The sequence below is a fragment of the Triticum urartu genome, chromosome 1A, assembly GCF_056163025.1.
Source record: "Triticum urartu cultivar PI428250 chromosome 1A, HENAU_Tu73, whole genome shotgun sequence".
In the NCBI taxonomy this organism is placed as follows: Eukaryota; Viridiplantae; Streptophyta; class Magnoliopsida; order Poales; family Poaceae; genus Triticum; species Triticum urartu.
Genome location: NC_141873.1, coordinates 33,464,565 through 33,752,922, shown reverse-complemented (window position 1 = coordinate 33,752,922; position 288,358 = coordinate 33,464,565). Strand labels below are relative to the sequence as shown.

The 288,358-nt window shown below is 45.6% G+C and overlaps 3 protein-coding genes, 1 long non-coding RNA gene and 2 pseudogenes across 11 annotated transcripts; 1 reads left to right on the top strand and 5 right to left on the bottom strand.

Moving 5' to 3' along the window:
• The first annotated feature begins 23,898 nt into the window (after window positions 1-23,898).
• Window positions 23,899-27,343, top strand: LOC147988784 (uncharacterized; annotated as a pseudogene). Its single transcript, XR_015617730.1, has 6 exons — window positions 23,899-24,195; window positions 24,323-24,451; window positions 24,521-24,616; window positions 24,699-24,968; window positions 25,665-25,852; window positions 26,521-27,343. The product of XR_015617730.1 is annotated as an uncharacterized LOC147988784 (transcript).
• Window positions 27,344-58,531: 31,188 nt separating this feature from the next.
• On the bottom strand, window positions 58,532-202,719 carry LOC125531231 (uncharacterized). Of its 4 annotated transcripts, none has more exons than XM_087545487.1 (7): window positions 202,541-202,719; window positions 61,103-61,189; window positions 60,847-60,975; window positions 60,682-60,777; window positions 60,363-60,599; window positions 60,069-60,256; window positions 58,532-59,355 (listed from the first exon to the last, which is right to left on the bottom strand). In XM_087545487.1, the coding sequence occupies exons 1-7, from the start codon at window positions 202,611-202,613 to the stop codon at window positions 58,795-58,797; spliced, it is 1,371 nt and encodes a 456-aa protein (XP_087401613.1). In that variant the 5' UTR covers window positions 202,614-202,719; the 3' UTR covers window positions 58,532-58,794. The 4 variants fall into 4 exon arrangements, with proteins under 4 accessions (XP_087401613.1, XP_087401619.1, XP_087401604.1 ...); XM_087545493.1 differs by having other exon boundaries at window positions 60,847-60,972; XM_087545478.1 differs by lacking the exon at window positions 202,541-202,719 and having other exon boundaries at window positions 61,103-61,401.
• LOC147988783 (uncharacterized) lies at window positions 117,444-118,208 on the bottom strand. Its single transcript, XM_087542704.1, has 2 exons — window positions 118,167-118,208; window positions 117,444-118,067 (listed from the first exon to the last, which is right to left on the bottom strand). Exons 1-2 carry the CDS (start codon window positions 118,206-118,208, stop codon window positions 117,444-117,446), a joined length of 666 nt encoding a protein of 221 aa, XP_087398830.1.
• On the bottom strand, window positions 195,633-197,393 carry LOC147988782 (uncharacterized). The gene is made up of 3 exons (XM_087547149.1): window positions 196,391-197,393; window positions 196,145-196,312; window positions 195,633-196,083 (listed from the first exon to the last, which is right to left on the bottom strand). The coding sequence occupies exons 1-3, from the start codon at window positions 197,291-197,293 to the stop codon at window positions 195,685-195,687; spliced, it is 1,470 nt and encodes a 489-aa protein (XP_087403275.1). The 5' UTR covers window positions 197,294-197,393; the 3' UTR covers window positions 195,633-195,684.
• Window positions 200,466-202,497, bottom strand: LOC147988781 (uncharacterized; annotated as a pseudogene). The gene is made up of 3 exons (XR_015615513.1): window positions 202,438-202,497; window positions 201,717-201,904; window positions 200,466-201,047 (listed from the first exon to the last, which is right to left on the bottom strand). The product of XR_015615513.1 is annotated as an uncharacterized LOC147988781 (transcript).
• A 4,164-nt stretch (window positions 202,720-206,883) lies between the features above and the next one.
• LOC125544420 (uncharacterized) lies at window positions 206,884-212,778 on the bottom strand. 3 transcript variants are annotated; one of them, XR_007299454.2, is made up of 4 exons: window positions 212,330-212,778; window positions 210,734-212,060; window positions 210,508-210,644; window positions 209,536-210,075 (listed from the first exon to the last, which is right to left on the bottom strand). It is a non-coding gene; the product is annotated as an uncharacterized LOC125544420 (long non-coding RNA). The 3 variants fall into 3 exon arrangements; XR_015617724.1 differs by lacking the exon at window positions 209,536-210,075 and adding an exon at window positions 206,884-208,514 and having other exon boundaries at window positions 210,508-212,060; XR_007299451.2 differs by having other exon boundaries at window positions 210,508-212,060.
• Between the last annotated feature and the right edge of the window lie 75,580 nt (window positions 212,779-288,358).

The following is a 288,358-nucleotide window of genomic DNA, read 5'->3' as shown; positions in this document are numbered from 1 at the left end:
TTAGAACGGCAGAGCAAGAGTCAAGCTCCCCATTCCCGTCGCCGGCGCGACACCATCCGGAGTCCACTGTCCTATGTCATCGTTGGTGCTCCATGGGCACCAACGGATATGGGAACGAAGGAAAGGGGATGGGGTCACCATAAATCCGAGCGAGCAGTCGCATAAGGAGAGAGAGACTATTGGCATTTTTTCATATTTATCTCTTCCATCATTTATTGTTTTTATTTTCTCGAGGTCTATTACATGCATTTAGGCAATCAAGAGATTCTCACCTATAAGCAGTTTAATCGTAATCCAAGAGTTACATGAAATTTATGTCTAACTTTAGATACGATAGGGCTAAAGTTCCAATGTTTAAAATGTATAACTAAATTTTCATTTGACAAATTCTTTTATTCTTGGAAAATTAAAATGAAATATCAATTCCAATTAGAACAAGCAATATATCTCCAGACGGCTCGAGTCCATCATCCAACATGGGAGACGATTGATTATTGCCAGCATCAATATCGATCATGATATACACTATCCGGCGGTTGGCTTTCAACGTGCATGCATACCGGGCTGAAAAATATCCGCCATGATCGATTGGTGGTGATCAGTGGCGGCGTCGGGAGAATTCCCCAGGCCATGGCCCGGCAAATAAAAAAACAGTGCCAAACAGTGCATACATGCTATAGTCACGAGCAAATTCGAGGCAATTCCCCAGGCCATGGCCCGGCCTGCCTGTGGTAATAATCAATCGTCTGAGTGATGGCATGATCGTGATGGCATGGCACCCAACGTTCGAGTGTACGTGCCCACTACCCTACTTGAGTGCACCCATACAAGGCAGCGTGCATGTCGGTCTCGGTTGTAGATTTCCCGTAATAGGAGTAACATAGATAGTAACATCACACATACCTAGATAAAGTAGATGATGTGACAAGTAATAAATGAAGAAAGAGAAAAAAAACAGTAACATAGCTACTCCCTTCGTCCGGGTTTATTAGGCCTAAAGACAACTTCTCTTAGACCAAGACACATACTAATTTGCTCACATTAATTCTTCTATTTCACTCCCAATGCACTCTCTCACATGCATGCAGCCAATGAAAAAGCACGCATGAAGTGTATTAAGTTTCCAACCATGGCACCAACAACAATGGCTTTCAATGCAACCAATGAAATGGTTGCGTGCATGCACCTTTCCAAAGCAGGGCCTTATAAAAGGGGACATGGTTGTGTTGCTGAGAGGCCTAATAAACCCGGACGGAGGGAGTAGTTACTAGTAGTATGAGTAACATCACATATATCAAGGCAAGACGTGTCTATAGCCTAATAAATAAAGTGTTGCATGTTACCACACATATGTTACTCCCCACTATAGAGGTAGTAACATGGGCTAGTAACCTGGGCATGTTAGTAGTCTATGTTACTATCCATTGTGGCTAGTCGTAGTAGGCTTCCCACCCAACACACTGGATGTGACTGGTCCTCCAACCCAAGAAACCTCTTGTGGGCATGAGTTTCTGGGGTAAAACACTCATCTTTACTGCAAGTTGTATGCCACACACATAGTGGACAAGCCTATCTTGTTTCTGACCCGTGTCATTCCCATCAACAAAGGATCAAGGCCCACGCTTACTCCTCTCTCTCTCTTTCTCGTGTACTTGAACCGAAGTGATCACTACTACTCGACTCAACAAAAGACGTACGTTTGATGCTTGAGGGTGCTGCGGAGAACAATATATTTCCACGTGCATTGGTATTTGCAGGGGACCACAAAAGGATTTTGCTCTTCCGTAAGTTTGTGACATGCATTAATCATGCATGTATATTTTCTTTTGTGGGGAACTTTGCACGTGCATGACTTGCCCTTCTCATATCCAAACAACAAGGAACAAACACAGTAACATGCTTGTGTGCAGATGATATTTTTCATGAGAACAAACTGATTATTGGTAAAAAAGAAATGCATGGAAAAACCCTCAGTATCTGCATCGAGTGATGTGCACAACCTTTACAAATGGTTTGTTGACTAAAGTTAAGCGTAAAGTACATACTACAAACACAATAAGCACATACATGGCTCTGCATAGTAAGAAACTTAGGATGCACACAACCAACACCACACATGTCAGAAAACATGCCGTCAAAGAGCAAAGTCATACGAGACCAAAACTATACCTAAGCGAGGAATAAGAAAATTCACCAGAGCGATCATTACAATGATCGACAAACTACAACAATGACCATATCCCGCCCCAATCCTCTTTGACACAGCAAGGACAATGTTATTCTTCAAAAGCAAGGCCTTCGGGAAGGAACGACACTTAAACGTCGTCGTCACCTAATCCAACCACCAGAGGCCATTCTTGGTTTTCACCCTAAAAACAAGTCCGAGCATATCCGAGTAATGCCTTCAACAAGGTAACAACACAAAAATATCACCTCTCCCTGGTGAGGGCTCCTGGAATGTTATTTATGGCTGAAATTTTGCAAGAATATCAAAAGTTTGGTCATGTTTGATGCCCTGAAGTTTTAGTTTTTTTTTTATTTACTGTTTATAGAGGGTGTATGGGCACCAGGTGTTTAAAGTCCAGTCTCATACTAAATCTGTCTTGAGCCGAGCATGTCACGATGTATGTGAACTAAAGCAAATAAAAAACTAAGAAAATGGACCTGATTGCAGGCTTAGAAGAACAAGTGATACATGACAGACTGGAGAGGAAGCAAATTGGTTGCAAGATATTAGAGTTTTTGTGGTGCTAATGATGCTTTTTATTGACTCATAGTGTAGCATCAAGCATATACATGCAACGACGGATGCATAGGACGAAATGGAGGTATCAATGGAGGTATCAATGGCAGAAACAGGTGGATGGTAGCGAGATGTAGGACTACATGCTAGGTGGATGGTTGGGCCACTTGATCTGATATGACCCTTCTTGTTAATTGTAGTTCTTTTTTCAAAATATTAATGAAAACGGAAAAACCTTGGTTGCTTATTCTTGAAAAGCAATTGGCAGTATATCCTTGGACTTACTATATAAAGATATATAAGGGCAAATCGAGCGTTAGAACGGCAAAGCAATAGTCAGGCATTTCTTTCTCCGGTGGGTGCAGCGGTTGCTGGTCTTCTTCTCTTTGTCGATCTGCCGGTGTCGGCATTTGTTTCTCTTTTCTTTCTTTTATTTTTCCTTTTGGGCTTGTTTGTGTTGTGGCCCCAGCGAGTTAGATGTATCGGATGGTTGTTTTATAATATAAAGCGAAGGAAAACCCTTTATCGTCAGAACGGCAGAGCAACAGCCAAGCTCCCCATTCCCGGCGCCGGCGCCACACCATCCGGAGTCCGCTGTCCTATGTCGTCGTTGGTGAGACTATTGACGATTTTCATCACTTCTGCTTCGGTACACCCCCCCCCCCATAGACACATCAATGGCTAAGATTAGCCCATACCCCTTCGTAATAAAGGGTAGGATGGTCATTTCTGAAAATACATCACCTGTGATGGACCTCGGCCGAGCCAGCCACTTGTTATTTCAACGTTCAACGTGCAACTCAAAATCTTGAGATAAAAGAGAAGCACGGATGTTTTTTAGATATTCTTGAATAGAAGATTATGGGAAAAAATGGGACCATTCCAAGGATGTTCGCATTATGAAAAAAGTGTTCGAAAATGGGGCCATTCCACTGTTATAAACACCGCCTACCCACCGGCCGTCCACGCACCCGACCCCTGCTTCTTCTCTCCCCCGTCGCCGACCGCTTCTACTCCACCCTGCCGCTGCTCTCTTCTCTCTCCCTTTCGCCGACGATGTCATCCAATGGCGCGGGCAGCAGCTCCGGCAGCGGCAGTCCTCTGGTGGGTAGTGCCTGGCCGTCGAGCTTGGGCACGCCTGAGATGGAGGAGCTCATCCGTTTCGGCCTCACGGTGCCGTCGGTCAGCCGTCTCTGGCAGGAGTTCAAAATCACCGCCGACGGGTACCCGACGAGGGGCCCCGATGCAACGCCAAAGGAGTGTCGCCGCCACATCGGCGGCCAGTGGAACAATGTCGGCTGCCATCGCTTTCGGGACGGCAAGAACTACTGGGCCGTCGTGGGCGAGCTACGGCGGGCGGCTACAGGATCTTCGTCGGCCCCGCGTCGCCCAGCGAGGCGCGCCGAACGCCGCGCTCCGGCACCCCTGCCCCCCCCCCCCCGATTGGAGCAAGTTGTGCTCCGGAAAGACGACGACCCCGACGACACCCCGGGCTACCTCATTGCCTTACGGACGCCGCAGGCAGAGGTGTGCGGCGGCGAGGGAGGCCGCGCAGATAGCGGCGACGTTGGAGGCGGCGGGCACATTAGAGGCAGAGGCAGCGGCGACGGAGGAGGAGGAGGGGATGGCATCGACTAGGCCGCCGCCGCCCAGAGCAGCGACGACGGCGACGGCGGTGCGAGCGAGATCATCAAAATTTCGTAAAATATGTTTGAATGAAATTTCATAATGTTTCATTAATTTTTGTTATGTTTCAATGTAATTTAGATGCAAAAATAATTACAAAAATATTTAGATTACGTTTTAAAATTTAGAATTTTATTTATTAGAAAATTTAAAAAATATATATTTAAAAATATATTTCACAGACAAGGATTTTTTCTTTTGAAAAAACTCCAACGGCACCGACGGGCTGGCTTAGTGGATGCGAATTATAAAATTTAAAAAATAAGGTTCACAACTTTTTTTTGCCAGCTAATGGGCCTGCCCATTGGAGCACTCCATGCAAAATTTGAACAAATTTGAAGACGGAACGCACGTTGCATCACGCCCGACCACTATTTTAGGGTTTTTTTCGCCGAGAAAACCCTAAAATATGCATACAATGTCAAAAATCATTGCAACTTGGCACCGATGCTTGCCATGGTGATTGTAGCGTGTGGAAAAAAAAATTGAGCCCATTCGGTGGATGTGAGAAAAGAAGATGTAACAGACGAACCCTTCCGCCCTAACCGAAACCCTCCGTTCTATAACAAGTACCGGTATACATTCATAAAATTTACCCAACTTTTGCCAGCTAGTAGGCATGCCCATTTGATCACTCCATGCAAAAATTAAACGAATTTGGAGACCGAACGCACGTCGCATCACGTCCGACAACTATTTTAGTGGGTTTTTGCCGAGAAAAAACCCTAGAAAATGCATACAGTGTAAAAAAAATCATTGAAACTTAGCACCGATGCTTGCCATGGTGATTGTAGCGTGTGGAAAAAATTTAAGCCCGTTCGGTGGATGTGAGAAAAGAAGTTGTACCAGACGAACCCTTCCGCCCTAACCGAAACCTTCCGTTCTACAGCAAGTACCGGTGGACATTCATAAAATTTACCCAACTTTTGCCAGCTAGTGGGCATGCCCATTGGATCACCCCATGCAAAAATTGAAAAAATTTGAAGATCGAACGCACGTTGTGTCACGTCCGGCCACTATTTTAGGGGGGTTTTGCCGAGAAAACCCTAGAAAATGCATAAAGTGTAAGAAAATCATTGAAACTTGGCACCAATGCCTGCCATGGTGAGCATGTGGAAATTTTTTGAACCCGTTCGGTGGATGTGAGAAAAGAAGTTGTACCAGACAAACCCTTCCGTCCTAACCAAAATCCCTTTGTTCTACAGCAAGTACCGGTGTACATTCATAAAATTTACTCAACTTCTGCCAGCTAGTGGGCATGCCCATTGGAGCACTCCACGCAAAATTTGAACGAATTTGGATACCGAACGCACGTTGTGTCACGTCCGACCACTATTTCAGGGTTTTTTTCGCCGGGAAAAACCCTAGAAAATGCATACAGTGTCAAAAATCATTGACATTTGGACCAAACGGGTTATGAAAAAAATTATCGGATTTGAAAAAAAAACTTCACGGATTTTGTAAAAAGGTTCTCGGGTTTGAAATATGTTCATTGATTTTAACCAATAAGTTTATGGATTTGAAAAAAGTTCATCAATCTTGAAAAAATATTCACGGATTTGAAAAAGATCAATTTGGAAAAAAAATCGGATTTGGAAATAGTTCATCAATTTCAAAGAAAAAAATCACGGGCTTGAGAAAAGTTCACAGATTCCTAAAAAATTTACGAATTAAAAAAAGTTCACTCAAAAATTTGCGAAATACTAAAAAAATTTCACGTATTTGAAAAAGAATTGACTAGATAGTTAGCAAAAAAACTGAATAAAAGTTCATGGATTTGAAAAACAATCGTGCAAATTGAAAAAAGTTCATGCTTTTAACAAAGAAAATAGAAAATGGTAAAATAAGAAATTAAAAAATAAAACAGAAAAGTAAAAACTAAAGAAGAAACAAAATATATAATCAGAGCCTTGGCTTTAGTGTTACATAATTGACGCACAAGAAAAAGGAGGAAAAAACAGTTTACAGGAACGTAAGGTGTGGTGGCCTAGTCGGTTGTTGGCTGAGACGTGAACCGTGATGTTGACGTATCTATTCCCTACACACGTCCATTTTTTGAAGTTTGGAGAAACAAATGAAATATGCGAATGGGCCAATCCCAGGCCGAGGACGAGAGGTGTGCGCCGGTTTCCACATGGGCCACGCCCAGGCCGTAGCGGTGGAGTTGTGCGCCGGTTTAACTAGCCATGTACTTTGTCTAAAAAAAAAACTAGCCATGTACAGTGTATACGTATACAGCGATTTGGCAAAGGTCCATATTACCCTTTATACGTTCTGTGAGGGGGGTGTACCGAAGCGGGACTTTTTTCATATTTATTTCTTTCATTATTTATAGTTTCATTTTCTTGAGCTCTATTATAGGCAATTAGGCAATCAAGAGATTCTCACCTATAAGCAGTTTAATCATAATCCAAGAGTTACATAAAATTCGTGTCAAACTATAGACTCGATAGGGCTAAGGCTGAAGTTCCAATGTTTAAAATGTATAACTAAATTTTCAATTGATAAATTCTTGTATTCTTGGAAAACTAAAATGAAATATCAATTCCAATTAGAAAAAGCAATATATCTCCAAACGGATCGAGTCCATCATCCAACATGGGAGACGATCGATTATTGCCAGCATCAATATCGATCATGATATACACTATCCGGCCGGTTGGCTTTCAACGTGCATGAAAACCGGTCTGAAAAATCTCCGCCATGATTGATTGGTGGTGATCAGTGGCGGCGTCGGGATGGGGCAACACCGCGGGCAAGCCCCAGGCCAACAACAAACTACATTGCCAAACAGTGCATACATGCTATAGTCAGCCTGCAGCTAGAGTCAGGCCTGTCATATTCGCGGGGAACATATACAAGCTTCTAGCCGCGGGCTCCATGTTTTTGCTGATCCACGGATTAATTGCTTTGAAAAACATGCCTAATCCGCCGGATCGGAAACAATGCATGTACTAAGATACTCCCTCGGTATCGTTTACATTTCGATACGGAGGGATTAATAACTAACCTATTAGATGCACAAAACAATATGCATTCTCATGGTCAGTGCGTGTTGCTCCTTTTCTATGAGTATGGTTTCAAATTCCGTCCAGAGCACTTTGGACTTCTATTGTTTTTAGGCCACCCATAGTAGATAGTATCATGCTCTAAGTTAGTACAAAGTTGAGTCATCTATTTTGAAACGGAGGGAGTAGATTAGTACCTTAGAAGACGGGTGCGGATTTTTGGCTCCTAGCTACTCCATCCCTTATAGGAACATTAAATTCAAAAAAATACTAGGAAAATTCAAAAAAATCTAGGATTTTTGGGATATCAAACCTGAGTGCCTAATATACTCCCGTGCAAATTTCTGCGAAAAATGGCATTCTTGGTACTCTTGGTAAGAAGACAAAACATCCTATGTACGAAAAAAACTGTTTGGGTGTAGGTCGGACTGTATTTTATTCATCATGGATACATTTCTTCGTATTTTTTTCCGAAACTTATACAGGAGTAGATCAGGCATTCGGGTTTGATATCTCAAGATTCTTTTTTTTATTTTCCTGGTATTTTTTGAATTTGGTATTCATATAGGGGTGGAGCACCCAGGAGCTCCTATGCATTTTCCACGTTATTTATTGTCATGCAAGGCATATAATAAATACAATATTATTATGATACAATATGTTGATATGATACTCAAACCTCTTTTTCTTCATTTAGTTCTAAGCCATCTTGTCAAATTTGTCTACTACTAGTTGACATGCATAATAATAGCTATGGTGGTGTTTGGTTCTTTAGCCACGAGCATATGAAAAAACAGTGCCAAACAGTGCATACATGCTATAGTCACGAGCAAATTCGAGGCAACTCCCCATGCCATGGCCCGGCCTGCCTGGTAATAATCAATCGTCTGAGTGATGGCATGATCGTGATGGCATGGCACCCAGCGTTCGAGTGTACGTGCCCAGTACCCTACTTGAGTGCACCCATGCAAGGCAGCGTGCAGCAGTCAGGCCGGCCTGTCACATTCGCTGGGAACATATTAGATGCACACAAAAATATGCATTCTCGTGGTCAGTGCATGTTGCTCCTTTTCTATTGGTATGGTTTCAAATTCCGTCCAAAGCACTTTGGAGGTTTATTGTTTTTAGGCCACCCGTAGTGGATAGTATCGGAACTGTTGTGCGGACGACAAAAGTATGCACGACAGATGAACGATGCGGAATCAAACCGTCTGCTGGACTCTGCTACATTCATGAACGGACATATATATGTTGTCGTGCATGAATCGTGCGCACAGTATCGTGTGTGTAGCACTGTTCGGATAGTATCGTCGATTAGTATCTTAGAAGATGGATGCGGATTTTTGGCTCCTAGGTACTCCATCCCCTATAGGAACATTAAATTCAAAAAAAATCTGGGATTTTGGGATATCAAACCTGAGTGCCTAATCTACTCCCGTGCGAATTTCCGCAAAAAAATGACATTCGTGGTACTCTTGGTAAGAAGACAAAAAATCCTATGTACGAAAAAACTGTTTGGGTGTAGGTTGGACTGTATTTTTGTTCTTCATGGATACATTTCTTGGTATTTTTTTTCCCGAAACTTATACGGGAGTAGATTGGGAATCCGGGTTTGATATCTCAAGATTCTTTTTTTTAATTTGGTATTTTTGAATTTGATATCCATACACGGGGGTGGAGCACCCAGGAGCTCCTATGCATTTTTCACGTTATTTATTGTCATGCAAGACATATAGTAATACAATATTTATTATGATACAATATGTTGATATGATACTCAAACCTCTTTTTCTTCATTTAATTCTAAGCCACCTTGTCAAAATTGTCTACTAATAGTAGTTGACATGCATAATAATAGCTATGATTCTTCCATTACGGGCAACCTTAAATGCCTCATTGTGACGACAACCAGTTTGCAAGAAGACACCTTGTATACAGTAATCCAAGCGCCTGCAATTTAAGGTACGCTGACATGGCAACAATTTTTTCCTTCGGATCGGTTTTGGTCTTAATTGATGACATAAACACGCGGATCACTTCCCAAGTTATTGGCGCAAAGTGTGCAGCCAATTTGGTCAGATGGTTACAGCGTGCAATGGTGTGGTTTAACCAAATCAGCCACTTCTACAGATAGTGGCACTAGATATCAAAAACGAAGGCCGAGTTTGCCCATGCCAAGTAGAACAGAAAGACTACATTTGTGGACCGAAGTTTCCTCACACGCACCGCGGCACCACCGCCCAAGAACAGCTATCGCCCTCGGCCGTCGTACAGCTCTCTCCGGATCCTCTAGATGTGACTGGTACTCCAGCCCAAGCCCTTTGTTTGTGGCACGCAGTTCTGGGATAAATGGGCTATTTGGTTAGCTTCCTGAAAAGGCTGCCTTACCCAGGCAAGAATCTCAGTCGTTGGATTTGTTAAGCCTGAGGTTGGGATTGCTGAGCTGCATGTATGGCCTCCATCCAAACAGGCCCAATAATCGGCTTGACTACAAATTTTATCACGCACACAGACGTGATGAGCCCATCTTGTTTCTGATTCCTCTCATTCCCATCAGCAAATTATCAAGACCCACACTTATTCCTCTCTCTCTTTCTCATGTACTTCAGTCGGAGTTACCGTGCTACTAGTCTCAACAAAAGATCTATGTTGACTGTTTCGGATGCTCCGGAGAGCAATATATTTCGGTGTGCCAGCTAGGAGACATTAATAGGAGTTAATTCATTGAAAGCATTTTGCTCCTCCATATCACACCTAAAAAATATGCCGCAGCTAAGTTTACGGATACGCGTTAATCCTACACGTACGTACATTAAAGATGTGTCAGGAATAATAGCCCCAACACCGCCAACAAAAGAAAACTAGGGTTGTGGAGTGCCGATCTAAAGAAACTCCCCAGCCACCGATTCCCCTTTGTGTGCATGCTGCCATAACCATATGTAGGCCTTCCAAACACGTAAGCCAAGACCAAGCATGCATTCAGCTGAAGACTATCTTATAGCCCTCACGACCAACGAAGTTCACCCGTCCTAACAAGGATCTGAGACCATAATTAGTGTTGCACCAATACCACACACCCAGTAATCCAACATATTTCGATGTTGTGAGGTGGATATGATTAGACACCACCTCAATGATGGACCATACGGATAGCAAACCAGCAATCATAGGATAAATGGTTCTCGTGATAGAATCACAATTTTTCACCAAAATCGTTCTTTATGTTGAGGGATTTTAATTTGCAAAGTTGCATGTTGATTATCATGTTGAATGGGATGGAAACAGGATGACGACCCTGGATGATGTGTATATACATTAGACCCCTCCCAATGCTCCACCTTGTACAAGTGCTAACGCTATCATCTAGGCGAAAATAATGATGTGGTATGGTAACTAAGAGGAGAGAGATGAATTTGGTGATCCCAAGAAGAAACAATGCCAAGCGAAGGAACCTAGAAACAACACTTAAATGAAATAAGCCCACCAATGCATGGAGGAGTTTAGTTGCTAAATCATTATATAAAAGAATCTTAACTACAACAAGTTAAGAACCTATGCATTGGGCCATTAGTTTCTAAACTTTTTAATGTGTTTAGCACCTTATCTAAGCACGTGTGCATTGGAACAGGTTTTATAAGCATGGCATCATAGGAAAAACTAATGAAGCAACTGTAAGCTGACCCAACCCTTTCATCAGAGGCAAATTACAAGAATATCAGGTCTTGACAACTGAACTAGAAAGGCTAATGTCAAAGATACATGCAAAAAGATCCAATGCATCCAGAAGCTATTTCTTCAAGTACAGTTGGCACCAACGAAGTTCAAATGCTTCAGTTACTAGTGGTTCAAAGAAACCCTTGCCCCCAAACCTGTGAAGCTACAATTTTTTGGCCTGATTTGTCTGGTACTCGACACTATCATTCTTGGCATGAAGTTATGTGGCAGAATACTCTGCAAGAACAACTCTTTCCGTTCACCCAATTGACATAAAGAGTCTACCTTGTTTCCGATCCCTCTCATTGCCACCAACGAAGGAGAATCGACACTTGACTTTTCTCTCTTTTCTTCATGTGCCTCTATGAGAAACACTGATAGCATTTGGCTGCTTTGGATCTTGAGGGTAGGGCGGAGAGCAATATATTTCAATTCCCTAACTATAAGACCTTAATCCATTAATAGGAGTTGATTCCCCGAGCGCATTTTGTTCTTTCGTATGAGCCCTACAAAAACTTGTTGCACCTAAATGTATGAATGTGAATTAATTTTGCATTTATATGTTTGTGCAGTAAGATTTTGCACGCACCTAACTTTACTTTTTATATGAAAACAATAAATGAACATAGTGATTTTGTTCCAAATAACAGTGGTGTTGAGCATCCTAAGATGTAGGTTAATGATTTCATGGTACCATCCTTAGGATTAATTTCTAGTACCACCATCATGAACAAGTTCGTCATTATCTGACATCCGCCACTCGCTCATGCTACCTACAACAAACCCGCGGTCTCCCAAAGCTTGAAACCTATGGGTGTGACTAGAAAAAAAATCTTAGAAAGGAAAAAAAATAATGATTGCACGCACACCTAAACCCTAGCTATCCTGGTGTGGGGCACGTAGTAGTTTATGCTACTGCCTAGAGAGCGGAAAATCACCATCTATGGTTCTAATTTATGATATTCATCATCTACATTTCTAACTTAGCTCGGTCAGCATTAGGTACTTGTTCAAGTGTATGGCAAGGCAGCTGCTGAAGATGGATCGAAATCAGGTAGTGATGGGGGCATTCTCGGAGGCATTATCCCCACGACACATCACCATCAGGCTCTCTGAATCGGAATCAGGGATTATACATTGTGCAATGCCCGTTGTAGGACAAGTTTTGGTCTACTCCGAGTCAGCATCCTAGCGCACTCTTCAGAGGTGGCCTTCGAGAAGATGACGTCTGCTGCATTCCTCAGTTTTCTCTTGGCATCTCTTTTGCACATCCGAACTTCCGATTTGTAGACAAGATTCTCTCCTGTGATAGCTTCCGCCTCCTTCAGCTCCTACATGCACTCACTCTAGCATAACACAACTTCGTCAATTGTTCTTGCTTGCAGTTATCCATCACTGCCTCTCCAATTCGTCTGGTGAGGGCAGCAACGGCGCGGGGGGTGACGGTGTTGGAGTGGAGGATGAAGGTGTGGTATGGGAGGCCTAATGACGACTAGGAGACATGTAATCCATGTAAAAATATACCTTATAGTAGAAAAAAGTGTCAAAACTATTGAGCGATATTTGGCCTCCTTGCTAGCTACTCCGTCCGGTCCTTTTTAGTCTACATATAAGTTTTGTCTGAAGTTAGAGTATCTCTACTTTGACCAAACTTATAGAAAAAAGTATCAACATTTACAATACCAAACAATGTTTTAAATAGCGGGCTATGGAAAATAGCGGCAGGCCTCCAAATCAGTTATAGCTGGCTATTTATGAAGGCGACCATTTAGCGGCACCCTGCTGAAAAGGCTATAGCGGGGCTATAGCCGGCTATTTAAAACTATGATACCAAATCAATATTGTTAGATTCATTATGAAATATAGTTTCATATTATATATATATATATATATATATATATTTGTATTGTAGATGTTAATATTTTATAATGTAAATTTGGTCAAACTTTGTTGTGTTTGACTAGGCACAAATCTAATACGCGGAGTAAAAATGACCACAGGGAGTACTACATTAATTAGTACCTAAAAACCAAACAATGGTTCTTGTAGACAACATTTGACAACATGATATTTGACGGGGTGAAACGACATGACCTTTCCTTACAAATGTAAAATATTGAGTGTCAGAAATCAGGAGAAACATAAATTTATCAACAATTTGATAAAATGTTGGCACTAATTCTTGAATCCCTGCAAATTTTGAAAATGGAAGAATTTTGAATACCTACGCTATTTATTCGGAAGGGTCAAATATCAGGAATTCTAACCATTTTGACGGCCAAGCTAGCATATGTGTAGAACAGATAATGTGGGGACGGGCTCCGAGCAGAGCACCATCTTCCCGCTGCCTCCACAATGCGATGTCGGGGTCCCCCTCCCCCCCCCCCCCCCCCCCCCACACACACACACACACACGATGTCATAATTTTATCATACAAAAGGTGCAGATTGGGTAGTCAAACCCGTGGCCAATTGTGATGGATGGCCCGTACTTACCACGGGGTTCGGGCATCCTCTGCAAAAGCGCACCGTGCAGTACACCCGTTGTTGTGTGGATCTCTGCACCCACATTTCATCGACACTATAGCACCAACCACCATGCAGTACTGTAGAGATCTCCACCTGTTACCACAACGGCCACGACTAGTTTCTTATTCTGTGGGAGTTGCCATGGCCATTTAACAATATACGACCGTTTATATTTGAAACTTTTGATAAATGTGTTTATAGTGGGTGGTGAGATAAGAGACTAACCAACTTTAAGCAAATTTTCCATCCAGTAACCAAATCCTTGGGCGCCACACAAGGCCAGCTACCTTTGAGGTGTTGATATGCATTTTTTAACTACAACAATCAAATACTATATATAACTAGATGATACCCCGCGCGTTGCTGCGGGACTTTTTGCTTTAGCTTCAATGAACAATGTGATCGAACGAAAATAAAGATGGCTATTAAAGATTCAATGAAATATTAATATTTATCTTTAATGAATACAATTTTGTGCAAACTTACAAAGGCTTAGCATTATCATGGAATTCTCCTCAATATTCATAGCATTGTAAAACCACTGAAATGGTTCTAGTACACTTAGTTCGCTTGTAGTGACCCCAAAAGAGGCATTTATTCACCTGTTAAAATTCTCGTAGCCATGTCGTAACCACTGAAAAGAAATTATGGAGATATGGCAATATGAAATGAGATTAAAGTGAGCAGCGAGCTGTTGTCCTATTTATTTTCAGTATGAAGATTTCCTACAGTTTCCAATATCCATGTAGCATAAAAATGTAAGCGTTGTTGTTCTGATATAGGAAATCAGATAGCACCTTTTGCCAACAATTTAAAAGACCAGTAATAAGCATGTTGTGTGACATGGAAAGTATTACAAACATTCACTCATCAGAACATAATTACAAAATGCATCGCAGTAGATAGTCAGCTATCCTATATGATGACCTCACGGTGAAACAAGATGTTAGAGCAGGATGGAGACATGGAGGAAATGAGAAACTTAATACATTGAGAGGGTTGAAATGGGGCAGGCTGAATCCAAAATGCCAACATAATGCCATGCGGTAGGTACCAGCAGGCAAAGGGGATTACAAATTCGTCCTGCCCATCACCACTTGTAGGAACAGAGTCAGAGATGCAAGAACTCAAACGAAACGACATGCCGAGGCTAATTAGGAGATGTAATCATGGATTAAGTGGTTAGCTACCTGCTCACACGCAAATTCCTCGGCGCCCTTGACGCAACATCGGCAGCACGGCAACAGAGTGTATCTTGCATGGAGGCACTGGGTGACCCCGTCCTTCATCCATGAGGTCCCTCTTGAACCTACACCATGATCTCCAACAGCTTCACCTGATCCATGGGAGGCTGTAGGCTTCACACGGGCACGACGGAGGTTGGGAAGCCATATAAGGAGTTGAGTTGTTCCAGTGTGCCAGTCTTGTCGCAAGCATGCATGAGCACCACTACGGTCACCACATTCGGTAATCAGATCCGTTGGGTGGCTGATCCTGCAAAACCCAAACATGAGGGTGTAACGAAATCCATACCTCGAAACACAGTATTAGAGAAGGAAACACTTCGACTGGTACTTCTTCTGATTTCTACAAAGCAGAACCATCTAATGAGCACAACATTTCAGAGTGGCAAATGAATGAAATGAACCTTCTGAGTCTCCCCATCCGGGTTCTCAGCAAGCTAAACTATGCTGACTAATTTACCGTTTCACAAATATCTTTGTTAACTGACAAATAAAAGCAACAGTGTAGGTAAATAAACTCATTTTCACATGATATGACAAACTGAACTTCTTCCAGCCGTCAAAAAAAGTAGAATATCACTTATTTATGTGGAATTAATCATATGGCGTAGTTTTGTTAAGCAAGAAGATAAATATTGGACCAAGGAGAAGACCAAGAGGTTTTCTAAGTGTAACTAAAAATCTTATTTTACAAATTAATTTGGAAATGAACTAACACACCGAGGTATACACCAGTTGAATGTGAGTAAAGGAAATATTCGTCTCTTATGGCCTAACTTTGGAGAGTATGAGTTGGCTAAGCAAGCAGATATATATTGGACCCAGGAGCAACACCAAGAGATTGTACAACTGATAAGGTTCCTAAAAAATTTAATTTAGGAAGGAGTGAACATAACAGATTACAACATGAAGCCATCCACCACCTTGAGTGCTTATACCTGCAGTACAAATTGTTCAAACAGTCCCAGACTCGCAGGAGATGTCTTACAAACTCATGTAAGTCATTCATTTTGGCATCGTTCTTTAGATTCAATACATTCGATTTGTTGTTGGTAAATTCAAATCTAATCTTATGGAAGAACACAAAATTAAGGGTATAGCAATACGATTTCTAGACTGAACTGAATTTTGTTTTTACCTACAGCCATCCGCCCATGCCGACAATACACCAAACACTTGGTGGGCGTTGGAGCAGTTGACGTGCGGGGCGGTGGGCAGCCATGCCCAGAGCGATACTCAGGCCACGACGAGTCCCTCCATGTTGAGCTCCACATGTAGGGGTAGCAGAAAGCCACCGAAAGAGGTCGGACATGCCTGGAGTCGCGGGACTGACCATGGTCGTCGGTGCCCTCGTCCTCCAATATGTGGAGGTCCACCGGCTGTAGCAGGGACATGGGCGGCCAGAGGAAGGGAGCTATACACCTACAGGAGACAACGGTGGAAGGTGCAGAACGCCGGCGACCATACCGAGGAGTCCCGTGGCAGCCGTTGCACCATGCAACCAGACATTAACGACCTCATCTCTACCGTCAGCGCACCACAAAGCATGGAACTCAGGGAGCCACACATCGGGGAGGGTTAGGGGAGGTTGGGGGATCGACCATCATGGCGGCTCCTCACCTTGGCACACACCAGCTGAGACGATGCAGGCCCTTCCTCTGAAAGCCACTCTTCCTCCAATGTGAGTGTTTCCTGCCATCAAGCAATTGATCGATTCAACTTTGGTGTAGGTGACGGAAACGAACCCATGGCTTAGGGGGTGTTTGTTTCCAGGGACTTTTTTGTGTAGGTATTAGAAAAAGTCCTTCTTTTTAGGGACTAAACTAGGCATTTGGGACTAAATGGAGAAAACTCTCTACAAGACGAACCCCCCTTTAGCAACGCATCAATGTGTTGTCGAAGGCCCATATAAGCGTTGCTAACGTATATACCAACGGATTGTTATGCGTTGCCGTTGGTGGCGTTGCAAAGGTCTACAACAATGTATATACATGCGTTGGTAAACGACCTGAATAAGTGTTGCAAAATTGCAACGTATAAAGTTACAGCGTAACAACACTTCATATGCGTTGGTCGCAACCCTGCACAAAATGATTTCAAATGGACATACACGGCGATTACAATGCCTAGAAGCTGTCCTTCGCATGAAAAATTAATGGTATTTCGTATAGTCATATAGAGAACCGTAGTATAACAAATAGAAAGGCTCATTTATTAAATTGATTGTTGCATTACAAAGAACACGAGCCAAAGATTACAAGATGTGGAGCTATCTAGTTGCAGCAGCCTGTTCTCGACCTTGCAATCAACATCTTACTTATTCTATTTAATATATACTGTTTGAAGCATTGATCTGGCAAAAAACATCTAAAACATTATGTGGAACTATCTAGTAGCAGCTTCATTCTCGACCTTGCAATCAGCATCTGAGCCATGCATATCAGTTTATCTACAACATCAAAGAAATGAGATAAGTAACTTAAATTACAAATAATCAAATTGCTACAGCAGTAAAATTTGGAGGAGCAACATACAAAGGTGAAAGCCATGCATAAATAACCCCGCTACATCTATTGAACCGCATGTTCTAAACCATCATCATTTTTCCACCTTGTATATTGAATGGATGACGGAATACTATGTGCATTGTGTTATTACTGCAAAAAGAAAAGAGGTAAATACACCGCAAGTCATAGAACTTGCACGCGACGGTCAGTTTGATGCATAAACTTGTAAAATACGTGTTTTTGGTCATCTAACTTGTCTTTCCGTTCATATACGGTGCTTTCTACCGTATCATGTGCACGCAAAAAAAACATGGCAGGGCCCCACTATCAGGGGATGAGGCAGTGGGTAATCCGCGTGCACTGTTATTTTTCAAAAAGCACCCTTGCATTTTATTTATTTATGCACAAAATCCTCAAATAAAATGAAAAGTGCTAGAGCAGCAGCAGGATTCAAACACACGCCCCGCTAACTTAGATAGCCACTTGACCTCCTTACTATTGACGTTTATAGAGCACAATTAGCTTTATATAAGATAAACCGTACGAGTTAAAGTAGAAACCAAACGAGAAAAGGGCAAAGCACCGGTTCTAACCTATGACCACATAAGCTCGCCACGTGTGCGAGCACCAACCATCTGGCCACATTGACATTTAAATAGATAAACACAATTTCTCTTATGTATTATTTCTTTCTATTTAAGAAAATTACTTATATTCTCGATAAACTTTTTGGACAAATCAACTAGATTTTGTTTGAATTCAAGTAATTTTAAATTAAAAATCTAGATAGGAAATATAGTGCAGACTGAGTGTACATATTTTTTGGACAAACCAACAAACATTTTGTATGAATTCGAGTAATGTTAATTTAAAAATGTAGATAAAACAAAGTATAGTGCAGAATGAGTGTATGTATTTTTTGCACAAACCAACAAACATTTTGTATGAATTCGAGTAATTTTAAATTAAAAATGTAGATAAAACAAAATATAGTGCAGAATGAGTGTACGCATTTTTTGCACAAACCAACAAACATTTTGTATGAATTCATGTAATTTTAAATTAAAAATGTAGATAAAACAAAATATAGTGCAAAATGAATGTAATTTTTTAATTCAAATAATTTTAAATTTCAAAATCTATATTAAAGAAATCATAGGTGAAAATGAATGTATGTAAATTTTCGGACAAAACAACTAATTTTTTGATTGAATTTGAATAATCTAGATAAAATAAAATAAAGTTCATAATGAATATATGTAAATTTCTTTCAGACAAATAAACGTAATTTATTATGAATTCAAAAATCTAGCTGAAAGAAATTATATGTGAAGAAGAATGTACATCTTTTTTTTGGACAAATCATCTAATTTTTTGTTTGAATTCAAATAATTTAAAATTTGAAAATAAGATAAAAGTAAATCTAGTGCCCAATGAATGTACATATTTTTTTGGGGCAAATCAGCAAAATTTTGTTTGAATTCAAATAATTTTAAATTTGAAAACCTAGATAAAAGAAAATATGGGTCAGAATGAATGTACATATTTTTTGGGGGACAAATCAACTAATTTTTATTTGAATTTGAATAATCTATATAAAAGAAACATAGTTAACAATGAATGTACAGAAATTTCTTTCAAAGAAATCAACGAAAAGAAATATAGCTAGACAAAAGAATATATAGTGCAGAATGAATGTACCTAATTATTTTTCGAACAAATTATCAGAAAAATTGTTTCAATCCGAATAATTTTAAATTTGAAAATCTAGAGAAATGAAAATATATTCAGAATGTGCACCTTTTATTTTAGAGGTGATATACCTTAGTAGTCCAAATGAAATACCAAGTACGATCAATTGCGGTGGATAGGTCGCTAGCTCCATTCCAATTGGTCCTTGGTTAGAACTCGCTCGTCCCATTTTTTCCAGCCCAATATATTTACAACTTACACTGACCGTAGGACCCAGGCACCCAGCGGACAATTATTGTTGGAGTGCTTTTGCAAAAAGTAAAAAAGAATGAGCGTGTTTCCGGAAAAATCATCACGTGCACTAGCCACTGACAATGGGCCCAATATATTTACAACGTACACTGACGGTCGGACCCAGTGGGCAACTATTGTTGGATTGCTTTTATAAAAAGTAAAAAGAATGAGGGTGTTTATGAAAAAAAACGCCGGCCATTGGTGTGCCATGTAGGCAGCGAATACACCTGCGTACGGAAAATGTGACCGTATTTACACACCCGCACAAGTTAGATGACCAAAAACATGTATTTTATAAGTTTATGCACCAAACTGACCGTCGCACGCAAGTTCTAAGACTTCTAGTGTATTTACCTCAAAAGAAAAACTAACATAAACCAAAAAGATAGATTGATCATTACACACATTTATAGCCTATTAAAATATACAGCTATATTATTCGCTGAGTTACAAACACAAGAACCATTAAGGAGAAAAATAATTGGCATTAAAAATTTTAAGAATTAATGATGCACTGACTCTTACCCATTTTTAGATACACTATATATTTGGAAACAATGGACAAGAAAGGATGATGGATGTATAAATTGTACATTTAGCAGTAGTAATAGGAAGATATACAAAAAAGAAATAGTAGGGCAAAATATTTTGTGAAATTGTATGGGAAATGTGTGCGCACATTATGTTAGTCTGTCACTAAATATCATAAGTTTAAGTTGCAGTATATTATCATACGAGAAAGTCAAAAAAAGGAAGTATTTCAAAAGCTAGAGCAAAATATATTACATGTTCATACGCTAAAAATCTTACCATCTTATACTTTTACAAGAGTGCAGCTTAGCTATCATTATGTTGTCCACAGATAAAAAAGTTAGGGTACCCCCAGAAGTGTTCTCTTGTACAAATAAGGACAAAAAAAGAATTTGCAATATTGAGCTATTAATAATCCGATTTCCTTTGAACCATGGAAGAATCGTTGATGCAATATAGAGCTAACAATTACGAATTACCTCATAGCAAAACTAGCTTGCTACGTACTAGTAGTTAGCTAGGTTCAGTGCCAATAACATTGACCTGGAAGTCTGGAACAAATCAATTTTTTTGTAACCTGCATATTCAAAATATGGATTGGTAACTTAGCAGACCAGTAACCAACATTTCAAATATACATATACTAAGATAAAAAATACTCTAGACAAATTGTCCCATCTATAAGCCAATACTCTTGGTGGATCGGAGAACTAAATATTAAATTCTGCAGTTACAATCATGTAGTAGATCAGCTGCCGGTCATCAGAACATCATTACTAAAACAAAGGTCTCCAGCCTAAATGGTTTCCTGAGTATGAACTTTCTTAATCTGGAATACAGAGAATTTGATGCACGTTGGTATTACCAATATATATGATAAACAAAAAGCTTTCCTAAGGGGAGATGGCTCAATATTTAACTTTATGATTACGGTTGTATTCCCTCCGTTCCTAAATATAAGTCTTTGTAGAGATTTCGGCATGGAGCACATACGGATGTATGTAGATGCATTTTAAAGTGTAGATTCACTCATTTTGCTCCGTGTGTAGTCCATAGTGAAATCTCTACAAAGACTTATATTTAGGAATGGAGGGAGTAATTGGCAAGCTACTATTTCAATAGTAATTGGTGTCGTTTCCATGCTTACTCCAAAGTTGAAGATTCTGTAGTCAGTTTCTAGTATATTTCTAAATGAGATGGGATGTAAGAAAGGGAACATCCGGGTGGTTTGTCATCTTGCACCTAGTAGTATTTCTAACTTGTGCATCGTCAGCATAGTGTAGGGAATATGGCTAAGTTCTGCTAAAAAATATACATAAATCAATAGAAATATAAGAAACACAATCACGTAGAGAGACACATACACGACGAGGAGCAGCGCCCCTTGGCTGTCCCTGAACTGGGTAGTGCGGTCGCGGAGCATCCTGGGGCCGACGAGCAATGGCAGCACAGAGCAGGCATTGTTCCACTCCAACGCTCTACTGCTCCCGTGGACTAGCTTCTGCTCCCGTGGACTCCAACCAAACATGGTACATGCAGTTTTCAGGCATGGTACAGGCCAGGCGCGAACGGACAAGGACACCATCCAAACTGGCCCTAAATCTCTTACCTTCATCGTTGTACCCGGCTACCTTCACGTACTCATCGGCAGCAGAACCTGAGGAACTTACCCATAGGCCTCATGGCCTTAGAAGATCCTTGGAAACACATGTGGGATGGGAAAGACTTCCAACGAAATCAATAGTAATTAAGGAACCGAAGTTATTAGCAGGTAGCACATGTTTGTACTTCTGAATCCTCCGATGTGTATGTACCTTCCATGCCTGAAGATGATCTCCCTGTGGAAGGGGCAGGTGCAGAGGACGTTCATGTGGATCTCGTCGGCTGTCCATCGAGGATCCACTAATCCCTCCCCTGCACTATTGACACAACATCCAAATTCCAATCCGACGAGGGGCAACCAGATGGATTGGTATGGTGAGAACTGAGAAGGATGATTGACACCAAATAGATCTGAAAAGGGGCGGCGCAAGAAAATATGGAAGCAGAGATGCAGAGCTAGGTGGAGATTCGGAGCCTCGGAGGGGAAGGCGCCGCCACCGCTTATGGAATATGGAGTGAGGGATTGCTTTAGGGTTTCTCACGGTAGAAATTTTGGGAAGATTTTGTTACGGACGGGAGAAGACTAGAGATCAAGTGGTTGTTTGGATAGCGATGATTAGCCATGAGTTTATAGAAAATAGGTTTTTAGCCGATTTTATGTAAAATCAGTTTTACTAGTTTGTTTTTGACTAATCAGTTTATGAGCAATCACGTTTGGAGTAAGAGAAGTTAACGCTGGCTTCTCTTGTTTCTTGTTTGGATATGTATCTCTCCGGTGAGATCCCGTGAGATGAGGAAGGAGCAGGCTGCAAGAAAAGAACGGGATGGCTTGAGTCCGTTAGGATCCAGTATTTACAAAACGGGTTTATAGGAAAACTACTAATTCTCGTTTTTCCATAAACTTGAAATTCTGGGTTTCTGAGAACCACGTTTTTTATATCCATGGATTAGTTGGAACAGCCAAACAAGATTTTATTCGGTTAGACGGTTTTTCTAATTTGTAGAGATTGCGTTTTGTATATTCTATCCATCCAAACAACCCCCAAGGGAGACTCTTCTCTGAAGACGTGGGAGAGGTCAAATAAAAAAAACGTGGGAGAGGTGGGATACGTGGGGCTATTTGCAACACATCTTATTTTTCGTTGCAAGCTATTTGTTGTTATAGGGGGGTTGTTGTTGTAGTGAAAGAGAGTCTTTTTGGGACTTTTTGGAACTTTTCCAACAATGCCCCTCCATGCACCTATTGGCCCGCCACCACATGATGTTGTTTAATTGTTATTTTTCTATATACTAGGGGCAACATGGTCATTTAATAACCTCTAGAAAGAGACTAGGGACTTTTTAGTCTCTGAAAATAAACAGGGAGGGATTTTTTAGTTGGGACTAGAAAAAATCCTAGGACTAGAGAACCAAACACCACCTTAAAGGAAGGGTCATCAGGGAGAAGATGAATAGGCAAAACATAGATGATAGATCCATCCGTCCGAAAATAGTGGAGGAGATGAAAAAGAAACGATTTGGTGAAGAAGACGTAGAGGCCGGCAGAACTAATCGACGAGGAGTAATTGTGTGAACGATGGCAGATGGGTCTACATGGAAAGTTGGAAGCGGGGACGGTTCATGTTTTGTTGCTTACCAAACACACTGTGTCATTATGCATGTTGTACAGTTGCTCATGTGGCACAGATGGCCCACTTAATGATGTGGATAGACTTCATGTAGAGATAAATATAGTAGTGAGGTGAACTTCTTAAGTATATAGGATATGCATTTTTTTTGTCTTAGTTCATTTCCAATATTCATGTTTCATAAAATGAAATCTCTAGAAATATATTGCAACAGATTTCCGCAACAACGCGAGAGGTGTCATCTAGTTTAAAACCGTTTTGAGATATCCAAATTTTAGGCTTGCTGTTGGAGATGCCAACCAACAAGCGGTATTACCTCCGAAACAACCAATATTAGCTAGATTATGAGCTATTCTATTTTGGTCGCAGACTAATTTCACATGAGTAAACTCTGGTAATGTCAAGTGATGCTTGATTTCACTCATCAAGTGTCCATAAGCAAATTGATTGAGCGAGTCCTTAAAAATATGTTCATCAAAATTTTAAAAAAAATGCATTCCTTTTGAAATCACGAACATTTTTCGAATTCAAGAACTGTTTTTGAATTCGATGAACATTGTTTGGATCCGTGACTTTGAGAATCAGAACTTTTCTCGAGATCTCGAAACAGCTGAGACTTTCTCACCAAAAAAACAAACAATGGAAACAGTTGAGACGCGCAGCACACGCAACCGGGCCGGGCCTTGGGCCCTATCCAGGCAGCTTCCATGTTCCATGTACCTCGAAAGGAAAAAAAAAACGTCCCAATTCCCCACACGCGCGGCCGCGAGCAGAAATCCCTAACCTGTCCCGACCCAACTCGCCGCCGCCGCCGCCGCGCCGTCGCCAAGGAACCCGCCGCCGTGTTGATGGCATCGGCGGAGGAGCAAGTCTTCCTTGGATCGAGGAACCTGTCGTATCACAGCGCCCACTACCCCGACGCTAGCGCCGATTGGGATTACCCGGAAGACCCAGGCGACCGGCGGAACGGGGTGGAGGTTGCCGAACTCCATGACCAGCCGGCGCGCATGAGCACCCGTGCGTATATCATGCATCTCCACTCTTCCTCTGTTCATGCCTCACTGGAATTCCTCTTACTGATATTGTTTCCGCCAACTCAATTATTCGTTGATCAAATATTTATTTGTCTATTGTCACCGAGCAGCAGATTCAGATCCATGTGAAGTCGCCAGGCGTGCCTTGGACCTCATGTTCCCGCGGGAGGAGGACAGCGATGACGTCTGGAGCACCTGGAGCGCGCGAGAGGAGGGCAGTGATGACGATGATGAGCAAGGTAGCCAATTCCCCCTACAGATGTGTTAAGTATCCATAGATCCTTGATTTACATTGATTGATTCTGTAGGAGGGGAAGAAGGCGATGGTAGCACACAGGAGAGCAGCGATTATGAAGACGACGGCGGCAATTGCCATGTGATCCTAGCCGAGACAAACTGTCCAGGTAGCTGCTGATTCTCTCACCAGATGAAACAAAAATACTCCTATATATTTATCTGCTGAGCTGTTCTACATCAATTCTTCAGGAAAGCTCTACCCCGAGAGCGAAGCAGAGGCCATAGAACTCAGATGGGCAGACAGGTTCTTCCAGCGGATTATAGAACACTCAAAGCTGTGCAAGGAGATTATGGACCTGGGAGATGATGAAGATGATGATGAGGAGGAGGAGGAGGAGAAGGATGATGATGCTCCTTGCCCCGTCTATCCCATGAGAGTGTTCCCTGACGCAACAGGTGCCTGTGTCCTTGGGCTCAACTGCCACCATCGTATCTACAGGACCCATGACACTTCCACCAGTAAGTGCTGTTTGCCATTCGTTCATTCCTAGTAATTAATTCATCTGCTGTTGTGATATACTGACTAGCACAATGCTCGTGCGTTGCTACGAAACCATTAAAAATGAGGAATTACTGGTGTTTTGTGGCTGTTGCATGGTTCACAATTAAAAAGAGTGTGAATATAATAAAAAATCATGTTGCAGTCGCTAGAGAGTCTCGAGCGACCGTAGTAGGTCCTTTGCAAGATTTATAGTCAGATACATTTTGAATTTGGAACACAGGATAATGCGCGTTAGTAAGTTGAATGCACACGATCGTAGATTAGGTAGGAGGACAACATCTCTCGCCTAATTTGTTTGCCCTCTTCTGCTATGACATAGAACCGAAGAATTGGTTGGGCAGAGAAACTAAAATCAAGGCCATTATTTTGAATTGGAGGCATAGTTGCATTTATAACTTTTGTTTTTACAAGAGTGTTATTCTCACACTAGGGTAGCAGTGTATTTGTTTATTCGGGATAGGTCTCACACCTAGTAAAAGTTACATTTGTTTATTTATGTCTCTTGGAATGTTGCTAGTCCCACATGTGGGTAGTGCACAACTCCAACCTTTATAAGTAGGAAAGATATCTAATTATCTATGTATTTTTTTACCAACTTGCTTTTGTTTTCACTAAAATAATAACTTGCTTTTGTTCTCACTAAATAATTGCAGCCCCATCAACTCTTGGAAAGCGCACACCAAGTTATATGCTACAATTATTCTGCATGCGTCTATCAAGCTTTGAACCCTTGTATCCCATTAGTGTGTATGGAATATTTGCCATTCGGGATTACTTGGACCCGTGACGGAACTACGTCTTTAACCGTCCCAGGGATGACGCTGTCACGATTGAAAAGAAGGTAATTAAGACTTCCTTTCCTCCTGAAGATAGTATGCTTGTTTTTCTTTCGGAAATGGTTGATTGATGTATTATTAAAACACTGATATTTATGTCAGTTTGGTTCTTTGATTTGTCTCCTTCATTACTCGCATCTATTAAAAGATGTGTGAGAGGTCAGGTTAATTTGTTTCTCCATGTTCAAAAGGTCTGCTTTTATGTTGTTAAGCATTAGATAGATGATCACATCAAGCCATCAGACCAGTTCTCAAAATTGGATATGATTATACTTTTACCACCAACATACAAAACTGGTCATTGTTAATATACTTCAATATAGACACTTACTCTATTTCTTTGTCGTTTTTTATTACACATGTGCAATTAAGACGGTTATAACTCCCAATCAGCTAGATAGTAGAGGGGCATTAGGTAATTATTGTGAGGTCCCTAGTGGTAATCTAATCTGATATGTCATAAATGTTGAGCAATTGATAAAACGGACACAATTGCATTAACTTGCATGTCTTGGATATGTAAAAAAAAAAAGCAACCTCAAGATGGGAGTATCACTCAATAGTTAATTTGAACATGTGCAAGTATATCTTACTGAGTCTGTTGTGTTGATACATGCTAATGTATGTGGAAGTGGATATCGCTTATTAGTTCTAACAAGCTGTTAAATCCTAGGGTTCCTTTGTCATACCACTTTGTAGCCCTTGTCGAGGAATGTATTTGTTGGATAAGGCTTTAGTAGAAGTTGATCTTTGGGTAAAGAAAGAAGGGGATGAATCAGATGACAAGCAACTACTTTCTGCATATGCTGAGATTGATGTACGGACTGAAGCTGATCTCATGCTTTATGAACGGATTTCTGGTGATAATTGCAATTTGGACTTGAAATATATAGTCCTTTCAGAAAGTGTTGAGGCTGTAATACAAGTATATGCAAAGTCAGCCATCCTCACCATGTGTTGTTCACTGCTTTTAGCACCGAATATGATAACTATCCTCTTTGTGGGGTTGTGCTGTTTGATGACAAATTATTTGGTGAGGAAAAACTATTCAAGCATGTTGTCGCGGTGAAAGCAAATGAAGAACTGCATGTTTTTTTAGAAGTGAACGGTTCAGTGTTCAAGTGGACTTTTCAAGATGAACATGTTGGAGCTGTTGTTTCTCCTGATGACTCAATCTTGGACTATGGACAGTTCTTCGTGAGAGTATTGTTTGCTCCAAAGGATTATAGGGGAAGCTCAGCTTCAACATTCTGACAGTGTCGCTATTGGCTGAAAGCCTGAAGCTCATGTAAAAGTGTTTGCTTTCTTGGTATTGTATATGAGTAGCAGTTGAATTTCTCTTAAGACCTCTTAGAGCATCTCCAATAGATGATGCAAATTTGGAGATGTACAAGTGGGTGTGTATAATTTACATAATCAAAAAGTGCTTTTTACATCTCCAAAAAAGAGCAAACTTCAACAGATGTATATTTGGTGATATGAAAGTCTTACTCAAACAGATGATGTATTTGAAGATGTAAAACTAGTTCAACTACTACATCATTTCAAACATAATTCAAACATAGCAAGTTCAACTACTACATCATTCAAGCATAATTAAATAATACTTCTAACTAAAACATAATTAAACATAGTTTTAATTAAAACCTAAATTAAACATAGTTCAAACTATTACATCCATCAAACTACTGGTACTACAGCCAAGATTAAAATCTTCATTTGGAGGACGATCCATAGTGTTTGAAGATAAACCTAAGCTGCCCTGCTCGGAAACCATACCATAGGACACCTATTGTTTGAATGCAAGGCGGTCCCGGATACCGTACACACCTATTTGTTTGAATGAAAGGCGGTCGACAGGGCAGGTGAAGTGATTTTGGAGTATATGTTGTGCCTTCCAGAGCAAGATGTCCAAGTGCTTGGGCTACCAAAGTTGAAAGAAACAGTGGCAATGGCAGCCTGGTACTTATGGTATGAGCGCCCTAAGTTGACGCATGGAGAAAAAAAATACAAAACGATGCTCAAATTAATATGGCAGTGAGATGTTTAGCAGCTAACTATATTATCTCATACAGTCCTAAGGCAAAGGTGAGATCAGACGCTTGGTTGAAACCAAGATATGGCTATGTTAAGGTAAATGTTGGTGTGGTTTTGATGTGGACACTCCTGTGGCCGGTTGGAGCAGCCATCCGAGATCATCATGCAAAGTTCATTGTAGCTACAAATGAAAAGACTGATCTTTGCTTTGACTCATTCACAACAGAGGCAGTTGCAGTGAGGTTTGGAATGAACCTGGCACGTATAGTTTGATGTAGTAAGATTCAGGTCAACTCTGATAGTGTGGAGGTTGTTGCTGCCCTAATCGATGGTTACTCTTCCTCGGTAGCTTATGCTATCTTTGATGGTTGTTATTTTAGGTAGCTCGACTTTACTCATGTCATCTATGATCATTGTAATAGAGAAAGAAATCATGTTGCTCAAGAATTGGCTAAGATAGCTACATTTTCCCTCCAAATATCTAGATGTACACCGCCGTGGATGTGCTAATTCCTCTTATTGTAAGCGATGTTATGATCCTTATGAATGAATAAAGGGGGAGATAATTATAAAAAAAAACTACTTGAACTACATCGAAGATGAAACTACTCATCGAAGTTCTCGAACTGCTCCCAGAACTCATCCTCGCTAGGGTCGTCACACCCATCCTTCTCCACTGAGTCACCCCAGTCTGACAAGTCTGACTTGATGGGGATAACCATCGAGGGCCCGGGCTCGTCCTCCTTCACCCCCTTCTTCTTCTGCTCAGCCTCGCGCTTCCAGTAGAACTCGCGCTCAACCTGGAGATACTCCGGATGCTCACCGGGAGCAACGTGAATGGTCCTCCGTCTGGAAATTCTCCGGCATTAAACACCGCATCTGCTTGGGTCTCAAATCTCCGAGAGAGTTGAGTGCCAGCGTCGCATTCATGCCGTCCCGGAGCAGACGTGGCCTCTCACTGGAGCCACCACCGAAGTTGTGCACCAGCCAAGAGCTCCGCCCGAGCTGCGTCCCGGTGTCTGAGCCTTTTTTATGCTGGAGAAACCTGATCGGACGGCTCTGTCCACCTGCAAACGCCGCCCGCTCATCCGCCTGCCGGCATTAAACAAGCATGGTTGCCGAGAAACCTACTTCGGCATTCACATTCACACAAACCGCTGCTTGGGCCTTACCAGCGCCCGCTATTTATACGTGGCCATGCCCGGCGAATCCGATCCCGGTCTCCTTTGTGCAGCACGCCCGTCATGACCTGGAGCTCCAAAGCACTATGGGAGGGCCTCTCCACCGAATAGATGCATGAAATGTCTGGCATTGCGGCCAGCTGGCAGGCCATAATACAGGTTGGCTTATCGGTGAGCTCTCTAGAGGGCAGTCATGTTGAGGAGATGATGGACGAGGCCGCCAATTATGAGCCGCCACCATCGCCTCACCTATTCGTGCCGACATCACCTTGGAGCAGGTACAGGCACATTTCACCAACATGATGGCGGATGGCAGGAGGCGGCGTCCCGACAGGGCAGGATGACTAAAGATACAATGTCTGTCTCCTTGACGAGCACCGGCTCGCGGAGGAACAAATCGCCCGTGACCAGGCCAATGACAGTGTCGTCATGGCCATGATGGCGGACGGTCTGGGCTCCCCGGATGAGCAACAGGCGCTGCTCCCGTCCTACCGCGGCACCCCTGACATCCGTCGTGAGCGATGGTGGCTGCGCGTCATGCGGACGGAGGTAGACTCCCTGTTCGCCAAGATCGACGCAAAGGTGGCTGAATAGGAGGGGAAGGCTACCACGGACATCACGAGCTCCGGATCGGCCACACCGCCACCGTCGTGCGTGCCGTGCCGCCAACGACGAGGCAGGCACAGCTGGCCAATGAAGCTTGACGGACATGGGGAAGACATCTTGTGGGAAATAGGAGTCGCCGCTTCCGGCAATCATTTTTTTGACTAAAAAAAGGCCTAGTCCACTATTGTTTAGTCCGGCGATCATTTTACATATTAAATTGGATAAAAATGAAATATGTAAAATGTAATGAATTTGGTCTAGTTTCAATGAAAATTATCCGATTTGCTTGAAACTCGTCCATGGAACCAGAAGAGTGATGTCCATGCAGATGCTAACAGTAGGGACCCAGCAGGTCCATGGTCATTCGCAAGCAAATGCATGTACTTATTATCACGATGGAAAAAAAATGCTTCCTCCTAATTGTATGCTGAAGTCTGGGACCTATGAAATTGTCAACATAGTCAATAAACGAGAGTCCTATAAAAAGAGACTGACAGCTGAGATCCAGCAAGTATATATATCTTTAGGTCAAGCAAGTATCAATTAGGTTGTATACTGTCCAGTTAGGTTTTGTTTCTTGATAGGTGCAGCCCATGACGACATGCGGTCACAAGGGATCCAACAGGTATCAACTGCCTCTTGACCCGCCAGTGCAGGTTTTTTTTTCTTGGAACATCCACAATCCAGCATTTTTACTGAAAAAACACACAACTCAGTTCTATTTTTCCTATAAACACGCCATGCCCGACTTTCATTTTCTCATCTCTACTTTAAAATGTTATTTTACTACTATTATTATTATATCAAAAGAATGTAAAGTTTACTTTTCACCTTTTCTTATATTTTTGTTGTTTTTCCTTTCATCCCAGATTTTTATCCCACTGGTGTTTCCTAAACCAACTCAATTGTCTCACATCTTATTGAGTTACGAAAATTAAATACTATTTTAGATAAATCAATAAGTTCTTACCAAATAATTTTTATCATTATAAGTTTTTTTTTCTCGAATACGCACAAGCATGCGTATCATATATTGATAGAAGAAGTAGCCAAGATGACCAATACAACGCCTTTCCGCAAAGTGTTACACCAAAAGGTTAACACCCACATCCACTAATAGAAAACGGAGCTTTAAAACCGGTTCGTAAGGGCCTTTAGTGCCGGTTCCATAACTGGCACTAATTGGTGGGCACTAAAGGCCCCCCCCCCTTTAGTACTGGTTCGGCACGAACCGGCGCTAAAGTGCCACCACGTGGCGTGAGCTCGCGCCCTGGTATGGGGGACCTTTAGTACCGGTTGGTGTTACCAACCGGTACTAAAGGTTTTTTTTTGATTTTTTTTGAAAATCTTGGATTTTTTTTTTATTTTTTTTAATTTTAATTTTTCTGAATTATTTGGTGATTTAGTCTCTAATCACCTCTCTTAACTGCTTAAGTGTGGATCACTCATTCCAAATCATCTAACTTCCCGACCGGTCACCCATCCTTCTCACGTGGCGTGAGCTCGCGCCCTGGTATGGGGGACCTTTAGTACCGGTTGGTAACGGTTGGTGTTACCAACCGGTACTAAAGGTTTTTTTTTATTTTTTTTGAAAATTTTGGAATTTTTTTTGATTTTTTTTATTTTTAATTTTTCTGAATTATTTGGTGATTTAGTCTCTAATCACCTCTCTTAACTGCTTAAGTGTGGATCACTCATTCCAAATCATCTAACTTCCCGACCGGTCACCCATCCCTCTCACTACTCCAGCCCGAGCACGCTTAACTTTCGGGTTCTATTCTCCTTCGTTTCCAAGTCTGCACTTGTTGTTTTCCTGACAATAGTAAGATGCCAATCCTATTAACCCTCAGGAGTTTAGCTTGAGCATGAAGTCACACATTTCACTGTTTGAGTTTGAAACTATTATTCTAAAAAACAGTAATTATTTAGTAACACTAATATTTCTTGAATAAGTTTGACCATAGTTTGACCACAGTTTGACCATAGTTTGACCAGATTTGACCAAAATTCAAAAAATTGAAATAATTATTTAGTAACACTAATATTCTTGAATAATTATGTAGTAACATTAATACTTCTTGAATAAGTAGTTTGACCAGATTTAACATTTTTTTAAAAAACTAAAATTTGACCATATCTTTTTTTCCTTTTGAAATTTGAGGATTCTAAAAAATTGCAAACAGGCCATAGGTGGTCTTCATCGGATGCGGATTTTCGTGCTGAATTTTTTAATATATTATACGGTTTTTTTCGACATCGTATGCAAAAGTTATAGCCGTTTTACATTTTCCCTACACTTTTTGCAAAACATGTCCAAATTTAAGTTTTCAAATTTTCCTAACTAGTAGATGTAGTAACATAACTACCTCTCGAAGGATTTTAGTTTGTGAAGTTTTTATCATTTTCTTTTGATTTTTTCAGAACTGAAATGGCGACACACGCGGGGGGGGGGGGGGGGGGGGGGGAGGGGTTAGAGTTTGAAAATTGCCCTATAGTACCGGCTTGTGTCACAAACCGGTACTATAGGTCAGACCCCTTTAGTACCGGTTCGTGGCACAAACCGGTACTAGTTAGTACCGGTTTGTGCCACGAACCGGTACTAAAGGTGATCGTGGGGCCCCAGCCTGACGCCAGCCTGCCATCACCCCTTTAGTACCGGTTCGTGGCACGAACCGGTACTAAAGGTTCAACACGAACCGGCATTAACGCATAGTCGTTCGAACCGGCACTAATGGTACCATTAGTGCCGGCTCAAATTCAAACCGGCGCTAATGTGCTTCACGTTTGACCCTTTTTCTACTAGTGATCCACCAAGGCAACACCGACACACGACTTTCCTTGCCCAAACTCAAGCCGAACAAATGGCAAAGAGGAGGACACAGAGCACACAGGCCGCGTCCCAACCGAACCGAACACCTCAGAGCTGGACAAAAACATCAAAGCAAACTAGATCAACGCACTCTCCACCCATGGCGCCTAGGAGATCGGCAAGTGGACAGCAGGAGCTAGCATAGCTCGATGAAGACCTCGCAGATGAGCCGTCGATGATGGAGTACATAGCGCCCCGGATGCTCATGCCCATAGCAAGAACCAACACATGACAACCCTGCACCCCAAGTCTCGATGCCGATGCGAACTGAGACACCCACACTAGTTACTTCGCCGAAAGACACCCCGATCACCTAGGCAACGCCTTCAAGAAGGGGACGACGTCGTGACGTCGCCGCTGCCTGGCCCGGCGAACCGAGCCTAGGGTTTCCCCCGATGAGAGCAGGGGATGGACAAGGCCATGGCAACGCCTCCAAGGAGGAGACGGCGCCCACAGGCGTCGCCGTTGCCCACAGCCACAGCAGCGCACGAATTTCTCCTCGGCCTTGTCATAACGTCTTTCGAGCGCAGCAAACTGGGAAGAGGGGGGGGGCAAAGTCGTCACCTTTGGCCATCACCATGGAAAGGGGAAGTCGTATGCCGCTGCGCTGCCGTACACGCCGTCGGAACAAGCGCGTCCACCACCACCATGCCGGCCGGCAACCACCACACGCCGGCCAGAACTCGCACCACCGTGCCGCCTCGTCGCACGATTTTCCGGGGCCGCCGCCCCGGTTTCCATCGAGAGGATCCGCCGCCCGGAGCCACAACCCCACCATGGAGCCAGCCGACCGCGAGCTAGGCAGAGCCCCCTCCAGACGACGCAACCACCAATGGGAGCGCCCGCTCCAGCCCACCACGCCACCACAGCACGACGCCCCACCACCACCCTCCAGGGCCGGCGGACGAACCCCCGACGCCAGCAACCCCCACCACCGACCGGATCTGGGCAAGAGACCCCAGACCCGCCGCCACCACGCCTCAGCCCGTGCCCAGGCGAGATGCAGGGCAACGGGAGCAAGGCCGCGCCGGCCGGACCACCACGACGCCGGAGGGGAAGCGCTGAAGCCGGGATTGGACCACCGCCCCACGCCGTACAAAAACATGTTAAGATTTTATAGACCAATGTAATAATAGACGTGCAATCGCGTCTCAATCTATTAGAATATTTATGCTCCCGTTGCAACTCATATGCAAATATCTATCTTTATAATAAAATGCCTGAACAAGGTTTATTTTTTATTACATTGTTCTGTCCAGCCTAACATTATTTTTTCACCCCGCCCAACAAATGCGTCTATCTCGAAAAAAGAAAATGGGGTTCTAAATTCTAAGAAAAATAATTAATGGGTTGTGTGTCTACAAAATTATTTTTTCACTCAGTCAAACAAATGGTTGTAATCCGGGAGAAAAAAACCCGCATGCCCGTCACAGATTTTAAAGCTGATATTTTTGGCCCACGAGGTTGAAGCCTTCAGTCAACAAACTCCCCACAAACCCCTAAAAAAATCCCAAAAAAACTCAGTTAAGAAACAATTCTAACAGTTGTACTCATTGGATTTACATCAATGACCGAAGTGTTTCTTCAATCTCTCATCATTTTCCTCTAGCACTGGCGAGATGCCTGCTCCTATCACCATCGCTGCCTCACACGCCTCACTGTCAAGCGCTACAACATTGCTGGCAAGACCATCCCTCCACCCTCCACCCCGCAACCTCAACCCACAACCAACCAACCCTCATACTTCCCTCCGCATGGGACTCCACTGTTGCGTCTTTTCTGGCTCCGGGTCATTCTCTTCCTAAGTCTTGTCAATGTCCATCGCCTTGGTGCTCCCAGCACGGCATGATTAACAAACGGCAGCCATCGAAAGAAGGTTGTATGTGCAGAGACTAACAAAAAGGACCCACCAGCTATATGGCCGCACACACAAGAAAGAGAGAGATGCTCGCTCGTCCTCCACGCCTCGCTCGTGCGTCCTGGTGGCCGCCACGCGGCGCAGCCAAGCTGACGTGCCTCGGTCGATCCCAGCCACGCCAGATCGCCCAACAGTCACGCATCGCCCGATCCCCGACGCACGCCGCAGGGCCTTGTCGCCCGTCGACCAATCGCCTCCTCGTCCTCGGCCCTCGCCATCGTCGCCGGCCCTTCTCCGCCTCCAGCCCTCCTCCTTTCTCATCGCCAATCGCCATGGATGCTGCTCGCCTTCTGCATCCTGTAGAATCACTTGTAGTTGGCTGGTTCCCCAAGAGGCCAAGACCCCGATCTCCACGAGGCCCCGATGTCCACCCAGGTCTGCTCGAGTACTTTTCGTGTTCTGAATTTTGGCATCCATATGCTCTTTGATTTCTGAATTCTGGTACAGAACATAGTCACACTGATATTATAATTAATAAACTGCGTTCTACTATATGTGGATGCGTATAGATCGATGAATTGTGTTTAGATAGATTGATTGATAAATAATAAACGTCATTCAGATAGATTGATAGATTGCTACTGTGCATTGCACTCAGATAGATTGGTGCTGTATGCTGTGTTCATTTAAAAATAGGCTGACATTTTGCATTCCTCCACCGGGATTCTAATTAAATTCCTGGAAACAGCCCTGTCAGTACCAAATGGAGTCTCAAACTCCGTCTAACCTGAACTTCCATGAAAAACAAATAAATGATACATCCTCCGTTCACTCTTATAAGTCGTTTCAGACAACTGAAAATGGGCTTCTTTGTATGTTGTCTGAAATGCCTTCAAGGCCTTATAAAAGTGAACAAAGGGAGTACTGAAAACTACTCCATCCTACTCAAACCTGCATGCCTAAATCAAGGGTAAATAACAGCTATGGTAGTCAACAGGATAACGAAGTTTCTATTTGGTCGGAACAAGTGCTGTACCGGATCGGCCAAAACAAGAAGCCGAGAAGCACCTCCAGGCTTCCAGCGATCCAGATGATTAAGTAATAAAGCTACAAGCATACTAATAAAAGCATTCAGTTGAGTGGCAAGCATTATCCTGTTCTGGTGTCCGCACCTGGATAAACCAGACAAACAGGTCATAAAGTCTTCTCAATGTTCCTGCATCACATGTTTGCAAAGGACAGAAACATCTAAGGCTATGTTCGGTTAAACCTCTCTTGGAGAGGTTTGGAGGGGATTGAGGTGGATTTTGACTTATAGGGGATTTAATCCTCCCCAATCCTCTTCAAAACTCTTGCAACCGAACAAAGCCTAAGCGTGTTTCAGAGCACTAGCAAGCAGAAACACCTCCAGCCTCATACACTCTCTACAATCTGGTTTTCTGCCTGGAAGATTCATAGCTGAAAACTTTGCACTCGCAGCCGAACTGGTACAACAGGCAAAAAAGAGGAAAAAGCCAATGCTAGTGCTCAAACTAGATTTCCAGAAAGCGTTTGACAGTGTCAGCTGGGATGCTCTGAAGCTCATCCTTGCAGCCAGAGGCTTTGGAAGCAGATGGGTCAGATGGATACATGATATCCTATCAACTAGCTTATCCAGGATAATAATCAATGGATCTCTTCGGGAGAGGATCTTATCAAGAAGTGGTTTAAGGCAGGGGGATGCCCTATCTCCTTACCTCTTCATTCTGGCCGCCGATGTTTTGCAACAGCTTTGCAAAAGGGAACACCAAGCGGGGAACCTTAAGCACCCACTTGGAGGCGATGGCCCTTTCCTGATCCTGCAGTATGCGGACGACATGTTGATCTTAATGCAAGGGGACATCCAACAAGCACGGGTTATCAAACGGATTCTACAGGCTTTCAGTGATTTCACGGGACTAAAGATCAATTACCACAAGAGCACCCTTATGCCAGTATGCCTTGACCAACAAACCTGCCAGAGTATTGCAGATGTTCTACAAGTGGCAGCTTTCCCGTGCACATACCTTGGATTACCCTCTCTCTCAGCAAGATCATGCATGGCCTATTGATGCCTGTGATTCACAAAGTGGACAAGCATCTGGCTGGCTGGCTGCTACTTTTTTGTCTTGGGGAGGGGGGGGGGGGGGGGAGGGCCGCCTCACTTTGATTAACGCAGTCTTGGCAGCGATCCCCAGCTACTTCATGAGCTGTTTTTTATGGCCACAACAATCAGTAGACAAGGTTGAACAAATCCTGAGGGGCTTCTTATGGCAAGGAAAGAACCAGGCCAAGGGAGGACAATGCCTTGTCGCTTGGGAAGTGGTCACGTTGCCAAAAGAGAATGGAGGGTTGGGGGTAAAAGACATTGCAGCACACAACAGGGCCCTCGTTTGCAAGGTCATGGCAAAGATCTTGCAGCAGAGGGAAGCTCCATGTTACAATTGGTTTGCACACACATACTGTCAGAACGAAATCTCCTGGTCTCCACAAAGTCGGGACACCGCTATCTGGAGAGGCTTCAGGTCCACCTTACGAGTGGTTATGGAGGCTACCAAATGCAAGATTGGGGATGGACGGGGTACTGCCTTCTGGCACGGCCACTGGCTCGACAGTGGTCGGCTCATGACATGCTTCCCGACTCTTTTCTCCTTCTCCACGTCCAAATTCTGCACATTTGCCTCACAGTTCAGAGATGGGCAATGGAGCATTCAACTACATCCAAACCTCTCTTCCATAGCAACACATGAGCTAGAGGGCATGTCTGCAATCTTGAGTAATGTTCAGCTACAGGAAGGTACGCCAGACACCAGAGTGCCTCTTTTGGAAAACAAATGTGCTACTACTGCATACTTGTACAAGCTGCTCACTTTTAGAGGAAAGCTTTGTACGCCAGCTAAATATATCTAGAACAGGGTCATACCGCATAAGCACTGTGTTTTCTTGTGGATTGCCCTCTAGGACAGACACAACACTCAAGACAATATGCTAAAAAAGCATTGGGACAGACTTGTGTCACATAACGGATGTGATCTATGCCCAGCCGTGGAGACAACGAATCACATCTTGCTAAGATGCAAGCTAGCACAAGCCCTATGGTCCAAGCTAGAGATACAAGAACTTGCCTCATCCTCTATGGTAGCAGGAGATCTCTTATGTTCACAACAGCCGCGGGCTCGACACGGCACTAAGTGGCATGTTCTCTTCACAACATGCGCAGTCACCATTTGGAATGGCAGGAATGCTCAGGTGTTTGATGGGTCCTTTTGGAACAAGAGACAACTATACAACAAGGTTGCTGATCTCATCAGGCTACGGAGCCTGCGCGCTAAACCACATGATAGACATAACCTTTTACTGTGGGCAAATGCTTTCGCTCCTAATTAGCCTGTTGAGAATTGCCTCTTCTTTTCCCACTTTGTGCTTTGTATCCTAATTCGGGTCTGGTGATGGCCTGCTGCATACAGTGTGCGGCATTAACATCACCTTCATGTAAATGACTTTGGTCATCGGGGTACTTTTGCCCTTTTTGAATGCATAAGGTAGAAAATGATCTACCTTTTTATTAAAAAATACTTTAAGGAGGTAAAGCAAACTAGCCAAACAACAGAGATGCGACGCTATCCACTGAACGTTCATATGGACGGCATATAGGAAGTATCAGCTTTGTCGCCAGGAATTTTTATCACGAATTGTGCATTTAATATACTATACCAACTGTAGTTGGGCAATAGGAAACTATATTAGTATGAGAACAATAAGAAATTGATTGTAATTCAATACTAGAATACATCAAACATAATGTATACAGAACGAAGTGCATTAGATATCATGCAAACTAGAGTTCAGCATTAAAACTCTAAAACCAGAAGTACCTTTTTGGACAAACATGGAAGCAAAAGCATAGCAAAATACAAGCCTAATATGAAGGTTTCTAACACATGCTTGCACAATTTATTGTCATCAACAGAGTACTCTTCTAGACCCAAAAAAAAATCCTGTTTAAAAAGGACAGAGGAACAGAAAAGAACAATAATTAATTTCTGTCAGATTAATCGAGAATACAAATTGCGAGCTAATTCTCACTGATTTCCATCGGAGGCAATAATGCTATAAGAATGAGCACTTGTATAATGGGGGGCGGGAGCTTTGCCTATACTTAATTTACAGGAGCAGTGTTAATTAGGTTTTTACAATTGGTGGTACTGTATGAAGATGTCACTGCTAAACGTTTAATATCCAACCCTCACTGATAAATGTTTGCGATTACTCGTAATCCTATGCTACTCCTATTACCCTGCCACACAACCTAATATCATCAAATATTGTGTAAGCCGTATCCACAGTAGTATGGCAAGTGGATTCTAATGCACTCATTTTCCTCCTTTGAAAGACCAGAGTATGAACAGTAATTCAGAAAATTTCCACACCAAATTCTAGAGAGACAGACGTTTAGGTAAAAATAAGACAAGCCAGCTCACACCATATGGGCTTTGTATAGGCATATGTAAGGCATCTGCAAATTCCCTGTTAGGGAAACAAACTGCTTTTAATTATCGAGATTTCAAATCACTAATCTTGTCTTTAGGAAAACAGTAGCTCACCTCTGCCCCTTAATTTCAGAACTTCATCATTATCCAGTGTGGTCTTGATGCATCATCAAACTGGATCCACTCGTTATCATCTTCCTTAACCAAGGTAACATAGAGTCCAGCATTGGCACTTAGTCCATCGTGAGTGACCAAAGCGATCAAATCATACACGCCAGTCAAATGTTCCTTTCAAAATGTTCAGAATTACAAAATTTGCTTTAAGTTTAAAAAAATGTTCAGAATTTCGAAATTTGCTTTAAATTTCTGAAAAATGTTCAGAAAATTTCCAAATTTGTTTAAATTTTCAAACAAAAACCGGAATTCAAAATTTTGTTTAAACTTTAAAAAACGGAATTTCAAAATGTGTTTAATTTTTTCAAGTTTTAAAAATTTTGTTCACCATTCAAAAAATTATTCGGAGCTCAAAATTGTTCAGCATATCTAAACACATGCAGGCTGCCAAACAAAGTCTCAACTTAGCATGTCTCAGCACATAAACTGCTATCAAACAACATTAAATGCATGTACTTAGCATGTTTCAAAAGGGGACAACAATGCTACGGTGGGATCTGCTAGCAAACACACCCTCAACTGTGTGAGTCACACATGAGAGGAGTCTCAGCCGCCACACACCTATCGACAGAGCTACGAGAACGTCTCCCCCTCAACTCAACATGGTATCAAGTCAGGTAGTCGGCGGGCCACTGGAGGCGGCAGCGCCGGCGGGATAGTCGCCGGGCAGCGGCAAGAGGAGGCGGCTGGTGGAGCTGTGCGGAAGAGGGGGAAGAGAGGGTGAGATGGAGGGAGGGATGCGCCTGCGCGACAGAGAAGGAAGAATAGGTGCAGTGAGTCCTCTTGTCCCCGACCTAGAGCCATTCCTGCTCTGTATTCTGGGTGTTTTTCAGCAAGATCTGCTATGTTCTTCTTGTGTCAGCTGCTCCTAGGGGACCTACGGCAGCGGCTGTTTGCTGGTTGGAAAGGAAGAGGAGTTAACCTTCTACTACCGATTGGAGAGAAGAAGCTCATGCCAAATGATCTCAAGCTGAATGACATGAGCAGCTACCTGAGCTGGTCGAGGCGGGCCTTGTTGATCTTGAAGACAAAGGGTCTGACGGAGTATGTTCTTGGAATGGTTGAAGAATTGGATGACAAGGTGAGTCCAGAATGGAAGAAGTGGAGTTTACCGACTCACTGATTTTGGCATGGATGTTGAACTCCTTATTCCATCCATTGTAGTGTCTGTGGCTTTGCCAAATGCTTTTGTTGTGTGGAGCATGTTGTCCACTAGCAATTCCGGTAAGGGACACCTAGTGCTCATGTCTCAAATTGAAGATAAGATTCATAATCTTCGTCAAGGTGACAGAAGCGTGCTGTTGTATGTGATTGAGCTGCAACACCTTTGGGCGCTGACACACTTGGTCCATTGAGCGTGATTCTCCTACCCTGGTCCGCATCGATTGGGTGATCAGAGTTGCACCTGCACTGTCTTATTCGGTGCCCCATGACGGTCTCCGACAAATGTCCTCTGGTGCTGGACTGCTCCCCACGTTCGGCTGGCTCCCGTAGATTCCACTTCCACAGTTTCTAGACGAAGCTGGATGGTTTTTACGCCACGGTGGTGGAGGCTTGGAACTCCCCCGAGCCTGACCTTGATCCTTTTTGAAGGATAGCTCACCGCCCCAAGATCACGGTGCGCAGGCTGAGAAGCTGGAGTGCTTAACGCATTGGCAGCGCCTCCCTGCAGCTACTCCTCTCTCGGGAACTCATAGCCCGCCTTGATGCCGTGCAAGATGGCAGGCGCAGCTATCCAGCTCCAAGACTTGGCTGCGCCGGAGATTGAAGGGAGTGTACTTAGGACTTGCTTCCCTTGAGTGCTCCATGGCTCAAACAAGTGCCCGTTTTGTGTGGCTTAAAGATAGCTCAGCTCCCTCCTTGTTCTTCTGCTTGAGCGCGTCCTTCCGCAAGCAAAAGAACCACATCTTTCGCCTCTCTGTGGATGGAACCATAGTCTCTGGCGAGGCGGGCATGGCTCAAGATGCTTACCACCACTTCAATAGCCTTCTCGAAACCGGGAGCTCGAGGGCTTTCACCATTGCCCTTCAAACCCTGGACAACAGGTTCATTGATCTTGCCAAGCTAGAGAGGCCTTTTCGACGAGCCAGAGATTTGGGACGCCATCAAGTGGCTGCCTACTGGGAAGGCGCTAGGGCCCGACGGTTTCACAGCGGAATTCCTCATCGCTAGCCGGAATATAATCAAAGCAGATTTCTAAGAAGCCTTCCAAGGTCTCAACCAAGTGTTGATCACCTTGCTCTCCAAGAAACCCGAGGCGGCCTGCCTCTTCGACTTCCGTCCTATCAGCCTCATCCACCCTTTTGCGAAGCTCATCACGAAAGTGCTCTCCCTCCGGCTTGCTCCTAGGCTTGCCGAGCTGGTCTCCATCAACCAAAGCACATTCATCAGCGTTCATCCACGACAATTTCTTCCTCATTCAACAAACCGCGAGACAGCTTCACTCACTTCAGACCCCTCGTGTGCTCCTCAGGCTCGACATCGCCAAGGCCTTCGATTCCGTCTCTTGGGCTTTCTTCCTCGAGGTTCTTCGTCACCTCGGCTTTGGGAATCGTTGGTGTTAGTGGATATCTATCTTACTATCCACCACTAGCACGCGTGTGCTTCTCAATGGCACCCATGGGCCCCCGATCCCACACCGCAAGGGGCTGCGGCAAGGAGAGCCATTGTCACGGATGCTCTTTGTCATCGTGATTGCTGTCTTGAACTCCATATGATCCAGCAGGCGGTTTCCTCGGGCATCCTTCAACGCCTTACTGGTCGTCATATGGCCTCCAACATATTCTTATATGCCGACGACATCGTGCTCTTCTGCCACCCTGACACACATGACCTACGGGCCATCAAGAAAATTCTTCGGATTTTGGCGAGGCTCTGGGATTGGTCGCCAACCTCTCTGAGTGCTCGGCTTCACCCATCCGATGTGAGGATGACCACATTCTGGCGATTCGGGCAGATTTGGCATGCCTAGTCAAGGAGTTCCCCATCACTTACCTCGGGCTGCCGCTATCCATCCGCAAGCTCCCCAACTCCGCCCTCCAACCCCTCCTAGATCGTTTGGAGGGGCAGCTACCCACTTGGAAGGCTAGTCTTATCCCTATGGATACGCGGTTACTACTCGTGTGCCACACTCTTAGTGCGCCCCAGGTGCACACATTGCTATCTATCCCCACGGATGCTAAAACTCTCAAGAAAGCTGACTGCATCCGGCATGGTTTTCTTTGGTGCGGGAGCAAGGATGCCAAGTGCGGGTAATGCCGCGTGAACTGGCAGCGAGTTTGTCGCCCTTTGGTGCTTGGTGGAATGGGAATTCACGACCTTCAGCGGATGGGCGTTGTGCGACTTTGGCTCCAGAAATCTGACCCCTTGCGCCCCTTGCGCGCCCCCCCCCCCCCCCCCCCCCCCAAAAAAAATACGACAACGACGTCCGTACCATCTTTTGAGCATGCACGACCTGGCAGGTGGGAGATGGCCGCTCATGCCTGTTCCGCAAAGACCACTGTCTCCTTGGGCATTCGATCGTGGAGATCGCGTCGGCGGTGTTTGGCATGGTTCCAAATCCACAACAAAAGCGACGCACGGTGCCCGAGGGCATCCACGGGCGCTCTTGGGTGCAAGACATGCACGACTCCCTCTCTGTGGAGGTCACCGTCCAATACATCGAGCTATGGACAAGTCTACAATTCCACCAAACTTTCAGATGAACCCAATCAACTCTCCTGGAAGATGACCGCCAATGGATTGTACACTGCAGCCTTCTGCTACTCGGCTCCGCCACAGCTTATCAATGGCAGCTTAATTGGAAATCTTGGGTGCCATTGAGAACCAAGATCTTCATCTTGCTGGCTCTCCAAGACTGATGTTGGACCGCTGATAGACTTCTCCGTCGCGGGTTACCACATTTGCCCAACTGCGTGCTATGCGACCAAGTTCCCAAAACCATGCAACATCTGCTCGTGGATTACCCATTCTCACGACAAATCTGGCATGAAGTCCTATCTTGGTGCCGGACGCCGATTCCTCCACCTGTTGCTGATGACAACTTCATTGACTGGTGGGCAGCTTCTGATGGTGCGTCACCGAATAACCAGCGGCAGGGCATCTCATCCATAACAATGCTCACGACTTGGCTCCTCTAGAAGGCACGGAATGCTTGTATTTTCCATGCTGAGCGGCCATCGATCACGCGGCTTACCAACAACATTCGTGAGGAGGCCAAGAACTGGGCTGCCGCTGGTGCAACCGGGCTTGAAACCGTCTTGCCCGAGACGTAGTCTTGACTGATAGGGCGACATTGTTTGTCGCCAGTCGGTGACGCCATGTGATTCCGTTCGTGGTCTTTATGCGAACCAACTTTGTGAATTTTTCTTCTCCTACCAACGCAATTATACGCAAGCCTTTTGCGTATTAGAGGAAAAACAAATGCTCCAGGCTGCTACCAGGAATGTTTCAAAGAATAAATCATTGCTCCAAGATATTTTTAACTTGTGATAGCAGTTGAAGGAAGCAGGGTGCCGACGGCCACTGATGTTGAACTCTGCCCGGCATTGGCCGCTGAAAGAGCAAGTGAAAATCATGTGGTCCACCGTTTCTTCGATGAGGAGCCCGCATAGGAGGCAGTCATGATCATCCCCTATGTTGTAGTGTCTTCTTTTTAACATGTTCCGAGTGTTGAGTCTATCATTTAGGACGAGCCAGCCGAAGACCTTCATTTTCATTACACATTTGGATTTCCAGAGCCAGCCAAAAGGTGCGTGAGCTTGTACATCCTTGAAGAAGAACCGATAAAAATCAGTGGATTTGAAGTCAGCCTTCCCCAGATATAGTGCCACACGCCCACACGTCAGAAACTGCAGTCATTGGTTGTGTATGGTTGTCAGTGTCTGCAGTTTTTTTAATTCTTCATGAGCTTGCGGGAGCGAGAGGTGGAACGCCTCATCCAGTGCCGTGGTCCCCAAGGAATCCCTCACCGAGATGTCTTCGTCCAGAGAGAAAGAGTAGGCTCGGGGGTGGGAGTTTTGAACTATCTCGTCAAGCCATAAGTCTTTCCAGAAAAGTGTTGTGCCACAGACCACATTGACTCGAGATGCCTCTGTAGATAGGTGCCAGCTTCAGAATATCTTTCCACCAAAATGATCCGATCGGATCAGAAGCATGGGGTATACAATTCGAATAGTAGGTGTCCCATGTCAGCTGCACCCAAGGGATATCTTTCTTGTTATAAAATTTGTGGATAAATTTTAGGAGCAGCGCTTCATTCTGTACTTTGAGGTTGATCATCCCGAGCCCACCATGCTTCTCAGGCTTGCACACCATATCCCATGCGGCTAAAGAATTGCAATTCTCACCTTGATCATTTTTTTTATCCAGAGACATCTTCTTCTAATCTTGTCCAAGAGTTCAATGAGCTTCGGCAAGAATTTTACCGTGCACATGGCATAAACCAGCAGGAAAGTTATGGTGGGGTTGTGAAGCGCGAGTTTCCCTCCATATGTGATCATGGACATTGTGGACGTGAGGCGGCGTTCAGCGGGCCAGACAAGTGGCATGAGATCTAGTATGGTTGGGCGTATAGTACCCATCGGGAGCCCCAAGTATGTGAATGGCATGGAGCCAACAGCACACCCAAAGATACCAGCAATTGTTGTCGTGAGGTGTTCATCCATGTTGATAGGGATAAGGGTGGACTTGTCGAAGTTAATTTTGAGCCCAATGGAACATGCATAGTCCAATAGGATTTGTTTGATCAGTGCAACTTGTCTTGTTCATGCAGGCATAGCCAATATAGTGTCGTCTACGTACTGGATAACCGGGTAGTCGTATTGCCCATTTGCAGGGAAGAGTAGATGAATCTGTCTGGCTCGAAACGCATCATTAATCGTGGCTTGAAGGAGGTCTGCGGCAAGAATGAAGATTAGAGGTGACAATGGGTCGCCTTGTCTGACACCACACCGACAGTGGAATTGGCGATCCCAGATGAAAATATGCATTTGATCCATTTCATCCATGTGTTTCATAATTTCCATCATTGGTCCATGCTCAATGGTATCGAGTGCCTTGGCAAAATTAGAGTTTTAGGAGTACTATTGGTTGCTTCGACGCCTGGCATCGATGAATGTATTGGAATACCCATGCAAGGCAATCTTGTATCGATCTCCCCTTCAGGAAGCCATATCGGTTTTTGTGTACAATTTGCAGGATGAGTCTTTGAAGGCGATTTGCAAGAAGCTTCGTAATCACCTTTAGGCAGCAGTTGAGAAGTGTGATCGGCTGGTAATCATTGACAGTCTCCGGCGAGGCAGTTTTGGGGATTAGCATGATCAAGCCATCATTGATGCTTTGTATGTCAAGGGTGCCTGCGTGAAATCGTGAGCAAAGCATGTAGAATTCTTGTTTAATTATAGGCCAACATGCCTCAAGAAAAGTGCCACTAAAACCACCAGGGCCAGGTGCTCGGTCGGCTGGCATTTCCAGGTCGGCGAGGAGGGTGTTGATGACGTCCCGGTCCTGGGAGCGGCTAAGCGGCCGCCAGAGCTATAAGTAACCACACATTTTAAAGATCGCGCCAGTCGCACGTCGAAGAGGAACTTTTTGAATAACAAGCTTGTTGCAAAGGGTTCAAAGCATCCAGGCAAGGACCTCAACGCACAGCCATCTAATATGGCAGTAGCGAGGGGGGGGGGGGGGGGGGGAGGCGTGGATTTCAGCAAGCAAGTCAGGGAAGTTGGTGTTGCACCACTGTCCACCGACCGTCTCGCAAAAACAGGACCACAAGAACTGGGCTGTGAAGCAAGAGAAGAAGATGTGGTTAGCATCCTTCCATCGTGCCGCACAGGGGGCAAATCCCATCTCCTGGTCCATCACGTCGAAGCCACTTTTTTTATGAGAGAGTGTAAGTCAAATTTCATTTCAGGGGGGGATGATGTACCCAGCCGTTCCTTGTAAGTATGGAAAGCAACGCTTCTTTGCCGTTGTGATGATCAATTGAAATGCCACCAGGTATGGACAGAGTTGCAATATTATTTTTTCTATACCTTTCGGTGGCCACTGCTTGGAAGAACTTTGCATTCTCTTCGCCAAAGTTGACCAATCGGATCGTGCAACGCTTTCGCCAGTATTGTTTTCGGTATGCCAAGAGCCTTAATAAATGTTTTTTGATGATGTTACGGAAATTAGTCTTTGGTCTTGACAGTGCCCTTTTGTTTTCAAGCTCATCCAAATCAGCAAGCACCTTGTTGGTGTTCTCAATGGCAACAGAAAATTTAGAGATGTGTTTGCTCCATATTCATGTCTAAGGGTCTTGAATTTACGGCTCAGGGCTGTAGCGGCATTAGTTCTGTGGGCCAGTTTTGACCAAGCAGTTTGCACCACATCCATAAACCCTGGGTGAAGAACCCAAAATGATTCAAATCTGAAAATCTTACTGCATGGGATGGTGGTTTCTATATTCACCATGCAAGGAATGTGGTTGAAAACTGGTTTTCCCAAGGGTTTGACCATGGTTTTGGGGTAAACATTTGTCCAATGGAGCAACATGAGAAACCAGTCCAATTGCTCGAGTAACAGGTTTTGCTGCATATTGCTCCATGTGTAGGCCCACCCTTTGATTGGGATTTCAATTAGATTTTGTTTGCGGGTGATGTCATCGAAGGTGAACATTTCATTTGCATTGCCACCAGATTTGTTACAATTGTCGGGGGCTCGGATATAATTGAAGTCACCAAGTAAGAGCCAATCTTCATCATTGGGTATGCTAAGGTCATATGGCCAATTGGTGTAGGCTATACGGTCATCACAGGTGCAGGGGGCATATATGTTCAGCAGTGTCCAAGTCTGGGCAGATTGTGTGCTTGTAAGGCGGATGGCCTGTGCAAAATCAGCAGAGTATGGTACTTCTCCCAAGAAAACCAAGCTATTCCATATAGTAAGAATTCCGCCCGAAGCACCACGAGAAGGAACAAGCGCGAACTTATCAAAACGTTTAGGGCAGCAAGATTTAATAAACGCAAGATCAACATAAGTTTTTTTCGTCTCTTGCAGGCAAACGATCGCGCACCCACTAATAGTGATAGCATTGGATAAAGCAAGTTGTTTATCATCCAAATGTAAGCCACGAATGTTCCGGCAAAGGACATTCCAACTATGCAAAAGAGGCATGATAAAGCAGAATTAAAAGTGGGAGGAGGATGAGCCCTCATCGTTGCTTGCTGCAGGGATGTCCACGCTGGGCTCAGCTAGGAAATCTTCTTCAGATAATTCTTCCGGTGGAACAGCACAGCGTGAGACACCATTGTTCTGCATCACAGGGGTCGGAGTAGGAGGTGGTATTGCAACCTGAGTAGAGCCAAGTTCCATCGAGGCGGCCGAGCTGTCCTGTACTGCAGAGGGTACCAGCTGTGGCTTCACTTTAGACTGTGTAGCACGGGTGTCAGAGATATGTGGAGCTTTAAAGCCATTGTATTTATTGGAGCGATTGGTGGTTATGGGGGCCTGGGCTTTCTGGCGCCGCCCACACGGCCCGGCCGTTCCAGCTGTATGAAGCAAGGCAATTTGACCCGGCCCAATTCCAGAGCTAGTGATGGCTGTGTCCGAGCTGCTACCTGAATCCTGGCCCAGAACATTTGAGATAGGGTTGGGCGCCAAAGCAAGAGCTTCAGACTGCTCTTGATCAGGGGTAGGAATAGCAGAGTTCAGTTCGGTTGAAACTAGGTTCAGAGTAACACTAGAGTCTGTCAGAGCATTATCATCATCAACCTCTGTTATAATGACCTGGGAACAAGTTGGCTGAGCATTGTGTTTAATGTTGGTCCTGAAATTCACCTGAGTAACAGAATTCTCCATAGCAATCTCAAAGCTAATAGGTGGTGGGGAACCCTTGTCTGCTTCAGCCTTTTCATGCTTTGGTAACAGGACATCACCTGAGACATTGCAGGCATATGTGAATCGTTGGGGATCCAGGCTATCACTCAGATTCTTGACCTCTTTGGTCAAATCTGACTTGGCATCGTGATTATCAAAGAAATATTCTGTAGTTTCTTCAGCCATGCTTTCATTGCCTTTGTCGTTCTCTGATGTTGTATTTTCATTGACCGCTCTCTGGAACTTCAAAAAAGGTTTGATCAGGACATGTGTAAAATCTTGGGAATCAGGTTTTAGAAGGCTGTTAAGTTTATTGCTGACGGGGCCTTGAGGACCAAGATCAACCGGTAAATCCTTCAAACAAAATCTGTTGGACTTTGGATTCTTCCTGTAGTACAACCTCAGATCCTCAATAATCAGTAATTGATCTTCAACTTCTGGCCCAAAGTTTTTTTCAACACCTTTTGGTTCATCCTCCTTTGACTTCCCACGTTTTTCCAGAGCTTCCAAAGTCCATTTGCTGGGACTTATATCCACCATTATGTCAAATGCTTCCACTGTACGACCGGCCCAGTTTTGGGCATCACCAAGAAGTGGTGTACCCATCCTGTTGACACCACCAATGAAAGTAGTGTCTATCTTGTGAAAGAGCACATCTGATCTTCCGGCTTCGGGAATATGGACAATGAAATGCTCTCCGGCTATTCGAATTTCAGCTTCTGTAAACTTTTGTTTGCCTTCAAGATGTTTATACATAGTGTTGAAAGAGTTTTGTAAACCCATGATGCCAAGAAGACATTGGGCAGCATAGAGATAAGATCCTTTCCAAGGTAGCATTTCAGCATCTTCAATGTACATCGGCAATTGACTTCTAATCTCCTTCTTGCGTTCCTTGGACATGCCTTCAGAAATTTCTGTTTTGTTCTCTTGGATTCTCTTGTCCTTGGGCAAGCTCCTTGTTATATATCCTGTGAGATATCCTGTTGGGCAGTCAATAACCAGGCACATCCAGTTCCCATGGAAATGGACATACACCAGAAAATTCCCTGACTTCGGCAGCTTGCAGCTCTGCCTCTCTTCATGGCCGAAGTAGAACCGCTCGTCCGTGGTATTGAAACACCAGAGACGATACCTGAAGACTGTCATACGCCAGGTAGAACGTGCGGTGGTAGCGTCGTCTAGATTCAGCACTGAATAATTCTGTTGACAACAAATTGAACCCAATCAGGGAAATGAATAAGTAATAATTAAAATGTGCAGACATAGATAATCATATGCAAATATTACTGTCGGAGAACCGTCTCATCACTAATAAGATGGTCACTCTCATAAACAAGCCAAGTAGCTAACCATAACAAATAACTAGCCCATGGCCACATTCTATTAGCATTAGTTGCAGGCTTGAGGGTCTGCATGGACCGCCGGCAGGAGAAGGTATTATGGACACCACTGGTGCCACTAGTTTAGTTCGCCGCCGCCGATGGCTCCTCGACCGGTCACAGAGTGCTCAAAGGTAATGCATTCTTTTCACAAAAGCAGATCTGCTAGTTTGTTTCAAAACATGTCTTGGTTCTGTATTCAATTTCACCCCGTGCTTGTTCTCTCCCGTCCATGCTTAGATGGAATTTTCCTCTGCTTCTTGCCAATTGATAGAATGAACCATACATAATTGATAGACTGAACCATAAGTAATGTATACTCTAATCTGAATAGTATGTGATCTGAATCATAGGTAACTGACAAGTCTGAACTATAGACAATGGAGACTGGTATAAATATTATGTGATCTGAACCACATGGCCTAGTCCCAGATTCTTGCAATTTTCTGTCATAGAAACTACATATAGTCAATGATTTCTTTTGCACATCAACCGTCTAACTAAATGTTACAGGACGTACTAATAGTTGATTTTATTCTAGGCAATTGAAGCAAATTCAAAAGACTAGGTTGTATCAGGATACTACAATACTACAGTCCTAAGTGTTGATCGGGGCGATCTGCAGTGTCTTTTCTCTATTCCGCGTCGTCCTGCAACGTTTGTACGATCGGGGCGATATCAAGAAGAGAAGGGTGAAAAGAAGAGAAGGCTAATATTCTTGATTTGAACGGAGGCGGTCACATCCATTGTCCTACCATCAGTGTTCAATTCACTCATGGTGATATACCGGTATTCGCCCAAGTGCTACAAAGGATGCAAGAATCCGGGATCGCGCGACTCATAGGGCACTAAAATTGATTTGTTAGAGCATATATGAGAAATGTTCGGGCCAAAATGGAATACCATCAGTACTTACTCTATGCACCTCTGACTATAATTTTACATATTTTGATGGTATCTTATTGACACTTCATATATGGACTCGGTTCAAATATATTTTGTTTTGATTTATTTAAGGAATTTTAGTTGCTAATAAATACATGCCACAAATAGGCTACAAGGTTTTACATACTAGTAAGATCCTACTAGTAATTAAATGAAGAGAGCTAATTTAATATGCTTATTAGCACCTCATATCCAAGCACCCATGCATGCATTGGAACCGGGCTCATACGGAGAAAATACAAAAATAAGCAGCAACTGATGAGCATGTATACCAATGTGTGCACGATTGTTGCTAGTTTCTGACACGTGTTGTTTCTGTAGTTCATCACAGGCAACAGGATATGCACTCAAATAATCCACAATGTTTGCAATGAGGTGTTGGTTTCTGTAGTTCATCACAGGCAACAGGATATGCACTCAAATAATCCACAATGTATGCATTGCAATGAGATGAGATGAGATGACGGGGGTGTATGTATACATTACATACAATTGCTGCTGCTCCGGTAAGTGGCGGCGTCCTCTCGAAAGTGACCTTATTCTCGAGGTTGTTGGAGGCCACGGCTGCGCCGGCTTGGGAACGGGAGCCCCTGTTCTTCTCCCCCCTCCCGCCTGCCGTCCCTCTGCCGCCTCTCCTCCCCTTGTCGTCGTCCCCACAACCTAGCCCGTGTGATCTCTTGGGGCCTCTTGCACCGGCCATATCGCCGCCACGAACGTCCGCGGCGAGTACCTGATGATCCGCGCGCCACAGACCTTGGCGACGCGCGATGAGAGCAGGCGGCGAGGGTTGCCGAAATGCCGTACGGACGCGCGCAAGGGAGGTGTCGTTGGCGGCGGAGGCGCGCAACGCGGGGGGGCCGAGGCCTTGGTGGCGAGCGACGGGGGCCGGCGCAGGCGAGCGCGAGGAGGTCGGGAGGCGGAGGCGGAGGCGGAGGCGACGCTCGTGGAGCGCGACGGGGCAGACGTCGGTGCCGCGCGATTGGGTCGGGGCGTGGCGGGAGGAGGCGAGGTGGTCGTGAGGAGTCGCCGGCGCAGTGACCAAGCGGAGGGAGCGTCGCCTGCTCGAGCTCGACTCGACCGATGCCGTCGGGCTCGCACCCCTGTCTGTGTGTGGGTCCACAGACGGCGGCACCGGGTTAGCGTCGGAATCTCTCTCTCTGCCGTTCGGTCCCACAGAGTCACGTACTCTCTCTCTCTCTCTCTCGCATAAAACAGTAAAACAATTCTTAAACTTTTTTTGATAAATTTTGACAAATGTTCTAAGTGCTTGCAAATTTTCATCATGAGATCACACTCTGTGGAAGGCGTGACATGCTCCAGAATGGTTACTTTCGAAAACATTTTGAAGCACTAATTTTTTTTGCCACACCTTCCACAAATGGATATGATGAGAAAAGTTTGTAAACACTTAGAATATTTGTCAAAGTTTAACATAGTTTTTTTTAATGATTTTTTACTGTTCATCCGAGCTTAGAAGGGTGCTTTCATTTTCAGTAGCCATTTCTCAATATCGGGTTATGAACACTATCGAACAATCTTTTCTGGTTATATTAATTCCCCTCAGATGCTCACTCTTTTCTACATATAAATATCATCTAACATCCATTTTTACGCAAACATAATTCAAACTAGTATATTTCAACTGCACACAATCCAACAACATTTCAAATCCCTATAAAACAGAAATTCAATTCAAACCAAAATTTAGGGAAGAAGTGGACTAGAACACGCCCTCTTATCATCCCAAATGGTTCATCAACATTTTGTACCTATCATCCTACAATCAAACATAGGGATTCCACGGGCTCACACACTCCGAGTCTCCCACCGCCCCTCCCTAGTGGCCCCAAAGCCCGATGTTCCCGCCCTCAAGTGGTGCTACAATACTCATAAGAGGAACTCTAGCATTCCGAGAGCAACTCTAGCCCTTACTGTAAAAACCGTTACACCCCTACAAATTTTCTTAGGAGAGTAGAATTTTTTTGCGAATGGTAGGAGATTAGCCCTTAGCTAGCCTTCCTCTAGAAACTCGATCCCTAAAAAAATATAGCCCTTCCCTCCCAAACAAACCAAACCCCATTATCCTAAATTTTCTCTGAAAACTCTCACTCGCAGTATTTTCTATTTCCTCCTCCCTGACTCTTTGTCATTCTCGCGCTCTCTCTTCTCCTCTTGTCACAGAATGGAATTCCCGATGCCTACCCCACCTCCGACAACCCCATCCCTGGAAGAAATCCTGCGAGCTGCGGCAAGAAGCGGTGACATGGGAAGTTTGGGGTCAAGCCTGATACATCGTCGTGGAGAAGAGACCACCACGCCCGCCACCATCACCGATGCCTCCTTCGCGCCCGCCCTCCCTCTGATGGTTGCATGCCCGACGACAAAGGTGTTGGAGGTCACCGCGAAGAAGGGCCACTGTCGATCCTCCGACTTGTTCCACTCCTCCTCTGTCGTCCGCTACAGACGCCAAAGGTGGCCACATGATAAGTGGCGACGAGTTGCCCGAGACAATGCTACGAGTGTATTTGTCCTTTTTTCCTATTTGTTTCGCAATGCTTCAATTTGGTGATCAATCATGTGATGCTCATTGCCAGCAATGTCTGTTGCTATTGTAGCACGCAAATGGAGCCAGATGAGATGGCGGATTTCAACACACCATTGGCCTCGAGGACATTGCCATGTCTATGGCGGATTAAAGCCGTGAAGAGAGAGGGAGTCTCGAAGTCAAGGAGCTCAACACACACAAAATGAAGAAGGGGCAATCAAGGTTGGTCAACTACAAGACCGAGGAGGATGTTGGATTGTGCGATGCTTCGATGAACATTTCTGTGATACCTCGGAGGAGCAGATCAAACCAAGGAGGAGGATGTTACACTACTATGCAGTCCATGTGTCCATCCCCTCCGACCACACACAAGGTTCCCTCAATCACCATTGGGGTGTTATCCAAGATAGTTGCAATCGACGGTCCTGTTGTGTTGATGACATGAACCTAGACCGCTAAGTGGAGTGCCAATAAACCAATACGAGCCTATCATCCAAGAGCTTTACAACTAAAGGAACAGAACAAGTGGCAACAATGTCTTCTCTTTGCATCATCGTTGCAAGGTGCTTGCAAAAATGAAAAGTGGGCTAGGAGAAACTATGATACAATATTGAGGAGGACAAGATTGAGCATATCTATTGATGTCGTCGCCGACGTGCTAGAAAACCTTCCACTCCCATCTCTCGGTCGGAGGGACAAAAGCATGCGAAGGAAATGAAAAGAAGAACGGAGTGGGCGCCTATAGAGAAGTGTATATTACAATGATTGAGATGAAGACATAGTAAAAACAATGATTGAGATGAAGATGGTATTGGCACCGACCGCAAGGAGGAAAATATATGTCGAGGTGGCTGGAGCTCAAGATGATGGAGGAGGAGTGGAAAGGAGAGGCGGTGACCGAAGATAGAAAGGTGTAATCAAAGGAGCGTATGCTTGCAATTGAGGAAAATGACTTCGAGTGGAGACCAAGGAGAAGTTAAACAAGAGGAAGATGGAAGAGCACCGACTTGCGATAGAGACTGAGGACCAAGTCGCCAGGAGTAAGGCCGAGGAGCGTGTTATCATTTTTATGGATGCAAGCACAATGGATGAAACAACGAGACCATATTGGTAAATCATTCGTGGAGAGATCTTGCAAGATCAAGGTTCGACCCGAGTGCTAGTAGTAGTGGGAGTGCATGATTTGGTGGAGTTTGATGATCTAGGTGCCATGTGGTGTTTTTTCAATGATATTATTGGATTCAATGGCTTTTGACAGAACTATGTTTATGTTTGCTGTTGAAATTGTTTAAGTTGGTGTTGAAATGTGATGCATTTGTTTATAATGATTGTGCCATAGTTTTGAAGAAGTAGCAAAATATTCTTTTTGAAGGGATCAAGTCTTAGGGGACAATTCTTGAAGGTTGGGGTTAGCACACATGGTTGCTTGGAGCTCGGATGGGAGGAGTAGGGGGGTTGCAATGTTCTGGAGGAGGGGGGTGGATGTGGCATTGAGATCTTATGGGAGAAGACATATAGATGTGGATGTTACAGAGAATAATGGGGTGGTTTGGAGGTTGACGGGTGTGTATGGGGAATCAGCTGCGGAGCGCAAAAATGAAACCTGGAGGACCATCAGAATCCTAGGCCAACAACATCAAAATGGCCGGCCTTGGCTTTACCTAGGAGACTTCAACGAAATTCTGTCGTGTGATGAGAAGGTGGGAGGGGTGACTCGACCCCAAGCCTGCATGGATAGGTTCAGGGAGGCCTTGGTTTGTTGTGAACTATGTGACATTGGTTATCGGGGCGATAAGTTCACTTGGCGGAACCACAACAAGGAGCTGAACAACTATATCTGTGAGCGCCTGGACCGGGCCACTGCGAATGCTAAATGGTGTGAGTTGTTCCCGGATTTCTCGATGGTGAATGAAATACCTCGTCACTCGGATCACAGGCCAGTGGTTGTTTATACCAAAGGTGATACCAGGTGGGCGGAAGGAGGTGATCGTGGGTTCAAATTCGAGGCTTGGTGGCTGCAAGAGGATGGATGTACTGAAATTATCCAAGAAGCGTGGGAGGAAGGCTGGGCGGAAGGTGGGGCTAGTGTGGCAACTGTGATGCGCAAAGTAGCTGGCAGAATGCGGAAGTGGCATAAGGAGGTGGTTGGAGAGCTAGAGGGAAGGTTGAAGAAGGCAAAGACTGATCTGGAGCGGTGTATGAAGGCCCCTGTGTCTGAAGAGAAAATTCGTGAGGAGGCCCGGCTGCGGTGTGTTGTAGAAGAGTTGGAAGAGAAGAAGAATACTAAAGCAAAGCAGCGGTCTCATGTCTCGTGGTTGAAGGATGGCAACAGGAACACCAAATATTTCATGGCGGTTGCCTCGTCGAGGAGAAAAAAGAACGGGGTGAAGGGGTTGAGACGAGAGGATGGTTCGGAAGTGAAGGAGGGAGAGGAGATGACTAACTATGTTTGCTCCTTTTTTCAGGAACTCTTTACATCACAGGCAGGGAACCGTGTTAATGAGCTTATTAATAAAGTTCATCCGCGGATCACTGCTGGTATGCATGCAATACTTGATGCGGAGTTCTCTCGGGAGGAGGTAAAGGCTGCGCTGGATCATATCGGAGATCTAAAGGCGCCGGGGCCGGATGGCATGCCCTCCATTGTGTATAAAAGGCATTGGCATATTATGGGGGACCGCATTGTGGAAGAGGTACTTATGGTTCTCAATGGAGGGACAATTCCTGAAGGTTGGAACGATACAGTTGTTGTGTTGATACCCAAGGTGAAGGAACCGAGCAGAATCAAAGACTTGAGGCTAATCAGCCTTTGCAATGTCATTTACAAGTTGGTGTCTAAGGTGATCACTAACCAGTTGAAACTTATCCTTCCAGAAATAATTTCGGACAACCAGAGTGCCTTTGTCCCGGGGAGGCTAATTACGGATAATGTGTTGATTGCATATGAGCTGTCAAACTTCTTATTGAACAAGAAGAAGGGCAAGGAAGGGTACGCGGCAGTGAAGGCAGATATAAGCAAAGCGTATGATCGCGTTGAGTGGAACTTCCTGGCTGCTATGTTGAGAAAGATGGGGTTTAGGAGACAATGGGTGGATCTAATTATGAAGTGTGTCACTTCTGTTACATATCAAATTAAGATAAATGGTGCACTAACAGAAAGATTCAGCCCATCTTGTGGGCTACGCCAAGGCGACCCGCTGTCACCATACCTCTTTGTTATCTGCGCGGAGGGGCTCTCGGCGTTGCTGCATGATGCTGAGTTATCAGGGAGGATTAGTGGGCAAACCAACAAGAAGCGGCTGCACTAAGGGACGTCCTTGATCTATATGAGAATTGCTCTGGCCAATGCGTTAATGTTGAAAAATCTGCCATTATGTTCAGTCCTAATACACGGGTAGAGGTGAGAAGCGAGGTTAGGAATACTTTGCTGATCCATAGTGAAGCCTGGAATGAGAAGTATCTTGGATTACCAGTGCATGTGGGTAAATCCAGAAGGAAGGCCTTTGCATACGTTAAGGGAGCGATTGCTGGACGTGTGTACGGCTGGGAGGAGAAGCTAATTGCAAAAGTCGGAAAGGAAACGTTAGTCAAGGCAGTAGCACAAGCCATCCCAACCTTCGCTATGTCGTGCTTTTACTTGACTAAAACTTTTTGTGAGGAGATTAGTTCCCTGATTGGTAAATACCGGTGGAGCCAACAAGATAAAGAGAACACGATCCACTGGATAGGGTGGGAGAAGCTCACCAAGTCCAAATCGCACGGAGGGCTAGGATTCCGGGATATGCACAGCTTTAACATCGCAATGCTGTCTAGGCAGATTTGGAGACTGATCCAGAATCCGGACTCCCTGTGCGCCAGGGTTCTTAAGGCTCGGTATTTCCCTCATTGTCACGTTCTGGAGGCGACACCAAAGGTTGGCATCTCCTATTCTTGGCGCAGCCTACTCCATGGTCTGAAGCTCGTACAGGAGGGGTACATTTGGCGCATCGGAGATGGCTTGTCCGTTAGAATTTGGACCGATCCCTGGATCCCACGTCCGTGGTCGCGGCGAGTCATTACACCCAGGCGAGGAAACTTGCTGGAGTATGTCAGCGATCTTATTGATCCGTGCTCAGGGGGATGGGACGAACGTCTAGTGCGAGAAACTTTTTGGCCGGACGACGTACGACATATTTTGCAGATACCGTTGAGGGAAGGAGTGCAAGACTTCATAGCTTGGCAATATGACAGCAAGGGTCTGCATTCGGTCAAGAGCGCATATAAGCTGCATGTTCAGCTGGGGAAACAGGAGAATCAGGGGGGCGTGGGGCCTAGCACGTCTATGGCAGGAAATCTGAATAGCTGCAGTGATAATTCTTGGAGGCGTCTATGGAAACTGCCGTGCCCGAGGAACATCCCGATGTTTGCATGGAGATTAAAACACGAGTCCTTGGCGCTGCGTACTAACCTGTTAAAGAGAGGCATTCCAGTTGATGACACAAAGTGCTTGTTCTGTGGACGTGGTGACGAGTACGGGGCTCACCTGTTCATTAAGTGCAAATCAGTGAAAGTAGTCTGGAGAGATCTTGCTCTCGAACAAGAAAGAATGGAGTTGGAGAAAATTACGTCAGTGCACGCTATGCTAGATTATTTATGGGGGCTGAATGAGAAGAAGCGTTTGCTTATCCTAACCTTTTGGTGGCATTGGTGGAGCTGCAGAAACAAACTAAGGGAAGGGGAGCTTCCTATGGCGGCTACAGAGGTGGCTACAAGAACTAGATGCAATGTCCTGGAGTACATGCAGATTTTTGCTCCCAGCACCTAGACCATATGCAGAGACCAATGGCGGGCACCAGTTGAGGACATGATAAAAATTAACCTCGATGGTTCACTTGTTCCGGGTGAGAATCATGCTGGTTGGGGAGTGGTCGCCAGGTCTACGGACGGCGCCATAGTCTGTGCTCGTGCTGGACGGCACGAAAATGTTCAGGATGCGTTTGCTGCTGAATCAATTGCAATGCATCAGGCTGTGTCGCTTGCTGCTGATTTTGGTATGCTAAGGGTGGTCTTTGAGACCGATTCTAAGTTGTTGCAGGAGGCGTTGGACCTCACTAAGGTGGACTCGTCGGCATCTGCGGCCACCATCGAAGACACGAAGTATCAACTGAAGTTGTGCTTCTCAAAATATGATATTTCTCTTTGTCGTCGTACTGCTAATTCTGTAGCTCATGAACTGGCAAATTTGGGTCGTTTGTATTCCTCGAACCTCTATGTTGAGTGGGAGTCTGACGTTCCAGCCCATGTGGCTGATTGTGCTTTGGGCGATTTGCCCCAGCACCGTTAAGTTATAAAAGCTATGCTTTGCTTTCAAAAGAAAGTCTTAGGGGAAGGGCTAGGTGCAAAAAAGTTTAATCCCTCAAATTTTGAGGGATTACATTTTAGGGGAAGACTAGAGTTGCTCTAACATGGTACAAAACATTTCCAGCTCTGTTCCAACTTCTGTTTTATCATGAAAACAAGAGAACTTGTGCAAGCTCGGAAAAAAAATAGATAATAAATTTTACTTCGATTCAATCAGCAAATACACCAGCTAAATCAGCCCAGTATAATAAACACTTGATTTGAACTAAACAGGCTACTATTTTTCCACTTGTCAAGGTATCTTGATCTACACAGTAACATAACATGCAAACAAATTATAAGGATGTATCCAAATTATAAGGAAAATAGTGGAACTAAGAAGATAACAGAGGAAATGCACTTGGAACACGTTTGGGTTTCCACCAGTCATATTACAAGGATAGGCCACATAAAAGTCAAGAAATTTTCTCTAGTTTTCATGAGCTTCAGGCTATAAAAATTAGTACTTCTGATGTCTGCCTAAGAGGGCTTAAGAAGACAAATTCAGCTGCTACTTATATACAATACCAAGAAAAGCAACAACACTTTTCCATGAGCTTCAGGCTTTCAGCCAATGGCTACACTGTGAGAATGCTGGAGCTGAGCTTCACTGACAATCCTTTGGAGCAAATATCACCCTCACGAAGAACTGGCCATACTCAAAGACTGAGTCATCAGGAGAAATAACAGCTCCGACATGTTCGTCTTGAAAAGTCCACTGGAACACTGAACCGTTCACTTCTAAAAAAACATGAAGTTCTTCATTTGCTTTCACTGCAACAATATGCTGGAATATTTTTTCGTGACCAAATAATTTGTCATCAAACAGCACAACTCCACGATGAGGATAGTCATCATATCCGGTGCTAAAAGCAGTGAACCTCACATGGTGAGGATGGTCCACCTTTGCATATACTTGTATTACAGCCTCGACACTTTCTGAAAGGACTTTGTATTTTAAGTCCAAATTGCAATTATCACCAGAAATTCGTGAATAAAACATGACATTAGCTTCAGCATGGACATCAATCTCAGCGTAGGCAGAAAGTAGTTGCTTGTCATCTGATTCATCCCCTTCCTTCTTTACCCAAAGATCAACTTCTACTAAAGCCTTATCCGATACATACATTCCTCGACAAGGGCTACAAAGTGGTACGACAAAAGAATCCTACAATTTAACAGCTTGTTAGAACTAATAAGCAATATCCACTTCCACATGCATTAGCAAGTATCAACACAACAAATTCAAAGATATACATGCTCATGTTCAAATTAACTAGTGAGTGATACTCACTCCATCTTGAGGGTGCCTTTTCTTTTTTACATTTGTTTGCATATGCAAGACATGCATGCGACTTTAATGCAATTGTGTTCTTTTTACCCTGATTTATCTTGTCAGTTGCTCAACATTATCACATATTAGACTACATCATCACTAGGGATCTCATAATCATTACCCTATGCCCCTCTACTATCTAGCTGATTGGGAGTTATAACCGTCTTAATAGCACATGCGTAATCAAAAGGCGACAAAGAAATAGAGTAGATGTCTATGTAAAGTATATATTAACAAGATGACCAGTTCTGTATGTTTGTGTTAAAAAAAGTACAATCAATATCAAATTTGGAGAATTGATCTCATGGGTTGAAGTGATCATCCATCTAAGGCCGCTTAACAACACAAAGAGCAGATCCTTTGAAGATGGAGAAGTAAATTAACCTGGCCTCACACAACTTTTAATAGATGCAAGCAATGAAGGAGACAAATCAAAGAACCAAACTAACATAAACATCAGTGTTGAACATCATTATTCAGCAGCCAACCATTTCGGAAACAAAAACAAGCATAATATCTTCGGGAGGAAATGAAGTCTTAATTACCTGCTTCTCAATTGTTACAGCATCATCCCTGGGACGGTTAAAGACATAGTTCCGTCGCCGGTCCAAGTAATCCCGAATGGCGAATATTCCGTACACACTAATGGGATACAAGGCTTCAAAGCTTGATAGACGCATGGAGAAAAATTGTAGCATATGACTTGGTTCACGATATCCAAGAGTTGATGGGGCTGCAATTATTAGTGAGAACAAAGCAAGTTGGTCACAGAGTACATAGATAGCACAACAGGAGATGAATTAATTACTAGTAATGAATGGCAGGCAAATGGCGCTTACTGGTAGAAGTGTCATGGGTCCTGTAAACACGGTGGTGGCAGGATTTGGCCCCAAGGATGCATAAAGCTGTTGCCTCAGGGAACACTTTCATGGGAGATGGGGGGAAAGGAGTCTCATCATCATCTCCCAGGTCCATAATCTCCTTGCACAGCTTTGAGTGTTCTATAATCCGCTGGAAGAACCTGTCTGCCCATCTGAGTTCTATGGCCTCTGCTTCGCTCTCGGGGTAGAGCTTTCCTGAAGAATTGATGTAGAACAGCTCAGCAGATAAATATATAGGAGTATTTTTGTTTCATCTGGTGAGAGAATCAGCAGCTACCTGGACAGTTTGTCTCGGCTAGGATCACATGGCAATTGCCGCCGTCGTCTTCATAATCGCTGCTCTCCTGTGTGCTACCATCGCCTTCTTCCCCTCCTACAGAATCAATCAATGTAAATCAAGGATCTATGGATACTTAACACATCTGTAGGGGGAATTGGCTACCTTGCTCATCATCGTCATCACTGCCCTCCTCTCGCGCGCTCCAGGTGCTCCAGACGTCATCGCTGTCCTCCTCCCGCGGGAACATGAGGTCCAAGGCACGCCTGGCGACTTCACATGGATCTGAATCTGCTGCTCGGTGACAATAGACAAATAAATATTTGATCAACGAATAATTGAGTTGGCGGAAACAATATCAGTAAGAGGAATTCCAGTGAGGCATGAACAGAGGAAGAGTGGAGATGCATGATATACGCACGGGTGCTCATGCGCGCCGGCTGGTCATGGAGTTCGGCAACCTCCACCCCGTTCCGCCGGTCGCCTGGGTCTTCCGGGTAATCCCAATCGGCGCTAGCGTCGGGGTAGTGGGCGCTGTGATACGACAGGTTCCTCGATCCAAGGAAGACTTGCTCCTCCGCCGATGCCATCAACACGGCGGCGGGTTCCTTGGCGACGGCGCGGCGGCGGCGGCGGCGAGTTGGGTCGGGACAGGTTAGGGATTTCTGCTCGCGGCCGCGCGTGTGGGGAATTGGGACGTTTTTTTTTTCCTTTCGAGGTACATGGAACATGGAAGCTGCCTGGATAGGGCCCAAGGCCCGGCCCGGTTGCGTGTGCTGCGCGTCTCAACTGTTTCCATTGTTTGTTTTTTTGGTGAGAAAGTCTCAGCTGTTTCGAGATCTCGAGAAAAGTTCTGATTCTCAAAGTCACGGATCCAAACAATGTTCATCGAATTCAAAAACAGTTCTTGAATTCGAAAAATGTTCGTGATTTCAAAAGGAATGCATTTTTTTTAAAATTTTGATGAACATATTTTTAAGGACTCGCTCAATCAATTTGCTTATGGACACTTGATGAGTGAAATCAAGCATCACTTGACATTACCAGAGTTTACTCATGTGAAATTAGTCTGCGACCAAAATAGAATAGCTCATAATCTAGCTAATATTGGTTGTTTCGGAGGTAATACCGCTTGTTGGTTGGCATCTCCAACAGCAAGCCTAAAATTTGGATATCTCAAAACGGTTTTAAACTAGATGACACCTCTCGCGTTGTTGCGGAAATCTGTTGCAATATATTTCTAGAGATTTCATTTTATGAAACATGAATATTGGAAATGAACTAAGACAAAAAAAATGCATATCCTATATACTTAAGAAGTTCACCTCACTACTATATTTATCTCTACATGAAGTCTATCCACATCATTAAGTGGGCCATCTGTGCCACATGAGCAACTGTACAACATGCATAATGACACAGTGTGTTTGGTAAGCAACAAAACATGAACCGTCCCCGCTTCCAACTTTCCATGTAGACCCATCTGCCATCGTTCACACAATTACTCCTCGTCGATTAGTTCTGCCGGCCTCTACGTCTTCTTCACCAAATCGTTTCTTTTTCATCTCCTCCACTATTTTCGGACGGATGGATCTATCATCTACTCCCTCCGTTTTGAATTACTTGTCTTAGATTTGTCTAAATACGGAGGTATCTAGCACTAAAATGAGTCTAGATACATCCGTATCTAGACAAATCCAAGACAAGTAATTCGGAACGAAGGGAGTATGTTTTTCCTATGGCGCGTGCTACAAATCGGTCGGTTGATTTGTTGAGAAACTAAACCGCCTCGACAGCCGTTGGATCAACCAGTGCTCAGCCGTCAGATCCCGCGACCAGATAACCACGTGCGACGCGCTTTGAGGCGACCGACCGTTGAAACCCAGTGTGTGTTTCAACGCAGCATACCCCCGCAGACAGACACCCACCTGATCCCCGCGAATCGCGCGGCGGCGGCGGCGACCGTGGCAAGGTCTGCCCATTATCCGCCGTCGTTCTGCCGCCGCAGCACCGCCGGTAGCGAACCGGCCACCACCTCCCCCCTCCCTCCATCTACCCCCAACTCAAAGGGCGATTCTCTGCTTCAATCCAATGGCGCACATCGCTAGGGACATGTTCGCCTCCGCCTACAATCGAAACTCCGGTGACTCTGTCTCATCCCGGTGGATGGATCCAACTTCGGCGACTCGTGTGCAACACAGGGAGCACCCACCCCCGGCGAGCATCTACCATAACCCGCCTTCCCAGATGCCACGACATCCACTTCTGCAGCAAATTGGGTAAGAACTGTTTGAAACCCTAACAATTTAGTTGCAGCAAATTTAGTTGTAACAATTTAGTTGTAAAAAATTGGGTAATTCTGAGCATTCAACATTGAGCTTGGATAAAACACCATAAATCCAGGGGGTGTGTCTATGTACACTTGCTGAATTTGTACTGAAAAAAACAGAGTACTGTAGTTGACTTGAACCACATTTTCAGGGAATGTAGCATAAAAAACATTCTGTTGAAAAAATGGAGTTAAATATGTAACACCCTTGTGTTCAAAAAAGTTGAAAAACATATGTTGCTTATGAATCACTAGTGCAGAACCGGGCAATAGCACCGGTTCGTAAGGCCCTTTAGTGCCGGTTCCATAACCGGCACTAAAGTGTGGGCACTAAAGCCCCCCCCCCCTTCAGTACTGGTTCAGCACGAACCGGTGCTAAAGGGAAACCACGTGGCACGAGCCAGCTCCGGGGGCCGGGAGCCCTTTAGTACCGGTTGGTAACACCAACCGGTACTAAATGTTTGTGGGTTTTTGTTTTATTTTGTATTTTTCAATTAAATTTGTGTTATCAATTTAATTTAGGATTGTTTTACGTTATAATGAGTTGTAGTCATCATCATCATCATCATCGCATATTAATAAATAAATAAACTCTAGCTAGCTAAAAATCATCGTAGTCGTCTAATTACAACTATTTAATCATCATAGTCATTACCGCTAGCTATCTAATCATCACCAACACTGGCTAGCTTAAAGAGGAAACATTCACTTTGTAACAGAAGCAAAGATATCATCGAGTTCAACATAATCATCACCAACATCGAAGTTCAGGACACGAACATGAGACACTAATTAAGAGCATGAACTAGTGTTGCTCCCTCTTAGGTAGAATAGCATAGAACATGTATAGCTCTCCTGATTCATCATACTGGAGCATGCAGATGAATCTGTCTCCTAATCTTGGGTTGCGCTTCTCCTTACTGCCCCCTAGTACTTCTCTGCGATTGTTAACAATTTTGCTCCAATCTTTCACTATTAAGCATTCTTCGCTTTCAGAAATCCTGAATGCACTCATGTGCAATGTAGGATATCTTGGCCGTAAGCTAACCATTGACATGTCACCTTTAGTCTCGATCCACTGAGGCACAACTGTCATCGAAAGTCCTTGTTGAAGAACATCGTATAGTAATTAATATACTAAGCAATGAAAGTTTAGCTTCAAAAATAATGTATGCAAAAGATGCACTAATTAAGGACAAATAGTTAAAATCTTACCATCTTTCGATTATAGATGTGACCGTAGTTCAATACGATCACCATTGATCGCACGTTTTGAGTACTAACATTTCTAAGTTCAGGAAAAAAATTGTCTTGACAGTATTAAGATCCTCAAGCCATGAAACATAATGACTTATCTCCTCGCAGTTTAGTTGAGCCCCGGGGCAGTATTAGGTCCTGTCTACCAAGCGCCGAACATGTTTGCTTGAACCGAAATAAGCTGACAATACAAATTAGTTGTCAACTATTTTTGAATAAACTGTATCAAAGACATAAACATATGCATGCATGGTTGAGAAAAACTCACATAATGGTAGAACTGGAGGCGTTTGCACATCGACCCAGATGTCTATATTACCTTCAATATCATTTTCCGGACGAATATCAAAGGTGACAACCATACCAGGCTCAAATGCATAAGCCTTGCATAGTGCTTGCCAAGTTTTGCATTCAAAATGGGTGTATGTGTCTCCATTATATAATTTGACGTTGAAAGTAACCCATGCTCCGTCTTCAAGTAAACTCTCTTTACCTCCATATCATCTATAGCACTAAAACCTATCTTATCCAAGACAAAAATTCTTGCATGGCAGGGGATGCGTTAGTAGAATAGTGAAAATTTAAAATTATAAGTTGAAGCAAATGAAGCATAAGTTTTGCATTCAAATAAAATTGACAAAGTGACTTACTGTATCAACTTCGAATGTCTCATCTAGCTTGATGCTGAAGCGCCTACCATCAACAAGGAAATTTCTGTCGCACAGGCCGCGCTGGTCTTCACAGTGTTCGCACATAATGAAATATTTTTCGTCGTCAGATGACATTTCCTATGTTCATATAGGTGAAACATTAAACACCTATTACCATCTAACATTAATTAATATCTAGCCAAATATATATTCATCTAACATTTGACATTAATATATCTAACTATATTCATCTCTAACAATTGACATTACTATATATTTAACTTTTCTATCTAATTCATCTAACATTCGACATTAATCTAACATTTATATAAACTCAAAATATATAAAAAATTAAATAAACAGAAAAACTCATTAACAAATAATATTTTAATTAGATCATCAAATCTCAGATACCTAAATTTTCTTACTAAAAATAAACTAGTTATATTAATTATTGAACTAGTTCAAATCTCATATACCTAAATAAAGTAGTTATATTAATTATTGAACTAGTTCAAATCTCATATACCTAAATAAACTAGTTCAACAATTTTCTTACTAAAAATAAACTAGTTATATTAATTATTCAACTAGTTCAAATCTCATATACCTAACACTAGTAGAAAACAGGGCTATGGTCGAGGCCGGCTCAGCCCATTAGTCCCGGTTCAGTCTAGAACCGGGACCAATATGGGCATTGGTCCCGGTTCGTGAGCCAGGGGGCTGGCCGGGCCACGTGGGCCATTGGTCCCGGTTCGTCTGGACCTTTTGGTCCCGGTTGGGGGGACGAACCGGGACCAATGGGCCTCGCTCCTGGCCCACCACCATTGGTCCCGGTTGGTGGCTTGAACCGGGACCAAAGGTTCCCCTTTAGTCCCGGCTCATGTCACCAACCGGGACCAATGAGGTGCCTATATATACCCCCTCGCGCAAGAGCAGAGCACAGTGCTCTGTTTTTTCTGGCCGAGGGGGAGAGGGCTTTGTGGTGCTCTAGCTCACCTCCTATGCACATGAGGTGTTCGATGGAATGCCCGAGCCACACTACTTAAGCTTTCTCCTCTCGAAGCTCGACCTCCAAGCTCCATTTTCCTCGAGATTTGTCTAGATTTAGCGGTCCGTCACGCCCCGTCCCCGTCTTCACTGCCGCCGATCACCCGCGCCGATCTCATCACCGACACCACCATGGTGAGCCTCTTGTTCTTATCTTCTTTCTGAAAGGAAAAATATTCTTACTTGTATGTTTAGATAGATACTTGTATCATTTTCTTACATTTATTATTGCATCTTATATAGTGCGATGGTTTTGGTATCCGCCCCCGTCGGCCCTCTTCCTGTCTATGATTCGGATTTGGTATGTATATTATCTTTATAACTATTGGTTCATTTATTGTTTATGAAAATTATGCCGACCAACGTGACATAGATTTTATTTATCTAGGATGTATGTGAATCGGAAATGCCAACCGACCCTATTGTCGAGAGGTTAAATTTAGTTGAAGAAGAAAACAATTTGTTGAAGAAAAAATAAAAAAAAATTGAGGAGGAGAAGATGATATTGGAGTTGCATGTTGCAGATGTCGTCGATGATCACAAGATCAAGATGGATGCAATGCGCTTGAAGATTAGAAAGATTAGAAAATATGCCATTCATACCGAGGCTTGGTATCATTATGCCGTTGGATCAATTGTTACCTTGGTTGCGATTATGATCGCATTTGTTTTCGCATTGAAATGTTTTACATAGTTTCAATATATGGTTTAATTAATTAGATGCTCTGGAGAGCTATATGTTATTAGATGAGAACTATGTATGCACTTTGGTTTTAATGTGATGATGAACTTCTATTAATTTGGACACTTAATTATATATAATCCACGCAGATGAACCGGCAATGGATGTACGGTGACAGACACACCCGCGAGTACATTAAGGGCGTGCATGAGTTTCTCGATGCGGCTGAGGCAAACAAGCAGAATGGTTTTATGTGTTGTCCATGCACTGAATGTGGGAATACGAGGTCTTACTCTAACCGGAAAATCCTTCACTCCCACCTGCTTTACAAGGGTTTCATGCCACACTATAATGTTTGGACGAGGCACGGAGAAATAGGGGTTATGATGGAAGACGGCGAAGAAGAAGAGTACGATGACAACTATGTGCCCCCTGAATACGGTGATGCTGCAACGGGGGGAGCTGGTGAAGATCAAGAGGAACCAGACGATGTGCCCAATGATGCTGCCACGGGTGAAGCTGCTGAAGATCAAGAGGAACCAGATGATGTGCCCGATGATGATGATCTCCGCCGGGTCATTGTCGATGCAAGGACGCAATGCATTAGTCAAAAGGAGAAGCTGAAGTTCGATCGCATGTTAGAGGATCACAAAAAAGGGTTATACCCCAATTGCGAAGATGGCAACACAAAGCTCGGTACCGTACTGGAATTATTGCAGTGGAAGGCAGAGAATGCTGTGGCTGACAAAGGATTTGAGAAGCTACTGAAAATATTGAAGAAGAAGCTTCCAAAGGATAATGAATTGCCCGACAGTACATACACAGCGAAGAAGGTCGTATGCCCTCTAGGATTGGAGGTGGAGAAGATACATGCATGACCTAATGACTGTATTCCTCTACCGCGGTGCATACAAGGATCTAAATGCATGCCCGGTATGCGGTGCGTTGCGTCATAAGATCAGACGAGATGACCCTGGTGATGTTGACGGCGAGCCCCTCAGGAAGAGGGTTACTGCGAAGGTGATGTGGTATGCTCCTATAATACCACGGTTGAAACGTCTGTTCAGAAACGAAGAGCATGCCAAGTTGATGCGATGGCACAGTGAGAACCGAAAGAAATATGGGAAGTTGAGAGCACCCGCTGACGGGTCGCAGTGGAGAAAAATCGAGAGAAAGTACTGGGATGAGTTTGCAAAGGACCCAATGAATGTATGGTTTGCTTTAAGCGCGGATGGCATTAATCCTTTCGGGGAGCAGAGCAGCAATCACAGCACCTGGCCCGTGACTCTATGTATGTATAACCTTCCTCCTTGGATGTGCATGAAGCGGAAGTTCATTATGATGCCAGTTCTCATCCAAGGCCCTAAGCAACCCGGCAACGAAATTGATGTGTACCTAAGGCCATTAGTTGAAGAACTTTTACAGCTGTGGAATGGAAATGGTGTACGTACGTGGGATGAGCACAGACAGGAGGAATTTAACCTTAAGGCGTTGCTGTTCGTGACCATCAACGATTGGCCCGCTCTCAGTAACCTTTCAGGACAGACAAACAAAGGACACCACGCATGCACGCACTGTTTAGATGACACTGAAAGTATATACCTGGACAAATGCAGGAAGAATGTGTACCTGGGCCATCGTCGATTTCTTCCGACCAACCATCAATGTCGAAAGAAAGGCAAGCATTTCAAAGGCGAGGCAGATCACCGGAAGAAGCCCGCCATGCGCACCGGTGATCACGTGCTTGTTATGGTCAATGATTTACACTACGTAATCTTTGGAAAGGGTCCCGATGGACTAGCTGTTCCGAATGACGCTGAGGGACACGCACGCATGTGGAAGAAGAAATCTATATTTTGGGACCTACCCTACTGGAAAGACCTAGAGGTCCGCTCCTCAATCGACGTGATGCACGTGACGAAGAACCTTTGCGTGAACCTGCTAGGCTTCTTGGGCGTGTATGGGAAGACAAAAGATACACCTGAGGCACGGGAGGACCTGCAACGTTTGCACGAGAAAGACGGCATGCCTCCGAAGCAGTATAAAGGTCCTGCCAGCTACGCTCTTACGAAAGAAGAAAAAGAAATCTTCTTTGAATGTCTGCTCAGTATGAAGGTCACGACTGGCTTCTCGTCGAATATAAAGGGAATAATAAATATGCCAGAGAAAAAGTTTCAGAACCTAAAGTCTCATGACTGCCACGTGATTATGACGCAACTGCTTCCGGTTGCATTGAGGGGGCTTCTACCGGAAAACGTCCGATTAGCCATTGTGAAGCTATGTGCATTCCTCAATGCAATCTCTCAGAAGGTGATCGATCCAGAAATCGTACCAAGGCTAAGGAGTGATGTGGCGCAATGTCTTGTCAGTTTCGAGTTGGTGTTCCCACCATCCTTCTTCAATATCGTGACGCACGTCCTAGTTCATCTAGTGGATGAGATTGTCATCCTGGGGCCCGTATTTCTACACAATATGTTCCCCTTTGAGAGGTTCATGGGAGTCCTAAAGAAATATGTCCGTAACCGCGCTAGGCCAGAAGGAAGCATCTCCATGGGCCATCAAACAGAGGATGTTATCGGGTTTTGTGTTGACTTCATTCCTGGCCTTAACAAGATAGGTCTCCCTAAATCGCGGTATGAGGGGAGACTGACTGGAAAAGGCACTCTTGGAAGAGACTCAATAATATGCAGGGACGGATATTCTTGGTCTCAAGCACACTACACAGTTCTACAGAACTCTACCTTGGTGACCCCGTATGTCGATGAACACAAGAACAGTCTGCGCTCCAAACACCCGGAGCAGTGCGACGACTGGATTACATGTGAACACATCAGGACTTTCAGCAGTTGGTTGGAAACACGTCTCAGAGGTGACAACACTGTTTGTGATGAGTTGTACTTGTTGTCCAGGGGACCATCTTTGACTGTATTGACTTACAAAGGATATGAGATAAATGGGAATACATTTTACACGATCGCCCAAGATCAAAAGAGCACAAACCAAAACAGCGGTGTCTGCTTTGATGCAGCAACCGAGAGCGGAAAGGATACATATTATGGTTACATAGTGGACATATGGGAACTTGACTACGGACCTGATTTTAAGGTCCCTTTGTTTAAGTGCAAATGGGTCAATCTGTTAGGCGGCGGGGTACAGGTAGACCTACAGTACGGAATGACAACAGTGGATCTGAAAAATCTTGGGTACACTGACGAACCGTTCGTCCTAGCCAATGATGTGCCACAGGTTATCTATGTGAAGGACATGTCTACCAAACCGAGAAAAAGAAAAGATAAGGAAGCGAATACATCATACGATGAGCCAGAGCGCCACATAGTTCTTTCAGGAAAAAGGGACATCCTGGGAGTGGATGGCAAGACAGACATGTCTGAAGATTATGAAAAGTTTCATGAAATTCCTCCCTTCAATGTCAAGGCTGACCCAATCATCCTGATAAACAATGAAGATTATCCATGGTTACGGCGCAATAAGCAAATGATACAAGTGAAGAAAAAGTGAAGACTTCCTCCCGCAACTATTATGATGATACCATGCCAAATTTGTAACAGACGAACATGGTACCATTGTCCATTTTGTACATGCACATGCTATGTGGGTGAAATTATGATACCATCCCAACTTTCAACTTTTTCAGAGTTCATTTGAAATGCTTTCATGTCTTATGGTTCGAAACTTTGATACTTCAAAATTGATTGTCCATTTTGTACACGAAGTGTATAAAGTTTTTGTCGTAACCCTCTCTACTTTTTGAAACATGCTATGTGGGTGAAATGATGATACCATGCCAACTTTCAACCTTTTCAGAGTTCATTTTGAAATGCTTTCCAATTTCAGAGTCATTTAGCTCAAAGAATGAATTAATAGCAAACAGAATAAACTACAAAACTTTTATGAAAATAAAAACAATCAATTAAAATATTATGTTATGATCAACTAAAATAAAACTATAATATTCTTCAATAGCAAAAAGAATATAATTTTTGTGACCTAAAATCAAACTATAAGTATTTAATTGTAAGTATAAATAAAAAATAAATAGCAAACAAGAAAAAAAATCTATTTTTATAGTAAAGTTATTCATAAACTAGTGATTCACACAAATTTTTAAAAATTCAAATTTAAACTATTCAAAATTTAAAACTAATGGCACTAACAGAAAGTTTATAATTTTTGTGACCTAAAAGCAAAAAGAAATCACTAAAAAACTGTAAGTATTTAGTTGTAAGTAGAAATAAAAAATAAATAGAAAAAAAAATTCTATTTTTATAGTAAAGTTATTCATAAACTAGTGATTCACGCAAATTTTTAAAAATTCAAATTTAAACTATTCAAAATTTAAAACTAATGGCACTAACAGAAAGTTTATAATTTTTGTGACCTAAAAGCAAAAGGAAATCACTAAAAAACTGTAAGTATTTAGTTTCAAGTAGAAATAAAAAATAAATAGAAAAAAATTCTATTTTTATAGTAAAGTTATTCATAAACTAGTGATTCACACAAATTTTTAAAAATTCAAATTTAAACTATTTAAAATTTAAAACTAATGGCAGTAACAGAAAGTTTATAATTTTTGTGACCTGAAAGCAAAAAGAAATCACTAAAAAACAGTAAGTATTTGGTTTTAAGTAGAAATAAAAAAATAAAAAACCAAAAAAATGTAGAAATAAAAAAGAAAAAAACAAAAAAAATGCCTCCTACTGGGCCTCCACGGCCTGAATACGACTAGAAACCCTACATGGGCTAGGATTCAGGCCCGCAGAAGGCCCAATAGGCCCACAGGCAGTAGCAAGTTTAGGCCCGAAAGCCTGCATTAGAGAGGAGCTCGAATGGGGAGGCACACCAGCGCTTATAAACCAGTGTCGGCGCCCTTCAGCTAGCGATGTGGGACTAAACTTCAGCTAGCGATGCAGCACAAGGCCATTGGTCCCGGTTGGTGGCACCAACCGGGACTAAAGGTGGCATTGGTCACGGTGGCACCAACCGTGACCATTGCCCCCCTTTAGTCCCGGTTGGTGCCACCAACCGGGACCAATGGCCTTCGCTTCCCGCCCTTTCGGCTGCCGAAAATTGGCCTTTGGTCCCGGTTCGTCGCACCAACTGGGACTAAAGGGAGTATTAGTCCCGGGTCGTAGCACGAACCGGGACCATTGCTCTGGCTATATAAGCCAACACTTGTAAAATTTTGGCCAACCGCTCCCATTCGCCCCGACGCCCCCAGGCCATTCGTCGTCGTCGTCGCCGCCCCGAGCCCGTCGTCGCCCCGCGCCCGCCACCGTCGGCCCGCCCCGCCGTCGCCCCAGCCCGCCCCGTCGCCGCCCCGAGCCCGTACGTCGTCGCCCCGCGCCGTCGCCCCGAGCTCGTCGTCGCCCCGCGCCCGCCGCCGTCGCACCGTCCCGAGCCCGCCGCCGTCGCCCCGCCCCGTCGCCGCCCCGAGCCCGTCGCCGCCCTGAGCCCGTCGTCGCCTCGCGCCGGCGCCCTTTAGGTTGATGATATGATGGTGTTGATGATATGATGATGTTTTTTTTCTATTGATGATATGATGATGTTTTTTTTTCTGTTGATGATATGAGGATGTTTTTTTTTTCATATATGCATTTTTTCATATATGTATTAATTTTTTTAAGTTGTTAGTAGATATCGATTTTAGGTTAGTGCATTTTATCACTGATTTTAGGTTAGTTGAGCCTCTTTAGTGCATTTTATGTTTGTTGCATTTTAGGTTAGTGCATTTTATGTTAGTGGAGAGGAAAAAGTAAAATAAGGAAAAGGAAAATAAGTAGAGAAAGAAGGAGAAGAAGAAGGAGAAGACGAGGAGAGGAAGAAAAGGAAGAGGAGAAGAAGAAAGGAATAGATGAGAAGAAGAAAAAATAGAATTTTTTTCTATTTTTTCTTCTTCTCCTCTATTCCTTTCTTCTTTTCTATTTTTTCTTCTTCTCCTCTATTTCTTTCTTCTTCTCCTCTTTTTTTTCTTCTTTTTTTTCTTCGATCTTCTCCCCCTCCCAATAGGGAAGTTTTATATAGAAAGTTACAATTTTAGAAAAAAATTATATATGCAAAAATTACAATTTTAGAAAAAGAAGGATAGGAAAGAAGAAAATAAGAAGAGGAAAGAAAGAAGAAGAGGAGAGGAAAAGAAGAGGAGAAATAAATAAGAAGAAGAAAAAAGAAGAAAAAGAAGAGGAGAAGGAAGAAAGGAATAGTGGAGAAGAAGAACTAGGGTCGTCTTTTTCTTCTTTTTTCTTCTTCTTATTTATTTCTCCTCTTCGAGGGGTCGAGGGTCGGGAACTAGGGTAGAGGGTCGAGGGTCGTTAAGGGTCAAGGGTCGAGGGTTTCAGGGTCGAGGGTTCGAGGGTTCTATAGGGTCGAGGGTCGAGGGTTCCAGCAGGGTCGTCTAGGGGTCGAGGGTTCCAGGGTCGTCGAGGGTTCGAGGGGTCGAGGATCGCCGAGGGGTCGAGAGAGGTTTCCTAGTGTCAAAGTATTGAAGAAATCCATGCCTTCATCATTAGCCGGAAGTAACCAGGGCATGTTGGTACGAAGTTCTGCAAAGTTGTTCTGGAATGGAGTCCCGGATAGAATAATCCGCCTTTTGGTACAAATTCAGCAAAGGCCTTCCAAATAGCGATATTCGGAAGGCTCTTTCTGAACTTTGTACCAAAAAGCGAATTATCCTATCTGGGACTCCATTCCAGAACAACTTTGAAGAGCTTCGTACCATCATGCACATGTTACTTTCGCCTAATGATGAAGACATGGTTTTGTTGAATCGTTTGACACTAGGCAACCTCCCGACCCCTCGGCGATCCTCTCGAACATGAGAGGAAGAAGAGGGTCGTCTAGGGGTCGAGGGTTCCAGGGTCGTCGATGGTTCGAGGGTTCGAGGGTTCTTCTCCTCTATTCTTTCTTCTCCTCTTTTTTTTCTTCTTCTTCCTCTTTTTTTTATCGGGAACGTGGGTCGTCGAGGGACATAGATGTAGTGTCGCCGTTGTCGATATATACCCCCTCCCGATAGCTTACTATGATTAGGTAGCTAGTTCTACGTTTGGCACTAATATATCCATCTATCATGTGTGAATAATAATTGCCATGTTGTAAATATTTGTAGAAACTATGGACACCACCCTAGACGAAGCAACAAAAGAAGCGTTGTTGAGGGACATAATCGCAGAAGGAAGTGATGCCATCTCGTTGTTTCTCAACGAAACCGATGGTCTGGAAGGAGAGGGTGAACAAGCTGGCTCCGGTGACCTAATGCCGGTGCAAGAAGAAGAACATGAGGACGGCTCCGGTGACCCAATGCCGGTGCAAGAAGGAGACCGTGATGACGGCTCCGGTGACCGAACCGAGTCTGGCCAGGTATATATATTAGTTAAGCCTATGCTGACTAGCTGATTGATGCATTCATTGTTTTGGTATGTACACATATTAATTAAGTCTTTGTTCTTTTTTCTAGCCCTCCGGATCGAGCACAACTTCGGTAAAGAGACGATGCCCGAAGAAAAAGTTGAGCTCGGATGAAAAGTTTGAGATCATAGCAATCGCGCCCGACGACCAACCTATTGAACCCCTCCGGACAAAGAGCGCATTTGTTGCTCAGTGCGGGGTTCTGGTTAGGGACAAGATCCCGATAAGCATCCAACAATGGTTTAAGCCGGCTACAGAAGACCCTGAGGTGTCTTATGTCAATGATATGCAGAAAAATGATCTTTGAACTGAGCTGAAGTCAAATTTCACCCTACCGCCTGAGGATAATCCAGAGAACCCAGTTAAAGAGAAATTAATCAAGTCTTTCGCTCTGAAGAGGATGGCAGAACTATTCAGGAGGTGGAAGAAAGAGCTGAATAAGTTTGTCGAAAATAATGAGACACCAGAATTCAAGGGCAGATATGAGAAGATCAGAGATCACTGGCCCGCATTTGTGGCCCACAAGACATCGGAAAAGAGTCAGAAGATGTCGGCGACAAACAAGCAAAATGCTGCGAAGAAGAAGCTTCACCATCGCACGGGGTCAGGTGGCTACCTCATAGCCCGGCCTAAGTGGTCCAAGGTTGAGAATGATCTGGTTCATAAAGGGATCGAACCAGAGACAATTATCTGGCCAGACCGTTGCCGGACTTGGTTCTTCGGGGCTGGCGGAACCTTGGACCCTGAAACAGGGAAGTGCATTTGGACGAACGATCAAATGGACATACCGGTCAGTAAGCTTAAGCAGTATATCGAAGCAGCGCAGGAAGGGACGTTCTTTCCAGACAGAGAGAACGACAAGCTCACAATGGCCCTCGGGAATCCTGAGCACCCTGGACGGACACGAGGCACGCCAGGCTCCATTCCGTGGAAGGTTGGGTTTCCGGACGCAGGCGGTTACAAATCCCATGAGAGGAGGAAAAAAGTGCAGCAGACCCAAATGCAGGCGCTGCAAGCAAGGGTAGACGCGATAGAGGAACGAGAAGCAAATCGCAGCAAACGTACTGCCGAAGCCTCCCCCGAAGCTACGCCGCCATCTCAACGCAGAAGCAGCGTGGCTTCCACCGAGCTGCTTCAGCCGGAGCATGCCTTGACGGCTCCTGCCAGCTATCCCATGGATGCTATCACGAAGTCTCAAAATTGCCACCTTATGACGCAATGGATGAATTTGAAGGTCAAGGCAGCTGTTGGCTCTGTTTATCCTACTGAACCCGGCGCAACTTTTCACTGCCGGCCGATTCCAGAAGGATATGCTAGGGTTGTTGGAAATATGCCCTAGAGGCAATAATAAAAGTATTATTATTATATTTCCTTGTTCATGATAATTGTCTTTATTCATGCTATAATTGTATTATCCGGAAATCGTAGTACATGTGTGAATAACAAACACCAACATGTCCCTAGTAAGCCTCTAGTTGACTAGCTCGTTAATCAACAGATAGTCATGGTTTCCTGACTATGGACATTGGATGTCATTGATAACGGGATCACATCATTAGGAGAATGATGTGATGGACAAGACCCAATCCTAAACATAGCATAAAGATCGTGTAGTTCGTTTGCTAGAGTTTTGCAATGTCAAGTATCTTTTCCTTAGACCATGAGATCGTGTAACTCCCGGATACCGTAGGAGTGCTTTCGGTATACCAAACATCACAACGTAACTGGGTGACTATAAAGGTAGACTACGGGTATCTCCGAAAGTGTCTGTTGGGTTGACACGGATCAAGACTGGGATTTGTCACTCCGTATGACGGAGAGGTATCACTGGGCCCCACTCGGTAATGCATCATCATAATGAGCTCAAAGTGACCAAGTGTCTGGTCACGGGATCATGCATTACGGTACGATTAAAGTGACTTGCCGGTAACGAGATTGAACGAGGTATTGGGATACCGACGATCGAATCTCGGGCAAGTAACATATCGATTGACAAAGGGAATTGCATACGGGGTTGATTGAATCCTCGACATCGTGGTTCATCCGATGAAATCATCGTGGAGCATGTGGGAGCCAACATGGGTATCCAGATCCCGCTTTTGGTTATTGACCGGAGAGTCATCTCGGTCATGTCTGCTTGTCTCCCGAACCCGTAGGGTCTACACACTTAAGGTTCGGTGACGCTAGGGTTGTGAAGATATGTATATGCAGTAACCCGAATGTTGTTCGGAGTCCCGGATGAGATCCCGGACGTCACGAGGAGTTCTGGAATAGTCCGGAGGTAAAGAATTATATATAGGAAGTGCAGTTTCGGCCATCGGGACAAGTTTCGGGGTACCCGGTATTGTACCGGGACCACCGGAAGGGTCCCGGGGGTCCACCGGGTGGGGCCACCTATCCCGGAGGGCCCCATGGGCTGAAATAGGAGGGAACCCAGCCCATAGTGGGCTGGGGCGCCAGCCCCTAGGGGCCCATGCGGCTAGGGCTAAGGGGAAACCCTAGAGGGGGCGCCCCCTTCACTTGGGGGGCAAGCCCCCCACCCTAGGCCGCCGCCCCCCCTAGGAGATCCATCTCCTAGGGCCGGCTGCCCCCCTAGCACCCCTATATATAGTGGGGGAGAGGAGGGACTTAATACACCAGCCCCTGGCGCCTCCCTCTCTCCCCGTTTCGTCTCCCTCTTGTTGTATAGGCGAAGCCCTGCAACTGTGACGCCCTGCATCCACCACCACCACGCCGTCGTGCTGCTGGATCTTCATCAACCTCTCCTTCCCCTTGCTGGATCAAGAAGGAGGAGACGTCTCCCGTCCCGTACGTGTGTTGAACGCGGAGGTAATACCGCTTGTTGGTTGGCATCTCCAACAGCAAGCCTAAAATTTGGATATCTCAAAACGGTTTTAAACTAGATGACACCTCTCGCGTTGATGCGGAAATCTGTTGCAATATATTTCTAGAGATTTCATTTTATGAAACATGAATATTGGAAATGAACTAAGACAAAAAAATGCATATCCTATATACTTAAGAAGTTCACCCCACTACTATATTTATCTCTACATGAAGCCTATCCACATCATCAAGTGGGCCATCTGTGCCACATGAGCAACTGTACAACATGCATAATGACACAGTGTGTTTGGTAAGCAACAAAACATGAACCGTGCCCGCTTCCAACTTTCCATGTAGACCCATCTGCCATCGTCCACACAATTACTCCTCGTCGATTAGTTTTGCCGGCCTCTACGTCTTCTTCACCAAATCGTTTCTTTTTCATCTCCTCCACTATTTTCGGACGGATGGATCTATCATCTACTCCCTCCGTTTTGAATTACTTGTCTTAGATTTGTCTAAATACGGAGGTATCTAGCACTAAAATGAGTCTAGATACATCCGTATCTAGACAAATCCAAGACAAGTAATTCAGAACGAAGGGAGTATGTTTTTCCTATGGCGCGTGCTACAAATCGGTCGGTTGATTTGTTGAGAAACTAAACCGCCTCGACAGCCGTTGGATCAACCAGTGCTCAGCCGTCAGATCCCGCGACCAGATAACCACGTGCGACGCGCTTTGAGGCGACCGACCGTTGAAACCCAGTGTGTGTTTCAACGCAGCATACCCCCGCAGACAGACACCCACCTGATCCCCGCGAATCGCGCGGCGGCGGCGGTGACCGTGGCAAGGTCTGCCCATTATCCGCCGTCGTTCTGCCGCCGCAGCACCGCCGGTAGCGAACCGGCCACCACCTCCCCCCTCCCTCCATCTACCCCCAACTCAAAGGGCGATTCTCTGCTTCAATCCAATGGCGCACATCGCTAGGGACATGTTCGCCTCCGCCTACAATCGAAACTCCGGTGACTCTGTCTCATCCCGGTGGATGGATCCAACTTCGGCGACTCGTGTGCAACACAGGGAGCACCCACCCCCGGCGAGCATCTACCATAACCCGCCTTCCCAGATGCCACGACATCCACTTCTGCAGCAAATTGGGTAAGAACTGTTTGAAACCCTAACAATTTAGTTGCAGCAAATTTAGTTGTAACAATTTAGTTGTAAAAAATTGGGTAATTCTGAGCATTCAACATTGAGCTTGGATAAAACACCATAAATCCAGGGGGTGTGTCTATGTACACTTGCTGAATTTGTACTGAAAAAAACAGAGTACTGTAGTTGACTTGAACCACATTTTCAGGGAATGTAGCATAAAAAACATTCTGTTGAAAAAATGGAGTTAAATATGTAGCACCCTTGTGTTTAAAAAAGTTGAAAAACATATGTTGCTTATGAATCACTAGTGCAGAACCGGGCAATAGCACCGGTTCGTAAGGCCCTTTAGTGCCGGTTCCATAACCGGCACTAAAGTGTGGGCACTAAAGCCCCCCCCCTTCAGTACTGGTTCAGCACGAACCGGTGCTAAAGGGAAACCACGTGGCACGAGCCAGCTCCGGGGGCCGGGAGCCCTTTAGTACCGGTTGGTAACACCAACCGGTACTAAATGTTTGTGGGTTTTTGTTTTATTTTGTATTTTTCAATTAAATTTGTGTTATCAATTTAATTTAGGATTGTTTTACGTTATAATGAGTTGTAGTCATCATCATCATCATCGCATATTAATAAATAAATAAACTCTAGCTAGCTAAAAATCATCGTAGTCGTCTAATTACAACTATTTAATCATCATAGTCATTACCGCTAGCTATCTAATCATCACCAACACTGGCTAGCTTAAAGAGGAAACATTCACTTTGTAACAGAAGCAAAGATATCATCGAGTTCAACATAATCATCACCAACATCGAAGTTCAGGACACGAACATGAGACACTAATTAAGAGCATGAACTAGTGTTGCTCCCTCTTAGGTAGAATAGCATAGAACATGTATAGCTCTCCTGATTCATCATACTGGAGCATGCAGATGAATCTGTCTCCTAATCTTGGGTTGCGCTTCTCCTTACTGCCCCCTAGTACTTCTCTGCGATTGTTAACAATTTTGCTCCAATCTTTCACTATTAAGCATTCTTCGCTTTCAGAAATCCTGAATGCACTCATGTGCAATGTAGGATATCTTGGCCGTAAGCTAACCATTGACATGTCACCTTTAGTCTCGATCCACTGAGGCACAACTGTCATCGAAAGTCCTTGTTGAAGAACATCGTATAGTAATTAATATACTAAGCAATGAAAGTTTAGCTTCAAAAATAATGTATGCAAAAGATGCACTAATTAAGGACAAATAGTTAAAATCTTACCATCTTTCGATTATAGATGTGACCGTAGTTCAATACGATCACCATTGATCGCACGTTTTGAGTACTAACATTTCTAAGTTCAGGAAAAAAATTGTCTTGACAGTATTAAGATCCTCAAGCCATGAAACATAATGACTTATCTCCTCGCAGTTTAGTTGAGCCCCGGGGCAGTATTAGGTCCTGTCTACCAAGCGCCGAACATGTTTGCTTGAACCGAAATAAGCTGACAATACAAATTAGTTGTCAACTATTTTTGAATAAACTGTATCAAAGACATAAACATATGCATGCATGGTTGAGAAAAACTCACATAATGGTAGAACTGGAGGCGTTTGCACATCGACCCAGATGTCTATATTACCTTCAATATCATTTTCCGGACGAATATCAAAGGTGACAACCATACCAGGCTCAAATGCATAAGCCTTGCATAGTGCTTGCCAAGTTTTGCATTCAAAATGGGTGTATGTGTCTCCATTATATAATTTGACGTTGAAAGTAACCCATGCTCCGTCTTCAAGTAAACTCTCTTTACCTCCATATCATCTATAGCACTAAAACCTATCTTATCCAAGACAAAAATTCTTGCATGGCAGGGGATGCGTTAGTAGAATAGTGAAAATTTAAAATTATAAGTTGAAGCAAATGAAGCATAAGTTTTGCATTCAAATAAAATTGACAAAGTGACTTACTGTATCAACTTCGAATGTCTCATCTAGCTTGATGCTGAAGCGCCTACCATCAACAAGGAAATTTCTGTCGCACAGGCCGCGCTGGTCTTCACAGTGTTCGCACATAATGAAATATTTTTCGTCGTCAGATGACATTTCCTATGTTCATATAGGTGAAACATTAAACACCTATTACCATCTAACATTAATTAATATCTAGCCAAATATATATTCATCTAACATTTGACATTAATATATCTAACTATATTCATCTCTAACAATTGACATTACTATATATTTAACTTTTCTATCTAATTCATCTAACATTCGACATTAATCTAACATTTATATAAACTCAAAATATATAAAAAATTAAATAAACAGAAAAACTCATTAACAAATAATATTTTAATTAGATCATCAAATCTCAGATACCTAAATTTTCTTACTAAAAATAAACTAGTTATATTAATTATTGAACTAGTTCAAATCTCATATACCTAAATAAAGTAGTTATATTAATTATTGAACTAGTTCAAATCTCATATACCTAAATAAACTAGTTCAACAATTTTCTTACTAAAAATAAACTAGTTATATTAATTATTCAACTAGTTCAAATCTCATATACCTAACACTAGTAGAAAACAGGGCTATGGTCGAGGCCGGCTCAGCCCATTAGTCCCGGTTCAGTCTAGAACCGGGACCAATATGGGCATTGGTCCCGGTTCGTGAGCCCAGGGGGCTGGCCGGGCCACGTGGGCCATTGGTCCCGGTTCGTCTGGACCTTTTGGTCCCGGTTGGGGGGACGAACCGGGACCAATGGGCCTCGCTCCTGGCCCACCACCATTGGTCCCGGTTGGTGGCTTGAACCGGGACCAAAGGTTCCCCTTTAGTCCCGGCTCATGTCACCAACCGGGACCAATGAGGTGCCTATATATACCCCCTCGCGCAAGAGCAGAGCACAGTGCTCTGTTTTTTCTGGCCGAGGGGGAGAGGGCTTTGTGGTGCTCTAGCTCACCTCCTATGCACATGAGGTGTTCGATGGAATGCCCGAGCCACACTACTTAAGCTTTCTCCTCTCGAAGCTCGACCTCCAAGCTCCATTTTCCTCGAGATTTGTCTAGATTTAGCGGTCCGTCACGCCCCGTCCCCGTCTTCACTGCCGCCGATCACCCGCGCCGATCTCATCACCGACACCACCATGGTGAGCCTCTTGTTCTTATCTTCTTTCTGAAAGGAAAAATATTCTTACTTGTATGTTTAGATAGATACTTGTATCATTTTCTTACATTTATTATTGCATCTTATATAGTGCGATGGTTTTGGTATCCGCCCCCGTCGGCCCTCTTCCTGTCTATGATTCGGATTTGGTATGTATATTATCTTTATAACTATTGGTTCATTTATTGTTTATGAAAATTATGCCGACCAACGTGACATAGATTTTATTTATCTAGGATGTATGTGAATCGGAAATGCCAACCGACCCTATTGTCGAGAGGTTAAATTTAGTTGAAGAAGAAAACAATTTGTTGAAGAAAAAATAAAAAAAAATTGAGGAGGAGAAGATGATATTGGAGTTGCATGTTGCAGATGTCGTCGATGATCACAAGATCAAGATGGATGCAATGCGCTTGAAGATTAGAAAGATTAGAAAATATGCCATTCATACCGAGGCTTGGTATCATTATGCCGTTGGATCAATTGTTACCTTGGTTGCGATTATGATCGCATTTGTTTTCGCATTGAAATGTTTTACATAGTTTCAATATATGGTTTAATTAATTAGATGCTCTGGAGAGCTATATGTTATTAGATGAGAACTATGTATGCACTTTGGTTTTAATGTGATGATGAACTTCTATTAATTTGGACACTTAATTATATATAATCCACGCAGATGAACCGGCAATGGATGTACGGTGACAGACACACCCGCGAGTACATTAAGGGCGTGCATGAGTTTCTCGATGCGGCTGAGGCAAACAAGCAGAATGGTTTTATGTGTTGTCCATGCACTGAATGTGGGAATACGAGGTCTTACTCTAACCGGAAAATCCTTCACTCCCACCTGCTTTACAAGGGTTTCATGCCACACTATAATGTTTGGACGAGGCACGGAGAAATAGGGGTTATGATGGAAGACGGCGAAGAAGAAGAGTACGATGACAACTATGTGCCCCCTGAATACGGTGATGCTGCAACGGGGGGAGCTGGTGAAGATCAAGAGGAACCAGACGATGTGCCCAATGATGCTGCCACGGGTGAAGCTGCTGAAGATCAAGAGGAACCAGATGATGTGCCCGATGATGATGATCTCCGCCGGGTCATTGTCGATGCAAGGACGCAATGCATTAGTCAAAAGGAGAAGCTGAAGTTCGATCGCATGTTAGAGGATCACAAAAAAGGGTTATACCCCAATTGCGAAGATGGCAACACAAAGCTCGGTACCGTACTGGAATTATTGCAGTGGAAGGCAGAGAATGCTGTGGCTGACAAAGGATTTGAGAAGCTACTGAAAATATTGAAGAAGAAGCTTCCAAAGGATAATGAATTGCCCGACAGTACATACGCAGCGAAGAAGGTCGTATGCCCTCTAGGATTGGAGGTGGAGAAGATACATGCATGACCTAATGACTGTATTCCTCTACCGCGGTGCATACAAGGATCTAAATGCATGCCCGGTATGCGGTGCGTTGCGTCATAAGATCAGACGAGATGACCCTGGTGATGTTGACGGCGAGCCCCTCAGGAAGAGGGTTACTGCGAAGGTGATGTGGTATGCTCCTATAATACCACGGTTGAAACGTCTGTTCAGAAACGAAGAGCATGCCAAGTTGATGCGATGGCACAGTGAGAACCGAAAGAAATATGGGAAGTTGAGAGCACCCGCTGACGGGTCGCAGTGGAGAAAAATCGAGAGAAAGTACTGGGATGAGTTTGCAAAGGACCCAATGAATGTATGGTTTGCTTTAAGCGCGGATGGCATTAATCCTTTCGGGGAGCAGAGCAGCAATCACAGCACCTGGCCCGTGACTCTATGTATGTATAACCTTCCTCCTTGGATGTGCATGAAGCGGAAGTTCATTATGATGCCAGTTCTCATCCAAGGCCCTAAGCAACCCGGCAACGAAATTGATGTGTACCTAAGGCCATTAGTTGAAGAACTTTTACAGCTGTGGAATGGAAATGGTGTACGTACGTGGGATGAGCACAGACAGGAGGAATTTAACCTTAAGGCGTTGCTGTTCGTGACCATCAACGATTGGCCCGCTCTCAGTAACCTTTCAGGACAGACAAACAAAGGACACCACGCATGCACGCACTGTTTAGATGACACTGAAAGTATATACCTGGACAAATGCAGGAAGAATGTGTACCTGGGCCATCGTCGATTTCTTCCGACCAACCATCAATGTCGAAAGAAAGGCAAGCATTTCAAAGGCGAGGCAGATCACCGGAAGAAGCCCGCCATGCGCACCGGTGATCACGTGCTTGTTATGGTCAATGATTTACACTACGTAATCTTTGGAAAGGGTCCCGATGGACTAGCTGTTCCGAATGACGCTGAGGGACACGCACGCATGTGGAAGAAGAAATCTATATTTTGGGACCTACCCTACTGGAAAGACCTAGAGGTCCGCTCCTCAATCGACGTGATGCACGTGACGAAGAACCTTTGCGTGAACCTGCTAGGCTTCTTGGGCGTGTATGGGAAGACAAAAGATACACCTGAGGCACGGGAGGACCTGCAACGTTTGCACGAGAAAGACGGCATGCCTCCGAAGCAGTATAAAGGTCCTGCCAGCTACGCTCTTACGAAAGAAGAAAAAGAAATCTTCTTTGAATGTCTGCTCAGTATGAAGGTCACGACTGGCTTCTCGTCGAATATAAAGGGAATAATAAATATGCCAGAGAAAAAGTTTCAGAACCTAAAGTCTCATGACTGCCACGTGATTATGACGCAACTGCTTCCGGTTGCATTGAGGGGGCTTCTACCGGAAAACGTCCGATTAGCCATTGTGAAGCTATGTGCATTCCTCAATGCAATCTCTCAGAAGGTGATCGATCCAGAAATCGTACCAAGGCTAAGGAGTGATGTGGCGCAATGTCTTGTCAGTTTCGAGTTGGTGTTCCCACCATCCTTCTTCAATATCGTGACGCACGTCCTAGTTCATCTAGTGGATGAGATTGTCATCCTGGGGCCCGTATTTCTACACAATATGTTCCCCTTTGAGAGGTTCATGGGAGTCCTAAAGAAATATGTCCGTAACCGCGCTAGGCCAGAAGGAAGCATCTCCATGGGCCATCAAACAGAGGATGTTATCGGGTTTTGTGTTGACTTCATTCCTGGCCTTAACAAGATAGGTCTCCCTAAATCGCGGTATGAGGGGAGACTGACTGGAAAAGGCACTCTTGGAAGAGACTCAATAATATGCAGGGACGGATATTCTTGGTCTCAAGCACACTACACAGTTCTACAGAACTCTACCTTGGTGACCCCGTATGTCGATGAACACAAGAACAGTCTGCGCTCCAAACACCCGGAGCAGTGCGACGACTGGATTACATGTGAACACATCAGGACTTTCAGCAGTTGGTTGGAAACACGTCTCAGAGGTGACAACACTGTTTGTGATGAGTTGTACTTGTTGTCCAGGGGACAATCTTTGACTGTATTGACTTACAAAGGATACGAGATAAATGGGAATACATTTTACACGATCGCCCAAGATCAAAAGAGCACAAACCAAAACAGCGGTGTCCGCTTTGATGCAGCAACCGAGAGCGGAAAGGATACATATTATGGTTACATAGTGGACATATGGGAACTTGACTACGGACCTGATTTTAAGGTCCCTTTGTTTAAGTGCAAATGGGTCAATCTGTTAGGCGGCGGGGTACAGGTAGACCTACAGTACGGAATGACAACAGTGGATCTGAAAAATCTTGGGTACACTGACGAACCGTTCGTCCTAGCCAATGATGTGCCACAGGTTATCTATGTGAAGGACATGTCTACCAAACCGAGAAAAAGAAAAGATAAGGAAGCGAATACATCATACAATGAGCCAAAGCGCCATATAGTTCTTTCAGGAAAAAGGGACATCCTGGGAGTGGATGGCAAGACAGACATGTCTGAAGATTATGAAAAGTTTCATGAAATTCCTCCCTTCAATGTCAAGGCTGACCCAATCATCCTGATAAACAATGAAGATTATCCATGGTTACGGCGCAATAAGCAAATGATACAAGCGAAGAAAAAGTGAAGACTTCCTCCCGCAACTATTATGATGATACCATGCCAAATTTGTAACAGACGAACATGGTACCATTGTCCATTTTGTACATGCACATGCTATGTGGGTGAAATTATGATACCATCCCAACTTTCAACTTTTTCAGAGTTCATTTGAAATGCTTTCATGTCTTATGGTTCGAAACTTTGATACTTCGAAAGTGATTGTCCATTTTGTACACGAAGTGTATAAAGTTTTTGTCGTAACCCTCTCTACTTTTTGAAACATGCTATGTGGGTGAAATGATGATACCATGCCAACTTTCAACCTTTTCAGAGTTCATTTTGAAATGCTTTCCAATTTCAGAGTCATTTAGCTCAAAGAATGAATTAATAGCAAACAGAATAAACTACAAAACTTTTATGAAAATAAAAACAATCAATTAAAATATTATGTTATGATCAACTAAAATAAAACTATAATATTCTTCAATAGCAAAAAGAATATAATTTTTGTGACCTAAAATCAAACTATAAGTATTTAATTGTAAGTATAAATAAAAAATAAATAGCAAACAAGAAAAAAAATCTATTTTTATAGTAAAGTTATTCATAAACTAGTGATTCACACAAATTTTTAAAAATTCAAATTTAAACTATTCAAAATTTAAAACTAATGGCACTAACAGAAAGTTTATAATTTTTGTGACCTAAAAGCAAAAAGAAATCACTAAAAAACTGTAAGTATTTAGTTGTAAGTAGAAATAAAAAATAAATAGAAAAAAAATTCTATTTTTATAGTAAAGTTATTCATAAACTAGTGATTCACACAAATTTTTAAAAATTCAAATTTAAACTATTCAAAATTTAAAACTAATGGCACTAACAGAAAGTTTATAATTTTTGTGACCTAAAAGCAAAAGGAAATCACTAAAAAACTGTAAGTATTTAGTTTCAAGTAGAAATAAAAAATAAATAGAAAAAAAATTCTATTTTTATAGTAAAGTTATTCATAAACTAGTGATTCACACAAATTTTTAAAAATTCAAATTTAAACTATTTAAAATTTAAAACTAATGGCAGTAAGAGAAAGTTTATAATTTTTGTGACCTAAAAGCAAAAAGAAATCACTAAAAAACTGTAAGTATTTGGTTTTAAGTAGAAATAAAAAAATAAAAAACCAAAAAAAATGTAGAAATAAAAAAGAAAAAAACAAAAAAAATGCCTCCTACTGGGCCTCCACGGCCTGAATACGACTAGAAACCCTACATGGGCTAGGATTCAGGCCCGCAGAAGGCCCAATAGGCCCACAGGCAGTAGCAAGTTTAGGCCCGAAAGCCTGCATTAGAGAGGAGCTCGAATGGGGAGGCACACCAGCGCTTATAAACCAGTGTCGGCGCCCTTCAGCTAGCGATGTGGGACTAAACTTCAGCTAGCGATGCAGCACAAGGCCATTGGTCCCGGTTGGTGGCACCAACCGGGACTAAAGGTGGCATTGGTCACGGTGGCACCAACCGTGACCATTGCCCCCCTTTAGTCCCGGTTGGTGCCACCAACCGGGACCAATGGCCTTCGCTTCCCGCCCTTTCGGCTGCCGAAAATTGGCCTTTGGTCCCGGTTCATCGCACCAACTGGGACTAAAGGGAGTATTAGTCCCGGGTCGTAGCACGAACCGGGACCATTGCTCTGGCTATATAAGCCAACACTTGTAAAAGTTTGGCCAACCGCTCCCATTCGCCCCGACGCCCCCAGGCCATTCGTCGTCGTCGTCGCCGCCCCGAGCCCGTCGTCGCCCCGCGCCCGCCACCGTCGGCCCGCCCCGCCATCGCCCCGTCCCGCCCCGTCGCCGCCCCGAGCCCGTACGTCGTCGCCCCGCGCCGTCGCCCCGAGCTCGTCGTCGCCCCGCGCCCGCCGCCGTCGCACCGTCCCGAGCCCGCCGCCGTCGCCCCGCCCCGTCGCCGCCCCGAGCCCGTCGCCGCCCTGAGCCCGTCGTCGCCTCGCGCCGGCGCCCTTTAGGTTGATGATATGATGGTGTTGATGATATGATGATGTTTTTTTTCTATTGATGATATGATGATGTTTTTTTTTCTGTTGATGATATGAGGATGTTTTTTTTCATATATGGATTAATTTTTTTAAGTTGTTAGTAGATATCGATTTTAGGTTAGTGCATTTTATCACTGATTTTAGGTTAGTTGAGCCTCTTTAGTGCATTTTATGTTTGTTGCATTTTAGGTTAGTGCATTTTATGTTAGTGGAGAGGAAAAAGTAAAATAAGGAAAAGGAAAATAAGTAGAGAAAGAAGGAGAAGAAGAAGGAGAAGACGAGGAGAGGAAGAAAAGGAAGAGGAGAAGAAGAAAGGAATAGATGAGAAGAAGAAAAAATAGAATTTTTTTCTATTTTTTCTTCTTCTCCTCTATTCCTTTCTTCTTTTCTATTTTTTCTTCTTCTCCTCTATTTCTTTCTTCTTCTCCTCTTTTTTTTCTTCTTTTTTTTCTTCGATCTTCTCCCCCTCCCGATAGGGAAGTTTTATATAGAAAGTTACAATTTTAGAAAAAAATTATATATGCAAAAATTACAATTTTAGAAAAAGAAGGATAGGAAAGAAGAAAATAAGAAGAGGAAAGAAAGAAGAAGAGGAGAGGAAAAGAAGAGGAGAAATAAATAAGAAGAAGAAAAAAGAAGAAAAATAAGAGGAGAAGAAAATAGAATATATTCTATTTTCTCTTCTTCTCCACTATTCCTTTCTTCCTTCTCCTCTTCTTTTTCTTCTTTTTTCTTCTTCTTATTTATTTCTCCTCTTCGAGGGGTCGAGGGTCGGGAACTAGGGTAGAGGGTCGAGGGTCTTTAAGGGTCAAGGGTCGAGGGTTTCAGGGTCGAGGGTTCGAGGGTTCTATAGGGTCGAGGGTCGAGGGTTCCAGCAGGGTCGTCTAGGGGTCGAGGGTTCCAGGGTCGTCGAGGGTTCGAGGGGTCAAGGATCGCCGAGGGGTCGAGAGAGGTTTCCTAGTGTCAAAGTATTGAAGAAATCCATGCCTTCATCATTAGCCGGAAGTAACCAGGGCATGTTGGTACGAAGTTCTGCAAAGTTGTTCTGGAATGGAGTCCCGGATAGAATAATCCGCCTTTTGGTACGAATTCAGCAAAGGCCTTCCAAATAGCGATATTCGGAAGGCTCTTTCTGAACTTTGTACCAAAAAGCGAATTATCCTATCTGGGACTCCATTCCAGAACAACTTTGAAGAGCTTCGTACCATCATGCACATGTTACTTTCGCCTAATGATGAAGACATGGTTTTGTTGAATCGTTTGACACTAGGCAACCTCCCGACCCCTCGGCGATCCTCTCGAACATGAGAGGAAGAAGAGGGTCGTCTAGGGGTCGAGGGTTCCAGGGTCGTCGATGGTTCGAGGGTTCGAGGGTTCTTCTCCTCTATTCTTTCTTCTCCTCTTTTTTTTCTTCTTCTTCCTCTTTTTTTTATCGGGAACGTGGGTCGTCGAGGGACATAGATGTAGTGTCGTCGTTGTCGATATATACCCCCTCCCGATAGCTTACTATGATTAGGTAGCTAGTTCTACGTTTGGCACTAATATATCCATCTATCATGTGTGAATAATAATTGCCATGTTGTAAATATTTGTAGAAACTATGGACACCACCCTAGACGAAGCAACAAAAGAAGCGTTGTTGAGGGACATAATCGCAGAAGGAAGTGATGCCATCTCGTTGTTTCTCAACGAAACCGATGGTCTGGAAGGAGAGGGTGAACAAGCTGGCTCCGGTGACCTAATGCCGGTGCAAGAAGAAGAACATGAGGACGGCTCCGGTGACCCAATGCCGATGCAAGAAGGAGACCTGATGACGGCTCCGGTGACCGAACCGAGTCTGGCCAGGTATATATATTAGTTAAGCCTATGCTGACTAGCTGATTGATGCATTCATTGTTTTGGTATGTACACATATTAATTAAGTCTTTGTTCTTTTTTCTAGCCCTCCGGATCGAGCACAACTTCGGTAAAGAGACGATGCCCGAAGAAAAAGTTGAGCTCGGATGAAAAGTTTGAGATCATAGCAATCGCGCCCGACGACCAACCTATTGAACCCCTCCGGACAAAGAGCGCATTTGTTGCTCAGTGCGGGGTTCTGGTTAGGGACAAGATCCCGATAAGCATCCAACAATGGTTTAAGCCGGCTACAGAAGACCCTGAGGTGTCTTATGTCAATGATATGCAGAAAAATGATCTTTGAACTGAGCTGAAGTCAAATTTCACCCTACCGCCTGAGGATAATCCAGAGAACCCAGTTAAAGAGAAATTAATCAAGTCTTTCGCTCTGAAGAGGATGGCAGAACTATTCAGGAGGTGGAAGAAAGAGCTGAATAAGTTTGTCGAAAATAATGAGACACCAGAATTCAAGGGCAGATATGAGAAGATCAGAGATCACTGGCCCGCATTTGTGGCCCACAAGACATCGGAAAAGAGTCAGAAGATGTCGGCGACAAACAAGCAAAATGCTGCGAAGAAGAAGCTTCACCATCGCACGGGGTCAGGTGGCTACCTCATAGCCCGGCCTAAGTGGTCCAAGGTTGAGAATGATCTGGTTCATAAAGGGATCGAACCAGAGACAATTATCTGGCCAGACCGTTGCCGGACTTGGTTCTTCGGGGCTGGCGGAACCTTGGACCCTGAAACAGGGAAGTGCATTTGGACGAACGATCAAATGGACATACCGGTCAGTAAGCTTAAGCAGTATATCGAAGCAGCGCAGGAAGGGACGTTCTTTCCAGACAGAGAGAACGACGAGCTCACAATGGCCCTCGGGAATCCTGAGCACCCTGGACGGACACGAGGCACGCCAGGCTCCATTCCGTGGAAGGTTGGGTTTCCGGACGCAGGCGGTTACAAATCCCATGAGAGGAGGAAAAAAGTGCAGCAGACCCAAATGCAGGCGCTGCAAGCAAGGGTAGACGCGATAGAGGAACGAGAAGCAAATCGCAGCAAACGTACTGCCGAAGCCTCCCCCGAAGCTACGCCGCCATCTCAACGCAGAAGCAGCGTGGCTTCCACCGAGCTGCTTCAGCCGGAGCATGCCTTGACGGCTCCTGCCAGCTATCCCATGGATGCTATCACGAAGTCTCAAAATTGCCACCTTATGACGCAATGGATGAATTTGAAGGTCAAGGCGGCTGTTGGCTCTGTTTATCCTACTGAACCCGGCGCAACTTTTCACTGCCGGCCGATTCCAGAAGGATATGCTAGGGTTGTTGGAAATATGCCCTAGAGGCAATAATAAAAGTATTATTATTATATTTCCTTGTTCATGATAATTGTCTTTATTCATGCTATAATTGTATTATCCGGAAATCGTAGTACATGTGTGAATAACAAACACCAACATGTCCCTAGTAAGCCTCTAGTTGACTAGCTCGTTAATCAACAGATAGTCATGGTTTCCTGACTATGGACATTGGATGTCATTGATAACGGGATCACATCATTAGGAGAATGATGTGATGGACAAGACCCAATCCTAAACATAGCATAAAGATCGTGTAGTTCGTTTGCTAGAGTTTTGCAATGTCAAGTATCTTTTCCTTAGACCATGAGATCGTGTAACTCCCGGATACCGTAGGAGTGCTTTGGGTATACCAAACGTCACAACGTAACTGGGTGACTATAAAGGTAGACTACGGGTATCTCCGAAAGTGTCTGTTGGGTTGACACGGATCAAGACTGTGATTTGTCACTCCGTATGACGGAGAGGTATCACTGGGCCCCACTCGGTAATGCATCATCATAATGAGCTCAAAGTGACCAAGTGTCTGGTCACGGGATCATGCATTACGGTACGAGTAAAGTGACTTGCCGGTAACGAGATTGAACGAGGTATTGGGATACCGACGATCGAATCTCGGGCAAGTAACATATCGATTGACAAAGGGAATTGCATACGGGGTTGATTGAATCCTCGACATCGTGGTTCATCCGATGAAATCATCGTGGAGCATGTGGGAGCCAACATGGGTATCCAGATCCCGCTGTTGGTTATTGACCGGAGAGTCATCTCGGTCATGTCTGCTTGTCTCCCGAACCCGTAGGGTCTACACACTTAAGGTTCGGTGACGCTAGGGTTGTGAAGATATGTATATGCAGTAACCCGAATGTTGTTCGGAGTCCCGGATGAGATCCCGGACGTCACGAGGAGTTCTGGAATAGTCCGGAGGTAAAGAATTATATATAGGAAGTGCAGTTTCGGCCATCGGGACAAGTTTCGGGGTACCCGGTATTGTACCGGGACCACCGGAAGGGTCCCGGGGGTCCACCGGGTGGGGCCACCTATCCCGGAGGGCCCCATGGGCTGAAATAGGAGGGAACCCAGCCCATAGTGGGCTGGGGCGCCAGCCCCTAGGGGCCCATGCGGCTAGGGCTAAGGGGAAACCCTAGAGGGGGCGCCCCCTTCACTTGGGGGGCAAGCCCCCCACCCTAGGCCGCCGCCCCCCTAGGAGATCCATCTCCTAGGGCCGGCTGCCCCCCTAGCACCCCTATATATAGTGGGGGAGAGGAGGGACTTAATACACCAGCCCCTGGCGCCTCCCTCTCTCCCCGTTTCGTCTCCCTCTTGTTGTATAGGCGAAGCCCTGCAACTGTGACGCCCTGCATCCACCACCACCACGCCGTCGTGCTGCTGGATCTTCATCAACCTCTCCTTCCCCTTGCTGGATCAAGAAGGAGGAGACGTCTCCCGTCCCGTACGTGTGTTGAACGCGGAGGTGCTGTCCGTTCGGCGCTGGTCATCGGTGATTTGGATCACGTTGTGTACGACTACTTCATCCTCGTTCTAACGAACGCTTCCGCTCGCGATGTACAAAGATATGTAGATGCAATCTGAATACTCGTTGCTTGATGAACTCCTAGATGGATCTTGGTGAAACGAGTAGGAAAATTTTTGTTTTCTGCAACGTTCCCCAACAGTGGCATCATGAGCTAGGTCTATGTGTAGTTCTTCTTGCGCGAGTAGAACACAATTTGTTGTGGGCGTAGATTTGTCAACTTTCTTGCTGCTACTAGTCTTTTCTTGCTTCAGCGGTATTGTGGGATGAAGAGGCCCGGACCAACCTTACACGTACGCTTACGTGAGACCGGTTCCACCGACTAACATGCACTAGATGCATAAGGTGGCTGGCGGGTGTCTGTCTCTCCTACTTTAGTTGGAGCGGATTCGATGAAAAGGGTCCTTATGAAGGGTAAATAGAAGTTGACAAATCACGTTGTGGCTTTAACGTAGGTAAGAAAACGTTCTTGCTAGAACCCTAATTCAGCCACGTAAAACTTGCAACAACAATTAGAGGACGTCTAACTTGTTTTTGCAGCAAGTGGTTTGTGATATGATATGGCCAAAGTTGTGATGAATGATGAATGATCTATATGTGATGTATGAGATGTTCATGCTATTCGTAATAAGAATCACGACTTGCATGTCGATGAGTATGACAACCGGCAGGAGCCATAGGAGTTGTCTTTATTTTTTGTATGACCTGCGTGTCATTGAGAAACGCCATGTAAGTTACTTTACTTTATTGCTAAACGCGTTAGCCATAGTAGTAGAAGTAATAGTTGGCGAGCAACTTCATGGAGACACGATGATGGAGATCATGATGATGGAGATCATGGTGTCAAGCCGGTGACAGGATGATCATGGAGCCCCAAGATCAAGATCAAAGGAGCTATGTGATATTGGCCATATCATGTCACGTTTATTATTTGATTGCATGTGATGTTTATCATGTTTATGCATCTTGTTTACTTAGAACGACGGTAGTAAATAAGATGATCCCTCATAACAATTTCAAGAAGTGTTCTCCCCTAACTGTGCACCGTTGCTAAAGTTCGTCGTTTCGAAGCACCACGTGATGATCGGGTGTGATAGATCCTTACGTTCACATACAACGGGTGTAAGACAGTTTTACACATGCAAAACACTTAGGGTTAACTTGACGAGCCTAGCATGTGTATAGACATGGCCTCGGAACACAGAAGACCGAAAGGTCGAGCATGAGTCGTATAGAAGATACGATCAACATGAAGATGTTCACCGACGTTGACTAGTCCGTCTCACGTGATGATCGGACACGGCCTAGTTGACTCGGATCATGTTATACTTAGATGACTGGAGGGATGTCTATCTAAGTGGGAGTTCATTATTAATTTGATTAGATGAACTTAATTATCATGAACTTAGTCTAAATTTTTACAATATGTCTTGTAGATCAAATGGCCCACGTAGTCCTCAACTTCAACGCGTTCCTAGAGAAAACCAAGCTGAAAGACGATGGCAGCAACTATACGGACTGGGTCCGGAACCTGAGGATTATCCTCATAGCTGCCAAGAAAGATTATGTCCTACAAGCACCGCTAGGTGAAGCTCCCGTCCCACAGAACCAAGACGTTATGAACGCTTGGCAGACACGTGTTGACGACTACTCCCTTGTTCAGTGCGGCATGCTTTACAGCTTAGATCCGGGGCTCCAAAAACGTTTTGAGAGACATGGAGCATATGAGATGTTCGAAGAGCTGAAAATGGTTTTTCAAGCTCATGCCCGGGTCGAGAGATATGAAGTCTCCGACAAGTTCTTCAGCTGTAAGATGGAGGAAAATAGTTCTGTCAGTGAGCACATACTCACTATGTCTGGGTTGCATAACCGCTTGACTCAGCTGGGAGTTAATCTCCCGGATGATGTGGTCATTGACAGAATCCTCCAGTCGCTTCCACCAAGCTACAAGAGCTTTGTGATGAACTTCAACATGCAGGGGATGCAAAAGACCATTCCTGAGTTGTTTTCAATGCTGAAATCAGCGGAGGTAGAAGTCAAGAAGGAACATCAAGTGTTGATGGTCAATAAAACCACTAAGTTCAAGAAAGGCAAGGGTAAAAAGAACTTCAAGAAGGACGGCAAGGAAGTTGCCGCGCCCGGCAAGCAAGCTGCCGGGAAGAAGCCAAAGAATGGACCCAAGCCCGAGACTGAGTGCTTTTATTGCAAGGGAAGCGGTCACTGGAAGCGGAACTGCCCTAAATACTTAGCAGACAAGAAGGCCGGCAAAACAAAAGGTATATGTGATATACATGTAATTGATGTGTACCTTACCAGTAATCGTAGTAGCTCTTGGGTATTTGATACCGGTGCAGTTGCTCACATTTGTAACTCACAGCAGGAACTACGGAATAAACGGAGACTGGCGAAGGACGAGGTGACGATGCGCGTCGGGAATGGTTCCAAAGTCGATGTGATCGCCGTCGGCACGCTGCCTCTTCATTTACCTTCGGGATTAGTTTTAAACCTTAATAATTGTTATTTAGTACCAGCTTTGAGCATGAACATTGTATCGGGATCTCGTTTAATTCGAGATGGCTACTCATTTAAATCCGAGAATAATGGTTGTTCTATTTATATGAGAGATATGTTTTATGGTCATGCTCCTATGGTGAATGGTTTATTCTTTATGAATCTCGAACGTAATGCTACACATGTTCATAGTGTGAGTACCAAAAGATGCAAGGTTGATAATGATAGTCCCACATACTTGTGGCACTGCCGCCTTGGTCACATAGGTGTCAAACGCATGAAGAAGCTCCATGCTGATGGACTTTTAGAGTCTCTTGATTATGAATCATTTGACACATGCGAACCATGCCTTATGGGTAAAATGACCAAGACTCCGTTCTCCGGAACAATGGAGCGAGCAACCAACTTATTGGAAATCATACATACTGATGTGTGCGGTCCAATGAGTGTTGAGGCTCGCGGTGGCTATCGTTATGTTCTCACCCTCACTGATGACTTAAGTAGATATGGGTATATCTACTTAATGAAACACAAGTCTGAAACCATTGAAAAGTTTAAGGAATTTCAGAGTGAGGTTGAGAATCAACGTGACAGGAAAATCAAGTTTCTACGATCAGATCGTGGAGGAGAATACTTGAGTCACGAATTTGGCACACACTTAAGAAAATGTGGAATAGTTTCACAACTCACGCCGCCTGGAACACCTCAGCGTAATGGTGTGTCCGAACGTCGTAATCGCACTCTATTAGATATGGTGCGGTCTATGATGTCTCTTACCGATTTACCGCTATCCTTTTGGGGCTATGCTTTAGAGACTGCTGCATTCACTTTAAATAGGGCTCCGTCGAAATCCGTTGAGACGACACCGTTTGAATTATGGTTTGGGAAGAAACATAAGTTGTCGTTTCTAAAAGTTTGGGGATGCGATGCTTATGTCAAGAAACTTCAACCTGAAAAGCTCGAACCCAAGTTGGAAAAATGCGTCTTCATAGGATACCCAAAAGAAACTATTGGGTATACCTTCTACCTCAGATCCGAAGGCAAGATCTTTGTTGCCAAGAATGGGTCCTTTCTAGAGAAAGAGTTTCTCTCGAAAGAAGTAAGTGGGAGGAAAGTAGAACTTGATGAAGTATTACCTCTTGAACCGGAAAATGGCGCAACTCAAGAAAACGTTCCTGAGGTGCCTGCACCGGCTAGAGAGGAAATTAATGATAATGATCAAGATCAAGTTCCTACTGAAATTCGAAGGTCCACAAGGACACGTTCCGCACCAGAGTGGTACGGCAACCCTGTCTTGGAAATCATGTTGTTAGACAACGGTGAACCTTCGAACTATGAAGAAGCGATGGCGGGCCCAGATTCCGACAAATGGCTAGAAGCCATGAAATCCGAGATAGGATCCATGTATGAAAACGAAGTATGGACTTTGACTGACTTGCCCGTAGAACGGCGAGCCATAGAAAATAAATGGATCTTTAAGAAGAAGACAGACGCGGATGGTAATGTAACCATCTATAAAGCTCGGCTTGTCGCTAAGGGTTATCGACAAGTTCAAGGGGTTGACTACGATGAGACTTTCTCACCGGTAGCGAAGCTGAAGTCCGTCCGAATCATGTTAGCAATTGCCGCATATTACGATTATGAAATATGGCAAATGGACGTCAAAACGGCATTCCTTAATGGTTTCCTTAAGGAAGAATTGTATATGATGCAGCCGGAAGGTTTTGTCGATCCTAAGAATGCTGACAAGGTGTGCAAGCTCCAACGCTCAGCTCAATGTCCGACCACGGCAGAAGAAATAGAAGAGATGAGTGTCATCCCCTATGCCTCAGCCATAGGTTCTATTATGTATGCCATGCTGTGTACCAGACCTGATGTAAACCTTGCCGTAAGTTTGGTAGGCAGATACCAAAGTAATCCCGGCAAGGAACACTGGACAGCGGTCAAGAATATCCTGAAGTACCTGAAAAGGACTAAGGAGATGTTTCTCGTTTATGGAGGTGACGAAGAGCTCGTCGTAAAGGATTACGTTGACGCTAGCTTCGACACAGATCTGGATGACTCTAAGTCACAAACCGGATACGTGTATATGTTAAATGGTGGAGCAGTGAGCTGGTGCAGCTGCAAGCAGAGCGTCGTGGCGGGGTCTACATGTGAAGCGGAGTACATGGCAGCCTCGGAGGCAGCACATGAAGCAATATGGGTGAAGGAGTTCATCACCGACCTAGGAGTCATACCCAATGCGTCGGGGCCAATCAAACTCTTTTGTGACAACACTGGAGCTATTGCACTTGCCAAGGAGCCCAGGTTTCACAAGAAGACTAGGCACATCAAGCGTCGCTTCAACTCCATTCGTGAAAATGTTCAAGATGGAGACATAGAGATTTATAAAGTACATACGGACCTGAATGTAGCAGATCCGTTGACTAAACCTCTCCCTAGGGCAAAACATGATCAACACCAGAATTCCATGGGTGTTCGATTCATCACAATGTAACTAGATTATTGACTCTAGTGCAAGTGGGAGACTGTTGGAAATATGCCCTAGAGGCAATAATAAAAGTATTATTATTATATTTCCTTGTTCATGATAATTGTCTTTATTCATGCTATAATTGTATTATCCGGAAATCGTAGTACATGTGTGAATAACAGACACCAACATGTCCCTAGTAAGCCTCTAGTTGACTAGCTCGTTAATCAACAGATAGTCATGGTTTCCTGACTATGGACATTGGATGTCATTGATAACGGGATCACATCATTAGGAGAATGATGTGATGGACAAGACCCAATCCTAAACATAGCATAAAGATCGTGTAGTTCGTTTGCTAGAGTTTTGCAATGTCAAGTATCTTTTCCTTAGACCATGAGATCGTGTAACTCCCGGATACCGTAGGAGTGCTTTGGGTATACCAAACGTCACAACGTAATTGGGTGACTATAAAGGTAGACTACGGGTATCTCCGAAAGTGTCTGTTGGGTTGACACGGATCAAGACTGGGATTTGTCACTCCGTATGACGGAGAGGTATCACTGGGCCCACTCGGTAATGCATCATCATAATGAGCTCAAAGTGACCAAGTGTCTGGTCACGGGATCATGCATTACGGTATGAGTAAAGGGACTTGCCGGTAACGAGATTGAACGAGGTATTGGGATACCGACGATCGAATCTCGGGCAAGTAACATATCGATTGACAAAGGGAATTGCATACGGGGTTGAATGAATCCTCGACATCGTGGTTCATCCGATGAAATCATCGTGGAGCATGTGGGAGCCAACATGGGTATCCAGATCCCACTGTTGGTTATTGACCGGAGAGTCATCTCGGTCATGTCTGCTTGTCTCCCGAACCCGTAGGGTCTACACACTTAAGGTTCGGTGATGCTAGGGTTGTGAAGATATGTATATGCAGTAACCCAAATGTTGTTCGGAGTCCCGGATGAGATCCCGGACGTCACGAGGAGTTCCGAAATAGTCCGGAGGTAAAGAATTATATATAGGAAGTGCAGTTTCGGCCATCGGGACAAGTTTCGGGGTACCCGGTATTGTACCGGGACCACCGGAAGGGTCCCGGGGGTCCACCGGGTGGGGCCACCTATCCCGGAGGGCCCCATGGGCTGAAATAGGAGGGAACCCAGCCCATAGTGGGCTGGGGCGCCAGCCCCTAGGGGCCCATGCGGCTAGGGCTAAGGGGAAACCCTAGAGGGGGCGCCCCCTTGCCTTGGGGGGCAAGCCCCCCACCCTAGGCCGCCGCCCCCCCTAGGAGATCCATCTCCTAGGGCCGGCTGCCCCCCCTAGCACCCCTATATATAGTGGGGGAGAGGAGGGACTTAATACACCAGCCCCTGGCGCCTCCCTCTCTCCCCGTTTCGTCTCCCTCTTGTTGTATAGGCGAAGCCCTGCAACTGTGACGCCCTGCATCCACCACCACCACGCCGTCGTGCTGCTGGATCTTCATCAACCTCTCCTTCCCCTTGCTGGATCAAGAAGGAGGAGACGTCTCCCATCCCGTACGTGTGTTGAACGCGGAGGTGCCGTCCGTTCGACGCTGGTTATCGGTGATTTGGATCACGTTGTGTACGACTACTTCATCCTCGTTCTAACGAACGCTTCCGCTCGCGATCTACAAAGGTATGTAGATGCAATCTGAATACTCGTTGCTTGATGAACTCCTAGATGGATCTTGCTGAAACGAGTAGGAAAATTTTTGTTTTCTGCAACGTTCCCCAACAAGGGTGATGGTGGATGAGATAACGGAGGGATTTGAGGACCTCCAGCTTGACCACCCTACCGATGAAGGGGAGACTCGGCTGGGGTCTGCTTTGAAGGCTCCATGCCTATGGTGGAAGGAGCTCATCAACCTTCCGAACTGGACGCCTCCGCCTCCTCTTCCTCCTCCGGCGAGTCAGGGCACTCCGCCTCCTCCACCGCCTCCTCCTCCAGCGAGTGACGATCAAGGCCCTCGGCCGGCTCCTTCTCCGGCGCGTGGCGGCACTCCGCCTCCTTCTCCGCCTGCGCCGACGCGCCCGAGCAGCCAGCCTCCTCCTTCTCCGCCTCGTCAGCAAGGGCGGAAGAGACCAGCCGCCGCTCCAGCTGCTCCGGCGCGTCGTAGTCCTTCTCCTCCGCCTCTTAAGCAAGTAAAGAAGACAACTGCTCCGTCTGCTCGGTTGGCGTCTAGCAGTACAACCAGAGGCGGTAGGACATACAGATTCGGTCCTTCTCTGAAGACTCCAAAGAAGTTACCATACGAGAGGACCCAGGAGGAGAACACCGAGATCGCGCAAGAAGAAGTGAGGAAATTCTTTGAAGGGGTGAAAGAAAAGAAACATCCACCTCTGGAGGAGAAGGTAGATCGGGTGAAAGTGAAGCGCACTCTGGCTGCCCTGACAAAACCACCGAAGTCTGATCCGCCGAAAGGAAACTATGATCGCATTATTGGAAAGGAATTTGCCAAAGCGGAGCGGTCGGGAAGTACTGTCAGTGATCAAAGGCTGAAAGAACGACGAGCTGGGAAACAAATTGCCCAGCTCGGCGAACAAGCGAAGCAATCGTGCCCCCCGCTCAAGGTGCCTAGCCACAACGTCGCTAATGATCCGAGGATGGTGCCCGGTTATAGCAATCTTGCAGATTACCTGCCCGACGAAGTACATTATGAACCCATGGAGATGCAGATACAAAGATACGAGTACGGGAAGCCTCTCGTCAAAGATGAAAGATCTCTATCAACGATGATGCGAAGATTGCATGATTGGTACTTGAAAATCTGCAGAGACTCTGGGGGGAGGAGTACTTTGTATTTGAAAGTTAAAAAGGAGCATGACCTCGTTGGAATTGATCTGTTGCCTGTTCCATTTGAGGAGTTCTACCAGTTTTTCAATCAATTGGCCCTCGATAAAACAACGGTCGCCTGCTACTGTCTGTAAGTAGTACTACTTCTGTCATTAAGTTTCTCTATATAGCTTAGCTCTTTCATTGCATGTATTTATAATCATCCTCACTATATTATGCAGATTGAAGATCGTCGAATTGAAGAAAAGACAAGTCGGTGATATTGGGTTCATTAACACATATCTCATAGATGCAACTCAGGTTAAATTTCATGCCGTGGAAACCGAGGCCAGCATGCTACAATCGTTGATAATAAATCAAAACAAAGATATAATACTATTTCCCTACAACTTCAGGTGAGTGTTATTGTCTTGTGCGTATTCGGTTTCCCTTATATATTAGTCAAGGTTATAGTAATGTAATTGATGAGTTATGCATGCGTGTGCAGTTTCCACTATATTCTCCTACATATTAAGCTTGAGCAGGGACTAGTAACCGTCTTAGACTCAAGATGAAAAGATCCCAAGGACTATGCGGACATGACTCAAATACTCGAGAAGTAAGTTAAATCGATCATTATCCACCATATCAGCAACTTTGTTCATTTCCTGATATATCAAGTAATTGTTTTGTTTGTCCGGTAGGGTTTGGAGAAAATTCACCAGAAAAGCTCCCGGACTGCCGAAGGTGCTGCAATTTAGACACCCGAAAGTAAGTACTAGCTATAGTAGCATTTTAAGCGCATCTACTAGTCATTCAAGCGCTAGTTTCATCAATACCATTTGGCATTCTTGCTTATCAGTTTGATTAACCTCTATTTCTTGTAAAGTGGTTGTGGTAGGAACAAGGGAATGATTTCTGTGGATACTATGTTTGCGAGTCCATCCGCCACACGACCTGTGAGCGGGGCTACACTGACAACAATATGAAGTATGTAAATAACAACATTCACAATTTTATTTTATTACCATCATTTGTGTTGAGTTTCATTCATTCATATATATATATATATATATATGTATTGACCCCCTTCTTTAAATTAGATGTTTCGGAAGCGGGATGAACTCCTAGCACCAGCTCGCATGCGAGGAATTCAAGAGGAATTGGCTGCATTCTTTCTTGACCACGTGATCCCTGAAGACGGAGAATTCTATGTTGACCCTCAGTCCGTATGATTATATTTGTAAGAGATAATTATTGTATATATGTAGCCGGTAGTGTCAGATAGATATACGAGAACTTGTTCTTCGACCAATCTCTCGGAGAAAGAGAGGTGGTCGATATCACTTTTCTCTGTATGCATATATGTTCATCATGATCTTATGTTTCCTTCGTTTGCTTACTAGCTAGCCAGCGTGTCTAGTCCTCTCTATACGTATGTATAGTACGTAGCGTCGACCAAGCACGGACATAAGAGAGGACACTTCTCTCTATTAATTATAGCTAGCTAACACAATATATGAAATACCTAAATTAACCCCCCAAAACCCCCAACCCCCCCCCTTCAAAAAAAAAACAAAAACCCCAGCCACAGAAATGCTGACGCGTGGATGCCTATTGGTCCCGGTTGGTGCCACCAACCGGGACCAAAGGGTCTCCTGACAGGGCTCTGCGCACTGCCCACGTGGAGGCCCATCAGTCCCGGTTCTGGATTGAACCGGGACTAAAGGGTCGGGGCATTAGTACCGACACTTTAGTCCCGATTCAGGAACCGGGACTAAAGGCCCTAAGGAACCGGAACTATAGGCCCTTTTTCTACCAGTGCTAAATAAACTAGTTCGATAATTTTCTTACTAAAAATAAACTACTTATATTAATTATTCAACTAGTTCAAATCTCTAGTTCGACAATTTTCTATCTAGCTAATTCATCTAACATTCGACATTAATCAAACATTCGATCATCTAATTAACTTTTCTAAAAAACAGAAAATAAGTAAAAAAATGTGTGTGTATGTGTGTGTGTATGTGTGTGTGTAGTGTGTACGTATATATGTATGTGTATGTGTGTATGTGTGCGGCCCCGTACGCCGCCGCCCCGTACGTACGAGCGGGGGCGCCGGCGTACGGGGCGGGGGCGACGGCGTACGTACGGGCTGGGGCGCCGCCGTACGGGCCGGGTGCGACGACGACGGACGGCGGCGCGGCGGGTATACGCGAGAGCGAGAGACGTACGGGACCGTGGAGGGACGATGACGGACGGCGGCGCGCGGCGTTCGGGGCGGCGGCGCGAGACGGCGACGACGACGGGCGGCGGCGGGGACAGCGACGACGACGACGGACGACGGGCGACAGGCGGCGAGGACGGGCTCGAGCAGCGCGCGAGAAGTTGGAGACGAAAGAAGTGGGGAGATCTAACTGAATTTTCGTAAGTGTTGTATATAGAGGAGAGACCTTTAGTACCGGTTGGAGCCACCAACCGGTACTAAAGGCCAACTTTGGCCAGGCCAAGAGGCGGGAAGAGCAGGCTAAAGCAACAGAGCTTAGGTTGTGATGTAGAAAAAGAATTCCCTGCATTGTGAACCTACAAAAATGTTGTTTGCGATTGGAGGGAAAAGTAATACTTTGAGATCTGTAGCCAAAATTGCTGTATAGCCATTGTAATGCAAACAAAAAATGTTAGCTACTACAACATCTGAAGCTTTCTTGTGTGTCTTGAATATATTGGTGTTGACACTGCCCATCACAACTTTACTGGAGAGTAACTTTAGTATTTTAAAAACAAAGTAATTTTTTGAAAAAGTTGCTTCAATTCATAATTAGTTGCGCTTACTTTGCATTCGATTTCGTTTTGCTTCTAGTGCGCTCCCATAGTAAAAACTACCATAGTAAAAAAAATCAGACATTTGTGTCTTCACCAATTCTAGCATGTTGATGATGATGATACTTTTCATCAATTCTAGCATGTTGAAAAAATGGAGTGTAACAACATGAAGGATGAAACTTCTCCAGTCATGATACTACCTAATGCATCCATTTATAAAAAAAGAAAAAGCAAGGTGGAGAAATGAAACATGACAATTGATACAATTGTGTATCCACCAATGCTATTTGCACGAAAACACACAACATACAAAAAACTCAGAAAAACATTTCACACGGCGCTGGGGGTTGCAAAATGAAATCTATTTGCATGCATGAAAACATCAGCTCCTTGTAGTATATGAAAAAGACATCAAAAGTTACAGTACCAACCTTACTTCCAAAACATCATCTCCTTATAGTGTATGAAACACATCGAGTTACAGTGCCAGTCTTGCTACAAGAACATTTCATCTAGGGTGTTTCGCTAAAGAAAAGCGCACTAAGGACTTGAAAAAAAACATAAACTACTGGCCACTACGAGCACACAATTCCAGCTCTGCCAAAACATAAACTACCCTTGTAGACCGACAGCGGAAGCGTTAGCACAACGCGGTTGATGTAGTCGTACGTCTTCACGGCCCGACCGATCAAGCACCGAAACTACGGCACCTCCGAGTTCTAGCACACGTTCAGCTCGATGACGATCCCCGGACTCCGATCCAGCAAAGTGTCAGGGAAGAGTTCCGTCAGCACGACGGCGTGATGATGATCTTGATGTACTACCCACAGGGCTTCGCCTAAGCACCGCTACAATATTATCGAGGATTATGGTGGAAGGGGGCACCGCACACGGCTAAGAATATGATCACTTGGATCAACTTCTTTCTAGGGGTGCCCCCTGCCCCCGTATATAAAGGAGCAGGGGAAGGTGCGGCCGGCCAGGAGGAGGGCGTGCCAGGAGGAGTCCTAATCCCACCGGGAGTAGGATTCCCCCCCTTTCCTAGTTGGAATAGGATTCGGGAGGGGAAAGAGGAGAGAGAGAAGGAAGGGGGGGGCGCCGCCCCCTCTCCTTGTCCTATTCGGACTAGGGGGGAGGGGCGCGCGGCCCAGCCCTGGCCACCTCTCCTCTCTTTCACTAAAGCCCACTAAGGCCCATATACCTCCCGGGGGGTTCCGGTAACCTCCCGGTACTCCGGTAAAATCCCGATTTTACCCGGAACACCTCCGATATCCAAATATAGGCTTCCAATATATCAATCTTTATGTCTCGACCATTTCGAGACTCCTCGTCATGTCCGTGATCACATCCGGGACTCCGAACAAACTTCGGTACATCAAAATGCATAAACTCATAATATAACTGTCATCAAAACCTTAAGTGTGCGGACCCTACGGGTTCGAGAACAATGTAGACATGACCGAGACACGTCTCCGGTCAATAACCAATAGCGGAACCTGGATGCTCATATTGGCTCCCACATATTCTACGAAGATCTTTATCGGTCAGACCGCATAACAACATACGTTGTTCCCTTTGTCATCGGTATGTTAATTGCCCGAGATTCGATCGTCGGTATCTCAATACCTAGTTCAATCTCGTTACCAGCAAGTCTCTTTACTCGTTTAGTAGTACATCATCTTGCAACTAACTCATTAGTTGTAATGCTTGCAAGGCTTATGTGATGTGCATTACCGAGAGGGCCCAGAGATACCTCTCCGACAATCGGAGTGACAAATCCTAATCTCGAAATATGCCAACCCAACATTTACCTTTGGAGACACCTGTAGAGCTCCTTTATAATCACCCAGTTACGTTGTCACGTTTGGTAGCACACAAAGTGTTCCTCCGGCAAACGGGAGTTGCATAATCTCATAGTCATAGGAACATGTATAAGTCATGAAGAAAGCAATAGCAACATACTAAACGATCGGGTGCTAAGCTAATGGAATGGGTCATGTCAATCACATCATTCTTCTAATGATGTGATCCCGTTAATCAAATAACAACTCTTTTGTTCATGGTTAGGAAACATAACCATCTTCGATTAACGAGCTAGTCAAGTAGAGGCATACTAGTGACACTCTGTTTGTCTATGTATTCACACATGTATTATGTTTCCGGTTAATACAATTCTAGCATGAATAATAAACATTTATCATGATATAAGGAAATAAATAATAACTTTATTATTGCCTCTAGGGCATATTTCCTTCAGTCTCCCACTTGCACTAGAGTCAATAATCTAGTTCACATCGCCATGTGATTCAACACTAATAGTTCACATCACCATGTGATTAACTCCCATAGTTCACATTGTCATGTGACCTATACCAAAAGGGTTTACTAGAGTCAGTAATCTAGTTCACATCGTTTATGTGATTAACACCCAAAGAGTACTAAGGTGTGATCATGTTTTGCTTTTGACATAATTTTAGTCAATGGGTCTGTCACATACAGATCCATAAGTATTTTGCGAATTCTATGTCTACAATGCTCTGCACGGAGCTACTCTAGCTAATTGCTCACACTTTCAATATGTATCTAGATCGAGACTTAGAGTCATCTAGATCTGTGTCAAAACTTGCATCGACGTAACTTTTTATGACGAACCTTTTTGTCACCTCCATAATTGAGAAATATTCCACTAAGGATATTTTTGACCGTTGTCCAGTGATCTACTCTTAGATCACTATTGTACTCCCTTGCTTAACACAGTGTAGGGTATACAATAGATCTGGTACACATCATGGCATACTTTATAGAACCTATGGTTGAGGCATAGGGAATGACTTTCATTCTCATTCTATTTTCTGCCATGGTCGCGTTTTGAGCTTTACTCAATTTCACACCTTGTAACACAAGCAAGAATTCTTTCTTTGACTGTTCCATTTTGAACTACTTCAAAATCTTGTCAAGGTATGTACTTATTGAAAAAAACTTATCAAGCGTCTTGATCTATCTCTATAGATCTTGATGCTCAATATGTAACAGCTTCACCGAGATTTTCTTTGAAAAAATCCTTTTAAACATTCCTTTATGCTTTGCAGAATAATTCTACATTATTTCCGATCAACAATATGTCATACACATATACTTATCAGAAATGCTGTAGTGCTCCCACTCACTTTCTTGTAAATACAGGCTTCACCGCAAGTCTGTATAAAACTATATGCTTTGATCAACTTATCAAAGCGTATATTCCAACTTTGAGATGCTTGCACCAGTCCATAGATGGATCGCTGGAGCTTGCATATTTTTTTAGCACCTTTAGGATTAACAAAACCTTCTGGTTGCATCATATACAACTCTTCTTTAAATCCATTAAGGAATGTAGTTTTGTTTATCCATTTGCCAGATTTCATAAAAATGCGGCAATTGCTAACATGATTTGGACAGACTTAAGCATCGCTACAAGTGAGAAAATTTCATCGTAGTCAACACCTTGAACTTTGTCAAAAACCTTTTTCAACAAGTCTAGCTTTGTAGATAGTAACACTACTATCTGCGTCCGTCTTCCTCTTGAAGATCCATTTATTTTCTATGGCTTGCCGATCATCGGGCAAATCCATCAAAGTCCATACTTTGTTCTCATACATGGATCATATCTCAGATTTCATGGCCTCAAACCATTTCGCAGAATCTGGGCTCATCATCGCTTCCTCATAGTTCACAAGTTCGTCATGGTCTAGTAACATGACTTCCAGAACAGGATTACCGTACCACTCTGGTGCGGATCTCACTCTGGTTTACCTACGAGATTCGGTAGTAACTTGATCTGAGGTTACATGATCATCATCATTAGCTTCCTCACTAATTGGTGTAGTAGTCACAAGAATAGATTTCTGTGATGAACTACTTTCCAATAAGGGAGAAGGTACAATTACCTTATCAAGTTTTCTACTTTCCTCCTACTTACTTCTTTCGAGAGAAACTCCTTCTCTAGAAAGTTTCCGAATTTAGCAACAAAAGTCTTGCCTTCGGATCTGTGATAGAAGGTGTATCCAACATTTTCTTTTGGGTATCCTATGAAGATGCACTTCTCCGATTTGGGTTTGAGATTATCAGGTTGAAACTTTTTCACATAAGCATTGCAACCTCAAACTTTAAAAAACGACAGCTTAGGTTTCTTGCCAAACCATAGTTCATACGGTGTCATTTCAACGGATTTAGATGGTGCCCTATTTAACGTGAATGTAGTTGTCTCTAATGCATAACCCCAAAATGATAGTGGTAGATCGGTAAGAGACATCATAGATCGCACCATATCTAATAAAGTACGATTACGACGTTCGAAAACACCATTACACTGTGGTGTTCCAGGTGGCTTGAGTAGTGAAACTATTTCACATTGTTTTAACTGAATACCAAACTCGTAATTCAAATACTCTTCTCCACGATCAGATCGTAGAAACTTTATTTTCTTGTTATGATGATTTTCCACTTCACTCTGAAATTCTTTGAACTTTTCAAATGTTTCAGACTTATGTTTCATCAAGTAGATATACTCACATCTGCTCAAATTATCTGTGAAGAACAGAAAATAATGATACCTGTCGCGAGCCTCAATATTCATCGGACCACATACATCAGTATGTATGATTTCCAACAAATCTATTGCTCGCTCCATTGTTCCGAAGAACGGAGTCTTAGTCATCTTGCCCATGAGGCATGGTTCGCAAGCATCAACTGATTCATAATAAAGTGATTCCAAAAGCCCATCAGCATGGAGTTTCTTCATGCGCTTTACACCAATATGACCTAAACGGCAGTGCCACAAATAAGTTTGCACTATCATTATTAACTTTGCATCTTTTGGTTTCAATATTATGTTTATGTGTATCACTACGATCAAGATCCAACGAACTATTTTCATTGGGTGTGTAACCATATAAGGTTTTATTCATGTAAACAGAACAACAATTTATTCTCTTACTTAAATGGATAACTGTATTACAATAAACATGATCAAATCATATTCATGCTCAATGCAAACACCAAATAACACTTATTTAGGTTCAATCACTAATCCCGAAAGTATAGGGAGTGTGCGATGATGATCATATCAATTTTGGAACCACTTCCAACACACATCGTTACTTCACCCTTAACTAGTCTCTGTTTATTCTGCAACTCCCGTTTTGAGTTACTAATCTTAGCAACTGAACTAGTATCAAATACTGAGGGGTTGCTATAAACACTAGTAAAGTACACATCAATAACATGTATATCAAATATACTTATGTTCACTTTGCCATCCTTTTTATCCGCCAATCACTTGGGGTAGTTCTGCTTCCAGTGACCAGTCCCTTTTCAGTAGAAGCACTTAGTCTCAGGCTTAGGATCAGACTTGGGCTTCTTCACTTGAGCAGCAACTTGCTTGCCGTTCTTCTTGAAGTTCCCCTTCTTCCTTTTGCCCTTTTCTTGAAACTAGTGGTCTTGTCAACCATCAACACTTGATGTTTTTCTTGATTTCTACCTTCATTGATTTCAGCATCACAAAGAGCTTGGGAGTTGTTTCTGTTATCCCTTGCATATTATAGTTCATCACGAAGTTCTACTAACTTGGTGATGGTGACTAGAGAATTCTGTCAATCACTATCTTATCTGGAAGATTAACTCCCACTTGATTCAAGCGATTGTAGTACCCAGACAATCTGAGCACATGCTCACTAGTTGAGTGATTCTCCTCCATCTTTTAGCTATAGAACTTGTTGGAGACTTCATTTCTCTCAACCCGATTCTAAGCCATTAAGCATGGTGCACTAAACTATCAAGTAGTCATCATATTGAGCTAGCCAAACATTCACAACGTCTGCATCTGATCCTGCAATAGGTCTGTCACCTAGCGGTGCATCAAGGACATAATTCTTCTGTGCAGCAATGAGGATAAACCTCAGATCATGGATCCAATCCGCATCATTGCTACTAACATCTTTCAACACAATTTTCTCTAGGAACATATCAAAATAAACACAGGGAAGCAACAACGCGAGCTATTGATCTACAACATAATTTGCAAAATACTACCAGGACTAAGTTCATGATAAATTTAAGTTCAATTTAATCATATTACTTAAGAACTCCCACTTAGATTGACATCCCTCTAATCCTCTAAGTGATCACGTGATCCAAATCAACTAAACCATGTCCGATCATCATGTGAGATGGAGTAGTTTCATTGGTGAACATCACTATGTTGATCATATCTACTATATGATTCACGCTCGACCTTTCGGTCTCTGTGTTCTGAGGCCATATCTGTATATGCTTGGCTCGTCATGTATAACCTGAGTATTCCGCGTGTGCAACTATTTTGCACCCGTTGTATTTGAACGTAGAGCCTATCACACCCGATCATCACGTGGTGTCTCAGCACGAAGAACTTTCGCAATGGCGCATACTCAGGGAGAACACTTCTTGATAATTAGTGAGAGATCATCTTATAATGCTACCGTCAATCAAAGCAAGATAAGATGCATAAAAGATAAACATCACATGCAATCAATATAAGTGATATGATATGGCCATCATCATCTTATGCTTGTGATCTCCATCTTCGAAGCACCGTCGTGATCACCATCGTCATCGGCGCGACACCTTAATCTCCATCGTAGCATCGTTGTCGTCTCGCCAATCTTATGCTTCCACGACTATCGCTACCGCTTAGTGATAAAGCAAAGCATTACAGCGCGATTGCATTGCATACAATAAAGCGACAACCATATGGCTCCTGCCAGTTGCCGATAACTCGGTTACAAAACATGATCATCTCATACAATAAAATTTAGCATCATGTCTTGACCATATCACATCACAACATGCCCTGCAAAAACAAGTTAGACGTCCTCTACTTTGTTGTTGCAAGTTTTACGTGGCTGCTATGAGCTTAAGCAAGAACCAATCTTACCTACGCATCAAAACCACAACGATAGTTTGTCAAGTTGGTGCTGTTTTAACCTTCGCAAGGACCGGGCGTAGCCACACTCGGTTCAACTAAAGTTGGAGAAACTGTCACCCGCTAGCCACCTTTGTGCAAAGCACGTCGGGAGAACCGGTCTCGCGTAAGCGTACGCGTAATGTCGGTCCGGGCCGCTTCGTCCAACAATACCGCCGAACCAAAGTATGACATGCTGGTAAGCAGTATGACTTATATCGCCCACAACTCACTTGTGTTCTACTCGTGCATATAACATCAACACATAAAACCTAGGCTCGGATGCCACTGTTGGGGAACGAAGTAATTTCAAAAAAATTCCTACGCACACGCAAGATCATGGTGATGCATAGCAACGAGAGGGGAGAGTGTGATCTACGTACCCTTGTAGACCGACAACGGAAGCGTTAGCACAACGTGGTTGATGTAGTCGTACGTCTTCACGGCCCGACCGATCAAGCACCGAAACTATGGCACCTCCGAGTTTTAGCACACGTTCAACTCGATGACGATCCCCGGACTCCGATCCAGCAAAGTGTCAGGGAAGAGTTCCGTCAGCACGACGGCGTGGTGACGATCTTGATGTACTACCGTCGCAGGGCTTCGCCTAAGCACCGCTACAATATTATCGAGGATTATGGTGGAAGGGGGCACCTCACACGGCTAAGAATATGATCACGTGGATTAACTTGTGTCTCTAGGGTGCCCCCTGCCTCCGTATATAAAGGATCAAGGGGGGGGGGTGCGGCCGGCCAGGAGAAGGGCGCGCCAGGAGGAGTCCTACTCCCACCTCCCCCCTTTCCTAGTTGGAATAGGATTCGTGAAGTGGGAAAGAGGAGAGAGGGAAGGAAGGGGGGGGCGCCGCTACAAGAACATTTCATCTAGGGTGTTTCGCTAAAGAAAAGCGCACTAAGGACTTGAAAAAAAACATAAACTACTGGCCACTACGAGCACACAATTCCAGCTCTGCCAAAACATAAACTACCCTTGTAGACCGACAGCGGAAGCGTTAGCACAACGCGGTTGATGTAGTCGTACGTCTTCATGGCCCGACCGATCAAGCACCGAAACTACGGCACCTCCGAGTTCTAGCACACGTTCAGCTCGATGACGATCCCCGGACTCCGATCCAGCAAAGTGTCGGGGAAGAGTTCCGTCAGCACGACGGCGTGGTGACGATCTTGATGTACTACCGTCGCAGGGCTTCGCCTAAGCACCGCTACAATATTATCGAGGATTATGGTGGAAGGGGGCACCGCACACGGCTAAGAATATGATCACTTGGATCAACTTCTGTCTAGGGGTGCCCCCTGCCCCCGTATATGAAGGAGCAGGGGAAGGTGCGGCCGACCAGGAGGAGGGCGCGCCAGGAGGAGTCCTACTCCCACCGGGAGTAGGATTCCCCCCTTTCCTAGTTGGAATAGTATTCGGGAGGGGAAAGAGGAGAGAGAGAAGGAAGGGGGGGCGCCGCCCCCCTCTCCTTGTCCTATTCGGACTAGGGGGGGAGAGGAGCGCGGCCCAGCCCTGGCCACCTCTCCTCTCTTCCACTAAAGCCCACTAAGGCCCATATACCTCCCGGGGGGTTCCGGTAACCTCCCGGTACTCTGGTAAAATCCCGATTTTATCCGGAACACTTCCGATATCCAAATATAGGCTTCCAATATATCAATCTTTATGTCTCGACCATTTCGAGACTCCTCGTTATGTCCGTGATCACATCCAGGACTCCGAACAAACTTTGGTACATCAAAATGCATAAACTCATAATATAACTTTCATCAAAACCTTAAGTGTGCGGACCCTACAGGTTCGAGAACAATGTAGACATGACCGAGACACGTCTCCGGTCAATAACCAATAGCGGAACCTGGATGCTCATATTGGCTCCCACATATTCTATGAAGATCTTTATCGGTCAGACCGCATAACAACATACGTTGTTCCCTTTGTCATCGGTATGTTACTTGCCCGAGATTCGATCGTCGGTATCTCAATACCTAGTTCAATCTCGTTACCGGCAAGTCTCTTTACTCGTTTCGTAATACATCATCTTGCAACTAACTCATTAGTTGTAATGCTTGAAAGGCTTATGTGATGTGCACTACCGAGAGGGCCCAGAGATACCTCTCCGACAATCGGAGTGACAAATCCTAATCTCGAAATACGCCAACCCAACACTTACCTTTGGAGACACCTGTAGAGCTCCTTTATAATCACCCAATTACGTTGTGACGTTTGGTAGCACACAAAGTGTTCCTCCGGCAAACGGGAGTTGCATAATCTCATAGTCATAGGAACATGTATAAGTCATGAAGAAAGCAATAGGAACATACTAAACGATCGGGTGCTAAGCTAATGGAATGGGTCATGTCAATCACATCATTCTTCTAATGACGTGATCCCGTTAATAAAATAACAACTCTTTTGTTCATGGTTAGGAAACATAACCATCTTCGATTAACAAGCTAGTCAAGTAGAGGCATACTAGTGACACTCTGTTTGTCTATGTATTCACACATGTATTATGTTTCTGGTTAATACAATTCTAGCATGAATAATAAACATTTATCATGATATAAGGAAATAAATAATAACTTTATTGTTGCCTCTAGGGCATATTTGTTGGGTAACGTAGCAGAAATTCAAAATTTTCCTACGTGTCACCAAGACCTATCTATGGAGAAACCAGCAACGAGGGGAAGGAGAGTGCATCTACATACCCTTGTAGATCGCTACGCGGAAGCGTTCAAGAGAACGGGGTTGAAGGAGTCGTACTCGTCGTGATCCAAATCACCGGAGATCCTGGTGCCGAACGGACGGCACCTCCGCGTTCAACACACGTACAGCCCGGTGTCGTCTCCCATGCCTTGATCCAGCAAGGAGAGAGGGAGAGGTTGAGGAAGACTCCATCCAGCAGCAGCACAACGGCGTGGTGGTGGTGGAGTAGCGTGGTACTCCAGCAGGGCTTCGCCAAGCACCGCAAGAGACGAGGAGGGAGAGGGGTAGGGCTGCGCCAAGAAGGAGAGGAACTCGTGTGTCTTGGGCAGCCCAAACCTCAAGTATATATAGGGGGAGGGGAGGGGCTGCGCCCCCACCTAGGGTTCCCTCCCTAGGGGTGGCGGAAGCCCCCAGATCCCATGTAGGTGGCGGCCAGGTGGAGGGGAGAGGGAGGCGCACCAGGCATGGGCCCTAAGGCCCAGCTGCCCTTAGGGTTTGCCCCCCTCCTCCCCTTAGGCGCCTTGGGACCTTGTAGGGGGGTGCACCAGCCCACCTGGGGCTGGTCCCCTCCCACACTTGGCCCATGCAGCCCTCCCGGGCTTGTGGCCCCACTTGGTGGACCCCCGGGACCCTCCCGGTGGTCCCGGTACGTTACTGATAAACCCCGAAACTTTTCCGGTGACCAAAACAGGACTTCCCATATATAAATCTTTACCTCCGGACCATTCCGGAACTCCTCGTGACGTCCAGGATCTCATCCGGGACTCCAAACAACATTCGGTAACCACGTATATCTATTCCCTATAACCCTAGCGTCATCGAACCTTAAGTGTGTAGACCCTACGGGTTCGGGAACCATGCAGACATGACCGAGATAACTCTCTGGTCAATAACCAACAGCGGGATCTGGATACCCATGTTGGCTCCCACATGTTCCACGATGATCTCATCGGATGAACCACGATGTCAAGGACTTAATCAATCCCGTATACTATTCCCTTTGTCTAGCGGTACGATACTTTCCCGAGATTCGATCGTCGGTATCCCGATACCTTGTTCAATCTCGTTACCGGAAAGTCTCTTTACTCGTTCCGTAACACATCATCCCGTGATCAAATCCTTGGTCACATTATGCACATTATGATGATGTCCTACCGAGTGGGCCCAGAGATACCTCTCCGTTTACACGGAGTGACAAATCCCAGTCTCGATTCGTGCCAACCCAACAGACACTTTCGGAGATACCTGTAGTGTACCTTTATAGCCACCCAGTTATGTTGTGACGTTTGGCACACCCAAAGTATTCCTACGGTATCCGGGAGTTGCATAATCTCATGGTCTAAGGAAATGATACTTGACATTTGAAAAGCTTTAGCATACGAACTACACGATCTTTGTGCTAGGCTTAGGATTGGGTCTTGTCCATCACATCATTCTCCTAATGATGTGATCCCGTTATCAACGACATCCAATGTCCATGGTCAGGAAACCGTAACCATCTATTGATCAACGAGCCAGTCGAGTAGAGGCTTACTAGGGACATGGTGTTGTCTATGTATCCACACATGTATCTGAGTTTCCTATCAATACAATTCTAGCATGGATAATAAACGATTATCATGAACAAGGAAATATAATAATAACCAATTTATTATTGCCTCTAGGGCATATTTCCAATAGTCTCCCACTTGCACTAGAGTCAATAATCCAATTCACATCGATATGTGATTAACACTCAAGGTCACATCCCCATGTGACTAACACCCAAAGAGTTCTGGGTTTGATCATGTTATGCTTGTGAGAGAGGTTTCAGTCAACGGGTCTGCAGCATTCAGATCCGTATGTACTTCGCAAATTTCTATGTCATCTTGTAGATGCAACTACTACGCTACATTTGGAGCCATTTCAAATAACTGTTCTACTTGGAGCTATTCTAAATTGTTGCTCCATTATACGTATCCGGTATCTCTACTCAGAGCTATCCGGATAGGTGTTAAGCTTGCATCGACGTAACTCTTTACGTCGAACTCTTTATCACCTCCATAATCGAGAAACATATCCTTATTCCTCCAAGGATAATTTAGATCGCTATCTGGTGATCTATTCCTAGATCACCTTTGTACCCTCTTGCCAAATATGTGGCAAGGCACACATCAGGTGTGGTACTCAGCATGGCATACCGTATGGAGCCTATGACAAAAGCATAGGGGACGACCTTCGTCCTTCCTCTTTCTTCTGCCGTGGTCGAGCTTTAAGTCTTAACTTCATACCTTACAACTCAGGCAAGAACTCCTTCTTTGACTGATCCATCTTGAACACCTTCAAGATCATGTCAAGGTATGTGCTCATTTGAAAGTACCATTAAGCGTTTTGATCTATCCATATAGATCTTGATGCTCGATGTTCAAGTAGCTTAATCCAGGCTTTCCATTGCAAAACACTTTCCAAACAACCCTATATGCTTTCCAGAAATTCTACGTCATTTCTGATCAACAATATGTCAACAACATATACTCATCAGAAATTCTATAGTGCTCCCACTCACTTCTTTGGAAATACATGTTTCTCATAAACTTTATATACACCCAAAAACTTTGATCATCTCATCAAAGCATACATTCTAACTCCGAGATGCTTACTCCAGTCCTTAGAAGGATTGCTGGAGCTTTGCATACTTGTTAGCATCTTTCAGGATTGACAAAACCTTCCGGTTGTATCACATACAACTTTTCCTCAAGAAAATCGTCGAGGAAACAATGTATTTGCATCCTGTCTGCAAGATTTCATAAATAATGCAGTAATCGCTAATATAATTCCAACAGACTCTTAGCATCGCTACGAGTGAGAAAGTCTCATCGTAGTCAACTCCTTGAACTTGTCGGAAAACATCTTAACGACAAGTCGAGCTTTCTTAATGGTGATACTTACCATCATTGTCCGTCTTCCTTTTAAAATCCATATGTACCTAAAAGCCTTACGACCATCAAGTAGTTCTTCCAAAGTCTACACTTTGTTTTCATATATGGATCCTCTCTCGGATTATATGGCCTCGAGCCATTTTGGAATCCAGGCCCACCATCGCTTCTCCATAGCTCGTAGTTTCATTGTTGTCTAGCAACATGACTTCCAAGACAGGATTATGTACCACTCTGAATTAGTACGCATCCTTGTCATCCCACGAGGTTTGGTAGTGACTTGATCTGAAGTTTCATGATCACTATCATAAGCTTCCACTTCAATTGGTGTAGGTGCCATAGGAACAACTCCCTGTGCCCTGCCACACACTAGTTGAAGAGACAGTTCAACAACCTCATCAAGTCTCCACCATCCTCCCACTGAATTCTTTCAAGAGAAACTTTTCCTCGAGAAAGGACCCGATTCTAGAAACAATCCCTCATTGCTTTCAGATCTGAGATAGGAGGTATACCCAACTATTTTGGGTGTCCTATGAAGATGCATTTATCCGCTTTGGGTTCCTGCTTATCAGCCTGAAACTTTTTCACATAAGCGTTGCAGCCCCAAACTTTTAAGAAATGACAGCTTAGGTTTGTCTAAACCATAGTTCATACGGTGTCATCTCATCGGAATTACGTGGTGCCCTATTTAAAGTGAATGTGGTTGTCTCTAATGCCTAACCCATAAACTATCGTGGTAATTCGATAAGAGACATCATGGTATGTATCATATCCAATAGGGTGCAGTTATGATGTTCGGACACACCATCACACTATGGTGTTCCAGGTTGTATTGGTTGTGAAACAATTTCCACAATGTCTTAATTCTGTGCCAAACTCGTAATTCAGATATTCATCTCTACGATCATATCATAGACATTTTATCCTCTTGTCACGATGATGTTCAACTTCACTCTGAAATTACTTGAACCTTTCAATAATTCAGACTTATGTTTCTTCAAGTAAATATACTCAGTATCTACTCAAATCATCTGTGAAGTAAGAACATAATGATATCCACTACATGCCTCAGCACTCATTGGACTGCGCACATCAAGATGTATTACTTCCAACAAGTTGCTTTCTTGTTCCATTTTACTGAAAATGTGTATCACTACGATCGGGATGGTATGATTTGTGCCAACCCAACAGACACTTTCATAGATACCTGTAGTGTTCCTTTATAGCCACCCAGTTACGTTGTGACGTTTGGCACACCCAAAGTATTCCTACGGTATCCGGGAGTTGCACAATCTCATGGTCTAAGGAAATGATACTTGACATTTGAAAAGCTTTAGCATACGAACTACACGATCTTTGTGCTAGGCTTAGGATTGGGTCTTGTCCATCACATCATTCTCCTAATGATGTGATCCCGTTATCAACGACATCTAATGTCCATGGTCAGGAAACCGTAACCATCTATTGATCAACGAGCCAGTCAAGTAGAGGCTTACTAGGGACATGGTGTTGTCTATGTATCCACACATGTATCTGAGTTTCCTATCAATACAATTCTAGCATGGATAATAAACGATTATCATGAACAAGGAAATATAATAATAACCAATTTATTATTGCCTCTAGGGCATATTTCCAACAATATTTCCTTCAGGGCCATGTGTTGTGGTTGGTGTTTTGGTTTCTAAACAGATTCATGCCATCGGTACTCGCACCAAGCACGATGTTCCTTGGATCTTCTGCGGCAAATCCATATACGGCGTTGAATGCTCTCCACTGGCTACCATCTACGAGGTGTCTCATCTTCGGATCATCTCCATCGTCGGGCTTCTTCCTCTCCGTGTGCCAGCGCATGAGCTTTGTTTTCTTAGGATCTATGAAATACCGCTGCAGACGGGGAGTGATCGGAAAGTACCATACAACTTTCTAAGGAGCTTTCTTTCCTACCTTCTTGTATCGAGAAGCATTGCACACTGGATAACTGGTTTTTTCTGTGTGCTCCCCCCGATAAATGATGCAATCATTGATGCATGCGTGGTACCTAATGTGCGGCAAATCAAAAGGGAAAACGATTTTCTTGGCCTCCTCGACACTAGTAGGACACGGGTTTCCCACGGGAAGAACTTTATTATGTAGATACTTCAAATGCTCATCGAGGCTTTTGTTTGTTCATTTGTTTTTGGCCTTCGTCTTTAGAAGTTCGAGCGTGAAACTCAAGCGGGTCACCTCGGGATCGCAACCGTCATACAATGGAGTCTTCGAGTCTGCTTCACGTTGCGCCAGCTTGGCCTCCTCTCTAGAAGAAGCTCTGTCGCTAGTCGTACTCTTGCGAAGGAGGTCTCGAACATGAGGGTCTTGCACGACTGCACTTAGTAGCATCGAAGACTGCGGCATGACCGCCGCCTCTTCTCCGCCATGTCCGGACTCTTCTTCGCCGTGTCCGGAATCTTCTCTGCCGCCGTCATTTCCAGACTCTTTCCCACCGCCATGTCCGCCGCCATCGTCTTCGTGTCGATCGGCCATCTCTTCGTCTAGCCCCATGTCGTTATTCCCTGCCATTTGGACGTCCCCACCATCATCATCTTCTTCACTTATCCATCGAGTATAGCCATCCATGAAACCATTCATCAGCAGGTGCACCTTCAAAGTACCACGATCAAAAGGGTCCAAAAGGACTCCTTCTTTGCATCTTGCATACGGACATCTAATCCTGGTCCGATTATTTATATACAGGTCCATCACCGCGGATTGCATGTATTGCTCCACGTTCCATCCACTCACCTTCATGACCGACTGCACGGTATAACAAGCAAAAGGGTTATAAACAAAATGCATGCATGCTTCAAAGTCATATAAAATTTTGGCATGACCTTGCCTAAAAATAGGACATACTGAGTTTGCTCGAAATTCATCAAAACGGAAATAAATCGACATTTCGGCAAATATAAGCAACTCGGGGGCATGTCACTTGCACAAATCTCTCCATATCCCAAACGCACATATTCTCATTCACACACATATTCCCATTATTGAAATGAACAACTTTTTACTCACCTATATATCTCCCAAGAGAGACCGATCGAGAGAGCACGGTCAGATGATGAGGCCTTTCGCTACCTATACGGATCGAAAGTGTGGATGGCTAAATAGCTAGCTTTTAGATCTAGTTGTTGGGGAGGAGAGGTGACTCTAGCTAGCTAACTAATGTAGAGGGAGTTATCACTACTAGGGAAAAGCCTAGCAGTAGCGCGGGTAAGCGCGCTACTGATAAGGCGCTACAGCTAATGCTTAGCAGTAGCGCCTACTGGCACTCGCTACTGCTATATCTACTTAGTAGTAGAGCTTTCCAAGTCAATCGCTACTGCTAATTATTAGTAGCGCTTTCGAAAACAACCGCTACTACTATTATTCCCTATTCCATTTCTTTTGAATTTTAGGTCGTGTTCATATACCTGTATACAATTTTTCATACAGTAGCAATTTAGAGATTGTTTTTACATCGTAATGAGTTATTAAATCACTAGGTGAAAGAACCTTGGATTAGTTTCAAGTGCATGGATCCAAAGTAACCAATGGTCACTTTGGATCCACCCATTTGAAACTAATCGGCGGTTCTTTCACCCAATGACATAATAAATTCTCATCATCATAATATCATTAACAACTTATCATCATAATATATCATTGTCATATAACTCCTCATAATCATCATTTTCGTCCATGATGGGACATCATATAACAACTTCGTCACTAGTTATAATAACAACTCGTCCTCATCATCATCATAGTACTCATAGTCACTACTCCTACTCAGCATCACCATCAAGTCTAAGACATTGTAGTCATATATAATCAACACTAACTAATTGTTCTTAATACTTAGGACCTACTCCTCTCTCCTAGCTAAAATACCATAAAACAGATAAACCGGTTGTCGTGGAATTGTCACGGCAGATGTCCTAGGGTGAGGACTTAGTCGTGAGGCCAACGCATCTATGTGGTAGCTTGAGAGGGGTTGAGCGGAATCGAGAGACGCAACACAAGGCAGGGATTTAGACAGCTTCGGGCCCCGAGAAACATCATCCGGTAACAACCCTACATGCTGTTTGAGGCTAGGTCTCATTATCATCACGAGGGAGTCGCCGTAAACCGGCTCTCCTCTTTGTGTCTAGCCCTAAGATTGTTTCTTCTTGCTTGTCCCTCTTTGGGGAGCCCTACCCCTCCTTATATATGTTGAAGAGGCGGGTTACATCTAGAGTCCAACTCGGACTTAAGACTTAACTATTCTAACTTATCTTAATGGGCTTCTTAACATCTTGGGCTTCATAACATCTCGGGCTTCATAACCCCTGACAACCCAGTTATCATTGTTTGCCGGTTTAACATTGTCTGTCGGTTTAACATTGTCTGCCGGTTTAACATTGTCCGCCGGTTTAACATTGTCCGCCGGTTTAACATTGTCTGCCGGTTTACCACCAGCCGGTTTACCGTCTGTCTTAGCCATCTGTCTTGACTCTCTGTCTTAACTCTCCGCCGGTTTACCATCCGCCGGTTTACCAAGTCCCAGCCGGGTTACAACTCCGGCCGGGTCATACCGCGGGGTATATCCCCGACATTAGCCCCCAGTTTAATTTGGATTTATCCATGTTAAACTGATCCTGATCCTCTTTAAATCCTTGTCATTTCCTTCTAGAAAATCCGGGTCAATAGGCCAACTTTATAATCAATTTGCTGACATTGGTTTGTCACAGAGAAATATTGTGAAGAATAACTCCTTTGACTCAGCTCCCAATGCTTAACAAAAATATTAGTCTTTGAAATACTCATCTGATCTTCAGCCGGTTTAAGAATGTAGAACTTCGCCGGTTTAAAAATATTGATGGCACTGGATCATAACTATTTGTTAACATTAGCTTTTGAAAATATACCTCTTATATGCCTATCACTTGTAGCCCTCAAATCTTAAGAAGGTAACGTAGTAACAGCTTAAGACTTGCTTCAATATAAATATCACCAGCGTGAAGAAATCCAAGTTGTTCATCTCAATCACCAGTCAGAACTGAGTATTCCACATATGTAGCCCCCAAGTGCCGGGTTGTCATGCTTGCAGCAACCTGGGACTTGTAATTTCCTGATGCTCATAAAAAACTTCAACCAGTGTAGCCCCCAAGGGCCGGGTCATTATGTAAATAATGAGCAGGGACTTTCAAAATATGATCATGTAAACTTTAACAGCAATGCGTAGCCCCCAAGGGCCGGCTCAGTAAGATAATATTGAGCTGGGACTTTATATATACTTCATTGAGAATAACATTATACGATGTAACTCCCATCATGGGGCTTGAACCCACGTCCACAAGGTTGAGAGCTTTGTGCTTTACCAACTTAGCAGTGGATCCCTCAATAATAGATGAAAATTTGTGTAGCTTGAATTTGTTGACAGGAGCAATTGGTAGCCCCCCAAGGGCCGGCTCATTATGATGTGATGAGTCGGGTCTTCAATAAGACTAATAAAAATGACTTTGCATTAGCCCCCAAGTGTCATGGTGCATGCTTGCAATGACATGGGACTTGCATATTTGATATAATCTTAACTTGAATAATGTAGCCCCCAAGTGCCGGGTTGTAAGCCTGCAGCGACTTGGGACTATTCCTTCAATTGTAAAATAAATCATATCCATTGATAATATAATAGTCATTGCGCTAAAGCGACTTTGAAAACCTTAACCATAATACTAGTTATTGATAACGATAATAAAATCCAGCCATGTTGGCTATTTGAAGATTTGAATAATAATATAATCCAATGATTTATGAGCGCATGATTCCAATGGCGCAATCCAAACATATACTGGCGACTTATAGTCGAAACCAGACCGGGTTGATAGTCTCCGGATTATGATTTAATCATGTTCCGTCAATTTGTAATTGACAGTCGAACCGGATTAACAATGCCGGTTTGAAAAAGCAACAAAAAATGTTCATCAAAAAAGAGAACAAAACGCAAGCAAAGGCAAACATAAAACCATTGCAATCGAGGCTTTAAGATGATCAAGAGGTATTACCATGGTCGGACACGACCAAGCCCCCCAAAAGGCGTAGCTATGGTTCGAGTCAGCCAGGTCCCCAAATGATGCATTGGCATTACGCCGATCAAGAGGTGCAGCTATGGTTCGGGTTCGACCAAGCCCCCAAGTGATGCTGTGGCACTAGGCCGATCAAGAGGCGTGACTATGGTTCAGACGTGACCACAAGTCCCCAAGTGATGTTGTGGCTTTACGCCTATCAAAAGGTGTTGCTATGGTTCGGACACGACCAAAGCCCCCAAGTGATGTTGTGGCATTGCGCCGATCAAGAGGTGTAGCTATGGTTCGGATACGACCAAGCCCCCAAGTGATCAATAATATGATAAGCCAATAAGGCATGATACCCATGTTTGAACCGCGCATCATGGCAGCAGGTCCTCTTTCGCACCCTTTAACTTTTTGCAAGAGATAAATCCTTCTTGAACCGGGATTTTGAACCGGATATTGAGAGCTTCAAAGCTATGTGGGAGAATAAATTTCCCTTAAACCGGATTGCAAACCGGAACCTTCATGTTCAGCCGGAAATTTTCTGACGGCCTTTCAACTCGAACTTGCGAGAAATTAATTCCTTTTTAAACCGGACATTTTAAAACCGGATTTGAGCGCTTCAGAGCTTTGTGGGAGAATAGATTTCCCTTGAACCGGATTATAAACCGGAAGTATCATTGTGAGCCGGAATATTTCTGACGGCCTTTAAATTTTCATCAATATAACAGTAGCTTCCGGGACCGGGTTTCCCATCAACATCCTGGGGCACTTGAATTTGCTGAAATTGGCAAGACTTGCTACGTCATATCATCGTAGCCCCCGAGTCTTAAGATGGCTCAAGGAGTTGTCTTGAGATTCTCCGTACTTGACCATAGCAGAAGGTATATATCATCGGTGTTAATAACGCGATGTAAATCCACAGAAGATTGAGGTGACTGCGGCGGGTTATAAATGATCCCGTATGAGCCATGTCAGCAACTCGGCCAAAGGTTCCTTCCAACTGGCTGTTTGAAGTTGACCAAACTGTAGTGGCAGCAATTTGTGCGCATGTTCATTTGATCCATCCAGTGCAGACGGCGGCTGAATGATAATTTGCCTCCAATGTATTGGAAGAAAAACCGGGCTACCCAAGCAGTGATTTGCTCATACTCAATAAATAGCTCATGCAGACAGGTGCGGCCCAGTGTGTTGATGTAGACCAGGCCGCGAGAGACGGACGACAAAGACGACCGCACCATCAGAGACAGCTCGGACAGATGAGTCGGTCGCAGCATTGTAAGCCGGTGCGGACGAGGAAAATCGACACCGGCGTCGCAAACCGGCACGGACTGGCAAGTCAATCGCGTCGTGTTGATGTAGCAGGGGCGATGACCTGCGTACGTGCTCGTCGAACAGCACATGCTAGTGCAAAAATAACGTTGATGCACGCCCCTTGTGCGACACCTTTATAATAATCAATAGTCCTGGAAAAAAAATCACAGACCAGAGTAATTGTTTTTTGATAAAAACAATATGCACTAAAAATAAATAGACAAGATAGCACCTGGTATTTTTTGTCGGATAATCACGAATGCTGAACGTGCTTGGATAAAAAATAACCGGACAGATGCACGTCTAATGTATCACTGAGCACCCACGTCGCTGGATACTATCAAGTTGCAGGTTGAAACCTGTGTGAAGATACTGTAGGTGCATGGAAAGTGAATATTATATGCATGTGATTAGCACTCTCGCCGCATAATCCATGCACGTAGCAGGTTCTCCACTTCTTCTCTCTTATCTGTTTCTGCCTTTTCCTTTTCTTTGCACGGGGCTGTCATGAGAGTGTTTGACCCGCCGTTGAAGATGCGGTTCGACGGCGATTTGTGCACTGCGGGTCCAAGTGATGCAGTAGCTTGAAGCGGCTCAGAGGTGGTTCGACGAGGTGAGCCATGGCGCAGAGGCGGGGGCCGGTTTAACCCGGTTCGGCAGGCAACCGGCGGGCGCTCGAAGTGTAAGCCAACCAGAGCAGGCGCGGGTATGGCCCGGCGAAGCAGCAGCAATAAACCGGTGACCTGTCGACGACAGCTTGATGGCGCTGTACAAGAGCATCTTCAACAGCCGCACTAAGCGCCACGCGCAAAAAACCTGTTTACCGCGCGTGCTGCGGCTGGTTTTGCGCGCCCGCCTGCGCTGGCTTCAGCAGCCGCGTTATAATGCAGCGTGCGCGCCGCTTCAGCAGAGCGCAAAAATACAGCGCGCGTGACTCGCCGGGCATTTTGCATATATGATATTTTGGACAAAAATGAACATGTGAAATTTGACATAAACAAGTTGATGAATAAAAATTCATGCCCACAAGTTCAAAATCATGCCTACAAGTTCATCCAACCAAGTTCAAATGCAAACTAAAGTTTAAGACATGGAAAGACATATCAATCTTCATCTTCCTCGTCTTCGTCTTCGTTCTCATCTTCCGAAGACGACTCTTCCGCCTCCGAAGATGAATCTTCCTCTCTCTCCTCATCACGCACCGCATCATGCACCGCATCATGTGAAGCTCCGATGGTGTTGGCAAGATCTTCAACGGCATCTTCATGGGAATGTGTGTGAGAAGGCACATCGAAAGACATTGCACCCATGGCGGCCGGAGGTGCACCCATGCCTCCCATGAGAGAAGCAAAACTCATGCCTCCCATGGCGGCCATAGCGTCGGAGGGTGCTCCAAAGCCACCCATGCCTCCCATGGCGGCCGAAGGTGCACCCATGACTCCCATGGCGGCCGGATGTGCACCCATGCCTCCCATGGCTCCGAAGCCACCCATGCCTCCCATGGCGCCGAGGCCATCGCCACCCATGGCGCCGAGGCCACCGCCACCCATTGCACGAACCAAGGCTCTTTTTTGGATCAAGACTTCTTGTTGGGCAAGATTGACATACTTTTTTGCGCCGCATTGAGGTTAGATGTGTCCAAGAAGAACAAGTGCTTCTCCCATTCCAACAACATAGCTCGCTCCTCGTTGCTCACTTTCCTCTCCTCCAAAGCCACCTTTCTCTCCTCGGCCGCCACCCTTCTCTCCTCGGCCGCCAACCTCCTCTCCTCGGCCACGGTATCTTGGTTCCTTGCCATTTTTCTCACCTCATTGGCTTTGACCCTTGCCTTCACAATAGCTTCCATAGCATTTTTGAGCTCATCATCTCCTTTCCTCTTCTTCTTTTCGGTTTTGTCTTTCTTGCACCCATCCGGTCGTTTTGGCTTCGAGTATGAAACCGAGTTGGGTGTGGGGCTTCTCTTGCCGTCATCACTTGATGCATCATCCTCCTCCTCATCATCATTCATCTCAATTGCTCGCTTCCGTTTGTTGCTCAAATGCAAATCCTCCAAACCATCACGCTTCTTCCATTTCTCATCATCCTTTAACACTTCATAGCAATGAGGCAAGGTAAAGACCCTGCCTTTCTTGATCTTCCCCTTCTTGGTTGTCCTTGTTCTTCTTTGAACAAGTTTTGTGCAATGTTGTACTACAAGAAAAACAAAACAAGTTAGCACTTCGGTCACCAAAAACAAGTATGATGAACATATATGAGATGCCACTTACTCGATCATCCTCATTTGCGCCACTTGGGTTAATCTAGTCAACTGCCTTTTGTACGGCCGCCCACTTTTGACAATCCGAGTTGATTGTCGACCATCGGGACCGAAGTGATCTCTCGGAGCGGTCAATTCCACTCAAGTTGTGAGCATCAAAGTGTTCTTTCATTCGCCCCCAATACGCGTCTCTACTTTGATCACCTCCAATGGATGGATCCCTCGACACTTGCAAATAAGTATGGCATAGTAACTTGTCATCGTTGGTTGAGTAATTGCCCGCTCTTCCTTTCGGCGCCTCGACAATTCCCTCACCCTCCTCGTCCACCTCAAACTCATGGTCTTCGAAATGGATATCATTGGTTTAAGACCAATGCGAATTGTTGGACCCAACACCCATAGTGGACATGTATGCATCATCATTCAGACTACAAAGTTTTTTGAACAATGCAAATAAGCTATCTATATGTGATGATGATGCATTGAAAAAATAAGAAGAAAAGAAAAGTTAGAAATTTTTTCACCTTGGGGGCATTTCGTCGAACACGTGGTGCGCGTCGGCAGCTGGCTCAACGAGGGAGCTCGCCGGCGCTTCGGTAGCCGCTACGGCCGTCGAACACCCTGCAAGCTTCTTTCCCCTCGCCTTCGTGGTGCCGGAGCCGTCCGCCGCCTTGTTTTTCTTCACGGATGTTTTGCCCTTCTTCGTCCGCGCCGCATTGGGGACCTTCTTCGACGGGGCGGCGGTGGCACGGGACAGCGCCGGCGCGACGCCACCCTGCGCCGTGGTCATCCGCGGCGGCAAGAAGAGGCTGCGCGCGATGCCGGCGCTCGGCGGAGCTCCGGCGGTGGCGACGCCAGCGCTTCCCGCGCTAGGGTTTCCGCCGGCGGCGGTGGCGGCGGCGGGGGGGGGGGGGGAGGGTCGCGGCTGTACAGCGGGGTGAGCGGGGCACCGTTGTGCGCGTCCATGGGTGGGTGGCAGGGCGCCGGCGCGCGCGGGGCGTAGGACGAGGAGAGGAGAGAGTGCGGCGCGAGCGCTCGAGTGTGCCGCGCGCTGTAGCTGGCGCCCGAAATACGCAGCGCGGGTAAGTGTTTTCAACCGCGCGCCCAACCCGTTATAGCGCGCGCGTCATTTTTGCGCGCGCGTCGTTTTTGCGCGCCAGCTGGAGCGACCCGCCGCATTGCGCGCGCGCTAAAACGGCCTAATTTGCGGCGCGGCGCTAGTTTAGCGCGGCTGTTGGAGATGCTCTAAGGAAACAGTGGGCGCAGCAAGACATGCCACAGTAGTGTACTGGCGTGGGCCGTTTTGATCCGGTGAATTTAACTAATCCTTAAAGTCCAAGAAATAGCTGTACTTGTCCACCGTCAAAGTGAAAACTGGAGATATTTGTAGCTTTGCTTTCTATCACTTGTAGCATGGAACACTGGGACACCTTCAGATAGCTGGGGCACCGCAGCATGGCAGGCATCTTTACCAAAATTATCTCAGTGCAACTGCTGACTTCAAATCACTCCGAAGGCAAAGAACCAAGCAGCCGAAGGGCACCGGCGAGGCAGCTTGTAACCGGTTTAAGATACAAGGCAGCAACGGAGACACGCCAGTAGGTCAATGGCAACGGTAATTCTGGTTGAAGGCCGTAGCATAGAATAAACAATCAGGGCTTATGGCAAAAACGGCTTGGGCAGCACAATCTGGTGTACCGGCGAGTTCGTCCGGCAAAAGCGGGTCAGGCCCTGGCCACGGCGGGTCATAACAATAAAGGCGGAGCTTGCAACCGCGGTTTAGAGCAGCAGGGCGGCTCGGAAGCGTGTTTCAGGCGGGTTGACGAAGTGCGTCCGCTGCCGCAGCGGGTTGGAGTGGCAGCCGGCATCGACGGTGACTCGGAGCCAGCTTGCGGTCGGAGCGGCGCGCACATCAGACGGCGGAACACTGCCGCGGCCGAGGCAGCGGCGGAGCCGGCTTAGTACAGCAGCGGAGCCAGCCCGTGTCCGAGGAAGCTTTGGCCGTAGAGGCCGGTTTGACCTGGCGGGACTCGACAGAAGCGGTGATTTGAAGACGACAGTTTGAAATCGTACCTTGCTGTGTTTGCTCACCTTCATACTCAAACCGGGCGGAGCTAGCCGGGCAGCTGACCGGCGTGTGGCTGCGTTCAGGGTACGAGCCGACAAGGCGGCGCAGTGCGGAGGTGCGCAGCGAGGCAAATAGCAGAGGGACAGCTCGAGGTGCAGCTTCGGGTCAAAGCCACAGCAGCAGGGCGGTTCAAGGCGTGGCTCGAGCTACGGCGGCTCTGAGCAGAGGAAGGCAAGTCCGCGGGCGTGGGCGGCGGCGGATTTGACCAAAAAACTCGCAGCGAGGGTAGGCCGGACCAGGGCGGCGTCTTGACGCAGCAACTCAGGCGGCGTGGTGCGCCGGTAGAAACTGTGACTGTGGAACGGCGCGCCGGCCGTGGTTAAGTCGCAGTAGCGGAAGCCTGGCGGGTTTGACTCCTCATCCGGTCGTTGTGGTCGAGAATCATCTCCATCCAAGTACTCCATGTAAGTGCATCTATGCCACCCCTAGTTGGTTTTGGAGTATTGACGACAAACCTAGTTGAGGGACTAATGTGTTTATAAGAATTGCAGGATAACACAGGTAGAAGTCCCTCATTGATTCGGTTTTCCTACCAGAGATGACCCCTAAAAATGTATGAAGACATTGAAGTCAAAGGTGGTATATGAAGATATTCACATTGAAGACTATGACAAGAGAAGACACCCCATGAAACTTATGGAGCTCGAAGACTTAGATCTTTCGTAGTTCTCTTTCTTCTGTGTTGAGTCATAGGAACCACCGTACTGTTAAGTGGGGTCCAAGAGAACCAGTCAGAATGACTGAAGTGATGCTTAAACAAAACCTATCTCTTCGAGTGAAGACTTTGAGAGCGAATCTTGTCCAGAGTCGGGCAAGTCAGCTTTGCTTGAAGCCCAAGTAAAGTTGCCGTGTGAGTTTGAAATCTGACCGTTGGAACACGTGTCAGTTCCTTAGTGACCCAGGGTCATTTCGGACAAATCAGGTCGGGTTGTCAAGTGGCTATAAATAGCCCACCCCCTACAACCATAAACGGTTGGCTGCTCAGATTCAGAGTACGGCTTTTGTCTTTTGAAAGCAACCCATCTCGAAGCCTTTGAGAGAGAATTCCTTGTGAGGATAAAGCCCTAACCACTCAGAGTCAAAGAGAATTAGGCATCACTTAAGTCTTCTTGTCTGTGTGATCTGAAGACTTATTACACTTGAGGACTGTGCATCCTCTAGCCGGTTAGGCGTCGCGTTCTGAGCATTCAAGAGACATTGTGGATTGCCGGTGAACAAAGTCTGTGAAGGTTTGGGAGTCTACCTTGAAGACTTACCAGAGTGACTGGGCGAGGTCTGTGTGACCTTAGCTCAAGGGGAATACGGTGAGGACTGGGTGTCCTGAGCTGCGTGTTCAGGACTGGGTGTCCGAGACTGTGTGTCCTAAGGTTTAAATACCTAGCCACCCTAACCAGACGTACAGTTGTCACAGCAACTGGAACTGGTCCAACAAATCATTGTCTTCAGCGATTCACTGGTTTCATCTTCCCTTCCCTTTACTTACTGTTACTCCTTGTGAAGTCATTGTATGTTCGCACTATCTTTTGTCTTCACTGAGTGACTGCGTGTTCTGTGTGGCTTCACAATATCTTCCTACCTGATCCTTACTACATTGCTGCTATTAGTAATTGTGCTTTCACTCTATTGAATACTTGACTATGGCTTGCCTAGTGTAGTCTACCTTCCGCTGCAGGGTAATAGGTTTATTTCTATAGTTTGTCTTCATAACTTCCATGTTTTGAAGACTTTCATAAAAATCGCCTATTCACCCCCCTCTAGTCGATATAACGCACTTTTAATTGGTATCAGAGCAAGATGCTCCCTTGTTCTGTGTGATTCAGTTTAACCACCTGGAGTTTTAGTTATGTCGACTGCAGGGATAATTAAAGTCTCCGTTGCGTGCCCCGTCTTCGATGGAACTGAATATCCCTACTGGAAGAATAAGATGCGCATGCATCTTGAAGCCATTAACGTCGACCTATGGTATGTCGTCAAGAACGGCGTTCCCAAGGCTGGAGAAGGTGTCACTGCTGCTGATGTCAAGAAGTTCGTTCAACTGGACTCTACTACCAAGAATATCATCTTTGGTCGTCTGACCAAAGGACAGTATGGCCGTGTGAGTGCTTTGGAAACATCTAAGCTGGTCTGGGACTGGCTCTCCAAGGTCAATGAAGGCGTCTCAACTCAGAGAGATCAGAGAATCAGTGTCCTTCGCAACCTCTTCAACCGCTTCAAGCGAAATGACAATGAGAATATCCAGCTCACATTTGACCGACTTACTGACATCACAAATGAGCTTCAAGCCCTCGGCGCTACTGAGATCACCAAACATGAAGTCGTCAAGACACTACTGAGATCACTTGATAGTTCATTTGACACCCTAGCCCTGATGATTCAAGAACATTCTGATTTCAAGACACTCGATCCGTCTGACATACTTGAGAGGCTCAACACACATGAGTTTCAGCTTTCTGAGAAAAGAGATATCTACGGTCCAAACTATGGGCGAATTCGTGCCTTGAAGGCAAAAGCTGTCTCCTCATCTGAAGAAGAATCTGACAGCAGTTCGGATGATCCTGAAGATATTGGAAGGGAACTTGCTATGCTTGTGAAGAAGTTCCAAAAATTCACCAAGAAGAAAGGTTTCAGAAAGTCTTCCCGATCAAGCTCAAGGAATGATGAAGTTTTTGCTCACGACTACAAGAAGAAAACATGTCACAAGTGCAAGAAACCTGGCCACTTCATCTCTGAGTGTCCACAGTGGGACAATGAGAACAAAAAGAAGAAGAAGAGCAAGGAATATGACTCTGACGACAAGAAGAAGAAGAAATACTCAAAGTCTTTTTCCAAGTCTTCCTCAAAGTGTTCATCACACAAGAAGAGCTCATCTGGCAAGGCACGTGCATTTGTTGGCAAGGAAATGGATTCAGAGGAGGAGTCCGCTTCTGAGGAGGCGGAGGTGGAGTCTGAGGAGGAGTCCGATTCAGGCGTCGCAAGTCTGGCTACAGTATACGTTGCCAAGTCCATCTTCAACATTGAAGACAATGACTTCATCACTGACACCGATGCAAATGACAAGTACTACTCCGCTTCTACCTACGGCTTCATGGCACGCGGTGCCAAGGTAAATACACGCACTACTCACTATCAAACATCTAGTGACGATGACTCTGATTGTGGTTCAAAACCCAGCTACAAAACACTTGCTAAAATTGCAACTGAACAATAGAAAGCTATGGAACATATTCAAAAACTGTTAGACAGAAGCGATGATCTGTTAGGTGCTGAAATGACTCGATCTGAATCCTTAATTGAAGACATAAAAAATCTTCACATTAAGTATGAGGAACTTGAAAGTCTTCATGAAACTCTCTCAACAACTCATGAAAAGCTTCCCTATGATTATCTTCAAAGGAAGCAAGATCTTGAGAAATTGAGAGCGGCTCATGAAGATCTTCAAAAGGAAAACGAGTCACTTCGCGCCAAACAGATCAGTTCTGCTCAGGAAGGATTTGAACCACCATGTCTTAAATGCATTGAGCGTGATAATGCTACTTCTGTTGCTGAATGTTCTATTGCTACTACTGTTGCAATATCTTCAACTGTTGATATGGTAACTAACCCCTCTGCTGAGGATACCACTGCTATTGCTGATGAGAATGCTAGGTTGAAGACATTGCTTGAAACAGGGATGTAAAAAAGTTTTAAAGGGCATCAGACACTATGTGATGTCCTCAAAAAGCAGATTCTGAACCGAAACCCGAGGAAAGAGGGTGTTGGGTTCGTAAGGAAAATGAATGCTGATGGCTCTTACTGGAAACCTGAGCAGTACCCCAAAACCACGTGGGTTGCTGCAAAGGAACCTTCAGCAGATCCATCCAATCTATCTGGCTTCACTTGTGCTAACCCCATTATCATTGATGAATCCCTTGATGCAAACTATAAACTGTTTAAGAATCAAAATGGTGAAGTGTTTTCCAGGTATATTGGTACTAACTGCAGGAATGGACCGCCTATGAAGAAGATCTGGGTTCCGAAAAGGTGTATGGAGAATCTTCCTGTGAATGTCATCATGACACCTCACGTGAAGAAGACAAACCTCAGACCAAAGGCTTCATACGGTCCAAAGGCTTCATACAGACAGAGGACTCACCTGAGTCGCACTAACGCAAATGTTTTGCAGGGAAACCATACTCAGGCATATGAATATGAGAGCGGTTCATCAAACCGCCATGTTCATAAGACCAAGAACTATTCTGCTTATTCTTATGAGTACTATTGTCCGCCTGCAAGACTGTTTGCTAGGGATGCAAAGCCAAAGTTCTCAGATGCTGCACTTAGACTTATTGCTTCTAAGCCACCCTTGAAGATGTGGGTGGCTAAGAAAGCTTAACTCTCTTTTGCAGGGAAAGGTCTCCAGAAGAAAACCAAAATCGTCTGACGCTATTGCTGGGGACCTTAAACATCTTGTAGGGCGCAAGATCAAATGCCCGAATGGTCTTACTATGTACTTCGTTCCTGAATCACTTGCTACTCTCCCTATTAGTCCTAATCTGGATCTAAGCTGTCATAACCCACTGGTTCGTCAAATGTTTTTGCTTCACAATGCTCTTCGTGAAGCCTATCCCCCTAACTGCACTGTAGGGTACGACACCAGCGTCTTCAGAATGGATTATTGATAGTGGGTGTACAAATCACATGACTGGCAAAAGAAGCCTTCTTATGGACTCAACCTTACGTCCATCCGACAAGAGCCACATCACATTTGCTGACACTGGTAAAAGTAAGGTATTGGGTCTAGGTAGATTTGCAATCTCAAGGGATCAACACATGAATAAAGTCATGCTTGTTGAATCCCTTGGCTTCAACTTAATGTCTGTCTCAATGCTTTGCGATTTAAACATGATCGTAATATTTGGAAAATATCGTTGCCTTGTTCTAATGGAATCTGACAAGTCTCTAGTATTTGAAGGGTATCGAAAAGATGATTTGTACGTGGTAGATTTCTCAGCAGGACCACAGCTTGCCGTATGTCTTCTAGCAAAAGCTTCAGAATGCTGGCTCTGGCATCGGAGGCTTGGGCATGCTGGCATGAGGAACCTCCACACCCTGGCAAAGAAGAAGCATGTCATAGATATCGAGGGCGTCAAGTTCAAGAAAGATCACTTATGCGGTGCCTGTGAGGCAGGAAAGATGACGAGGGCCAAACATCCCTCGAAGACAATCATGACCACTACTCGACCCTTCGAACTGCTTCACATGGATCTTTTCGGTCCCACTCATTACTCAACTCTTACTACTACTGCTTGTCTCTATGACTTTGTCATTGTTGATGATTATTCTAGATATACTTGGGTGCACATAATCCTTTACAAGACTGAAGTGCAGGATGTCTTCAGACGCTTCGCCAATCGAGCAATGAACAACTATGGCGTCAAGATAAAGCATATCAGAAGTGACAATGGCACTGAATTCAAGAACACTGGCCTTGATACATATCTTGATACCTTGGGAATCACACATGAATTCTCAGCCCCGTACACGCCACAGCAGAATGGGGTCGTCGAACGCAAGAACAGAACACTCATTGAGATGGCCAGAACGATGCTAGATGAATACAAGACTCCAAGAAAATTCTGGCCTGAAGCCATTGATACTGCATGCCATACAATCAATCGTGGTTATCTTCACAAGCTTCTGAACAAGACATCTTATGAGCTCCTTACTGGCAAGAAGCCAAATGTCAGTTACTTCAGAGTATTTGGCGTCAGCTGCTGGATCAAGGACCCACATCACACCTCAAAATTTGCACCAAAAGCACATGAGGGTTTTATGCTTGGATATGGAAAGGATTCGCACTCCTATAGAGTCTTCAATCTCTTTCATTACAAAGTGGTTGAAACAGTGGATGTGCGGTTCGATGAGACCAACGGTTCACAAAGAGAGCAACTGCCAAATGTGCTAGATGAAGTTCCATCCAGTGAATCAATCAAGCTAATGGGAACTGGAGAAATTATACCTTCTGAAGCTCATCCTGAAGAAGAACTTATCATCTCAGCACCTGATCAACATGAAGACAATGCTCAGCCTGAAGACATTCCTTCTAACAACGACAATGATCAGCAAGAGCAAAATCTTCGCCCTGTACATCCTCGCGTTGCCAATGAAGTGCAGATTGAAAGAATAATTGATAGCATCAATGCACCCGGTCCACTCACTCGTTCAAGGGCAACTCAGCTAGCAAATTTCTGTGGGCACTTCGCATTCGTCTCAATAACAGAACCCAAGAAAGTTGAAGAAGCCTTCATGGAACCTGAATGGATTCAAGCTATGCAAGACGAGCTTCAACAGTTTGAGCTGAATAATGTATGGGAACTGGTCAAGCGTCCCGATCCTCGAAAGCACAGCATAATAGGCACCAAATGGATATACCGCAACAAGCAAGATGAGCATGGTCAAGTTGTCAGAAACAAAGCTCGTCTCGTTGCTCAAGGATATACTCAAGTGGAAGGCATTGACTTCGATGAAACATTTACTTCTGTGGCTAGACTTGAAGCCATACGCATACTGCTGGCCTTGCAAATCATCACAACATACTTCTTTATCAAATGGATGTGAAGAGCGCCTTCCTCAATGGCAAGATTGAAGAAGAAGTGTATGTTGCACAACCTCCTGGCTTTGAAGATCCAAAACATCCTGACATGGTATACAAGCTCAACAAGGCACTGTATGGCCTCAAACAAGCCCCTCGGGCCTGGTATGACACACTCAAATACTTCCTGAAGAGCAAAGGCTTCATACCTGGTTCTCTCGACCCCACTCTCTTCATGAAGACATATGATGGTAAACTGTTTGTGTGCCAAATATATGTGGATGACATTATCTTCGGCTGCACCAATCAGAAGTACAGTGAAGAGTTTGGATATATGATGCAAGAGCAATATCAAATGTCTATGATGGGAGAGCTGAAGTTCTTTCTCAGTCTTCAAATACGACAGCAATGCAATGGCATCTTCATATCTCAAGAGAAGTATCTCAAAGATTGCCTGAAGAAGTTCGATATGCAAGACTGCAAAGGCTTCACGACGCCAATGCCAGCCAAGCATCATCTAGGTCCTGACGACAATGGTAAAGAGTTGATCAAAAGGTATACCGCTCCATGATTGGTTCTTTACTTTATCTATGTGCATCTAGGCCAGATATTATGCTTAGTGTTTGCATGTGTGCTCGATTTCAAGCAGCACCAAAGGAGTCGCATCACTTAGGTGTGAAGCGAATTCTTCGATATTTGGCTCACACCCCAACTCTAGGATTATGGTATCCAAAGGGCTCAGAGTTTGATCTAGTTGGATTCTCGGATGCTGATTATGCTGGTGACAAAGTTGATCGCAAGTCTACATCAGGCACATGTCACTTTCTGGGACGATCACTTGTATGTTGGTCTTCAAAGAAGCAGAACTGTGTATCTCTCTCCACTGCTGAATCTGAATACATTGCTGCTGGATCTTGCCGCGCTCAGCTTCTGTGGATGAAGCAAACGCTCAAAGACTATGGCATTCATCTGAAGCAAGTGCCACTCTACTGCGACAACGAAAGCGCCATCAAGATTGCTAACAACCCAGTTCAGCACTCGAAGAGAAAGCACATTGAAATTCGTCATCACTTTCTCAGAGATCATGTTGTGAAGGAAGATATTGATATCATACACGTCAACACTGAAGAGCAATTGGCAGATATCTTCACCAAGCCCTTGGATGAGAAGAGATTTTGCAAGTTACGATGTGAGCTAAATATCCTGAAATCCTCAAATGTCCTGTGATCAGGCACACATCCTAACCCTTATGCATATTGATGACTTAGATGTGCAACACACGAAGTAATGTATATCTTCAATCAATGAAGACATACATTCTAAGTGTGAATACATTAATGTGGAATTTGACTTCAGAGCGCCACGATAATTGTGTGCCGTGTCTGGGTCTAATACTTCCTATACGGTGGGTAACGCCACCACCAAATGATCTATTTTGAAGTGTTTCACTCATGGCGTTACCTTGCTATGTCTTCACATTTGGTTTGGCTTCAATCTCAACATGTCTTCATGATTATCTTCACTATGTTGATTATATATATATATATATATATACTAGTGTTCTGTCCTCTACAGCATTCACTTATAGCTATGTCTTTTTGTTGAATCTTTTGAACTAAGTGAATGTTATCGGACCCTAACCTCTCTATGCTATCTATCTCAAACTCTATCTCTCCAAATCATATGCATTCTATTGAAACTGTCGAATGTCTTCTCTGCGTCCTTGTCAGCAGAAGATACAAAGACAAACCTTAAGTCCACTTTCAATGCTCATTCCTCCACATGAAACCCGGAGAAGTAGGAATGACCACCCGACAATCCAGGCGTGCGTGGGACGTGGAACAAACCCCAAAATTCTGCATGATGTCCACGTGTTCCTCAGATGCGAATCGCCAGGGGCACCTGTGTAATAACGCAGTGCCGCCCCTGTACCTATAAATACACACTTCACGGCGGTCATTATCTCTTCTTCCACTCTCGCACGAACCCTAGCGCCACCGCTAGCCCTCGACGACGCCGGCGACGAAGCGCTTCGCTGCCGCAACCTCTCCAACGCCGTCTTCACGCCGACCGCGGACATCATCCTCTCCGCCGTCGCCATAGGTGTCCTCCGTCGCCAAGTTAGGGCACGGAAGATCGAACTGCTCGGCCTCATCTTCCACTCCGTCTAGGAGTTCTTAGTGTGGTAAATAAAACTTCCTTTTTACGGCACCGTTGATCCTATGGCTTTGTCACTTTCTACCACAAGCAGTTTCTATTCACACAAGTTAGATCTCTCTCATACTGCATCTCATAACATGCCTAGTATATTCACTTATGCTTCACAAAGTAGTTAGATTCCTCATTTGTACTGATCTCTGGATTCGTACAAATCTGGAACCAACTCCTTATCTATGAGTGAATGTCTTCGCACGATGAGGTCAATGTCTTCTAAACTGATTTATATTCAAAATCTTCTGAGAATGCATATGACCTCTTCCCCTTCCCTCGCACCTTAATGCTGTCACAGGTACATGTCCATGGGAGAATCTCTTGGTTCTCATAGTCTGCATTCATTTGCAGAATTCTTACAGCATCATATAAATTCTCCCGAAGCAAGTTCCTGTTTGTCCAGCAAGCGAAAATCTTTGAAGCCTTTGAACGTGTTGAAGCCTTTCAGTTTAAAGTTCATGGCTTCAGAGAAATCAGCAAGGATGGGTGGCAGAAAGCATCGTGGAGAAACATCTAGAGATCTGCCAGATGACCTCTCAGAACTGTACAAGACAGATCCTGAAGAGGATTACAATCAGCGCAAGACCCGAATCCAATGGATTCGAAGATATTGGGCAAAACAATGGTTCAAATACCGATTTGTAACCCAGGAATATGCTGAGAAAAATGCCATCAAGAGACCGTGGGGAGACATCCTATATAAGAATCTTCAACCCAGGTCTAGAGATGAAGCCATTGAACAAGGCTTCTATCCCTGCATGGTCCGTGGGCCATAGCCTGTTGATGCACACACATCGTCACTACTATGGTGTCGTGACGACATTCTGTTCAAGCGCAACTTCCAGTTTGCCCAGAACTCAGCGAAGCAAAACAAGAAGACATTGGGACTAGACTTCAACCCTGGTCCCTCAGCTCCAAGGGCTGATGGCACACGAGATGCAGAACCCAATGTCGTCGGTCCTTTCTACAACCTTGAAGGCCTCATCACCCATATCTTGGTTCAAGGGAATGCAGTGAATGAGCCTGTAGCTGACGCTGAATTAGATGAAGCGCCTGCAGCGCCGAAGCCAAAGAAGTTGAAGAAGCCTAAAGTTTCAAAGCCTGCCCCTTCACCAAAAATCTCACGAGCGAAGCCACTGGCAATTGCACCTCCTGAAGACAGTGTGCAGTCTGAATATTTATCACGCATCTCCAAGCCCCAGAAGGTCAGCTGCTGCCATTCTGCGCAATGATGCCATTGATCTGTCAAGTGATGAAGATCTTGCAGATGACGCTCTTGAGCAACTCATCAAGAGCAAAGAAGAAGCAGAAATCTTCAATGATCTGCCTCTCTTTGATGTAACCATCATCCACAACTTCATTGACGAGTGGTTTGACACGCCAAACATCAGCTTCGAAGATCTGCAACTACCCATTGGCCTCAGTGTCGCCTTCCATGACGCCATTGCTTCAGAGCTAGCTATCGCCCAGCGCATTGTTGAACTGAAGCAGAAGATTGACTTTGAGAAATCTCAGTTCAAGAAGCATATGGCCAAGCTCAGCGTGCAAGAGGTGAAGAACTTCAAGATTATGCTGCACGAGCTCAAGGAAGCCTTTCTCAAGAAACGTGCATAAGCTTAGGGTTCACGTGAGCACATGAAGGTTCTGGCTGACAGATGTGTGCAAGCCTACAATGATGCTGAGAAGCGCAAGGCCCTTGGGCGTCTTGGCATCGACCCCAGGATGGCTGCAAAGAAGAAGAAGAAGCCCACTACGGCTGAACCCGACGCACCAAGGCAGGAAGCAGATCCCATTGTCTTCCCAACTAGAATGACTGGCTCGAAGCCAAAAAGCCGATCAACCGCTTCAGAGCTGAAGAAGACGAGGAATGTTGAGGCTGAAGCCAGGAAGAGGAAACATCCTGAAGCATCTACTACTTCCCCCTCCAAGAAGAAGAGGAAGACAAAGAAAGAACGGGCTGCTCCCACAGAGCCCTTGATTGTTGAACCCATTTCCATGGTTCACCCCGACGCCGATCCACAAGAACGTCAACTGACTGTCCATGAGCCTGCTTTCACAGAGGCTCATGAAGCTGAAGACTTTCCAACAGCTGATCCCATCGCTGCTGAAGACATTGGTCATCATGACCATGTTGAAGATGATGCAGCCCTTCCTCAGCTAGAACACCAACAGGTATCATCGCCTGTGCTAACGCACAGCGAACTCATCAGCATTGGTCGTCCACTGATGCCAATTGCACAGGATGCTTCATGGGCTGATCGCCCACAAGAGGAAGAAGACTTTGAGGCCCAGCCAACTCCAACTACACAGGCGTCGCCTGCGTTGCGCAGGCTTCGCAAAGGACCTAGGCCTCCAGTCTCTGCGTCTGAAGCTGAAACTGCTGAAGACATTACGGCTGCATCAGCCGCGGAAGAAGAAGTCTCACAAGTTGCCACTCCACTGTCCCACCAAGAAGCATTTCTCGAGGAGAACGTGATCGTGACCGATCCTCCTGCTCGTCAAGTGGAGGTTGAACATCTTGAGGCTGCCACCACCAACACCACTGAAGCCACTGACGCTGTCATGGCTGAAGCTAATGTGGAGCCCTCACCAACAAAAGCACCAGAAGTCAGCGAAGCCACTGATCCCACCACTTCTGTTCCTGAGTCTGTTGCCGGTCCCCAGTTCGACTATCATGTTGAGCACAGGCCTCAGGTACAGAAGCCAATCCCAAGATTGCCAAGGTTCCCAGGTCCTGCATCAGCACCTGGCTCCTTCAATATCAATGGCTTCAGAGCAGACAACACATTCTTCAACAGCTCCAGGAACCCCTACTCCAGGGAAAGAATATCATCTGATCGGTTTTGGAGTTATCTGCAGCGAAGCTATTACTCATGCGTTCTTTACAACGAAGGTCGCATCTTCTCACACAAGCGCCTTGACATTGAAGCAATAGCTGGTCTGCCCTGTCTGGAAGAAACTCTAGATTGCTTCAAAGAGGTTGGACTGCTGTCGTTCGTCACTGACCAAGAGCATTGGAATGAAGAGTTGCTACTCCAATTCTATGCCACACTTCACATCCGCGGGTATAGCAGAGATCTGAAGACTTGGGTCCTGGAGTGGATGATAGGAAACGTTCATCACGAAGCCAAAGCCTTTGACATCATTGAGCTCACTGGTTTGCCCACTCCTGGCGATCTCTACGAGCATGGCTGTCGGCTTCATAGTGAAGCTATTAAGAGCATCTTTCAGAAGACTGAACCTAATATGAGTCAGATGCTCAGTATGATGAAGCCATTGCCCCAAGATGCTGCTTATCCCACGGAGTTCTTCGTTGAAGACCTTGAGTATCTGCCAAGAACCATTTATCACATCATAAGGCGAACTCTCTGGCCAATCAAAGGACATTCTCCCCATGCCAAGCTGGAAGGTGCAATGAAGACTTTGGTCTTCTACATTCTTCATGGAAAATGCTTCAATACATAGGATTTCTTCATTCGCCAACTTGCTGCATCTGGCTCTGATCTGTTTGGTTTGAAGTTCTACGCCCCTTGGGTGATGCGGCTGATCAAACTTCACTCCGCTATCTCATATCAGCCCTCGGCCCGCAACCATCGGATCTTTTTGCCTGATGTGGATATGTCTATCGAAGCCATCTATCCTGAGCCTGCCAAGGAACCTCTCAATCTTCATAATGCAGAGCATCAAAGTTTCACTCAGAACGTTGAAGGCGTGGAAGCCGTAACTCATGTGTATCATTTGGCTGGCACTACACGTGCACCGCATCCTGCTCTCACTGAAGCCACTGACAGTACAACTGCTCCATGACCCAAGAAGCGCACTCGTGTTCTCAACGACCGAGAGCTTCTTGTGGCTCTTCATCAGAAACAGGATAGGCATCATGACTGGCTGAAGCGTCAGATGCAAAGCCTCTTGGTGGATGTTAATCGCATTCGCAATCTTGCCACCAAGAATGCTTTTGTTGCCCATGAAACCTCTCGCCGCACATGGAAAGGGCTAACGCTGATGTGTTCTGAAGATGATCTTCAAGAGGATGGCTTCACTGAGCGATTCAAGTTTGACTCCACACCTCCTCGAAGGGCAGTGCTGCGACGAACTCCATCCCTTGAAGACTCTGAGTTCTCTTCCTCTGCTGCAACTGTGAATGCCAGAGTGATCGAGGATGAAGACGATGCTACTTCACCGCCACCTCCTTCAGCACGCTTCGACTCTGCTCCAAGCTCTTCAGCACCGCCAAACACCACCAACGACCCTGCTGCTTCACCTACTCCTCATGGGAACGAGTAGATGCTCTATGTCTTCAACCCTTTTTGGTCCTTACTGACAGAAGGGGGAGAAGCATATGAGGTTGATAGTCTTCAAGCGGGTCCATATGGGCGGGTGCTTTATATTTTGCTTCGTGCTTACAACTCTCGTTTTGCTACATTTGGTTCTTTGAGTTGTAACACTTAAACTCGATGGTCGTCTGCTACTTATCTGCCACCTTGTGTTGCGATGATAAATTCCGCATGTGCGACGATAAATTCCGCACTTAGATCATTCTGCAGACGCCATTTTCCATTATGCATGTCATTATCTTCATATACTTTCACATGCATAGTGGATTGTCATCATAAGTTGAAGTGGATCTCCACAAGTACAACCTGCCATATGCATTTGCATTCCAAAAGCAAATTACTTATATGCACATCTTCAGGGGGAGCCCTTGCAACTTATGAAGAAAATTCCTTATCCTTTACAATTTCACAGATTATATTCCCCGTTGAAAACTTCAACTAGTTTGTCATCAATCACCAAAAAGGGAGAGATTATAAGTGCATCTAGTGCCACCCCTAGTTGGTTTTGGAGTATTGACGACAAACCTAGTTGAGGGACTAATGTGTTTGTGAGAATTGCAGGATAACACAGGTAGAAGTCCCTCATTGATTCGGTTTTCCTACCAGAGATGACCCCTAAAAATGTATGAAGACATTGAAGTCAAAGGTGGTATATGAAGATATTCACATTGAAGACTATGACAAGAGAAGACACCACATGAAGCCTATGGGGCTCGAAGACTTAGATCTTTCGTAGTTCTCTTTCTTCTGTGTTGAGTCATGGGAACCACCGTACTGTTAAGTGGGGTCCAAGAGAACCAGTCAGAATGACTAAAGTGATGCTTAAACAAAACCTATGTCTTCGAGTGAAGACTTTGAGAGCGAATCTTGTCCAGAGTCGGGCAAGTCAGCTTTCCTTGAAGCCCAAGTAAAGTTGCCGTGTGAGTTTGAAATCTGACCGTTGGAACACGTGTCAGTTCCTTAGTGACCCAGGGTCATTTCGGACAAATCAGGTTGGGTTGCCAAGTGGCTATAAATAGCCCACCCCCTACAACCATAAACGGTTGGCTGCTCAGATTTAGAGTACGGCTTTTGTCGTTTGAGAGCAACCCACCTCGAAGCCTTTGAGAGAGAATTCCTTGCGAGGATAAAGCCCTAACCACTCAGAGCCAAAGAGAATTAGGCATCACTTAAGTCTTCTTGTCTGTGTGATCTGAAGACTTATTACACTTGAGGACTGTGCATCCTCCAGCCGGTTAGGCGTCGCGTTCTGAGCATCCAAGAGACATTGTGGATTGCCGGTGAACGAAGTCTGTGAAGGTTTGGGAGTCTACCTTGAAGACTTACCAGAGTGACTGGGCGAGGTCTGTGTGACCTTAGCTCAAGGGGAATACGGTGAGGACTGGGTGTCCTGAGCTGCGTGTTCAGGACTGGGTGTCCGGGACTGTGTGTCCTAAGGTTTAAATACCTAGCCGCCCTAACCAGACGTACAGTTGTCACAACAACTGCAACTGTTCCAACAAATCATTGTCTTCAGCGAGTCACTGGTTTCATCTTCCCTTCCCTTTACTTACTGTTACTCCTTGTGAAGTCATTGTATGTTCGCACTATCTTTTGTCTTCACTGAGTGACTGCGTGTTCTGTGTGGCTTCACAATATCTTCCTACCTGATCCTTACTACATTGCTGCTATTAGTCATTGTGCTTTCACTCTATTGAATACTTGACTATGGCTTGCCTAGTGTAGTCTACCTTCCGCTGCAGGGTAATAGGTTTATTTCTATAGTTTGTCTTCATAACTTCCACGTTTTGAAGACTTTCATAAAAATCACCTATTCACCCCCCCTCTAGTCGATATAATGCACTTTCACTCCCTCCGTCCGGAAATACCTGTCTTAGAAATGGTTGAAAATTGATGTATCTATAACTAAAATAAGTCTAGATACAATCATTTCTAGGACAAGTATTTCCGGATGGAGGGAGTATATTCTTATTGACGTACGGTGCTATAACGCCCTTGATGCGGCTATATCTCCCACGTGTCGAAGCACGACTTAGAGGCATAACCGCATTGAAAGCAATGTCGCAAGTGAGGTAATCTTCACACAACCCATGTAATACATAAGGGAAAGAGATACATAGTTGGCTTACAATCGCCACTTCACACAATTACAAGAATAAAGCATTACATCATCCAGATACAATCAATGTCCGACTACGGAACCAAAATAAAAGAAGAACCCCAAACGCGACACGGTCCCCGATCGACCCCAACCGGGCTCCACTACTGATCAACTAGAACGAAACAGCACAAAAGACAAGACCTTCATCGAGCTCCTCCTTGAGCTTGGTTGCGTCATCTGCACGGACTCATCGGCACCTGCAAGCTGGTTTTGGAAGTATCTGTGAGCCACGGGGACTCAGCATTCTCGCACCCTCGCGATCAAGACTATTTAAGCTTATGGGTAAGGAAAAAGGTATGAGGTGGAGCTGCATCAAGCGACTAGCATATATGGTGGCTAACATACGCAAATGAGAGCGAGAAGAGAAGGCAAAGCACGTTCGATAAAAGTATGATCAAGAAGTGATCCTAAAACAACCTACGTCAAGCGTAACTCCAACACCGTGTTCACTTCCCGGACTCCGCCGGAAAGAGACCATCACGGTTACACACACGGTTGATATATTTTAATTAAGGTCAACTTCAGGTTTTCTACAACCGGACGTTAACAAATTCCCATCCGCCCATAACCGCGGGCACGGCTTTCGAAAGTTCAAATCCCTGCAGGGGTGTCCCAACTTAGCCCATGACAAGCTCTCACGGTCAACGAAGGATATTTCTTCTAGCGGGAAGACCCGATCAGACTCGGAATCCCGGTTACAAGACATTTCGACAGGGTAAAACTAAACCAGCAACACCGCCCGAATGTGCCGACAAATCCTGATAGGAGCTGCACATATCTCTTTCTCAGGGCACACTCAGATTATCCTAGGTATGGGTAGGCCAGCCCAGAGTTGCCCCTGGTGGTCACCGGCAGCTGACAGGTTGGACCAACACTCAGAGGAGCACTGGCCCGGGGGGTAAAATAATGATGACCCTCGGGAGCGCGACTCCCAAGGGAAAAGAAAGGCTAGGTGGCAAATGGTAAAACCAATGTTGGGCATTGCTGGAGAAGTTTTACTCAAGGCGAACTGCCAAGGGGTTCCCATTATTACCCAACCGCGTAAGGAACGCAAAATCTGGGAACATAACACCGATATGACGGAAACTAGGGCGGCAAGAGTGGAACAAAACACCAGGCATAAGGCCGAGCCTTCCACCCTTTACCAAGTATATAGATGCATTAATTATATAAGATATATTGTGTTATCCCAACAAGTAAACATGTTCCAACAAGGAACGATCTCCATGTTCCAACAAGGAACAAAACTTCAATCTTCACCTGCAATTAACAACGCTATAAGAGGGGCTGAGCAAAGCGGTAACATAGCCAAACAACGGTTTGCTAGGACAAGGTGGGTTAGAGGCTTGGTTCAACAATATGGGTGGCATGATAAGCAAGTGGTAGGTATCGCAGCATAGGCATAGCAAAAGAGCGAGCATCTAGCAAAGCAAAGATAGTAGTGATTTCGAGGGTATGATCATCTTGCCTGAAATCCTGCAAGGAAGAAGAACGAGTCCATGAAGAAGACAAACGGACGTAGACGAACGGGTCCTCACAAACACGACGTTACCAGAACCAACCCGAAGAAGCAAACACCGGAAAGAAACACACAACATAGTAAACAACCAACACATGAACATGATATGATATGCGGGATGCGGTATGCGATGCATATGCATGATTTGACAAGGAATGCATGAACCTGGCCTCAACTTGGAAATCCAAGTGTGCCACTGGAAAGATGAGATGAAATCTCTTAAAAATGATATAAAGATCACCGGAATCGGAGTTACGGTTTGGAAATGGCAAGCGATTCAAATATGACCACGTTATGCGATTTACAGCAAGTATCCAACTAAAAGCAACAAGTTAAGCATGCTACAACACTCAACCATGACAACAAAATAGATGACAGGAATGCATTCATGATGCTTAACAAAAGTCTAGCACTGAGCTACGGCCAATTCATACATTAACAGGTTCAAACAAGCATGGCAAAAATGCATTTGGCAAACAAATCTCAGACTTAGTGAAATTAACACTTGTCTGGAATTTCAGATCAGATAGCACACTTCAGAGCATGAAAACTATATGCTACAGGACCTGAACATGGCAAAGTAAAGCACGGCATGGAGCTACTCAAAGAGCTTAGAAAAAGTGCCTTAGTGACCTTGAGCCAAAAGGGATCAGAAAATACAATTGCAAGCATGTGAACATGGCAAAAACATAATCAGTTCTCAGACTTAGTGAAAACTGGAGTATGCTGAAACAGATATCAAGTAGGCATGTTAACGAGCTCGATGCACTCACTACAGAGCAAATCATGACAATCTAAGCAGACACCCATCAAGAATACACACTATACAAGCTAGACATGGCAAGCACAATAACATAGCATGCACGGATCAACTATAACATCCTCGGCAAAATCGCTAACAAGTAGATAATCTGCCTAGATTCATGAAATGACAAGAGTAGAGCTCGATTGACTCAAGCTAGGGTGCTCCATAAATTCAAACAAAGACATGGATGGATAGAGCACTACAAGATTAACAAAACATCCTTACTGATCATCCTCAAAAGAGGAACGGATCACTAGGAAACAACATGAACATATGGCATCATGAGATAAACAGGTCAAGGACTTAGTGGAGATGCTAAGTCCCTGAAATCAGCATTACCAAGTGCCTCACTTTGCAAGCTTGTGCTAGTCACCACACACATCACAAAAATACATGGGTTGCACCTCTGGAAAGATGGCAAAACCCTTAACAAAACATATGTAGAGCTCATGGGCATATCATTCACAAAATAATCATGGCAAAAATGACAATTATCTAAATGGAGCAGCAGATCTGACAATTATCTGAAGTAGCACTCTTCTAACAGCATTTTGGGCATCAAGATGAGCTCAAATGAAAATGATGCAATGAGATGAAATGATGTGCTCACTGAGGCGAACACTTTGATATGCTATATGCTCAAATCGGAGTTACGGATGCGGATACGACATGATGAATATGGGCATATGAAACATGGAAATCTCTGGGGACTGGGGTGGATATCATGCGAAAAAGTCAACGCGGGATGAGGATATCCGGGATGGGGTGGATCCGGTTCGGGATGGCGCTGTTTGGTTCATCTCCCGGTGGATCTCATCCACCGGGGCGGATCTAGATCTGCACGCTTCTCGAGGTGGCGCCGGACTCGCCGGAGAATCGCCGGAACAGGGCGCCGGAGTTTGGGGAGGAAGACGGTGCGGTGGAGATCGCCGGAGGTGGCGGGCGAGACCGGAGGGTGCGGCGACCGGCGCGGGTGGCGGTGTGGCCGGCGGCGAGCGCAGCGGCGAGGGGCGAGGGGCGGCGAGGTGCCTCGGGTGGCGCGCGGCGCGAAGGAAGGCGGCGGCGAAGCAAGCTGGCGGCGGCGTCGTGCGTATTCCGCCAGCGGCCGGTGGAAGGAGCCGTGGCTCGGGCGGGAGGAGAGCCGGGCATGGGCGGCGACACAGAGATGGGCTGGGCGTGCCGGCCTCGGGCCCGCAGGGCCGCGGTTGCGCGGGGAAGAGAGAGGAGGGCGTGGGCGACACATGGCGGCAGCGGATTCGCTGGAGTCGGCAGCGGAGCTGAGGTGGCGTCCTTTGATTGGTGGAGGTGAGGTGGCCGGCGGAGCGGACATGTCCGGGCGGCGCGTGGACGCGTCCGGCGGCGCGAGGGGAAGGATTAGGGTTTCGTCTGCGCGAGAATATCGGAGGGAGACACATATTTATAGGTAGAGGGAGTTAGGAGAGTCCAAATGAGGTGCAGTTTGCGGCCACGCGATCGTGATCGAACGACCGAGATGATGGAGCAGGTTTTGGTGGGTTTTGGGCCAACATGGAGGGGTGTTGGGCTGCAACACACACGAGGCCTTTTCGGTCCCTCGGTTAACCGTTGGAGTACCAAACGAAGTCCAAATGGTATGAAACTTGACATGCGGTCTACCAGTAGTAAACCAAGGCCGCTTGGCAAGTCTCGGTCCAATCCGGAAGTGTTTAATCCCCACACACGAAAGAATGGTAGAAATGACCACCGGAGGAGAACGGAGCACCGGAATGCAAAACGGACAACGGGGAAAAGGCTCGGATGCATGAGACCAACACGTATGAAAATGAAATGCACATGATGACATGATATGCAATGCATGACACGCAAGAAATGACAAGGCAACAACAGCGAATAACTGGACGACACCTGGCACATCGGTCTCGGGGCGTTACAGGTGCTTCGTACTATTGCTGGTTCAATGGGACATAATAGTAATAGGACGATTTCCATCATACGCTACTGATGTTTGATTGCGGCGGAACCACTTCTACTGATCTCAGCAATTTAAAGCGAAACTGGTGGGAAAGCCACGGCTTTGACGGAGGTGAACAGCTATGGCCGTCCTGGTGACGGATTTGGGTCCGGATTAATAGTATGTAGAAACGGAGTACGACCATGGTAACAACAAAGTCGCTCGGTGACTTGTAGACAGCCGCAGCAGACACAGCAAGCCGGTTTGGATGTGAAAGCAAACCACTGCATGGCCGTGACTCGAGGGCGGATACGAGGCTGCAAGCCGGATCAAGCACGGCTATATCCTTGCGGCGGCAGCTCAGGCGGATCTTGTTCCGGGTCATAGTGTGACTTTGGTCATTTGAACAACTAGAACTCGGCAGTTTACCGCAGCCTGGGTGATTTACGTGTGTCTGTAAAAATATCCCTTATACGTAGTAATACCACAGATGAGCCAGCCCGTGCAGCTCTCCCTATCTCGGACTTGTCGTTGCATAGACGATGGAAATCCCACCAGTGGCAACTTCTTTGCGGCGGCGGCAGAGCAGACCATAACTCTAATTGCTCTTCTTTGACTTAAATCTCATAGATCGTAAAATCTGAAGCGATGAACCCCAAGCTAATGCAGATCCTTTCAGTCCGGCTCCTTTTCATCTAGACCATTGTCAACTCCTTGATCCTTGAGAGAGATCCCTCCAAGACCTCAACACCACCGTGCGCCTGGCCCCACGGTGGGCGCCAACTGTCGTGGAATTGTCACGGCAGATGTCCTAGGGTGAGGACTTAGTCGTGAGGCCAACGCATCTATGTGGTAGCTTGAGAGGGGTTGAGCGGAATCGAGAGACGCAACACAAGACAGGGATTTAGATAGCTTCGGGCCCCGGGAAACATCATTCGGTAACAACCCTACATGTTGTTTGAGGCTAGGTCTCATTATCATCACGAGGGAGTCGCCGTAAACCGGCTTTCCTCTTTGTGTCTAGCCCTAAGATTGTTTCTTCTTACTTGTCCCTCTTTGGGGAGCCCTACCCCTCCTTATATATGTTGAAGAGGCGGGTTACATGTAGAGTCCAACTCGGACTTAAGACTTAACTATTCTAACTTATCTTCATGGGCTTCTTAACATCTTGGGCTTCATAACATCTCGGGCTTCATAACCCCTGACAACCCAGTTATCACTGTTTGACGGTTTAACATTGTCTGCCGGTTTAACATTGTCCGCCGGTTTAACATTGTCCGCCGGTTTACCACCAGCCTGTTTACCGTCTGTCTTAGCCATCTGTCTTGACTCCCTGTCTTAACTCTCCGCCGGTTTACCAAGTCCCAGCCGGGTTACGACTCCGACCGGGTCGTACCGTGGGGTATATCCCCGACACCGGTCCTTCTCCATAATAAAGAATGGACATAAACCTATCTCCAACTTGTGGCTTGCGCACATTCATTTTGTCTCCAATTATTTGCGTGTGTGCATTCATCACTTTGTTCCATTCTTTGATTTTGAGCCTTCCATCGTTTGAAGAAATCGAGTATGCAGTATGGTAAGCCTCTGAAGGAGTTGGTCGTAAGCTAACCATATGCATATCACCTTCGGTAAATAGCATGTCAGGCACAACCTGCCTCGGGAGCTTCTGTTCAAAAACGAAATAGTAACATATATAGTTAGCAATGGTTTACTTAAGAATAATGTATGCAATGAAGTTACCATCATTAACAAAATCTTACCAAGTTTTTAGCAATGAAGTTATCATCAAGCAATGTATGGACTAGTGGCATGTATCTAGTATAATTTTGGCTGATAGAGTGACTGGTTTTGAAGGCCTCAACATCTTCTATGAATGAGACATGATAACCTTTCTCCTCACAATTAAACTTGGAGTCATAGCTGTAGTATGTGTTGTCTACTACCTTCCGAGTATTTCTTGAAGATAAGAAATAAGCTGAAAATTATAAGTAAATAAGTTTAGTATGGACGAACACCAAATATTTTTAAATTAACAATATAAATTACTGAACTTAACAAATTAGTTTGACAAACTCATATCTAGGCAAAACTGGAGGCATATCCACATCCACCCAGATGTCGATATTATCATCATCATCATAATCTTCGGGACGAATATCAAATCCTATTCGCATTCCCTCCTCAAATCCATATGCCTTGCAGAGAGCTTCCCAATTAGAGCAACCGAAATGGGAGCGATCGACCGCATTGTAGAACTTAACCACAAACTCGTAACCATGTTTAGTTCTTAAGTGATCCCTCCTTGTCTCCACATTCTCAAAGTCATCTAAACCAAAACCAAGCTTCTCCAATACATATGGTCTAGCATGGCACGGGATGTACTAATCGAATTGAAAAAAATCCATAAATTACAGGTTGAACAAAAGAAGCACAAGTGATGATATTAATTATGATGAAATGCTTGTCGTTGCATACCGTACAAACATCGAAGGTCTCTTCCAGCTTCACGGTGAAAAACCTATCATTTTGCAGGTGAGGAAAGCTGTCGCACACACCCCGGTCATCATAGCAATACCCGCACTCCGGGATCCCATCGTCATCAGACATCTCCTGTGTTCGAAATTCAGAGATTATAACTCACAGCAAAACCCAAAAAATCCGGCATGACCTTTGCTAAAAAAGGACACATCGAGCGCCTGAAATTTGCCGGAACGGAAATTAATCAACACTCCGGCAAAACATAGGCCACTTATCGATGGTCATTGCATTTCAATGGTTCAAAATATGAAAAAAAATATTCGAAAATATCTTATATATAATCCTAACACTAATTAAACTAGTTTTATTAACTACTTACTAAATAAACTAGTTTTCTTAACTACTTACTAAATAAACTAGTTCTATTAAGCACTTACTAAATAAACTAGGTTCATTAATCACTTAATATAAATAAGCTAGTTATATTAATCACTTGCTAAATAAACTAGTTACCTACGATTTGCAAATACAGAGACAAGGGAGGGAGGGAGGAGAGAGGAGGGGGAGGGGCGGTCGGAGGAGGAGGGGGAGGGGCCGACCGGAGGAGGAGGGAGGGGCGGTGGGAGGAGGGCTGCCGGCGGAGGAAGGAGGAGGGGGCGGCCGCAGGCAGAGGGAGGAGGGCGCGGTGGGAGGAGGAGGGTGGAGGGCGCGGTGGGAGGAGGAGGGATGGAAGGAGGGAGTACCTCGGTGGCGGACGGACGCGGCGGCGGCGGCGACGACGAACGACAATGGTTATCAGCACGGGCGAGAGTGACTGAGAGGGAGAGTGAGTGAGAGAGAGGGTCGGCCGCGTTGTGATAAGGTAGGGTTAGTAGTAGCGCGGGTATGAAAAAGCGCTACAGGTAAGGAGAATAGCGGTAGCGCGGTACGGTGTAAGGCGCTACTGCTATAACTAGCTGGATGGCGAGGTCATGGCAATTAGAGCAGTAGCACGGTTTAGAGATGACGCGCTACTGCTATTTTTCTTTCAGTAGTGCGTTTTTCCGGCACGCGTTGTTGCTAAATAGCATTAGCGTCGTATTTTGAAGAGCGCTGCTGTTAATATTCTGTGTATAAGGTTTTCCCTAGTAGTGTATGGTGGAGGGGGCATTAATGAGGAGAGAAAAGAGGTAGGAGAAAGAGAGAGATGAGAGAGGCCATTTATGAATGAGAGTTAGCAAAATCAAAATTCATATAGAATCCTATATACTTAAGAAGTTCACCCCCACTACTTGATTTATCTTAACATGCAGCATAGACACATCAGTATCCAATCACATACTGCCACGTCACCCCTCATGCAGTCCCAAGGCCTCCTCCAGTCTGACCAAATATGTTCGCTGAAAGAAAAAAATCCTAATCATTCCCTACTGCCTGGTCAGACCCGAAGCCCCCTCGTGATTGTTCCACTGCGGCTCCTCCTCCTGCCGCCGGCCTCCCTCGTCGATGGTCGGAGCCACTTCCTCATCCCGCTCCTCGGCTCCGGATCCTCCTCGCGGCGGCGATGGCGGCACCAAACGCGGCCATCCCAATTGCACGCCCCGGTTCCCGCGGGATCTAGCAGGATGACTCTGTGGATGCGACCGCCGATCACCCCAATACGTGCGGACGACATCGGGAAGGAGCAGGCCGCCGATCTACCACCGCCCCTCCCCCCGCCTCCTCGCTCCTCCATGTCCTGAAGCAGGCATCCCCGAGCAGCGCCTCCCCTCTGGTCCCTCTTCACGCCGCCGGCCTCGGATCGGACGAGGCCGTCCCCGCCGCGGCAGGCCTCGGTTCCAGTGGGATTAGCTCGAACCTATCAATGCTTGCAAGCTGGTGAGCATGTCTCCTTACTGTGATTCGGTTGGTCTGTTCTTCCCATCTGATGCGTATTATTTTTGGTGCTTGCGTTTGCTTCCTAGGTGGTTTTTCATGTGATGTTTTCTTCATGTTTGCTGGTGGCTCCGAGTTGCTTCGCACCTTACCTTCAATCATTGGGTCAACGCATCAGCAGTTCAAGGTAATATCATCCTGTTTTTCTTAGTTTTTCCTTTGCTCACACCAACCTAGACAGCCCACTACTTCAAATCATGTGCAGCCCAATGCTTAAAATGGACCATACTAAAAGTAAGAAAAAACCGTTCTCCTCCAGGTAATTGATGATTGACGCTCCACTTCCTCTCTCCAAGATCTCCACAAGAAACTGAAGAATTCCCCTTTAAAGTCTGCCCCACCTCAGCTCCTTTTCCCATCATCTTCCGGCATGGGTGGACGTCTGCCATAGGGTGTTCATACTGCTTCCGCTGGTGACATACTCTATCCCCTCTCCTTGCTATTCCCTCTTGACATATTGTTGATTCAGTCACAAATCCGGACTTTACAGGTGCTGATCAGTTCAATTCCCAGTCAGTTATCTTCGTTGCCCACGCGCCTCGGCTCCTACTGGTATACAATGTTCCCATCCAGTGCTACTTCTAAATTTTTGTTTCTTTGGTTAATATATGTAGACTGCTTGATTGAATGCATAACTATTTGACTTGATTCAATACATAGCCTTGCATTTTAATTCCTTGCCTATTATAGATTCTGGTTTGCTTCATCCAAATCTGAATTGTATCCCTCTGATCAAGCTTACATTACATCTATTATGTCAATTAAAATCAGGGTCGAAGCAAAAAGAAGAATTGATTTTAGCGAGGTTGATGCCGACAAATCTAACAGGTATGACAACACTCACAAACTCTTAGTGCACCATGGTTCTCCAATTACTAGATAAGGTACACATATACAAACTTCTTGGTAGCAGTTAGGAGCAACAACAACCAAAGTACACAGTAATATAAATCACCTAAATCTTTTGGCAGTACCTCAAGCATCATATTTCCTCAACCGGTGTTAAGCTTCAGTTAACTAGCTAGCATTTTCATGTCACACTAATGTTTTTTTTCAGTGTGGAAGATTACCAAGCTTTTAACAAGTAAATCTTAATTTCACAAAATCAGTACCGAGTCGCGATTATTTGCAGTATCTTTACAAAATCATTACTGGTCATGCAAGTGAATGCTAACTTATACATTCTATGTGCTGTTCGATATTGGGAATATAATATATTCAGGATAACATCTCATCCATGCTATGTTCGGCCAAATGCCAACTTATTTGATGTACAGGGAGGTTCTTGGGTTACATTTATATTCTCTTGCCCTGTTTATTTTCTAATGTGATTCTTGCTTTTATTACTTCCAATATCTGATATAACAAATGGAACCAATTTTCTGAATGTTAGCTTAGAGGAACTGGAAAAAAGTACTATGGAAAAGCACAGGCAAGAGTATGTACTGTTTCTCACACCCTATATACAAATTTAGCCAACAATATGAGTTTCTTCCTACATATATTTACTGTTCCAACAAATCTCCATCAATAGCAATGCAGACAATTAAACTGTCGCAAGCAACTATGCACAGCCAGAGTAACACAACATTTTGGACGATATAAGTACTGTTCGTTAACTATATAAACTTCCATTCTCTGATTTAAAGCTCCAGTAATTTATTGCATTATTTACTTTTTTTTCAGTGATGTATTTTCCAATACATCCAGGAGAACTTGCAATCTTCTACAAATGAGGAATAAAGCCCATCGCCTACAACCAGAAATAACACAGTGCTTCTGTTCATACCACTTTGCTCAGCTTCTGTTGTAACCAAGGAACATTTAAACTTTTGTGTTCAATGGAAAGCTGTATCTATTAAATCAAGTACCAACTCATGAATGGATCCAGTTTATGTTCTTTGGTGCACTTACGATCTCAATAGAAACCTATAGTGTGTATTAAAATAAATTCATGAATGGATCAGTTCATATTCTTTGTTGCAATTAGGATCTCGATGGAAACCTACACTCTTATTAGGATACATTAGTTGCTAACTTGATTTTGCATTAACCATTTATTAAACACCGTTCGGTTAGACATTCTTTCCCCTGTAAGACACCTATATAAGACCACCCGATAACATTGTAGTCGCTACAACTTCATCTCTGGGATCAGATTTTTTTTACTACAGGCACAACCATGGACAACCAACAAGAAGGCTACAAATAGGGCTACTTCATATACAATGTTGTTTTCTACATCCCTTTGTCTGCTGCAAATAACAATACACATGAATCTTTCTGCAGGATACAATATGATGGACCAAATAATGTTCTGCCCCAGTCAACAACTCATCCATCAAGGGAGGCTCACAAGAAGTACATGGAAGCAATTGCAAAGATGAAAACTACTACGAAACCACCAATATGCATCACTTTCAGAGAAACCATTGCATGTGAAGACAAGACAAAACTATCTGAGGATCCTCCATTCAAGTCAGCAAATACATCTTCGAGTACATTAAGAAAGGAATGCCACATGTCCAAATAGTTCTCGACGAAGAAAACCCCAACTACAAAGAAAATTAAGCATGTATTATGTTCTTTTTATGATCAATAATAATTATGAATATACATATGTATTTTGCAATTTTCAATAAGTATTTATGATTATGCATATGTATTTCCCAATTTTCAATTATCATATTATTGATCCAAACATTCAAACATATTATTTTTGAATTTTCAATTATCATATTGTCCATCCAAACATTCGTCTTCTATAGAACCAAATACCATCCAAATGTATTGCATCCAATTCCCGCCCCAACGCGCGGGGTATTATCTGGTTCATATAGTACACGAGGAAACCGGAAAAAAAATAGAGAGAGAAAAGATGATGCGCGCTCGTCCTCCACGCCACGCCTCACCCGTGCGTCCGGGGCCCCGCCACGCGTGGCGCAGCGCAGCCAGGCTGACGTGCCTCGGCCGATAGCCCAACAGACACGCAGGGCCGGCCCATAGGCCGGGCAAAAGGGGCGACCGCCCCGGGCCCCAAGAGGGGAGGGGCCCAACTAAAACTTACACTAGTAAGATTTTTGGTAAGCACAAAACTGCAGCGAGAGGAGTGGCTAGAGGGCAGATCGGGATCATCTGCAGCCAGGAGGAAGGAAAAGCCTGGTCGGCACTTTGGAATATACCTATACTCTCGAAGATCAAACTATTCATCTGGCGTTTGGCACGGCATTTGCTGCATACCACGGATGTGTTACACCACAGGAATATGGCAACCCAGGGCACATGTCCTTTGTGTGGATGCCAAGACTCGTGGCGGCACGCTTTGATCTCCTGTACGATGTCGAGGTGTGTGTGGGCACTATCGGATGCAGATGTACTGCTAGCGATGGCAGAACTAGAAGAACCAAGTGCAAAGAGATGGCTGTTTGAATTATACAGCAGGATGGATCACTCCAAGTTTACAACAATGGTTGTCACACTTTGAGCGATTTGGTATGCTCGGCGAAAAGCTGTGTACGAGGCAATTTTTCAAGCGCCGCACCAAACTATTTCTTTTGTGAACAACTTCCTTGCGGACTTGCAACATATTCCTAAGGTGAACATGACGGTGAGCATGTCAGCACGGGCGGCCAGGACTCAACGCTGGCTCGCTTCGGGAACCGACACTGTCAAAGTGAACGTTGATGGAGCAGTAGCTCGGAGCAGAAGGGCGAAGCTGTGGCTGCACTATGTCGAGATGAGAATGGCAACTACCTGGGGTCTTCGGCAGTGTTCTACGAAGGTGTCATTGATCCAATGGTCTTAGAAACCTTTTCTTGCAGAGAGGGACTAGCTTTGGCAGAAGATCTGGATGTTCATGATGTGGTTCTGGCTTCCGATTGCGAAGGAGTAGTTAATGACATCAACTGGGGAACAAGTGGACCGAACGCAGCAATCACACATGAAATAATAGTTTGTAGTTCTGGTTTTTCTTCTTGCAAGTTTATTTTTTAGTGTAGAAACTTCAATTTGGAGGCTCACAATCTCGCAAAGTATGCATATAATCTAGGCATAGGTAGAGATGTGTGGTTGGGCAATCCTCATAACCTAACTATTATACCTATGAACATGTCTCTAAATCAATAAAGCTTGTGAGATCTCTCCAAAAAAAGAGTATACATTACATCTGGAATATTATTCAATGGATAAAATAGAGCCTCAGTTAGCATAAGCATAAGTTCACACCACATACTGATAAGTTATACCACGCTTAGGCAAACCAATCCGACTGCGGAGTTGAGTTCAAATACATTAGTCCCTCTTTTACAATGCATGTCTTAGTATCATAATGAAAATTATGATATATCGATTTCAATGTTTAAACCAATGCACAATTTTTAATTTGATAAACGTCTAGGCATCTCATTTGCACCAAACTAAACCAAGTGAATCTGGACGAGCACATTAGGTAATCGAATCATGCGTAAAAGTATAATCAACAACATTTTTGGTTCTTCGAATTACTGAACCTATCATGCAGGCCACATTTTCTATGCCCTAGAAGTTTCCATGAATATGACCACCTAATATACACTAGAAATTGCTATAAAAATATTTGTTGGTATGTCTATAATTTATAAATCTCTATCATAATATTCAATATAACATGAAAAGATATATGAACACACACATGTATATGCAAATGTGTATACACTACACCGTTTATGCAATATTAGAAAAGTAAATATGAAAGATTGTCTTAACAATAAAGAAAAGTTTGGTACATCATAAATTTTTCATTTTGTAAAATTAAAATTTTCAATTATATACATTACAGATGCATACCAAATAATAATATAAATGTTATTTGAAAACATTTTATGTGGCTAAGTAATAAAAAACATTAATTACAATTGTAATATGATACACTTAGTTTAAAATAAGTATAAAAGTTTAATATGAAAAACAATTATTTTACATCGCCCCGGGCCCAAAAATATATTGGACCAGCCCTACAGACACGTCCAAAACAAGTTTCTATTTGGTCGGAACAAGTGCTGCACCAAATCAACCAAAACAAGAAGCCAAGAACCACCTCCAGGCTTCCAGCGATCCAGATGATTATAAGTAATAAAGCTACAAGCATCCTAATAAAAGGATTCAGTTGAGTGGCAAGCATTATCCTGTTCTGGTGTCTGCACCCGGATAAACCACAGACAAACAGGTCATAAAGTCTCCTCAATGGTCCTGCATCACATGTTTGCAAAGGACAGAAACATCTAAGCGTGTTTTAGAGCACTAGCAAGCAGAAACATCTGCATGTATCATCATTTATGCAATAGGGGGCAGCCCTGCACCTCATCGATCAGAAGCTCTGCACAACCATCACTTTAAGGAGGTAAAGCAAACTACCCAAACAGCAGAGATGCCACACAATCCATTGAACATTCAGATGGGCATATAGGAAGTATCAGCTTTGTCGCCAGGAATTGGGGAAGGGGGCACAAATCACAAGGAGACTGCAGACAAATATATGCAGGAAAAAGTTATCTTGAGTTGTGCATTTAATATACTATACCAACTGTAATTGGGCAATGGGAAACTATATTAATACCAGAACAATAAGAATTGGTTGTAATTCAATACTAGAAGAAACATAATGTATACAGAACCAAACAAAAATATTAGAACCAAGTGAATTAGATATCATGTAAACTAGAGTCCAGCATTAAAACTCTGAAACCACAAGTACCTTTTTGGAGAATCATGGAAGCAAAAGCATATCAAAATACAAGCCTAATATGAATGTTTCTAACACATGCTTGCACAATTTATTGTCATCAACAGAGTACTCTTAGAACCCCCCCAAAAAAAAACTCCTGTTTAAAAGGACAGAGGAACGAAAAAGAACAATCATTAATTTCTGTCAGATCAGTCTAGAATACAAATCTTGAGCTAATTCTCACTGATTTCCATCGGATGCAATAATGCTATAAGAATGCACACTTATATAATGGAGGGCGGGAGCTCTGCCTATACTTAATGTACGGGAGCAGTGTTAACAAGGTTTTTACAATTTGTGGTACTGTATGAAGACGTCACTGATAAACGTTTAATATCCAGACCTCATTGATAAACATTTGCGATTACTCTAATTCTACGCTACTCCTACTGCCCTATCACACAACCTAATATCATCGAGTATTGTGTAAGCCGTACCCGCAGTAGTATGACAAGTGGATTCGAATTCACTCATTTTTCACATTTGAAAGACCAGAATATGAACACTAATTCAGGAATTTTCCACACAAAAATCTAAAGCGCCAGACGTTCGGTAAATATAAAACAAACCTGCCCATGCTCACGCCATACGGGCTTTGTATAGGCATATGTAAGCCATCTGAAAATTCCCTGTTAGAGGAACAAATTGCTTTAACTATCGAGATTTCAAATCACCAATCTTGTGTTTAAGAAAACAATTACTCACCTCCGCCGGTAAATTTCAAAACTTCATCATTATCCAGTATGGTTTTGATTTCATCATTAAACTGGATCCACTCGTTATCATCTTCCTTAACCAAGGCAACATAATGTCCAGCATTGGCACTTATTCCCGTGTGAGTCACCAAAGCCATCAAATCATACATGCTAGTCAAATGTTCCTTTGGTACAGGAACATCAACTGCATATATAAAATCAGAAATGCATCATCAAAGTTGAACACAATTCGAACTAAAGGACAAACAAGTTGGTTATAATATTTCTTTTTTCAAGAAGCATAAAAACTTTGCATCTCAAATATTGATAGAGATAAAATAATTAAAAGCGGTCGATACCCAATGTTCATGAAGAAATTGTTGTGAATCATAATATCGAGAAATGCTTGGAGATGGCTCCCTCCGCGCACCACTGTCGAGCCCTCCCCAACACAGCCTTGTGGCCATTGAATCCCCGACGACAGCCCTCCTCCCAACCCTCCCTGCGCCATGGCTCCCTCCTGCTCCAGCGTCATGAGCTCCTCCTCCGATGAGCATCGTTGGCGGCAGGTCTCCGACGGCAGCCGCTCCCCCATGCACTCCTATGGCGAGGTGGCTGCCTTCCCACGCCCCTCGGTGGAGGAGCCGCGCCAGCCAATCGCGGCGCCGCCCCGTGCTGCCCTAGCCCCCTCCCCTGCGGCTGGTGCAGCCGGGCTTGCCTCGGCCCTTGCTCCGAGGTGCGTCGCGTAGAGCGCACGAACGTCGTGGTTGACTAGGACGACTTCTAGTCCCGGCAGCGCAAGAACTGTCACTATCGTGCCCATCATGCTGCAGTGCCCAACCCAACCCCTCGCAGCTGGAGTCCTTCCCTGAGGAGGCGGCTAGCCTCTGCTTCCACTGCCTCAACCCTGGCCACCAGGTTCGCGACCGCACCAACCAGGTTCGCTGCCGGCGCCGCCTCCTCCCTGGCCACGATTCCTGGGAATGCCTAGATCGCCGCCACTCCAGCGCGCACGACCATTCTCGCGTGCCCCCTCAGGCCGCGCCCATCCCCGCCCTTGCCCCGACACTTGCTGCTGACCTGCACAAGCCAGTGCGGGTCATCATCCCGTGCTCCGTCATCATCCTGAACTCTGCGTTAACTTTGCCAAGAGCTCATTCACCCTCCTAAATTGTGATCTCGACGTGGCCGCACCTGCGGTAAACCTCCTAGGCTGCCCGATCGTCGACCTACCCCTCACCTACCTGGGAATCCCCTTCATGGTGAGACGTCCTACTGTCGCGCAACTGCAGCCGCTTGTTGACAAGGTCTGTCAACAGCTACCACTATGCAAGGCAGGGCTCATGAACAAGGTTGGACGCCTCGCGACGGCCAAATACGTCCTATGTGCAATCCTAATTCACCAACTCTTGGTTTTGCTCCACCCAAGAGGGCCATTAAGCAACTTGAGAAGATCGAGAGAGGATTCCTCTGGGTTGGGCACGAGGCTGCCAACGGTGGCAACTACCATGTTAAATGGTGCCGGACTTGTCGCCCGATCAAGTTGGGAGGTCTCGGCATCCCTGACTTCGACAGGACTGGACATTCCCCGCGCCTACGTTGGATTTGGTTCAACCGCACTGACACAAACCGGGCTTGGAGCAACCTAGACCTACAGAGGAGCGCGGCCTATTCTTCGTTTCATCCTCCACCATGTCCCTGGGCGATGGGCGCACCGCCCTTTTCTGGGAGAACAAATGGATCAACGGCTTCTCCGTCCGTGAGAGTGCCGCAGCTATACGCCTGCATCCCGAGGTGACGCAGGAAACTACGGACTGTCCCAGGTGGGCTGCAGGGGAACACTTGGGCACATGACACCCAGGGCACGATGGGCATCCATGAGAGTGGGCACTACATTCAGTTATGGCACGCCGTCGAGCGCTTCACCCTGACCATAGAGCCCGGCCGACTGCTCTGGAAGTGGCCACGGACGGCTCATACTCTGCCAAATCCTACCACCAGGCCACCTTCCAAGGTTTGATAGACAACTCCTCCACCCTGACCATAGAGCCCGGCCGACTGCTCTGGAAGTGGCCACGGACGGCTCATACTCTGCCAAATCCTACCACCAGGCCACCTTCCAAGGTTTGATAGACAACTCCTCCACCCTGACCATAGAGCCCGGCCGACTGCTCTGGAAGTGGCCACGGACGGCTCATACTCTGCCAAATCCTACCACCAGGCCACCTTCCAAGGTTTGATAGACAACTCTTCCACCCTGACCATAGAGCCCGGCCGACTGCTCTGGAAGTGGCCACGGACGGCTCATACTCTGCCAAATCCTACCACCAGGCCACCTTCCAAGGTTTGATAGACAACTCCTCTTGGAAATTCATCTCGAAGAACTGGGCTCCTTGTGTTCGCTGCTTCCACTGGCTTGCCAACGTGGACAGGTGCTGGACTGCCTGGCACACCGAGGGTTCTAACACCACGCCTCTTGCGTCCTTTGCTGCCAGTGCCCGAAGACGCTGAACCACCTGCTATTGCGCTGCCCCTTCTCTAGGCAGATTTGGCATGAGGTCCTGGCCTGGCTGCGCATGCCTTGTACACCCCCCCCCCCCCCCCCGACCACGGCTCTTCCTTCCTGGACTCGTGGCATTTTGCGCTGCCCCTTCTCTAGGCAGGTTTGGCATGAGGTCCTGGCCTAGCTGCGCATGCCTTGTACACCCCCCGACCACGGCTCTTCCCTCCTGGACTCGTGGCATGCTGCTAATCAGAGCACCCCACTGCCCATGTGCAAAGGCCTTGCCTCCATGGCCCTTCTCACCCCATGGATGGTCTGCAAGCACCGCAATGCTTGTGTCTTCAAGGGCGCCCAGCCATCTCTCAGCACCCTCGTGGCGATGATCAAGGAGGAGGTGGCGCTCTGGCCAAAGCGGGCGCCTCAGGGCTTAGTGACACCATACCACAAAATTGGGATGCACATTAGTTCACTGTTGTTTTGTTCACCTGTTTGTTCCTCTTAGGAGGGTTATAACTCAAACTCTGCCTTTTCAATGAAAAGAAATGCAAATGTCTCTTTGCATTTTCTCGAAAAATAAAGAAATTGTTTAAATTTATACAGAGCATATATTGCTTGCCTTTGTCAATATCCGAACTGAGAGAATCCTCGAGATTTGAACCTGAGACCTACAATTAAAGGCAAAATGCTATAATTTCATTGACATATATTTCGCGGGCTGAAAACTAAAAGCAACTCTTAGATGACACGTATAAGAAATTAAGAACTAACAAAAAGATGTTACTGAATTGAGTATCAATATTGAAATCTAAAATTTGAAATAGTCATAATCAAAATATCAAAAGGCATGCATGCACGAGAGTTACCTTTATATTTTCTTGGAGTTTGTGCTTTAATTCATCAGAGCAAAGCTGGTAGACATTAAGCTGATGGGGGTAATGTAGTTTCTGGTGGATATTTTTAGTACACAAAATTATTAGAAAATGTAGAATGAAGAATATCATATTCCAAAAATACACATATAATGTAAATAGAAATAAACACAACATACACCAAAGTTCTTGGCTGATTGACAGGTCATCTCATCTAGCTTCACACGCTCCAAATTTATGATCAGATACCTAAAGGTAGAATATATAATACAATATTGTGAAGAGCCATTAAACTATCATATGTGCAAAATTTCAAATTTTACATCGCCTAGTCTAGAGCCACTTTTCTCATAGTCTAGAGCCTTGACACCACGTAGAGAGCTCGACACTTCCCCTCAAGACCTAGTTCATCTCATCGAGTTGTCCTAACTCTTTGAGTGCCCCACGATATTGTATCCTTTGTACTCCATATATATAAGAGAAAAAGTGCAAGACAGGAAGTAGGAATTTTATTCACTTCAGGGGCCTAAACTTGGGTAAATCGTATGTCCCCCTTAATATATGTTTAGATCCACTAGTAACCTGATGTGAGGTTCCTGTGACTAGAAATCCACGTACTCATTGTATTAACCCCTGTTATGATCCGATAAAAAAGCCCTCAACAAAAAATATTAAATAAAATCTTACCGAGGCAACTTATTTATGCTTGAATCCCGGTCCTGCAAATCCTGTGTAAAGAAAAATTACAACCTTTTGTAAAAAATTCTAGTGGAGCATAAAACGATGCAAAGATATGCATATAAGAAACCCTTCATGAGATACTTACAAGCGCAAGCCCTTCTAGGAGACCATTCACTTCAGGAGTTATTTTGCAGTTCAGATGATTCACCGACAATGTCTCCGACCTACAAAACATATAATGAAGCAATCATAAACTGAGATATGAAAGAACAAGGTAACACTTCCGGTATGATTCTTTTTGTGTGTCATTGTTTCCCTGCTGCAGATTTAATTTTTAATTACATCGCTAACTGGTTTGGTTGTTTGTCTAGCAGGGCTATCTGCTGCTTCTTTTGGTGCTAATGCTTCAATACTTCCCATTCCCTCCCAGTTCAAAAGGGTAAGGAGCCATTTCATTTCCAAGGAATTAGCAGTACTGCATTTCATTTGTACCGAAATATACTTACTTGCATGGATAGTTCAAGCTATAACTAATTCTGCCTCCTCTAGCGTTGAAAACCCAAAACAAGTCTTATACATTGATAGTTTCGAAAGGCTAGATGGGGCAGTGGTAGAAATACAAATTAAGTGCATGCACCTTCAGTTATGATAAAAGCATCCCGTAACCTTGGCCCTTGAGGCCCAGGCGCACTACACCCAAGTGACCTAGAAGGGGGGCACGAATGAGTCTGCCCAAACTAGAGCCGCCAGAGCTATCAAGGAGATGTTAGTCTCTCCATGTCTATATGATATCAGAGGGTAGGGCGTGAGGAGACGATGGCAGCCATGACCGGCAAGGCGGCGTTGGCCGGTGAGGCAGCAGATCCAGTGAGGATGCCATGGGGTGGCGGTGCTGATTGCAAGATCACGGCGCGGCAAAGCAGCATGGACGGCGGTGGGACATGAACGGCGACGGCGGGGCTGGTCCATCGGGAGATTCTTCCTCTTACCTCCTTGCTGCTCCTCTGCTCCCAGTTGCTGTTCTTGACATCCCACATCGATTGGGTGAGCTCGGGCACTGTGAGAGCAAGGTATGGCTGGCTGCTGAGGTTGGAAAGTAAGGAGGTGGTGCTGGAGATGGCAATGAGCTGCTGGTGCTGCGCCAAGGGGAGGTGTGGCTCGGGTGTATGCTTTTCACATTTTTAGAGAAGTTGACACTATTACTAATTTTGAGAAAGTTATGCTAACAGTTTGAATTTTTCTAGATAAAAATGTGGGATATAACAAGATGTTAACATTATTAAACGGACTAAACTTGTTTGTGTTTTTACTGTAGCTTTTTTAATCTTTATTTTCTGAGAGTGAAAGAGAGCGGATACCTGCTGAACAGATGAACTCCGAAAATACTGTTGATAAGATTATCCCTATAAAGAAAAAGGAAAACTAGTATCAGAAGGAAGTATTTTTATATTGAAAGCAAACGACGACCATTAATTGCGCAGAATGAAATATTTACCCATTTTTAGTTATAAGAGTTTCAGTAAGGGTTCCCATCAATAGCAGTAGGAATTCTCCAGCATCCTGCTGCCTACGATGACCCCATTCTTTTTCTTCATACATTGTATGTTTCTCTTCAAGTTTCTGCAAATTAGATAATATTAAAGATAAGAAAATGAACTCGCTTTTTGGTAAACACATTGATTACTGACCTTTAAGAAATTGTCAGGAGAGATTGGTTCTGCACTATGATCAAGAAGTCCAAAGACATCACGAACAGCCTTAGTTAGGTTCTTAGAAGCTTGGTCAACTAATTCATCATCCATGCCTTCTTCTAAATGCCTAGAGGAAAATTAAATGTGTGATGAACAGAAAGAACATTGACATACAAATTACAGTGTTTCTTAAATCAAACCTTAGTAAGGCTGCCTTCAGCTCTGGTATGCAATGAAGGTATTGCAAAACAGAATTTGCAAAACATGTATTCCCGGGATTAAAGAGACCAGCACAACCATGGTTTACTTCAGCTTTTTTATTCTTTGGTAACATGACATCAGCTGAAACATTGCAACCGTATGTGAACTGTTGGGGATCCAGGATATCACTGAGCTTGTCAACCTCTTTGGTCATATTTGTCTTGGCATTGTGATTCTCAAAGGAAGATTCTGTATTTTCTTCATCCATGTTTGCATTGCCCTTGTTGTTATCTGATTTTGTATTGTCATGGACTGCTCTCTGAAACTTCAAAAAAGGCTCAATGAGGACATGTGTAAAATCTTGCGAACCAAGTTTTAGAAGGCCATCGAGTTTGTTGTTGACCGGGCCCTGAGGACCAAGATCTACAGGCAGATCTTTTAAATTAAATCTGCATATCTTGGGTTCTTCCCTGTAGTACAATCTCAAATCCTCGATAATTCGTAGTTGATCCTCCACCTCAGGGCCAAACGATTTTTCTTCGACCTTTTTTATTTTATGTCCTGCTGACTTCTCTTGTTTTTTCAGAGCCCATCTGTCGGGACTAGCGTCCAACATTATCCCAGAGGCCTGCGCTGTACGACCAGACCAATTTTGGGCATCTGTTAGAAGTGCTTTGCCCATCCTGTTAAAACCATCTAGGAAACTGGTGTCAATATTTTGAAACAGCACATCGGATCTACCGTCTTCAGCAATATGGATTATGAAATGTTCCCCGGCTTTTGTAACAACCTCCTTATCAAATATTTGAATGCCTTCCAGATGTTGATACATAGTTGTAAAGGAATTTTGCAAGCCCATGTGCCCAAGGAGGCATGTGTCAGCATGGACATAAGCTCCTTTCCATGGGAGCATATCGGCACATTCAATGTACTTCGGCAACTGTCTTCTGATTTCTTTCTTTTTTTCCTTGGACAGCCCTACAGGAATCTCTGTTTTGTTTTCCTGGATCCTCTTGTCCTTCCCCAAACTTTTTGTAATGAACCCGGTCAGATAACCTGTTGGACAGTCAATAACCGTGCACATCCAGTTCCCGTGAAAATGGAAGTAAGTCAAGAAGTTCCCTGCTTCTGGCAGTATGCAGCTATGCCGGTCTTCATGCCCAAAACGAAATCGCTCATCGGTGGTATTAAAACACCAGAGACGATACTTGAAAATCGTCATGCGCCAAGTACGGTGTGCGGTGGCAGGGTCATCTAAGTTGATCACCGAGTAATTCTGTTGACAATAAATCGGATCTAATCAGGCAAATGAGTAAGACATAAATAAAAGATGCAAACATAGATAATCATATGCAAGTGCTAATGTCCGAGAGCCATCTCATCTACTACTACTTATGAAAGTACGAGTTGGATGAATCCTAATGACCTAAGCCGTTCAACCACATGTATCCGAGCGTCCCGCACCGTTTCAATGATGTATCCATCACATCTACCATCTACTTCTACTACTATTATAAAAGTACGAGTTGGATGAATCCAAATGATCTAAGCCTTGGAAAGAATGCTCTATTTGCATCATGGGTTTGTCAGGGCTGAAGTTGAGTTGCAGTCCAATTAGTTTGTTGGGTTGATCTTGGGCCCCAACCATAATTCTTGCATCTGGTGCAAGCTTTGCATTACGGCCCAGTTTAATAGATCATACACTTGAGTGCAATGCATTCTATATTTTGAACTAACCCATGCGCCGATGCTCTGCTTAGCAAGGAATAAAACGGCAACTAACCCAAATACCCAATGCCGTAAAATGTGTATGCTCGACTGCTGAGTGATCTAAGCCGTTCAACCACGCCGCTCTTATGATGTATCCATCACAAACGATAATTATATTAATTGCAAACGCATAATTAATTAATCTTGGAAACATCACTACTACTAATTGTATTAATTGTAGTTAGTATGGGAAACAACATTAATTCTACAAGTGATTTTTGTAGTAAAAACATTCCAAGAGTCACGAGAACCGGAGACGGCGAGGTAAAACTTGTCAAGATGATTAATACTGTAGTCATTAATAAGGCGATCACCACCATAAACAAGCCAGGTAACCAATCATAACAAGTAAACTAGCCCGTGGCCACAATATGCCAGATGCACAATCAAAAAAGGGATTGCTTGGCCCTGATCAGAATCCACAGTGTATGCAACGATGATGACAGATCGGGAAGCACTATAAGACGAACAAAGTGTAGTTACCATTGCCGGTGGTCCAGTGAACGGCGGCGGCCTCTCGAAGGTGACCGCATTCTCGGTGGAGGCCTCGGCGCCCAGGGCCGGCCCATAGGCCGGGCAAAAGGGGCGACCGCCCCGGGCCCCAAGAGGGGAGGGGCCCAACTAAAACTTACACTAGTAAGATTTTTGGTAAGCACAAAACTGCAGCGAGAGGAGTGGCTAGAGGGCAGATCGGGATCATCTGCAGCCAGGAGGAAGGAAAAGCCTGGTCGGCACTTTGGAATATACCTATACTCTCGAAGATCAAACTATTCATCTGGCGTTTGGCACGGCATTTGCTGCATACCACGGATGTGTTACACCACAGGAATATGGCAACCCAGGGCACATGTCCTTTGTGTGGATGCCAAGACTCGTGGCGGCACGCTTTGATCTCCTGTACGATGTCGAGGTGTGTGTGGGCACTATCGGATGTAGATGTACTGCTAGCGATGGCAGAACTAGAAGAACCAAGTGCAAAGAGATGGCTGTTTGAATTATACAGCAGGATGGATCACTCCAAGTTTACAACAATGGTTGTCACACTTTGAGCGATTTGGTATGCTCGGCGAAAAGCTGTGTACGAGGCAATCTTTCAAGCGCCGCACCAAACTATTTCTTTTGTGAACAACTTCCTTGCGGACTTGCAACATATTCCTAAGGTGAACATGACGGTGAGCATGTCAGCACGGGCGGCCAGGACTCAACGCTGGCTCGCTTCGGGAACCGACACTGTCAAAGTGAACGTTGATGGAGCAGTAGCTCGGAGCAGAAGGGCGAAGCTGTGGCTGCACTATGTCGAGATGAGAATGGCAACTACCTGGGGTCTTCGGCAGTGTTCTACGAAGGTGTCATTGATCCAATGGTCTTAGAAACCTTTTCTTACAGAGAGGGACTAGCTTTGGCAGAAGATCTGGATGTTCATGATGTGGTTCTGGCTTCCGATTGCGAAGGAGTAGTTAATGACATCAACTGGGGAACAAGTGGACCGAACGCAGCAATCACACATGAAATAATAGCTTGTAGTTCTGGTTTTTCTTCTTGCAAGTTTATTTTTTAGTGTAGAAACTTCAATTTGGAGGCTCACAATCTCGCAAAGTATGCATATAATCTAGGCATAGGTAGAGATGTGTGGTTGGGCAATCCTCATAACCTAACTATTATACCTATGAACATGTCTCTAAATCAATAAAGCTTGCGAGATCTCTCCAAAAAAAGAGTATACATTACATCTGGAATATTATTCAATGGATAAAATAGAGTCTCAAGTAGCATAAGCATAAGTTCACACCACATACTGATAAGTTATACCACGCTTAGGCAAACCAATCCGACTGCGGAGTTGAGTTCAAATACATTAGTCTCTCTTTTACAATGCATGTCTTAGTATCATAATGAAAATTATGATATATCGATTTTCAATGTTTAAACCAATGCACAATTTTTAATTTGATAAACGTCTAGGCATCTCATTTGCACCAAACTAAACCAAGTGAATCTGGACGAGCACATTAGGTAATCGAATCATGCGTAAAAGTATAATCAACAACATTTTTGGTTCTTCGAATTACTGAACCTATCATGCAGGCCACATTTTCTATGCCCTAGAAGTTTCCATGAATATGACCACCTAATATACACTAGAAATTGCTATAAAAATATTTTTTGGTATGTCTATAATTTATAAATCTCTATCATAATATTCAATATAACATGAAAAGATATATGAACACACACATGTATATGCAAATGTGTATACACTACACCGTTTATGCAATATTAGAAAAATAAATATGAAAGATTGTCTTAACAATAAAGAAAAGTTTGGTACATCATAAATTTTTCATTTTGTAAAATTAAAATTTTCAATTATATACATTACAGATGCATACCAAATAATAATATAAATGTTATTTGAAAACATTTTATGTGGCTAAGTAATAAAAAACATTAATTACAATTGTAATATGATACACTTAGTTTAAAATAAGTATAAAAGTTTAATATGAAAAACAATTATTTTACATCGCCCCGGGCCCAAAAATATATTGGACCAGCCCTGTCGGCGCCGGCTTGGGAACCCCTGTTCTCCCCCCTCCCATCTGTCGTCCCTCTGCCACCTCTCCTCCCTTTCTCGTCGCCCCCCTCCCCGGCCCCTGTGCTCTCTTGCTTCCTCTTGGACCGGCCATGTCCGAGCCCGAGATGAGTAGTTGATAGCTGGAACGTAGGATGGCCGCGCGCGACAGAGGTGTCGTTGGCGGCGCGCGGTGGTGGCGGCGGAGGCCCGCTACGGGGGCAACGTTGGTGGAGCTTGATTGGGGCAGCATGGTGGGAGCAGACGAGGAGGTCGGGAGGAGTCGCCGGCGGAGGGAGCGACTCGGTCGATGCGGTCGGGCTCGTCGCACCCCGACCCCGGTCTCTGTGTGTGTGTGTGTGGCCTCCATCCATGGAAGCACGAGCACCGGACGGCGGCACCGGGTTGGCGGCAGACTATCTCTCTCTGTCGTTCGGTCCCACAGACGGCAATATCGGGTCGGTGTCACGTACTCTCTCCATTTTCACATGATAACAAAGCGACCTATGCTGGAGAACGGCATTTTGGAGCTCGGCCCCCATCCATGGAAGCTGGATTTTTTGAAAAATTCAAAATTCATACTTTTTTATTAAAAAAATCTGAAAAATAATTATACAAGTACACATGTATATATGTATAAAGTTTCAGAATAAAATAACTTGAGATGCCATCTGTGCAAAAAGAAGAAATTCACGTCTGTTGAAAAGCCACATATTTGTCTTTTTTGCACAACTCTCATTTCAACGTATTTCATCCTGAAAATTTACACACATGTGTGTTATGTCTCCATGTATGTCTGTATTTTTTCCAATATTTTTGAAATACAAAAATATGAATTTTGTTGAATTTTGATTTTTTTTCTTCCAAAATGGAGGCCGAGCTCCAAAAGCAATTTTCGCCTATGCTGCAAATATCTACATCGTAGAAGTGGGTCAATACAAAAAAAAGAAGTGGGTCAATACAAAACAGTTTTTTCAGTAACCATTTCTTAAAACCCGGCTATTAGCTCTATCTAACAAAAAAGTATCTGATTATATTAGTTCCCCTCTAATTCAACGTATAAACGGCATCCCAAATCCATTTTTACGCAATCAAAATTCGAGCTAGTGTGTTTTAGTTGCACACAATTCAACAACATTATGAATCCCTAAAATTTGAAATTCAATTTAAACCAAATACGCAGAAGAAATGGACTAGAACACCCCCCCCCCCTTCCCTTATCATCCCAAATGGTTCACTACCATCTCACATCCACCGCTTTCCGAGGGCTCTCCCGAGGCTTCTCCCACCGCTATCCTCTGGTGACTCTTTCGATGATTGCCTCCCCAGTGGGTACTGAGTATCTTGCTCCTGATTATTTCCAATAATTTCCAGTTCTTGATCAGTTCATTCTCTCCCCATCTCCATCTTCTGGATCTGTTGTGAGCCTCCCCCTTCCCAAATCCACTTCTTATCCTCCTCCTTCGGCTGAGCCATGGGGGTCTAATTTGTTGCATCAGCGAGATCCCGTCCTTCTTCCTCGTCGTCCCGCTGCCTTCTCTTACCGATTCCGTCTCCTCCTTCTTTCCCTTTTGTTCCCTAGCCAATCCCACTGAGTCGCTTGCATTCTTCCCTTCCTTTCTAGTCAAGTCGGCGTCCTTCCCTACCAGGAGCAGTGGCCTCCCCATATCCGTCCTATCTGTTGGACCCGGCACCAGAGACTTTTTTAACCCACATGTGCTCTCCCTCTATGCCACCTTGCCGTTGCCACCCGTGCAACCCCCGGCGGTTTCCCTCTCCATTTTCAGCCTCCCCTTTGTTCGATTCTTCTCGTCCAGCCCAGCCCTGTCAAAATTCATCTAATCTTCTTTGGTCCATAACTAGCCACCACACTTCTCCTTCACATACAATGACATCTCATCGGTTAAGGCTTTTCTTCCATACTCCACCGGCATTCTCCCATGTTGCAGTCCAAATCTAAGTTGTGGTCGATGAATCCAAGAGGTCGTTGCAATAGGAGTAGGGATCGGCTATCTTGGGCGCCATGGGACCCAGGCATGTGTCCTCCGTTGAAAGACCCAAATTTGGTTCCTCCTACAACCATGAGCCGCAGACAGACAAGGGAGCTTGGATATTACTTTGCCGCTAGCGTTGACGCTAGTCAAGGAGCAGCCGGGGCCATGAACTTAATTTGTTGGAATTAAGAGGGGTGTGAAGATCTCTCTATAGCAATAAAATGCAATACCTTGCCAACTGGATGTCATTGACCAACGCTAATGTAACCTTTATCTCAGAAAAACTTTCATCAAAGATTAATTCTCGGGACTTTGGCAATCGATTTCCAAGTTTTGATTTTTTTTGTGGTTCCCGCGGAAGGCTGAGCTGGAGGCCTTTGGGTCATGTTGGTGGGGAACATCAAGTTAGCTAGACATCAAATACTCTAGTCAGAATATAGTGTTAGCTTTGATTGTTAATCTTTAGCTTCGCATTAGTTTATGTCTACATTGATCCTTATCATCCTAAGACTAAGGAAATATGGAAGCTTATCGATGATTTAGTGTCCTCTTCTCCAGGAAACTAGTGTACTATATGGGTGATTTTAATGATATTCTTGATCCCCTGGAGAAGAATACTAATGTTGTTTCGAACAATCATTGTATGGCTAGCTTTTCTAATCATGTTAAACGATGTGGCTTAATAGATATGGGTTATAATGGTGCTACTTTTACTTGGTGCAATAAACACTTAACTTCCATGCCCATCTATAAATGTTTTGATCATTGTTTTGTAATGTTGAATGGTGTAGCGCTTTTCCTAATACTTCTGTTTATAATTTGCCTATCATGTATAGTGAACATGCTCCTATCTTGACTATTTCTAAGCCTATTGTTGTTAAAACTAAGAAAACTTTTAAGTTTGAAAACTGGTGGCTTTTTGAAAATGATTATCAAGAGATGGCAAAAAATAATTGGACTGACACTAATGACAAACCATCATGCAGGGTCATATGTTGGAAACAAGATGAACATCACAACAAATAAAACTACACATGAATAAAAGAGTATATGAGATGGCCTAATGACATACATATGTGGATACGTAAATATTCACCTAACAGAGGTCAACATGTCCCAACACTACATCATTCATACAAGAATAAGGCACGGATTCGAGTACGGACAAGAAGCAAATATGCCTAAGAGGCAAGAGAAATAAGCAATGTCCACCCTGCTAATCCCAGGCTGCCAACCGGGATCCCATCCTAATGATCGTCCATGAAGAAGATCTCCAAATAGAATGTACATCGCTTTCATATTAGAGCATCATGATACGTCTCCAACGTATCTGTAATTTTTTATTGTTCCATGCTATTATATTATTTGTTTTGGATGTTTCATAGGCATTTTTGTGCTATTTTATATTATTTTTTGGACTAACATATTAACCGAGAGCCCAGTGTCAGTTTCTGTTTTTTTTCTATTTTAGAGTTTCGCATAAAAGGAATACCAAACGGAGTCCGTGCAATAGGATCTTCTTGGGTGATAATTGTTTGATCTTGCTGAAAAAGACAGAAACTTTGCGCTAACGAATATAATTGTTTAAACTCACCAGAACATGATAAAATACAAATTCTTTTTGCAGTAGATCAGTACGCAAATTTTCCAGGTTTTCCTAGTTTTTCAGGATTTTTGGAGTTCTAGAAGTTGTCGAACAAATCTGATTACTACAGACTATTCTGTTTTTGACAGATTCTGTTTTTCGTGTGTTGTTTGCTTATTTTAATGAATCTATGGCTAGTAATTGAGTTTATGAACCATAGAGAAGTTGGAATAAAGTAGGTTTAATACCAATATAAATAAAGAATGAGTTCATTCAAGTACCTTGAAGTGGTATTTTGTTTTCTTTCGCTAACGGAGCTCATGAGATTTTCTGTTAAGTTTTGTGTTGTGAAGTTTTCAAGTTTTGGGTAAAGATTTGATGGACTATGGAATAAGGAGTGGCAAGAGCCTAAGCTTGGGGATGCCCCGGAAGGCATCCCCTCTTTCGTCTTCGTCTATCAGTAACTTTACTTGAGGCTATATTTTTATTCACAACATGATATGTGTTTTGCTTGGAGCGTCTTGTATGATTTGAGTCTTTGCTTTTTTAGTTTACCACAATCATCCTTGATGTACACACATTTTTGGAGAGACACGCATGAATCGTGATTTATTAGAATACTCTATGCGCTTCACTTATATATCTTTTGAGCTAGGCAATATTGCTCTAGTACTTCACTCATATCTTTCTAGAGCATGACAGTGGCTTTATTTTAAAGAAATTGTTGAACTCTCGTGCTTCACTTATATTATTTTGAGAGTCTTTTAGAAAAGCATGATAATTTTCTTTGGTTATAAAACTAGTCTTAATATGATGGGCATCCAAGAGGGATATAATAAAAACTTTCATATAAAGTGCATTGAATACTATAAGAAATTTGATTCTTTATGATTGTTTTGAGATATGAAGATGGTGATATTAGAGTCATGCTAGTAGAGTAGTTGTGAATTTGAGAGGTACTTGTGTTAAAGTTTGTGATTCCCGTAGCATGCACGTATGGTGAACCGTTATGTGATGAAGTTGGAGCATGATTTATTTATTGGTTGTCTTCCTTATGAGTGGCGGTCTGGGACGAGCGATGGTCTTTGACAACCAATCTATCCCCCTAAGAGCATGCGCGTAGTACTTCGTTTCAATAACTAATAGATTTTTGCAATAAGTATGTGAGTTTTTTATGACTAATGTTGAGTCCACGGATTATACGCACTCTCACTCTTCCACCATTGCTAGCCTCTCTAGTACCACGCAACTTTCGCCGGTACCATACACCCACCATATACCTTCCTCTAAACAGCCACCATACCTACCTATTGTGGCATTTTCATAGCCATTCTGAGATATATTGCCATGCAACTTTTCACCATTCCGTTTATTATGATACGCTCCATCATTGTCATATTGCTTTGCATGATCATGTAGTTGACATCATATTTGTGGCGAAGCCACCGTTCATAATTTTTTCATACATGTCACTCTTGAGTCATTGCACATTCCGGTACACCGCCGGAGGCATTCACATAGAGTCATATTTTGTTCTAAGTATTGAGTTATAAGTAAATAAAAGTGTGATGATCTTCATTATTAAAGCATTGTCCCATGTGAGGAAAGAATGATGGAGACTATGATTCCCCCACAAGTCGATGAGACTCCAGACGAAAAATATAAAAAAAGAGAAAAGAAAAAAAAGAGGCCATAAAATAGAGAAGGTCCAAATAAAAAAATAAGAGAAAAAGAGAGAAGGGGCAATGTTGCTATCCTTTTTCCACACTTGTGCTTCAAAGTAGCACCATGATCTTCATGATAGAGAGTCTCCTATTTTGTCACTTTTATATACTAGTGAGAATTTTTCATTATAGAACTTGGCTTGTAGATTCCAATGATGGGCTTCCTCAAAATGCCCTAGGTCTTCGTGAGCAAGCAAGTTGGATGCACACCCACTTGGTTTCTTTTGAGCTTTCATACACTTATAGCTCTAGTGCATCCGCTGCATGACAATCCCTACTCACTCACATTGATATCTATTGATGGGAATCTCCATAGCCCATTGATACGCCTAGTTGATGTGAGACTATCTTCTCCCTTTTTGTCTTCTCCACAACCACCATATTCTATTCCACCTTAGTGCTATATCCATGGCTCACGCTCATGTATTGCGTGAAGATTGAAAAAGTTTGAGAACATCAAAAGTATAAAACAATTGCTTGGCTTGTCATCGGGGTTGTGCATGATTTAAATATTTTGTGTGATGAAGATAGAGCATAGCTAGACTATATGATTTTGTAGGGATAGCTTTCTTTGGCCATGTTATTTTGAGAAGACATTATTATTTTTATGTCAATATTAAACTTTTGTTTTGAATCTTTCGGATCTGAACATTCATGCCACAATAAAGAAAAATTACATTGATAAATATGTTAGGTAGCATTCACATCAAAAATTCTATTTTTATCATTTACCTACTCGAAGACGAGCAGGAATTAAGCTTGGGGATGCTTGATATGTCTCCAAAGTATCTATATTTTTTTATTGTTCCATTCTACTCCCTCCGTTCCAAATTACTCGTCGCTGAAATGGATGTATCTAGAACTAAACTACATCTAGATACATCCATATGTGCGACAAGTAATTCGGAACGAGGGAGTATTATATTATATGTTTTTGATGTTTAATAGGAATTTTTACGCTATTTTATATTATTTTTGGGACTAACCTATTAACCAAGAGCCTAGTGCCTGTTTCTTTTTTTTTTGCCTATTTTAGAGATTCGTAGAAAAGGAATACCAAACAGAGTCCAAACGGAATGAAACTTTTGCAATGGTCTTTCTTGGACCGAAAGGAAACCAGAAGACTTGGAGATGAAATCGGAGACACAATAAGGCGGCCATGAGGCAGGAGGGCGCGCCTAGGGGGTAGGGCGCGCGCCCCTACCTCGTGGGCCCCTCGTAGCTCCCCTGACCTAGTTCCTTCGCCTATATATACTCTTATACACTGAAAACATCTAGGAGAGCCACGAAACCACTTTTCCACCGCCGCAACCTTCTGTACCCGTGAGATCCCATCTAGGGGCCTTTTCCGGCGTCCTGGCGGAGGGGGATTCGATCACGGAGGGCTTCTTCATCAACACCATTGCCTCTCCGATGATGCGTGAGTAGTTTACCACAGACCTTCAGGTCCATAGCTAGTAGCTAGATGGCTTCTTCTCTCTCTTTGATTCTCAATACCATGTTCTCCTTGATGTTCTTAGAGATCTATTCGATGTAATATTCTTTTGCGGTGTGTTTGCCGAGATCCGATGAATTGTGGATTTATGATCAAATTATCTATGAATATTATTTGGTTCTTCTTTTAATTCTTATATGCATGATTTGATATCTTTGCAAGTCTCTTCAAATTATCGGTTTAGTTTGCCTACTAGATTGATCTTTCTTGCAATGGGAGAAGTGCTTAGCTTTGGGTTCAATCTTGTGGTGTCCTTTCCCATTGACGATAGGGGCAGCAACGCACGTATTGTATTGTTACCATCGAGGATAAAAAGATGGGGTTTTCATCATATTGCTTGAGTTAATTCCTCTACATCATGTCATCTTACTTAATGCGTTACTCTGTTCTTTATGAACTTAATACTCTAGATGCATGCTGGATAGCGGTCGATGTGTGGAGTAATAGTAGTAGATGCAGAATCGTTTCGGTCTACTTCACACAGACGTGATGCCTATGTTCATGATCATTGCCTTAGATATCATCATAACTTTGCGCTTTTCTATCAATTGCTCGGTAGTAATTTGTTCCCCCACCGTAATATTTGCTATCTTGAGAAAAGCCACTAGTGAAACCTATGGCCCCCGGGTTTTTTATATTATTAAATCTCGTTTACATCTTGCTAGTTTCCGATCTACTATTTTGCAACCTTTTACTTTCCGATCTATAAACCAAAAATACCAAAAATATTTACTTTACCGTTTATCTATCTCTATCAGGTCTCACTTTTGCAAGTGACCATGAAGGGATTGACAACTCCTTTATCGCGTTGGGTGCAAGTTGTTAATTGTTTGTGCAGGTATTCGGTGACTTGTGTGTTGTCTCCTATTGGATTGATACCTTGGTTCTCAAAACTGAGGGAAATACTTACTCTACATTGTTGCATCACCCTTTCCTCTTCAAGGGAAAACCAAAAGCTTAAGAGGTAGCACATCACTTAACCTTTAGGACTCTGGATGTATCATTACCAAGGGTGTCAAAACTAACAATACTTAATGAGTTGGATATGGTTAAGTGACGAGGTTGCAGCAAGCACTAAGCATTTGTAAATTAACCATCTATTTCTATGAATACGAAAACAAGAAGAGTAAATCCTATGCATAAGGGGGGTCACAACTAGAAGATCAATAAGTGATCTTGAACACCTACTTACAAGTAATTTATAACCCCACCATGTCCACTTCTTGCTTGCATTCCTACAAGTGACCATCATGGTACGCACACGGTTGGCAAGTTTTAGTCATTAGTTGAAGTTCACTACAACCGGATGTCATAAATTTCCAAGTCATCTGTAACCGCGGACTCGGCTTTCCAAAGATTAAACCCTCAAGGGTGCTTCCAACTCTCCATAAGGATTCCGCATGCATACCCGTTCCTTCCAGTTCAGAGGCCCAAAAGAACCCCCATGGGTAGCCACGTGTGTCCCAAGAGTTCGGAGTGACAAACCCCCGATCTCTGACTCTGAGATGCGCGCACTCTATCCCCGGACCCTTCCGGATGAGTGAAGCATACAACTAGCCAAAACCTGAGTTTCCTCAGGTGGCGTTGCAAGGTACTCTATCTTCGACCGACACTTTTCTGGGCAATGACCCCAATTATTTGTTAAGAGACCTCGGGTTGATCACTCCCTATGCATGTTTTACGTGGAAAAATTTTAGTACCGATGTTGGGCCTTGCTGGAAAAGTCCAATGCGAGGGAAGGTGACACAAGGGGGCCCACAAACCCTACACATGCAAGGAGCTGAAAGCACACTTGCTCCCTTGGTGGTTTTTGTAATTCATGTCAACATACATATTGTTGGACTAACACCTTTATCAAGCATGTTTCAGATAAGTTCAACAGTGGCATGGCAAAGACATGAGGATGTGGATCCCCTCAAAAAACTAAGGACATGGAATTGGCGAAGCTTCAAGACTCTACACGTTTGGTTAAGTGATCCAAGATCACATTGAGTCCATAGGAAAGCCAATACTATTAAAAGTGGGTGAGGTTTTGATCATGACTCAAGTGCTTAGTGATATTGCTCTAAAAATCCCCAAACACTTCCTCCATTTCATATATGTCCAAACCCTGAAGTTCCATCTCAGTCCCACCGAGAACATCTATGCCGGATCCACCGAGATGATCATATACACTGCCAAGCCAAACCCTAGAATTATGGTCTCACCGAGATTGCGATCGGTCTCACCGAGTTGCTGTGACCAAGTTTCTGTAAGCCAATTCGTTCATTTTGGAATCACCAAGATGAACTGATTCAGAACTACCGAAACGATGTCTTGCCTAGATATTGCATATCGGTCTGTCCAAGATTTCCACTTCGGTCCCACCGAACAGCACAGTGTTCATATCTTTTACACATATCTGCCTCACCGAGATTTCTGATCGGTGTCATCGAGTTGAGTCAAAAGTGTGTAACGGTTGGATTTTGGGTGAAGGCTACAAATACCCCTCCATCGCCACCTACCCTCTAAGAGAGCCATCAGAATGACTCTACACTTCCATCATTCATTTTCTAAGAGAGAACCACACCTAATCATGTGTTGAGATCAAGAGATTCCAATCTAAAAGTTTGAACCATGATTTCTAGCCTCCTCAAGTTGCTTTACACTCCAATCCTTCTCCTACCCAAGCCAAAGGTGTGAGAAAATGATTGAGTGTTCAGGAGACTATCATTTGAAGAACAAGAGCAAGGAGTTCATCATCAACACATCGTCTATTACCTTTTGGAGAGTGGTGTATCCTAGATTGGTTAGGCATCACTTGGGAGCCTCCGAGATATTGTGGAGTTGAACCAAGGAGTTTGTAAGGGCAAGGAGATCACCTACTTCGTGAAGATCTACCCTAAGTGAGGCTAGTCCTTCATTGACGTAAGCCGTGATGGAATAGACAAGGTTGCTTATTCGTGGACTCTTCGTGGGTGGAACCCTCCATGGACTCGCGCAACCGTTACCCTTTGTGGTTGAAGTCTCCATCGACGTGGACGTACAGTAGCACCACCTATCGAAACCACACTAAAAATCTCTGTATCTTCATTGTGTTTGATCTTCCAAACTCTACCCCTTTTACTTTCCACACAATTGAATCTTCAATTATTTTCGCTGCCCTATCTCTAGATATGCATGTGTAGAAAGTCTTGGTCACATCTTAACTAATGCCAAAATCTACCTAAATTCCAGGAAAACTAAAAACTGCACCTTTGGTTGGTTAAGAGTCTATTCACCCCCCCCCCCCTCTAGACCTATCTTCTCATATCCTATAATTGGTACCAGAGCTTTGGTCTACATTGCTTTGGTTTAATCACCATTGGAGAGAGGGAGATAAAGAGATGGGAGATTAGAGAAGAGAGAGAGAGAGAGAGAGAGAGGTGGCACAGTGCAGGGTGTAGGCCTGGATGGCGTGCTTGCAGGGGGAGCTCACTGGAGCTCGGGTAAGAATAGAGTTGCTACATATAGCTTTACCATCGATAAATTTAAATCTAGATTAAATAGCTACAAGTCTAATAGGCTCTCACATGGTCACAAACTCACTCTAATTAAATCTGTTTTTGCATCTTTGCGTGTTTATTACATGTCTACTATTCTTTTGAATAAAGGCACTATATCAAGGCTTGCCTCTATTGTTACAAAATTTTGGTGGACATGGATCCAGAAAGATATAATTCGAAGCCTGTTTTCTTTAGAGCTTGGGAAGACATCTGCAAAATTATGCATGAAGGTGGGTTAGGCATTAGACATATATCCATTGTGAGTAAACCTTTAGTGGCTACGACTGTTTGGAGAATTAATTATAACACTTCCTCTTTAATTACCCAAATTTTAAAAGCTAAATACTTCCATAATTCCTCTATTTGAAGACCTAATGCTTCTTGTCCCAAGTTTTTCTTTTGGACTTCTGTTATCAAAGTTCTTCCCATGATGCCCAGCTCTTGTTAATTACAAATTGCCGAGGGAAAATCTTGCATCTGGACTACTCCTTGGTGTAAAGATTGGGATAATATCCATGACCACCTTAAATCAAATTTGGAGAGGCCTTATCCTAGCATCATAGTGACCTTTGGAAACCCAATTCTAAATGTTGGGATGAAGATAAGATTAGTGCTTATTTTGACGATAATTTCAAGAACAAAATTTTAGATATTCATGCCATCAATGCTGATTGCAGAGATATGATTTGTTGGACTCATACTCCTAATGTTGCGTGCACTACAAAAAGTTCATATAAAACATTTTTGTAGGAATCCCAAGTTACCTCTACATGTCAAAGATCTCCTATTACAGATCAAGAAGTAACATTCTGTCACGCCCAATATGCGACCCTATCCTCGAGGAACTCGAAGGTCCCACCAAGGATAGAAGCGCATATTGAATATGCTTTGCAAGTTGGTATCAGAGCCTCGACCGACCATATGAGCCCCCTTGATTGATCGTAGTTTGGTCGTTGTTGAGTCTAGAAGAAAAACTATTTCAAAGTCTAGTTATATCGGAGAGTAAAAATTCTTTTTACTCCTTATCCCCTTCGTTGCTCTGGTGAGGAATCGTGACGTAGGTGTTTTGATTCTTCTAGTCTTCCCATTCAAACTTTCTTTAGGGTCACGCAGGTGTTTTCGTTCGTTAGCTATCCTTTGTTCAATCGGTGCACTTCTCTTCGAGTTATTCGATCCTCTTCATCTTTTGTAAGATTGATTCTCAGTTTTCTTCTGGAGTTTGTTTCGACATTAAGTTGTTTTTATTTTCCCACCCTCCCACCGTTTTCTTCACAGAGTCTTAAATCGCGAGTCAAGTATTCATTCTATTCGTATGAAGTCTCTTTGTTCTTTTGCTTCAAGTTTTATCCAGAGAATTCTCCGTGAAGATACTCAAAGGTTCTAGTTCATCATTCTCCGTCTCTTCTTCTACGGTGGATCCAATTCTAGTTTTTTGGGTTGATCATATTCCTTTCCTTGGCTCAGGTGTTTCCCCTTTCTCGTTCGCCTCTCGCCATTTAATCATTCCGAAGTGCTGAAGACATCTTAGAAGATTCGTGTTTGCATTCAGTTAATTCAAGGTTGTCACCTCATTCAAGTCTTTTCAATCGTTCCGGTGCATTATCTCTCTTTCAAGCAATCCTTTTCAACGGTGTTTTCTTTTCAGTGGGCCCTAACCCACAGGTTTATACCCAAGATCTTACCTGGCTCTTCTAATTATTCCAGAGTTATTCTCAAATTCTTTTCAAAGTGTGACGTAAGAATGAATTTCATCAGCCAGATGCCTCCAAGATCGCTTTCAAATTATTTTATTTGCTAGCTCAACATTTCTTTTTCTTCATTGTTCCGGAGTGTCTCAATAATTTTGGTGGTGTTTCTCGTCGTCATTCTCAACACTTGAAGACCGAAGAAGAGTTTTACTCTAATTCTTGCTCCGTTCTCTTGAAGATTCATGGTTCTAGTTTCATGTCATCCTCACAATTGTCCCGATCATGAGAAAGTCTTTTCATACCCATCCGAAGCATTTGAGGAGTGTTTTCATTTGGATTCTCTGGAGGCCATCGTCTTAGAATATTACTTGTTCTCAGTGTTCAACTCTCATTCACCAATTCTCCTAAATTGTTGTTTCTTCTTTCATCTCCAAATTATTATGGTGGATCGTTCAAGTATTCTCTAGTCAGCTCATGATCTCTTTGTTCTCCTGTATCTAAATTCCCTCAAGTATATTCATTCATTTTCTAATTCTTCACGTTGATTCGTTCCCTTTTCTTCATTTGTTTTCAATTCTTATGGTGGTTTGTTCAAGATTCCTCTTCCTTTGTTATCGTTTTAATTCATTTGTTCTTTCCAATCCTACCGGTGGTTCAGGAAGACCTTCCCAAGTTTTTCACTATATCTCCCCTTAATCTTTTCCAACGCGAATAAGTAGTATGCAAATCCATTCCTTCTCATCAATTTAACTGGTGGAGGATAAGAATAACATAATTATTATTATTCTTTTATCAAGTTGATTAATCTCTTCTTTTCGGAGTTTCTTCATCATATCACATTCTCGGTTCGAAGAGTTTTCATCTTTTCTTTTCCGGAGTTCAAAGTTTCCTCGGCCATCTCCTCGGAACCTCCATCTAAATCATCGCAAGGCTTCATCTTGCTCTTTTCAACCTTCGTTTCTTTAATCCTTTTGTTTACTGGAGTTCTTCATGGTGGTTCATAAAGGATTTAACTCATTATCGTCAAGGATTAAATTCATTCTTCAAGTCCGTCAAGATTCTTGTTGGAGCTCAAGTATACCTCTTCTTGCATACCGAAGTGCAAATAATTCTTCCTTGTCTTTCAGACATGTTGTGTCTCATCTTTTCTTTCGTCTCAAGCAAACAATAATTTTCGTTTGTGGCCGGTTATCACCTCATAATTTTGAGATGTTTTCCATAAGCCCACAACAAGCTTATTCTTTTCGTTGTTTAATTTCCAACAACTCGATTCAATCCTTCCTTGTAAGTACGCTCCTCAATTCAATTAAGGTGGAAGTTTTCTTTTGTTTTTCCCTTTCTTTTCCTTCCAATGATTTACTTTCTATTATTTCGTTCTTATTCCTTTTCTGTCTTTGTTCTAACTGGAGTGGTTTCAGTGTCTATCTTATTCCTTAAGCTTTTGATTCTTGTCATATTCGCCATTCCTCTTTCTACCCGAGTGCTCTCGACTTTGTTCATCTTCTCTCTTGCGCTCTTATTTCACCCCATCCTCTTCCTATTTCGTATCGTTCCTAAGATCTCGGAACAAGATCTTCTGTTAGTGGAGGAGAGTTGAACGCCCCGAGACCGATGCGCCAGATGTCTTCCAGTTATTCACCGCCGTTGCCATGTCATCATGTGCATTTCATCTGCATGTTTTTCAAAACTTGCATCCGCCCGGGTCTCCCAGTTCTCTCCGTTGTCCATTCTGAGTTTAACCTCACTCGTACGCCCCCGTGCCACCTCCGAAATATTATTTTATAAGTGGGATAAAAAATTTCTTGGAATGGGATGAAAGTTGGCATTGCGGTCTTGTTATATTGTAGGTAGACCGCTTGCCAAATTTTGGCGCATTTGGAGTCCGTTTGATAGCCCAACCATTAAACATATAACGGCAATATAGCCGGCCAAACGTCGAACGTTTTCAGTCTCCGGAAACCCTTGCCGGGCTGCACTTCTCCTCTCTCCACTCAGCCCAGGCCCTCCTACACAGCCCACCTACAGCCCACCTAGGCCTTCCTAACCTCTCCCCCTCGATCGGATCCGTCGGATCGCGATCGTAGGGCTTCAAACGCTCCAAAAAACCCCCAACCCTAGCCCCTCTTGCTATATATGGACACCCCTCTCCATTTTGGGTAGCCTAGCCCCTCCACCTACCTCTAGCCGCCTCCCTCCTCCATTTCCGTGCCGGCCAAACCCACCGACGCCACTTGTCGCGCCCCATCGGCCGCGCCGCCACCTGTGCCGCTGTAGCCGCCACCCGCTGCCAATCAGGAGGCACCATGCGTCCCCGCACCGTCCCCATCCACCTCCCACTGCCGCGTCCTGTGTGGCCCAGATTGGGGCCTGCCCGAGCCCATCTGGGCCCAGACGAGCCCGCAATACCACCCGCACTCCGCAGGACCGCCTCGCGCCTGCAGCTCCTCCGCCGCCTCCGCGCCCGACCTCACCGCCCCGGTCGCCGCTCGTCCCCACCGCCTGCATCGCCGCCGACCGCCGCCTGTCCAGGTCGTCATCGCCCCTGCCTTCCCTTCCTCATCTGCTCTCCCTCTCCCTCACGAGCTCTCTCTCTCTCTCTCTCTCTCGCAGCAAGCCGCCGCCGAGCTCGCAGTCGCCGTCGTTGCCGCGCCGTCGACCCCCGCCGTCGCCGGATCTGGGGACCCCACACCCGGATCCACCCATCCCCGACCTCCTCCGCCCGTTCCGGCCTCCCCGACGCTCGCCGGAGCCCGTGCGCCACCGTGACGACGACCTCGTCCACCTCCCCCTGGACGCCCCGAGCCCTCCAACCAAACGCCCGGGCCGCGCTGTACAGCTCCATTCCGGATCCCTTCGTCCCGTTTCGCTAAGGTATATTTTCGCCTGTCCCCAGTTTTCCTCGTCATATAGGCATTTTGATCATGATGTAACTTCGTGCATGTTTCCTGATGATGATGATCTTTATATGGAAATGTTGTACTCTCTGTGCTCTATATGATGGTGGTTGCTGCATTCATGATAGGGTTCATATTCATGTCATAATATTCGTTGCTGAAGTGCATGTTGCTGTTAACTGCTAAAAACTGGTAAAACTTGCCATTTTGTCCTTTTCATATCTTTTTGTGTGATTTTATTTTGAGCAACATGTCTACATGTTTTAGGAGCACAATCATGTCATCTTTGTATTGGTATAACTTTCATGCCATGATATACCCTGTGATGACTAGCACAAGCTTGTAAAGTACTCCCTCTGTTCGGAATTACTTGTCGGAGAAATGGATGTATCTAGACGTATTTTAGTTCTAGATACATCCATTTTCGAGACAAGTAATTCCGAACGGAGGGAGTAGCATACTTGTTGTTACTATTCTGCCAAGTCTGAAACGGTTATATTATAATGCGATGTTTACTTGATGCTACCATCAAATATATGCATATTTTGGAGATGTTTAGCAATCATGTTTTGAAGATCATGTTATTCTCTACCCATCCACACCCTTTTTGCAATTATAGCCTATTATAGCTTGTTCTTTTCATGCTCTCAAATTGCTTAAAAATATAATTGTCAGTCTGTTAACAGCAAGTTCCATTTTGCATAGCTCATTGTAATTAATCTATGCATCTTATAAATTGTGCCAATGATTTAATTGGAAGTATGTCATACCTACTACATGCTCATAACCTTTTCATATTTATTAAAATTTCTATGATTGTTGTTATGTGCCTCCAAAGTAAGCATCTGTCACTGTTTTGCATTCTCAGATTTTCACAAAGTCTAAGAATCTGCTATTTCATGTTGCTCCTATGTATATGCCATGTTCTATTATTTCCATGATATGTACTAGCATGCTATACCTTTTATGCCATATTCATGCACTGTAGCATACTTGTTTCATGCCTCCAACTTGCCATCATATTAACTCTGCTCATGTATATGCCCAGTTTCCCACGAAGTCATGAATCTGTAACAGAACTTTGCATTTTGCATTGGTCATAGTAAATAAACCATGATGCTTATGAACCTGATTAGTAAAGATGTTTTGAAGCATGTTATCTCTAATTTAAGTGCATATCAAGTTTGTGCTCATATAGTTCCTGTAGCATGTTGTTTTGATGATTGCAAAGTGCCTAGTTGTTGTTTAGGCAGATTGTGGTTATATCTTGTCTCGTGTGTATGTGTTGAACGGTTGCTCCGTTTTGATCAAGTCCTATACTTGCTTGGTTTTGCATGTAGTTCCATAATATCTTGTTGCATCCATGTTTTGAGTGCTTGTGGTTGATGTTTACATGCATTTTGCATCAATGTCATGTTTAACTTGTTTTGCTCGTATCTTCTAAGTCGTAGCTCCGAATTAAATGAACTTTATGTGTAACTTGACTAGAAAGACGTGTAGATCATCATGGTTCACTTTAACTTTCTGTTTAACAACTTCAACATAATGTATTATTCAGATCTGGACCAATTTCGAAATTTTCATATGGGGAGTTTCCGGAATTGTTATATGTTGTATTCGGCCTCATTTAAACTTGTTTTGATGTGAGGTTCTTGTATGCATCATCTCTTGCCAGGAGTAGCATCATGTAGACTTATCATGCATCATACTTGATTGTGCATCATGCCATGTTTATGTGTTGTGTGTTTACCGTGTTGTCCGCTTCTTTCCGGTTGTGCTTCTTCTCGATAGTTCCCGGTTTCGTTGCGATTGTGAGGATTCGTTCGACTTTGTTGGTTCGTCTACTTCATGGAATCGATCTTCTTTCAAGCGGGATTTCAGACAAGATGACCATCACCTTGGATCTCACTACTATCTTTGCTTTGCTAGTTGTCGCGATGCTATCGCTATGTCGCGCTACCTACCACTTGTTTATCAAGCCTCCCAAATTTCCATGATAAGCCTCTAACCTTTTCCACCATCCCAGCAAACCACTGTTTGGCTAGGTTACCGGCTTACCGCTTTCCTCAGCCCCTCTTATAGTGTTGCTAGTTGCAGGTGCAGTGCAGGTTTTTCCATGTTGGGACATGGATATCATGGGATATCACAATATCTCTTATTTAATTAATCCATCTATATACTAGGTAAAGGGTGGAAGGCTCGGCCTTTTGCCTGGTGTTCTGTTCCACTCTTGTCGCCCTAGTTTCCTTCATACCGGTGTTATGTTCCTTGCATTTTGCGTTCCTAACGTGGTTGGGGTTTATGGGCCCCCCTTGTTTCTTCGTCTAAAGTAAAGCTTTCCAGAGGAGATCCAACATTGGTTTTACCATTTGCCTAATAACAACTAAAACTTGCATAGGGACTTCCCGGGCCTCGAGGATAATTAATCAACAACCCCGGGCCAGTGCTCCTCATGAGTGTTGGTCCACCTACCCAGCAGTCGGCGGTGCCACCTCGGGGCAACTCGAGGTAATTGTCTATCGTCTACTTAGCATAGACGGATGAGTCCATAGATAGAGACTGTGCGGCTCTGGACACGGATCTGACTCACCGGGAGATCTCCTTGGGATAGTTTTCCTTTCTTCTAAGAGATTGTGCATCGGGATTCCGAGGTTACTCGGGGTGTTCCGAGATGGAGGATTGTCTCCGCGGATCGTGAGAGCTTATCATGGGCTAAGTTGGGACACCCCTGCAGGGTTTAATCTTTCGAGAGCCGTGCCCACGGTTATGTAGCAGATGGGAGTTTTTTTAATATCCGGTTGTAGAGAACTTGACACCAGATCTAAATTAAAATACACCAACCGCGTGTGTAACTGTGATCGTCTCTTTTCGATGAAGTTCGGGAAGAGAACATGGTGAGGTTACGTTTGAACATAAGTAGTTCAGAATCACTTCTTGATCATTACTAGTTTGCGATCATTTGCGTAGTTTCTCATCTTATTCTTGTACTCGTAAGTTAGCCACCATACAGATGCTTAGTCGCTTGCTGCAACCTCACCACTTATCCATTCTGTCGGGGATATAACTATTATGTAAGCCGCCCGGGAGGGGCCGGGTTACGCAAAGAGAAGCCCGTCTGAAGCCCAAGACCAAGACATGAAGATGGCGGTTCAGTAAATGGTTTAAAGGCCCACAGGCGACTTAAAGCCCATAGAGATAAACCGCCATGATGGCATGACTTGTATTGTAAGGTAGAAGTAACTAGTCACCGAGCCGGACACTGTTTATGAGCCGGACGGGACTCTGCAAGCCGCAGGGCGTCAACCCGTGTATATAAGGGGGCGACCCGCTGGCGGCTTAGGGCAAGAAACAACTCATCGAGAGCCAGGCATAGCATATCTCGCTCCCTGGTCATCGAAAGCTCAAGCAATACCAACCCAACTAGACGTAGGCCTTCCTTCACCGTAAGGGGCTGAACTAGTATAAACCTCGCGTGTCCTTTGTCCCGATTAACCCCTTTAAGCTTCCTAGTTGCGATGGCTCCACGACTAAGTCCTTGCAAGAGGACATCTGCTGTGACAATTCCACGACAGTTGATGCCCACCGTGGGGCCAGCGCACGATGGATTTGAGTTCTTGAAGGGCAGCTTCGAAGGGCTCAAGGGATACGCGGTTGGACGGATGACCAAGAGTCGTCACGGCAAGATCTACATTGACGACGAAGGCTGGGGCCCCGACGCCGGCTCAATTGAGTACGGGTATTGTGTCCCCTTCGGCGGAATCCACGTCTTCATCGAGCGGATTGGTGAGCCGGGCCCTGAGCCGGACAGCTACGCCGACCTCGTCGAGACGGCTCAACGTGCGAGACCCACCCGAGCTCAACCCGTCATGAAGCGTGCCTTCGTGGGCTGCATCCACGAAGGGGAACTTTCTGAAGGATCTGAAGATGGTGGTGAGACGGCCGTCCTCTCCGATGGTGAATCGTCCGCCGGCTCAACAGATTCGTTGTATCAAGTTCAAGAGGGCGCGCTGGGGGCTGTTGCGATGGTAGCACTATTCCAGACCCCTCTGAGTCGCCAAACTGGGCAGGAGTCTTCATGGCTGGTACTCAACCCGGCCAAAACCCTACGGCATCAGCAGCGATAACGTCCGGGTTAGGAGCAGCCGGGGCAGGAGGCCCTGTGCGCTCACCGGCTCAGGTGCTGATGGATCTCATGGATAAACTCACGGCCCTGTTAACCGCTACGGTCATCCCTGCGAACCAATCTGAGCATGAGGCAGAGGTGGCACGGGTTCGTGAGGAGATCGCCCAGGCCAAGGAAACCTTAGCAGCTGAAGATACTAGATTGGCCACAGAGCAGGCGGCTTTGGACGCACAGGCGCAGCAACTTCAAGCAGAGGCTTTTCAGCTCACGCTGAGCCTGGATACATCTAATGAAGTAATGAGGAGGAGACATCAGAAAACTCAGTCCCGTTTACCTCAGATTTACGATCCTAGGAATCTCTTTGCTACACCCGGAGCCGGCCCGAGTAACCCGCCAGGTGCAAATCAATTTATGACATCCGGAGCGGGAGGCCCGGTCCAGCCTCAGGTGCCGGCGCCTCTTCACGGCAATATGGCACCGCCCCGTTACGTACCAATACCACCGGGTCACTTCTCCAACCCCATGGAGAACTTAATCGCAGCATCAGCATGTTTGGCGGCTCTCCTAGTGGATGGTGATGATCCGACAGCGGTGGAAACCTGGAGGATCAGGGAACTTGTCCAAACAGCTCTGGCTCAGCAAGAGACCTACTCCTACAGCCGGGACAGGATTCACTCAACTCCTCCGCCCTGGTTAGCTCCGCCTCGTCAAAACCGGAGCCCGAGTTACAGCAGACGCATGGAGTCAGAGGCCTTGTCAAGCAGCGCTCAGCGCCGGAACCAGCCTGGCGGGTATAACCCGATGCAGGATCGAATACGTCAGGAGGACGAGCGGGCGGCTCAGCTAGCAGATCAACAGGACTTACCAGCTTATCCAACGACTTCTGTTGAGGCGGGAGTTGGTACTAGAACCGGAGGTGTTCCTTGTCTGGTACCGGCTCTACGTAATGTACGTCTGCCCAAGGATTTTAAGGGGCCTCGAAAGGTGCCAAATTATACGGCCGACTTACAGCCTGGGGCGTGGATTGAAAGTTATGAGATGGCCATGGAGCTGTTGGAGGTTAGTGACGCAGCGATGGCTAAATACTTCACCATGATGTTGGACGGAATGGCCCGTTCTTGGTTAAAGGGCTTACCACCCAATTCTATTAGTTCATGGGCAGAGCTAAAGGCTCGTTTCATCCAGAACTTTAAGGACACTTGCAAGCAGTCTATGTCGATTGTGGACTTGACAAATTGTAAGCAGGAGGAAGGCGAATCCACGACTCATTGGGTGCGCCGGGTCAAAGAGATAATACATTCGTCTGACAAGATGGATGCCGGCTCAGCAGTTCTCATGCTGGAGAAAAATTGCCGTTTTGAGCCTCTAAGGCAGAAGCTGGGGCGACTTAAGAGTGATTGCAATGATATGGGGACGCTGATGGTGGCTTTAGTCAAATATGCCGATTCTGATAGTACCAAGGATCCCGCATCAGATGAGGAAAAGACAGGGAAGGGAAAGAAGAATGGTAATGGAAAGGGTCAGCAGCATAACCCGGCAAATCAAGGAGGCAATAAGCGTAAGGCGGATGGTAACCCGGAATTTGTGGCTAATGCACAGGGTAACAGTCAGAAGCGCAAGGGGAAACCACCCCCTCGGTCCGGCGGATCAGGTCCATCTCTTGAACAGCTACTCAATGAGCCTTGTCCGAAACATGGCACCCGGGAACGGCCAGCGACTCATTTATGGAAGGATTGTGCAATCATGAAAGCTTTCAAGAATTCCAATATGTTTGATGGAAATCAAGGCCCGGGCGGCGGCTCAGGAGGTGGCGGCTTTCATGGCCCAGGCGCAGGTTCAGGGTCCGGTTTCCTGGGAAACCGGGGTGGTTATAACCAACAGCAGTCTGGTCAAGGAGGTCAGCAGCAACAGCAGTCGGGTTATCAGAGCCATCCAAAACAGCTAAATAGTGGACAGTATCACGTGTTCACCACAAGTTTGTGTAAACATGATCAGAAAGTTCATAAGAGGGCTGTGAACTCTGTTGAGCCGGCAGTCCCTCGTTACTTACGGTGGTCGGAACAGCCCATTGTCTGGAGCAGGGAGGATCACCCTCCCCGGGTTGATAATCCGGGTCAACTGGCCCTGGTAGTGGCCCCGCAGGTTGGTGGTTACAAATTTACTAAGGTGCTCATGGATGGAGGTAGCAGCATCAACATCCTCTATTACGAGACCTTTCGGCGCATGGGCTTAACTGACAAGAACTTAAAGACTTCCAACACCGTCTTCCATGGAGTGGTGCCTGGTAAGTCGGCGTATCCTATGGGTAAGATTGAGCTAGAGGTGGTTTTTGGAGACGAGCATGATTCTTGGGCTGAAAATTTAACCTTTGAGGTGGTCAAAATCAAGAGTCCATATCACGCTTTGTTCGGGCGGCCGGCTTATGCCAAGTTCATGGCACGGCCGTGTTATGTTTACTTGCAGCTCAAGATGCCGGGTTACAAGGGAACCATCACTGTGCATGGAAGTCGAAAGGTGGCCCTGGAGTGCGAAGAAGGCGACGTGGCTTATGCCGAGTCTGTCTGTGCAGCAGAGGAGCTCAAGTTTTATCAAGATAATGTTGACCCGGCGGATATGACCTCCCTCAAAAAGCCAACCATGGAACATGACCCGGCCATGAAGTTTAAGTCGGCTGCAGAGACCAAGCTTATTGATTTTACTCCAGGCGATTCGTCTAAGCAGTTCAGCATCAGTGCCAACTTGGATCCTAAATAGGAAAGCGCGCTCATCGAGTTCATCCGTGAGAATCGGGACATCTTTGCATGGAAGCCTTCTGACATGCCGGGTGTACTGAGAGGACTTGCTGAGCACACTCTTAATATTGATCCGAAGTATAAGCCGGTCAGGCAGTTTCTGCGGCGATTCAATGAGGAACGACGAAAAGCTATTGGAGAGGAGGCTGCCCGGCTCTTGGCGGCTGGGTTCATTATTGAAGTTTTTCACACGGAGTGGTTGGCTAACCCGGTGCTCGTGCTCAAGAAAAACGGTACCTGGTGGATGTGTGTGGATTACACGGACTTAAATAAGGCTTGTCCGGCTGATCCTTTTGCTCTCCCCCGTATTGATCAAATCATTGATGCTACGGCGGGTTGTGCGCGTTTGAGCTTTTTGGATGCTTACTCTGGTTATCATCAGATCAAAATGGCAGTTAAGGACCAGGAGAAGACGGCTTTCATCACTCCATTTGGATCCTTCTGCTATGTGTCTATGCCTTTTGGGCTCAAGAGTGCCCAGGCGACTTATCAGCGGTGTGTACAGAATTGTCTCCACAATCAGATTGGGCGCAATGTTCATGCTTATGTGGATGACATAGTGGTGAAGTCCAGAGAGACGGAAACCCTGATATCTGATCTCAGAGAAACCTTTGATAACCTCCGGATTTACAAGATGATGCTTAACCCGGAGAAGTGTGTATTCGGTGTACCTGCTGGCAAGCTTTTGGGATTCTTGGTCTCAAACAGGGGCATTGAAGCTAATCCGGAGAAGATCAAAGCAATCACCTCTTTGGCTAAGCCGGCGTGCATCAATGATGTTCAGCGTCTGGCGGGTCGTGTTGCCGCTTTAAGCAGATTCATAAGCCGGTTAGGTGAGAAGGCCCTGCCGCTGTATCAGATGATGAAGAAGGCAGATACCTTTGTCTGGAGTGATGCTGCTAATGCTTCTTTTGAGGATTTGAAGAGGTAGTTATCTGAGACGCCGGTTCTTGTAGCTCCCATTGACAAAGAGCCTTTGCTGTTATATGTGGCTGCTAATTCATGAGCTGTCAGCGTTGCAATTGTGGTGGAACGCAAGGAGGCTGGTAAGGAGCATCTGGTTCAACGGCCGGTTTATTATGTCAGTGAGGTGCTCATTGAGTCAAAGCAAAGGTATCCTCATTGGCAGAAGTTGGTTTACGGGGAAACTGAAACAGTACTTCCAAGGTCACCCTATCATTGTGGTAAGTTATGCCCCCTTGGGAGACATCATCCAGAACAGAGAGGCCACAGGACGAGTCGCCAAGTGGGCCATTGAGCTCGGGCCTCATGGTTTGAAGTATGTGCCACGTACTGCCATTAAGTCTCAAGGCTTGGTGGATTTTATCAATGACTGGACAGAGCTACAGGCACCTGAGGAGAAGCCCGATAACACATATTGGACTATTCACTTTGATGGGTCCAGGCAGCTGGAAGGCTCGGGGGCTGGAGTCGTATTAACTTCCCCTCGAGGTGACAAATTCTGTTATGTGCTCCAGCTTATGTTTCCTTGTACTAACAATGCAGTTGAGTATGAGGCTTACTCCATGGTCTCCGGATGGACAAAGAGATGAACTTGAGCCGGGTAAGGTGCTTAGGAGACTCAGACCTTGTGGCTCAATAGGTGTCAGGCAAGTGGGACTCCAAAGATCCCCTTATGGCGGCTTACCGTCGTGAAGTTGATGCTGTGGCTGGACACTTCAAAGGTTATGTGGTGGAACACATTGATCGAAGGAAGAATGAGGCGGCTGATGCCTTAAGCCGGCTGGGATCTCAGCGTAAGCCGGTGCCGCCTAACACCTTTCTTGATGTTTTGCATAATCCTTCTGTTAAGTTGCCTACAGAGGAAGATTTGGCAATACCAGACCCGGAGGCACAGCTGGTGGCGGCTCTCCACGTTATCCCGGATTGGACAGTGCCTTATTTGGCTTACATGACCCGGGGAGAGTTGCCTGAAGATGAGACCTTGGCAAGACAAATCGTCCAGCGATCTAAGTCCATGACAATTGTTAATGGCGAACTACATCACTGCAGCATTACTGGAGCGTTTCAACGTTGCGTGTCACCTGCGGAGGGTCAAGAGATACTCCGTGAGATTCATGAAGGCGATTGTGGTCATCACGCAGGCTCAAAATCTCTTGTGGCCAAGGCTTTCCGTCATGGGTTTTATTGGCTGACGGCTCAAGCTGATGCAGAAGATCTGGTCAGTAAATGTGACGGATGTCAGAAGTTCTCACGACGAGCCCATGTGCCGGCTCAAGAATTAAGGATGATTCCAATTACTTGGCCGTTTGCAGTCTGGGGGCTTGACATGGTCGGGCCTTTCAAAAGGTCTAAGGACAAAAAGACGCACCTCTTGGTGGCGGTTGACAAGTTTACAAAATGGGTTGAGGCGGAGCCAGTCAGTAAGTGTGATGCAGCCACGGCGGTCCAGTTTATGAAAAAGGTGATTTTTCGTTTTGGTTTTCCACACAGCATCATAACTCATAATGGCACTAACCTTTCCAAAGGAGCTACGGAAGAGTTCTGTCAACGAGAGCATATCCGGCTTGACGTTTCGGCGGTGGCTCATCCTCAATCCAATGGTCAAGCAGAACGAGCTAACCAAGAAATCTTGAAGGGTATCAAGCCCCGGCTCTTGGTCCCTTTGCAGCGGACGCCGGGTTGTTGGGTGGAGGAGTTACCTTCTGTACTTTGGAGCATCAATACCACACCTAACAGATCTACGGGTTACACGCCTTTCTTTATGGTGTATGGAGCAGAGGCGGTCCTGCCAAGTGACATCCATCATGATTCACCCCGTGTGGCGGCTTATGTTGAGGCGGACAACGAAAAAGCTCGGCAAGACGCACTTGACCTGTTGGATGAAGAGCGAGACTTGGCAATAGCCCGCTCGGCGATTTACCAGCAAGACCTGCGCCGCTACCACAGCCGCCGGGTTAAGTCCAGAACCTTTCAGGAAGGCGACTTAGTGCTCCGGCTCATCCAGGATCAATCTGACATGCACAAGCTATCCCCTCCTTGGGAAGGACCCTTTGTGGTTAGCAAGAATCTTAACAATGGGTCATACTACCTTATCGATGTTCGGGAGCACAGAGACTCACGTAAGTCGGAGGAGGAGACCCGCCGGCCATGGAATATCGCTCATCTTTGGCCTTACTATACTTGAGCCACCGGCTCTAATGTGTATATATTACATAAAGCAATAAAGCAGGACCTCTGTCCTTTTTCCACCCCAAAAAGGTTTATGTGTCTTTTTTGACTTGTGGTGGAGATAACCAATAGGGAGCGGGTCACATCTGAATCCGGCTTTCCTTTGGTCTGGCTTATGATCATATCTGAATCTAGCCATGATCACTTGGGGGCTTCCTGTTCAAACATAGGTCGTATTCGAACCAAAGAGAACATAGCTGTCGATACCCACTTGATCGGCATACTGCCAAACCCACTTGGGGGCTTCTTGATCATATTTGAATCATAGCTTGACCCCATTGGGTCTGACATGGATCGTATTCGAATCAGCGTCATTAAACAACTCTTATGGTCACTTGGGGGCTTCCTGTTCAAACATAGGTCGTATTCGAACCAAAGAGAACATAGTTGTCGATACCCACTTGATCGGCATCGCCACAGCCACTCGGGGCTATATGATCGTATCCGAATCTTAGCTTAACCCCTTTGGAACGGTTCACTGATTGTATTCGAATCAGAGGCCTTTTTAATTTTTGTTCATTATATTTTTTAAAGTGTTAATATTTGACTATCTTGAGAATCTCTTGAAAATACAATGGAGTATACTGCAATCCTTCGGCTTAACATTGGTTATATCAGGTTGATAAATACCAGGTGAACTTTTATGTGCCAATTTTCAGGAGTTAAACTTACCCTCAGGGGTTGGCTTATAGAAGCCATAAAGGTAACCATAAGCATCACAGGTACATCATTATGATTATGTCTATTCAGTTTAATCATAAGTTGGATTTCCTGAAATTATTCGGTGTATATTCCGGGTTATCAGAAGCTTATGTGACCCTCAAAAGTGATAAGTCGCCAAGGGGTTTTCTGTTTGTCTTATGTGTAGGGCAATGCAAGACATTTATGCAAGGACATAACAGATTCATATAAACTACGAAGTGCATAGTGATGGCGGCTTATGCAAGTATTAAGGGCCATAAGCATGCGCGAAGGCATAGCAAAGCTCAAAGTATTTTCTACTCTATTACAAGACTCCCCGAGTCTGAATGATGCGGCATTGTTTTTCTACAACGACATAAGCAGGTGGCGCCTGGCAATTTACTCTTGGGGTTGACCTAAAGCTTTCGGGTTATCCTTCTCCGCCTCTCCGCCGGCTGCTTTGTCCTGGAAGGATGATGAGGCCCAGTCAATGCCACTCAAGGCCTCAAACTCAGCTTCATCATCTATTAAACCGGTTGGGTCGACTTCAGGGGCAAAGGTGTGCTTACGGATTGGAGGGATCAAGCTGACATCATCATAATGCGGCATGGGGATTCTCCGATTCTCTTTATCATAACCCGGCTGATACTTGGTGAGGTCAGTATCGTTTCCAATTTGAGTGGCCACAGGGAGTATATCCCTCATGCAGGTGGTGAAGTCATTTTCATCAAATGGAGCACCATCCTCCTTTAAACTTGGATACCCAAGAGCGATGTCGGTCGGGTCTAGCTCTGGTAACCAGGCTTTGGCCCGGCTCAAAGCGGCTATTGCTCCGGCTCTTGCTTGGGCCCGTCTCAAATCTTGAATCCGCTGAGGAAGTACAGCAAGCCGTTGTAACACATCTTGCAAAAGGTGGGGCACATCATTTGATAAGGCCACAACGGGCAAAGCATGTTGTGACCCGGTGTACAGTTGCTCCACTAGAGTATACACCGCCTTCAATTTGATCAGAGTGTTCTGCTTGAGGTTTGTGCTCCTGGGGCCTGTACAGGCAAGCATAAGGTAAGACACAGGTAACGATTGAAGGAATATTTACCATAATTAATGATTGCTTGAAATAACTTACCAAAGATTGCTGAGACCATCCGAGATATCTAGCGTTGTAAGCCGGTCAGTTCGGCGGTTGTGCTTGCAAGTGGCGCCTCTACTGTCTCGGCCCGGGTCACCAGTCTGGCCTTTTCGTCAGCCCAGATTTTCTTCTCCGACTCAAAATTCTTCTTCAACTTCTCTTGTTCAAAGACGCTGAATTCAAATTTGGAGTTGGCCTTTTGAATTTCAATTTCCTGGGCTGCCAGGCGGTTCTTCAGGTCAGCAATCTCCGACTCAAATTGACTTATGGTGGCCTGCATTGCACCGGATAATAGTCAAGATTATGGTAAATAATGTTAAGTCCCAAGCACTTTGCAAGCAAAGATACTTGGCACTTGGGGGCTAATGTATACCGAAGCTTTCTAAATTATTAAGCCGGTCTTGGATATTAAGTCCCAAATACTTTGCAAACAAAGATACTTGACACTTGGGGGCTAATGTGTGTTTGCAGGTTAAAGGTACTGTGTTACATCCGGTTTAAATATTTTCTCTTTAATCCGGACAAGCAGCTCTAACAATGTTTCTAAGTCTACAGCATATTTACTCATAAGCAATAGACTTGGGGGCTGGTATAGTAAGTATGATTGAAAGTAATGAAGCATAAGTCATACCTCAGATTTTTGCTGTATTTGCTTCACCATGTCAATTTCCAGGTCACGGCTGCTTTGCACCTGGTTGATATAGCCCGAGACGATTTCTCCAATACTCAAATGAGTATAGTCGGTGATATCCATCTTGGCCTTATGGCGTTCTAACAACTCCTCTTTAGCAGAACATTTGGCGAGTACAGTGGGTTGTGCCGGCTCAACAAATTGAGTCTTCAGAAACTCAACTTCCGGGTCGTCTGCCTTGGCGGGGCTAGGAGCCTCCGGGTTAACAGAATCATTGATGACTTGTTCAGCAGGCGGGTCAGAAGAGGTTACAGGAGCATCATGAGATAATGGAGGTGGCGGCTCGTGAACAGAAGTATCAGGTGTGGCCGTTCCAAGCACCGGCTCAATTACAACAAGGTCCTAGGCCGGCTTATCTTTCTTTGCTTTCTTCTTGGCCTTCACTTGCACGCTATGGACAAAACGGAAAAATGAGTGCAGAGACATAAGGAAGAGCATAAGGTAAACAAATTTATATTACCCAGGGGCAGTCTTAAAGGCCGGCATGTTTGACTGCATAGACTCGCCGGATGAAGGAGATGTATCCTGATAATTGGAGTCAGATGAATTGAGAGGTTGACGGATTAGACCCGCCAAAGGTAAAAAAGGGGATAAGTTAGAGATAACCTCAGTCCGACGCTTCCGGGTTGCGTCAGGCAAGCCGGAGGAGAGCTCTGCATCCTTGCTGGTCAGGGTCTGCCTCCGGCTTTCAAATTGCTGTTGCTTCAAAAGAAATTCAGGGTCTTGGTAAGCCAAAGGATGTGAAAATCTTACTTTCTGGGTTACTCTTCGAATTTTCTGACGTGGCAGAGGCTCGGAGTCGGAGGAGATTATAGTTACCTCTTCTTCGACGGGTTGGCTATTTCCCGTGTCTTCCTGAAAGAGAAATCATGTCAGTGAAATGATGATAAAATAGTCAGGGAAGTTTAAAAGTTACCTCTTCCTCATTATCGTCAGAATCATCAAGTTGGAACATCTCAGAAGTGTTTGGCTTCCTTTTCCTCGAAGTGGTAGGCTTGGCGGTTTTTCTTTCGGCTCTCTTGATCGCCCTGGCTTGCTTGGCCGCCTCATGATCATACTGGACTTTCCAGAAGTTGTCATTAGCCTGTAAAGGGTTATAGAGGGTTATGAGTAAGAATAAAATATGACATAGTAAAAGTAATCATTGAGGCTGATGACTTACTGCAGGGGCCGGGTTTTGTTTGCAGAAAGGCAGTAACCCGAAGGCGTTACTGGTCACTGTACCCTCCTTTAATAAAGACTGAGTGGTGGCCTCCACTACGTCATCTGGTAAGTCATCAGGGCTATGACGTTGAGGGTCATCTTTCTCGCCTGAGTAGTTACACATTAAACCGAGGCGACGGCTTAATGGAATTATTCTCCAAGCAACCCAGACTCGGACCAGGTCAATGCCATCCAAGCTGTTCCCCAAGAGAGCTTTAATCTTCTTGATCTTGGGGGTGAGTGGCAGACGTTCAACGGCAGTCAACTTATCCGGCAGCGGGTGAGTAGATTCAAGGCGTAATGCACGGAAGCCGGGCAGCGGGTTTTCACCAGCCGGAGAGGAATCCTGGCAGTAGAACCATGTTTGGTTCCAGTCCTTTGGATGGCTCGGCAATTCAGCATAAGGGAACAGGCAGTCTCTCCGCCTTTGAATTGATATGCCACCAAGTTCCAGACTGGGCCCGTTGGCGCGCTCATTCTTCCGGTTCAGATAGAACAATTCCCTGAACAAAAGTAGGCTGGGCTCTTCTCCAAGGTAAACCTCACAGAAAACTTGGAAGTTGCAGATGTTTGACACGGAATTGGGCCCGATGTCTTGAGGTCTTAAGTCAAAGAAGTGCAAAACGTCTCTAAAGAATTTTGAACCGGGTGGAGCGAAGCCCCGGCTCATATGATCCGTAAAAACTATTACCTCCCCTTCCTTGGGTTGAGGTTTCTCCTCAAACGGGTCAGGAGCACGATAAGACATGACATCCTTCTTGGGCAGATGGCCAGACTTTACAAACTCGGACAGTTTGCTCTCTATAACGGTGGATTTGACCCAGTTGCAGGTCACCGGGGGTTTGACAGCTTTGGGTGCCATTGTGTAATTGAAAGCCTACAACAAGATACAGGAAATTTTCTGATTTATTATAACCCGGAGAATAAGCATTATTGGGTTATTTAAGATGGCGGCTTAAGAAGGGGCCTAATGACATACAGGTAACTATATGATAATGTTTAAACAGCTGCATGTATTAAGATGATTAAGGTTTTCTTAAGTCACCAGAAGCAAGCGGTGCTGACAGCTGGTGTTATCTTAAACCGGTTACACAAACTACTATGGCTGAAACAGAGTCAACAGACGCAGTTTTTGGCTAAGTGTGGAGCAAACAGGTTTCACAAATTGTAAATATTATTTTGGATCAAACGATGCTCTGGAAAGGAAAAATTTCTAGACCTAAAACAGTACAGGGAAGTTCGTACACTCGAAGGAAGCCTCTGAACAAATAAAAGAGATATGTTTGTGTCCGAGATAAGCATGAAACAGTCACCGCAGCAGCTCTATGCTATCCAACGATCTGAACAGGTCATCGGAGGTGAAATACATCAAGGGTTCGCCGTGGGCGGTGATGAACACCGGCGAACTCGATGAACACTATAATGCAGATCTAAGACAGAAAGGAAAAGGGACTTACAGATGCGGAGCTGCGGCAGAGGTTCATCGCGTTTCTCTGGTCAGATCCAGGTCGATGCAGCGGCCTGAGTTGGTGAAGACAAGGAGCTCGACGGCGGCGACGGCGGCGGAGCTCGAGTCGCAGAAAAGGGAGTGCGAGGAAGAAGACGACCGGAGGAAATGAAAAAGACCTAGGTCGCGCCTATTTATAAGGAGGGCCGACTGAGACGGCGCGAGAAAAGAGGAGATCAAGACATCATTATCCAGCGGCCCCGACGCCTCGATTTTCGGGAGGGTCAGTAAAGGCAGAGATCCGTTGAAGATATGATGAATTAAAATATAAGTTTTATTGAAGATGACGTCACGATGATTTAACCCGGATCCAGATGATGACGTCATGGCGGGTTACAATTTTCACACAAGACAGAAGACTAAAGGCCAGTTTATAAGGTTTTCAAAGATTGACATGAACCGGTTCAAATCAATCTGGGGCCTAATGTCGGGGATATAACTATTATGTAAGCCGCCCAGGAGGGGCCGGGTTACGCAAAGAGAAGCCCGTCTGAAGCCCAAGACCAAGACATGAAGATGGCGGTTCAGTAAAGGGTTTAAATGCCCACAGGCGACTTAAAGCCCATAGAGATAAACCGCCATGATGGCATGACTTGTATTGTAAGGTAGAAGTAACTAGTCACCGAGCCGGACACTGTTTATGAGCCGGCCGGGACTCTGCAAGCCGCAGGGCGTCAACCCGTGTATATAAGGGGGCGACCGCCGGCGGCTTAGGGCAAGAAACAACTCATCGAGAGCCAGGCATAGCGTATCTCGCTCCCTGGTCATCGAAACCTCAAGCAATACCAACCCAACTAGACGTAGGCCTTCCTTCACCGTAAGGGGCTGAACTAGTATAAACCTCGCGTGTCCTTTGTCCCGATTAACCCCTTTAAGCTTTCTAGTTGCGATGGCTCCACGACTAAGTCCTTGCAAGAGGACATCTGCCGTGACAATTCCACGACACATTCCATGTCAATTAAGCTTTGCTAGTCTTGATACCCATGGTAATGGGATTGCTGAGTCCTCGTGACTCGCAGATTACTACAACAATAGTTGCAGGTACAGGTTATACGATGATTTGACGAGAGAGCGATGCTTGCTTGTTTGGAGTTCTTCTGCTTCATCTTCTTCGACCAAGGGGTAGGTTCCGGGTCGGGAGCCTGGGGTTAGTAGGTGGATGTCGTTCTTCTTTTTTCGTTTGATTTCATCCGTAGTCGGATCCTGCTCTTCTGTATGATGATTGCTATGTATTGATGTACTGTTGTATTTATGTTGTAGCTTGTGGCGAGTGTAAGCCTTTATCTTGTATTCTCATCTATTCAGTACATGGTATGTTGTAATGATATCCACCTTGCTATGCGCTCAAACTGCGGTTGTGCCCCATTCATCTACATTTCTGATATCTTACTTCATTCAAGTCGCTGAAATTTATGTGCTTCATCTACTCATATAACTTGTGTTCGACTACCAATACATTTGCTTCCTTCATGTTGCAAAAATATTACACTGCTTCATATGCTCATGTTTGTGCTTTCTATATCCTATGACATATCCTATGACATTGCTTCTGTCTGCTATGCGGTATGTTCCCCCACACATGCTTTACATAGAACAATGGCTCGTAAGCACTTAATTCCCATCTTTCGGCGTCATGGAGAGGAAGACACGTTAAGGTCACCGCATTGTATAATTTTGTTTCCATTGACCAGAGAATTTGCTTCTGCAACATCCGAAAGATAGCACAATAACAATTTTGAAGCAATAAGAAATAAGAATGGAAGCATACAGTTACATACACTAGCAAGTGGTATGTTAATCATTCCTAATTTTATTAAGCATGAAAGCATAGGTTACAAGCAGAGATTGAGAGAGCTCCCAAGGAGAGATAGGGGATGAAAATTGAACATGCAAGCGTGACACACGGTGGCATCAATACGTGACCATCAGATTCTAATTGAATCAACGGCATTGGGTTGGTCTGACGTCGGCCTTTCATCAGACTATAGATAGAAAGTATTTCCCTTACTTTTGGGGGGTTTCAAGATTGTGTATGAATCTGTTAAATTGCTCCAGGTTCTTGTACCATGGGTGTAATTAAACTCATGGGTTTCAGTTCTATTTCAACTTCTGCTTTATTACCACATGAAAACAAGAGAAACTTGTGCAAGCTCAAGAAAAAACATATGATGGGTTTTACTTAAATTTGATCAGCAAATACACCTGCTCAATAAGCCGAGTATAATAAACACTTGATTTGAACAAGGATTCATCCAAATTATAAGGAAAATAGTGGCACTGAGAAAATAATAGAGGAAATGGACTTGAACATGTTCAGGTTTCCAGCAGTCATATTACAAAGATGGACCACATAAGTCAACAGTTTCACTTGTTTTCACGGGTTTAAGGCTATAAAAATATAATACTTCTGATGTCTGCCTAAGAGGGCTTAAAAAGATAAATTCAACTGTTACGCAATTACAAGACCAGGAAAAGCAACATCACTTTTTTTGCACGAGCTTCAGGCTTTCAGCCAATGGCGACACTGTCAGAATGTTGGAGCTGAGCTTAACCGACAATCCTTTGGAGCAAACAACACCCTCACGAAGAAATGGCCATAGTCCAAGATTGAGTCATCAGGAGAAACAACAGCTCCAACATGTTCATCTTGAAAAGTCCACTTGAACACTGAATCGTTCACTTCTAAAAAAACATGCAGTTCTTCATTTGCTTTCACCGCGACAACATGCTTGAATAGTTTTTCCTCACCAAATAATTTGTCATCAAACAGCACAACCCCACGAAGAGGATAGTTATCATATTCGGTGCTAAAAGCAGTGAACAACACATGGTGAGGATGGCTGACCTTTGCATATACTTGTATTACAGCCTCAACACTTTCTGAAAGGACTATATATTTCAAGTCCAAATTGCAATTATCACCAGAAATCCGTTCATAAAGCATGAGATCAGCTTCAGTCCGTACATCAATCTCAGCATATGCAGAAAGTAGTTGCTTGTCATCTGATTCATCCCCTTCTTTCTTTACCCAAAGATCAACTTCTACTAAAGCCTTATCCAACAAATACATTCCTCGACAAGGGCTACAAAGTGGTATGACAAAGGAACCCTAGGATTTAACAGCTTGTTAGAACTAATAAGCGATATCCACTTCCACATACATTAGCATGTATCAACACAACAAACTCAGTAAGATATACTTGCACATGTTCAAATTAACTATTGAGTGATACTCCCATCTTGAGGTTGCTTTTTTTTTTACATATCCAAGACATGCAAGTTAATGCAATTGTGTCCGTTTTATCAATTGCTCAACATTTATGACATATCAGATTAGATTACCACTAGGGACCTCACAATAATTACCTAATGCCCCTCTACTATCTAGCTGATTGGGAGTTATAACCATCTTAATTGCACATGTGTAATAAAAAACGACAAAGAAATAGAGTAAGTGTCTATATTGAAGTATATTAACAAGATGACCAGTTTTGTATGTTGGTGGTAAAAGTATAATCATATCCAATTTTGAGAACTGGTCTGATGGCTTGATGTGATCATCTATCTAATGCTTAACAACATAAAAGCAGACCTTTTGAACATGGAGAAACAAATTAACCTGACCTCTCACACATCTTTTAATAGATGCGAGTAATGAAGGAGACAAATCAAAGAACCAAACTGACATAAATATCAGTGTTTTAATAATACATCAATCAACCATTTCCGAAAGAAAAACAAGCATACTATCTTCAGGAGGAAAGGAAGTCTTAATTACCTTCTTTTCAATCGTGACAGCGTCATCCCTGGGACGGTTAAAGACGTAGTTCCGTCACGGGTCCAAGTAATCCCGAATGGCAAATATTCCATACACACTAATGGGATACAAGGGTTCAAAGCTTGATAGATGCATGCAGAATAATTGTAGCATATAACTTGGTGTGCGCTTTCCAAGAGTTGACGGGGCTGCAATTATTTAGTGAGAACAAAAGCAAGTTATTATTTTAGTGAAAACAAAAGCAAGTTGGTAAAAATATACATAGATAATTAGATATATTTCCTACTTATAAAGGTTGGAGTTGTGCACTACCCACATGTGGGACTAGCAACATTCCAAGAGACATAAATAAACAAATGTAACTTTTACTAGGTGTGAGACCTATCCCGAATAAACAAATACACTGCTACCCTAGTGTGAGAATAACACTCTTGTAAAAACAAAAGTTATAAATGCAACTATGCCTCCAATTCAAAATAATGGCCTTGATTTTAGTTTCTCTGCCCAACCAATTCTTCGGTTCTATGTCATAGCAGAAGAGGGCAAACAAATTAGGCGAGAGATGTTGTCCTCCTACCTAATCTACGATCGTGTGCATTCAACTTACTAACGCCCATTATCCTGTGTTCCAAATTCAAAATGTATCTGACTATAAATCTTGCAAAGGACCTACTACGGTCGCTCGAGACTCTCTAGCGACTGCAACATGATTTTTTATTACATTCACACTCTTTTTAATTGTGAACCATGCAACAGCCACAAAACACCAGTAATTCCTCATTTTTAATGGTTTCGTAGCCACAAGTCTTCCGGGTAATCCCAATTGTCCAAGTGGTGGGCGCCGTCATATGACAGGTTCCTCGATTCAAGGAAGACTTGCTCCTCCGTCGATGCCATCAACACGCTAGGGTTCCTTGGCGACGGCGCGGCGGCGGCGGCGGCGGTGGCGAGTTGGGTCGGGACAGGTTAGGGATTTCTTCTCGCGGTTGCGGCTGTGGGGAATTGGGACTTGTTTTTTTTTCTTTTTTCTTTCTTTCGAGGTAGTACATGAAAGGGCCCAAGGCCCGGCCCGGTTGCGTGTGCTTCGCGTCTCCCATTTTTTGTTTTCTCGGAGAGAGAGAGTCTCAACTGTTTCGAGATTTCGAGAAAAGTTCTGATTCCTAGAATCACGGATTCAAAAAACGTTCGCCGAATTCAAAAACATTTCTTGAATTCGGAAAATGTTTGCGATTTCAAAATAATGAATATTTTTTTAATTTTAACGACTTTTTTTGTTTTTGAAAAGGAGGTTAAACCCCCGGCCTCTGCATCAATCGATGCATACGACCATCTTTATTTATTATTCAACAAAGGTCTAACAAGAACATACATCAAGCCACCCGAAGCCATCACTCACATCTACGAAACTTGATAATATGAAGTGCTCTCACTCCCCATATCTAAACCGGTGTCGTCGTCAATCCATCCACATAATGTATCGGAACTAAAGCCGGTGTAGCAGACCTAAAGCGTACACCACATGCACACGTTTTAGAAGCCGCGCCATCATCATCGAACTGCTGACCCATCTTCGGGAGAGAGATCCGAATCATCCTTGCCAGTCCGTCCATCCTTCGACGCCACCATGGCGCCACCGCCCTACGCTCGTCCATCTAGACGCGAAGATTCTGGAGGATCTGTCGTGCGTAGCACCTGCCGAATAGGCATGACACAGCGCAGCACCTGCCGGCCAGGTATGACTTTGACATCTCCACCAAAGCTCCGTGCAAGACGAAGCCGCTCCACCTCTTGCCTCTATCTTCCAGCGCTGCTCCACAAACGATGCTCCCAGGAGAGAAACGACACCGCAGTGCCGTCATCGTCCGATCTGGAAGACCAGATCTTAGAGTTTCCCCCGGAGCAGCACAAGTGGGTCAACAGAAATTACACGACGATGCCTTCATCAAGGTAATGATGCAGAACACCGCCATCGCCTGCCATCGGCTCAGTTTTTACCGGCAACTGAAACGATGCCAAATCTGTTCGATGGTGCATCAACTCTGATGACAACAAAGGGCGATGATTCTGTTAAGTCTGATGACAGCAAAGGGGTCGAGGGCTCCTCAAACGGTTCAATGGCTTCAAACACTCAAGGAGGTTCCCAGGGAGTAGTACTAGTAGTACTGCTGTTGGCCACACCTAAGCGGATCCCTCCAAAGAAGCCGAATCCTAACCGCTCAACTTCAAGATGAGCTCGCATTAATTAATTAATTAATTAATTAATTAATTGTGGAGTGCCGGTGATTGATGTGGCATTCGGCGACGGCGAGCAAAGTGAAGTCGCATTTAAGATGCAAAGCGAGGCAGGAAGAAGCCAAAGGGAGGTAGGACCCACCAAATCTCCCCATAATCGTTCGCATGGTACTATTTACAAATGTGAATGGATTTGTAAATAATTAGATCCGTTTTCAGATTAAGTTTCATATCTTTTCAATCAACAGTTCAAATTCAAATTCGAGTTGCCTGTGATGAGGGCTTCCAAATAAGATCCATTTTAAATATGTTAGGCCGAATTTTTAAAACTTCCACAAGTTTCAACGGATAAAACAATATTTTTGAAATAATTCAACTGACAAAACTTAATAGGGATGAATGACAAATTGGTTAAGTTCCAAAACCGAATCTGTAAGTTTGAGAACTACATTTTAGTAAACGCACAAGGAATCAACGACTTCACGGATCACAAGGCAATCGTGCAGCTATACCGCATTACTCCACCCTAGATCAAATTGCAAAGGAGAGCTGATGCTCGCCGCTGCATGAACATGCCCTGCAAACGATAACATTGCAAACTAGAAGAAAATACGTCATTGAGGCATCTCCGCCGCTGCAGATGACACGATCGAGATTTGGAGACTTCAGGATACATTATTCATTGGTCAGGCACCACACACTAACAATTTCGCATCGCCGGAGAAGTCTTCAATAAGCACCGCCGCCACCGCCGCAGGAATGGCCAAAGCTAGAGACACCCAAAACCTGCCTAAGAAGTAACTACAAATCACGGAAAGCTGCAACTCCATCCATGTGCATGGGACAAATGGATATCGTGTTCCGTATCAGTGTCTTCTCTTTCAAGCTGCAAGTTTCATCAATTGATAAAGTTATCAACCTGATTGACACTATAACTAGATTTGGCATGGAGACAATCTCTAATCTAACATTCCCTTGTGTGACGGTGGTAGTGAAGATTTCTTAGCTTGCACTCATGAAAAAGCCTGGTGTGTACTCTATTAAAATGGTGTGACATGCTTCAGTGACTCAGAAAGAGCGACTAGCTCGAGCGAGAGAGACGGATACGGGACCTCATGGAGAGGAACATATGCGGGCATCCTTTGGGAAATGCAACCTATGCAGGAAGTTTTGTTATTCTGGTGGCGAGTGATTCGTGGGATTTGTCAGATGTATGCACCTTGAAGTGACCGCATATCAAAAAATATTGCAGATGCAATGTTTGTTTGGCTATGGAGGAGTATCTTGAGCATGCCTTGATACATTGTTCACATGCTAGACATTTCTGGCATGGAGGTTTCTTATTTTTATTTTTACTTGTAACAGCTTCTAGCTCTAGTGTTTCTCATGGCAGCGGCTGGATCTCATTATCTAGGAGGAGTGGAGGTGACATCGCCAGGTCTTGGCAAGGGCGGGGGAGAGGAGGGGATGCTTACCAAGATCGGAGAGAAGGCGTCATACACCCAATAGTCTTGAGGAGCAGAGGATGCGTCATACACCCAACAATCATGAGAGCAGAGGCGACATCACGCTGTGCACGTGAGGGGGAGAAGCGAGGATGCTTATCAGGATCGAAGAGAAATGGATGGGTCCCAACGTCCGGGAAGAATGGACACGGCGTTGCCAGAACCATGATGAGCTCGGGGAGAGACGGGGATGCTTCGAAGATCAGAGAGAAGAGGACAAAGTCGGCGGCCAAGAGGAAAGGATGTGTAGTGGATTTGACCCTTGGTCCGAGCTGGTATTGGGCTATATATACCCGGAACGAATTCCCCGTTGAAACCTAGGGGCTCCCGTAAGAATTAAAGCATGATCATTTTATTTAAAATATACGCGAAACACCTTGTGTTTAGTTATACTAACATTAGTTTAGAAAGTGTGTGCACAATTTTTCATAATGTGTGAATATTTTTTAGACCACTTTTATGGTCGTGAGGACATTGGCACGTTTCCAACTAAAAAAAAGGGACATTGGCACGTTAAGTTTTTTTTTTGTTTTTGAGGGATTGGCACGTTAAGTAGGTACACGGGGTAGTGTAATTTGGACGGACGTTGACGTGCGTGATCCGTCTGTGTTGCATGTTGCAGCTACAACTCGTCCGTCCACGGGATTTCTTCCTACAGTATCTCGCTTTTAACCGACTGAAGTAAATAAGTGTAGTACTCCTTTATTTAACCAAGGGAAGGGGGAAGGAGAGTGATTAAGCCGGAGTAATTATCGAGGAGCCCACTTGCCGCAACGGAAATGGGTTCCCTTCTTTCTGGCCACGATGACGCACGCAACCAACTGTTAATTAGTACTTCCTTTGTCATAGTTTAGAAGACACAGTTAAATTTACGTGCGTTTTCACAATAGACAAGGTTTATAACGCATTGCATTTATTTCTAGTAGCTAATCAGTACTTTGATATATTATTTTTACTAGTAGAACGCCCGTGCGTTGCTACGGGCTACAATGCATGCATATAAATGAATCAAACAAATAATAAGGGCAAAGATGAATTTAGTATGTTAGGTGCATGTGCAATGCCATAAGGCATCGCCCGAAGACTCTTGTCTTTGGAAGGTGCCCGTGCGCTGCCATAAAAATCCAAGGGTCTTCAAACTATTCTTTTTGGACGTCGACATAATTCATCTCCATCTCTCTCATACTCTGTGAAAACAAACATATATATATATATATATAACGACACCTTTTGTATTATCATGGGCCAAGGAAGATGATCCCTCCAAACCTCCCATGCCCTCTCAATAAAACAGGTTAAAATGTCTCTTTGTGGTCCATTTCACTTCATGATCAAGCACAAATGTGCAAATCATTAATGTTTTTCAGCAGTCGAAGATTCTTTTTCTTTAAGTTTGACAACTTTGCTTAAACGATTATCATGTCCTTTACAAGACTGGAATCGGGAAATAAGGGGGGTGGTTCCCGTAGACCTCTCAGGACCTCTCAATAAAACAAAATCGACCAAATTCATGAGAATATACATTTGCTTCTCGCCCCCAGTGCATCATCCTCGCCCTTCTAAAGTTTGCCATCAAATTCCAGCAATCATAAGTGACAATTGCCCCTATAGTGCGGTACTCTGACGGGTTCTTCACGGCTTGAATAATTTTCATTGAATATCTCCACCGCAAGGGAGTGGATGTCCAATTTTCTGCTAACTTCAGGCCCATCATTAATGCTTCAACTTCCATCGATGGAATGTCCAACCTTGACCGCTTGTACCTGCATGAAGCAACGTGGTTGCAGCACGCGAGCTCCAGTGCTCTCTATATTTAAACATTTTGAAATTCGTGCTTTGAAGTTCCAAAAAAAGTTGAATTTTTTTTCTGGAGATACATACACACATTTTGAATACCCATGGCAAGTTTTGGTAGAAATCTAGTTTTGTTTTTGGCTATAAAAAAACAAATTTCTGTATACAAGACAAAAGGGGAGTCACTCCTCTTAGAATTCTCTTTTTTGTATTTCCCAAAATATAACATTTTTTTCAGATTTCTACCTGGCCTTACAAATGTGTGTATGTATTCATGTATTTGATTTGAGATTCTTTTTAGCAACCGAAGTGTGTTTTCAAAAAATTCAAATATCAAGAGCAGTGAAGGCCGGTAGCTGCAGGCACTTTTCACAACGAAGCCCCCAAATGAGTCACGAAGAATAGCCATAGGCCCCGTTGCCTCCATCAATGTGAAATGAAGTGTCCCTGTTGAGCTACACACTGCCGAACGTAGATCAAGTCCATTTATGAACTTGGCGTCGGTGCGCGATCCTCCCGAGCAATGGAGTTTGCAACTATCATCCTCATGCTCATCGATGAGTGAGCAAGGGGATCGTATTTTTTCCTCATGAAAATATTTCAACACTCCCACCAGATAAACGAGAAGGAAACCATTAGAAAAAATTAGAAAATTGATTAGAGGCCCTGCTTTTAGCAGCTTCCTCGTGTCAATTATCAAGTCCACCCACACTTATCCAAAGTACCAATAGAAAAAAATGCAATGATATTTGCTTTGTTGGAAATGACATGGGGTTAGGATATAACCATTTTTAAATAAATAAATATGGTAATTTGGATTATTTTTATTAAGATGAACAACTTCTGCTTTTCTCGATGCATAGCTAATTAGTCAGCAGTTTGTTACTTGAGATGATCAAGTGGATTATTAGTAGTTTCCAAACATATAAATGATGGCCATTATTAACACCTAGTCTTTAGCATAGCTTCGACCTAGATTTTGTTTTTGAGAAATTATCAAGAACAAATTTCAAAAGAATCGTATATATATGCGGATAGACAGTTAAGCAAGCACAAACTAAACTATTAAAAAATTGTGAAGCATTAAGTAGAATTCGCAAATAATAGTAACCAACAGTTGTTTCTAAAATTTAATCAAGTACAGATAAAATGTCAGATAATACTATGCCATCATCTCGCAAGCTATATGGATTTGAATCAGACAGCTAAAAACTTAGCAAGAAGCCTTTCATCACATCCTTGGCCTTGAGCGACCAGATGTAGCACACTGCCAAGAGAAAGGGATTAATAAGATGTGATATTTTGGTCATGCTGCACAATATCATATTTAGGATTTAACCATATTCTCATTCCTCTACTAAGATAGAGGAGCAAACATGAAATGTATGATTATCACTTAGAATATATCTCAGCAACAAAGCATCAGCAAAATACACAGTATATTACTTGTAAAAGGGCAACCTTTGAGGCACAACACAAAATTCCGACATGTACAATCTATCAATTTAAAAAGGTAAACTTTGAGATGCCGCAAACACCAGATGCCCATATGTAAAAATGAAAAAAAGGATAAATAGGAACAAACTCTACAAGCAGGATACACAACATTTGGATATATCAGTACGTTTTATTTGTTCATTTATGATTTGTAGATAGGCAGCTGCATGCTATCAAAGATCAAGCGATTGCCATTTTCAACAACATAAGTGGGGGAGAGTACATAGTTCTTTCCTTCACTAATCGCCACAAAATTTTAGCATGTTGTCTCACCTGATTTATAAAGTATTTTCACACCTGACTCCTTGATCATGTCATTCATGAATAAAAAAATACATAAGTAACTCTCCACCTCAGAACTGTACTTGGCAATTTGCCATTTTCAAAAATCATATGCTATTATGATGAACTACAAAAGGTGAAACAAATGTCTGTCCTTATTTTAAGAACCCTACACTTGATAAAGTATAGGAAATATCCACATAATCATAAATTTAACTGAAGTTCAGGGATGCATAAGCAGCAGTAAGAATCAAGTGTGTTAACTTGAGGATCCTCGTGTCTCTAAAGTAGTAAATTTTAAGGAAGCACCCTAGTGGGGAAAAAGATGACAGATCCAAAATGGCTGGCAATTTAGTGGCATTATTCTTTGACAAACTCAAGGTAGCAGTACTATTTTTAGCAAGTTCATATGCAAAATCATTACAGTAGGTACCCTCGACATAGGTTGTAGGGGAAGTGGCATATGTGAAATCATTACTGTACCTCCTTTTTTTGTTCATACATTCATATATGGCAATGTCCTTGCTGTTAGTTAACTATGCTTAAAGCAAAGTGACATGAATCAGATTACCTGAATTAGTACCTGGAAGAACTCTGCCATGTACTATACAGCCTAATGTACCAGGTTGACACCTAAGAAATGGATATTTAGTGTCCATATTTCCCTATCTACAGTAGAACATAAAACTAAATGAAATCAAAGGTCCCCGTGCGTTACAACGTGATGAAAAAATAGACACATGGATCCTTTGCTAAAAGAGAACATCATGCTCTCATCTTCAGACCTGCTACCATGCTTCGCTTTCCTCCGGTGCAGTCTCCCTCTTTTCTCTCAACATCGCATGCTTCGCAATGGAGCAAACGCCAGATTCCGAGTGCCCTCGCCGTGCATCGATGACAGGTGCAATTTGGTTGAGGCTAGTTTCTGCTCGATGACACGGGCTTTGACGGACACACTAAAGCATTTCGCGCCTATGATTCCGCAGTTGCGAGCGTGGTGACGAGCTAATCAGGAAGAGCCGAGCTCGGAATCATGAGCGCCTCTTCAACTATTAGAAAGCCTTCTCAGTTAAGTGCATAAAATGATATATAGAATGATAGAAGTGTCCATTACTAATAGACGTAAAGAGCATCAATTTCACAAAGATGGTACCCTCAAACTTTCTATAGATTAAAATCTGCAAATATTCCTTCAAGTCAAAGAAACTGTTATATTAAATTTTCTCATGGAGAGCTCACCACATTTTCTTCCATACTTGCTTTGAAAAGGCGTTTAATATGTAATCTGCATTAGACTAAATAATTTTCTATGTTGAGCTTCCAAGTCATCTCCTAAATTTATAGCCTAGACAATCTGTGAGATACTAAACGACTGAACTTCCCTGAACCTTGTACTCATACTACAGTCAAAAAAATTGCCCACATGATAAATGCTGACATTTGCTGGTGTGGAAAGGATAACAAAAGCTGCTGCTACATACCTTGACATACAGCATCATCAACATCCAAACACAAACAGCGGGCACCTTCAGTGAGCAGAGCATGCAGCGTCTGGTTAGGGAAAGTGAAGAAGCTTCACCACCATACAACGTGGAAGCAGAAGAACCCTAAAGCAAAACTAAAGCAAAACAACACAGAAGAAACCTACCCATGAGAATAGAAAAATAACTAAAATAATAATAATAGGAAGAGAACGAATGGAGTTACCGTCAGCCATCTAAGGTCTTGATCATTACTTTCCTTTTATTTTTGAGGGATTGATTGTTACTTTCCTACCCAGGCAAACATATAACTGATAATGTATGTGCTGTGAAAGAAAAATAAGATATAGAGTAGCCTTTGTAACAGATTAAATCTAATTGTATGAGTGATGGTGTACGAGCATGAATTAAATCTAATTTTGAGGGGTTGAATACCAGATTGTATTCAATAATTCATATGATAGCAAAAAAAATGCTTCCATCCTGATCTTTCACGCCCAATAATTACTTGTCTTATCCTTTATAACATACTGTATGTCTATTTCCCACATTAATATGCTCGAGTTTCTTTAATCCCCAATCCATAGCACTACATGACCATCAGGTAATATAGGTGCTGAACATTACGACTGATAAGCTTCTTGTCAGCAAAAATGCTTTAAAAGTCAACACTGAAAAGATAGTACATCTACTGGAAGCAGCAAGAATGCAGCACACAATTATATACATATGTCATTTATAAATGTAATCTTCGTTCCTACTTAACAATGAAACTGTCAGCAGGGATGCATAATATAAACCGAGATGCAATAATGGATATCTATACTTTACTGGGTGATGGGAACATGTAGGCTGCATCATACGAATCCAAAAGCAATTGGAATTCTGGAAGGAGGCAAACAAATCGCTATGTGAGAATGACTCTTTCCTCGATAATGGCTGTTTTTATGTTTCGAACAAAACAAGGCAAAGCTTATGAGACCTTGTTTGGTCTGATCCTATGAGAGAATGTAAGCCCTGCCCAAATTGAACAACACTACACATGACTAAAAAACAGAGTGGGAATTCACGAGGACTTAACCATTACATACCCAGTGGTCATTCACATCGACTACCTTAGCCCTGAGCCGTTCTCCAACAGCACATCATCCATGGCCATGGCCTCGCACAAAGTCGTCCAGCACAGCAGCGATGCCTGCTGCACACGTTCTCCCAGTTTACGCTCCCCACATGCAGCAAAAGACCAACAAAACAAATGCGTGCACGAATCATTCAACAAGGGGGACGAAAAATCAGTGGCAATTCAAATGTGTTATATATATGCATGATCTTTCCTTTTGAAATTATCATTATATGCATATATATAGAAGAAACACTAATAGACATGATTTTGAAGAATCCAAGAATCTGGTAAAAGTTAAATGTCAAATGTATAGGGAATATTAGTATTATCTTTCTCATACCTTCTCTTCATTCTGGAAAAGGCAATGATTAGAGATATATATACCATGCAGATAATTGAGATTTTGTTAACACGTGCTATGCACATCAACCTGCATTGTGTTGGTAAATTATTCAGAAAAAAATAAATTGACATAGACCAGAAAGAAATCACATGAAGTCTTGAAATAGAAAAACAGTATACATATTATCCCATCTCAGCAAATATTTGCCACTCAAGACAGTAGTACAATAATCCGTACCACCAAAATAGGGCAGGTCATAACCAAAAACTCAAGACGAGTTTGAGCTCTTTATAGAGAATCAGACCAAGAACCATAGAAAATTTACAAAAGAAGACGGAAGATGAGGCATAGCTTACTGGGTGGTCGGACCCCGATCCAGCCGAAGATGAAGCAATCAGGCATCATGGACCAAAAGAGAAGACCCACAAGGTACCCGCCGCCCTCGTTGCCGCGCATAGAGGATGCCTCCTCACCGTATCGGGTCGGAGCAGCGTCCCGAAAGAGAAGACCCACACGGTACCCGCCCCCTCGATCTACCTCTCCCGGCGCCATCCATCTGGGCGAGATGTGGCCGTGGGCGGATCTGGCCGCCGCCCCGCTGACTTGCACGACTCGATCTGGAGCATCTCCACTCGAGGGCGGGGAAGAGGGCGGCGCCGGCAGGGAAGAGAGCGGCTATGGGTGGGGGAGACCGAAGAGGGCTGATGTGCGCGGGTGTTCAAGGGGATCGAGGTGGACGACGGCGGCGTCTCCTGGAGGGGATCGAGGGGATCGACAGGAGAGGTCTTTCTGCGGGGTGGTTTTTTTTGGGGGGCCTGCGTGGCAGCGTGGGTGGATTGGGGGAACGAAGAAAAACCGGTTGAAAATAAACCGGTTGAAAGCGGGGGGACTATTCAACCAATTCATCCATTAGGAGTAGAGATATGCATGCGTAGTGTGAATGCTATTTTTTAGTCCATCCCACAACCAATAGATAACCACCTAGGTCGCAGAGAATTTCCAAGCGCGCCTTCTAAACCGTTACTTGTTTTCTCTTATTTAAGACAAGACAAGAGATGATCTCTTAGCATAATATGTGTCACCATGTTTTTAGGAATAGCTAATTATTGAAGATAAGGCTAAGACATGTTTTTTTTGTCATCTCTAAATTAAATGCAAGACTTTAGATAAGACTATCTTATCAACCATTGTACATGCCCTACCTGCCTCCTCGCCTCGCCTCGCCTGGGAGGGGCCCACATCCATGCAACGGAAACGCACGCATCCTACGGCGCCACGCCTCCTCTCAGTTCAGCGATCAAGTCTTTTTTTATTTCCTTCCCAAGTTCAAATCCTCTTCCATAGACCTCAACTTGTCAAGAAACAACAACAAGGATGTAAAAACCGATTTTCCGAGCTTTGTCGGTCTGATCCACGCTTTGGGTTCTCGAGATCCACCGGTAAGAGTAGAGTAGAGCATGCTTCATCGGAATTTTAAACTGAGCAAAAGGCTTCTCTAGTCAGTCACAATGAGTTCGCAGGTTCAAAAGATTCATTATCATGCATGTGTCCGTTCCGTCACCTACAAGAGTGCCAGATATCATGTTAACCATTTCCGCATGATCACGGTCTGACAGGCGCTAGTCACAAAATAAGTTTTACGCCCAAGAGTCTCGATGAAGACTTGCGACAGATCACCCGAATCACTCGCCAGAAGAAAACCCCAACTTCCGGCACATCTTCCGACTTCCAAAGGGATGTCCACATCCATTCTTCACTTATCGAGGTATTGGTATCGGTCTCCGTACCTCCCTCTCGGGTTGACTGCTCTTTTTGAGTCACTTGAGAGGAAGGCTTTCTCTAGCTAGATAGTCACATTGAGTTTGTCGAAACAGAACTTTCGTGATCATGTGTCCATCGGCTACGGGAGTGCCAGGTAGCCCACATAACGGTAAACATTTTAGCTTGATCCTGATTCGAGAATCACCGGTAACAAAAGTGTGTCTTTGGCCCAAGTGTCGAGATGAAGCCTTTTGTTAGACGAAAATCAAACCAAGGCGACACCTTACCTCCAAACATTTGCATGCAAAAGTGTTTCAATACATGTTGAAGATCCTCCTCCATAGCTATACAAACATTTCGTCGGCAAAATTACATGATATACAATCGCTTCAAGGTGCATTCACCTGGTAAGATCCCACGAGTGACACGCCGCCGGAAGACCCGAAGTTTGGCACAGCTTGTAGTTTCCAATGGGATGTCCACGTTCATTCCTCACTCCTTGAGGTCCTGCCGCAAAACCCTCAACACCCATGCAAAAAAAAAAACCTTCGACACCGTCAGTGGGTGCCTTGGACAGCGCCATTTGGAGAAGTGCCTCCGGCACCAACCATCACCTGCAGGCACAAAATTTAGCATCTCGTCCCTTCCTAACGTGGATACGTACCTGGTGACATTTCCGGATCACGCTGGACTGCACTTAGATTTATTATTATTTTTTACTGCAAGCTTATGGGACGCAATGAAGGACCGTTGGCCATTGCCAAACAGGTATGATATTGCATGTACGGGTGATGAATGGTTTCTTCACTTGCTTGCTGGTCAGCAGAGCAATGTCCGGGACATGATCATTATGGTGCTCTGGAGGGTTTGGCATTTACGTAATGAAGTCATGCATGCCAAACCTATTCCACCGACGGAGGTGTCTTGTGATTATCTATGCAGCTATCTTAACTCTTTGCTACAATTAGGCTGTATGGGTGTGGAAGAGGTGATCAAAGGTAAAGCTCCAATCTTGATGGAACCAGTGATTGAAAAAACTCGGTCATCATTGCCATGCCTTCCTTGGCCGGCTCCTGCGATTATGGAAGGAGTAAGTCTCGCAATTCAACGGTTGAATCGACCAGTTCAGCTATAATTTGATTGTTTGGCAGATTTGTCAGCACTATCCAATGATTCACTGGACAGATCAGCATATGGTCATCTCTTGGCAGAAATCAAAGGTTTACTGGAGAATAGGGTGTTTGTTCGTGTTAAAGTTTCTCGTGATGAAAACAAAGTTACACATTGCTTAGCAAATTATGGTAGATCTGGGGATAGCACTGCGTGTTGGCTTAACCAACCCCCTCCTTTTATTTCTGAACTTGTTGCTAAGGATTGTAATTCTGTGAGTTTGAAATAAAACACCCTATTTCCATCGCAAAAAAAACGTCCGTGTATGTATACGTTGTACAATACATACTGGGCTGATGGGGCGTACGTGTACGAGGAGTAGTAGAGGAACAATCGATCGGGTCCGGCGATTTAACCCAGCGCCGAGGAGAGGTAAACAAGGAAAGGTGGGACCCACAACGGGATTTGTTAGTTATATATGACGTCGGTCCCATCCAAGCATGGATTGTATCTGGTCATCGGGTGGCCCCGACCAGCTGCCAATGGATCCGCGCGCGCTCATCACGCACGCCGCCTTCGCCCTCCCTCTCTCTCCTCTCTATTGTACTACTTCCTTCCAACGTGACAACGTGTCCGTGTTACGCGGCGGCCGTGTATACAAATTAAATTAAACTGAACGTGCCCATGTACTCTATATTGTATATCGACTCATCCATGCAGCTGAAATAATTGCAGTTCGAAATGGAATGATTCTCGCAGAAAGGATTGGGTGTAATTCACTGATTATTGAATCTGATAGTACGGTTACAGTGGAAGCCTTTAATCAACAAGAAACATACTTTGGTCCTGAGGCGGCTATCATCAGGGAGTGTAAGCAAATGGAGTTGGAATTTGCAAAGACTTCCTTTGTGCATTGTTTTCGTGAAGCGAATGAGGTAGCAGATAGCCTAGCTAGAAATTCTCTTACCAGTAGATCTTCGGGATTTTGGGATAGTTCTATCCCCGACTTTATTTCTCCTCTTTTTGTAAATGACTTGTCTATTTTGTGAGGAATAAAGTCTATTCGCTGTAAAAAAAACTTAGGAGAGAAATACTCTTCTTCTAGTCGAAAACAACAGGTGATTAAACGTACGCAACCACTGCCCAAAGGCAATATAGAGTACCTCCACCATGCATCGCACCCTCCTCCGCACATAGGTCGCCGGCCTCCTTCTCCTCCGAAAGCTCCGCCACTGGAGGTGTGCAAAGAGGTCCCGATCTATCGGTGGAAGTTGTTGTTTTCTCTGTCTTGGGGCATTAGGTACGTCTCCTTTCGTTCGTCATTTCGGCCATTCTAGTGGTGGTGACCATGGTGTTGCATAATGGTTCCTTCGGCTTCTTTTTCGGTCCCGGTGATATGTGCACCATCGGATCAATCGATCAGATCAGGTGGACAAGCAGGTGTTCAGTAAGGTCTCCTTCAGCCTTTTTTCCGACTTTGGTGATGCGTGTGCCGTCTGATCTAGACACGAAATCGGGTGGATGTTCTATGTGTGGAAACAGAGTTAGTCGTGTCTTTGTCGGGCAGGGGCTGCTTCCGCAACAACGGCGTCCATCTTATCATTCCTTTGACTCGGGTTGCACGACCTCTAGGTATGATCGATCCAGCAACATCTTCTCCGGACAGTGGACCATTCGGGATCAACAGAACATAGATACTACTCTTTTGTTCCCATGGTGGCACGAAACTCCAGCGACAACAAGATCAACGCTTCATCGGCAGGTGCCAGATGGATGATTCTCCCATGATTAAATTGTATTTTCCTTTTCTTTTATGTTTTTCTTGTAATGTTAGAGCTTGCTTTTTTTTTGGGGTGTAGGAATGCTAGAACTTGACTAGTACAGATCTTCTGCTCTTTTGAAAAAAGAAAGTACTCCCTATATTCCATAATGTAGTGCCTATAGATTTTTGAAAAAGTCAAACCTTACAAATTTTGACCAAGTTTATGAAGAAAAACATTTACATTTAGAATGGTAAACATATATTATTAGATTCATCGTAAGATGTATTTTCATATTTTATATATTTGACATTGTATATATAAATAGTTTTCTCTATAAACTTGGTCAAAATTTGTAAAGTTTAATTTTATAAAAAACCTACAGGCACTACATTATGGAACAAAGGGAGTAGCTAAATTTGACGTTTCCAGATCACGTTGGACTGCACTAGTACTACTCCAGTTAGTTCGGGGGAGGTGGGCCCGACCAGCTGCCAACGGATCCGCGCGCTGATCACGCACGCCTCCTCCTCCTCCTCTCTCTCCTCTCTCTGTTGGAGTAGTCGTAGGTGTACACTTGTAGTATTTCAGGAAAAGGCCCGTGTGGCCGTGTGGCCGTGTATTCAAATTAAAGTGGATGTGCACATGTACGTATATGGATCCAAACATGCTTTAAATTTAAATTTGGAGAGAAATACTCATGGGGCATACGTGGTGTACGATGAGTGCATACACACATATTTTGGGTGTTTTATACTTCCGACGAAATTCTATACTAGATCTTCATCTTTCCGCGGAAAGAAAATATACCCTTCATTGTTATTAGTCTTAAGTAATTTAGAAAGTCACACAGTGACATGATGTTGAAGTCAAACACACAATGTTTGAAGCCAACCTTCAAATACCGTGTAAAAGAAAGTGGGCCTTACATTCGAATCGTCAAGCTAGAAATAGTAGAGCACGCTTCATCGGGATTTCAAGGAGAGCAAGGGCTTCTCTAGTCAGTCACATTGAGTTCGCTGGATCACAATCTTCATGGCCATGTGTACATTGGCTACATGAGTACCATATTGCCCACATAATGGTAATCATATTACTTAAGTCCATTTCCACCCTCCTTCTTTGATACATGGCCAGCCTTCTTCTCCTCTTTGTCGGCTCCTATGGTGGAGTTGTAGTATTACCCATCTTGGGCCAATATGTACGTCTCCGTTTGTCCTTCATTCAACCCCTCCAATAATGGTGGTGGCCGTGTTCATTAGTGATTCCTTCGGCTTATATTCCGGGCCTGGTGGTACGTGTACCATCATATCCATCGACGAGATCAGGTGGACAAGTAGGTCTTCATTGTCTGCAACTTCGGCCCTTCTGACGGTGGTGCTCAATAAGGTTTCCTTCGGCCTTTTCTCCGGCTTCGGTGGTGCTTGCACCGTCGGATCTAGGGACAAGATCGGGTGGACATGTTTGTCTTTATCTCTATGGAAACATGGGGCGTTGGTTGCGAATTTGTTGGAGGGGCTATTTCGACAACAACAAGTTTAGTCAGATTATTTCGTTGACTTGGATTGACGTCTAGGTAGAATCGACCCAACGTCATCATCTTCTCCGGGCCATGGATCCTTCAAGTCAACGTTGTTGGCACTTCCCAGCTGCATATGTGGGTACTAGTCTTTTGTTTTGGTGACGGCTTAGAGCTCCAACCGCACTAAGAACGATACATCATCGGCATGTGTGGGGTGGAGAGGATGGATGATTCTCCCAGGGTTGAAACATATTTTCCATGTTCTTGTAATGTTAGGGTTTGATGAATACTCCTGTCGTTTCAGCATATAAGGTGCATCAATTTCTGTGAAATTCTAATATACACCCTCCGTTCAGAAATATAAGGTGTTTCGGATATTGTAATATGGTGTACATACGAATTGAAGTTGGTGACAAACACACTAAAATGCTGCCATGTGCATCTGAATCAGAAAAAAGTAAGAACATATTATATTCGTGAACGGAGAGAGTATGTATGTTTGACTAAAATTATAGAATAAAATATCAACGTCCGCAATATAGAATAAATAAAATATATAAATACTTGGAGTAGATAAGAATTAACAATGGCAATTCTAACTTATACACTGTTTTTTCGGGAGAGCTTCTATACCATTTGATTAATCAAATGAAAATATGAAAAGAAAAATACCCGCACAAATCTTCTTGTAAAATCCAATGGTGTAGAGTTAGATGTGAATTAGTTAACTGTCATCCATTTGAGATCAAATCACACTAAGAATATTTTTCATAATGGGTCTAAGGAGACAAGCTTAGTAATACGTTTTTCAAAACCTTGGTCATATGGCACAAGTTTGACTTTTGGAAATAGTACTACACATTATATTTTCTGGAACGGAGGTAAAGTTGAATGAAATTTTGGTATTTGGTAAACTTGCTGAAAATACTTGTGCTATTAAGAAGAAAGATGCATTTATATGGATGCATTAAAGTAGTAGAAACAGGAGGGAAGATTCGGTCGGGCCTACATGGACGGCGTGATTAAATAAGGACGGACGAGTTGCAGCTGGGGCCCGCATCCATGCATGCAACCCAAGCTGATTATCCTCAGGTTTTTCCCCTCAATTTTTCTTTATCCGCAGGTTCTAATCCTCTCCCATAGACCTTGGCTGGCCACGGCTCTTTTCAGCGATGAAATGAGATTTACGTCTCATGCATCTCTTGTCTTTCTTATTTTGTTCCCCAAGTTCAAATCCCCTCCCATAGACCTCAACCTGTCAACAAGATTGTAGCAATTGATATTCAGAGCTTCGTCGGTTCGGTACACACTTCAGGTTCTCGAGATCCACCGGTAACATCGATTGCCCGACTTTCGATTGCTTCACGCAGTTGACTGCACATCCGTGGCCAGCGTTCAGTCAGGTTCCGTGGAAGCTGCGACGGTGTTGTTCAAGCCGGGTGCGCTGACCAAGAGCCCGCTTGAAGCCATGGGATCGCTTGACAAGCCCTCAACCCTTTGTTATCATTAAAGATGATAGCACCATCGCCGCTTTGTTGTCATCAGAGTTGATGGTATCGTCAGTGTTTCTTTTAACCCACTCAGAATTAGGCAGGAGCAAGTCGTGGCCTAGTAGAGTAGAGCATGCTTCATCGTGATTTCAGAGTGAGCAAAAGGCTTCTCCAGTCAGTCACACTGAGTTCGACGGATGAAAAGCTTCATATCATGTGTCTATTCCATTGGTTACAATAGTGACCCATAGCATGGTAATCATTTTTGCATGATCCTGATATGAGAACATCTAGTCACAAAGTTCTTCTTACGCCCAAGTGTCTGGATCATGAAGCCTAGGCAACATCCCCTGAATCACTCACCAACAGAAAACTCAAAATTCCGGCACATCTTTATTCTGACTTCCAAACAGATGTCCACATCAGTTCTTCACTTATTGAGGTCTCGGTATCCGTACCTCCTTCTAGAGTTGATTGCTCTTTCTTGAGTCACCTGAAAGTAAGGCTTTCTGTAGTTAGTCACATTGAGTTCGTCGAATCATAACCTTCATGATCATGTGTCCATCGGCTATAGGAGTGCTAGGTAGCCCACATAACAGTAAGCATTTTAGCTTGATCCTGATCCGAGAATCACCGGTCACAAAATGTAGCGACCCGACCTGAATGGATCAAGTCTACTGTGCTCCGGTGTCATCACTGGATCAGTAATGCTGACACCACACAGTACATCGAAGGATTTATAGTAGAGTGGCAATCACACACTTATTACATCGATGTCTCCGAAGAGAACTTATTACATAAATATGGCTTAAGGCCATCTAAAATCGATAACAGCGGAAGACTTGGAAGATAAATGGGTCCATCAACTCCAACGGCATCACTGAGTATAGAACCACGACCTAAAAGCATCTTAATCGTCGTCTGAAAAGTCTGCAACATTAACGTTGCAGCCCGAAACGGGTCAGCACATGGAATATGCTGGCAAAGTAACACATAGAGAGTAATGGAATGAAACAACTATACTATATGCATATTTGGCTGGTGAAAAGCTCTATGGTTACTGTTTTGCATAAAGCCAATTTTTCCCTACTGCAAAGGAATAAGTTTATTTAACTATCATGGTGGTTGTTAAACATTGAGAATGGTTGACAGCATTCTCAATCCCAATTAAAAGTAGTCATCAATAACCCAACAATATTAATTTAGAAGTAACATGATGAGATTCACATGATATTCAAGTACTAGATACTCAAGATTGTCCATAACCGGGGACACGGCTAATCATGATTAGTTTGTTACACTCTGCAGAGGTTTGCGCACTTTTCCCCACAAGACTCGATCGCCTCCGTTGGATTTCTCGCACTACATGGTGTTTGAGAAACGGATGACCGAGACGTAGTCTTTCAGAAGCGCTAGCACCTTACGATGGAGTAGACCGTACCACCTACATCCCCTACATCTGCTAGTCTACCCCTATAAGAGTTCGCACGACTTAGTCAACTATGCTAGAGCCCATATTGGCTTGTGGCTGCACACGTAAGTATTTAGCATGAAAGATCTTATGATCCCTTTGAGCCTGGGTGGCGGTCCAAAATAAAAACAGACAAGTCCTGATAGACATCAGGTGCCTCAATCCACCCAGATGTGTGTTTAAGTTGCCACCTTAGATAAACCATTAAAATTATCAATCTCACATCTGTCATGGATATCACTCACCCAATCCACGTCTACTAGCATAGCATGGCATAATAAGCAAACGTAGAAGTAACTCCCAAAGGTTTCATAATAAACAGGTAATAGGTACTACCTCATCTACTTCCCAACCCACAATTTAATTAGATCCTAATCATGCAATGTGTGAGGATGGATCTAATGCAATAAAACTAGGTTGTAGAAAAGGTATAATCAAAGTGTTACTTGCCTTGCTGATGATCCGCGAGTCCTAGAGATTCGAAGTAACAAGCGGCTCAATCCGGGTAATCTATCGCAGACAAACAACAAGCATACAATAAGAACTCATCTAATGCACGGGTAAAACTCGAACAAGAGATTGAACCAGATAGTTCAACTTAAGAACTCCGGTTGCAAAGAAAGAACGAACCGAATAAAGCAACGGAAAACAAACGGCGGAAAACAACTCGGTTCTAGCAAGTTGAAACTAGGTCAAATTTTACCGTAGCAAAAACTTGTTTAAGTTGATTAGTCGGAACGGCGGTTTCGAAACGAAACTCCAGGCGCTTGAATCACCTGATTCCGATAAACGAGCGAGAAGATAAACTAGAATGAAGATTGGATCTGAGATCGCGATCGCGGAATAAATCCGACGAAAAGAAAAAGAAGAACGGTTAAACGAACGGACGTTCGTTAACCTAGAAGAATCCGGTGATCACGTTCGTTAGGACGAACGGTCCGGCGAACGGTCTCTAGGCAACTAAATCGGAAAAGAAAACGAATCCGATCTAGGGTTTTGGAAAAGAAAACCGAACGAAAAACCGATCTAGAAAACCGGAACGGTTTATAAAAGAAACGAATCGGAAAGATTTAGAAGAAAACATATCCGAGGAAAAGAAAAGATGCGGCGCAGTACCTCCGGCGAACGGGGCTCCGGCGGCGGCGAGCAAGGGCGGCGGCGGCTAAGGGCGGCGGCGCTAGGGCAAGGCGGCGGCGCGTGACGCAGGGCGCGGGCGGCGGCGGTCTAGGGCGCGGCGGCGCGGGGCAAGGGGCGCGGCGCGGGATGCGGCTTGGGGCTTGGTTTGGTGTGGATTTTAGAAGGGGGGGGGGGTGTTGGGTATTTATATAGGTGAGGGGAGAGGAGACTTGGGGTAGGGGGCAAGAAAAAGAGAAGGAAAAAGAGTAGGAGAGGGAGATTGGAAAAAAAGGCAATCGGAGTCCAGCTAGGACTCCTAGGCGGCGGCCTTGGGGCTGCGCAGGCGCGCTGCGCGCGAGGGGGGGGAGCCGGCCGGCTGGGCCTCTGGCCCAGGGGCACTGCGGGGAATTTTTTTTAACGGTTACGCGTGCAGAAAAAAAACAGAAGAAAAGAGAACTAAACGAACTCCAAAACTTCTAAAGTAAATTTTCCCCGACTCCTAAAAATGAGTCAAAAAAAATGAACTTTTCTTCGGGCCTAAAATGCAAATTTTGAAAACGCGCATTTTTCCCTATCCAAATAAAAAAGGCAAATGAAACTCCGACAAAACCAATGATCCTTTCTTCAAAATTTGAGAAGAACTCAAATATGAAAAAGACGAAATCTTCAACTCTCTCCGAGGGTTCTTGAGTTGCGTAAAGGCAAATGAAACTCCGACAAAACCAATGATCCTTTCTTCAAAATTTGAGAAGAACTCAAATATGAAAAAGACGAAATCTCCAACTCTCTCCGAGGGTCCTTGAGTTGCGTGAAATTTCTAGGATCGACAAAATGCAAGAAAATATGATATGCATGATGATCTAATGTAATTTGGGATGTTACAAACCTACCCCCCTTAAGATGAATCTCGCCCTCGAGATTCGGGTTGGCTAAAAAATAGGTGAGGGTGGTCCTTGAGCAAATCTTCTTCTCTCTCCCAGGTGGCTTCATCCTCTGAGTGGTGGTTCCACTGAATTTTGCAAAACTTGATAACCTTGCTGCGGGTAACTCTGCTGGCATAATCGAGAATTTTGACTGGTTTCTCTTCATACGTTAAGTCGTCCTTCAACTGAATTGCTTCAAGCGGCACTGTATCTTTTAACAGTACCTCCGCCATCTCGGCGTGACACTTCTTCAGCTGAGAAACATGGAATACGTCATGAACTCCTGATAGTCCCTCTGGTAATTCCAACTTATACGCGACTTCTCCCATACGTTGCAAGATCTTATATGGTCCAACGAAACGCGGTGCTAATTTTCCCTTAACTCCAAAGCGCTTAACTCCTCGAAGTGGGGATACTCGGAGATACACTCTGTCTCCGGTTTCGTAAACTGTCTCCTTGCGTTTAGAATCTGCGTAGCTCTTCTGCCTGGACTGGGCTACCTTGAGCCTATCGCGAATCAATTTCACCTTCTGTTCAGACTTCTTAATCAAATCTGGTCCAAACAACTGATGGTCTCCAACTTCGTCCCATGACAACAGTGTCCTGCACCTCCTTCCGTATAAAGCTTCGAAAGGTGCCATCTTCAAACTGGTTTGGTAACTGTTGTTATAAGAAAACTCCGCATACGGCAAGTTATCGTCCCAACTAGATCCATAATCTAGTGCACAAGCTCTCAGCATATCTTTCAAAATCTGATTGACTCTCTCGGTCTGTCCATCTGTCTGCGGATGAAAAGCGGTGCTGAACTCTAGCCTGGTTCCCAAAGTTTCATGCAACTGATTCCAAAACTTTGAGGTAAATTGGGTTCCTCTGTCTGATACAATACTCCTTGGAACTCCATGCAAACAAATGATCCTAGTCATGTATATCTTTGCCAACTTAGCACTGGTGTAAGTGGTCTTAACTGCAATGAAATGTGCTACCTTCGTCAAACGATCAACTACTACCCATATCGAGTCATATCCTGCTTTCGTCCTGGGTAGTCCTGTGATAAAATCTATGCCTATCTTATCCCACTTCCATTCGGGTATCGGCAATGGTTGCAACAATCCGGCTGGCTTCTGATGTTCTGCCTTTACTCTATGACACACATCACAAACTACTACATATGCTGCAATATCCTTCTTCATTCCGGTCCACCAGAATGTTTCCTTCAAATCCAAATACATCTTGGTATTTCCTGGGTGAATCGAATATGGTGAATCATGTGCCTCTTGCAAAATCAACTTCCTGATCTCTGGGTCATTTGGTACATAAACACGGTCCTCAAACCATAGGGTATCGTGCTCATCCTCACGAAATCCCTTTGCTTTTCCTTTGCTTAGTTTCTCCTTTATAGAAGCAATCTCCTTGTCAGATTTCTGAGCTTCTCTGATTTTATCCATCAATGTTGACTGAATCTCCAATGCTGCTACATAGCCTCTCGGAACTATTTCCAAACATAGCTCATGAAGGTTTTCTGCTAACTCCCTTGGTATACTTCCCGTCATTATCGTATTGACATGGCTCTTACGGCTCAATGCGTCAGCTACTACATTAGCTTTACCGGGATGGTATTGCAATCATAATCCTTGATAAGCTCCAACCATCTCCTTTGTCTGAGATTCAATTCCTTCTGCGTGAAAATGTACTTCAAACTCTTGTGATCCGTGTACACCTCACAATGATTTCCAATGAGGAAATGTCTCCATGTCTTCAATGCATGCACTACGGCTGCTAACTCCAAATCATGCGCGGCATAATTCAACTCATGAGGTTTCAGTTGTCGTGAAGCATACGAAACAACTCTCCCTTCCTGCATAAGCACTGCTCCAAGTCCTCGACGTGAAGCGTCGCAATACACCTCATAATCCTTGGTCTGATCTGGCAAAATCAATACCGGTGAGGTAACCAATCGTTTCTTCAACTCCTGGAAACTAGCCTCACACTCCTTAGTCCAATTGAACTTGGTATCCTTCTTCAACAACTCCGTCATAGGCTTCACAATCTTTGAAAAGTTCTCAATGAATCTCCGGTAGTATCCTGCGAGTCCAAGAAAACTCCGGATCTCTCCAACTGTCGTTGGTGCTTCCCATTTGGTTACGGTCTCAACCTTTGTGGGGTCAACTGCTATCCCTTCTCCGGATATAACGTGTCCGAGGAATCCTACTTCCTTCAACCAAAACTCACATTTGCTAAATTTTGCATATAACTGGTGTTCCCTTAGTTTCTCCAAAACCCAACACAAATGTTCCTTATGCTCTTCTTCATTCTTCGAATAAACCAGGATATCATCAATGAACACTACGACGAACTTATCCAAAAACTCCATAAACACTTTGTTCATCAGGTTCATAAAATAGGCAGGTGCGTTAGTCAATCCAAATGACATAACGGTATACTCGTACAATCCATATCTTGTGGTGAATGCTGTCTTAGGTATGTCTTGCTCTCGAATCTTCAACTGGTGGTACCCTGATCGCAAATCGATCTTGGAAAACACTTTAGCTCCTTGCAAACGATCAAACAGATCATTTATCATTGGCAGTGGGTACTTGTTCTTGATGGTTACTTCATTCAATCCTCGATAATCAACAACCATCCTTAATGATCCATCCTTCTTCTCCACTAGAAGTACGGGTGATCCCCAAGGCGAAGAACTTGGGCGTATATAACCTTTCTCCAGTAACTCCTTAATCTGATTCTTGATTTCTACCAAATCCTTTGCTGGCATCCTGTACGGTCTCTTTGATATTGGTCCAGTGCCTGGCAATAACTCAATCAAAAGCTCAATGTCTCTATCCGGTGGCATGCCTGGCAACTCTTCAGGAAATACATCAGGAAAATCCTTTACCACTGGTACTTCCTCCTGCACTACTCCTGCCAGGCAATTCACTTGTGTCCTATTTGGCACATGCCGGGATACATACTTGATCCTTCTTCCTTCTGGCGTGGTAAGCAAAATTGACTTACTAGCGCATTCAATATTCCCTTCATACTTTGATAACCAATCCATGCCTAATATCACATCCAATCCTTGAGATTCCAGTACTATTAGGTCTGAGGGAAAAACATAGTTACCAATCCTTAATGGTAACCGATCACACCATCGTCTAGCCATAAACTCCGCTCCTGGTGAGCTTACTAACATGGGTGACCTAAAGGCTTGGGTTGGCAGGTTATATTTATCCACAAATCCCCTTGATATGTATGAATGCGATGCACCAGTATCGAAAAGAACGAGTGCGGTAAATGACTTAACCAAAAACTTACCGATTACTGCATCCGGCTGATCTTCAACCTCCTCCACGTTAACGTGGTTCACATGTCCCCTATTGAAAGGGTTCGGCTTCTTCCCTGAGCTTCCATTGCCATTTCCATTCTGGCCTTCAGGACATTCATTTGCATAATGTCCGGTCTCGGAACACTTGAAACAGGTGACTTGGCTCAGGTCTCTCTTAGATGGGGTTGATGGGGTGGTCCGGTTCTGGCCGTTGCTTCCTCCATTCCCATTACCATTCTTGTGGCCATTGTGGTTGTGCGAACTACCTCCTCCATGGGTATGCTGAAACTGAAATCCCGATTTAGGGGTAAAATGGGGCTTCTGCTGGGCTCCAGAGTTATACTTCCCCTGTCCATACTTCCTCTTGCGGTTCTCAATCTGTTGCTGCTTCCCTTCAATAATGATGGCACGATCTACCAACTCCTGGTAGTTTCTGAAACTTGCTACCATCAACTGCATACTTAACTCATCATTCAATCCTTCCAGAAACTTCTCCTGCTTGGTTGCATTCGTAGCAACGTCATCCGGGGCATAACGTGCTAGCTTGCTAAAGTCGTCAACGTACAGGCCAACTGTCCTTCCTCCTTGGGGTAAGTTGCGAAACTCACGCTTCTTCATGGCCATAGCTCCTGCTGAAACATGTGCAGTGCGGAAAGCTTGCTGAAACTGATCCCATGTGACGGTGTCAACTGGGAAAGTGGCTGTGAAATTCTCCCACCATGCTGCCGCGGGTCCTTCTAACTGATGTGCGGCAAACTTCACTTTCTCACCATCCGTGCATCCTGCAGTGGTCAACTCCCTTCCTATCTTGCGGAGCCAATCGTCTACTACTATCGGCTCGATGCTACTAGAAAACACCGGCGGATTTAGCCTAAGGAAATGGGCTAAGTGGTTAATAGGGGGTGGTGGTGGTGGTGGGTTGTTGTTGTTGTTGTTTTGCTGGTTCTGAACTAACATCTGCATCAATTGATTCTGCTGCTGGATCAACTGAGTGAGCTCCGGTGGAAATCCATTGTCACGTCTCGGAGGCATCTGAGGGTTTTAGAAAAGAAGAGATATAAGAATAGAATGAGGTCTAAAGAGAAAACACTACCCCAATGCACATGAGCAAATTCACACAAAGTCACTTCATTCAATCAAACAAGGGCTTACAATCGATCTAACTATCGCAAAAGTGCTCGAACTCTAGTGTTTACATGGGGGAAATACTACTAATATTTGGTGGTCATCTAGAAATTTGAACCGGTGGAAGACTCCATGATGTCCGCTCCAGCTTCGTCGTCAAAGTCGGGTTCACTTGGATCCGAATCGGTGTCGTCGATGATGATGTAATTATCCGGACATGCGACGTACTCGTCTTCCTCCTTGGATGCTAACTTCCTCTTGAGTTCTTCAATCTCCTGCTTAAGATCGACGTTGTGCCTTGCTAGAGCTACGATCTCGTCCATGTAGTCCTTGCGTGTAGCCTTCAGTTCTCCTTCTAGCTCGATGATCCTCGCCTTCGCATTCTTCAACTCTATCATATCATTGCACATCTGGTTCTCGTGGCGTCGAATGTGCTGGTTTAACTCCTGGATGAATGCTGCAATGGATCTATCCTTCTTGGTGATGATTAACTCCCATTGTTCATCTCGGCGTCCGCAAATCTGGTAGATAGTGTCCTTGAGGTCTTCTTGATAAACTTCTCCAATGCGTCCTATGGTGATATGGGCTGCCATGCTCCTTCCTAGACTCCAAGTTGGTGCATTGAAAACACTATCTATGGGCTTCGTGATTGGCGCGAATGTCCTCCCCGGAACGTGAGCTTGAATCTTCCAGCGCTCCTCTTCAAGCAAAGTGGCGTTGAAGGTTCCCGTGAAACTTGGTAATCCAATGTTTAGGTACTTGGTGACTTCCTTCAAGTGAAATCCAAAAGGTGTGCCTTCATTTGGTTGGGCGTACTTAATCTTCGCGTCCTTCATCCTAAAGAGTAGAAAAGATGAGGAGTTAGAAAATGAGGAGAGAATAGTGATCCATGGCTTTAACTTAGTGGTCGTGTCCTATAGTCAGTGTGTGCTCTGATACCATCTCTGTAGCGACCCGAACCGAATGGATCAAGTCTACTGTGCTCCGGTGTCATCCCTGGATCAGTAATGCTGACACCACACAGTACATCGAAGGATTTATAGCAGAGTGGCAATCACACACTTATTACATCGATGTCTCTAAAGAGAACTTATTACATAAATATGGCTTAAGGCCATCTAAAATCGATAACAGCGGAAGACTTGGAAGGTAAATGGGTCCATCAACTCCAGCGGCATCACTGAGTATAGAACCACGACCTAAAAGCATCTTAATCGTCGTCTGAGAAGTCTGCAACATTAACGTTGCAGCCCGAAACGGGTCAGCACATGGAATATGCTGGCAAAGTAGCACATAGAGAGTAATGGAATGAAACAGCTATACTATATGCATATTTGGCTGGTGGAAAGCTCTATGGTTACTGTTTTGCGTAAAGCCAATTTTTCCCTACTGCAAAGGAATAAGTTTATTTAACTATTATGGTGGTTGTTAAACATTGAGAATGGTTGACAGCATTCTCAATCCCAATTAAAAGTAGTCATCAATAACCCAACAATATTAATTTAGAAGTAACATGATGAGATTCACATAATATTCAAGTACCAGATACTCAAGATTGTCCATAACCGGGGACACGGCTAATCATGATTAGTTTGTTACATTCTGCAGAGGTTTGCGCACTTTTCCCCACAAGACTCGATCGCCTCCGTTGGATTTCTCGCACTACATGGTGTTTGAGAAACGGATGACCGAGACATAGTCTTTCAGAAGCGCTAGCACCTTACGATGGAGTAGACCGTACCACCTACATCCCCTACATCTGCTAGTCTACCCCTATAAGAGTTCGCACGACTTAGTCAACTATGCCAGAGCCCATATTGGCTTGTGGCTGCACACGTAAGTATTTAGCATGAAAGATCTTATGATCCCTTTGAGCCTGGGTGGCGGTCCAAAATAAAAACAGGCAAGTCCTGATAGACATCAGGTGTCTCAATCCACCCAGATGTGTGTTTAAGTTGCCACCTTAGATAAACCATTAAAATTATCAATCTCACATCTGTCATGGATATCACTCACCCAATCCACGTCTACTAGCATAGCATGGCATAATAAGCAAACGTAGAAGTAACTCCCAAAGGTTTCATAATAAACAGGTAATAGGTACTACCTCATCTACTTCCCAACCCACAATTTAATTAGATCCTAATCATGCAATGTGTGAGGATGGATCTAATGCAATAAAACTGGGTTGTAGAAAAGGTATGATCAAAGTGTTACTTGCCTTGCTGATGATCCGTGAGTCCTAGAGATTCGAAGTAACAAGCGGCGCAATCCGGGTAATCTATCGCAGACAAACAACAAGCATACAATAAGAACTCATCTAATGCATGGGTAAAACTCGAACAAGAGATCGAACCAGATAGTTCAACTTAAGAACTCCGGTTGCAAAGAAAGAACGAACCGAATAAAGCAACGGAAAACAAACGGCGGAAAACAACTCGGTTCTAGCAAGTTGAAACTAGGTCAAATTTTACCGTAGCAAAAACTTGTTTAAGTTGATTAGTCGGAACGGCGGTTTCGAAACGAAACTCCAGGCGCTTGAATCACCTGATTCCGATAAACGAGCGAGAATATAAACTAGAATGAAGATCGGATCTGAGATCGCGATCGCGGAATAAATCCGACGAAAAGAAAAAGAAGAACGGTTAAACGAACGGACGTTCGTTAACCTAGAAGAATCCGGTGATCACGTTCGTTAGGACGAACGGTCCGGCAAACTGTCTCTAGGCAACTAAATCGGAAAAGAAAACGAATCCGATCTAGGGTTTCGGAAAATAAAACCGAACGAAAAACCGATCTAGAAAACCGGAACGGTTTACAAAAGAAACGAATCGGAAAGATTTAGAAAAAAACCGATCCGAGGAAAAGAAAAGATGCGGCGCGGTACCTCCGGCGAACGGGGCTCCGGCGGCGGCGAGCAAGGGCGGCGGCGGCGCGTGACGCAGGGCTCGGGCGGCGGCGGCTCTAGGGCGCGGCGGCGCTAGGGCAAGGCGGCGGCGGCGCGTGACGCAGGGCGGCGACGCGGGGCAAGGGGCGCGGCGCGGGGTGCGGCTTGGGGCTTGGTTTGGTGTGGATTTTAGAGGGGGGGTGTTGGGTATTTATATAGGTGAGGGGAGAGGAGACTTGGGGTAGGGGGCAAGAAAAAGAGAAGGAAAAAGAGTAGGAGAGGGAGATTGAAAAAAAAAAGGCAATCGGAGTCCAGCTAGGACTCCTAGGCGGCGGCGGCCTTGGGGCTGCGCAGGCGCGCTGCGCGCGAGGGGAGGGAGCCGGCCGGCTGGGCCTCTGGCCCAGGGGCGCTGCGGGGAATTTTTTTTTAACGGTTACGCGCGCAGAAAAAAAAAGAAGAAAAGAGAACTAAACGAACTCCAAAACTTCTAAAGTAAATTTTCCTCGACTCCTAAAAATGAGTCGAACAAAATGAACTTTTCTCCGGGCCTAAAATGCAAATTTTGAAAACGCGCATTTTTCCTTATCCAAATAAAAAAGGCAAATGAAACTCCGACAAAACCAATGATCCTTTCTTCAAAATTTGAGAAGAACTCAAATATGAAAAAGACGAAATCTCCAACTCTCTCCGAGGGTCCTTGAGTTGCGTAAAGGCAAATGAAACTCCGACAAAACCAATGATCCTTTCTTAAAAATTTGAGAAGAACTCAAATATGAAAAAGACGAAATCTCCAACTCTCTCCGAGGGTCCTTGAGTTGTGTGAAATTTCTAGGATCGATAAAATGCAAGAAAATATGATATGCATGATGATCTAATGTATAACATTCCAAATTGAAAATTTGGGATGTTACACAAAATATGTCTTTGGCCCAAGTGTCAGGATGAAGGCTTGTTAGACAAAAATCAAACCAAGACGACGCCTCATCCCAAAAACATCTGGCATGTGGAAGTGCATCAAGACATGCTCAAGATCCTCCTCCATAGACATACCAACATTTCATCGGCACTATTCTACTAGGCAAAATTACATGATATGCAATCACTTCAAGGTGCATTCATCTGGTAAGATCCCACGAATCACCTGCCATCAGAAGACCCGAACTTTCGGCACTACTTGTAGTTTCCAGCGGGATGTCCACGTCTATTCGTCACTCCTTGAGGTTCCAAGTATTTGTCCCTCCTCTACGAGCCGCTTGAGCATTGTATATGGTTTTAATAGACTACACGGCAGGGTTTTTCCTCGGCCCAAGCTAAGAAATCTTTGTTGCCACAATTGCACGGGGGAATGTCAGGAACTACCTCTGCATCATCAAAACCAAGCACGAAAATGATCCCGATCGGCTGACTGGCCAGGCGCTTGTATCATCAAAACCAAGTACGAAAATGATTCTAGGTCTGCCACTGCATGTTGTGACCCTTTGATGGTTGAGCTGCAACAGGTGATTAAACGCACACACATGTCCTCACCTTACCTTAGATTACTCTGGTTTTTTTTGAACATCAATACAGACGCAAGCGCTAATACATACGTGCATACATTCACCCCTATGAACGCACACACGCACACCCTACCCCTATGAGCACCTCCGGGAGACCGAGCCGGCATCTCATCTTGAAATTTACAAAGTCACCGTAGGCACCTCGTCGTCGACGGGAACGTCTCCTCCCACTGAAAGCGCATCGCCGAAAATTCTGAAATAAATTCAGAAATAATGCGATCGAGTACCAGGACTTGAAACCCGGTGTTTCATGATCTTCTACTCCATTACTAATTTGAATGAATTTGTGGTGTTTCATGAACTTGCTCAAAATACTACCAGTTCCACTAAGAAGAGAGGAGAGGCTAGTTAGTTTAATCTAATTAATTTAATAACCCACCATGATGAACTGATGATGCATGCATAAAAAAAGAGTTGAAGCGTAGGCGAGGGGAAGGGATTCGAGAATATGTGATCATGTGTCCATCGGCTATAGGAGTGCCAGCTAGCCCATATAACGGTAAGCATTTTAGCTTGATCCGGATTCGAGAATAACTGGTCACAAAGTGTGTCTTTGGCCCAAGTGTCGGGATGAAGCTTTGTTAGACGAAAATCAAGCCAAGGCCACGCGTCACCCCAAAAACATCTGCATGTGGAAGTATTTCAATACATGTTCAAGATCCTCCTCCATGGCCATACAAACATTTCATCGGCAAAAATTACATGATATGCAATCACTTCAAGCTGCATTCCTCTGGTAATATCCCACGAATCACACGCCACCAGTAGACCCGAATTTTCGCACAGCTTGTAGTTTCCAATGGGATGTCCACGTCCATTCCTCACTCCTTGAGGTCCTGCCGTAAAACCGTCGACACCGGGTGCCTTGGAGAAATGCCTCCCGCACCAACCATCACCGGCAGGCACAAGATCTAGCATCTCGTTCCTTCCTAACGTGGGTACCTGGTGACATTTCCGGATCACGTTTGACTGCATTTAGATTTATTATTTTACTGTCGAGTCCGTGTATGTATATGTTGTCCAATACGTACTGCCTCGTCTCATGGGGCCGGCATACATGTACGATGAGTAGATGCACACATACATAGTAGAGGAATGATCGGGTTCCGGCGTTTTAACCCAGAGCCGAGGCGAGGTAAAACAAGGAAACGTGGGACCCACAGCGGGAGTTAGTTCGTTCGTACTTCAGTTATAGTTATATGACGTCAGTCCCAGCCGAGCATGGATTGTATCTGGTCAATCGGTGGGCCCGACCAGCTGCCAACGGATCCGCGCACGCTCATCACGCACGCCGCCTTCCCCCTCCCTCTCTCTCTGTTCTGTCTGTTGTACCCTTCAAACCTGACAACGTGCCCGTGTTACGCGGCGGCCGTGTATACAAATTAAATTGAACGTGCCCATGTACTCTACATTGTGTATCGATCCATTCATGCATTAAATTTGGAGAGAAATACTCTTGTTCTAGTCCAAAACAACAGGTGATTTAACGTACGCAACCACAGCCCAAAGACAATATAGAGTTCCTCCACCATGCATCGCACCCTCCTCCGTAGGTAGGTCGCCGGCCTCCTTCTCCTCCCACAGCTCCGCCACTAGAGGTGTGCTAGGAGGTCCCGATCTACCGGTGGAAGTTGTTGTTTTCTCTGTCTTGGTGCATTAATTAGGTGTGTCTCCTTTTGTCCGTCATTTCGGCCCTTCTGGCGATGGTGGCTGTGGTGTTACATAATGGTTCCTTCGGCTTCGGCTTCTTCTTCGGTCCCGGTGATACGTGCAATATCGGATCAATCGACGAGATCAGGTGGACAAGCCGGTGTTCAGTAAGGTCCCCTTCTGCCTTTTTTCTGGCTTCGGCGATGCGTGTGCCGTCGGATCTAGACACGAAATCAGGTGGATTTTCTATGTGTGGAAACAAAGTTAGTCGTGTCTTTGTCGGGTAGGGGCTGCTTCAGCAACAACGGCGTCGATCTTATCATTCCTTTGACTCAGGTTGCACGACCTCTAGGTATGATCGATCCAGCAACATCTTCTCCGGACCGTGGACCATTCGGGATCAACAAAACATATATAGTACTCTTTTATTCCCATGGTGGCACAAAACTCCAGCGACAACAAGATCGGTGCGTCATCGGCAGGTGCCAGATGGATGATTCTCCCATGATTGAATTGTATTTTCCTTTTCTTTTATGGTTTTCTTGTAATGTTAGAGTTTGCTTCTTTTTTTTCTTGGTGTGGGAATGCTAGAATTTGACTAGTATAGATCTTCTACTCTTTTGAAATTTGAATGAATTTGTGGTATTTCCAAAGCTTGCTCAAAATACTAGCAGTCCTATTAAGAAGAGAAGATGGGCTAGTTAGTTGAAATAATTTGTTTAATAACCCAGCATGATGAATTGATGATGCATGCATCAATTTTTTTTAACACAATACATGCGCAAGTGCTCCTACATACGCGCATACACTCACCCCTATGAAGGCACACACGCACACCCTATCCCTATGAGCACCTCCGAGAGACTGAACCGCCATGTCATCTTGAGATGTTACGAGATCACTGTAGGCGCCTTGTAGTCGATGGGAACGTCTCCTCACACTGAACAAGCATCGTCGGAAATCCTAAAATAAATCCAGAATAAATGCGAGCACCAGGACTTGGATACTGGTGGGCTGGAATACCAATGTCCACCTAACCATCCAACTATAAGTTTATTCGCGATTCAACCCTCCTTCTTTGTGAGTCACTAGAGCATTGTATGTCGTTTTAATAGATTGCACACCAGGTTTTTCATGAGCCAAGCTAAGAAATCTTCATTGCCTCCGGCCTCCGAGTACCCAAGTCCGTGATAGTTCCACACGAGGCAAGTCATTGCTCTGGCGGGACTACTCTGCAACGACTACGCATAAAGAGCCTTTCTCCACAGCTTGTTCAGACCATTCTTTGAGTTCCTCCTACTATATTTTTTTAACTAATTAAGTAGATGGTTTAGTTCCATTCACCCTTTTATTGTTCAAAGTTTCTTGATTCACTCTTGTCATGTTGTACGCTCCTCCTTGAGGAAAAGGCCTCAAACGTGGCAACGTGCCCGTGTGGCCGTGTATGCAAATTAAAGTGGACGTGCACATGTACGTATATGGATCCAATTCCAAACATGCTTATAATTTGGAGAGAAATACTCATGGGGCATACGTTGCTCAAAATACTACGTATCAGTTCCACTAAGAAGAGAGGAGAGGCTAGTTAGTTTATAATCTAATTAATTTAATAACCCACCATGATGAACTGATGATGCATGCATAAAAAAAGAGTTGAAGCGTAGGCGAGGGGAAGGGGCCTACCACAACTAAATTAGGACGGACGAGCTAAATGGTGGGCCCCGCATCCATGCATGCAAGAGAGACGATTCCCACGAGCGTCGATCACGCACGTCAACGTCCCAATGACACCACCCTGTGTACTTCTTTTTGCGAACCACACCACCCCACTCTACTTACCAACGTCAACGTCAACGTGCCAATGACCTAAATAAATACAGTACGTACGTGCAAATTAATTAAATTGGACTAGTCATGTTCAAAAAAATAAATTGGACTAGTATTCTTACTCTCTTTTTTTCACTCGACTAGTCTTTTCTTTTTCTTTCTTATTAAACACAGAAAAATCGCAGATACTCAGGTACACACAAATATACTCACCCCTATGAACGTATCAAGGCATATCCTATCCCTATATATGAAAATATATGGGATACTGAGCAGGCACAACATCTTGAGATTAATGACACCACGGGCGTCCTGTTGTCGCACTGAACGAACATTGTCAAAAGACTGAAATAAATCCTGAAAAAATGAGCAACAATGCCAAGTCTAGAATTTGAGCTCTGGTGGATTGATTTCACCACAAGGAACCCGACAATCTGAGCTATGCTTAGTTCACTTCTTCTTTCCTTTTTAGGGGTAAAATAATACGCGCATACACTCATCCCTACGAACGCACACACGCGCACCCTATCCCTATGTGCACCTTCGAGAGACTGAGCCAACATGTCATATTGAAATTAACGAAGTCGCCGTAGGCGCCTCGTCGTCAACGGGAACGTCTCCTTCCACTGAAAGCGCATCGTCGGAAATCCTGAAATAAATTCAGGAATAATGTGAGCACCAGGATTTGAACCCTGGTGGGCGTGAGAGGGCAAGTCGCATCGATGGTGGAAGAGACATAACTGGTGGGACTAGAAGGGGAGGAAGAGTAGTCGTGAACGGTTCGTGGGCGTTGCACATGTGACGTGTGTATGTGTGGACGGGCCTAGATGCACGTGCTGTTTGGTGGGTGGTTATCCCTGTCGCATGCGTCGGCTGATCGGGATCATTTTCGCACTTGGTCTTGATGATGCAGAGGTACTCAGTGACATTCCCCTATGCAATGGTGACAACGAAGATTTCTTAGCTTGGCTCATGAAAACCTGGTGTGTAGTCTATTAAAACGACATACAGTGCTCTAGTGACTCACAAAGAAGGAGGGAGGAATACTTAGACCTCAAGGAGTGAGGAATGGACGTGGACCTCCCATTGAAAGCTACAAGTTGTGCGAAAATTCGGGTCTTCTGGCGGCGTGTGATTCGTGGGATCTTACCACATGAATGCACCTTGAAGCGATTGCATATCATGTAGTTCTTTTCGAACCGGGCTTCCCCCCTTTCCATTATATATCACAACGGAAATACATCGTCTCAGCTAAAACCGAAATCAGAATTGCTAGGGAAAGAGAAGAAGCGAGTTGGGAGCAACACCAGGAAACCCACAGTCTGCGCCTATCATCAGGAACGACAGACCATGGGGCGAAACCCTGGGTGTCACCCAAACCGCACTACAAGCACAGGAAACTACAGAGTACCGCATGCACAAACCCATAGTAAGTACAGACCCATGAACCAGCCTACATTTTTCAACAAAAAACACCATTACCACTCAGTCCCAAAACACAGAGGCTGAAACTTTTCTCCTTTTTGCCGGACAATCTTCCTCCTGCAACAACACATCCCTGGAGCCAAAAAACATCATCGCTCCTCACCACTTTTTTCTATCAGCTATCCTTGCGTTCGCCCTCATCAAAGGGTGGTGGAGCACACAACAGCAACCAACAATGCTACACCTACAGACCACATCCTACAGAATTAAGTTACGGACTCTGTGTGGTAGTTTTTGGTTGGATGGGAAATCAAAAGTAGGGCCCACTGTGGAACTCAAGGAGAGGAGAGATTGGTCAAAGGGAGGCGTCCGTAAGATGATTCGGTAGCTAGCGCGTAAGTCTAGCATTTTTGCAGCAGCAACATCTGGGATATCATGTAGTTTTGCCGATGAAATGTTTGTATGGCCATGGAGGAGGATCTTGAACATGTATTGAAACACTTCCGCATGCAGATGTTTTTGGGGTGAGGCGTCGCCTTGGTTTGATTTTCATCTAATCAGGCCTGATCCCAACACTTGGGCCAAAGACACACTTTGTGACCGGTGATTCTTGAATCAAGATCAAGCTAAAATGCTTACTATATATTATGTGGGCTACCTGGCACTCGTATAGCCAATGGACACATGATCATGAAGGTTCCGATTGGGCGAACTCTTTGTGACTGACTAGAGAAGCCTTGTTCTCACTTTAAAACCCCGATGAAGCGTGCTCTACTCTTCTCTTACCAGTGGATCTCGAGAACCCAAAGCATGTATCAGACCTGCAAAGCCCTGAATATCAGTTGTTACATCATTGTTGTGGTTTCTTGACAGGTTGAGGTCTATGGGAGAGGATTGGAACTTGGAAGAAGATAAGAAAGACGAGAGGAGGAGGAGACGTGAATGCCACCCATTTTTTTTCATCGCTGAATTGATCGGAGGCGTGGCGCGTGCGTTTCCGTTGCACGGATGTGGGCCCGCCGGATCTCCTTCCAGTCCCAGGCGAAGCGACGAGGTGGGCCCACCGAATCTTCCCCTCCTAACCGGCCGCATGCATACGCGTGCGTCATCAGCGCGATCGCGACAATCCATTTCCGTTGCGGCAAGTGGGCTGGTCAATTATTATGGCTTAATTACTCTCCTACTTTAGTATTACTACCCTTGGGTTAAACTAGTGTATTTACTTCAGTGGGTTAAAAGCGAGGCACGAAGAAATCCCGTGGAGGATGGGAGCTAGTAGGACGGACCCGCATCCCACAAGCGGATCACGCACGTCAAGTGTACCAACTCAACGTGCCAACGTCCTTTTCTTTTGACTAGGAGCTATATACCCCCTTCGGGTGAGGGCGCGCGTGTTCCTCAAGCCATGGCACGGACCGTCCGATTCTGCTCTCGGATGAGGGCGCGCGTGTTCCTCCGCTACCGTTTCTTCACAACGCAGGCGCGGATGGCTTCCTCCTTTGCGGCCGCCTGCGCCCGTGCATCAGCCGCCTCCGCCGCCGCCATTTTCGCCGTGATACGGGCTTCGGCGGCCCTTATCCTCTCCTTCCCACGGCTTGCTGCCGTTTCTTCACAACGCAGGCGCGGATGGCTTCCCCCTTTGCGGTTGCCTGTGCCCGTGCATCAGCCGCCTCCGCCGTCGCCATTTCCGCCGTGATACGGGCTTCGGCGGCCCTTATCCTCTCCTTCGCACGGCTTGCCGCCCGTTTCCGGTGGGACTCATAGTCTGTCGGACCGATGTTGGGGAAGGAGAGGTGTTCCGGCAACGGGACCGCAAGGATCCAGCACCAAAGGACCCGAGCGCCCGGTGAGCCGACGCCATGGCGTCGCGGCGGACGGATCCGTCCGTCGGCCGGGCATGTCCTCCGGTGAGCGGCAGAGTGCAATGCGGACTGCCATTACCTCCTCCAACCCGCACGGGATGACACCCCAGTCGACGGATTCGGAGTGGTCGGAGTCTGATCCGTTGCCTGCCATGCCGGAACTCGCTGGAGGTGAGCTCGGTTGGCGGAGAGGAGTGGAAGGGAGTGGAGTGACATGGCTAGAGTTTGTTCCGGCGAGAGGATGGGGACAAATATATGTTGGGTCGGGTGGACCAGCATGGGCCTGTGCTCGGACGTCCCCATATCCTCCATATTTGGGCTGGAAATGACGGATGCCTATCAACCCGGTCGTTTGAGGTCCGTCTGAGACGTCCGTTTGGATCAAAAAATGTGATCGGTCAGTAACCGGACGGCCGGCGCGTATCAGATGGGTTTGAGGCGCCGACTGTAGATGCTCTAAATAAACAAACAAAAACAGAATAGTCGTACAATTAATTAATACTAGATAGTTTGTACGTACTAGTGTGTTGGTCATTTCCTAGTGTAAAGAGAAGAAGCCAATCCAAGAAGGGAATCCCATCCAGGTATTAGTATTTAATTTGGGCGGGCCCCACCAAATCCTAAGTGCTCTCTTGTCCTCCCATCCATGCATGCACGCATGGATGGATGCATACATTTTCCGTTGCTTCCGAATTAATTACAGCTTAGGGAATCTTTTTTTTGGGAGAGAGCGTGGTGGAGCAGCTCACCACGCACGCCCGCGCGCGAGCCAGCCTGCCACCGTGGCAAATTCTGTTACGGCCCTCCCTCCCTCGCTCTTCTTTACACTTTACATTTCCCCCTAAAAACATTCCTTTCCATTTCAAAATTCGAACATTTGCAGAGAAAATAAGCATCCCATCAATATTCCGAGGCGCCTGCATCAACATTCCGAGGCACCTGCCCGTTTTCTTTTTAAATCGAGGCATCCGTCCGGTCCGGGTTAAATGTAAGGTCCTTCTTCACATAACTCGAGTGTCAGGTTTTGCGGGGCGATGTATCATGTAGAGTGGGAGGATTGGATTGACACCGTCTTGCTGCCATCTTCCCTAGTGCCTACGCTCTGGTAGGCGGCTGATTCGGTGATCTTGCCTCATACTGCTTCAGGTCATTTTTCTGTTAAGTCTCTATATTCCAATTTGATTTCTGGCTCCGTTACTTGCAAGCTGAAGGATATTTGGCGTCCCCATATCCCTATGAAGTTAAAAAAAAGTAAGTGGCATAGAGGCCGATTGTCGGCCACTGACCATTTTCGTAAAAGTAATGGGCTGGCTTTGGAATTCTTCGCCCTTTGTGCTGGCCTTGAGGACTCGAGCCATATTCTCCTCAGTTGTGACAACAAAGGGCGACGGTGCTATTAACTTTGATGATAGCAAAGGGGGCGAGGGCTCCTCAAAAGGTTCCATGGCTTCAAGCAGGTCCCTAGTCTACGCACTCAGCTTGAACGGCGGCATAGCAGCTTCCTCTGAACCCATCCCGCAGATGCCAACAACGCGCGAATGTTGGTATCGCTGGAGTTCCGTTGTAGTGCACTGCTATGGACAACGGGCAGGTGCGGGAGACACTTTTCCGAATGTCGCCGTCCAAGGCACCTTGTGTCGATGGGTTTACAACTGGGATTCTTTCCGAGGCATTGGTAGCTTACGTATGATGATGTCGTATCGACATACTAGGTCTTCTCATTGCGATTTGTCGACTTCGTAGCACTAAGGGGGAAGCACAGCAGGCGGTTCTTCACAAATCCAAATTCACAGTGTACTAGGGTTTAAAAAGGGGAAATATTCTATATACTCGGAGCTCATGCAAGCTAGTTTGCCACAATATACTTTTGCTACCTGTTACCTGTTGGGCAATTGTGGCGGGTCCAAAGGCGTTGGATGTTGGTGTGATCAATTGGGATGGAAATGGCTCCTCCATTTCAGTGTGAATGCGCCTTGAAGTGACCGCATATCAAAGAATATTGCAGATGCAATGTTTGTCTGGCTATGGAGGAGTATCTTGAGCATGCCTTGATACATTGCTCACATGCTAGATGTTTCTGGGATGGAGGTTTCTTATTTTTATTTTTACTTGTAACAGCTCTAGCTCTAGTGTTTCTCATGGCAGCGGCTGGATCTCATTATCTAGGAGGAGTGGAGGTGACATCGCTAGGTCTTTGCAAGGGTGGGGGAGAGGAGGTGTCTGTGCATGCATGCGCTAAACAAACAAACAAACAAACAAATACTGTAAAGCGGAGTAGTGGAAGAGGTGCATGCAGTCCCTTCCACCCATCCATCCATCCTTGAATTAATTAGCATGACAACCGCAAAAAAATATGAATTAATTAGCACAGTTAACCGAATCTATTTCCGTTGCCGCAAGTGGATTGGAGCGTGATCCAGCAGCTCACCTCGCACGCGCGGCAGCTGGCCAGCCTGCCAGCGTGGCATTTCTGTTACGGCCCTGTCCCCTCACTCTCTCTCTCCCACTTTCCGTTTACCCGTTCAGTCACTATGAGATATTTTGATTTTACCCCTCCCTCTCTCTCCGCGCCCCGCACTTTCTGTGACTGTGATATATTTTTTCTCTTTTTAAACCTGCCTGTCCCTGGAAAAAGGTCTAGTCATTTGAAGCATTCTTCTTCACGATCCAATAAAAGCATCCAAATTTGTTTCAAACAGAGATGATAACGGAGTGCAAGGAAAGAATAAAAACATCCAAATTTGTTTCTAGCGCCGCCGCTGACCTGCCTAGTTTCTTGTGGCCTTGGGGCTATGGCCGGAGGCGCGGTGGATCACGATCCTTGCCGGCGGGAGGGCTCATGCTTCATTTTAGGTGCGTGTATTTTTTTTTGGGTCAGCTTAGGGTTTGTGTTCTGCTCAGAAAGATGGAGCGGTGGCGACTCCCTAAAGATGTAATAACCCCTGACCTCCGACTCTGGCACCCCCACCCCTGGACGACGGACTGTATGCCTCCTTCGCGATGTACTACCACCGCCTCAGAGATGGCGAGGGAGCAAGGGCATGGGAAAAAGAGGGGGTTAGCCGCTGTTGTCCGCTGACGTTCCCGCATAGAAGCTCAAATTAGGCAAGTCTCTGTTTTAGACCGTCATTCCAAGCGAGTATTCCTCAATATATACAACAAACAGATTTTTCAACAAAATATATGAGCCCCCGTTAGAATAAAAGCACGCATTATTAAAAAAAAACTGTGAAACATCTTTGTAGTTACATGAACAATCGTTTAGATCTGTGGCGTGTATATAGCGTAGGTTCGGTTTGGCAGCTAGCCGGCGGCGTTGGGGAGTGGGCGGCGCGGCTGGAGTGGCGTTTTGCGACGGAGGTCTTCCTCTCCGGCGGTGGAGGTCCGAGGAGCTCCGCTGCCGATCTTCCGTATTCCGCGTGCTTGGGGCTCGGTGGACCTGCTGGGTGCTCTTTTCCCTCGCTAGTGTCCGCGGGACGGCGGATCCGGGATCTCGAAGATCTGAATCGAGCTGGTGGTGCGGTGCAGGGCGTTGGCTTCGACTGCGCGGGATGGAGGCCTTCCGGGGCCGAGCTTCGTCGACTTCCCGTCCGCAGAGAGTCTGTTCCAAATCCAAGGCTTGTGTGGAGCAGCAGCGGCGGCGCGCCGGCTATACGTCTTCGTCGTCGTCTTCGTCAACGTGGTGCTGGGGCTTCAATGTAATTTTTTCTTGTCTCTGGACCTTTCTGTAAGAACCCTGTGCTAAATATCAGCAGTTCTTTTCCCGCAAAAAAAACAATCGTTTAGAAAGTGTGAACAGTATTTAATAATGCATGCACATTTTTTTTGAAATATATATTACCCACCCCCAATTGCCCCCCCCCCCCCCCAATAGTCACCTAGCCACTGCTGACGACATGGTATATGGGTGGGTCACAAAGGGTCAAATGAATCTCCTCTCCTTTTGTTAACTAAGCTTGAAGAATTTTATAAAATCAATGAACAAATCTGTGAGCATTTATGAAATTTTGCAAAGTTTTGAACATTTTTAAACAGATAAAATTGATAAGTTAAAATCATGGAAAAAAATCAAACCAAGAAAAATGTTAGAACAATAAAAGGGAAAAATTGCAAATCATCTTCTTAAAGCATCTACAACCGGACGTAGCTAAATTTGGCCCCCAAACGTCCGTGGACCCGCCTGGACGCGTCTGCTGTTAGTGACCACTTAACACTCAAATGTTTGATGCCACAACCGGATACCTCGTTGCAAATCATCAAATCCATACAATTACAAACAACGTAAAACCGAGTTTAAATCTCCGCTGGTGCCCATCCTTGTTGTTCCCTCCGTGACCCTATTCAGTGGCCGTGAGTCCCGCGAAGTGAAGGTCTGGTCCTCGGTGAGGTAGAGTAGGACATGAGACACAGACTGGTCCACATGGAACACGAGGCGCCAACGTGTCCCATGCCTTACTCTTCCTCGTTGGAGTCCATGGCCTGGATGTCGCCAGTTGAGGTGAAGTCGATGATAGATGTGGACGGGCGAGAATTGTCCAAAGAGGCGTGTGACTCCTCCTCTGTGTCCTATGCCGCGAGGGCTGCCGCGGCCTCCCTCGTCCTCTGCCTCGCATAGAGGGCATGTCCTCGCGCCTGCCTCTCAATGCCTCGTCTCCGTAGCGGACGGGTCGTGAAGCATGGCGCCTCTGACCTTGATGTGAGCCGGATCCGACGTGATGAACGCATGAAGGAGTGCCTATATCCGTCACTGATACGGGGTGGATATGTGAGGTGCCGGTCAGTCCAGACATTTGAACAGTATTTGCCAAGTTAGGTTATTAGGTGGCATTTTTCTGTGCGGGCAATGCGACCGTCGAGACGTTTAGGGCGGGTATGGGGCTCGGGTTATAGATACTCTTGCTGGTTTGGGAAGTGGCTTGCGCCGCAAGAAGGCGATTTGATGTAATGGGAGAAGAGAACATGAGGCATCAGCTCAAGTCACCCGGCGGGGTCACGCGTGCGAAGCCACACGCGCGGGCGAAGCCAGCGTGGCCGGCGGTTACGCGCGGTGTGCCGTCTGCCATCTGCCTGCCTGTTTTCACCACCCTGCCATCCCCTCCGCAGGTTAATTAAAAGGGTGAAGGTGCACTTTTACCACACCAGGTGCAGTGAAGTGATAGATACACTCGCGCGTACGTAGCAGTAGGTAAAAAAATTGCACGGTGAAATCGATCAAAGGCACCAGAGACGAGCACGCCGCCACCGCCGCACCGGGGTATAAAAGAGGCGGGAGGCTGACTTGCGCGGCCAGCTAACCGAATCACCAGAGAGAGAGAGAGGCGGCGAGAGCGAGAGAGGGGAGGGAGGGAGGGAGCGAGCGACCGATCGAGCGCGGGGCGGGGATGGAGGCGGTTCCTCCCGCCGGTGGTGGTGGCGGCGGCGGCGGCGGTGGTGGTGGAGGCGCCGCCGCCGACGGCGTGGCCCCGCACGTCGCTGCCGGACTTGCTGCCGCTGCGCCGGGCGAGCAGGCACCCGCGCCGCTCGCTGCTGCCGCGGTGGCGGTGGGCGAGCATGACCTCGCCGCCATGGACGTCCTGGAGGAGCACGACGCCGACCAGGTCCGTTTTCTCCTCCTCCTCCTCCTTCTCCTCCCCTCCGCCGCCATGGAGGTCCTGGAGATGCTGTTTCGATTTGGAAGCTCGCGTCGTCGTCGTCCCTGACGAGTTTGTGTGCAGGTAGCGCTCGCCGCGGAGGAGCTCGGCCATGCCGTGGAGGAGGAGGAGGAGGGAGGACAGCTCGACGACGAGGAGGACGACGATGCTGAGGTCGCCGTGGAGGAGCAGGAGGAGGAGGGAGGATAGATCGACGACGACGACCACGACGATGCCGAGGTCGCCGTGGAGGGCGACGACGAGGACGACACTGCGCCACCGGAGGAGCAGGTGAGTTCCCCTAGCGCGCGCTTCTTCTCCTCCTCCTTCCTGCCTTGCTTCGACTCATGGTCTCGTCCAGCCACTGCAGCACGTGGAGGAGCTGCTCGGGGGCCTCGACGGCGGCGACGACGACGACGACCTGGAGCCGCTGGTGCCCGCCGCGGTGAACCAGAACCAGCCCCTCCCGCCCCTGCCCGCGCCGCCTGCTCAGGTGCAGCAGATCCAGGGCGGGCAGCCGCAGGAGGTACGTACCCCTCCTCTTCTCCTCCTCGTTCAAGTGATGGCGGTGCCGCGGTGGTGATGCTGCCGCCGCGCCGCTGCGGAGTGCTCTGCTGCCGCGCTAGATGGTTGGTTGCGATGAAGACTCACTGCTCTGGTTTTGCAGCTTGGCGCGATCAATCAGCAGAACGCCCTCGCGCCAGATGCCATCGTGGAGCAGCTCCAGGTTCACGCGTCCTCCATCTTCTCTTCCTGTTTTTCTTCTTGGTGCGCGGCCGAACATTGCCGGCTGGTTGAGATACATGCATGGCCGCTCCCGTTTGCTGATGCTGCATATCTCTGATCGTCTCTGTGTGCAGGGCCAGCCCGGTGACGACGACGACGATGACGAGGTCAACCAGAACCAGGCCCAGCTCGGCGGTGGCGACGACGACGAGGGCGGCGTGAACCAGAACCAGGGCCAGCAGGTCAACCACAAGGTATAAGCTCACTGCCGGCCGCCCTCCCCCTCTCTCCTTGACATTGATGATATGCTGAACCTGTCGAATGAATGACTGAATGATGGATGAATCATATGCACTGGACGGATGGCTTCATCACCATCCATCCACTAATTTTGTACAGCTAGGATAGGAACCACACTTTCCTTTTCGTTATACATGCAGGTCTGATGGTGTACTAGCTAGATACATATCTGAATTTTTAAATATTTTTTCTAAGTCTCTGAACCATGTGATTCTCCACGCCGAATCACACGCGCTCTAGCTCACCGTATAACTAGCTCTCGCCATGCCAAGTGCGCGCACCCGATGAACTCTGGACGCCAGAGCGTGCATCAGTCTAGTTCTGGTGCAAGATCCGGTCACCCCATGCCTCTGTATTTAGCTGAATTATGAGCATCATTATGAGCTGCCATTATATTTATTCATTTAGTTGCTTGATTACACCCTGCTCTCGTCAAACAGCTTGATTACCTTGGTTTCATCCTCGCCGGAGTTACCATGCTCGTGTTGGGGAGCATGCTGGTAGCGGAGCTCGGCACTGATGTCACAACCTGGATGAGTACAGTTCAAATGATGACGCCCAAGAGATGGACGCTTGGCGTGTTCGTCGCCATGGGCGAGATCAGTTCGTTGGTGCTCACTTACGCCCCGGCGTGAGTAACTCATTTGATTACCTTGTGTTTTCAGTTTGAATTTACAACGACCGTCGATCCAAAGCCAACTCATTTTAATTTGTGGTGCAGGTGGAAGTTTAGGGCCATTTGGAGAAGGGAGGAGGGAGCGGGGGTTGGCGCGGGGCTCGCCACGATGCTGCCCCTCGTTGCCGCCTTCCTCAATGGCGGGGTGTGGGTCTTCTACGGAGCCGTGGTGGCAGGACAGAACTGGTCCGTAATCATCTTGAACGGGGTTGGAACGGTGTTCCAGATGCTCTACATGACAGTCTTCTGTGGACGGTCCGAGGCTCCACGGCGACACAAGCTGCTGGTCCTGATGCTTGGAGCCGGCGCTGGCGTCGTCATCGCCGTCGTCGACTACTTCCTCCTCCACCTCGCCTTGGGCTTCGAGATGGACAGTGTCATCGGCTGGTCGGGTGCGGCGACCAGCATCACCACGTACGCCTTCACCTGTGTGGTCAACCTGGTAAGTTACTTTGTAGCTAGACAGTAGAGTAGAGTAGTTGTCGATCGGTCGTAGGTTGCCATGTACGTACTGATCGCGTGGACCTATGTTGTTCTAGTCTGGTGCAGCGCGCGACAGGGGAGCTTGGGGGGTGCCCACGCAGGCATGGGTCTCTCTGGCCAATGCAAGCATTTGGTCGGTCTGTGGAGCGGTCACACAAGACTGGTGCATGCTGGTACGTATACATCTGGGTTACTTGTTGCTGAAGTGGAACAGCGGTGGCTTCGTTGTGAATGTGATGATGAACCTGATCCTGAGTACGAATTGCTGGTGCACAGACCCCCAACCTCGTGGGCATCTTGAGCTTCATCGTTCAGGCATGCCAGATCGTCTACCTCCGCTGCCACAGGCCACCGCTGGAGGAGGATGAAGATGAGCTGCAGCGACGCCTGCTGGATTCCAATGTGTAGTTAGTTCGTCAGCCATGCATCCATTATCTTGCCAACGTTGTGCTCTCACAAGAGCCTTCTTGCCCATCGTCGCTTCATGGCATGCATGGAAGATTACCTTGACACTCCTTGTAATTACTTTGGTCGGTGGATACTCCTTGTTGCTGTTGCCTGTTACTTTGGTCGGTCGACACTCCTTTTGTTGGTTTTAGACGTTGCATTGCAAATTGTGCCTTACAATGCGCACACCATTCCTTGTGACTTTCCTTCCTGTACCAAAATGAGTAACAGAGGCCTAGCCTAGCCACTACTGCTGCTTCTTCTCGAATTGTCCCCTAGCCTAGCCACAAGAATCGTGTGGCGGGAGCTTAATTACACAAGGCCGTTGACGCTGCTGCATTCTTCGCCGCCGCTTCCCGTTTCTCAAGCCGTACGTGTTTCACGTCCTAACAGTATTTCTTTTAAAGAAAACTTCCAATCTCATTCATCATCATGATAGGACAACGAACATCGATCATAAATAACAAAAAATACATTCATATCTATATACCACCTAGCGACGACATAAGCACTGGAGTGAGCCGAAGACGCGCCGCCGTCAACACCCCTCCCTCGCTGGATCCAGACAAAAATTGTTGTAGTAGATAGTAGGAAGTCGACGTGCCAATGTCCCATTGGACCAGTGCACCAGGATAACAACCGCTGCTAATGAAGAGAAGTGTTGATCGAATGGATCCAACCTAAAGGCACACTCACGTAGAAAAATGAAGACCGGATCCGAGCCGATCCACCAAAGACAACCACCGACCATATCCTGCAATAACCGCTGGAGAGGCACCTCCACAGGCCCTCTGATGATGCTAGACGCACCACCACGATGGAGGCTAGGAGGTGAGAACCATATTCTATCTTCAGGGATCCGCTGCTGTCTTGTCTTCCTGAGCAGGACACAAACCCTAGCAAAACTCAATGAAACATATAAAAACAAAGCCCTGCTGCCGACAAGGACCAGGATCCACCGCACCCTAAGGTCACAGGAGACGGGACAGATTGGCGGCATGCTGACGGAAGGCAAAAACTCTAGCCGCCCCGTTTGCTTGGAGAAGAGGCGAAGGGGTAAGCCGCCCTCACTTCATGCCCTAATAGTTAGGTGCTTCTAGTTTGGGATCGTGTTGTAAGCTGTGTTCCCCAGCACCTTTGTATCTTTTTCTACCGGCGTTGTTTTTTCTTTTCTCCGTCCATGGAGTTTTGATAGGATCAATTTGATGATCCTACAGTTTCGCCCGATCTTTCACCGCAAGACAATTAGATAGCCAACCTTCTACTCACGGGAGCAATCGACGCAACTTGAAGATGAAGAAACGAATCCAGCAAGCAATGATTTAATGATCAACATGCCTCAAACCTTAGCCTGATAATTTTTGATGCACACAAGAACCTTCACGCAATGTTTATTCAATCTGGATAAACGGTGCGGCCGTTCCCAGAGGGATGCTTCACCCCGAGATGCAACTCAATGTCTAAAACCATAAAAATAAATTCCTACCCTAAACCTTAGAAGCTGGGTCCTTTATATAAGAGACCAGAAACCAAGTCGGTTGGTCAGGCCCAAACCGAAACACACAAATAAATATTCTAATTGGCCCATAACATGGCGTAGAATAAAATAAATAACTAAAAATGCAATCGACCGAATTACCATGGTTCGGTGACTCCCTTGGCACGCCTCAACTTGGTGGAGTCCTGAGGTTGGGCTTCACCTCCTTCTTCATGGGAACAACATGAGGTATTGGGATGCCGTCATCAAGTTTGGACACTGTGTTTGTTTGATGTAATTCTGGCCAATCGATGACTTTGTTAATTCGAAGTCGGGCTCACTAAATGCTATGTGCTAAAAAACCTTAATAACACCTAGATCCAAGCTGTCATTCGACAACAATGACTGCCGGGAATTTGGTCGACACAACCATTCTTCAGCAACCACTCTCCCGCAGCCAAGCCACTGCAAGCCGACCACATCCCGAATTCAAGAACCCTAAACCTAACACTAGAAGGAGAATACACAGCAGGAGCCTACCTAGCTAGTCACGGATTCGCCGTCCAAAGAGGAGATCGGCTGGTTGCTCCATGAAACAATGGCGTAAGGCGACCGATGGCGAGACATCGATTGGTGCCGACGGCGGCGGTCGCAGTTTAGAGATAGAACGAGTGCGAGGGAAGAACTGGTCTGGCACGACCAGCTAACCAGTGTAGCCCACTTAAACGGGCCATGATCTAAAAAAATATATTCTTAAACGGACTCGAGAACGTTCATGTGTCGCGCTGTCCACGTCATCCCGACAAGCGGGCCCACCTGTCGGATTCACTGTGTTCACGGCCAAATGCAAGCGTCAGAGCTCCATGTTACACATTTGGCCATAAAATTGGGGGGGCGGGGGGGGGGGGGGGGGGGGTTGTACCATGTTGTTCGTTACCCTAGACCCAAGTGTGATGATTTCGGTAAACACACAAGATGCCATCATGTGAAGGCTATAATGCCATCCATTTCCCTTCAAATAATGTCCCTAGTGATTGCCTCTAGTTTAGTACATGCTACGACCACAATCTCATGGCCCTAGCCACTTGCCAAAGTGTATAACATATATGCATTAACACAGTGTAAACACCTTACTACTAGTTCACTCGATTCATTCGTAGAAAACTGAAAACTGAAGCAAGTTTTCTACTCTTCTTCCTACACCACATTTCTGCACATGATAACAGAGAGGATAAGTTAATGAATGACAAGTTAAAAAATTATAATCGACAATGCATACAAACACTTACTTCTTATTTAGTTTGCATTTCTTGCTGCATCTAGTGTGTCCTAGCAATTTGCAAGTGCCGCACCGGATTTTCACCTCATCGTAAGAAAGTGGTCTACCATGTTTTGAGAAAGGGTGGTTATCATCTACCTTTGTTGCACCTTTTTTTGATATTTTAATTGGATCTTGAACTGCAACCTTGTTGCCTTCACAATCCTCTACATATTCAATTGCACACTTACTGAGGTCAGACGTTTTCTTACTCAAATTTTCCTGTAGCAGATCATACTCATGGCTCTTAGCTATCAGGACCTTCAAACTCTCATGTAACTGATCCCACAAAGCGGGGTGTTTGCATGCCGCATGCATAGCTTCTGACGCTAACACACTAACATGGCTATCTTTTATTCTTTCCCCAGCCCCAGTCCAACCAAATCCTAAAAGATCGCTTGTGCACCTCGCGGGTAGTCCCAAACTTGCTTCTTTCATGAACCGAAGAAGAACTAAACAATCTGGTATTTCAGATATATTCATGTACTTCAATACATGGAATATGTGCTTGCAAGGTAGACCCTTTCGAATCATTCTTCTGCAGCTACACCTTATAGTTTCTGCGAAATTCTCTGGTGTATACTCCACCCAAAAGCGGCTCTTTCGGTTGTTCTTCCAGGCCACAATGAACTGTTGTGATTCGTCTCCGACCATTCTTTCTATAATCTCCATGCCGCCATCTTCTTTAAGACCATCTTGCAACATATAGAAGTTTGCTGGAGTGAAGACGTGAGAAGTAGCTACCTCAAGTTCCCTCGAGCTAGTAACTGGCACCGGTACAGTTTGTGAGGCCATGCAGTCATCTCGCGCCTCATTCTCACGGATACATACAACGGTGTTCTCATAGTGCAAAATCATATCCACCATGGTCATTTCACCGTCTAGGTGGAGGTGAAGGCAGGAGTTCAAACTTTCACTCCTCTGGTTGCTTTTCATGCCAACCTAAAACTCCTCTGTCAGATAAGCTGCAGCCCACAGTCTCCTCTTCTTATACATCCGTCTCAATCAAGTTACTGTTATTTCTGACTGCCATCTTTTGGCAAACGCATGCCTTCTCTCCTCAAACGTGGCCGTGGATGTGGTGTTGTACAGAAGAGTTGGAACTGGTTCCAGGACTTGCGAGTGAGGTGAATCTTCATTTTTTTTTCTATATGCGATGTACATATACAGTGCCGCACATCTAGCAAGACTTGACGAACTGCCTTGATCATCGTAGCGTCGGCGTCCGCGGTTACACTCTTCGTTAGCTTCTGACACATTGACATCAAAAAAGTTTGCTACAAGGCAAGTCCTTTCTCGCCATGAAATACGACCACGGAATCCATCGCAACTTTGGCCAAGTGTCCCAGGGGAACACCAGCCAGCACAGGGAAGGAGGATAAATCCTCGTCATCTAAGGAAGCCGAGCCTGGGGGAGGACGGGAAGACGGACTTGGATCAAGGTTGCGCGCTGCGGCATGGCGAGACACCTTCTCTACAGCGTTCGGAGAAGCCACCGCCGTCCCGCCCGCCAGTCCCAGGCGAGCGCTCTTCTGCGAGACCATGGCCGGAGACGAAGCAGAGCGGGGGCGTCCCTTGCCCTGGGCGGAAGTGTGCGGTCGTCGCGCGCGGGGGGGGGGGGGGGGAGGGGGTGGGGGGGAGGAGCGATGACCGGAGGAACCTTGACTGGACACACAGGACCGTGAGATAATTGTGGACACACAGTGAGGCTAACAATGCCCGAGTCACCATCCATCATGTCCGAGGCCTCCGGCGACACGGGAAACAACATCACCTCCCCCTCCAGCAAGGTAGCAAGCTCGTCCACGACCTCCACCTTAGTCACCGCCCGCTCACCAAGGAGTTCCCCACTGGTCAGCAACATTGAAGCCCATGGGGAGGCGGTTTCCGCGACCCCCTTCCTAGCGCCTTGCCTAACGATGGCGCGGTTGGTGCTGCAGCCGTTCCCAGGACATCATCATCATCAGGCAAGGACGGGGAGCGAGAACAGCTACGTCGCTCCCCGCCCGAATCCCCCGCGGATCCCCATAGCCCGAGAGAGGAGGGCTATCACGATGCCTTAGAGCCATCCACCTGGGTCGGGCCCTCAACCAAGATGCGGAGGTCGTAGCCGATGTCATTGAAGAACACATGCACGGTAGTTTATAGCTTGGAAGGGTCCGGGGATTTGACCTTGGCACGAACAGCCGGGCCCTTAAGCAGTGAAGGCTCATTGATGTCCACGACCTTACCCAACAGGAGAGACATCTAGCGACTGGTTCCCATCTACTTCGCGATGGCGGGAAGGCCGCAGATCTGGATCCACGCCGTCTCAAGTACCGCAGTAGCCAAGGGATCGACCGTAGGCACCGAGATGTGGACAGTGAGCTCGTGGAGAGCCAGGGTTAACTGCACGGTATGAGTGCCATACCAGAGGCTCAACGGGTCAGGGAATATTGCAAAGAACTCGCGATCAGAGATCGGCATCACCACTCAATCCTAGTTGGCGAGAAAGAGATGTCGCAATTCCTCCGTGATGATGGCTGGAGACGCCGTCTTGCCGCCCAACACTGAGATCAGTGCTGAGAGCGAAGGCGGGGCCTCCGAAACTGAGATCGTCATCTGGTAGTAGCCAAAATCCTCCAGCACGTGGCCATAGAGCAGCAACTCCCACTCGAGGTGGTCTTCCTTGCAAAGAAGAGCCGGATGGTCGGCGCTCTTGCACTTGTAGCAGGCAGGCGACATCTTGCAATCAACCAGGTAATGGCCTTCCAGGCCACAGTTGAAACAAACTGTGGCAACAACCCGCGGACCCCTCTGGTCAGGGGCGACCGCCGGCGGGGCGGGATGGGACACAGAGGAGGCCGGACCGGCCGCACCGAAGGTAGGTAGGCCGCCCTTGTTCTTCTTGTTGTTGGCGAACTGCCCGTATGGATGGTTGCAAGCGCCGATACCGGCCATCAGGTGTTGGGGCTGACGTTGGGGAGGGTTGTGCCGGCACAGAGGAGATCCCTCCTGGCGGTTAGACTGCACTGATGAACGGGACCTACGGTCCTGCCGACCCGACCAAGCCGGGGAGCACGAATGCTGCTCACGGTGGGAGGTGTGGCGGTCTCGGACACACCAATGATCAGGAGAGCGGAAGCGCGACCGGTCGCTTGAGCGATCCTCCCGGTCGACCGTCGTAGCCTTCCCTTTAAGGGCCACCGCTCGCATGTCGGCCACTCGCCGGGCCGCCGCGGGAGAGGGTCGACGGGACGAGGAGTCACGGGCGTCATGCCGGTCGGCCGAGCGGCGCTTGGGGCGCGATGCCCCGTCATCGACCTCACACGCCATAAGAAGGGGCGAAAGGGGCCGCGAGCCACCGAGGAGGGGGAGGCCATGGGGGGGGGGGAGCCGCAGCGGAATCGCGGGAGGCGACGCGGAGGGAGAAGCAAGGGGGAAGAGTCTACTGAGCGAATGCCATAAACCACCCGCAAGGCCGGGCCAAGAGGAGTTAAGGAAAGCTGCCGATGCGTCCGGGCCAGATAGGCAGGAGGATGGGCCAGGCCCATTGGGGCCAGCAATTCCAACCAGGCCAATCCTTGCGGCCCACGAACCCATGAGCCTAGCAGACCTCCATAGCCCAACCGCATCGGAGGGCCCAGGCCCAGCACGCACGACCGCATGGGGAGCTGCTAGGGTTTCCCCCTGTACGAACGTGACGCGGCGATCGTAGCTCCGGCAGGCAAGCAGGCGGGGGGTGGGGGGGGGCATCACCGCCCTTGCTGCCCAGCCGGAACTGGCGGAAACGGCCTTCATAGATCGTCGGAGGGGAGTCCCCAGGTGAGCGGGACAGACAGTCAGGTCGGCGCAGCACCACCGCCCGGCGCAACAAGCTCGCCGCCGCGCCCACATTAGCTCGGCCCCAAATGCCCCACATATATGGCCGAGCACGACGACGGGTCCGCTGTGCAGCCAAAGAGGGGGTAGGAGGAAGGGGAGGTGGGGAGCGTACCTGTGCAACAGCCGGCGTGAGGGCGTGTTCCGGAGAGACCGCTACCGGAAGACGGTCACCGAAGCGCCAGTCCTCCCGAAGGGTGCCCGAAGCCACCGCGCAACCGACCTCCCGGTCCTCCTCCTCCTCCAGGTCAGCCCACCGCGGGACCGAAAGGAGGGAGGCGAGGGAGCGATACCATGCTCCAGGCCAGAGCCGGGAGGCGGGGACGCCGGCGCTGTAGCGGCCCCATGTTGGAGACATGTCGTGGATGGGGGAGCACCGCAGTCCACCATCTAGATCTTGTTTTCAACAGTCACAGTTTCTGCGAAGCAACCTATGGTTGGATGGTTAGAGGGATTGTGGTATCTCCAGTCCACGAGGGTTTAAATCCTGGTGCTCGCATTTGTTCCTGGCTCAGTCTTTCGGAGGTGCTCATAGAGATAGTATGTGCGTTCATAGGGGTGAGTGTATACGCGTGTATATGAGCGCTTGCGTCTGTACTGTGTTAAAAAAAACAGTAACATTTTCTGTTTTCAATGCATCGATGCACTTGTTTTGCACACGACTTGTGGCTTCCCCTCTCGATGTTTCTCGGCGCCGCCTTTTCCTGGATTGGAACATCATCATCGAACTATCCTGTCCTCGTCCCAAACGTTTCCTGCGGCCGACTGACGGGCACGAACACCGATCCTTAACTCCAGATCAGACGTACGTAAACGGTACTCCCTCTTATTCTGCCTCTTCTTATGTTATCTTATTATTAAAAACCTAGAAATCTTTCCCACATAAAAAAAGAAGAAAAGAGAAACCGATAAACCTAAGTGGATTAATATGGCGTATGTGGTCGTGAAGTCGTGCAATGTTTTTTGTTGGGATGGTACTGTACCTTTTTTTTTTTGAGGGGATGGGATGGTACTGTACCTATACGATATGGTTTATACGGGTTATGCAGGGCTTGAGAATCCACACCACCGTATCTAATACATACTCCTATACTACGTTAATATAGATTGGATTGGAACATCACCATCGATCTGTCCTGGCCCAAAAGTTTCCTGCGGCCGACTGATGGGCACGAACTCGGATCCTTAACTCCAGATCACACGTACGTATACGGTACTCCAGCTTATTCTGCCTCTTTTTATGTTCTCTTATTAATTAAAAACCTAGAAATCTTTCCCGCAGACAAAAAGAAGAAAGAGAAACCGATAAACCTAGGTTGATTACTTGGTGTATAATATGACGGACATAGAGGACGTCGCCATGGCGGAGCCGGACCTCTTGCGACGCCCCATGATCTCGGTGTGGATAGAAAAGGTGAAAGATTACTTGATGAGGTACAGGATCCGCGGTGACGATGCCGCGACGGTGGCGGTGGTGGCGGAGCCACAACAGCATACCAGGTTGACCCTCATCGTCCTCGTCACCGCCGGCGCCGTCTTTGGTTTTTTCGCTTACTTTTACGCGGCGATTAAATGCGAGAAGGAATCGGTCTACACGGTGACGGTGTTTATCGCGATGTTTCTTTGTGCGGGCTTTGCGTTCGGCCTTGCTATGGTTTCTGTTTTTCTCATCAAAGAGTGCCAAGAGGGGTTTCAGGATGAGCAACATCATAGATTAGCAGATTTCCTGCTCCAGGTGTAGATAGATAGAAATGTAAGCATCCATCATCGATGCATGATATGAGAACTTCCCCTGTTATCATATGTACAAACATTGTACGGTATTATTGGCATGCATCTATTTTTCTGATTGAGGGAAGGCAGGCAATGGTAGTTGATTCACATGCACGCACACATATCAGTTTCACACGTACGCAACTATGCATGCATGTGTCACCACCAGCTACGCCAACAAACGTACGTTTTTATTAACATAATACAGAAGCAAGCGCTCATATACACGCGGATACACTCACCCCTATAAACACACACACACACCCTACCCTTATGAGCATCTCATCATCTTGAAATTTACGAAGTCACCGTAGGCACCTCGTCGTCGACGAGACGTCTCTTCCCGCTGAATGCACATCACCGGAAATCCTGAAATAAATTCAGGAATAAACGCGAGCACCAGGTTTGAACCCTGATGGGCTACGTACATACCAAGAGTTGCAAGGCGGTCGGAGTACATACGTACCCAAATAATCTCTGCTCTCTTTTTTCGTCTTCTCAAGAACATGGAAGAGCTTTGCATGTCTTCGAATCAGAGTTTACAGGCGTGAAGGGTAGTCATCGTCATCTGTGGTCGATCGACACCCCTGAGAATCCACCATACAGACATATAGTATTACAAAAGCTACGATCTCGCTAATTTCCACAATGCAAATCCGTCACAAGAGGGGAAGCACTGCAATCTTGTCGAAAATCCGCCTGTTTCATTCTAACGAGATTGACCGCAAGGTAAAAACCACCAAGGAGTCCAATTCCCGGATCGCACCCCCAGAGATCACAAATGAAAACCGACCGCTGGCGTAAACCTCTGGGACCTGTGTAGGCCAATAATACCAGGGACGAATCCAGGATTTGAGCATGAGGGGGGCGAAGAACAAAAAATCATAATGGGGCAACATCTATAACTATTAAAGTTCTAACTATATAATACTGGCACCGAATTTTAATGACATATTTCGATTTTTGGGATATGATTTGGTAGTTTAAATATAAATATATTTTTTTGCGCGGGGGGGGGGGGGGGGGATATAAATCTTTACCGCCGAACATATCTAACAAGGCTGGCTGGCAGCGAGGGTGGAGCGGACGGGAGGAAAAGGCGAAAATGGGGCAGCTAGGGTTTGCTCTCGCTGTCCTGCTCCAATAGCCAGGTTCTTGGCCCATTGGGCGGCGCACCGACGCCAGGGCATGAATATGGTCACCAAACCGGTGACCTTCCTAGGAGGACTGATCGGTTCTTCGTGGGTCCTGTCTCTTAGTCCGACGTGGCGGACAAGTCCAAGCGGCCGCAAATCTAATTAAGGATAGGATTATGGTCTCAATCATCGATGCAAAATTTAGAAAAATACTTCCTTCGTCCGAAAATACTTGTCATCAAAATGGATAAATGTAGAACTAAAATACGTCTAGATACATCCCTTTTATCCATTTTGATTTCAAATATTTCCGGACGGAGGGAGTAGAATTTACCAGCCTACTTTTCCTGGGGTTATTGCTTTCTTGAACTAAGGAGCAGCTAGAGAAGGCTCCAGCCAACAACAATAAGCTAGCAGCGAAGAGCTACAGAGCTACTTCAAACAACAACAACAACGACAACGAACAACTACAAAACTAGCAGCGATGGCACGCTCCGGGCTCCGGCGATGGCGCGGACAGCGCCGGGAAGGAGACACAGCGACGTGGCAGCGTGCCCGGGAGGAGCCACGGCGAGGTGCAGGCCCAAGGAAGTACGCATGCAGCAGCATCACATCGAGAGAACGTGTCAGACCCACCCCGACGAGGAATGCTACACTCACGGAGGAATATACATGATCTGAACAATATACTAACAGGCTACGTGATCTCCTAAGTTGAACAGCCTTATCTTGGGGAACCTCTAGATACGCACTTCAACGGTTATTGGATGGACAATAAAAACCGGTTATTAGATGGGATTGGATCATCACCATCGATCTGTCTTCTCGTCGTCCCAAACGTTTCCAGCCGGCTGACTGATTGTGTCAAACACGGTTCCTTCTCTCCAGATGGGATTGGATCATCACCATCGATCCTCGTCCCAAACGTTTCCAGCGGCCGACTGATGGGCACGAACACGGATCCTTAACTCCAGATCAGACCATCTTCCCACTCTTGGTCTCTTATTAGAAACCTAGAAACCTTTGCCATGAAGAAATAGAAAAGAGAAACCGATAAACGTAGCTGGATTAGTTGGTGTGTAATATGGCGGACATAGATGATGTCGCCATGACGGAACCGGACCTCACGCGACGCCCCATGTCTTCTGTGTGGATCGAAAAGGTGCAAGATTACTTGGTGAGGTACATGACTCGCGGTGACGATGCCGCTATGGTAGCGGTGGCGCCGGAGCCACAGCAGCACACGAGGATGATGCTCATCTTCCTCGCCACCGCCGGCGCCGTCTTTGGGGTGTTCACTCTCTTTTACCTGGAGATTAAATACGCGAAGGATTGGGACTACACGGTGGATATTGCGATCTGGCTATGTGCGTCCTTCGCGGGCAGCCTTATAGGAGTTTCTACTTTGCTCATCGCAGACTGTCAAGATGGGTTTCAACAAGAGGATCGAAGATTCGCAGATTTCTTGCTCCAGCTGTAGAGCTTAATTAATTCTGTACTCCCTCACAGTGTAAAAAAACGTCTTGTATTAAGTTAAGGAGGTAGTATATATATTTGATAGGATGGAATAGATGATCATCCATGCATGTGCAAGTACCAGTTGACAACATGCATGCATATTTGTTATTTTCACTCTTATGTACCTATATATTGTAAACCACGACGTACGTGCGGGTCCTTCTACACCAACACTTATAAATTGTTCGCCGTGGAGATATCTGACCTCTCCTACACTTGGTTCAAATTCTTACGGTGAAAGCCTACGACCCGGCATCGGGTTGGGCGATGGCGTCGTCCTCGCCGCATCCCCCTTTGGGGCGTCGCTGGGAAGAGCCTTTGATCCTATTCACGCATTTCGTAGGTTGTCCACTCACCTTGCTTGGGCTATTCCGGGGGAAACCCTAGATCATAGTCTCCTGGATCGGACGATGACAGCGTCTTAGGTGCCATTCTCCGTCCCAGGCGCATTGTTTTGGAGCACCTGTTGGCTGGAGGGGCATGAGGTGGAGCGGTGTTTCATCTACCGCAGCAACAACGGTGGATATCGGCGGCGTGGCGTAGTGGAGCCTCACCGCCAATAGCTAGATGTGAAGGAGACACATGTGTTTGCACTGCCCAAAGTTGCAGCTTCTCCCCCCCCCCCCTTCCCCCGCTTTATATGGAAAGCAACAACCGAAACAAAGTACACAGCCGAACGATACATGAGATGAGGTAGCCCTGAAAGAATAGCGATCTCAGGATAACCGGATCACACAGGACCCACGTGACTACACTGCCGAAAGAAAGCACAGAAAGAACTGAGTATAACGCCACGCTACGGCCTGTAACATCTAAACTCCACTACAACGTCCCGAGGAGCGAGAACGGTGCTAAGCATCGTCGCTGTTGAGTCCACACTGGACAAAGGTTTTCCCACGGAACAGAGACACAAAGAGAAGCTCCACAACAACTTCTTTAAGACGAAAGCGGCGCCCGCAAGCATCGTCGTTGTCGGGAACAAAGCGCGGAGGTTTCGCTCGGAAGCTTCCCTCATGACACCACGATGTCTCCAAGACAAGTGTGATGAGTTCAGAACTCCAGATCTGGATTGGGGCGTCACCACTGCCTGAGACAGAGAGCACGCACGAGCCACCCGCCACTCCACCTCTCGCTGCCCACATGACCAAGGGAGAAAGCCACCGTCACCGACATGGCGCCCGACGGAGAGCCAACCATGCGGACCGCCTTCCGAAGCCGTCACCTCGGCATCCAAAGTCCGAAACACCACCAACCGCCCACTTCATAGTGCACTAAGCGCAGTTGGAAGAGCAGAGGCACCACTCCACTCCTAGACCGACATTGGCCACTGAGTCTAGATCAACGCTGGCATGGTCGAAAGCGCCCAGGAATACGTCACTACAATCTAGTGACTCCCGACGGCCTCCACAAAGCAAGCGCCGACCATAGCCCGGTAGCCTTGGCCCAGGCAAGCTCCCACGACACCACGTCCATGGCAAGCGGCATAGATCTATGGTGTATATTTTTACGACAATAGCCACCTTGCACTGTGCCCGTCAGGAGGTGAACCTCGTTGCCGGCAGGCACCACCCCGACCGAGCCCAACCAGCCCTATCCTCAAGGTGCTTGGTTGAGATCTTGGAGGGATGAGTGGAATGCTGCAAGGACCAACATCAGGCTGCGGAATGTATGCTGAGACGAAAACACCTGGCCCGCTTGCAACAACACAGTCTGCCAGGCACGTGCTACAGACCACGCGATCTCTCGTGATCGGATGGCTGGCGAGGAGGTTTGCGAGAGACAAACTTCAGCCGGTTGAGTTAAAGGATTTTCCGAGGCCTTAAATTGACATTTATCCGAGAAGGTGTGCATTGGGTACCGACATACTCCTACGACGTTATTACTATCTTTCAGTTACAGAAAAGTATTATCTTCATTCAAAAATAAGTGTTGTTGCTTTAGTCAAATTTGAATTAAAACCTTGACACTTATTTTGAAACGGAAGGTTGGATTAGATCATCACCATCAATCTGTCCTGTACTCGTCCCAAACGTTTCCAGCGGCCGACTGATGGGCACGAACACGGATCCTTAACTCCAGATCACACGATCTTCCCCCTCTTGTTCTCTTATTAGAAACCTACTACTCCCTCCGTTCCTAAATATTTGTCTTTCTAGAGATTTCAATAAGTGACTATATACGGAGCAAAATGAGTGAATCTACACTCTAAAATATGTCCATATACATTCGTATGTGGTAGTCCATTTGAAATCTCTAAAAATACAAATATTTAGGAACAAAGGGAGTAGAAACCTATCCCTCGGAAAAAAAATAGAAAAGAGAAACCGATAAACCTAGCTGGACTACTTGGTGTATAATATGGCGGACATAGAGGACATCGCCATGGCGGAGCCGGGCCTCGCGTGACGCCCCATGTCTTCGGTGTGGATAGAAAAGGTGCAAGATTACTTGCTTATATACAGGACCCACGGTGACGATGCCGCGACGGTGGCGGTGGCGCCGGAGCCACAGCAGCATACCAGGTTGATGCTTATCTTCCTCGTCACCGCCGGCGCCGTCTTGGGTTTTTTCACTTACTTTTACGTGGCGATTAAATACCAGAAGCACTGGGACTATGCGGTGGAAATTGCGTTTTGGGCATCTGTGTTCTTTGCAGGCAGCCTTGCTATGGTTTCTGCTTTTCTCATCGCAGAGTGCAAAGGGGTGTTTCAAGATGAGGAACATCATATGTTAGCAGATTTCTTGCTCCAGGTGTAGATTCTTTAGATAGATATGTAATCATCCATCATCCATGCATGTGTAAACACCAGTTGACTGATACGTACATACTACGGTTTATATTGGTATACATTTTTATTTTATTTTTGATTGAGGGAAGGCATGCAATGGCAGTCGATTCACACATATGTCTGTTTCACTCGTACGCAACTATATATGCGCAGATGAACAAAAGTACGAACAGACTAAAAGTTGCAAGCTTTTCCTATACTTAGCCGGCGGCCGGAGTATGTACGTACCCAAATAATCTGTGCACTTTTAATTATTTTTTTAAACAGGCTTTGGTCCCGGTTTATATTATACTCCCTCCGTCCCGTAATATAAGAAAGTCACTAAACTTTCTTATATTACGGGACGGAGGGAGTATTATAAAGCCACACGGCCACATGCTACAAAGTATTGATGAAATTCTCAACAGCTGATCAAAGGAAAAAAAACATGACAAAGCTAGCTGATCAAAGAATAAATCTGCAGTGATTCCATTCCCACACTGGCGGCGTCTCCTAGTCGTTTGCATCGTTTGCTCGCCAATCCTTTAGGTCAGCAGGATTAAGTCTCCTGGATGTCGCCGGCAAGGCGGTGGCGGCGGCGATTCCAATCCCACACTGGCGGCGTCTCGGAGTCGTTTGCATTGTTTTGCTCATATTCTTGAAATGGTTGTTCATATCATGGAACTATCTGGGAAGAAAACTGGAGCGTCTGCATATTTTTTCCTATGAAACTATCATGGAAACCAGATGCTTATTCTTGAAATGGTTGCTCATATCAAAGAAGAGGCCTCCTTTGGCGCCGTTTTGGAGTTCTTACCCGAGTTCTGTTCTAATTACTAGATGATGTTGTGTTGATGCTGTTCTTCCCAGTTGATGGCAATATGACGTTGACAAGTGTAGTGATTCGGTTTGAAGAAAGAGAGAATAAAGTATCCCTATACATCAGTACATGTGGCTACTAATTTTAATTTTTTTTGAAATGGAGGAAGACCTCGGCCTCTACATCTGGACGATGCATGCAGCTATTTTATTAATTGTTCACACAAGACCTTACAAAGTAATACAATAGTAAGACTAAAGCCATCGTCTAGGCAACATCTGTCGCTACTCCTATCCAATTGATGAAGGGATGCTGATAGTCTGGGCCTAATACCAAACAGACCTCGCAACCAAACCTACCATCTAAGACCTGAGGTCCCATCCAGGACGCCTACCGGGTATGGGGCACCCACCGGTCCGGCGCACTGCTCAACCAGGACGCCTACCTGGTATGAGGCCGCCACAGCCACCTGCCATCAATCCATCTTCAGAACTGTACTGATGCATCTACCTTGCCCGGTGTAGCTGTCGTCGACGCCACTACGACGCCAGACCGCGTCACCCTCCTGCGCGAGTTCATCTCCGCGCATCGGACGCCGAGTCACCACAGTGCCATGCCGCCGAGATCCGCCGCCATCAATGAGTGAGATGAAGGACCGCTCCACCAAAGAATCTGTCCTCTGGTCCCTCGATCACGTGTGCACCTCCAAGAATGACGCCCCAAAAGGGGGAACGACACTAGAGCGCCGCCGTCATCCGGTCATCCGATCTAGGGTTTTCCCCGGAGGTAGCAGAGAGTGGTCTTGAACTTCTCCATGGCGATGCCTTCAAAAAGGAAACGATGTAGATAGCGTCGCCACTGCCGGCTTTAGCAATAGCCAAAAGCAAGTTTTCACCCAGATCTGTTCGAAGAAATCCAACTCAAACGGTTCCTCAAACGTTTGAGTCTAGTAGTCTGATGGTGCATCTGATGGTGCATCTCTGGGGAATTCTGCTCGGCGGCAGCGAGTTGGGTCGGGACAGGTTAGGGATTTCTGCTCGCAGTTGCGGCTGTGGGGAATTCGGACTTGTTTTTTTCTTTTTTCTTTCTTTCGAGGTAGTACATGAAAGGGCCCAAGGCCCGGCCCGGTTGCGTGTGCTTCGCGTCTCCCATTTTTTGTTTTCTCGGAGAGAGAGAGAGTCTCAACTGTTTCGAGATTTCAAGAAAAGTTCTGATTCCTAGAATCATGGATTCAAAAAACGTTCGCCGAATTCAAAAACCTTTCTTGAATTCGGAAAATGTTTGCGATTTCAAAATAATGAATATTTTTTTAATTTTAACGACTTTTTTTTTGAAAAGGAGGTTAAACCTCTGGCCTCTGCATCAATCGATGCATACGACCATCTTTATTTATTATTCAACAAAGGTCTAACAAGAACATACATCAAGCCACCCGAAGCCATCACTCACACTTACAAAACTCGATAATATGGAGTGCTCTCACTCCCCATATCTAAACCGGTGTCGTCGTCAATCCATCCACATAATGTATCGGAACTAAAGCCGGTGTAGCAGACCTAAAGCGTACACCACATGCACACGTTTTAGAAGCCGCGTCATCATCATCGAACTGCTGACCCATCTTCGGGAGAGAGATCCGAATGATCCTTGCCAGTCCGTCCATCCTTCGACGCCACCATGGCGCCACCGCCCTGCGCTCGTCCATCCAGACGCGAAGATTCTGGAGGATCTGTCGCGCGTAGCACCTGCCGACTAGGCATGACACAGCGTAGCACCTGCCGGCCAGGTATGACTTTGACATCTCCACCGAAGCTTCATGCAAGACGAAGCCGCTCCACCTCTTGCCTCTATCTTCCAGTGCTGCTCCACAAACGATGCTCCCAGGAGAGAAACGACACCGCAGTGCCGTCATCGTCCGATCTGAAAGACCAGATCTTAGAGTTTCCCCCAGAGCAGCACAAGTGGGTCAACAGAAGTTACACGACGATGCCTTCATCAAGGTAACGACGCAGAACACCGCCATCGCCTGCCATCGGCTCAGTTTTTACCGGCAACTCTGTCTTCCCGACTTGCAGCCGGGACTAGATGAGGGATCTCGAGATCTGACCATCCAGCCTCAGGCCGACCACCTCCAACGGAGGAGATGGCCACCATCGCCGGCTGCACCGGCTAGATCAGATATGATCAGAGGCGCCGTCAAACATTCCACCAGGCCCTCCACGCCGCCTCCGCCGATCCGACACCCGATGGCGCGCCGCCGCCGACCGTAGCCACCATCCTTCCCGATACAGTGACGCGCCATGCCTACAGCTGATACCGCCCGAGGCAGGGCCGGTCACCACGTCGCCGCCTGTCGCAGCCATTGCCGTCGCGCCGCATAGATTGGATCGGCCGCGCCACCACGTGTTTAGGGGCCCCGCATCACCCCTAAGACGTGGGAGAGTGGGAGTCCTCGACCACCGCCGTCGGCCTCCGGGCTTAGCCCGGCGGCGGCGGGGGGAGGGGAAGAGGAAGATCGCGCCCTCGGCGGCTAGGGTTTGGGCGCCGCCCGAGTAGCCCTAGCGGGGACGACACGGGGGCAGTTGGACAGGGTCCTCGATAATGTTTGAATTTTTACCCCTGGCTCAATCAATTTGCTTATGGACACTTGATGAGTGAAATCAAGCATCACTTGACATTACTATAGCTTACTCCTGTGAAATTAGTACGTGATCAAAATAGAATAGCTGATAATCTAGCTAATATTGGTCGTTTTGGAGGTAATACCGCTTGTCGGTTAGCATCTCCAATGGCAAGCCTAAAATTTGGATATCTAAAAAAAATTTTAAACTAGATAACGCCTTGCGTGTTATTGCAGGAATCAGTTGCAATATATTTGAAGAGATTTGATTTTATGAAACATGAATATTGGAATTAATGATGTATGAACTAAAACAAAAAATGTATATTATATAGTATTTGATTGTTGTATAGTTAAAAATGCATATTAACACCTGGAAGGTAGCTGGCCTTGCGTGGCGCCCAAGGATTTGGTTACTGGATGGTAAATTTGCTTACCATTGGTTAGTCCTTTATCTCACCACCAACTATAAACACATATATCAAAAGTTTCAATATAGACAGCGGTGTATTGTTAAATGGCCATGGCAACTCTCACATAATAAGAAACTAGTCGTGGGTGTTGTGGTAACGGGTGGAGATCTCTGCAGTACTGCATTTTTTTTAGAAAAGGAGGTTCAACCCCTGGCGTCTACATCAATCGATGCATGCAACCATCTTTATTAATTATTTCATAAAGATCTGACAACAACATACATCAATCCACCCAAAGCCACCACTCACACCTACAAACTCGATAATATGAAGTGCTCTCACTCCCTATATCTAAAACAGGTGTCCTCGCCGATCCATCCACATAACGTATCGAGACCAACAGCCGGTGCAGCCTACCTAAAGCGCACACCAGATGCTCACGTTTTATAAGCCGCCATCATCATCGGACCACTGACCCATCTTCAGGAGAGATATCTGCATCGTCCTTGTCAGTCTGGACATCCGTCGACGCCACCGCCCTGCGCTCATCCGCCCTGACGGGAAGACTCTGGAAGATCTATCGTGCGTAGCACCTGCCAACCAGGCATGACTCAGCATAGCACCTGTCGGCCAGGCATGACTTGACAGCTCCACCGAAGCTCCGTGCAAGACGAAGCCGCTCCATGTCCTGCCTCTGTCTTCCGGCGCTGCTCCACACACGATGCTCCCAAGAGAGAAACGACACCATAGTGCCGCCATCGTCCGATCTGGAAGACCAGATCTAGGGTTTCCCCCAGAACAACACGAGTGGGTCGACAACAGTTACACGACGACGCCTTCATCAAGGTCACGGCGCAGAACGCCACCATCGCCAGGCGTCAGCTCGGTTTTCACCGGCAACCATGTTTCCCCAATTTGTAGCCGGGACTAGATGACGGATCTGGAGATCCGACCACCCAGCCTCAGGCCGACCACCTTCGACGAAGGAGATGACCACCACCGCCATGTCCCGTCTCCATGCCAAGAAGGGCCGTCGGACTCCACCGCCGTCAGTAACTTCACCCGACGCCAGGCCACACAGCCACCAATAGCACATCACGGGCACCCCGGGGATGCCTCCCCGACCTGCCTCGGCGCCGATCCAGAAGGCCGAGCGCAAGCAACAAGACGAATCCGGCGAGCAACCAGCAAAACCGTGTGCACCACGGATGTCAGCCCGAAGGGGATCTCGCCCGACTCTGCCTAGCACAGGTGCCATTGCCCCCGCGTCGTCCGGATCCGGCAGATCGACCACCGGCCGCCGTAACCATCACCAGCACGCAGCCCGCCTCGTGCAGCCCTCCACGCCCGCCACCGTGGCAGCCCAGCATCGCCGCGCCCCACACAACGCCGCGTTCCGGCCAGGGTAGATCGCCCCACGGCGATCCTGCCTCGCGAGAAGGAGAAAGCGCCCCGCCGCCGCCCATGCCGGGCGGGCTTCGCCCACCGGCACGCTCTGGCGGCGGCGAGGGGAGGGATGGGGAGGAGGTCACGGTTCGGTGGCGGCTAGGGTTTCCTCCCCTGCCGCCCGTGGGAGCGCTAGAGAAGGTCGCGAAACAAAGGTTGGTTCTATAGTACCGATGACACGTGGGTGCAGAGGTCCACACAATAGCGAATGTACTGCACAGTGCGCTTTTGCAGAGGATGCCCGAATCCCGTGGTAAGTACGGGCAATCCATAACAACTGGTCACGTGTTCAAATCTGCACCTTTTGCATATTTTGTAGGATAAAATTAAGGCATTGTGGGGGGAAAAAGACCTCGACATCGCATTGTGGACGCAGCAGGAAGATGGTGCTCTTCTCGTAGTCGTTTCTCACATTATCTGTTCTAGATATGCGCTAGCTTGTCCGTCAAAATTGATAGAATTCCTGAATTGACCCTTTTGAATAAATAGCATAGGTATTCAAAATTCTTCCATTTTCAAAATTTGCAGGGACTCAAGAATTAGTGCCAACATTTTGTCGAACTGTTGATAAATTACCGTTTCTCCAGATTTCCGGTACTCAATATTTTACATTTTTAAGAAAAGGTCGTGCCGTTTTCCTCGTCAAATATCATGTTCTCAAATGTTGTCTACAAGATCCATTGTTTGGTTTTTAGGTACTAATTAATGTAGTAGCTAGCAAGGAGGTCAAATTTCGCTCAATAGTTTTTGACATTTTTTCTACTAAGGTTTTTTTTACATGGATTATGTGTCTCCTAGTCGTCGTTAGGCCTCCCATACCGCACCTTCATCCTCCATTCCAACAATGCCCCCCCCCCCCACGCCGCCCTCACCAGACGAATTGGAGAAGCAACAATGGATAATGTGGTTGGCGCAGGCAAGAAACGATTGATGACGATGTGTTCCGCTAGAGAGAGAGAGAGTGCATGTAGGAGCAGAAGGAGGCGGAGCTACCGCATGAGAGAACCTCGGCTAGAAGTCGGAAGTTCTGATGTGCAAAAGAGATGCTAAGAGAGAACGTAGGAATGCAACAGACATCATCTTCTCGAAGGCCATCGATGAAGAGTGCGCTCGGATGCCGACACAGAGTAGATCAAAATTGGTCCTACAATGGGTGTTGCAACTTGCAAGAGGTTAATCTCTGATTCCGATTCAAAGAGGCTGATGGTGATGTGTCGTGGGGATAATGCCTCCGAGAATTCTCCCACCACCACCTAATTTCGCTCCGTCTTCAGCAGCTACCTTGCCATACACTTGAACAGGTACCTAGTGCCGATTGAGCTAAGTTTCTATTTACTAAGTTAGAACCATAGATGATGAATATCATAAATTAGAACCATATATGATGATTTTTCCTCTCTCTAGCTAGTAGCTTAAACTACAATGTGCCTCATACCAAGATAGCTAGGGCTTAGGTGTGAGTGCAATCGTTAATTCTTTTTCCTTTCTAAGACCTTTTTTTTTTACTATTCACACCCACATGTTTCGAGCTTCGGGAGACTGCTTGCTGCATGTGGCATGAGCGAACGGCGGATGCCAAATAATGTGAAGTTTGTTCATGAAGGTGGTACTAGAAATTAATCCTAAGGACAGTACCATAAAATCATTAACCTCACATGTTAGGATGCTCTAATTACAACACTGTTACTTGGAACTAAATCACAATGTTCATTTATTGTTTGCATATAAAAAGTAAAGTCAGGTGCGTGCACAATCTTACTGCAAAAACATATACATGCAAAATTAATTCCTGTCCATAAATTTAGGTGCAACAAGTTTTTGTAGGGCTCATACGAAAGAACGAAATGCGCTCAGGGAATTAACTACTATTAATGAAGACTCCTATTAAGGTCTTCTAGTTAGCGGATTGAAATATTTTGCTTTTCCGTCATACCCTCAAGACCAAAAGCTGCCAAAGGCTATCAGTGGTTCTTGTAGAGGCACATGAGGAAAAGAGATAAAAGTGAAGTGTGGATTCTCCTTCGTTGGTGGGAATGAGAGGGATCGGAAACAAGATGAACTCTTTATACGTTAATTTGGGTGAACAGAGAGTTGTTCTTGCAGAGTATTCCGCCACATAACTTCATGCCAAGAATGATAGTCTCGAGTACCAGACAAATCAGGCCTAAAAAATTATGGCTTCAAAGGTTTGGGGCAAGGACTTCTATGAACCACTAGTTACTGAAGCATTGAACTTCGTTGATGCCAACTGAACTCGAAGAAATAGCTTCTAGATGTATTGAATCTTTTTGCATGTATCTTCGACTTTAGCCTTTCTAGTTCAGTTGTCGAGACCTGTTATTCTTGTAATTTGCCTCCGTTGAAAGGGTTGGGTCAGCTTACAGTTGCTTTGTTAGCTTTTCCAATGATGCCATGCTTGTAAGACCTCTTCCACTGGACATGTGCTTTAGCTGAGGTGCTAAACGCATTAAAGAGTTTAGAAGCTAAAGCCCAATGCATAGGTGCCTAACTTGTTGTAGCTAAGATTCCTTTATTTAATCATTTAGCAACTAAACTCCCCCATGCATTGGTGGGCTTAATTCATTTAAGTGTTGTTTCTAAGTTCACGCGCTTGGCATTGTTTCTTCCTGGGGTCCCCAAACTCATCTCTCTCCTATTAGTTACCATACCACATCAGATTTTTCACCTAGATGGCAGCCTTAGCATATGTACAAGGTGGAGCATTGGGAGGGGTCTAATGTGCGCCATTTGGATGGTGATGCTTGTACTTTTTGGGAAGTAAGTTTGTGAGCCAATTTGTTTCTATAATATAAATCAGAGAGGGAGACCCCTCTTTTATTCACACAAAAAGTGCAACAAATTTAGTTTTATATGTGCTTGCAAGCTTGAATAGAAATCAAACATTCCGAGATGCATAGTTGCTAGTTCGTGCAGATCATAGACCTAGTTCACACATACAAATGTCATACCATGACACAAAGTTTGACTGGAGCCAGTGAAACCCGCGTGAGGTGTTTGATGAAGCCTTGCTTAAAAAATCATGACCAATTTTTGATAACTGCACAATAGACTAAATATTACAATTTATTGCACTTTTGAAATAAAGAAAATAATATAAAGGAAACTCGGTACAAATATGTACTCCCTTCATATCACAAATACATGTCGTTTTGGATATGTATTTGGTCAAATATAAATTAGAACTTTAAAAGCAAATGTACATACAAATATAAACATTGTTCTAAATATTGAAATAAGGAACTTGTGAACCATATGTTTAGATTTGTGTTGGAATATGTATTTAGAATATTTTTTTCTTTGTTTCACATATGTATAATAAAAAATCAGTGGTCAAAGGTAAATGTTGAAGACGATCACTTTACAAAACAATACGTATTCATGATATGGACCTGTGGAGAGTAGTACAGTATTTGTGCCTAGCTTGTGATTTATGTTTCTGTCTTATTGGATGACAGGATATATATTTTTTCTAGGAAATACATTGTTAACATAAAATTTTCAATCATGTGAAGTTGTATAGTCCTTCCATTCATAACAGTCAACGAATTTGTCTGCTTTTTCCTTGTTCTGTTAGTACTAGCACTACAATTTTTTCTTTTGCGGGGGAGTATTAGTGTACTACATTGCAATAAGAGTATTAGTGTACTACATTGTAGTAAGAGTTCTTCTAGTTGGATGGACGAGCCTCCGGGTTGTGTCACTAAATTTGTGGACGATTTAATGTTGTTTGAAGTTTAATAAAGCTAGCCATGATGGCCATCACTCAAAAGAGAAAAAAAACTTGTGTATTGATTCGAAATGTTGGTCTAGGCTGGGATTGGGTGGGCCCCATGGCACGATACAACCCGCGGCAAAGCCGGTCCAGGCTTAGGCTAGGCTTGAAAAAGCCTGGTGTTCAACAAGCAAGCCCGAGCCCAGCGCGACACGACACGTTTTTTGCGTTACACACAGTGGCGGAGCCAGGAAAAAAGAATGAGGAGGGCCGAGTGTTGCTGAGCCTCGTCAGGGAGGGCTAACCCACCATAATACACCATTTTGATAGCAAATAATCACTTGTTCAGATGTATATTAGGCTTAAATCAGTTGTATTAGGGGGGGGGGGCAGGGCCCTTGCTGGTCCCCCCTGTCTCCGCCACTGGTTACACAAGCCCAAGCCTGGCCCGACGCAAAAGCCTTAAGCCCAAGCCCGGCCTGACATGACACATTTTTCCATCACACAAGCCCAAGCCCGACATGATGCAAAAGCCCAAAGCCCGAGGCTCCCCGGTTGGACTTCTGGGCTATCCGCTAGTGCTGCTCAGAATCATCATCATCAGAAAACTAAAAATACTTTTTCCCTCTTGCTTCTAGATCAGGAGCAAAGGGGAAGGGGAAGCTGGAGGATATCATGCAAGAGTTGGCTCTGAAGGAAGAGGATCTTGATGACGTGATCTTCAAGGACGACGATGCCCCTGCGGAGGAAGAACTCAGATGGATGGTATTGGCGCATGTGCACATGGACAAGGGTTTTAGTACCTACTGGTTTTCCGAAACATGTGATCTGCTTGGGATCTAGCAAGACAGGTGAAGATCAAAACCCTAGAAGATAACATATTCCAGATGCAGTTTAACTGCTTAGGGGACTGGGAGAGAGTCACCCAGGGGGGACTGTGGCACTTCAGGGGAAATCCAGTTATCATTGTTCCTTATGACGGTTACTCGAAGACCACATCCATCGAGTTGTTCAAGTTTGAAATCTGGGTGAGGATCATTGATCTGCCGATAGCATATCACGACAAGGTGAAGGCGCTGGCATCAGAGTTGGGCGAGTTTGTGGACTCGGAACCTTCATCCTTCGATTTTGAGGGCAACTTTTACCGGGTGAGGATCAGGCTAGATGTGCGCAATCCATTGAAGAAAGTAACGTCTCTGATCCGCGGTGGAGAGCGGCAGATATTTGCAGTAAAATACGAGCGTCTACCCGACTGGTGCCAAGTATGTGGCATGATGGGCCACGATTTCAAGGAACATGGTGATGGAGTCCACCCTCCTTCGGCGCTGATTTTCAAGAATTTGCGTGCTCCAGCTAGCACTGCATGGGGGACGAAATGCCGTAACAGCAACCAGAAGGGCGGGAGGCAATAAGCAGGTCAGAGCAGCAACGGGCAGGAGAAAAGTGCAGGAGCGGAAGAACCGTCGTATGTTGATATGGAAGTGAATGATGAAAACCGTAAGCACAACTCCGACGGGGTGTTGCAGAGTCATAACCCGGGGTACGGGTCTGGAGATAGTGCCAGCGACAAAAAGTGGAGAGACGCCTCTTAGCCCACCTCCAAAACAGGACTCCAAGAGGTCTAAACCAACCCTACAAACTAAGAAGAATCCTGCTGGAGTGCTGAAAGAAGATCCTCCCACAGGGCAAAAACTATGATGCTAGATCGGTGGCCTCCTCGGCGGAGGACCGCCGGGCGCAATGAGTTTGTTAAGTTGGAACTGCCGGGGTATTGGCAATGCCCCGATAGTTCAAGAGCTCCGCGAGATAGCGGTAAAGTTTGCCCCTAAAGTGCTATGTATAATTGAAACTCGGATAGGGAGGGATAGAGCAGAAAATCTAGCAAACACTTTAGGTTTTGATTCATCATTTGCTGTTGACTCCGCTGGTAGAAGCGGGGGCCTAGTTCTTTTTTGGAATAATGAAATAAAGGTGAAAATTTTGGGCTACTCGAGGTTCCATATTGATGCAAAAATCTGTGATATTGGTTCGCAACCTTGGCGTTTGACATGCTTCTATGGAGAGGCAGAAACACATCTTCGCCAAACGTCATGGGACACCCTGAAGGGGTTGGCTGCTCATAGACCCCTCCCATGGGTCTGTTTGGGCGATTTTAACGAAGTGCTAAGACGGGACGAACATGATGGTATAGGTCAGAGATGCCAAGCATAGATGCAAGGCTTTCGTGATGCCGTGGATGTTTGCGGTTTGAATGAATTGGGTTTCCAAGGCAGGATGTGGACGTTCGAGAAGAAAGTGACAGGCAGCACTTACACCAGGGTGAGGCTAGACAAAGCCCTTGCTACGGCAGAATGGAGCTCTCTGTTCCAGGGTGCAGCGGTGGAACACCTTAAGGCGGCGACCTCTGATCATTCGCCTATTCTCTTGAAGTTGGAATCCACGGCGAGGCATCAAGCGAGAGAAAAGCTCTTTAGATACGAAGTTATGCGGGACTCTCATGCAGAGTTGAAGCAAACCGTGAGATCGGCATGGGATCCAAATAGCCAAAACCCATCTGTGAGTGCTGTACGAGCAAAGCTAGCATCGTTGGCTAGCAATCTGGGAGAGTGGAGCAAACACACTTTTGGCAGTGTGCGAGGAGAGATCAGAAGTTTGAAAAAAGAGTTAGACAGGCTAAGAAACATAAATGGCAGGACCGGCCCGAGTGCCGCTGAAGTGAAGATAAACGATCGCCTAATCGAGCTGTACCTCCGAGAGGAGTTGATGTGGCGCCAGCGGTCGAGAGTAGATTGGCTATCGGCGGGTGACAAGAATACACATTTTTTTTCATCTTAGGGCATCGATCAGACGCAGAAAAAACTTGATCAAGTCTCTACAAAGACAGGACGGACAGCTCACGGATGACCCAACCGAGATGCAACAAATGGCGTGGTAGTTTTATCATATATACCTCGGAGGGGGTACAGGGGATGGAAGAGGTGCTGCAACATGTACTAGCAAAGGTAACAGATGAAATGAATGACAGGCTCATGGCTCCATTTAAGGAAGAGGAAGTTAAAACTGCACTCTTCCAAATGTTTCCCACGAAGGCCCCCGGGCCGGATGGGTACCCAGCCCACTTCTTTCAAAGACATTGGGACATATGTGGGGCCTCGGTCACCAATACAGTTCTTGGTATTCTAAGGGGTGAAGAAAGTCCCGCATGCATAAATGATACTTTGCTGGTTTTAATACCAAAGGTAGCAAATGCAACACTTTTGACTCAGTTCTGACCCATCAGCCTTTCTAATGTATTTTATAAAATAGCATCGAAGGTACTTTCAAACCGTCTCAAAGTGATCTTACCTGATATCATATAAGAGGAGCAATCGGCCTTTGTTCCGGGGAGGCTCATCACAAACAACATAATCTCAGCCTATGAGTGTCTACATTTTATGAAGAGAAACCGGTCGAAGAATAACCGTTTTTGTGCATTGAAGTTAGATATGATGAAGGCTTATGATAGAGTTGAGTGGAGTTACCTCAAAGCCATTATGGAGAAACTAGGGTTTGCAGCACCATGGGTCTCCATCATTATGAACATGGTATCTTCAGTCTCTTTATCAATTTTATTTAATGGCTTGAAACTGGAGGAGTTCAAACCCTCCAGAGGTATTCAGCAGGGAGATCCTATTTCTCCATACCTGTTCTTGTTGGCAGCAGAGGGCCTTTCGTGCCTTTTGAAATCACAAAACCAGTCATCCCAGCTTGGCGGAATTAAGGTGGCACCGACGATACCGTCAGTAAACCACCTATTATTCGCGGATGACAGTCTGCTGTTTTTAGGGCAAGTGTTAATGGAGCTGAAGAGGTATCAAACCTACTGGAGACCTACTGTGCGGCATCGGGACAGAGAATAAACAGAGAGAAATCCTCTATATTTTTCAGCAAGGGGTGCCCGGAAATTGTAAGATCGGCAGTGAAAGGCCATCTTCATGTTCCCAATGAATCGTTGAGTGACAAATATTTGGGGTTACCTACGGATGTAGGACACTCCAAAAAGGGGACTTTCAAATATTTAAGTGATAGAATTTGGGAGAAGGTAAAAGGATGGATGGGCAAACTACTGTCAGCAGGAGGGAAGGATGTGCTAATTAAGTCCGTCGCCCAGGCTATACCTGTTTTTTCAATGTCATGTTTCAAACTCCCCAGGAGGCTGTGTGAGAACATAAGTGCCATTATTCAAAAAAATTGGTGGGGTTGCAAACAGGGTAAACGAAAACCAGCATGGGTATCTTGGGAGGTGATGACAAGACCTAAGTATCTGGGAGGTTTGGGCTTCAGAGATCTTGAGCTGTTTAACTTGGCTTTACTGGCGCGACAGGCGTGGAGACTTCTTCAGGAGCCAACCTCCCTGAGTGCGAGGATTTTGAAGGCTTCTTATTATCCTAATGGAATCATCCTCTCGGCAGAATTGGTATCTAGGCCATCATAAATTTGGAGAGCAATATTGGAAGGAAGGGATATTATGAAGCAAGGAATCATTAGCAGAATTGGCAATGGCCAGAGTACAGATATATGGTCAGACAACTGGATACCGAAGAAGGCCTCACGTCGACCGATCTTATCGCTGGTTGCTAACCCACCACGCATGGTGCATGAGCTACTCCTTCCAGCGTTGGCGTCCTGGAATGAAGATCTAGTGAGGAGTGTATTTTTGCCAGTTGATGCGGGCGAAATCCTAAAAATACCTGTATGCATGCGAGATGTTCCTGACTCATGGGCATGGTATCCGGATAAGAAAGGTAATTTCTCGGTTAGCTCAGTCAACCGAATGATCATCAGCACAAAGATAGAAAGGGAGAGTTGGTTAGAAGGGCGCGCGGGCCCCTCAAAAACCTCATCAAAAGAGAAGGCTTAGAGCTCTCTCTGGAAGCTGCAAGTTCCGTCCAAAGTTCGAGTGTTCTTATGGAGGCTGGCACGGCATTCATTACCGACAACGGATGTTCTTCGAAACAGAAACATGTCAGTGCAAGATGCATGTCCTCTGTGCGGAGGGGAAGATTCATGGAGACACGCTCTTGTCTCTTGCACTATGGCAAGATGTACACAGGAGAATACCTCGGCTCTTCGGCTGTTGTGTTCAGTGGCATCACGGATCCTTTGATCCTTGAAGTTTATGCGTGCAAAGAGGCAATGGCCCTGGCAGAAGACCTCAACTCCGGAAGCAGAGGACCACATGCAGCGATTCTACATGAAATATCAGAACGGATGAGTCTTTTTCTTTCTTGCAATTTTGTTTTTGAACGTAGAAATTTTAATTTCGAGGCTCATGATCTCGTCAAGTTTGCTAGTAGTCTTTCGGTTGGTCGTCATGTCTGGTTGGGCATGCCTCACGACCTTAACCTTGTACCCACAAACATTTTGTTGGTTTAAATAAAGACCGGCGAGAATTCTAAAAAAAATCAGAAAACTAAAAGAAATATAGAGTTTCAGTACTGTGCCCACAAGTAGCAGAGGCCACGCCACATCCTCTACCGGCCAGGCAGCCGCTGCTGCAACCGCCGTCGACGAGCGGAGCGGCAGCGCACCCCACCTCCCCTGCCCACCCGGCCGCGGCGCCGCATTTTCTTCCCGTCCGGTACTAGCCACGCCCCATCTTCTCCCCGATCCAGCAGCAGCCACATTTCCCCATCTTCTCCCCTGTCCGGCGGCTAGCACCCACGCGTCGCCGTCCGGCCGTCCGGCCGCCGCGTCAGACCTCCTCGCCCGCATCTGCCGCGGCGAGCCGGCGCGCTCGTCCCTACCCCTCGACCTCGAGTGGTAGGCCAACATTCCCTCCATCCGGCCGCCGCGTCGCAGCTTCCCCCATCCGGCAGATGCGGCGTCGCCTCCGCTCCGTCCACGTCCGGCAGCGGCAGCCACGCCCCTGTCCCCGCGCGCACTGTTTCCCACGCATGGCGAGCGGGCGGCGGCCGAAGGGATTTGGGGGTTTCTCCGTTCGCGTGCAGCGGTGGTTGGGATTTGGGGATTTCTCCTTCCGTGCGTCTCTGCACCCTCCTCCTCCTCCTCCTCCCCCACGCCGTGCTCCAACGGCGCCACCTCTGATGGCCGAGGAGTATCCTGCAGATGCAGCACCTCGGATGGCCGAGCAGCACAATGCGGCCATCATCACCAGTCCACTGCACGACGACGATCTGCTCGAGAGGATCCTGATCAGCCTCCCCCGCGCCATGCCCGTCTCCGACCGCTGGTGCCGCGTCGGGCTTCCTCAAACGCTTCCGTTTCAGCCACCCGTCGTCGCCCCTCGTCGGCGTATTCGTGGACAACAAAAACGAGCGCATCCCCCATATCCTCCATATTTGGGCTGGAAATGACGGATGCCTATCAACCCGGTCGTTTGAGGTCCGTCTGAGACGTCCGTTTGGATCGAAAAATGTGATCGGTCAGTAACCGGACGGCCGGCGCGTATCAGATGGGTTTGAGGCGCCGACTGTAGATGCTCTAAATAAACAAACAAAAACAGAATAGTCGTACAATTAATTAATACTAGATAGTTTGTACGTACTAGTGTGTTGGTCATTTCCTAGTGTAAAGAGAAGAAGCCAATCCAAGAAGGGAATCCCATCCAGGTATTAGTATTTAATTTGGGCGGGCCCCACCAAATCCTAAGTGCTCTCTTGTCCTCCCATCCATGCATGCACGCATGGATGGATGCATACATTTTCCGTTGCTTCCGAATTAATTACAGCTTAGGGAATCTTTTTTTTGGGAGAGAGCGTGGTGGAGCAGCTCACCACGCACGCCCGCGCGCGAGCCAGCCTGCCACCGTGGCAAATTCTGTTACGGCCCTCCCTCCCTCGCTCTTCTTTACACTTTACATTTCCCCCTAAAAACATTCCTTTCCATTTCAAAATTCGAACATTTGCAGAGAAAATAAGCATCCCATCAATATTCCGAGGCGCCTGCATCAACATTCCGAGGCACCTGCCCGTTTTCTTTTTAAATCGAGGCATCCGTCCGGTCCGGGTTAAATGTAAGGTCCTTCTTCACATAACTCGAGTGTCAGGTTTTGCGGGGCGATGTATCATGTAGAGTGGGAGGATTGGATTGACACCGTCTTGCTGCCATCTTCCCTAGTGCCTACGCTCTGGTAGGCGGCTGATTCGGTGATCTTGCCTCATACTGCTTCAGGTCATTTTTCTGTTAAGTCTCTATATTCCAATTTGATTTCTGGCTCCGTTACTTGCAAGCTGAAGGATATTTGGCGTCCCCATATCCCTATGAAGTTAAAAAAAAGTAAGTGGCATAGAGGCCGATTGTCGGCCACTGACCATTTTCGTAAAAGTAATGGGCTGGCTTTGGAATTCTTCGCCCTTTGTGCTGGCCTTGAGGACTCGAGCCATATTCTCCTCAGTTGTGACAACAAAGGGCGACGGTGCTATTAACTTTGATGATAGCAAAGGGGGCGAGGGCTCCTCAAAAGGTTCCATGGCTTCAAGCAGGTCCCTAGTCTACGCACTCAGCTTGAACGGCGGCATAGCAGCTTCCTCTGAACCCATCCCGCAGATGCCAACAACGCGCGAATGTTGGTATCGCTGGAGTTCCGTTGTAGTGCACTGCTATGGACAACGGGCAGGTGCGGGAGACACTTTTCCGAATGTCGCCGTCCAAGGCACCTTGTGTCGATGGGTTTACAACTGGGATTCTTTCCGAGGCATTGGTAGCTTACGTATGATGATGTCGTATCGACATACTAGGTCTTCTCATTGCGATTTGTCGACTTCGTAGCACTAAGGGGGAAGCACAGCAGGCGGTTCTTCACAAATCCAAATTCACAGTGTACTAGGGTTTAAAAAGGGGAAATATTCTATATACTCGGAGCTCATGCAAGCTAGTTTGCCACAATATACTTTTGCTACCTGTTACCTGTTGGGCAATTGTGGCGGGTCCAAAGGCGTTGGATGTTGGTGTGATCAATTGGGATGGAAATGGCTCCTCCATTTCAGTGTGAATGCACCTTGAAGTGACCGCATATCAAAGAATATTGCAGATGCAATGTTTGTCTGGCTATGGAGGAGTATCTTGAGCATGCCTTGATACATTGCTCACATGCTAGATGTTTCTGGGATGGAGGTTTCTTATTTTTATTTTTACTTGTAACAGCTCTAGCTCTAGTGTTTCTCATGGCAGCGGCTGGATCTCATTATCTAGGAGGAGTGGAGGTGACATCGCTAGGTCTTTGCAAGGGTGGGGGAGAGGAGGTGTCTGTGCATGCATGCGCTAAACAAACAAACAAACAAACAAATACTGTAAAGCGGAGTAGTGGAAGAGGTGCATGCAGTCCCTTCCACCCATCCATCCATCCTTGAATTAATTAGCATGACAACCGCAAAAAAATATGAATTAATTAGCACAGTTAACCGAATCTATTTCCGTTGCCGCAAGTGGATTGGAGCGTGATCCAGCAGCTCACCTCGCACGCGCGGCAGCTGGCCAGCCTGCCAGCGTGGCATTTCTGTTACGGCCCTGTCCCCTCACTCTCTCTCTCCCACTTTCCGTTTACCCGTTCAGTCACTATGAGATATTTTGATTTTACCCCTCCCTCTCTCTCCGCGCCCCGCACTTTCTGTGACTGTGATATATTTTTTCTCTTTTTAAACCTGCCTGTCCCTGGAAAAAGGTCTAGTCATTTGAAGCATTCTTCTTCACGATCCAATAAAAGCATCCAAATTTGTTTCAAACAGAGATGATAACGGAGTGCAAGGAAAGAATAAAAACATCCAAATTTGTTTCTAGCGCCGCCGCTGACCTGCCTAGTTTCTTGTGGCCTTGGGGCTATGGCCGGAGGCGCGGTGGATCACGATCCTTGCCGGCGGGAGGGCTCATGCTTCATTTTAGGTGCGTGTATTTTTTTTGGGTCAGCTTAGGGTTTGTGTTCTGCTCAGAAAGATGGAGCGGTGGCGACTCCCTAAAGATGTAATAACCCCTGACCTCCGACTCTGGCACCCCCACCCCTGGACGACGGACTGTATGCCTCCTTCGCGATGTACTACCACCGCCTCAGAGATGGCGAGGGAGCAAGGGCATGGGAAAAAGAGGGGGTTAGCCGCTGTTGTCCGCTGACGTTCCCGCATAGAAGCTCAAATTAGGCAAGTCTCTGTTTTAGACCGTCATTCCAAGCGAGTATTCCTCAATATATACAACAAACAGATTTTTCAACAAAATATATGAGCCCCCGTTAGAATAAAAGCACGCATTATTAAAAAAAAACTGTGAAACATCTTTGTAGTTACATGAACAATCGTTTAGATCTGTGGCGTGTATATAGCGTAGGTTCGGTTTGGCAGCTAGCCGGCGGCGTTGGGGAGTGGGCGGCGCGGCTGGAGTGGCGTTTTGCGACGGAGGTCTTCCTCTCCGGCGGTGGAGGTCCGAGGAGCTCCGCTGCCGATCTTCCGTATTCCGCGTGCTTGGGGCTCGGTGGACCTGCTGGGTGCTCTTTTCCCTCGCTAGTGTCCGCGGGACGGCGGATCCGGGATCTCGAAGATCTGAATCGAGCTGGTGGTGCGGTGCAGGGCGTTGGCTTCGACTGCGCGGGATGGAGGCCTTCCGGGGCCGAGCTTCGTCGACTTCCCGTCCGCAGAGAGTCTGTTCCAAATCCAAGGCTTGTGTGGAGCAGCAGCGGCGGCGCGCCGGCTATACGTCTTCGTCGTCGTCTTCGTCAACGTGGTGCTGGGGCTTCAATGTAATTTTTTCTTGTCTCTGGACCTTTCTGTAAGAACCCTGTGCTAAATATCAGCAGTTCTTTTCCCGCAAAAAAAACAATCGTTTAGAAAGTGTGAACAGTATTTAATAATGCATGCACATTTTTTTTGAAATATATATTACCCACCCCCAATTGCCCCCCCCCCCCCCCCCAATAGTCACCTAGCCACTGCTGACGACATGGTATATGGGTGGGTCACAAAGGGTCAAATGAATCTCCTCTCCTTTTGTTAACTAAGCTTGAAGAATTTTATAAAATCAATGAACAAATCTGTGAGCATTTATGAAATTTTGCAAAGTTTTGAACATTTTTAAACAGATAAAATTGATAAGTTAAAATCATGGAAAAAAATCAAACCAAGAAAAATGTTAGAACAATAAAAGGGAAAAATTGCAAATCATCTTCTTAAAGCATCTACAACCGGACGTAGCTAAATTTGGCCCCCAAACGTCCGTGGACCCGCCTGGACGCGTCTGCTGTTAGTGACCACTTAACACTCAAATGTTTGATGCCACAACCGGATACCTCGTTGCAAATCATCAAATCCATACAATTACAAACAACGTAAAACCGAGTTTAAATCTCCGCTGGTGCCCATCCTTGTTGTTCCCTCCGTGACCCTATTCAGTGGCCGTGAGTCCCGCGAAGTGAAGGTCTGGTCCTCGGTGAGGTAGAGTAGGACATGAGACACAGACTGGTCCACATGGAACACGAGGCGCCAACGTGTCCCATGCCTTACTCTTCCTCGTTGGAGTCCATGGCCTGGATGTCGCCAGTTGAGGTGAAGTCGATGATAGATGTGGACGGGCGAGAATTGTCCAAAGAGGCGTGTGACTCCTCCTCTGTGTCCTATGCCGCGAGGGCTGCCGCGGCCTCCCTCGTCCTCTGCCTCGCATAGAGGGCATGTCCTCGCGCCTGCCTCTCAATGCCTCGTCTCCGTAGCGGACGGGTCGTGAAGCATGGCGCCTCTGACCTTGATGTGAGCCGGATCCGACGTGATGAACGCATGAAGGAGTGCCTATATCCGTCACTGATACGGGGTGGATATGTGAGGTGCCGGTCAGTCCAGACATTTGAACAGTATTTGCCAAGTTAGGTTATTAGGTGGCATTTTTCTGTGCGGGCAATGCGACCGTCGAGACGTTTAGGGCGGGTATGGGGCTCGGGTTATAGATACTCTTGCTGGTTTGGGAAGTGGCTTGCGCCGCAAGAAGGCGATTTGATGTAATGGGAGAAGAGAGCATGAGGCATCAGCTCAAGTCACCCGGCGGGGTCACGCGTGCGAAGCCACACGCGCGGGCGAAGCCAGCGTGGCCGGCGGTTACGCGCGGTGTGCCGTCTGCCATCTGCCTGCCTGTTTTCACCACCCTGCCATCCCCTCCGCAGGTTAATTAAAAGGGTGAAGGTGCACTTTTACCACACCAGGTGCAGTGAAGTGATAGATACACTCGCGCGTACGTAGCAGTAGGTAAAAAAATTGCACGGTGAAATCGATCAAAGGCACCAGAGACGAGCACGCCGCCACCGCCGCACCGGGGTATAAAAGAGGCGGGAGGCTGACTTGCGCGGCCAGCTAACCGAATCACCAGAGAGAGAGAGAGGCGGCGAGAGCGAGAGAGGGGAGGGAGGGAGGGAGCGAGCGACCGATCGAGCGCGGGGCGGGGATGGAGGCGGTTCCTCCCGCCGGTGGTTGTGGCGGCGGCGGCGGCGGTGGTGGTGGAGGCGCCGCCGCCGACGGCGTGGCCCCGCACGTCGCTGCCGGACTTGCTGCCGCTGCGCCGGGCGAGCAGGCACCCGCGCCGCTCGCTGCTGCCGCGGTGGCGGTGGGCGAGCATGACCTCGCCGCCATGGACGTCCTGGAGGAGCACGACGCCGACCAGGTCCGTTTTCTCCTCCTCCTCCTCCTTCTCCTCCCCTCCGCCGCCATGGAGGTCCTGGAGATGCTGTTTCGATTTGGAAGCTCGCGTCGTCGTCGTCCCTGACGAGTTTGTGTGCAGGTAGCGCTCGCCGCGGAGGAGCTCGGCCATGCCGTGGAGGAGGAGGAGGAGGGAGGACAGCTCGACGACGAGGAGGACGACGATGCTGAGGTCGCCGTGGAGGAGCAGGAGGAGGAGGGAGGATAGATCGACGACGACGACCACGACGATGCCGAGGTCGCCGTGGAGGGCGACGACGAGGACGACACTGCGCCACCGGAGGAGCAGGTGAGTTCCCCTAGCGCGCGCTTCTTCTCCTCCTCCTTCCTGCCTTGCTTCGACTCATGGTCTCGTCCAGCCACTGCAGCACGTGGAGGAGCTGCTCGGGGGCCTCGACGGCGGCGACGACGACGACGACCTGGAGCCGCTGGTGCCCGCCGCGGTGAACCAGAACCAGCCCCTCCCGCCCCTGCCCGCGCCGCCTGCTCAGGTGCAGCAGATCCAGGGCGGGCAGCCGCAGGAGGTACGTACCCCTCCTCTTCTCCTCCTCGTTCAAGTGATGGCGGTGCCGCGGTGGTGATGCTGCCGCCGCGCCGCTGCGGAGTGCTCTGCTGCCGCGCTAGATGGTTGGTTGCGATGAAGACTCACTGCTCTGGTTTTGCAGCTTGGCGCGATCAATCAGCAGAACGCCCTCGCGCCAGATGCCATCGTGGAGCAGCTCCAGGTTCACGCGTCCTCCATCTTCTCTTCCTGTTTTTCTTCTTGGTGCGCGGCCGAACATTGCCGGCTGGTTGAGATACATGCATGGCCGCTCCCGTTTGCTGATGCTGCATATCTCTGATCGTCTCTGTGTGCAGGGCCAGCCCGGTGACGACGACGACGATGACGAGGTCAACCAGAACCAGGCCCAGCTCGGCGGTGGCGACGACGACGAGGGCGGCGTGAACCAGAACCAGGGCCAGCAGGTCAACCACAAGGTATAAGCTCACTGCCGGCCGCCCTCCCCCTCTCTCCTTGACATTGATGATATGCTGAACCTGTCGAATGAATGACTGAATGATGGATGAATCATATGCACTGGACGGATGGCTTCATCACCATCCATCCACTAATTTTGTACAGCTAGGATAGGAACCACACTTTCCTTTTCGTTATACATGCAGGTCTGATGGTGTACTAGCTAGATACATATCTGAATTTTTAAATATTTTTTCTAAGTCTCTGAACCATGTGATTCTCCACGCCGAATCACACGCGCTCTAGCTCACCGTATAACTAGCTCTCGCCATGCCAAGTGCGCGCACCCGATGAACTCTGGACGCCAGAGCGTGCATCAGTCTAGTTCTGGTGCAAGATCCGGTCACCCCATGCCTCTGTATTTAGCTGAATTATGAGCATCATTATGAGCTGCCATTATATTTATTCATTTAGTTGCTTGATTACACCCTGCTCTCGTCAAACAGCTTGATTACCTTGGTTTCATCCTCGCCGGAGTTACCATGCTCGTGTTGGGGAGCATGCTGGTAGCGGAGCTCGGCACTGATGTCACAACCTGGATGAGTACAGTTCAAATGATGACGCCCAAGAGATGGACGCTTGGCGTGTTCGTCGCCATGGGCGAGATCAGTTCGTTGGTGCTCACTTACGCCCCGGCGTGAGTAACTCATTTGATTACCTTGTGTTTTCAGTTTGAATTTACAACGACCGTCGATCCAAAGCCAACTCATTTTAATTTGTGGTGCAGGTGGAAGTTTAGGGCCATTTGGAGAAGGGAGGAGGGAGCGGGGGTTGGCGCGGGGCTCGCCACGATGCTGCCCCTCGTTGCCGCCTTCCTCAATGGCGGGGTGTGGGTCTTCTACGGAGCCGTGGTGGCAGGACAGAACTGGTCCGTAATCATCTTGAACGGGGTTGGAACGGTGTTCCAGATGCTCTACATGACAGTCTTCTGTGGACGGTCCGAGGCTCCATGGCGACACAAGCTGCTGGTCCTGATGCTTGGAGCCGGCGCTGGCGTCGTCATCGCCGTCGTCGACTACTTCCTCCTCCACCTCGCCTTGGGCTTCGAGATGGACAGTGTCATCGGCTGGTCGGGTGCGGCGACCAGCATCACCACGTACGCCTTCACCTGTGTGGTCAACCTGGTAAGTTACTTTGTAGCTAGACAGTAGAGTAGAGTAGTTGTCGATCGGTCGTAGGTTGCCATGTACGTACTGATCGCGTGGACCTATGTTGTTCTAGTCTGGTGCAGCGCGCGACAGGGGAGCTTGGGGGGTGCCCACGCAGGCATGGGTCTCTCTGGCCAATGCAAGCATTTGGTCGGTCTGTGGAGCGGTCACACAAGACTGGTGCATGCTGGTACGTATACATCTGGGTTACTTGTTGCTGAAGTGGAACAGCGGTGGCTTCGTTGTGAATGTGATGATGAACCTGATCCTGAGTACGAATTGCTGGTGCACAGACCCCCAACCTCGTGGGCATCTTGAGCTTCATCGTTCAGGCATGCCAGATCGTCTACCTCCGCTGCCACAGGCCACCGCTGGAGGAGGATGAAGATGAGCTGCAGCGACGCCTGCTGGATTCCAATGTGTAGTTAGTTCGTCAGCCATGCATCCATTATCTTGCCAACGTTGTGCTCTCACAAGAGCCTTCTTGCCCATCGTCGCTTCATGGCATGCATGGAAGATTACCTTGACACTCCTTGTAATTACTTTGGTCGGTGGATACTCCTTGTTGCTGTTGCCTGTTACTTTGGTCGGTCGACACTCCTTTTGTTGGTTTTAGACGTTGCATTGCAAATTGTGCCTTACAATGCGCACACCATTCCTTGTGACTTTCCTTCCTGTACCAAAATGAGTAACAGAGGCCTAGCCTAGCCACTACTGCTGCTTCTTCTCGAATTGTCCCCTAGCCTAGCCACAAGAATCGTGTGGCGGGAGCTTAATTACACAAGGCCGTTGACGCTGCTGCATTCTTCGCCGCCGCTTCCCGTTTCTCAAGCCGTACGTGTTTCACGTCCTAACAGTATTTCTTTTAAAGAAAACTTCCAATCTCATTCATCATCATGATAGGACAACGAACATCGATCATAAATAACAAAAAATACATTCATATCTATATACCACCTAGCGACGACATAAGCACTGGAGTGAGCCGAAGACGCGCCGCCGTCAACACCCCTCCCTCGCTGGATCCAGACAAAAATTGTTGTAGTAGATAGTAGGAAGTCGACGTGCCAATGTCCCATTGGACCAGTGCACCAGGATAACAACCGCTGCTAATGAAGAGAAGTGTTGATCGAATGGATCCAACCTAAAGGCACACTCACGTAGAAAAATGAAGACCGGATCCGAGCCGATCCACCAAAGACAACCACCGACCATATCCTGCAATAACCGCTGGAGAGGCACCTCCACAGGCCCTCTGATGATGCTAGACGCACCACCACGATGGAGGCTAGGAGGTGAGAACCATATTCTATCTTCAGGGATCCGCTGCTGTCTTGTCTTCCTGAGCAGGACACAAACCCTAGCAAAACTCAATGAAACATATAAAAACAAAGCCCTGCTGCCGACAAGGACCAGGATCCACCGCACCCTAAGGTCACAGGAGACGGGACAGATTGGCGGCATGCTGACGGAAGGCAAAAACTCTAGCCGCCCCGTTTGCTTGGAGAAGAGGCGAAGGGGTAAGCCGCCCTCACTTCATGCCCTAATAGTTAGGTGCTTCTAGTTTGGGATCGTGTTGTAAGCTGTGTTCCCCAGCACCTTTGTATCTTTTTCTACCGGCGTTGTTTTTTCTTTTCTCCGTCCATGGAGTTTTGATAGGATCAATTTGATGATCCTACAGTTTCGCCCGATCTTTCACCGCAAGACAATTAGATAGCCAACCTTCTACTCACGGGAGCAATCGACGCAACTTGAAGATGAAGAAACGAATCCAGCAAGCAATGATTTAATGATCAACATGCCTCAAACCTTAGCCTGATAATTTTTGATGCACACAAGAACCTTCACGCAATGTTTATTCAATCTGGATAAACGGTGCGGCCGTTCCCAGAGGGATGCTTCACCCCGAGATACAACTCAATGTCTAAAACCATAAAAATAAATTCCTACCCTAAACCTTAGAAGCTGGGTCCTTTATATAAGAGACCAGAAACCAAGTCGGTTGGTCAGGCCCAAACCGAAACACACAAATAAATATTCTAATTGGCCCATAACATGGCGTAGAATAAAATAAATAACTAAAAATGCAATCGACCGAATTACCATGGTTCGGTGACTCCCTTGGCACGCCTCAACTTGGTGGAGTCCTGAGGTTGGGCTTCACCTCCTTCTTCATGGGAACAACATGAGGTATTGGGATGCCGTCATCAAGTTTGGACACTGTGTTTGTTTGATGTAATTCTGGCCAATCGATGACTTTGTTAATTCGAAGTCGGGCTCACTAAATGCTATGTGCTAAAAAACCTTAATAACACCTAGATCCAAGCTGTCATTCGACAACAATGACTGCCGGGAATTTGGTCGACACAACCATTCTTCAGCAACCACTCTCCCGCAGCCAAGCCACTGCAAGCCGACCACATCCCGAATTCAAGAACCCTAAACCTAACACTAGAAGGAGAATACACAGCAGGAGCCTACCTAGCTAGTCACGGATTCGCCGTCCAAAGAGGAGATCGGCTGGTTGCTCCATGAAACAATGGCGTAAGGCGACCGATGGCGAGACATCGATTGGTGCCGACGGCGGCGGTCGCAGTTTAGAGATAGAACGAGTGCGAGGGAAGAACTGGTCTGGCACGACCAGCTAACCAGTGTAGCCCACTTAAACGGGCCATGATCTAAAAAAATATATTCTTAAACGGACTCGAGAACGTTCATGTGTCGCGCTGTCCACGTCATCCCGACAAGCGGGCCCACCTGTCGGATTCACTGTGTTCACGGCCAAATGCAAGCGTCAGAGCTCCATGTTACACATTTGGCCATAAAATTGGGGGGGCGGGGGGGGGGGGGGGGGGGGGTTGTACCATGTTGTTCGTTACCCTAGACCCAAGTGTGATGATTTCGGTAAACACACAAGATGCCATCATGTGAAGGCTATAATGCCATCCATTTCCCTTCAAATAATGTCCCTAGTGATTGCCTCTAGTTTAGTACATGCTACGACCACAATCTCATGGCCCTAGCCACTTGCCAAAGTGTATAACATATATGCATTAACACAGTGTAAACACCTTACTACTAGTTCACTCGATTCATTCGTAGAAAACTGAAAACTGAAGCAAGTTTTCTACTCTTCTTCCTACACCACATTTCTGCACATGATAACAGAGAGGATAAGTTAATGAATGACAAGTTAAAAAATTATAATCGACAATGCATACAAACACTTACTTCTTATTTAGTTTGCATTTCTTGCTGCATCTAGTGTGTCCTAGCAATTTGCAAGTGCCGCACCGGATTTTCACCTCATCGTAAGAAAGTGGTCTACCATGTTTTGAGAAAGGGTGGTTATCATCTACCTTTGTTGCACCTTTTTTTGATATTTTAATTGGATCTTGAACTGCAACCTTGTTGCCTTCACAATCCTCTACATATTCAATTGCACACTTACTGAGGTCAGACGTTTTCTTACTCAAATTTTCCTGTAGCAGATCATACTCATGGCTCTTAGCTATCAGGACCTTCAAACTCTCATGTAACTGATCCCACAAAGCGGGGTGTTTGCATGCCGCATGCATAGCTTCTGACGCTAACACACTAACATGGCTATCTTTTATTCTTTCCCCAGCCCCAGTCCAACCAAATCCTAAAAGATCGCTTGTGCACCTCGCGGGTAGTCCCAAACTTGCTTCTTTCATGAACCGAAGAAGAACTAAACAATCTGGTATTTCAGATATATTCATGTACTTCAATACATGGAATATGTGCTTGCAAGGTAGACCCTTTCGAATCATTCTTCTGCAGCTACACCTTATAGTTTCTGCGAAATTCTCTGGTGTATACTCCACCCAAAAGCGGCTCTTTCGGTTGTTCTTCCAGGCCACAATGAACTGTTGTGATTCGTCTCCGACCATTCTTTCTATAATCTCCATGCCGCCATCTTCTTTAAGACCATCTTGCAACATATAGAAGTTTGCTGGAGTGAAGACGTGAGAAGTAGCTACCTCAAGTTCCCTCGAGCTAGTAACTGGCACCGGTACAGTTTGTGAGGCCATGCAGTCATCTCGCGCCTCATTCTCACGGATACATACAACGGTGTTCTCATAGTGCAAAATCATATCCACCATGGTCATTTCACCGTCTAGGTGGAGGTGAAGGCAGGAGTTCAAACTTTCACTCCTCTGGTTGCTTTTCATGCCAACCTAAAACTCCTCTGTCAGATAAGCTGCAGCCCACAGTCTCCTCTTCTTATACATCCGTCTCAATCAAGTTACTGTTATTTCTGACTGCCATCTTTTGGCAAACGCATGCCTTCTCTCCTCAAACGTGGCCGTGGATGTGGTGTTGTACAGAAGAGTTGGAACTGGTTCCAGGACTTGCGAGTGAGGTGAATCTTCATTTTTTTTTCTATATGCGATGTACATATACAGTGCCGCACATCTAGCAAGACTTGACGAACTGCCTTGATCATCGTAGCGTCGGCGTCCGCGGTTACACTCTTCGTTAGCTTCTGACACATTGACATCAAAAAAGTTTGCTACAAGGCAAGTCCTTTCTCGCCATGAAATACGACCACGGAATCCATCGCAACTTTGGCCAAGTGT

Coding starts and splice junctions, on each gene's coding strand:
- LOC147988782 (XM_087547149.1), bottom strand. CDS start 197,293: ATGGCACCCAAAGCTGTCAAACCCCCGGTGACCTGCAACTGGGTCAAA. Junction 196,313..196,390: donor AACAAAACCCGGCCCCTGCA/GTAAGTCATCAG, acceptor AACCCTTTACAG/GCTAATGACAACTTCTGGAA. Junction 196,084..196,144: donor CTGACGATAATGAGGAAGAG/GTAACTTTTAAA, acceptor TTTCTCTTTCAG/GAAGACACGGGAAATAGCCA.
- LOC125531231 (XM_087545478.1), bottom strand. CDS start 61,271: ATGGCATCGGCGGAGGAGCAAGTCTTCCTTGGATCGAGGAACCTGTCG. Junction 60,778..60,846: donor TGATGACGATGATGAGCAAG/GTAGCCAATTCC, acceptor TTGATTCTGTAG/GAGGGGAAGAAGGCGATGGT. Junction 60,257..60,362: donor GACCCATGACACTTCTACCA/GTAAGCGCCATT, acceptor TAATAATTGCAG/CCCCATCAACTCTTGGATAT.
- LOC147988783 (XM_087542704.1), bottom strand. CDS start 118,208: ATGTCGATTTATTTCCGTTTTGATGAATTTCGAGCAAACTCA. Junction 118,068..118,166: donor ATGAATTTCGAGCAAACTCA/GTATGTCCTATT, acceptor TATACCGTGCAG/TCGGTCATGAAGGTGAGTGG.